This window comes from Dermacentor variabilis, chromosome 6 (genome assembly GCF_050947875.1).
Source record: "Dermacentor variabilis isolate Ectoservices chromosome 6, ASM5094787v1, whole genome shotgun sequence".
Lineage (NCBI taxonomy): Eukaryota > Metazoa > Arthropoda > Arachnida > Ixodida > Ixodidae > Dermacentor > Dermacentor variabilis.
Genome location: NC_134573.1, coordinates 132,072,348 through 132,360,705, shown reverse-complemented (window position 1 = coordinate 132,360,705; position 288,358 = coordinate 132,072,348). Strand labels below are relative to the sequence as shown.

The 288,358-nt window shown below is 45.6% G+C and overlaps 2 protein-coding genes, 47 non-coding genes and 3 pseudogenes across 56 annotated transcripts in view; 2 read left to right on the top strand and 50 right to left on the bottom strand.

Annotated features, from left to right (window-relative positions):
- Positions 1 to 14,977, top strand: part of LOC142585251 (uncharacterized) — a 788,133-nt gene extending 773,156 nt beyond the window's left edge. For all 4 annotated transcript variants that reach the window (XM_075695850.1, XM_075695854.1, XM_075695851.1 and 1 more), the window contains 8 exons: positions 435 to 509; positions 1,882 to 2,104; positions 2,643 to 2,818; positions 4,356 to 4,517; positions 6,128 to 6,237; positions 8,823 to 9,009; positions 10,943 to 11,111; positions 12,583 to 14,977. In XM_075695850.1, coding sequence (XP_075551965.1) covers positions 435 to 509; positions 1,882 to 2,104; positions 2,643 to 2,818; positions 4,356 to 4,517; positions 6,128 to 6,237; positions 8,823 to 9,009; positions 10,943 to 11,111; positions 12,583 to 14,372 — 2,892 coding nt within the window. In that variant the 3' untranslated portion in view covers positions 14,373 to 14,977. The remainder of the gene's footprint in view (positions 1 to 434; positions 510 to 1,881; positions 2,105 to 2,642; positions 2,819 to 4,355; positions 4,518 to 6,127; positions 6,238 to 8,822; positions 9,010 to 10,942; positions 11,112 to 12,582) is intronic.
- Positions 14,978 to 32,661: 17,684 nt separating this feature from the next.
- TRNAW-CCA (transfer RNA tryptophan (anticodon CCA)) lies at positions 32,662 to 32,733 on the top strand. The gene has a single exon. It is a non-coding gene; the product is annotated as a tRNA-Trp (tRNA).
- A 3,090-nt stretch (positions 32,734 to 35,823) lies between these two features.
- On the bottom strand, positions 35,824 to 36,693 carry LOC142586294 (very long chain fatty acid elongase AAEL008004 pseudogene; annotated as a pseudogene).
- A 71,885-nt stretch (positions 36,694 to 108,578) lies between these two features.
- Positions 108,579 to 108,650, bottom strand: TRNAW-CCA (transfer RNA tryptophan (anticodon CCA)). Its single transcript has one exon. It is a non-coding gene; the product is annotated as a tRNA-Trp (tRNA).
- Positions 108,651 to 109,073: 423 nt separating this feature from the next.
- TRNAW-CCA (transfer RNA tryptophan (anticodon CCA)) lies at positions 109,074 to 109,145 on the bottom strand. Its single transcript has one exon. It is a non-coding gene; the product is annotated as a tRNA-Trp (tRNA).
- Positions 109,146 to 109,568: 423 nt separating this feature from the next.
- Positions 109,569 to 109,640, bottom strand: TRNAW-CCA (transfer RNA tryptophan (anticodon CCA)). The gene has a single exon. It is a non-coding gene; the product is annotated as a tRNA-Trp (tRNA).
- A 670-nt stretch (positions 109,641 to 110,310) lies between these two features.
- On the bottom strand, positions 110,311 to 110,384 carry TRNAW-CCA (transfer RNA tryptophan (anticodon CCA)). Its single transcript has one exon. It is a non-coding gene; the product is annotated as a tRNA-Trp (tRNA).
- Positions 110,385 to 110,564: 180 nt separating this feature from the next.
- On the bottom strand, positions 110,565 to 110,636 carry TRNAW-CCA (transfer RNA tryptophan (anticodon CCA)). Its single transcript has one exon. It is a non-coding gene; the product is annotated as a tRNA-Trp (tRNA).
- Positions 110,637 to 110,812: 176 nt separating this feature from the next.
- TRNAW-CCA (transfer RNA tryptophan (anticodon CCA)) lies at positions 110,813 to 110,884 on the bottom strand. The gene has a single exon. It is a non-coding gene; the product is annotated as a tRNA-Trp (tRNA).
- A 174-nt stretch (positions 110,885 to 111,058) lies between these two features.
- Positions 111,059 to 111,130, bottom strand: TRNAW-CCA (transfer RNA tryptophan (anticodon CCA)). Its single transcript has one exon. It is a non-coding gene; the product is annotated as a tRNA-Trp (tRNA).
- Positions 111,131 to 111,306: 176 nt separating this feature from the next.
- TRNAW-CCA (transfer RNA tryptophan (anticodon CCA)) lies at positions 111,307 to 111,378 on the bottom strand. The gene has a single exon. It is a non-coding gene; the product is annotated as a tRNA-Trp (tRNA).
- Positions 111,379 to 111,558: 180 nt separating this feature from the next.
- TRNAW-CCA (transfer RNA tryptophan (anticodon CCA)) lies at positions 111,559 to 111,631 on the bottom strand. Its single transcript has one exon. It is a non-coding gene; the product is annotated as a tRNA-Trp (tRNA).
- A 175-nt stretch (positions 111,632 to 111,806) lies between these two features.
- Positions 111,807 to 111,878, bottom strand: TRNAW-CCA (transfer RNA tryptophan (anticodon CCA)). The gene has a single exon. It is a non-coding gene; the product is annotated as a tRNA-Trp (tRNA).
- A 5,431-nt stretch (positions 111,879 to 117,309) lies between these two features.
- TRNAW-CCA (transfer RNA tryptophan (anticodon CCA)) lies at positions 117,310 to 117,382 on the bottom strand. The gene has a single exon. It is a non-coding gene; the product is annotated as a tRNA-Trp (tRNA).
- A 5,421-nt stretch (positions 117,383 to 122,803) lies between these two features.
- Positions 122,804 to 122,875, bottom strand: TRNAW-CCA (transfer RNA tryptophan (anticodon CCA)). The gene has a single exon. It is a non-coding gene; the product is annotated as a tRNA-Trp (tRNA).
- A 179-nt stretch (positions 122,876 to 123,054) lies between these two features.
- Positions 123,055 to 123,126, bottom strand: TRNAW-CCA (transfer RNA tryptophan (anticodon CCA)). Its single transcript has one exon. It is a non-coding gene; the product is annotated as a tRNA-Trp (tRNA).
- A 180-nt stretch (positions 123,127 to 123,306) lies between these two features.
- TRNAW-CCA (transfer RNA tryptophan (anticodon CCA)) lies at positions 123,307 to 123,378 on the bottom strand. The gene has a single exon. It is a non-coding gene; the product is annotated as a tRNA-Trp (tRNA).
- Positions 123,379 to 123,564: 186 nt separating this feature from the next.
- TRNAW-CCA (transfer RNA tryptophan (anticodon CCA)) lies at positions 123,565 to 123,636 on the bottom strand. Its single transcript has one exon. It is a non-coding gene; the product is annotated as a tRNA-Trp (tRNA).
- Positions 123,637 to 123,816: 180 nt separating this feature from the next.
- Positions 123,817 to 123,888, bottom strand: TRNAW-CCA (transfer RNA tryptophan (anticodon CCA)). Its single transcript has one exon. It is a non-coding gene; the product is annotated as a tRNA-Trp (tRNA).
- A 4,986-nt stretch (positions 123,889 to 128,874) lies between these two features.
- On the bottom strand, positions 128,875 to 128,946 carry TRNAW-CCA (transfer RNA tryptophan (anticodon CCA)). Its single transcript has one exon. It is a non-coding gene; the product is annotated as a tRNA-Trp (tRNA).
- Positions 128,947 to 130,811: 1,865 nt separating this feature from the next.
- On the bottom strand, positions 130,812 to 130,883 carry TRNAW-CCA (transfer RNA tryptophan (anticodon CCA)). Its single transcript has one exon. It is a non-coding gene; the product is annotated as a tRNA-Trp (tRNA).
- Positions 130,884 to 131,064: 181 nt separating this feature from the next.
- On the bottom strand, positions 131,065 to 131,136 carry TRNAW-CCA (transfer RNA tryptophan (anticodon CCA)). Its single transcript has one exon. It is a non-coding gene; the product is annotated as a tRNA-Trp (tRNA).
- Positions 131,137 to 135,456: 4,320 nt separating this feature from the next.
- Positions 135,457 to 135,528, bottom strand: TRNAW-CCA (transfer RNA tryptophan (anticodon CCA)). Its single transcript has one exon. It is a non-coding gene; the product is annotated as a tRNA-Trp (tRNA).
- An 8,906-nt stretch (positions 135,529 to 144,434) lies between these two features.
- TRNAW-CCA (transfer RNA tryptophan (anticodon CCA)) lies at positions 144,435 to 144,506 on the bottom strand. The gene has a single exon. It is a non-coding gene; the product is annotated as a tRNA-Trp (tRNA).
- Positions 144,507 to 144,875: 369 nt separating this feature from the next.
- On the bottom strand, positions 144,876 to 144,947 carry TRNAW-CCA (transfer RNA tryptophan (anticodon CCA)). Its single transcript has one exon. It is a non-coding gene; the product is annotated as a tRNA-Trp (tRNA).
- A 5,145-nt stretch (positions 144,948 to 150,092) lies between these two features.
- Positions 150,093 to 150,164, bottom strand: TRNAW-CCA (transfer RNA tryptophan (anticodon CCA)). The gene has a single exon. It is a non-coding gene; the product is annotated as a tRNA-Trp (tRNA).
- Positions 150,165 to 155,476: 5,312 nt separating this feature from the next.
- Positions 155,477 to 155,548, bottom strand: TRNAW-CCA (transfer RNA tryptophan (anticodon CCA)). Its single transcript has one exon. It is a non-coding gene; the product is annotated as a tRNA-Trp (tRNA).
- A 179-nt stretch (positions 155,549 to 155,727) lies between these two features.
- TRNAW-CCA (transfer RNA tryptophan (anticodon CCA)) lies at positions 155,728 to 155,799 on the bottom strand. Its single transcript has one exon. It is a non-coding gene; the product is annotated as a tRNA-Trp (tRNA).
- A 180-nt stretch (positions 155,800 to 155,979) lies between these two features.
- Positions 155,980 to 156,051, bottom strand: TRNAW-CCA (transfer RNA tryptophan (anticodon CCA)). Its single transcript has one exon. It is a non-coding gene; the product is annotated as a tRNA-Trp (tRNA).
- Positions 156,052 to 156,231: 180 nt separating this feature from the next.
- TRNAW-CCA (transfer RNA tryptophan (anticodon CCA)) lies at positions 156,232 to 156,303 on the bottom strand. Its single transcript has one exon. It is a non-coding gene; the product is annotated as a tRNA-Trp (tRNA).
- Positions 156,304 to 156,483: 180 nt separating this feature from the next.
- Positions 156,484 to 156,555, bottom strand: TRNAW-CCA (transfer RNA tryptophan (anticodon CCA)). Its single transcript has one exon. It is a non-coding gene; the product is annotated as a tRNA-Trp (tRNA).
- A 180-nt stretch (positions 156,556 to 156,735) lies between these two features.
- On the bottom strand, positions 156,736 to 156,807 carry TRNAW-CCA (transfer RNA tryptophan (anticodon CCA)). Its single transcript has one exon. It is a non-coding gene; the product is annotated as a tRNA-Trp (tRNA).
- A 180-nt stretch (positions 156,808 to 156,987) lies between these two features.
- TRNAW-CCA (transfer RNA tryptophan (anticodon CCA)) lies at positions 156,988 to 157,059 on the bottom strand. The gene has a single exon. It is a non-coding gene; the product is annotated as a tRNA-Trp (tRNA).
- Positions 157,060 to 157,239: 180 nt separating this feature from the next.
- On the bottom strand, positions 157,240 to 157,311 carry TRNAW-CCA (transfer RNA tryptophan (anticodon CCA)). Its single transcript has one exon. It is a non-coding gene; the product is annotated as a tRNA-Trp (tRNA).
- A 5,099-nt stretch (positions 157,312 to 162,410) lies between these two features.
- On the bottom strand, positions 162,411 to 162,482 carry TRNAW-CCA (transfer RNA tryptophan (anticodon CCA)). The gene has a single exon. It is a non-coding gene; the product is annotated as a tRNA-Trp (tRNA).
- A 180-nt stretch (positions 162,483 to 162,662) lies between these two features.
- Positions 162,663 to 162,734, bottom strand: TRNAW-CCA (transfer RNA tryptophan (anticodon CCA)). Its single transcript has one exon. It is a non-coding gene; the product is annotated as a tRNA-Trp (tRNA).
- Positions 162,735 to 162,914: 180 nt separating this feature from the next.
- Positions 162,915 to 162,986, bottom strand: TRNAW-CCA (transfer RNA tryptophan (anticodon CCA)). The gene has a single exon. It is a non-coding gene; the product is annotated as a tRNA-Trp (tRNA).
- Positions 162,987 to 168,329: 5,343 nt separating this feature from the next.
- On the bottom strand, positions 168,330 to 168,401 carry TRNAW-CCA (transfer RNA tryptophan (anticodon CCA)). Its single transcript has one exon. It is a non-coding gene; the product is annotated as a tRNA-Trp (tRNA).
- Positions 168,402 to 168,581: 180 nt separating this feature from the next.
- On the bottom strand, positions 168,582 to 168,653 carry TRNAW-CCA (transfer RNA tryptophan (anticodon CCA)). Its single transcript has one exon. It is a non-coding gene; the product is annotated as a tRNA-Trp (tRNA).
- Positions 168,654 to 168,833: 180 nt separating this feature from the next.
- Positions 168,834 to 168,905, bottom strand: TRNAW-CCA (transfer RNA tryptophan (anticodon CCA)). The gene has a single exon. It is a non-coding gene; the product is annotated as a tRNA-Trp (tRNA).
- A 180-nt stretch (positions 168,906 to 169,085) lies between these two features.
- TRNAW-CCA (transfer RNA tryptophan (anticodon CCA)) lies at positions 169,086 to 169,157 on the bottom strand. Its single transcript has one exon. It is a non-coding gene; the product is annotated as a tRNA-Trp (tRNA).
- Positions 169,158 to 169,337: 180 nt separating this feature from the next.
- On the bottom strand, positions 169,338 to 169,409 carry TRNAW-CCA (transfer RNA tryptophan (anticodon CCA)). Its single transcript has one exon. It is a non-coding gene; the product is annotated as a tRNA-Trp (tRNA).
- Positions 169,410 to 169,589: 180 nt separating this feature from the next.
- TRNAW-CCA (transfer RNA tryptophan (anticodon CCA)) lies at positions 169,590 to 169,661 on the bottom strand. Its single transcript has one exon. It is a non-coding gene; the product is annotated as a tRNA-Trp (tRNA).
- Positions 169,662 to 169,841: 180 nt separating this feature from the next.
- TRNAW-CCA (transfer RNA tryptophan (anticodon CCA)) lies at positions 169,842 to 169,913 on the bottom strand. Its single transcript has one exon. It is a non-coding gene; the product is annotated as a tRNA-Trp (tRNA).
- A 180-nt stretch (positions 169,914 to 170,093) lies between these two features.
- TRNAW-CCA (transfer RNA tryptophan (anticodon CCA)) lies at positions 170,094 to 170,165 on the bottom strand. The gene has a single exon. It is a non-coding gene; the product is annotated as a tRNA-Trp (tRNA).
- A 180-nt stretch (positions 170,166 to 170,345) lies between these two features.
- TRNAW-CCA (transfer RNA tryptophan (anticodon CCA)) lies at positions 170,346 to 170,417 on the bottom strand. The gene has a single exon. It is a non-coding gene; the product is annotated as a tRNA-Trp (tRNA).
- A 716-nt stretch (positions 170,418 to 171,133) lies between these two features.
- On the bottom strand, positions 171,134 to 171,205 carry TRNAW-CCA (transfer RNA tryptophan (anticodon CCA)). Its single transcript has one exon. It is a non-coding gene; the product is annotated as a tRNA-Trp (tRNA).
- A 5,084-nt stretch (positions 171,206 to 176,289) lies between these two features.
- Positions 176,290 to 176,361, bottom strand: TRNAW-CCA (transfer RNA tryptophan (anticodon CCA)). Its single transcript has one exon. It is a non-coding gene; the product is annotated as a tRNA-Trp (tRNA).
- A 180-nt stretch (positions 176,362 to 176,541) lies between these two features.
- Positions 176,542 to 176,613, bottom strand: TRNAW-CCA (transfer RNA tryptophan (anticodon CCA)). Its single transcript has one exon. It is a non-coding gene; the product is annotated as a tRNA-Trp (tRNA).
- A 5,767-nt stretch (positions 176,614 to 182,380) lies between these two features.
- On the bottom strand, positions 182,381 to 228,804 carry LOC142585247 (very long chain fatty acid elongase AAEL008004 pseudogene; annotated as a pseudogene).
- Positions 228,805 to 234,554: 5,750 nt separating this feature from the next.
- LOC142585246 (uncharacterized) lies at positions 234,555 to 280,300 on the bottom strand. 5 transcript variants are annotated; one of them, XM_075695843.1, is made up of 11 exons: positions 280,007 to 280,300; positions 279,235 to 279,449; positions 279,066 to 279,095; positions 262,151 to 262,483; positions 255,491 to 255,559; positions 255,295 to 255,399; positions 253,019 to 253,424; positions 240,172 to 240,241; positions 240,007 to 240,078; positions 236,631 to 236,787; positions 234,555 to 234,810 (listed from the first exon to the last, which is right to left on the bottom strand). In XM_075695843.1, the coding sequence occupies exons 1-11, from the start codon at positions 280,114 to 280,116 to the stop codon at positions 234,779 to 234,781; spliced, it is 1,599 nt and encodes a 532-aa protein (XP_075551958.1). In that variant the 5' UTR covers positions 280,117 to 280,300; the 3' UTR covers positions 234,555 to 234,778. The 5 variants fall into 5 exon arrangements, with proteins under 5 accessions (XP_075551958.1, XP_075551957.1, XP_075551962.1 ...); XM_075695842.1 differs by having other exon boundaries at positions 280,004 to 280,299; XM_075695847.1 differs by having other exon boundaries at positions 280,011 to 280,299.
- On the bottom strand, positions 270,565 to 271,288 carry LOC142584514 (uncharacterized; annotated as a pseudogene).
- Positions 280,301 to 288,358: the final 8,058 nt, after the last annotated feature.

The following is a 288,358-nucleotide window of genomic DNA, read 5'->3' as shown; positions in this document are numbered from 1 at the left end:
ATAGAAGGTGAGAAAGTTGCAGTCATAAAACACAAAACAATTCACTTGTCATCAGCACAGCGACTTCCTTTTTTCCTTATTTTTAAGAAATACTTTTTTTATTTCTTATCACAAGTGTGAAAAAATTACACATGGAGCTCATTCTAGCTTGTAAATGAGCACACTGTCATTGACAGTGTGCTCATTTACAGTGACTTTGCTTCTTCAATAACAGCATATCTCAGAACTGAGGCCATTTTTCTGTTAGTTCTTCCTGTGTAAATGTTCCTTCAAACTTGCATGTTTTTTGGTACCAGGCATGTAGGAGCTTCAAAATGCTTGATACTACGCCTTCCTTACCCCACATATTAACGCAAAAGTGATCGTAATTACTGTGCACTTTTGCATGATTCTTATTGCTGAAGATTCTAACCTCGGTTTTCCTTGAACTGCAGCAAGAAACCATCAGAGTCGCAAACACCCACACAACGAAGGATTGCATCTATCTTGTAACCCACAAGCTGGACAGCGTAAGTAGTTTAGGCTCTACATCTTGCAGCGTCACTCCATATTTTTGCATTGTGTGAAACGTATATACAGCGTAGGCATGCTCATTTGAACCAATTTACAATTGCAATTCAAATAAATATTCTGAAAGCTGGCAGAGCAAAGCAAATGGTATGTCAATTAAGGCAGATTTAAGGGGTTACAATTTTTCGCATTATGCAATGTTGAATAAACACGGCTTGAAACAGAATTATGGTTTCTTTACATAAAGGTGTGCACAAAAAGTAATGTTCAAACAAACACGTGTGTTAAAAGACGTTTTTGCCGCAACTGAACGCACACAAAAGGACGACACATAAAGACAACACGGGCAGCAGGTCTGTGTCTTCCTTTTGTGTGTTCAATTGCGGCAAAAACGTCTTTTTAGCAAGCACCAACTAGGCCAACAAGCAGTTCTGTTGAAACGTGTGTGATGCAGTTGTTTTCGTGGTGATGCTGTAGGCAGCACTATTTCGTCAGTGCACCTGCTTAGGTACATGGTGAACTTAATAAACTTAATTGAAAACATAAAAGGATTGAGCAGGTTTCGAGTTTTTGTTGCAATACGAGTATTGTTTTCCTGGTCATAATGTCTAATGATCAGGCCCTGCACTCATTAATGCTGGTTACTTGATATCCTGCTCACTTAAACTGATAACTGTGTATCCAATGACAAAGAAGGGACTAGTTGGGTCTTCCCCTCTTTCCCAAACACAAACATTCTGCTGCGTCGCTGACTGATTTTACAGTGAAGCTGTTAAGGAGCGTTTTGTGGCAGTTATAGTGCTGCTCTGAAGGACGGTGTGTGGGGGCTTAGTCGATATCAATAAGCAAACACAACCTGCATCAGAATCCCCATTTTTTGTGCTTTTTTTTTTGCTTTCCAATGTACTTACCAACTATCATAAAATAAAACTTACCTTGTGTGCACCTCACATGAATAGACAATACTTGTTGCTCCATCTTTTTAGCCAGTAATGTGCAATTTTTGTTACTGTTTTACTGGCTTCGTGTTCGAAGTCGGCTAATAGTACGTACGGCTGCGGTGGTAGAGAGCAGGCAGCAGCGCAGCCTGCGTGGGAGCCACGGAGCAGCTGAATGTGTTGGTGAGAACGCACAGACGGCGTCGATGATGATTTATTCCTAAGAGCAGCCAGCGAATGGCCCCCTAGTACTGCTGAAGGGTGTGAGAACTCACTTATGCAGCATCACTGTCTTTGGTATATCAGTTTCTCAGAGTGGCATACATTTTCAAATGATTTTTCTTTTGCACCTATGCTTTGAGTGTTTCTTCAAAGTCTCAGACCATGCACTGAATATGTGCATTAATGGTGGCCCAACATTTCTTGCATGCAGGCATCGAATCCAGACGACTTCCAGCTCTGGGTGAAGACTGGTAAAGACGAAGCCCCCTACCCTCTCATAGGGCATGAGTTCCCCTACTGTATAAAAATGAACTTTGTGCGCGAGCTGCTACAGAGTTCAAACCTAGATCTGTCTACGCTCTCGGATGTCATCACGGGTTGCAAATGCGCCTTCATTCTCAGGAGGAACTACCACAAGTTCACGCTATCTGATGGTGAGCATTCTTTTCTTGTCTTACTTATGGTGCTGTTAGTTACAAGCAGAACTGATAAGTGTGGTCCCGTAGCCTTTCACTTTTTGCTCATGGTTGCTAACATTGTGAAAGTTGCAAAGCTCGGATCAAGCTTTGTAGGAGTTTGCAACCAAGTTAAGGAGCCATGAATTAAATTTTGCTAGTAAACATTGCTTGTTGTAGGGACAAGTACAGTTGAAACATGATGCAACGAAGTCATGCTTGTAGTTAACAAACTTCGTTATGCCAGAAATTTAGGTTCAATGTTTCTATTTTTCAGCAGTGAAAATTATCTTACAGGTTATTAAAGCCACCCTCGTGGATGAGATCTTGTCATTTGCATGCATCATCGTATGATGGGGGGCATGCAATTCAGATTTCACAGAGCAGGCACCTAAAACAAATTTACAAGTTTGGTCACCCGTAGTTTGTGCCAAACTCGTGTTGTAAACATTGCGATTTCTATTTATAGAAATCGCAAATTACATTTATAGCTGATGGAGTGGCTCTTCCTTTTCAGCGGAGAAACCAAAGAAACCTCGACGTCCGACTCTCATCAACTGGCCGTTCAAGAAGCAGCCATCTTCGAAGCAGTCCTCGACAGACTCTGGTAGCGTGTCCCCTGTGGTCGGCAGTCTCTTTGGCCAGGACCTGAGCAAGGTTTCTCCGAATGGGTCTCTCCCCAAACCTGTCATGGTACGTATTCATGCAGAACTTGTACTAACAATGCTAACAATAGGTAATCGTTTAGACTTCGCACTGTTTGGTGACCTTGTAACCACTGGTGTCCTTGGTCAACACAAGTGCATGTGCTGAAACATTGCAATAGCCTTGTTAGTAATGCTAATAGTGACGAGATGGTGCTGGTGCTAAGCACTGGGGGCTGTGCACTTATGTGATGTTTCCAGCAATTCTGAAATATTTACGCATTGTAGTGACAGGGAAGAATAGAACTGCCAAAAGTGCTAGTTAACACACTCTTTATTGGATGAACTTGTGCCCACAAGAACAAGCAACACTGAAAGCACAACGATAGTGTTAAGCACAGTTACTGGGTGTCAAAATGTGATCCAAGGGTCAAGTGTGCGGGCTACTTACACGACTCAAAGTAGGTTCCGGCATAATTGCTGGTGCTCGCGTATTTGCAAGAATATGCGCTGCCATTCACATTGCATGCAATAACATTTTGTAGATTTCGAATATGTGTAGGTGCATCTTGCTGCGAGTGACAACTTTGTCACAGTGGTTAGATGGTCAAAAAAGGGTCACCGGTAAAAGGATAAACAATCTACGTGTGTCAATGTGTGCCCCTTGTGTTCTTGTGCAGGGTAGCTCAAACATGCTCTATCGAGCTGTTCTCTCTTCCCATAGTGACAAGCAACTGCAACTTTTTACATCAGCTTTCTTTGTTTGTTTTTGGTGTGAGGTTGCGAAGTGGCTAGTTTGCTGTAATATTCGCAACTGCGCTTGTGCATAGCACTGGAAAAAAGCTGTGCATATAAAGCCTTTCGTTGTTCTGGAATGTGAGTGCGAGGCCGAAAAAGGCAATTGGCCAAATGAACAGGTTAGTCCTTTTAGGGGAAATGACACCAGATTTTCGAGTTTGAATTATGCATTGCATTTTAAACTGTACAGATCCCACACCAAGCTGGAAAACTGAGTGCATTCGATGTGGTAAAATGTTTGTAAAGAAGTGCGTTCCGTATGGTCCATTTGCGCCGTACGCCTGCATCTTTTTTTTTTTTTTCTGTGGATCTCAGCGATCGGCTGTTCTTATCGCTTGAGAATTGTGGGCGCAATGCAATGGCAACACTCTTGCGGTGTATTTGGCTGCCAGAGCATGCAGAGTAATAAGAAGCATGGGGTGGACATATTTTCGGATGTTTTGGAACAGCTGACAACTGCGGCCCTATGCTTGACATCACAAAGACCATGTTGAAATTAGTCACTGTTGGTCAAAAACTCTTTGAGGCAGCAATTTCAAATTGAAATTTTGGCTTAAAGTGTGCGATAACCCAGTTATTATGTGTGTAGCTATGCACCTCTACTCTGTTACAATTATAAACTCAGAATAGTTGGACGGCCATAGTCATGTCTCTAGTGGTTCAGCACTGGAGTGAAAACTAATAGGTGTCCTGAGGAGTTTACTTGAGAGGCATTGCTGTCCCAAACTGAATAGATTATGGAATTTTTGTACACTTGTTCTGATGTCTTGTTTGCTTGTACCGTGCAGGCGTTGCTGCGACAGCTGTTCTTGCGGGGTCCCTTCACCTATGGAATTTTTCGAAAATCTGGGAATGTTCGCTCTAAGCGGGAGCTCCAAGCACGGCTAGAGGAAGATCCAGACTTCAGCTTGTCTGACGTGCCCATCCATGTGGTTGCTGCTGCATTCAAGGTAGTTCATTGCTTTCGTTAACATACTTTTATTCATTAGACTCGACATACTTGCTGACTCTTATCCTAAGGTTCACAACTAATGCTGCAAAATGCTGATGAACAGCGCCATGACCTGGATGACCTTTGTTTTAAATGAATGTAGCCTTCAGGTGAGATGGCTACTTTGCAATGTGAACGTTTTAGATTGATATTTTGTTTTAAGGTTATCGCAAACGCACATATTGCTCCACTTAGAACTTTTCCCCCAAGTGAAAGCTGCTGCTGTTTAATAACGCAGCTGAACAAGCACATTTATAGGCATACTGGGCGGTTTCAACTTTTCACCATGATGAAGCTGTGTTAAAAATACTTGTGATTTGCTTCAAAGTATGTGGTAGACTTGTTGTGACAGTAAGTCAAAATTCTCACTTTAAGAACACTTAATGTGCATTACTTATCTTTGTGTTGATATTCATGCATGTGGAAACATATAACGTATTATGTTGTTGTTTAAAACATACAGCACTGAAAGTAGTGGGCTGTAGGTGAAATTATCTTCTGTGGTTATGTGGATAGAGTGGCTTGCTTGATGAATATATAGAATGTACACTTCAATTACAGACTTCGTAACTGGAGGAACTCTCTGGTCAGGAGTGCAGTTTAGCATGCAAGAAGAAAAAAAAAAATGCTTCTGTGCATCTTTCTCTCCATTTTGCCATTCTAAATAGTAATCTTCAGCAGATGTGCTTTGAAAACATGCCCCAAGATATTAATCTTGTTTTTCTATGGAACTTGTGCCAGAAATATGTCTTATTGGTATTGTGCCTTCTATTTGCTATGTATTTGTGGTGGGATGGTAGTGTCTCTTGCCTCAGACTATGTTGTGCAATATGTTTGCAAGATTGCACTTCGCAGTTTTTCCATGGTCTACACTGACAGTGTTGATAATAATGCGAATTTTAGCAGATTATATGCTATATAATTCTCATTTAGGATGTTAGCAGACATGCTCATCATTCATGTGAAGTATTATTTCATATGAAGTTTACTGTTTATTTATCATGGTGATGTTACGTTAAGCAGGACGTAGTTCTCATTTCTTACACTAAGACACCAATGGCAGTAGTTGTGACTTGAGTTCTCAGCTATGTTTGATGGTCTAGGGCATGGGGGAGGGGGGGGTGTACAACAATGGACAGACTTGTCTATCTTGCCCCTCTCCACTGGCTGTGACTTAGCGCATTTCTATAACTTACCTCCTTTTCAAGTTGCAGTAATGAAGTGAAATGAAAACATTATCGTTGTAAGACAGCATCTAAAGGACTTTTTAAGTTCACTGTTATTCTTTTCAACCCTTGCGTGATGCACATGTGAATACCCCAACACAGATGTGCAAAATACTCCTAGAGAGCCTTTTTTTGCATGCACAGTCTATAAAACAGGTGTTCAGTATTTTCGCAATAATTTTGTGCAGTGCATAGGCAATTTTATATGCATAGATCTTCATACGGTGTGCGTGGATTTATGCAGTGGAAAGACGTTAACATTTTCTCTGCATTTCGGTTTCTCGATGCCTGTGTGGACGTGTTGTGCTTAGGTGTATTAAAAGATTTGTGTTCTGTCATCCAGGAGTTCTTGGGTTGCCTACCAGACTGCTTGCTCCAGCGGTGCCTGTACTCGGAGTGGCTCAAGGTCTTGCATGTGGAGCCCCAGTGGAAAAAAAGGGACTACACAATCAGGTAACAAACAGTTGTGCTTGCTAGAACTTTGGTGTTCTAGTGTTGACAAAAATATTACATGAGGGCAAATTTTCATATGATTTTGTACTGCGGAAGTAGTATTTAATAGCTAGCTCTTACAAAAATAAGGAAGACAAACCAGACGTTCGCAACATCAGTAATGATCAGCTTTTTGCCAAATTTCATTAGTGGTATTCAGACAGCTTCATCCACCTCTGGAGATGTGGGGAAATAGTAAAGCAAATTTTGCGATGAAGCAGTTTACTTGTAAAATATATTTTTCGAACAAGCCATGCCTCTTCTTTTGCACTTTCTCTACTATCCTGCATTTCGAGTAAAATTTGTTGATATAATGTGCTTGCTTAATTTCAACAAAGTTGTGACTTAGTTAAAATGGCAGTGTCTTGAGTGGCGGGGCTAAGCTGCATAAACCAGGTTTGAGCCCTGAAATCTTTGCAAGTCTTAATGAAGAAATGAAACTAGTAATGACCAAGTACAGTAATGTGGCTGTTTGGGCTTCTTGCAGTCGCCGACCGATAATTCGAACTCAGCGGGGACTGCCAGAACATACATATGATTGAGAATCCGAAATACTGGATTTGCCAAAATTAGTGACTTTATTTCACAAGTGGCCAAAGAAAGGTGTGACATGTTCTCTGATCGTCACTTTTGGAGATACGTTCAGTTTCGCATGACTAATGCAAGGTGCATTGGCTTCTCAGAGTGCTTTCATTCTTGGCACAGTGTGAAGCACAATATCTTATTATGTACAGTCTGGGAACGCTGCTATGTGTTTGGTGCTAGTCAAGCGAAATATCTCGAAAATGAAAGTATCTTTTGAAAGTGATCATCAAAAAATACAGCCCAAGTTTCTCACTGCACATTGTGCACACAACACTAACATAATGATTAGGCTTCACTAGTTTTGGTTTCACTGGCAACATGGCCAATGACCATGCAGTGTCTCAGACCGAATATGTTGCTATTTCTGCTTGACTCGGCGGCCAAATTAGCACACGGTGTGGCAGTCCGTCCGAATTATTGCACAACGTGCATTAAATTGTGAAATTTTGCTTGTCCATGTACAGCGAAACCTCATTAAACCACAATTGGCTTGAGCTCGGAGAAAGTACGTACTAAACGGTAATACTGCTTAACCAATATAGCGTGAGATGGCCCACCTGCCTGTCGAAAACGGAACTACGAGAGAGTGCGATGAGAGGGCAGAAAACATGCAGTATTCATTCACATGGCGCGACAAAAGTATGTTATTTTTGTTTGTTGCCGTGGCAGGCTAGCAGTGATGACTGCTGCCTCACACTCACTGAAGCTACGAGCCAGTTTTTCTGCCAGCCCCCTCTTCTCGGCAAACACCCGCATGAGACTGACATAACGCGCAGCATCTGCCACTGTCGGGCCTGAATCACCGTGCTGTTGTTTTCCATGTCGCTCACTGAAGCTACGAGCCAGTTTTTCTGCCAGCCCCCTCTTCTCGGCAAACACCCGCATGAGACTGACATAACGCGCAGCATCTGCCACCGTCGGGCCTGAATCGCCGTGCTGTTGTTTTCCATGTCGTCCTCGTCACTGTCTTTAGATGGCACTTCAGCAATAACAGAGGTAATGATGGCGAAAAGTCGAACCTCGAAAAGTAGAACTTCATATCCGACATACTTTTGCGGTCGCAGCAGCATTGCCGAGCAAATTCTCCTTCGCATTCCAAATGGCACACACCGTAGTCAATGGTAGATCCATCTCATGCGCCAGCACAGACTTCTTCGTCTCAAGTTCAACAGCACGAACTACATTAAATTTTTCTTTTGTGCTGAGCACCTCGTTTTTGTCGTCCTAGCTGGCATGACACCACACCACGGGCCACAACGCCCTCTGACTCTGGCATGGTGCCGAAATGATGTTGATGTGGCTTCATCCTTCCAAGTGCCCTCCCTCTGCGTTTGCGCTTGGAGGCTGTTCCGATCTCTGAGGCTCGTTGTTCTGCCGGGCTGCCGTACCGCTGCGATATTGCGACGAAAAGTGTAAACACTACATGTCAACCGATACGTACGCAATAAGCTGGTGCGGTTTATGCTGATACAAAGTGCATTATGTTCAATGGCTGCTGACTTGGGGATTTGACTTTACTACTTTTAAAACGAGGCTACTGCTTAAGTGGGTATGTTTTAACGAGGTTTCACTGTACAACAAAACTTGCGCGTTTTGAACTCGACTTGCTGCAGTGGCTTGATAACTATGGCTTTTATTGCTCAGCATCAGGACCTGTGTTAGGTTCTTAGCAGCAGTGGCTGCATTCTAACAGGTGCAGGCTTTGGGTGTCTGTTAAAGAACCCTAGGTAGTCAAGATTACCCCAGAGCTTCGTCTTCTTTATTATATGAGCATCACTGTAGTCATTGCTCCGCATTGTTTCTTGAGCTGCGTGAGCTCGGTGTGCTATCATCACCATCAAAAGGTCATCCAACGTGACTGTAACTTTTCATCTTCACGTACTAGATTTATCAATTATCACTTTCGAATGAAGAAGCGTACGTTGATAACTTGCCTTGCATGTTTCATTTGTGCATTGCAGCCTTCTGAAGAGGCTTCCACCAGCCAACGTGGAGTTGCTGCGCCACTTCCTGTGTGTCTTGTGGCACATCAACAACCGCAGCACGGAAAACAAGATGCCATCATCCAATCTGGCCGTGTGCATTGGCCCAAGCCTGCTAAGCCCAAAGTTTGTTGACAACTACCACTCGCCCACGCTGCAGTCAGAGGTTGGTGCAACCTTCTATGCAACTTGGGCTATCTCTGAAGGGGAAAGTGGTCATCCGAATGACTGTAACACGAAGCTACGAGGGAAACCCATAGACAGGTCTCGTGCATTCTTTCACAACAAAAGCTTCGTAGTTGAAGAAAATTCGTCCTGGTTCGGGGGACTGAACACAGGACCAATAACTTTCCGAAGCAGTCGCCTTAGCGTCTGAGCTAACCAGAAGGCTAGCAGATTGCGGCGTGAGGCTGAATTGATTGACAACTCGGAAGTGGAGGGACACTGAATATGGCAAAGATGGATACTAGATTAGCTCTGTGACAAAGCTGATTGGACTGATATCCCCATGCTACTCCTCGAGGAGAGGCTTACTTTCAGGGTTGTCAGGCTAGGCTACTTTGCCTCAATCGAGCTGGCTTTGGTGCCCGTTGGCTGTGAAAATTTCCACCTCTTTACCTTTTCATTTCAGTCAGGTACAAGTATAAACACTTGAACAGTGAAATTCTAACAATAATTAGATCTTACACAAGCAGCCATGTCCTGTACTACACAAATATTGTGCACTAAGCTACACCTTATAATTTCTCTTCAACAAATGTTGAGAATGAAATACCAAGTCGTCACTTGAAGGATACTCTTATAGCTGAGTCAAGCAATGCAGGGTGCAAGTTTTTCTGATGGTCAATGAGATGGCTTGGCTATAGGTGACTTGAGAAGGCAAGGCAATGCTGGTACTATAGACACGACAGCAGTTGCGGGCAGACTAGATAAAATTAATTTCAGGGTACGGTACGGTACGTTTCTGCTAATTCTGAAAATGAACGCCATGCAAATTCGTTAAGCAGACAACTTATGCGGACGTGCAGAGGCAGAGCCATGTTAAAGGGCACTGTAGGGTCTAGGCAACATTACTGAAGCGTTTGCAGATCAAATGAACACTTTTGTGCCCGCCGCAGTAGCTTTGCAGCTATGGCATTGCTCAAGGTTGTGGGTTTGGTCCCGACCGACCACGGTAGCCACATTTTGATGGGGAAGAAATAAAAAACACCCCTGCACTTAGACTTAGAGACGTTAACGAACACCACGGTGTCAAAATTAATCCGCAGTCTGCCACTACGGCATCTCATAATCCGCTTGCTGTTTTCGCACGTATAGCCTCATAATTCAATTAAAGTTTAATACTTCAGCCACGATGCGATGGGTCATGGGAGGCAATAACACAATGCTCCACCCTCTCCGAGTGTATGGAGTATGGCACGCAACAACTCCTCAAGCAAACATGTTTCACTGTGTTGTCTGTGTATTATGCAGACAAACAACAGCGGTGTATACAAGGTAAAATTTAACAGACTCACCACGCTCGTGTTGCACTAAACGTTGAAGCAATTGAACATTCACCATCAAAATCACCGGCAGTTATTGTCAAAGAAAACAGTACAGAAAGCTTTGCTTACATTTATTCGCAACAGTATGTGGGATCCGCATAATCTCTTCTACCACACAGCCGTTTCATACTTTGCAGACATGATCATCATTGTGTGATCTGCATGCGGTGTTTGTTTGTTTGCAATGCACGAACTTTGTGAGGGTCCTTGAAAAGAAAGTTGTGCAGGATAGAGGACAATTATCATCTTGGACATAAGCCCCAAACAGTGCGAACGTTTCAGAGTGTACTGCAACAAGCCCCGCACGTGTTGGAAACTTTCTGAAAACTGACTAAAACTGATATTTTCACATGTCGAGAGGGACCCAACACACAACCACAAAGAGTTGCAAGCAGAGTGATAGCAGCGAATGATGTACAAGTAAAAATAAGACTATCATTCTTCAGTATTTTCATCTCCACATGAACAGCTCGAAACCATGCTGCGCTAATTCGAGCAGCAATGACTTTTGTGGTACTCTTCTGACAGTTATGTATTTCTTTTTTTCTACAGATCTCTGAGCAAGTGCCTCAGCTGGTAGAGTATCTGATTGAGAACAGTGTGGACATTTTTGGCAAGGACCTGGTGACGCTATTTGGGGAACCTCCTCAGAAGGATCCCTCAATTCAAGACTCTGGAGCAGAGGAGTCTGACAGCCCACACAGCTTGCAAGAAAGTGGAAGTGAGTGGCTGTTATATTTGTATATAGGCATTGTTGCCACCCTTTGTAGTCAGTATTCTTGACTTTTCTGCAGTGTTAATTAATGCATGTAACTGCTGCCATTACCTCTGTATTTTGTGCCGCAAAAGTGCAAGAAGTGTGAACTTTAAGTGGGGATTTATATTTTATGCAAACATTGCCTTTGGCTGATGCTCATGGTGATGCGGATTACATTGCTGTTAAGTCATGTTTAAAATAGCAATTGGGTTATATATGCAGTAGTGAACAAAGATATGATATTGTGGTTTCTTGTGAAAAATTCACTAACTTCGTTTGCAAGGTATATTAGTAGGTATAAGCCGCTTGACGTTCATCACGATGTGTGGTGTCGTATTGCCGTTTTGCTTCTGCTTGTCTGGCTCACAACTCGGGATCGTTACCAATCTTCCGGCACTTAGCTTCGGCGGTATTAGCCTTACATTCGGGATCTTTGCGCTTACACCTCGTACACTCACTAGTGGCTTCCCTCCTCTTTTGCATTCACTCGGCTTCTTCTTCAGGAGAAAGTATGTTCTTCGGTCTGCCCATCTCGACAGCAGACCCGATACTGATGCCGCCAGCACAAACACATCGCCTCTCTTCCAGGAAGGCACCTGCACCTCAGAGCTTATGTCACCGCCAGGCTCAGCCAATCCCATATAACGCGCCTCCTCTACATGGCAGCAGCACCATTCCGCATGCTCATACACAGCTGTCCCTCTCCCTTACCTTGCCTAGCCTCCCCTCGCTTAGCTTTCCCCCTCTCCACTTTGCCGAGTGGAGTTTTCTGTTAACATTCGGCATGGCCAGAGCTCAAGCTTAAACAGCTCTGCTGTTAAAAGGAGAGTGCTGTTGACTGAAACTGATGTATGTATTGCAGCGTAGGAATGTATGCTGCATTAGTGCAAGGCAGAGTAGTTATTGGTAATTTCTGATTTGGGGAACATTTGATGTCACATTCGCTGCCTGGACAGTCAAATTTGTGTAGAGTAGCTTTCTTCAAGTTGTTGCTCAGTATGTGAAGCAGTCTTTGGTACTGGACCAAGATTGGTTTTAAATAAGAGCACTGCCTTGTTAATTAGTGCCTGCTGCTTCTGATAGTGATTGCTATCAACTGTTGCAGCCGTAGCCACTCAGACTACCCTTATGTCAGGGAGGTCTTGTGAATAAAGCCGTGGCCTTTTAATGCCACTTTAAAATCTTTTTTCTTTTGACAGTAAGAATTCTTGCAGGAATCCAACAATTGGCCCTGATAGCGGACGTTGTTCATAGCTGTGTAAATATATGCATATTCTATCTCAAGGTTTCATTTTTTTTTCATTTGTACACACACGCACACATACACAAAATATTTTTTTAATTTAGCCATTCCTGTATCGATATAGTATGCATAAGACCCCACATGTTAGTCTTGATGCCCTCCTGACAGTTCTATTATTTTGTTTGCTTCTAGGTGCCTTCCGAAGAGATGACTCTTCAATTGACAGTCTTGAAAGAGCCCTCATGGAGGATTCTAGTCCCAAGTTGCCAAACAGGACCAAAGTGTCGTTGACCAATCTCAGCCGGGATTCTGGTCTCACCCTCAGCGACACTCAGCTGTACACTCCTGAAGATGACGTTGAGATGGAGAACACAAGCTCCGCACTTCAGGGTATGACGAAGAGTGTGCCACACTTAGAAGCTGTTGGTGTGCAAGAATCCACCTACAGTCGGAGCAACGGTGTTAGCATTGATGGCTCCTGCAATGATGTAGTTCGGCGCCGAAAGTGTGGCGGGGAAGCACCCAAGCACTCCCGGCACCAGACTATCTCATCGGCTGGTTTCTATGCTCGCTCGTCTCCGGTATCGAGGGATGCACGGTCTCAACAACTTCAGTATTCGAAGTCTTGCAACTATAGAGAGAATGATCACCCAAGTGAGGAAGACACAGTCATGGGAAACGATCCCCTCATCCGCTGGCGCAAGAGCCGTGCACGTCAGCAGCGAGCCAATGCGATGCAGTCGGCAGTTGATGTGAACCGGCCATGTAGTACACTCATCAGGAGTGCTTCTGAGGAGAGCCTGCTGCAGAAGTACATGGGTGAAGAGCAGCCAAAACGACGGCCTCAACACTGTAAAGGCAAAGCCCCAAGACCACCGATGGAAAGTACTAACTGGGAAAGAACAAAGAAGTTTGACATCCCTGCAGCCACACCTGACAGGCATGCACTGTGGTTTGCCAATCAAATGCACAGTGTTGACTGGAAGCGCAGTCAGTCTACCTCTAAGATAGATGAAATCGATCACATCCAGGATGGTCCAATGAACAAAAGTGCGGGACAGGACAGTTGCCAGCCTACAAGCAGCATTATGACTCCGAGGCAACATGACATCACAGTCAAGATAAAGGCAGACTCTCTGGCAAGTGTCCATACACCACCCCGTGTGAACAGCGTGTGCAGCTCGTCTTCCGAAGGTAGCCAGAGGTCTCACAGGTCGCACGAATCAACCCATTCGGGCAGATCGCAAGGGTCAAACCGTTCGCGAACAAGTCCCTGCCGACGCCAGTCCCCCAACTGTGCATTAGCTGCTGTCCACCGGTCGCAGAGCAGCAAGCCCATGGAGCCACCCAGCTATCAAGAGGCCATGACACGCCGCACCCTACTTAGGAGATCGCAAGCAATCTCTCAGGCTGACGACGCATTGCTCGAGGAGCCTCAGACAGAGCCTCTGTCTCTAGGTTGCAAGGCTCTGCAACTGTATGAGGAATCTTTGAGGATGTACAACGAGCAACTGGATGTTGCAAGTGACACTCATCACGCCATTCTTGTTAAAGTGGATAGCAGTGATGAAGGCATATCTGAAAGCCCACCGCCACCCTTGCCACCCAAGCCCCACCAGCCTGTGCACCGCACTGCCAGTGACGGCACTGGCATTCGTCTCAGGCATCATCCTCCAGTTCATGTGAAGGACTCCCAGCTGGTGAATCGTGGGAAGTGTGTTGTAGTTTCCTCGTTTCACGATCGCTGCCAGCCACAGTCATTATACGACTTCCCCAAGGAGATCAGCTGGAGTGTAGCCCAGCTGAGGAGCATCTTCAGCCAGCAAGCGTCAGCGGGGAAAGACGGAAGCACGGGCAGCAACAGCAGCCAGTCGGACTCTGCCTGCTCAAGTGAGCGTGAAGGGCACCATGGTGTATTGTCAAGTCACCTACGGACAGAATCGGTGAGCAGCAGCACAGGTGGTGAAGAATCTTACGTGTAAATATGAGAACAGAGACATTTCTGCATTCTTATACCATTGTGCCTGTTTTGCTGTAACCGAGACAACAGTAATTGTGCAATCTGTCTCTGCTGCCACCACTGTTGCCTTCTAATCACAAGTATGCCGCATATGAACTCCGAGTTCATTTGACTTGGAGAACTTTTGAGTTCTTTTGGAAACTCACAATCGCATGTATTTAACTCTTCACCAACTTTGCATGATGAACTTCTGTATATGTGCCAAATAGCCTGTTGAGACGCTTATGAGATCTGTATAGGTTTTGTTGTCCAGTGATCTGTGTTGTTCCATACTGTTCAGTTTGTTTCTAGCATGGTTATGCTCTGTATAGGCTGTGTATTGTTCCTTCTAGAGCTCATTCACTGTTGTGAACTGTATATAATTGTAACATGGCATTGTGCAGTAATGCGTGTGCTCCATGAGGCATGCGAGGGCAAAATGTGCCCCAAAACGCTATTTGTGACACGTGCTTGTCACAGCTCACTAGACCATTGTATTTATGGCCTGTTCGTGTACGACAGTGGCTGAACAGATGGTATTGTATATATTTTGATAACAGCAATAAACATTGTACATGCAATATACAACATGCTCTTGCTGTATACCATTGAAGACTGCTTGTGGATATGCTGCGGACAAATTTATAGTGCCTGCACTGTTCTCGGCAGTCTTGCAACATCTTTCAACTTGATTGTCGTGCTTGTTTCTTGCAGCGTCACTCTCATCTTTAAAGCAACACTGAATGAAATTTTTCTGTTAAGGGTTATTGGTTGCAAAAATGATTTCATGCCTAAACTGTGGCATCAGTGACATGTTATCTTGAACTTTATCTGGCTCCTCCTTACGCAGGACAAGTCCACAGTAGTTTCAAGCCAGTGTTTTTGTTTATTGTCAGACCCGGTGCAATCTCCCTTTATTATTTAACAGTTAATTTGCTGCAGTTTCAGTGCCAAAATCTGCCACCGAGGAAAAGCAAGACCATTCGACTGAAGTCACTTCCCACCTTTGGGTTTCACTGTCACACCCAGTTAGTGCTTGCATCAAGATTGACCTTGATGCAAACAATGTTTTTCGTAACCATGAATCAAAATTGAGGTGAAATTCCAGAAAAGTAATTTTGTTTCATACTCTTTTTAATGTTTTTTTAGTTAGCCAGGGTGCCTCTTAATTTCTTGAAAGATAACCATTTGCATTCCAAAATGCTGGCTTCACCTTCAAGCTATTATGGATTGTACACTGCAACATTTGAGGGGCTTTTTCTTGGAGAACACAATGACCACACTCATGCTGATAAAAGCTTTTAGGGAGAGCACACCACCATGCAAAATTAACGTTAGAAGGGAAACATAATTGTATATGAAAGGGAATGGAATGGAGAACCACATATTTGCTACAGCAGTGTGCCCCTTAAAGAAAAAGCACATACACATAAAAGCACATAAAAAAAGCAAATAATGCTTATTGGGAATTGTGTGCAAAATTCTGAGTACACAGCACAATAATAGATTTGTATATTTTGCTGGCTGAACACCCTCGCTCAGTAATATTTATGCTTGTTAAAAGTTGGCTAGTCTTGATAAATTCATGGAATTTTGGTAAGGCATACCAATAACTGTTGCAGCCATAACAGCTATATGTCTGCTGCTGACTGTAATGTGGAAACTGATGCACACAGCTTATCACATTGTCATTGGAGGACTGCTATAACTTGCAATTACTTTTTAATGTTGTCACTAACGCGTCAGACAAAGTCGTAGTTCCGCCCGAAGGGCGAAATATCGATTGCGAAAGCAAATTCGTGGACAGCTATACGAAGTAAGGACAATATTTTTATCGGCCGTATAAACTGGTAAACATAGGCATACTAGCTACATTAACAAGCATTGTATCGCGCACGCACAAGCAAACATGAACATACCTCACTTTATGACCGCAGAAACTCGCGGTCAAAACGCTGCAGTGAGGAAACATAGCAGCAGCAGCGAGCAAATTGACCTTCGTGCTGCCGCTCGGGTCCAACGCGAACTAAGCCGCGAAAAGCAGCGCAGCACGGACTCTGTACCCGTTGCAGATGGCTTTCAAGGTACAGTGGCCCGGCCGCATTTTTATAGTTGCTAGTAGGTACAGCGGGACGTGGCGTTTCCCACCGGCGCTCGACGTTTCTGCGCAGGTTCGAGAGAGAAATTCTGGGGGCCTTTGCTCCTTGAAAATGTGACTGCTTAGGCTCTACGGAGGAAGTTTGTTAGCGCGTGTTGTATGCGTTTGTCCCCTAGACATGCCGGCATGCTGAATGCGGTGGAGTTTGTTTACGCTCCAACGCTGGCTGCCCGCGCGGTGAGGCAGTGGGCACGGACGCCCCATTTGGTGATCGCAGTGTCTGAAGGGGCAAGGTTCTGACTGGTGTTGTATAAGTCGCGGATCGCTTTTTTCGTCGCGACGATAGATTGCATTTTTTTACAAGCACTGCTCCAAACGCCGCTCGACAACACCAGACAGAACATTGCCCCTTCAGACACAGCGATCACCACCGCACTCCGCAATGCCGGCATATCTGGGGACACACGAATACAACGCGCGCTAAGAAGCTATATCCGTAGTGCCTAGGCAGTCATATATTCAAGGAGCAAAAGCCCCCAGATTTTCTCTCTCGCGCCCGCTCTTACTCGCGCCTGCGCACAAACGGCTGGCGATCCCTCAAATTAACGTCTCGTCCGCCTCACTACTCACCCCCTCGAAGCCTTGCGCGCGACGGAAGGCGGCGCGCTTCCTCCCCGCTTTCCTCCGTTTTAGGCGCCCGAGAGTGAACCGCGAGTGCCGGCTCACCCTCGCAAGCTTTCACTCGCACACACAGCATACGGCGCGCGGCGACGATTTTATCGCCCTTGGACTTTACACAGAACCTCAAGGCGACGCCGACGGCATAAATGCGCTTGGAGAGTCCGTATAATTGCTATCGTAGTAAAACCCACGACATACGAATACGCCGTCACTGCGCCTTCCGCCACAGACCTGGAGAGGCTCTCCGGAACCCACGGCGCTACCTTTGCTTCAACTGGAACTTCTACAGCCTCTCTATGCTTCAGCCTTCGAGACGAAGGTAAATATTTTCGGTTCTAGACGCTGAAGCGACGCACCTTTTACGTGCGACGTGTTTTTGCGATTGCCGCGAAAGGGAAAAGCCGCAATATACGTCAACTCAAATACTCAGCGGTGTGTTGTTTTATTTAGCAGTTGTAAATAAGGCGTTTGTTTTCTCGTCCCCAGCTTAAATCGAACATGAATGAAAATGTGGGGCAATTTTCAGAAGCGCTCTTGCTTGTGTGCGCTCTGCCTCCGTAGCTTTCCCTTCAATGTCACAGAAATTAAGTTGTCCGCGAGTAGATCGATCTGCGATAAGTATTTTCTTCGGTTTGCTTTGTAACCTTCACGATTTTCTAACAAACTGCGTTTGACAGAACTCGTCCTTATCGGCGAGAGAGGGCGAGAAAGAGGAAAATATAGCTGCGAATGCATACATCGAAATTTAAGTCAGCAAGAAGAAGCAGTAATAAGAAAGGACACAAAAAAGGTCTTATTTCAAAGCACTTAATTCAGGGAAGTGCACACTGGTGCCGCGTGGTGGTCTTTTTCCTCGAGGTTCTTGCAACAATCTTTGCGACAGAAAATACACTAAGCAGGCTTCGATTTTCTGTAGGCGGCGCTGTTCCTTAACTGAAGTTACTTTGACGTTTCACTTTATTTGTTACGCACATATATGTTAGCTCATTTTGGCCTGGAAAGCCGTTTAATCGCCTGGTAAACTCGCCGAACGTGCTTTGACAATAGATAAAGCATAAGGATATAAACCGCACTTTTTTTTTTGCATTCGAAGGATCTGCAGCAAATGTCTATCGCACGACGCGACTTCAGGGCATGACGTCACCCGTCGCTTTCGCCATCTGCAGTTCTCAATAATTTGTCCCACTTGTCCTTCTGCGGAGGGGGTATATATATATATATATATATATATATATATATATATATATATATATATATATATATATATATATATATATATCAGAATAAGATGTTCCACATCCGCCCACCGTGGCCCTGAGTGGCGCTGGCTAACACTCCCACGGCTAGATCTCGTAAACCGAGATATCCGAGTTGGTGAGGAGTTAGTGAGTCGTCGCCGTAGTACAATGAGTAGTACAACGCACGCGCAAGGCGGAGGTTGTGGGTTCAGCTCCCACCGGCGACAAGTTATAATTTCGTCCACTTTCATTTCCCTTCGACCAGTGCTCGACAACGACGTCTACGGCGCTCGGTCATCAGTCCACTTTAGCCACCAGGATAATTTACCTGTGCTAATACGAAAAAACGTCTCGTTGGGGTTACGCTAGGGTGCCTAAATGTACTATGTTCCTCAACGTTCTAGAAAAACAAGTTTTTTTTTTATTCTAGTGACTTCACATTACGCCAGCGTAGCAACGACAGTGGTCCCCACAAGATTCTTGCAGAACTACGGCCGCTGGATAAAAAAAAGAAAGAAAAAAGAAGAAGAAAGAGGGAAAAAAAAAAGGGTGCGGGCTTCCGCGTAGGCAGGCTGCAGTGGGAGCGAACGTGACACTCATAGTTGCATTTTTGTCCGCTTGGTTGGCGCAATGGCGCTAGCTGCCGGGTATGGGGCGTGTCGGCGACGGCGTTCCAGGCGTGTTCCTCACGTATTTTCTATGCCGATCCCAGACAACAGTCCCCGGCTGGTGGCGCCGCGGCGGATGACAGCGCTTTCGATGCACGCGGCAGGGCGCAATTTCTTTATTTTTTTTTATCCAGTGGCCGTGGCAGAACCCATCTCACACGCGCCCTTAATCGAACTAATAAAATATTGTTTAATTAGCCATTATGAATTAGGCCCATAATTAGTGCGCAAGGGTATGATAGTGACGGTATATCGAGGACTGACAATATTGAACACAGTAGGTCTAGCCCACCTTTGTATATTGTACCATGTCGTGCGGTATTTTTTTGTATTTCGTGGGTATCTGCAGTATGCGAAAAAAATACTAATACTGAATAGACAGAAAGTTGGAAACTGTTTTAACGGGATTTTTTTCAAACCACTCTACAACTTTCTTATTGTAATTCCTTGCCTACAGTGGCATAGCTAGGTCGTCTGGCACCCGGGGCCCTTAGCTCTTCTGTCACTCCCCCCCCCCCCCCCCGGCTGTAGTCGAGGAAGGCGGGGATATCGACAATTTTCGGTTGTCTTCAGACGTATATGACACTCCCCCCCCCCCTACTGACCCCTTGCACCCGGGGCCCACGCCCCCCCCCCCCCCGTTGCTGTGCCACTGTTGCCTAACTTCGTTTCTTCAGAAGCTGGTTAATTAATCTTGACTAATTACGCAATTAAGCAGAATACAAAAAATGATCATAGTGTGACTTACTCCGTACAACAGCCAGCAACATGCATATGGTCGCGTCGACTTAGAGTGAATCGGCATATTTTGAAACTCCGGCTAAAGTTACTCCGTGTATATGTACTTAAACTAGAGTGGTGCACGTGTGGCCAGGCTGCCGCGAGACTAACACGGCCCAGCGCTGCTCAACTTTCCTGGAAGTGTGGCGTAAACTGCGCTTCACGGCTACATAATTTAAAGGGTTTATATTATAGGGACTGTCTACCGTATTTCAAGAGACCTTCTGTTTTGTAGGGCAATAGAAAGCGTTCTATACGGATTATCTAACCTACGTGTTTCCTACAGATCGCTGTCTGTGTAGTCAATACAAGCCTTATCTACGAGGGTCAAGCAGGCGCAATTTGATAAGAAATGCTTGCACTGTGTGACGACATGCGCACGCCTTAAAAGCGCAACGCATTTTAGACATCCCGAAAAAGACGGCGACCCTCCCATCTGCTCGCACCACCCCGTTCGTCTGAGGAAAGGCAGCGCCACTTTTCATCACGCGATATCTAGAAATAAGAAAGAAATTATTCTCTGAAGCAAGTGAAAGTTAGCAGAAGATCGTAAAGTACGATTTCAGTCAATACATTATTACACCCAAGCAAATTTAAATAACTCTCCCTGTGTGGTTTCTGGGTTATGTGACATTATACAAATTGGTTGACACTGTTTCACCGTCAGGCGACGCAAATATAATCTTTGCACCACTTTCAGAGCCAAAATAAAGGTATGGTTCTTTGTTTATGGGACATAAGCATGCTTGTTTCAGTCTGTGTGACACACGATCTTCTTATTCCCACCATAATTCAAAGTCATGTTCTGAGCGGTAGACAGTCCCTTTAATCTAAATATGCTTTATTTAAACCATTTTCACATGAGCCACTCAATCGCCGTGGCAGTTGAGTACTATACTGCCAGATATTCACGTTTATCTCAGAGGGAGCCACCAAACGCGAGTATGCGCCAGTGGCGCCCTCTGCGAGAAGCGTGCCGAATGTGAAGTTCAGGAGGCGGCATCTTACTTATAACAAATTGCCAGTGACGGATATATGACTAGCCGATACAAAATAAAAATTGCTGCAGAAATTTCTTTTAGTAGGATTTGTCAAACAGTGTCTAAGCATTCTTCCAGTCGCTCATATATATATATATATATATATATATATATATATCATAAGAAGCCAACAAGCATTGACACCAAGGACAACATAGGGGAAATTACTTGTACTTACTAAATGAACTACAGAAATGACAAATTAACGGAAATGAAAGTGGATCCATCCACTTTCATTTCCGTTAATTTGTTATTTCTGTAGTTCATTTAGTAAGTACACGTAATTTCTCCTATGTAATTTCGTGACTGTGTACATCGATCAAGTAAGGAAAAAGATTAAAATCAGACTTATCATACGTAGACATAGCATTATTCGTATCTGCCAGATGGACCTCTATATGCTCAATTCTTACAAGTCGGCAAACGAATGCGTTGTTCAACATTCCAGAACTCGCCTCTCGAAAGTGCTGAAAAGAGCGAGAGTCCTCCTGCGCTTGCTTTACCGTGAAAAGTGTCACTCATGCGTTCGCCGCCTGTCACGTAAAAGAATAAAAATGTTATCGCAACTCGCGTCACGAGAAAGTGAGGGGCGTTCCGTGCAGACGGCCGGTCTCCCGCGCAGAAACGCATCAAATTAAGTGCGTAAATTACATGCGAGACACGCGTCTTTTAATAACTTACTCAGCATATCCCATCAACTCTCTGCTTAACACTAAGGATGATCACTAGCCGCGGCCCACAGGCAGGCGTTCACAGCCTGCTTACGTCACTTATGATAGCTTACGTGGTTTGTTGCATAATAGCCTATTCTTACGACGTCGCCGCAGACGTGCGCAATTCCTACGTGCGCAAACCCACCGCTTATGCGCACTTCCTTCAACTCGCATTCATTCCTCTCGCTCCTAGTGTCGCAGCTCCGTAATCTTCATCAACGTGGACTGGAGTGTAATCCGTTGCATTATCTTGCAGCACCCAGAAGGACAGCGCGCCATAAAAAGAATAAAGTGCTCAGCATATGCGCCGTACAATTGACACAACACCAGAGGGATGATGCAAAACGAAAGGTCTGGTGCACCGTGGTCTTCACAAACGTCACACACACACACACACACACACACACACACACACACACACACACACACACACACACACACACACACACACACACACACACACACACACACACACACACACACACACAACACACACACACGCACGCACACACGTACACGCACGCATGCACACACACACACGTACCCGCACACACACGCACGCACGCACACACACACACTCACACACACGCACACACGCACACACACACGTACACGCACGCACACACACACACGTGCACGCACGCACACACACGTACACGCACACACACACACACACACTCACACACGCAAACACACACGCACTCACACACACACACACGCACACACACACACACACACACACACACACACACACACACACACACACACGCACACGCACACTCGCGTATATTAGAAGCATAGAAAACGACCTATGGAGAACCAGCGCTGAAACTTCGCGTGCCGACAGCAGCGCCGTAACACAGGATAGCGAGAGGAGGGAACGGTTTTCAGTAGCACGTGCTCCGATATTACGCGTCAGGAAATAGGCAGCTCTCTTTAAGGCGTATGTGCCCAGTTTCCGAAATGACTGGGCGCCGGCTTGCTATTATAGACAACTCACAGGAGCGCTTGCGCCACTCGCAACGTGCATGGCCACGGAAGAACTTGGCTGGACGCATCGGGCTGCGTGGACAAGCGTTGATAAAGGCGCCCGTATGTTATCGTTAAAAACGCCGTGATATCTGTGCGGCCTCAGGACCGGATGGTGTCGGGATGCTTTAGTTTAGCGCACTCAAACTGCCGTAGCGCCTCGTGGCTAGCGCTGGTTCCCAAGCGTCCCACGTGAGCGCATTCTGCGTCATGACGACACACCACGTGCCGAAAATGCGCGACAATACACCTCACGGTAAACGAAACCGAACTTGTTCGTAGAATTACTTAGGCCGTTCTGAGGCCTGCCAGCATTTCTTTTTTCTGGGGCTTCGAGATCCAGGACCTTCATTTAACGCACGAAATGAAGAGCTTGAAACTGCCATGTGAGTACTCCTTTGATGCTCAGTGTTATTGCAGGCGTCAAAATGTATGCGGGAACGAAAGTATGCGAAGTAAATAAGACTATACGATAAAGTACGCAATAAGAATTACAGAGTCAGTCCTTGAACGCTTCGCAAACAGAAACACATGAACATGCGGTACCGTTTTCTTCAATTACTTTTATGTTGTTTTATCCTTGCCATGATGAGATGGGATTAAATTTTTTGGAACGGTTTACATGCAGGGACACGTCGAAAGCCACCGCTGCAAGAAATCTATTGCACGTTCCCGCGAGACAGGTGCCCGGGTGCCCTGCAAAGACCCACAACCACCAAAATATGAAATACGGCAGTCTGTGCACGGCCACAATGCCGTGTGAGAAAACATTAGCTGGGACAGCACTTGCACAGCTGTACTTTCTTTTATGTGCTACTTCTCGGAACTGCAGTACTATAGCTAGTATGGATTCGTAGCACGGGCTTGCCCTGCTTACTTGCTGGTCTATGTTTTATGGGATGCATCTATGTACAGTAAAAACTCGATCTAACAAAACCCGATTTTACGAAGTTCCCGATCTAACGAAGAAATTTATATTCCCATGGATTTCAATATTATCATCAATCCGAATTAGCGAAACAAACTTGGCCGAACTTGATTTAACGATGTGTTTCATTTAGTAAAGCAACGAAGGGGGCTAGTTGGTGAGCGTTCATGGTTATATTGCGCTCAGTTTTACACAGAAGATATTAAGGAAGGACAGGACGTGGACGGACGTAGCGCAAGTCCGTCCACGTCCTGTTCTTCCTTAATATCGTCTGTGTAAAACTGAGTGCAATATAACCATGAATGTTTTTCCTGAAATGAATGAGTAAAGAAAGCGGTGATTTCTTTCTAATTTTGACACAGATGGATTCTTTTTCGAGCGTGCGCTCTAAAGCCATCGTGTTAAAACATCTAGGCGTCATGGTCACGTGCCTAGCTTTACTTTGACGAGGCTGCACGCCGCGCCCATGCACGGATAGGGGCGGCAGTGGTTACTTTCGTTATTTCATGGTTTACGCGACAGATGGCTTGATTAGCGGCAAATGCAATGCCGCGGTGGCCTTCGCGTGTCGATACGTTGCAACTTTAAATTTCGAAGGACCAAAAAATTCCTTTCTCAATTTTACGAACTTCCCGATTTAACCAAATAATTCGAGCTTGGTCATCACTTCGATAAATCGAGTTTCACCTGTAGCTGTTAATTAAAAGGGGAAGCAGAGCATTTCTGTTATCTCTATCTTGGCGGCCGCCACCGCAGATGCCGTAATGCCGAAGAAATAGTCTTTTAAGGGCGTGTGACTTTTCGACGTTTGTATCGAAAACGTCGCGATGCTCTTCTTTTCTTTTTATCATTTCAGATTATATGGCACTATCCGATTATGAGCACGATGAACTGGGGGGGGGGGATGTTCTTTTTACTAAAACGCTTGAATGGCGAGACAGTCTATACTTAATCCGATCGTAAGCGCCGCTGGAAGTGTGCTAGTCACGTACAATATGAAGGTTAAACGGTTAGAGCGCGAGTGTCGTCAGTGATATCGCGGGGTTTGGTGGAATGGATGGATGGCTATGAGCGTCGCCATTAAAACTGGGAGTGGGGAGGTTGCGCCATCGAGCTCTCTTTCTTATTTTGCGTAATGTTTTACCTAACTTATCTTTTTATTGACGAAAATTCCCAACATCGAACTTTCTGATCCCTTATTGGGAACGTTGTTTTTGTACGCCTCCGTTGTTTGTGGACTCCCTAATTTCGTGACGCCAATCGCCTTTTGCTAATATTTGTTTCGGACAAATTTACTTTCTCCCTGCTATCCCTGAACCCAACGGCTTCAAGAAGGCCAGCGGAGCCTAAACCGACAGCCGAGGAGATATTTTCCCATTTTCATGAGACATGTTCTATCGCTCCCCTAGCTTCACCGCAGCAAGCACACGCTTCCTCCTTGGTGTGCCTCGCTTTATAACTACCTGTTCTAAGGCATCCTGATCACGCTTGGGATTCTCTTTGAGTTTGTCTGGTTTTTCTTCACCCACATCGTAAATTGTTTCTGTCATGATTTCGCTTTATTGAGATAGCAATGATATGGACACTGCAGACGCATTTCTTCTGTCGGCTCCACCGTGAGGTTCTGTATAAAGTCCAAGGGTGACAAAACCGTCACCGCGCGCCGTCTGCTTTATGTGCAAGTGAAAGCTTGTGAGGGCGAGCCGGCGAACGCGGTTCAATCTCGCATGCGCGAGTGAGGAACGCGACCTGGATGTGTACACTCTCCTGTCACTCGCTAGGCAGGGGTTCAGGCGAGGGAGGAGAGGTGTTCTTCTCCGTGGGCTGCTAGGGCTAGGGTGCCCTGATGTCCTCCTCGCCCGACCCTCCGTACAGAGCGGAGACTACCGCGGCGTCTACTACGGCGTTGGCTACGGGAATCGCGGACGCCGTAGTAGACGCTTTGGCGAGCGCCGTAGGGATGCGTTGCCGGCACTCGTCTTGTCTTGAAAGCGATCTGCGAAGTGGCCGAAGTGCGCGCCCGCGCAGGCCTCATCTTCAAAGCGGTCTCCGATGTTTGCAGAGTTCGCGTAGTGCCTCAAGCTTCGTATGCGCTGTGCTTTCGACGTTTATCTCGCGTTGAAGCGAGATATGCATGAAGGTCAATTCGCTTGCTGCTGCCGTGGTTCTTCACTCCAGAATTTTGAAGAGTTTCCGCGCTCGTCGAGCGAGATGTGTTCATGTTTACCAGTGCCCGCGTGACACCGTGGTGGTTTAGTTAGAACACGTTGGCGGGCTAGTTGGTTTGAATCCGCGACAGAATGTGTAAGCGCGATTGAACAAGGACGTAGAAAGAAGCATACACACAAAGACAGCACTGTCTTTGTGCGTCTGTTTCTTCCTACGTCCTCATTCAGTCACGCTGACATATTATATCATTGCTAATTTAATTAGTAAGCGAATGTTTGCAAGTTTATACGGCCGCTAAATCTACTATCCTTAGTTCGTACAGCTCTCCACTATTTTGATATCGCAATGGGTGCTTCGCCTTTTGGGCGAAACTGCGAGTTTTTTACCTCTTATAAGGCAGTTTCTCATAGCCGGCTTATTTTCCATTGCCGGTATCCAGATGGTTGTCTCAGACTCCCTGACTTTGCGTTTAACGTGCATAGCTGCCATGTTGCTTATTATACCAGCCGCATATTTGCCGGTAAGCTTCCTATAGTTATTTTCCTCCACTGTCGTTCAATATTTTTTCACCGCTTTGTAAACGTCCTCTGACGGCACAGTTACACTGAAACCGCTGACGTTTGAGCTTTGATAATAGTATACTATAGTTTTGACCTTTCTTATCACGCGTGATTTAAATATACGAACATTTCCTAATTTATGCGAGTACGTATACCGCTGCTACGAAATACATACACGGAAAACATGCGTAAATGGCGGACGAGCTTGAACAGTCTCACTTGACGCGATGACCGCCGAGTGTGTTGTCAAGCGGTTCTTTTGTAAGCCCACATGTTCGCCTAATAAATTGCCACGCTCGCACCCCAATGATTGCGGCCGTCATTTCCACGCGCCAATATTCCGGCGCCACTTCGGATGTACACACGATTCTCTCGCGCGCTTTTAAACAAGAATTGTTTCCAGATGCTTCCCGCACTGGGAACGCTGATTCTGCGCCCACATCATTCTATGCACGTATAAAGCGATATAATCCATAAATAAAACAGTAAACCACAACGTTGCACTTGGTGCGCAGGATCGCGCTGAGGAGTGGCGGTGCCCAACACGAGGTGGCGTGTAGCATTGTGCGTTCAGTTCTCCAGACACGCATTGCGGCGCAGGTCCACAGATCCGGAGGCCAAGAGTGGGTCAGACATGGAGGTCGTCGACATAGAGATGCCATGAGAGCGATTACAGCGCTCCCTCGCCTCACACCAATTCCCAATGCGTAAGAACACGCTCGGCCTAACTCCATTTCAGAGCTGCAGTGGCACACGACGTGAACAGGGCAGGGTAATAAAGAAATGCCACAATGCTGAGGTAGCGCCACTTGAGTCCCATTTCTCTGAACGGCACTAATTACGCCGAAAGACGGCCTTCTCTCGTGGTGGAATGCATGTATCGGTCGCCACAAACGAAACTATACGAGGCTCCACCGACATGACCAACGAGTTACCCCTAGTGAGACTGCTGTCCCTGATGGCCACATGTGTCGTACATATTGCGATGCGACGGCTTCCTCCTGAGAAGGACGAGTAGTCTCCGTGAGTCCATAATTCACCCTGCAATTGGATTTTCCCTTCCCTACGACACAGCAAGGCCCGACCCGCTACTACTTGAATTGTAAGCCGTACACGATGCCGTCAAGACAATTAGTACAATACTCAACACCAGGAGAGTGCAAATTTACACTGACTGCCTTAGTGAAGACAAACAGTTTAAGCAAGTAATAAGAACCGTACAAATCTGTCAAGAGTTTACAGACTCTTCAAGTCCTCGCACCTTACTATTGAGGTGCGAAGTCAAGGACATGACAGCGCGTTTCAATGACATGACAGAGCAACTAGCTCGATCCCCTGCCCCATGTGAGACACTTCTGTCCTTTCCGCTGGATCCCCGCGCTCTCCATTAACCTCCGAAATCTAGCCTCTGACAGAACCCACGCGCCTTAATTTCTTCGTGTGTTTGCTTTCTTCCCTTCAACCTTACCCAGGCGCAGGAAGTATCTCTTCGGAGGCTTCGAGCTGGAGTTGACCTTACACGATAGGTCGCCTGTACTCTGAAATCAACAAATGACGACCATGGACAGTCGCTCAAGTGCTCGGCTTCTGTGACAACGACAGATGCTCGACACCTGCTTTGTATGTGTTCGGGAACGCGGGCGACTGCATACTTATTAATTTAAGAGAAGCTGTACTGAAGTCGAATCTACCTGAAAACTACGACCGTTGGCTGATGGACAAGTTTGCAAAGACACTGCTGCAGTTCTTGCACGATGCAGAGTTTAAAGCTCTTATTTAATTTCTTTTACTCCTTATGCCTTGCGGCAAATCCTCCCGAATTAAAAGAAAGAAAGAAAGAAAGAAAGAAAGAAAGCGCAAACTTGTTGCGCGCTGCATTTGTGTGCACTTATTTCCGCAAACTACATTACAGACATCTACGGATTGTAATACCCTGGTATGTTAAAATAGATTTAAGTAGGTGTTATCAAACTTCCTGGCCTTGGAGAATCCCAGCTATCCTCTCAAGGGTGTCGCAGAACCCGCTCCCCCCGCTTCTTTTCCCCACCGATGTGCTTATCCACTGCCTCACGATGATTGTGGTTATAAGTGAATTTTTCTTGCGAAGACTAGCAAAATTCGGAAGTGCTGGTTTCAACTGTTAAATTCAAACACTAATGTAAATATCCACCCAAGGGAGGATAGAGTTGGATAATATTTAGCCGCTGGCGGAACCCCCAAACACCGCTCGCGGAACCTCTGCGTTCCGCGCAACCCAGTTTGGCAACCTCTTAAATAGAACAAGAGAGAGAGAGAAAAAAATAAATGTCAATGTATTTTCTTCTTCATTATGTAAAGAGACCCTAAAACAATTTTACCGGTTGTGTACAAATTCAGTGAGTATGTAGGTTAGGTTCTTCTGATCATCGAGAGACAGATGCAAGCGTTCTAAGTAAAACATGTAATTTATTATCGAGTTTTAAATATCTGTACCGCTAGTGATCGCAGGGGGGGAGCGCTCCCCGCGTTTTCAGCCGCCTATGCCCACTAGTAGATCACGTACATCGGGTTGGCGATGTCACTCGGACGAGCGATTCGATTGGCTTGCGCTACTAGACGTCATCTGGAATGTTTGAAGCATGCCGCTACATTAAACTTATCTTTAATAGCAAGGGTATGCATAGTGATTTACTTGCGCCTAAAAATAAGTACACGAATGTTATACAAGTCAACTTTTCGTCAAGCCAAGCCAATGGCTCAGTTCCGCCTCAGAATGCGGATGTCTGCGACCGTTGTGGCAACGGCAGCCGATGGGAGGCGGAAGTGCTCTGACATGAAACTGAGTGCAGCGATGTCGTCTTTAGGGGCAGGAACATCAATTGTACCAGCACTGTATTACGCTTGTCTTGGACTGCAGGCCTGTGCAGGGAGTAAACAGCAATGACTGCACCCTGCAGGAGGCGCGAGCGTTGCTCAGCCATGGCACCACCCACAGCTTTGAAGTCAAATAGCGGCAACCGCAGGTTCCGCATTTGTCAGAGATGTAAGTTGTGTGTATAATTTTGCCTAAAAATGGTAGAGGAGATATATCTTAAGAAGCCGAGATTCGGAAAAAGAAAGAGGAGAAAAAGGTTGCGTAGGTAGTTCAACTTGCCTTACATTAACTTGTCAAAACGTCCGTCCAGCGCCTGGTCCATCAGAAAGCCACCGTCTTGAGTTGGACTTTAGTGCAGTTTTTTCTTATTTCTTTATTGCCTTTTTGGCACGAATAACACGGTATAATCAGAATTAAATCGCTCAAATAATGAGATATTGGCCAAGCTTAGGCAGAGTACTAAAAGGGCTTCACGTTTGTGAGGTCATTCAAAGAAGGCAACCAATCTGGTTTCTCCACTCAGAGGTTGTATGCATTTCTCTGAGGTTAACACTTTCAATAAAGTATTGCATGGTACCGACTGTTCCTTCCACGCGGAAAGTACGGGTTTGATTCTCGGTGTCTGTAGTATACAGTCACGCCACGTTATAACGAAACTCGATATAACAAAATAATGAAAATTGGAAAGGGAAATTCCCCTTGAAATCCCCATAGAGAATGATATAGCAGTACATGCAACAATGTATATAACAACGTAATGAATCTACCGAACTAATTTTGACTCCCTCTGCAACTAATAAAAAGGTTTTATTGTACTTATGCTAAATGGTCGCACCCGCCGTGGTTGCTTAGTGGCTTTGGCGTTGCGCTGCTAAGCACGAGACCACGGGATCAAATGCCGGCCCCGGCGCCCGCATATCGACGGGGGCGAAAGCAAAAACACCCGTGTACTTAGATTTAGGTGCACATTAAAGAACCACAGGCGGTCAGAATTAATCCGGAGTCCCCCACTACTCATAACCAGATCGTGGTTTTGGCACGTAAAACCCCATAACCCAACCTAACCTAACCTAACCCAGAATTAGTTGCTTGGTGCGTTCTTACATATTAATGACAGCCAGAAGGGCGCGAGCAGATGCATCTGCAATGTATGTAGCGAAGCAAAATAGGAGACACACAAACGAAAGGTCAAAAACGAAGCTCTCCGTTTGTCTGTCTCCAATTTTTCATCGCTATACATTGCATGTGCATGCGTTTGCGCCCATCAGGCTGTCAGCACTGTACTTATTTTTCATAATTTTTTTTTTAATTTCCAGAGTAGGGGAACGTTATATATAGCAAATTTCACCACATTCACAAGTTGGCGCAGTAGCTGTAGCCTATATAGCTGTGGCAGTGCTTGCTTTTTTCGCTTGACGGCTACAAAGAAATCTTACCAGGCTATTATGAAACAGAAAAAACGCAGCAAACAGCTACTCTTTATAGTTTGTACATTGCGTACACGCTCGCAGAAATGCACTGAACACCCGGCGGCGTCCGCCTCTTTCTACGTCTTTCATGCGCAAGCCAGCGAAACATGCGCCGCCGCATCCCCATTCGATGCGCGCATATAGTTGGTTGTGAAAGTTAGCTCCATGTAACCGAGGCCTAGCGAGAAAAAAAAAACTGCGTAGAGAAAGATATGCGAGTGAACACTCGGTTTGAATCAACCGGAAGCAGACAACGCGTGCATCATTGAATGACGTTGTGTCCAATGAGGCGGGACTATAGCGTGGGCGGGACGTAGATATGGCCGCGTGATGGAAGAGTTTCTAGGGGGAACACAGCGTCTTCAGATGAGTTTAACCACTCGTACTTGTTTTATTATAGTGCGCTGAAAGAAAATCCTTGTGAGAAATCATTCGTTGAGAGAGAGAGAGAGAGAGAGAATGTTTCAATGGCAGAAAGGTGGAGAGGTCGGCCTGAGTGCCTCGTGCCTGCTACTCCACGCTGGGAGAATAACAGAGAAAGGAGGTGAAGAAGAAGCTCCACAGCATACTCTTTCTGTGTAACGCGTACGTGTACACTTAACACCACAGCACAGCACAACCATCTTCGCGGGCAGAGGTTAAAGTTATTACAGTGTAGCTAGGACGATGGGGGCGAAATGCGAAAATAGACGTGTATATAGATTTAGGTGCACGTTAAAAAAACCCAGGTGTCCACATTTCCGGAATCAACCACTACGGCGTGCCTTATTATCAGATCGTGGTTTTGGCATGTAAAACCCAATATATATATATATATATATATATATATATATATATATATATATATATATATATATATATATATATATATATATATATATATATATATATATATATATATATATATATATATTAGTGTGGCTAGGAGACTGTATATAGCTGTCATAGTTTTTGCCGCTGGTAGTGCCACTAGCCTATGTAAACCAGACAGTAGCAGCTGCAGGGTTTGATATACCTTTAGATTCCTTGAGAGATACAAACTATGTCCATAGGCGGCAATCTTTGGTACGACAATTATTGATTTAATTTGGTGTTTATTTCTCTCAAACGAAAGGGGAAGGCAAGGCAAACGGCGGTAGGCTTAATTGACTGGGCCTTGGCTCCCTGTTACGGGTAACTCTTTATCTGAGTTATCCATTACTTAGTTATCTGTTACAGATAACTCTTTTAACTGCCAGAAGAAAAAGAAAACGGGCGCTTGTTTGCGTCATTTCCCCAATGCGTGTACGTTTATGCGCTCAGGTGCCTTCTGAAAAAGATTGGAATGTAAAGGGCGCGTTTCTTCCTAATTTTTTTCTTCTTCTCGAGTCTTCGTCCAAATATTGCATTTTATTTGAATGTTTCGGGCTTCACAAGCAATCAAGTACAATCAAACAATCACACAATCAAATACGATATAACTTAACGAGTTGTCTATGTCGCCAGCAGGGCGCAGAAAAGTTCGTTCCGCGGATTGTTGGTAGGATGCATTTTTTTTTTCGCAAATTTAATCGTATATCCCCCCCCCCCCCCTCGCATATGTAAAACATCAAACACTCGCCGAAATTACGTCGCTTGCAGTGAATTCCTCGCAATTACATTTCTGCGGTGGTTATTTGTACAACTGTAGTCGTACCCGTAGATGAAAGAAATATGATCGTACCTTAGTTAAACCGGTTGAGTCCTGAAAACGCCAACTCAAATTTCCCGCAACTTTATTGCGTAGTACACGTAGCGCCGCCTTTTGTCAAAGAAACAAACCAAGACCTTGTTGTTGTTGTGATTAGCTACCTGGTGGCGCTAGCGCATGCCACATCACCTCATTTTTATCTTAAGGTCACGGCAGTCTATTCAATCGCTAAATCCGGCGTCAACAATGCTGGCGATGGGTTTACACTAAGGAAAGCCTGAACACATCAAACGAAATATTCTTGACTGGCAGCAGAAAAAAGTACTTAAAGCTGCGACATACATGATACAAGATGTAAGCGCCTCTTCCCCAATCCGACTCGGTGGCGCAACGGTAGCGCGTCTGACTCCAGATCAGAAGGTTGCGTGTTCGAATCACGTCCGGGTCATGTATTTTTAAAATAATTTTTACTGTTTCATATAATTCTTGAGGTTCTAATCATGGTCATATATATTGTATGTCTCGCGTAGTTGTGGGGCGCTCTGAATTGTATTTTTGAACACGAGTTTACTTAAGAGGAAGCTTTAGCTCGGCGCTCCTATCTAAATATATGTAAAATTATTTTATTAAATTATAGGGTTTTACGTGCCAAAACCACCTTCTGATTATGAGGCACGCCGTAGTGGGGGACTCCGGAAATTTCTACCACCTGGGGTTCTTTAACGTGCACCTAAATCTAAGTACACGGGTGTTTTCGCATTTCGCCCCCATCGAAATGCGGCCGCCGTGGCCGGGATTCGATCCCGCGACCTCGTGCTCAGCAGCCTAACACCATAGCCACTGAGCAACCACGGCGGATAAATACGTGTAAAAGGAGAGTTCGTTTTCCCCGGTAACCGTTGCACCAAATTTGACGTGGTTTGTTGTAGTTAAAAGGAAAACTTAATATCTACTGAATTTAAGATCTAGTGAGTTTTGAATATGTGACTTAGTTCGTCAATTTTCTATTAAAAATTGGCAAACATTCCGGAAGTTTTCAGAAAACAAAACTATCAAATTTACAACTCACAATTGATTGTGAGTGATATTGTGAGTGAATTGTGAGTGAATTTTTGTGAATTGTGAGTGAATTGTGATATCAGAATTCTGTGAATTGAATCTGATAGTACATCTAAATCGGACAAAATTGATATGTTACACATGAATCTAAAAAAAATTCAGTCATATGGAAATACAGTTTTTGCAGAACCCTTGTACACAACGTAACAAATTTGCGTAAGATATAAATGGACAAATCGAATTTGTCCGCTCTTTTCTTTTTTTGACCCGCCGTGGTTGCTCAGTGGCTATGGTGTTGGGCTGCTGAGCACGAGGTCGCGGGATCGAATCCCGGCCACGGCGGCCACATTTCGATGGGGGCGAAAACACCCGTGTACTTAGATTTAGGTGCACGTTCAAGAACCCCAGGTGGTCGAAATTTCCGGAGTCCTCCACTACGGCGTGCCTCATAATCAGAAAGTGGTTTTGGCACGTAAAACCCCATAATCTAATTTTAATCTGTCCGCTTTGAATAATCTAGTGGATACCCTTTACAGAACCGCGATATATGTTCTTGTTGCCTAGCTATGAATTTATACACTTCGTGCATCTATATTTTTCGAACTTGCGAATTCTTTAGAATTCGTTTAACAAAATTCAGGCCTTAAGTCGAAATTCCGATTCCAACTGTCACGAGAATTTAACTTTTTATCTCAAAGTGAACAAATCTCATTAACATCGCTCGAGGGGTTATCTCAGAAAAGCGTTTTTGCGTTTCACAGGTATTTGAATAGGCCGTATCGGAGTTGGACCCGAGCTAAAGCGTCCTCTTAATGTGCACCGAAATAACAGTGGACGTTTTTTTTTTTTTTTTTGCTGTCTCTCATCAAAATGCGGTAGCTTCTAAAAGGGACCAAACACATGCCGTCGTTCTCAGCAATACAGCCATATATTTCAAGAAACGTTTTTTTTTTTAGCAAGAGCAGGCTCATTTTCGTAATGTTTCTACCATTTAAGTGCTGCATAACCACACTTATCTGAGCGGAATGCGTCGCTACCTAACGACGATGGAAATTGGTTCGTATAGGTGTAAATACCCTGAACCGAAAAGGCTAAACTGAAGCTTACATACAGTGTGTGTGTGTTTAAAAAGATTTAATAGCAGACGAAATAGGCCAGACTTTATTCAAACATCACAGAATGTTTAGGAGCGCGGACAAAAACTCTTCAATAGGCTTGGCTGGGTCCGTGCCCCTACAGATGGCACACGGCGAGAAGAGCGCAGTCTAACTAAACAGGTTGCAGATTTGTGGCACGTATGTCAGTAAACATAGAAAATATGTATTATTTTCTGGCACAACACTTAAGACAAGCACATAGAGAATATATAGGCAATGACAAATATCAGAATATGTAAACAGAATATATAAAGAACAAACTAATGATGTTAGAATCCAGAAGTTGTTATGGATTGCACGGAAACCTCGCTTCAGTTTCACAATTACGATGAGCCTGCTGTAACTAAAAGCTCAAAATTTAATTAATGATTTTTCTTTAACATTAGCGACTAATTGCCGGGCAACAACCATAAACTCATGGTCGCCACCACTGACGGCATGTCTCCGAAGGAACCATCCTTTTATTTCAAAGCGGTTATCTTTAAATATGGGTAAAATCTTCGTAGAAACCTCTGTATATTATTGGTGAGCGTCTTCCTGGATCCATTAGTTTCTCACAAAGGCACTTATAACATGTGCACATATGTAAGAAAAACGACGCCTTTATTTCCAACATTTCGGCCGGGGTCTGACCTGCATCAGGGAATACACGTGACAGTAATGCGTGTTCCTTAAATACGTACATGGTACAGCAATATACTAGAATATAGATACCCACACGAACAACAGTTCTTCTATAAGGTGCTTTCATGTATGACAGATCAATAATGTTAAATGTGGTAAAGAATAGAAAAGTGCACCACAGGATCGTTGTGCCAACAACAGGTTCGTAACTAAGAGATAACAAATATAACAAAGCAAAATACACCGAACAAAAATGCAAAATAAAGGTATAACCAGCAGGTGAGTACAAAGGCTTGACAAAATCTGACCAAATCGTCTATTAAATCAGGTCGATCTTTGTACCTGTTTAACTAGAAATGAGACAACTTCGCAAGCAGTTGGAAATAAAATCCCTAGCTCTCGTCTGCAGGTGGGCCCATAACCTAAAATGGTTACTCAGTCTATTAAATGACATTGTTCCTTCTCTGTGCATTTACACGTCTTTATCTACAGGTTTCTGATGGACCCAGTTTATGGAAATGTGTGCGCGCGCGCACTTTGGACAATCTGTAGCTTCAGTCTTTATACGTGACATCTAAGGGATTTCATAAAGACTGGTGAAAAAAAAAAATGTTACAGGAAAAAGCCAGCTGTGCAGCTAAAGAGCTCGGCGCATGAGCTTTGCGCAAGAAAACGACAAGTGGCATGATGTCGCCAACCTACGTACATTTATTCTTCCCGTTTGGAACGAAGTCGCCGTTTCTCCTTTCCTCGCTTTCACTTCCTTGCAAAACCAACTGAACGGGCTTGGCGACGTACGTCTTGACGTAGAAGTTTACGAAGAGGCAGAGAATGAGGAACGTCTGCACGTTACCCATCATGATCAAGTGCCCCGGAAAGCCGCAGTCGACGAAGAGCGGTATGGACATGTGTATCATGATAATAACGAACTGCACAATCTGCAGTGTGGTCAGGTACTTCTTCCACCACAGGTATTTGCTGACGGCGGGACCGAACGTCGTGAGGAAGTAGTACGAGTACATGATGATGTGGACGAACACATTCAGGCACATGCCAAGGGTCGGCTGACCTTCGGGCGCGAACAGCGCGAAGAACCACGCGTTGGCGACCACGATCGTGTGGTGCAACACGTGCAGGAGCGACACGTGGGCGAACTTCTTGCGCAGCACGAAGAACACGGTGTCCAGGAGGTCGCAGTAGCGCACCGCGATGTAGATCCAGCCCGTGCGGTAGTACTCGCGCATCTCGTCGGTCATGTGACCCGTGATGCCCTGGCACCAGAGGTTGTAGTGGCCGCCCGGAAGGTAGGTGAACTTCAGCACCAGGTAGAGGAAGCGGATGCCCACGGATATCATGAGTAAGTTGTACAAGCGCACGATGTTGATGATGCGGAAGGGCTCCCGGTTCTTCATCCAGCGAGGGCCGGCCACCTTGACGAAATACAGGTATGACAGCAGCAGCGTGAGCACAAAGAGGGGGTTCGTCACCACCGGGTAGTCACGTGTTCGGGGATCGCCCAACTGACGAAGCTGATGGGACAGCGTGATTGGATTCAGGCTGAACTTCATAGCTCTTCGATGCCACCCTTGAGTGCCGTGTCAGTGTAGCTGTGCTGTGAAATAAAGAAGACCGTGCGAATATAACTATGATCGAAAGAACAGAGAAGCCGAAGCTCAGTACAGTCTTTGTTTAATCGCTAGGTCCCAATTGCACTTCAGGTTTCAAACCAACACCAACTCTTCACACGCAAGCCTTTGGAAACAGCGTCATTAGCGATACCCCGAGGAACTTTTCTCTAGAAAGGTAGGCTGGTGCTGTGCCTTGTCATCTTTATTCTGTCTTGAGTACTCCTTTCGTTTTTTTGGAGGCCGTATGCACCTAGCGACATAAAGGAAGCTTTTCACAAGTTTTCCTCAATGACAGGAAATTAGAGGTATCGGGGTCAGCAGTCAGTGAATAGACCCGGTGAAGATATAGCAAGGCACTTAAGAACTTAAATTTGTACTGAAGCTTGGCAGAGCGGGCTGTCACCAGAGCTCGGCACGTCAGTGAAATATAAAAATTCGCGTGGAGGCCACAACGTAAAAAAGGAAAAGCCTTATTGAGATTATTTACGGTGTTAATCTACAGGTATATTTAAATGAATGTAATACAGTTCGCAAATGGAGGTCGGTAAACTGATGAATTTTTAAATGAGAAACAACTGATTTAAGTTATCTGGTGCACCATGACAAAGACTGTAATGAAAAAAAAGGGGGAGGGGAACCACCCTTACACAGGGGGACGTAGCGTTGAATTTGTTGATCGAGGGAACTGAGATACAACACCGTACATTGTTTTAAATGGATGGAAACATGGTGCGAATGCGGATATATATTGCTTTCACTAAAACGAGACAAAAATTTGCATTTAGGCTCTCTATAAGTGACGGGTCCATACTTATCGAATTACGCTTATTGAAAAGTTATCTGCTCCATGCCTTCGCTCTGTCTCTGAAACTGGTTCTTATCTCAGCTCCCTCTGCAGCAAATTGATTCGGAAGAGTCCTTGCTTCCTTCGTACTGTCGCCCACTAAACTTATATGGTGTGGGCTGAGGCTTTTATTTTTATTAATTTACGTGCCTCAAAATAAAAAGAATATACTCACAACCTTCGCATGCGAAGGTTGTGGGATCGTTCCCCACCTGCGGAAAGTTATTTTTTCATCCACTTTTATTTACATTAATTTACCATTTCTTTATTTAATTTATAAAACACAAGTAACCTCCCTATGTTGTCCTTGGTGCCAATGTTTGTTGGCTTCGTATGATATGACTAATAAAAATCGGGCCCCTCAGTTAACCCCCCTTTTTTTTAGTTTAAAATCGTGATTTAGTTTTTATTGCTGAGTTACAGAGTTGTAAACTACATAGTTTCGTTTCCTGAAAATTTGCAATTTTCAACAACGTTAATAAAAGAAAATGGCGCCCTAAATAAAACATTCGTTACAACAGTCGATAGATTCTAACTTTTTCTTTGAAATGCAACAAACCTAATCATATTTGATGCAGTGGTTGCAAGAAAAACTATTTATCCTTTCCAGTGTATTTAGATAGGAGCCCCCGTCGCTCATTTCAATTGCACTGGTTCTCTCTTCCAGATCCCGTACCTATGATTGTACCTATACTATACGGCTGCAGCAAAAATTCTTAAACTTCGAATATCGAATTCGCAAATCGAATGCCAAAAGCAATCCTATTATTTTTTCACAACATTGAATATTCGCAGAATCCTACGATTAGGTGCATGCATTCCCATCCACAACCGCTTCGCATTTTCGAGAAGGCTGCAGACTGTCTGTCCTCTCACCAAAGTAGGGAAATTATTTTGCTGACTCAATTCAAATCAACTAGAGCTTGTCGCACGGACACCCGCTCATGATGTCTTACGTAGATTTCGCAATCAGTTAGCTCAAAACAACCTAAGCGTAATTCAGTTAACCAACGTAGGGGTACTCACCTCCAGACAAGGAGTGCCGCGGCGTCACGCTTCGCATCCGATTCTACACTCGCGCAACACACATTCAGCGGCATGGAGTTGAGAGAATCCTTTCACGCGGCTTATTAGGAGCCAGAAGTCGATTATAGCGCACCCTTACGTCACAATGGAGCGTAATGACCCTTATTCGTTGCCTCCAAAGGCTGGTTTTTTATTCGCCCACTAGTACACTTATTTGTTGTTGTTTTATCTTATACTTGACGTTGAACACCGACATTATTCGCCGGGATATAACATGGATTTCGTGACACTAGCTGCTGACTATTTACCGGCTATGCCGACAGGTGCTTCATTGTAGTGCCTTATGCTGATGTGCGTTGACTCCACTCCTCCCTTTCCCATTTTTTTATTCGCTTACCTGGTCGGCTTGATTACGGTTATATCCGAGCCGGGAAATGAGCGCGCGCCTCCATGGCCGAGCGCTTCCGCACATAACGACATTGTTTTCAGCTCTCAAGTGCTGTTGGCCCTGACCGCTTTTTTCAGGCGCCGAGACCCGACAAACGACGTGGAGGAGAATCAGGAAAGGGAACGCGATGCTTATGTTTGAATGCAGAGGGATAGTTGGCTTATCAAACGTGAATTTATAGTTTGTCGCTTTCAGCTGAGTGGCTTGGAAAATTATTTTCAGTGGCATTTTGCTGTTCTTACGGCTCGATCGAGCGTCTGGTGGCGAATTCGTAAGTGGTGTTCTCACCTCTGAACCAACCACCTTCGCTAATGCTATTGATTTATTTGATGATATTGAAAATGCCGGCAACATCTGTCGGCTGTTTTTGCGCAACATCTGACTGTGTCAAGAATGTGCGGAAATAATACGAGGAAGTGAGCAAGAAAAACGCATACACACAATTAAAAGCACTTGTAGCGTTAACGCGCTTGAGTAGATTATAGCATCGTAGTTGGAGTGACGATGCACTTGAAACATCTTGCACAGAGATCTCCAGGCAACAAGAAAGGAATCGCACAAAACACAATGCAGTATGCAATGTCAAGTAGCCATCATCAAAGTAAGGGAAGCGTTAAGCACTAGCATAATGAATGCAGAAATGGTCAACAAATAAAAGTTAGACATACTGTGGTAAGTACGCATTAATGAATAAATCAACAATAAATGAGAACATGGATAGGGGAAAATAAAATTAAAGCGCGCGTCAATAACCAGATGCCACGCCGCTGTGCTTTAACAAACTTTCAGAAAAGTCTTTCAGAGCTGCCGCTCGCGCTTGTGGATCATTACGCGATCTGACCACTTTTTCAACAGCAAAATTGCGATTATCAATGCCATTCAGCGTTACTGTCAAAGCAGTCATTTGTATTTGATAAAGAGGGCAATTGTAAAAAGAAAAAAAATACGGAGAATCAAGTTCAGCGCTCTCCTATATAGGCGCCCACATCTGCAGCAAGACAGTGTTAAATGACGTATCCGACAAAGAAAGCAGCTTGTGTAGGAAACTTCCAGTCGAAGTCGGCGTTGCAAATATGTCCGATATCACGTGTAATGTTTTTGTGTTTGTTTTGTTTTTAGCTGGTATTTTGGGAGTGCGGGCAGACAAACCTCCCATACTGTCGCAGTCAATAGACATCAAAATCACGATCTATTAGCTTGAGTATATAATCTTATGAATAGTTCTAGAGCAAGAACTAGTTTTGTGAATATGTGCATCAATTTTCTGGTTCCAAAAATGTTAATTCCTCCTCATAGTTTCTTTCGCGAGATGAATTTACCAAATGCACAAGGCTGATGCACACAATATAATACGCTTAGCTCATCTCAGAAACAAGAAAGCGTATCCCAGAAGCTATTATTAACTTGACTCCTTGGTGTTGTAGTTAACCATATAATAGCGAGTTTCCGTTTTCCCTCAACGTTTCTTTAGCTTCCCTACATAGTGAATTTTCCTACTGGGTCTATTTGCAGTCTTCCTAACGACAGTCATAAACAAGCCTATTCATTTCATTCTATATGTGGTCTGTGAGCTTCTAAATTACTGTCTTTGAATGCTACATTAAGTGAACAAAAATCATTAGTCTCCAAGTCCCCTTACAGGCTCACAGAACGACGTTTACCGGTTTCGCACACAGCGTCTGACTAAATTTAATCACGTGAGGCGCGCGCTCCAGTGGCGGTAGAAAGCGCATGCACCGACTGATGCGAAGTTGCTTTATTTTCCAACTTGCGCACTAATACTGTTGCACTTATTGCGTTCGGATCTATCTTAATGGTGAGATTAGGAATACGCCAACCGTGGTGGGTTAGTAGCGTTGCCTCCGATATAGCGCGTGCTGGCAGGTTTACCCCGCTGACGCGCCCAATCTCGTAGGCCGTGTTAGTGGTTAAGGCTTTGCGCTGCTAAGCACGAGGCCGAAGGATCAAATGCCGGTCGCGGCGGCCATGTTTCGATGGGGGTAAAATGAAGAACCACCCCGCGTACCTTGTATTGGACGCACGTTAAAGAGCCCGAGGTGGCCAAAATTAACCCGGAATCCCCCACTGCGTTGGGTGCTTCATAATAAGAAAGTGATTGTGGCACGTAAAACCACAGAATTGAATTAATTTTAAGTTACGAATAGAATATTCTGCAAATACTTACCTGGCACTCGATATGTTTTTCCAGTTTTTGAGTACTGAGAAAGCTGGAGCTTGGCATTAAGTTTAGAAGATTTTAAATATAAATCTATATAAATAAATGTACATCTGTGTTTGTGCATAAACGGCGAAAGAGCTTGCCAGCAGCAGAAGAATTTTCCTTCCTTAAACGCGCGTCAGGGCTTCCCGGAGAGAAGCGATTATACGCCTGGCTTGTTCGGGCGCACGTGCAGAATGCGAACTTACCGGGGATGGCAGCTACGCGAGTTCGTGTAAATCAGTGGGTTCAAAACAGCGCGAAAGTTAGGATACGGACAAAGACAAGGACTGAAGGACGCAAGAAGTACGGACTGTTCAGTCCTATCTTGTGTCGGTTTCTTAACGTTTGTGCTCTTCCGCCATGAGCGCAGCACGAAGTTTTGAACATTAGTTGGCCTCGCCACACACGAGGAAACGATAATGCTTTAATAAGCCCCGGAATACTACGGGGAACAATGGCACCAAACATGGCAAAGTGAAGCAGATAAAGTGATGCTGCCAGAACACTTGTATTCAAACTCCAGCAATCTGCGATGCGCAGATTACCATAATTTAAGGATGAGAAACACAAGGGCTTGATTACAACACTTAAGCAAGCTGCAGTGGCAAAGGAGCAGGAGTTCGTGGCATATACCGAACGAAGTAACTTGTTTGTTTGCATGTTTTGCAGATGACTATATTTTTTTAAGCGAGAAGAGGGAAATATTTAACTTGAGAAAAATGCAATTGTGTCTAGTTGCCTGAGAAAAATGCCTTCTAGCTTGCTACTCTCTTCAGAAGGAAGGCGAATAGGAGAATAAAAGTCATGGCGAACCAACCTTGGGTTGTCAGCGGCAGTTTGTGTATTATGACAAGAGACGCACTGAAGATTTCAGTGACTAATGTGCCCCTCAGCCACCATTGTGGACCTCTATGATAAAGCGTTACGCTTGGCCAACATTAAAACGTGTTAAATCCCAAGACACGACGCGCTCGACTTCGCGGAAGTTCCCCACAGTGCTACACTGTACGACGAAGGACTTGAAAAGAATTTCTTGTTGCAACTAAAAAAATGGCTCGTGCCCACTACGGGTGATTGGCCAAGGAGCAGCCTGTTTTACAAGTGCTCTTATTACGATTGCATCCGACATAAAAACTAGCATCTCGGAGCGTAATCTCGGGGTCAGAAGCGTTCCGTAACTGCTTTCTTCATCTTCGTCTAGAAGATGAACGCGCTCACTTTACAGCGAAGCTGTTAAGCGCCAGTTACCCTAGGATCGTGTCCGTGTGTAGACACAAAACTCTTCATATGTGGGCCCATGCCGAAGATAGTACAATGCCGGGCCGACCCGCGCTGGAGGTGAAGACGGCGTTAAGCGCTCCCCACAGGTGGCCCGATCCCGAAGATAGTGCAATACCGGGCATACCCGGGAAGGAGGTGTACTTGGCCATTAAGGGGCCCACATACAAAGTTTCGCTGGTCATTCTTCTTCACAGAGTGGAAGGGCACTGATTTTTGCTTTATGAGTAATATGTTGCCATGTGACAAGCCTAACGCGAAGCGTCTCAGATGGTGGCATTCACGAGTCCAATCATGCATAATCAGTGTGCACACATCATATAAGATGGGGAGCTATCGCGGTTTTCGTGACGTCACGTCACAGAGAGGCGACATAAGGGTGGTTCAAAAATGTTTTTGACCACTCACGGAGGGCTGATTGCAGAGTTGAAATAGAAAAGTTTGAAATAGCTTTACGTTATAGCGCCCCTGAAGCTTTTCTTACGGAAGAAACTGAGGAAATATCGGCAACGCATGCGAAACACCGAAACACTTAATAAACACTACGTTATTAAGCCTAACTTAGGAAATTGGCGACCTGTCAGAAAATACGAATAACTGAGGTTACTTTCTGTCATCTGAGAATAGGCCACTGTTATACACTCGTACCTGTTGACCGCTGAAGATCCTCTTATTAATCGTAAATGTGGCGAGACACTGACGGTCATTTATGTCTTGGTGCTGTGTCGGTGAGTAGAAGAACAAAGAAAAAAATACTGCCCTATAGAATTCAGAAAACACATTCTCCTCCACCCGGCAATGTTTCTTCGTATATGACACTTTTTTCACTGTGAGTTTTAAGGTTTTTGAAGGTGTTAGTATACTGCGAGTTATCAGCCCCCTAGACTCGTAGCACATCCTGCTACGTCAGCACGACGTTAATCGTCATGCTGACGCTAATGCCAACCAGGACTCTGCTGCCGCGAAAGAACTTTACTGTGTCGCGTGTGGTTGGGCATCACATTTACAAATTCCTATTCATTCCTAATAGCAATGACAAAATAGCACGACGGGCAATTTGTGCGGGTGCGATGAGACTCTAGAGCACCTTCTGTGTCATTGCACGTCCTTTGCCGCTCAACGATGTAGAGCTAAGCTCAATAAGCTGAGTTTAGCTCTACAAGCTAAACTCAGCTTATCATATAATAGAGTGCGCCCAAAGAAAAAGATCCGGGGACCATGGCCTATGAATTCTTGCATGCGAAAGGCCACAAAAGCCCTTCTGCTCTTCTTGAAGGCTACTGGACTGTACGAACGCTTGTGACAGTGTACATTGCTCTGCGACTGACTCTGTGAATGACTGAGTCTTTGTTTTTCTTCTCTCTCCTTCTTGTCTATTCTTCCCCTTTTCTAGCTCCTCCCCAACTGTAGGGTAGCCAACCGGGCACGTCCTTGGTTAACCTCCCTACCTTTCCTTTTTCGTTTTTTTTCTCTCTCTCAAAGTTTCAGACATGACTACATCTACGGCGGCAGAACTTGCAGCCCTCCGTGCCGCTATTGACTACGTCACCGATGAACCGGCACCGAAATGCGTCATAATTTGTCACTTTAAGCCAGCTCTTCATAGTATCAAGTATCACCTCTTCAGCGTCATCCTGCAACTGCACGAGCAACACCAACAACAACAACGCTCAGTGTGAAGCGTCGTAAGGGCTGCTTCGTCAATGTGTGCAAGTACTGGATGCGTTTGTAGGCGTTGCCGCAGCTCATTAAATGCCATTTTCTGTGCATCGCCCCACACGAATGCCACGTCGTCTCTCGTGAGGTAAGTGGATGGTGACGCAATGCGTGCAAAATCTGAGATAAAACCGACGATAATGCGCGTAGAGGCCCAGAAAGCGCATGACCGCTTGTTTATCGGATGGTACGGTAAAGTGTGCGACGGCGGCACTTTTTTTTCAGGATTGGGACCAACACCAGAACAACTGACGACGTAACGAAGAAACTGTCGTTTCCCAAATCAAAATTGGCATTTTCTGGCTTCAGCGTGAGATCCACCGACCGGATGGCTTGCAGAACCACTTTGGGTCGTTGCAGGCGCTCGTTAAACGTAGCAGAAAACACAATGACGTCGTCGAGATCAAGCAGATTTTCCAGTTCAGAACCGAAAGCACAGTATTAATGAGCCTTTGAAAAGTAGCGGGCGGGGAGCACAGACCGAAGGGCAAAACTTTAAATTCGTATAGCCCACCTGGTGTCACAAAAGCGGTTTTCTCACGGTCTCTCGGGTGCACCCCGATTTGCCTATATCCACTTTTCAAGTGCATTGAGGAGAAATGACGAAAGTATCGAAGCCGGTCGAGGGAATCATCTATATAAGTGGGAGACAGATATCTTTCTTTGTAACCTGGTTTAGCTTGCGGTAGTCGACAAAAAAAAAAAGGCACTGCTACCGTCCTTCTTGAGTATAATCCGCCTCTTTCATGGCGCGACGGCGCATGCGCCCTGCCCTAGCAAATTAGTCGCGAAATGTTTTGGAAGGGTCGCGCGCCGGTAAGTTCCCCCCCCCCCCCCCCCCCCAAAAAAAAAAGAAGGTACTCGGACGTGCGCTGCTACAAACACTCGAGCCGTGTTCTGCGTTGAAACTTTACTGGTAGCACGACGTCGGTGCGGTGTCGAAAACACGCGTAGCGTAAGACTGCAACGCCACTTTAAAAGAGAAAGCGACCAGGGCATCGTCCGAGTTGTCCGGACTGCACCGTGAGCCAGGTAGTTGAGCCTTTCATGAAGGGCTCGCTAATTTAACGAAAAAGCCGTGCGTTACACTTGGGCGACACTTAAGTACATCACGTTGCCGACGAAGTCTTTTTGCAGCGTCTGTCCTCACTTGCTGGTGGTGGCAGCGCGTTCCTGACTGCACGTGCTCGTAAGGCGCGGCAACACTGGGTCGATACGAGACCGACAAGACGCTCACTCCAATGATTGACCGACTATTGTGCGTCACTGAAACCTTTTTATCATACCAGGTCGACAACGACGCAACCGACGAGCGCGAGTTGTACAACGACAGGCTTTCTTGTCGAAGGCACCGGCAAAATTAGCGTGCCGACCATCGTTCGACCGAACCCCGCGCAATTGGCCGTCGAACCGACAACACAATAGCGACAGCGTCTTCGCTTGTATATATAATTAATCATGCTAAAAATGGATCAAGCACGCCTAGTAAGTTGAAATGCACGAGCTTTAACCCTCTCAAGCCGTGCCCATGAAGTTTGAGCCAATGTAGATCCTGTTCAGCGAAGGTTAACCTGGCGCCGTCGAGTTCGTGCACTTGCTCGGCGGACCTGAACTGAAATATAAGCAGTTAGGTTCAACGAAATTGCTTTTATACATCAATCCTGGCCTTAGCGATTTGAAATCAGCTACACTTCACTTCGCACGGCGCGTACACAATAAGCGGCAAGCGGCGACACAGCGTTGTGCGCTGTTTGCACTGCGCCATGCACTGTTTGCCTCTGCGCCAAGCGGCAAACAAGAGACGGTGTATTCGGTATACAGCAGCATAAACAACCGCCTCGCTCTTTTCTACCAACGCCGTGCGAGCGATGGCATCCGCGCGTTTTCGTGAGAGAACAACATGACCTACAAATTAGCACTTAGGCGAGCACAGTTTTCTCTAATAATGCTCTATGGCATGCTAAGACTGTAGGTGTGATGGAGTTAAAGAAAAGCGAGAATGAGTTAATTAGCGGCCCGTAATATATGTATCTGGATCACAGTTGCCGTTGTTTAAGTGGTTCGGCCGCTCATATTGACTCTTCTCAGGATGTAACAACATGGCACATATGCGCACATATGCATGTTTTGCTACATTTTGACACTATTTCATATCAGCGATGAACCTTTTCCACAATATTTGAGGATAACAACGACCTGCGGCTGTAGATGTCGATGTAAACAAGTGCACCGCTTTAATAAATCCGACGCAGAAGGCTGCGCTCGAAGACTTTTCGAATATGAGAAATGTCTACATAATGTGTAAAAAGAATACAAAAAGTGATGTCAAAGTGCAGAAATCAGTGACAAATTCCAAGGCAGCCGTGCCTCCAAACGGAACTCAGCGTGCCTTTATCGGCCGCACTGTTTGCAGAACAGCGCACTGAGGCCTGCTCACCCAGTAGTCATTGAGTGCTATGCATGGCTTCAGGAACGACATGCTGTCTCGAAGAAGCCATTAATAATGATTCGCGATCCACGAAACGCACAACTGACGCGCATTCAACGTGGGCGCAGGTACACAAATCAACCGGCGAAAGTACCGGGACCCTTCCAAAATGTTTTCAGCGGCGTGCGGCAGAGGGCAGCATACGAAAATGAAAGAGGCGGATTACAGGCGATGCGCAGGGGCTTGTGGGCGGCTGGATTACACCGTCTTAGAACACTTTATAAAGTTACTTGCTCGTGTATCGCTTAACGTTCTTTTAAGGCCACGCGATAAGGGTTCTGGTGAGTTGGTCTGGCCGTATCTTCAGAGATTATTCGGCCTTTGGATAAGGCCGTGTAACGGACTGCTCATGTCGACGCAACGCCGTCCGGGAACAGGGCTAGTAACGCGAGAAGTTCTTGTTACTCTCCCAGCGGCAAAGTGGTGCTGACGTCAAGAACAGGAGTCGGGTATTGTGCAGATGCTTCCTTGAGCATTGAAAAGCAGCCTTGAACATCTGTAACACCGTCGAAGTAGGCCACAGTCGTGCCCCTGGGAAGATGCCGATGCTCTGTGCTGAAATTTGTCAGCAACAAATCCGTGTGCCCGTTTACGAGGCTGTCAATGCCTCGTGCGCCTTAAACACCGTGAGTAAACAACATCGGGGTTATTTGGCTTCCAACTCCTTCCTCGTCGAAAGGCGCGTCGCATGCCGTAGAAACAAGGGTACACAACCGAGGCGGGTGACAACGTCGTCAGCACTCAGAAGTGCTTAGTTGCGTGGTTGTTCAATGCAATGAACAGAATGTTGCCATCACCGCCATAAAAAGCCGGATTTGTCAAGACTGGTCTACTCACAAAATTTTCTTACAAAATTTAGGCCGAGCCGGGTCCACTTACTTGTCTGCAAAGCGCTGGTTGGGCGCATTCATGCCTCCCCAAGCATAAATCACTTCCCGACGAGTTTTCGACTGTTCGCGCCATGACTAAGCGAATATGTTATGATTGATTTTAGCGAAAAAATGGTAAGCCAATTAACATGCCGCCGCATCTGGGTTCACAAAATTCTCTGGAAAGCTCTGGCTTGGCACATACACCATTACCCATGATAGTACTACAGCTCTCGTCGACTGACACCATGAATAAATGGATATGTCAAGCTTGGCCTTCGCAGACAAAATGGTAAGCCTATAGCCCACGTTAATGTAGCCGCCAGCTGGGTTAATTTTGAAAAGCGCTCGTCTGGCAGATGCATCACTCCCCATGCTAAAGCAGAAGATGTCGTCGATTGACACCATGAAAGAAGCGGATATGTGAAGATTGATCCTCGCAAAAAAAAAAAGGGGTAAGTCTATAGCCAACGACAATGTAGCCGCAGTCAGGTCCATTCACCTCTCTGTAACGCTGTGGTTTTACGCATGCATCACTTCCCCTGCTATTGCACCAGTTGTCGTCGGTTAACGGCATGAGTAAAAGATATGTGAAAATTGCTTTTCGCTAAAAGAAATAGGAGATCGCCGGGAGATGCCTTCGTCCTGCAGTGAACATCGAATAGGCTGATGATGATGAAAAATTGGTAAGTCTATAGCCTACGAAAACGTAATCATCAGCTGGGTTCATTCACTTCTTTGCAAAACGCTGGTTTCGCGCATACATCACTCTCCACGCCAAAGCAGAAGTTATCGTCGATTCACACCATGAAACAACGGATAAGTGAAGAATGCTCTTCGCCGAAAAAAAAAAGGTAAGCACATAGCCATCGAAAACGTAGCCGCAGTCGCGTCCACTCACCGCCTTGGAAAGCGCTGGTTTTGCACATACATCCCTCCCCATGCTGACACATGAGTTCTCGTCGATAAACGGCATGATTAGACGTATCCGTGAAAATTGATTTTCGCTGAACAAATGGTAGGCATTTATCCCGAGAAAATTCCGCCTTCAGGTGGACCCGCTCACATCTCTATAAAGTGTGGGTTTTGTGCATACGTCGCTTCTCTTGCCAATGCAGGAGCTCGCGTCGATTAACGACAGTATTAAACACATTCAATAAACATAGGCGGAATCATTTCTCTTTCAAGCACGGGTTCTTCGCCGAACACTCCCCACGAATGTTCTGATGCTGAGTAACGCTTTCAATAAACGAATAGGCTCGGAATAACTTTCTCGGAAAAATGAAAAAAACAAACAACAATGGTACGCCTATGGCATACTATATTGCGATACTATATTGCCTATGGCAATATAGTATCGGCCAGATCGAATAATTTCTCACAAAAGCGCTAGTTCATCGCAAACATCACTCCCCACGCATGTGCTGACGCCAAAAAACGCGTAACATACACGAATAAGCTCAGAAAAATTTATCGGAAAAGTGAAAAAACAGTAAGCCCATGGAAATATTGTTTCGGCCAGATCGAATAATTTCTCTCTAAAGCGCCAGTTCATCGCAGACATCACTCCCCACGCATGTGCTGACGCCAGCTAACGCGTGAAATACACGAAGAGCTCAGAATAAATTTCTCGGAAAAATGAAAAAACGGTAAGCCCATGGAAATATTGTTTCGGCCAGGTCGAATAATTTCCCTCTAAAGGGCTGGTTCATCGCAGACAACACTCCCCACGCATGTGCTGACGCCGATTAACGCGTGAAATACACGAATAAGCTCAAAATAATTTTCTCGGAAAAATGTCAAAACGGTAAGCCCATGGAAATTTTGTTTCGGCCAGGTCCAATAATTTCCCTCTAAGGCGCTAGTAATCGCAGACATCACTCCTCACGCATGTCCTGACGCCGATTAACCTGTGAAATACACCAATAGGCTCAAAATAACTTTCTCGGAAAAATGAAAAAACGGTAAGCCTATAGGCCATGATAATTTTGTTTCGGCCAGGTCGAATAATTTCCATCTAAAGCGCCGGTTCATCATAGACATCACTCCTCACGCATGTGCTGACCCAATTAACGCGTGAAATGCACGAATAAACTCAGGATAACTTTCTCGGAAAAATGAAAAAAACGGTAGCCTATAGCCCATGGAAATTTTGTTTCTTCCAGGTCGAATAATTTCCCTCTAAAGGGCTGGTTCATCGCAGACAACACTCCCCACGCACGTGCTGACGCCGATTAACGCGTGAAATACACGAATAAGCTCAAAATAATTTTCTCGGAAAAATGACAAAACGGTAAGCCCATGGAAATTTTGTTTCGGCCAGGTCCAATAATTTCCCTCTAAAGCGCTAGTTCATCGCAGACATGACTCCCCACGCATGTCCAGACGCCGATTAACGTGTGAAATACACGAATAAGCTCAAAATAAATTTCTCAGAAAAATGAAAAAACAGTAAGCCTATAGCCCATGGAAATTTTGTTTCAGACATCACTCCCCACGCATGTGCTGACGCCGATTAACGCGTGAAATACACGAATAAGCTCAAAATAATTTTCTCGGAAAAATGAAAAAACAGTATGCCTATAGCCCATGAAAATTTTGTTTCGGCCAGGTCGAATAATTTGCCTCTAAAGCGCTGGTTCATCACTGAAATCACTCCCCACGAATGTGCTGACGCCGATTAACGCGTGAGATACACGAATAAGCTCAAAATAATTTTCTCGGAAAAATGAAGACACGGTAAGCCTATAGCCCATGGAAATTTTGTTTCTGCCAGGTCGAATAATTTCCCTCTAAAGCGCTAGTTCATCGCAGACATCACTACCCACAAATGTCCTGACGCCGATTAACCTGTGAAATACACAAATAAGCTCAAAATAACTTTCTCGGAAAAATGAAAAAACAGTAAGCCTATAGCCCATGGAAATTTTGTTTCGGCAAGGTCGAATAATATCCCTCTAAAGCGCTGGTTCATCGGCGACATCACTCCCCACGCATGTGCTGACCCCGATTAACGTGTGAAATACAGGAATAAGCTCAAAATAACTTTCTCGGAAAAATGAAAAAACAGTAAGCCTATAGCCCATGGAAATTTTGTTTCGCCGAGGTCCAATAATTTCCCTCTAAAGCGCTAGTTCATCGCAGACATCTCTCCCCACGCATGTCCTGACGCCGATTAACGTGTCAAATACACGAATAAGCTCAACATAATTTTCTCTGAAAAATGAAAAAACAGTAAGCCTATAGCCCATGGAAATTTTGTTTCGCCCAGGTCCAATAATTTCTATCTAAAGTGCTGGTTCATCGGCGACATCACTCCCCACGCATGTGCTGACCCCGATTAACGTGTGAAATACAGGAATAAGCTCAAAATAACTTTCTCGGAAAAATGAAGAAACGGTAAGCCTATAATAGCCCATGGAAATTTTGTTTCGGCCAGGTCGAATAATTTCCCTCTAAAGCGCTGGTTCATCACTGAAATCACTCCCACACATGTGCTGACGCCGATTAACGCGTGAAATACACGAATAAGCTCAAAATAATTTTCTCGGAAAAATGAAGAAACGGTAAGCCTATAGATCATGGAAATTTTATTTCGCCCAGGTCCAATAATTTCTATCTAAAGCGCTGGTTCATCGGCGACATCACTCCCCACGCATGTGCTGACCCCGATTAACGTGTGAAATACAGGAATAAGCTCAAAATAACTTTCTCGGAAAAATGAAAAAACGGTAAGCCTATAGCCCATGGAAATTTTGTTTCGGCAAGGTCGAATAATATCCCTCTAAAGCGCTGGTTCATCGCAGACATCACTCCCCACGCATGTGCTGACCCCGATTAACGTGTGAAATACAGGAATAAGCTCAAAATAACTTTCTCGGAAAAATGAAAAAACAGTAAGCCTATATAGCCCATGGAAATTTTGTTTCGCCGAGGTCCAATAATTTCCCTCTAAAGCGCAAGTTCATCGCAGACATCTCTCCCCACGCATGTCCTTACGCCGATTAACGTGTCAAATACACGAATAAGCTCAACATAATTTTCTCGGAAAAATGAAAAAACAGTAAGCCTATAGCCCATGGAAATTTTGTTACGCCCAGGTCCAATAATTTCTATCTAAAGTGCTGGTTCATCGGCGACATCACTCCCCACGCATGTGCTGACCCCGATTAACGTGTGAAATACAGGAATAAGCTCAAAATAACTTTCTCGGAAAAATGAAAAAACGGTAAGCCTATAGCCCATGGAAATTTTGTTTCGGCCAGGTCGAATAATTTCCCTCTAAAGCGCTGGTTCATCGGCGACATCACTCCCCACGCATGTGCTGACCCCGATTAACGCGTGAAATACAGGAATAAGCTCAAAATAACTTTATCGGAAAAATGAAAAAACGGTAAGCCTATAGCCCATGAAAATTTTGTTTCGGCCAGGTCGAATAATTTCCCTCTAAAGCGCTGGTTCATCGACGACATCAATCCCCACGCATGTGCTGACCCCGATTAACGCGTGAAATACACGAATAAGATCAAAATAATTTTCTCGGAAAAATGAAAAAACGGTAAGCCAATAGCCCATGGAAATTTTGTTTCGGCCAGGTCGAATAATTTCCCTCTAAAGCGGTGGTTCATCGACGACATCAATCCCCACGCATGTGCTGACCTCGATTAACGCGTGAAATACACGAATAAGCTCAAAATAACTTTCTCGGAAAAATGAAAAAACAGTAAGCCTATAGCCCATGGAAATTTTGTTTCGGCCGGGTCGAATAATTTCCCTCTAAAGCGCTGGTTCATCGACGACATCAATCCCCACGCATGTGCTGACCTCGATTAACGCATGAAATACATGAATAAGCTCAAAATAACTTTCTCGGAAAAATGAAAAAACGGTAAGCCTATAGCCCATGGAAATTTTGTTTCGGCCAGGTCGAATAATTTCCCTCTAAGGCGCTAGTTCATCGCAGACATCACTCCCCACGCATGTCCTGACGCCGATTAACGTGTGAAATACACGAATAAGCTCAAAATAATTTTCTCGGAAAAATGAAAAAACAGTAAGCCTATAGCCCATGGAAATTTCGTTTCGGCCAGGTCCAATAATTTCTATCTAAAGCGCTAGTTCATCGCAGACATCACTCCCCACGCATGTGCTGACGCCGATTAACGCGTGAGATACACGAATAAGCTCAAAATAATTTTCTCGGAAAAATGAAAAAACGGTAAGCCTATAGCCCATGGAAATTTTGTTTCGGCCAGGTCGAATAATTTCTATCTAAAGCGCTAGTTCATCGCAGACATCACTCCCCACGTATGTGCTGACCCCGATTAACGCGTGAAATACACGAAGCTCAAAATAAATTTCTCGGAAAAATGAAAAAAACAGTAAGCCTATAGCCCATGGAAATTTCGTTTCGGCCAGGTCGAATAATTTCTATCTAAAGCGCTAGCTCATCGCAGACATCACTCCCCACGCATGTGCTGACGCCGATTAACGCGTGAGATACACGAATAAGCTCAAAATAATTTTCTCGGAAAAATGAAAAAACGGTAAGCCTATAGCCCATGGAAATTTTGTTTCGGCCAGGTCGAATAATTTCCCTCTAAAGCGCTGGTTCATCGCAGACGTCACTCCCCACGCATGTCCTGACGCCGATTAACGTGTGAAATACACGAATAAGCTCAACATAAATTTCTCGGAAAAATGAAAAAACAGTAAGCCTATAGCCCATGGAAATTTTGTTTCGGCCAGGTCGAATAATTTCCCTCTAAAGCGCTGGTTCATCGACGACATCAATCCCCACGCATGTCCTGACGCCGATTAACGTGTGAAATACACGAATAAGCTCAAAATAAATTTCTCGGAAAAATGAAAAAACAGTAAGCCTATAGCCCATGGAAATTTTGTTTCGGCCAGGTCGAATAATTTCCCTCTAAAGCGCTGGTTCATCGACGACATCACTCCCCACGCATGTGCTGACGCCGATTAACGCGTGAGATACACGAATAAGCTCAAAATATTTTCTCGGAAAAATGAAAAAACGGTAAGCCTATAGCCCATGGAAATTTTGTTTCGGCCAGGTCGAATAATTTCCCTCTAAAGCGCTGGTTCATCGACGACATCAATCCCCACGCATGTCCTGACGCCGATTAACGTGTGAAATACACGAATAAGCTCAAAATAAATTTCTCGGAAAAATGAAAAAACAGTAAGCCTATAGCCCATGGAAATTTCGTTTCGGCCAGGTCCAATAATTTCTATCTAAAGCGCTAGTTCATCGCAGACATCACTCCCCACGCATGTGCTGACGCCGATTAACGCGTGAGATACACGAATAAGCTCAAAATATTTTCTCGGAAAAATGAAAAAACGGTAAGCCTATAGCCCATGGAAATTTTGTTTCGGCCAGGTCGAATAATTTCTATCTAAAACGCTAGTTCATCGCAGACATCACTCCCCACGTATGTGCTGACCCCGATTAACGTGTGAAATACACGAATAAGCTCAAAATAATTTTCTCGGAAAAATGAAAAAACAGTAAGCCTATAGCCCATGGAAATTTCGTTTCGGCCAGGTCCAATAATTTCTATCTAAAGCGCTAGTTCATCGCAGACATCATTCCCCACGCATGTGCTGACGCCGATTAACGCGTGAGGTACACGAATAAGCTCAAAATAATTTTCTCGGAAAAATGAAAAAACAGTAAGCCTATAGCCCATGGAAATTTCGTTTCGGCCAGGTCGAATAATTTCTATCTAAAGCGCTAGTTCATCGCAGACATCACTCCCCACGTATGTGCTGACCCCGATTAACGCGTGAAATACACGAATAAGCTCAAAATAATTTTCTCGGAAAAATGAAAAAACAGCAAGCCTATAGCCCATCGAAATTTTGTTTCGGCCAGGTCGAATAATTTCCCTCTAAAGCGCTTGTTCATTGACGACATCAATACCCACGTATGTGCTGACCCCGATTAACGCGTGAAATACACGAATAAGCTCAAAATAAGTTTCTCGGAAAAATGAAAAAACAGTAAGCCTATAGCTCATGGAAATTTTGCTTCGGCCAAGTCGAATAATTTCCCTCTAAAGCGCTAGTTCATCGCAGACATCACTCCCCACGTATGTGCTGACCACGATTAACGCGTGAAATACACGAATAAGCTCAAAATAATTTTCTTGGAAAAATGAAAAAACGATAAGCCTATAGCCCATGGAAATTTTGTTTCGGCCAGGTGGAATAATTTCCCTCTAAAGCGCTAGTTCATCGCAGACATCACTCCCCACGCATGTGCTGACGCCGATTAACGCGTGAAATACACGAATAAGCTCAAAATAATTTTCTCGGAAAAATGAAAAAACAGTAAGCCTATAGCCCATGAAAATTTTGTTTCGGCCAGGTCGAATAATTTCCCTTTAAAGCGCTAGTTCATCGCAGACATCACTCCCCACGCATGTGCTGACGCCGATTAACGCGTGAAATACACGTATAAGCTCAAAATAATGTTCTCGGAAAAATGAAAAAACGATAAGCCTATAGCCCATGGAAATTTTGTTTCGGCCAGGTCGAATAATTTCCCTCTAAACGCTAGTTCATCGCAGACATCACTCCCCACGCATGTGCTGACGCCGATTAACGCGTGAAATACACGAATAAGCTCAAAATAATTTTCTTGGAAAAATGAAAAAAACAGTAAGCCTATAGCCCATGGAAATTTTGTTTCGGCCAGGTCGAATAATTTCCCTCTAAAGCGCTAGTTCATCGCAGACATCACTCCCCACGCATATGCTGACGCCGATTAACGCGTGAAATACATGAATAAGCTCAAAATAATTTTCTCGGAAAAATGAAAAAACGATAAGCCTATAGCCCATGGAAATTTTGTTTCGGCCAGGTCGAATAATTTCCCTCTAAAGCGCTAGTTCATCACAGACATCACTCCCCACGCATGTGCTGACGCCGACTAACGCGTGAAATACACGAATAAGCTCAAAATAATTTTCTCGGAAAAATGAAAAAACAGTAAGCCTATAGCCCATGGAAATTTTGTTTCGGCCAGGTCGAATAATTTCCCTCTAAAGCGCTGGTTCATCGCAGACATCATTCCCCACGTATGTGCTGACCCCGATTAACGCGTGAAATACACGAATAAGCTCAACATAAATTTCTCGGAAAAATGAAAAAACAGTAAGCCTATAGCCCATGGAAATTTTGTTTCGGCCAGGTCGAATAATTTCCCTCTAAAGCGCTGGTTCATCGACGACATCAATCCCCACGCATGTCCTGACGCCGATTAACGTGTGAAATACACGAATAAGCTCAAAATAAATTTCTCGGAAAAATGAAAAAACAGTAAGCCTATAGCCCATGGAAATTTTGTTTCGGCCAGGTCGAATAATTTCCCTCTAAAGCGCTGGTTCATCGACGACATCACTCCCCACGCATGTGCTGACGCCGATTAACGCGTGAGATACACGAATAAGCTCAAAATATTTTCTCGGAAAAATGAAAAAACGGTAAGCCTATAGCCCATGGAAATTTTGTTTCGGCCAGGTCGAATAATTTCCCTCTAAAGCGCTGGTTCATCGACGACATCAATCCCCACGCATGTCCTGACGCCGATTAACGTGTGAAATACACGAATAAGCTCAAAATAAATTTCTCGGAAAAATGAAAAAACAGTAAGCCTATAGCCCATGGAAATTTCGTTTCGGCCAGGTCCAATAATTTCTATCTAAAGCGCTAGTTCATCGCAGACATCACTCCCCACGCATGTGCTGACGCCGATTAACGCGTGAGATACACGAATAAGCTCAAAATATTTTCTCGGAAAAATGAAAAAACGGTAAGCCTATAGCCCATGGAAATTTTGTTTCGGCCAGGTCGAATAATTTCTATCTAAAACGCTAGTTCATCGCAGACATCACTCCCCACGTATGTGCTGACCCCGATTAACGTGTGAAATACACGAATAAGCTCAAAATAATTTTCTCGGAAAAATGAAAAAACAGTAAGCCTATAGCCCATGGAAATTTCGTTTCGGCCAGGTCCAATAATTTCTATCTAAAGCGCTAGTTCATCGCAGACATCATTCCCCACGCATGTGCTGACGCCGATTAACGCGTGAGGTACACGAATAAGCTCAAAATAATTTTCTCGGAAAAATGAAAAAACAGTAAGCCTATAGCCCATGGAAATTTCGTTTCGGCCAGGTCGAATAATTTCTATCTAAAGCGCTAGTTCATCGCAGACATCACTCCCCACGTATGTGCTGACCCCGATTAACGCGTGAAATACACGAATAAGCTCAAAATAATTTTCTCGGAAAAATGAAAAAACAGCAAGCCTATAGCCCATCGAAATTTTGTTTCGGCCAGGTCGAATAATTTCCCTCTAAAGCGCTTGTTCATTGACGACATCAATACCCACGTATGTGCTGACCCCGATTAACGCGTGAAATACACGAATAAGCTCAAAATAAGTTTCTCGGAAAAATGAAAAAACAGTAAGCCTATAGCTCATGGAAATTTTGCTTCGGCCAAGTCGAATAATTTCCCTCTAAAGCGCTAGTTCATCGCAGACATCACTCCCCACGTATGTGCTGACCACGATTAACGCGTGAAATACACGAATAAGCTCAAAATAATTTTCTTGGAAAAATGAAAAAACGATAAGCCTATAGCCCATGGAAATTTTGTTTCGGCCAGGTGGAATAATTTCCCTCTAAAGCGCTAGTTCATCGCAGACATCACTCCCCACGCATGTGCTGACGCCGATTAACGCGTGAAATACACGAATAAGCTCAAAATAATTTTCTCGGAAAAATGAAAAAACAGTAAGCCTATAGCCCATGAAAATTTTGTTTCGGCCAGGTCGAATAATTTCCCTTTAAAGCGCTAGTTCATCGCAGACATCACTCCCCACGCATGTGCTGACGCCGATTAACGCGTGAAATACACGTATAAGCTCAAAATAATGTTCTCGGAAAAATGAAAAAACGATAAGCCTATAGCCCATGGAAATTTTGTTTCGGCCAGGTCGAATAATTTCCCTCTAAACGCTAGTTCATCGCAGACATCACTCCCCACGCATGTGCTGACGCCGATTAACGCGTGAAATACACGAATAAGCTCAAAATAATTTTCTTGGAAAAATGAAAAAAACAGTAAGCCTATAGCCCATGGAAATTTTGTTTCGGCCAGGTCGAATAATTTCCCTCTAAAGCGCTAGTTCATCGCAGACATCACTCCCCACGCATATGCTGACGCCGATTAACGCGTGAAATACATGAATAAGCTCAAAATAATTTTCTCGGAAAAATGAAAAAACGATAAGCCTATAGCCCATGGAAATTTTGTTTCGGCCAGGTCGAATAATTTCCCTCTAAAGCGCTAGTTCATCACAGACATCACTCCCCACGCATGTGCTGACGCCGACTAACGCGTGAAATACACGAATAAGCTCAAAATAATTTTCTCGGAAAAATGAAAAAACAGTAAGCCTATAGCCCATGGAAATTTTGTTTCGGCCAGGTCGAATAATTTCCCTCTAAAGCGCTGGTTCATCGCAGACATCATTCCCCACGTATGTGCTGACCCCGATTAACGCGTGAAATACACGAATAAGCTCAAAATAATTTTCTCGGAAAAATGAAAAAACAGCAAGCCTATAGCCCATTGAAATTTTGTTTCGGCCAGGTCGAATAATTTCCCTCTAAAGCGCTAGTTCATAGAAGACATCATTCCCCACGTATGTGCTGACCCCGATTAACGCGTGAAATACACGAATAAGCTCAAAATAATTTTCTCGGAAAAATGAAAAAACAGCAAGCCTATAGCCCATTAAAATTTTGTTTCGGCCAGGTCGAATAATTTCCCTCTAAAGCGCTAGTTCATAGAAGACATCACTCCCCACGCATGTGCTGACGCCGATTAACGCGTGAAATACACGAATAAGCTCACAATAATTTTCTCGGAAAAATGAAAAAACAGTAAGCCTATAGCCCATGGAAATTTTGTTTCGGCCAGGTCGAATAATTTCCCTCTAAAGCGCTAGTTCATCGCAGACATCACTCCCCACGTATGTGCTGATCCCGATTAACGCGTGAAATACACCAATAAGCTCAAAATAATTTTCTCGGAAAAATGAAAAAACAGTAAGCCTATAGCCCATGTAAATTTTGGTTCGGCCAGGTCGAATAATTTCCCTCTAAAGCGCTGGTTCATCGCAGACATCACTCCCCACTTATGTGGTGACCCCGATTAACGCGTGAAATGCACGAATAAGCTCAAAATAATTTTCTCGGAAAAATGAAAAAACGGTAAGCCTATAGCCCATGGAAATTTTGTTTCGGCCAGGTCGAATAATTTCCCTCTAAAGCGCTAGTTCATCGCAGACATCACTCCCCACGCGTGTGCTGACCCCGATTAACGCGTGAAATACACGAATAAGCTCAAAATAATTTTCTCGGAAAAATGAAAAAACGATAAGCCTATTGCCCATGGAAATTTTGTTTCGGCCAGGTCGAATAATTTCCCTCTAAACGCTAGTTCATCGCAGACATCACTCCCCACGCATGTGCTGACGCCGATTAACGCGTGAAATACACGAATAAGCTCAAAATAATTTTCTCGGAAAAATGAAAAAAAAAGTAAGCCTATAGCCCATGGAAATTTTGTTTCGGCCAGGTCGAATAATTTCCCTCTAAAGCGCTAGTTCATCGCAGACATCACTCCCCACGCATGTGCTGACGCCGATTAACGCGTGAAATACATGAATAAGCTCAAAATAATTTTCTCGGAAAAATGAAAAAACGATAAGACTATAGCCCATGGAAATTTTGTTTCGGCCAGGTCGAATAATTTCCCTCTTAAGCGCTAGTTCATCGCAGACATCACTCCCCACGCATGTGCTGACGCCGATTAACGCGTGAAATACACGAATAAGCTCAAAATAATTTTCTCGGAAAAATGAAAAAACAGTAAGCCTATAGCCCATGGAAATTTTGTTGCGGCCAGGTCGAATAATTTCCCTCTAAAGCGCTGGTTCATCGCAGACATCATTCCCCACGTATGTGCTGACCCCGATTAACGCGTGAAATACACGAATAAGCTCAAAATAATTTTCTCGGAAAAATGAAAAAACAGCAAGCCTATAGCCCATTGAAATTTTGTTTCGGCCAGGTCGAATAATTTCCCTCTAAAGCGCTAGTTCATCGAAGACATCACTCCCCACGAATGTGCTGACGCCGATTAACGCGTGAGATACACGAATAAGCTCAAAATAATTTTCTCGGAAAAATGAAAAAACGGTAAGCCTATAGCCCATGGAAATTTTGTTTCGGCCAGGTCGAATAATTTCCCTCTAAAGCGCTAGTTGATCGCAGACATCACTCCCCACGTATGTGCTGACCCCGATTAACGCGTGAGATACACGAATAAGCTGAAAATAATTTTCTCGGAAAAATGAAAAAACGGTAAGCCTATAATAGCCCATGGAAATTTTGTTTCGGCCAGGTCGAATAATTTTGTATCTAAAGCGCTAGTTCATCGCAGACATCACTCCCCACGCGTGTGCTGACGCCGATTAACGCGTGAAATACACGAATAAGCTCAAAATAATTTTCTCGTAAAAATGAAAAAACAGTAAGCCTATAGCCCATGAAAATTTTGTTTCGGCCAGGTCGAATAATTTCCCTCTAAAGCGCTAGTTCATCGGAGACATCACTCCCCACGCGTGTGCTGACGCCGATTAACGCGTGAAATACACGAATAAGCTCAAAATAATTTTCTCGGAAAAATGAAAAAACAGTATGCCTATAGCCCATGAAAATTTTGTTTCGGCCAGGTCGAATAATTTCCCTCTAAAGCGCTAGTTCATCGAAGACATCACTCCCCACGAATGTGCTGACGCCGATTAATGCGTGAGATACACGAATAAGCTCAAAATAATTTTCTCGGAAAAATGAAAAAACGGTAAGCCTATAGCGCATGGAAATTTTGTTTCGGCCAGGTCGAATAATTTCCCTCTAAAGCACTAGTTCATCGCAGACATCACTCCCCACGCATGTGCTGACGCCGATTAACGCGTGAAATACACGAATAAGCTCAAAATAATTTTCTCGGAAAAATGAAAAAACAGTAAGCCTATAGCCCATGAAAATTTTGTTTCGGCCAGGTCGAATAATTTCCCTCTAAAGCGCTAGTTCATAACACACATCACTCCCCACGCGTGTGCTGACGCCGATTAACGCGTGAAATACACGAATAAGCTCAAAATAATTTTCTCGGAAAAATGAAAAAAACAGTAAGCCTATAGCCCATGGAAATTTTGTTTCGGCCAGGTCGAATAATTTCTATCTAAAGCGCTAGTTCATCGCAGACATCACTCCCCACGCATGTGCTGACGCCGATTAACGCGTGAAATACACGAATAAGCTCACAATAATTTTCTCGGAAAAATGAAAAAACAGTAAGCCTATAGCCCATGGAAATTTTGTTTCGGCCAGGTCGAATAATTTCCCTCTAAAGCGCTAGTTCATCGCAGACATCACTCCCCACGTATGTGCTGACCCCGATTAACGCGTGAAATACACCAATAAGCTCAAAATAATTTTCTCGGAAAAATGAAAAAACAGTAAGCCTATAGCCCATGTAAATTTTGTTTCGGCCAGGTCGAATAATTTCCCTCTAAAGCGCTGGTTCATCGCAGACATCACTCCCCACTTATGTGGTGACCCCGATTAACGCGTGAAATGCACGAATAAGCTCAAAATAATTTTCTCGGAAAAATGAAAAAACGGTAAGCCTATAGCCCATGGAAATTTTGTTTCGGCCAGGTCGAATAATTTCCCTCTAAAGCGCTAGTTCATCGCAGACATCACTCCCCACGCGTGTGCTGACCCCGATTAACGCGTGAAATACACGAATAAGCTCAAAATAATTTTCTCGGAAAAATGAAAAAACAGCAAGCCTATAGCCCATTGAAATTTTGTTTCGGCCAGGTCGAATAATTTCCCTCTAAAGCGCTAGTTCATCGAAGACATCACTCCCCACGAATGTGCTGACGCCGATTAACGCGTGAGATACACGAATAAGCTCAAAATAATTTTCTCGGAAAAATGAAAAAACGGTAAGCCTATAGCCCATGGAAATTTTGTTTCGGCCAGGTCGAATAATTTCCCTCTAAAGCGCTAGTTCATCGCAGACATCACTCCCCACGTATGTGCTGACCCCGATTAACGCGTGAGATACACGAATAAGCTGAAAATAATTTTCTCGGAAAAATGAAAAAACGGTAAGCCTATAGCCCATGGAAATTTTGTCTCGGCCAGGTCGAATAATTTCTATCTAAAGCGCTAGTTCATCGCAAACATCACTCCCCACGTATGTACTGACCCCGATTAACGCGTGAAATACACGAATAAGCTCAAAATAATTTTCTCGGAAAAATGAAAAAACAGTAAGCCTATAGCCCATGGAAATTTTGTTTCGGCCAGGTCGAATAATTTCCCTCTAAAGCGCTAGTTCATCGCAGACATCACTCCCCACGTATGTGCTGACCCCGATTAACGCGTGAAATACACGAATAAGCTCAAAATAATTTTCTTGGAAAAATGAAAAAACGATAAGCCTATAGCCCATGGAAATTTTGTTTCGGCCAGGTCGAATAATTTCCCTCTAAAGCGCTAGTTCATCGCAGACATCACTCCCCACGCATGTGCTGACGCCGATTAACGCGTGAAATACATGAATAAGCTCAAAATAATTTTCTCGGAAAAATGAAAAAACGATAAGACTATAGCCCATGGAAATTTTGTTTCGGCCAGGTCGAATAATTTCCCTCTTAAGCGCTAGTTCATCGCAGACATCACTCCCCACGCATGTGCTGACGCCGATTAACGCGTGAAATACACGAATAAGCTCAAAATAATTTTCTCGGAAAAATGAAAAAACAGTAAGCCTATAGCCCATGGAAATTTTGTTGCGGCCAGGTCGAATAATTTCCCTCTAAAGCGCTGGTTCATCGCAGACATCATTCCCCACGTATGTGCTGACCCCGATTAACGCGTGAAATACACGAATAAGCTCAAAATAATTTTCTCGGAAAAATGAAAAAACAGCAAGCCTATAGCCCATTGAAATTTTGTTTCGGCCAGGTCGAATAATTTCCCTCTAAAGCGCTAGTTCATCGAAGACATCACTCCCCACGAATGTGCTGACGCCGATTAACGCGTGAGATACACGAATAAGCTCAAAATAATTTTCTCGGAAAAATGAAAAAACGGTAAGCCTATAGCCCATGGAAATTTTGTTTCGGCCAGGTCGAATAATTTCCCTCTAAAGCGCTAGTTCATCGAAGACATCACTCCCCACGAATGTGCTGACGCCGATTAACGCGTGAGATACACGAAGAAGCTCAAAATAATTTTCTCGGAAAAATGAAAAAACGGTAAGCCTATAGCCCATGGAAATTTTGTTTCGGCCAGGTCGAATAATTTCCCTCTAAAGCGCTAGTTCATCGAAGACATCACTCCCCACGAATGTGCTGACGCCGATTAACGCGTGAGATACACGAAGAAGCTCAAAATAATTTTCTCGGAAAAATGAAAAAACGGTAAGCCTATAGCCCATGGAAATTTTGTTTCGGCCAGGTCGAATAATTTCCCTCTAAAGCGCTAGTTCATCGCAGACATCACTCCCCACGTATGTGCTGACCCCGAATAACGCGTGAGATACACGAATAAGCTGAAAATAATTTTCTCGGAAAAATGAAAAAACGGTAAGCCTATAGCCCATGGAAATTTTGTCTCGGCCAGGTCGAATAATTTCTATCTAAAGCGCTAGTTCATCGCAAACATCACTCCCCACGTATGTACTGACCCCGATTAACGCGTGAAATACACGAATAAGCTCAAAATAATTTTCTCGGAAAAATGAAAAAACAGTAAGCCTATAGCCCATGGAAATTTTGTTTCGGCCAGGTCGAATAATTTCCCTCTAAAGCGCTAGTTCATCGCAGACATCACTCCCCACGTATGTGCTGACCCCGATTAACGCGTGAAATACACGAATAAGCTCAAAATAATTTTCTTGGAAAAATGAAAAAACGATAAGCCTATAGCCCATGGAAATTTTGTTTCGGCCAGGTCGAATAATTTCCCTCTAAAGCGCTAGTTCATCGCAGACATCACTCCCCACGCATGTGCTGACGCCGATTAACGCGTGAAATACATGAATAAGCTCAAAATAATTTTCTCGGAAAAATGAAAAAACGATAAGACTATAGCCCATGGAAATTTTGTTTCGGCCAGGTCGAATAATTTCCCTCTTAAGCGCTAGTTCATCGCAGACATCACTCCCCACGCATGTGCTGACGCCGATTAACGCGTGAAATACACGAATAAGCTCAAAATAATTTTCTCGGAAAAATGAAAAAACAGTAAGCCTATAGCCCATGGAAATTTTGTTGCGGCCAGGTCGAATAATTTCCCTCTAAAGCGCTGGTTCATCGCAGACATCATTCCCCACGTATGTGCTGACCCCGATTAACGCGTGAAATACACGAATAAGCTCAAAATAATTTTCTCGGAAAAATGAAAAAACAGCAAGCCTATAGCCCATTGAAATTTTGTTTCGGCCAGGTCGAATAATTTCCCTCTAAAGCGCTAGTTCATCGAAGACATCACTCCCCACGAATGTGCTGACGCCGATTAACGCGTGAGATACACGAATAAGCTCAAAATAATTTTCTCGGAAAAATGAAAAAACGGTAAGCCTATAGCCCATGGAAATTTTGTTTCGGCCAGGTCGAATAATTTCCCTCTAAAGCGCTAGTTGATCGCAGACATCACTCCCCACGTATGTGCTGACCCCGATTAACGCGTGAGATACACGAATAAGCTGAAAATAATTTTCTCGGAAAAATGAAAAAACGGTAAGCCTATAGCCCATGGAAATTTTGTTTCGGCCAGGTCGAATAATTTCTATCTAAAGCGCTAGTTCATCGCAGACATCACTCCCCACGCGTGTGCTGACGCCGATTAACGCGTGAAATACACGAATAAGCTCAAAATAATTTTCTCGTAAAAATGAAAAAACAGTAAGCCTATAGCCCATGAAAATTTTGTTTCGGCCAGGTCGAATAATTTCCCTCTAAAGCGCTAGTTCATCGCAGACATCACTCCCCACGCGTGTGCTGACGCCGATTAACGCGTGAAATACACGAATAAGCTCAAAATAATTTTCTCGGAAAAATGAAAAAACAGTATGCCTATAGCCCATGAAAATTTTGTTTCGGCCAGGTCGAATAATTTCCCTCTAAAGCGCTAATTCATCGAAGACATCACTCCCCACGCGTGTGCTGACGCCGATTAACGCGTGAAATACACGAATAAGCTCAAAATAATTTTCTCGGAAAAATGAAAAAACAGTATGCCTATAGACCATGAAAATTTTGTTTCGGCCAGGTCGAATAATTTCCCTCTAAAGCGCTAGTTCATCGAAGACATCACTCCCCACGAATGTGCTGACGCCGATTAACGCGTGAGATACACGAATAAGCTCAAAATAATTTTCTCGGAAAAATGAAAAAACAGTAAGCCTATAGCCCATGAAAATTTTGTTTCGGCCAGGTCGAATAATTTCCCTCTAAAGCGCTAGTTCATAGCACACATCACTCCCCACGCGTGTGCTGACGCCGATTAACGCGTGAAATACACGAATAAGCTCAAAATAATTTTCTCGGAAAAATGAAAAAAACAGTAAGCCTATAGCCCATGGAAATTTTGTTTCGGCCAGGTCGAATAATTTCTATCTAAAGCGCTAGTTCATCGCAGACATCACTCCCCACGCATGTGCTGACGCCGATTAACGCGTGAAATACACGAATCAGCTCACAATAATTTTCTCGGAAAAATGAAAAAACAGTAAGCCTATAGCCCATGGAAATTTTGTTTCGGCCAGGTCGAATAATTTCCCTCTAAAGCGCTAGTTCATCGCAGACATCACTCCCCACGTATGTGCTGACCCCGATTAACGCGTGAAATACACGAATAAGCTCAAAATAATTTTCTCGGAAAAATGAAAAAACAGTAAGCCTATAGCCCATGTAAATTTTGTTTCGGACAGGTCGAATAATTTCCCTCTAAAGCGCTGGTTCATCGCAGACATCACTCCCCACTTATGTGGTGACCCCGATTAACGCGTGAAATGCACGAATAAGCTCAAAATAATTTTCTCGGAAAAATGAAAAAACTGTAAGCCAATAGCCCATGTAAATTTTGTTTCGGACAGGTCGAATAATTTCCCTCTAAAGCGCTGGTTCATCGCAGACATCACTCCCCACGCGTGTGCTGACCCCGATTAACGCGTGAAATACACGAATAAGCTCAAAATAATTTTCTCGGAAAAATGAAAAAACAGTAAGCCTATAGCCCATGGAAATTTTGTTTCGGCCAGGTCGAAGAATTTCCCTCTAAAGCGCTAGTTCATCGCAGACATCACTCCCCACGTATGTGCTGACCCCGATTAACGCGTGAAATACACGAATAAGCTCAAAATAATTTTCTTGGAAAAATGAAAAAACGATAAGCCTATAGCCCATGGAAATTTTGTTTCGGCCAGGTCGAATAATTTCCCTCTAAAGCGCTAGTTCATCGCAGACATCACTCCCCACGCATGTGCTGACGCCGATTAACGCGTGAAATACACGAATAAGCTCAAAATAATTTTCTCGGAAAAATGAAAAAACAGTAAGCCTATAGGCCATGGAAATTTTGTTTCGGCCAGGTCGAATAATTTCTATCTAAAGCGCTAGTTCATCGCAGATATCACTCCCCACGCATGTGCTGACGCCGATTAACGCGTGAAATACACGTATAAGCTCAAAATAATTTTCTCGGGAAAATGAAAAAACAGCAAGCGTATAGCCCATGGAAATTTTGTTTCGGCCAGGTCGAATAATTTCCCTCTAAAGCGCTAGTTCATCGAAGACATCACTCCCCACGAATGTGCTGACGCCGATTAACGCGTGAGATACACGAATAAGCTCAAAATAATTTTCTCGGAAAAATGAAAAAACGGTAAGCCTATAGCCCATGAAAATTTTGTTTCGGCCAGGTCGAATAATTTCTATCTAAAGCGCTAGGTCATCGCAGACATCACTCCCCACGCGTGTGCAGACGCCGATTAACACGTGAAATACACGAATAAGCTCAAAATAATTTTCTCGGAAAAATGAAAAAAACAGTAAGCCTATAGCCCATGAAAATTTTGTATCGGCCAGGTCGAATAATTTCCCTCTAAAGTGCTAGTTCATCGCAGACATCACTCCCCACGCGTGTGCTGACGCCGATTAACGCGTGAAATACACGAATAAGCTCAAAATAACTTTCTCGGAAAAATGAAAAAACAGTAAGCCTATAGCCTATGAAAATTTTGTTTCGGCCAGGTCGAATAATTTCCCTCTAAAGCGCGAGTTCATCGCAGACATCACTCCCCACGTATGTGCTGACCCCGATTAACGCGTGAAATACACGAATACGCTCAAAATAATTTTCTCGGAAAAATGAAAAAACAGTAAGCCTATAGCCCATGGAAATTTTGTTTCGGCCAGGTCGAATAATTTCTATCTATAGCGCTAGTTCATCGCAGACATCACTCCCCACGCATGTGCTGACGCCGATTAACGCGTGAAATACACGTATAAGCTCAAAATAATTTTCTCGGAAAAATGAAAAAACAGCAAGCGTATAGCCCATGGAAATTTTGTTTCGGCCAGGTCGAATAATTTCCCTCTAAAGCGCTAGTTCATCGAAGACATCACTCCCCACGAATGTGCTGACGCCGATTAACGCGTGAGATACACGAATAAGCTCAAAATAATTTTCTCGGAAAAATGAAAAAACGGTAAGCCTATAGCCCATGGAAATTTTGTTTCGGCCAGGTCGAATAATTTCCCTCTAAAGCGCTAGTTCATCGCAGACATCACTCCCCACGCATGTGCTGACGCCGATTAACGCGTGAAATACATGAATAAGCTCAAAATAATTTTCTCGGAAAAATGAAAAAACGATAAGCCTATATCCCATGGAAATTTTGTTTCGGCCAGGCCGAATAATTTCCCTCGAAAGCGCTAGTTCATCGCAGACATCACTCCCCACGCATGTGCTGACGCCGATTAACGCGTGAAATACACGAATAAGCTCAAAATAATTTTCTCGGAAAAATGAAAAAACAGTAAGCCTATAGCCCATGGAAATTTTGTTTCGGCCAGGTCGAATAATTTCCCTCTAAAGCGCTGGTTCATCGCAGACATCACTCCCCACGTATGTGCCGACCCCGATTAACGCGTGAAATACACGAATAAGCTCAAAATAATTTTCTCGGAAAAATGAAAAAACAGCAACCTATAGCCCATGGAAATTTTGTTTCGGCCAGGTCGAATAATTTCCCTCTAAAGCGCTAGTTCATCGAAGACATCACTCCCCACGAATGTGCTGACGCCTATTAACGCGTGAGATACACGAATAAGCTCAAAATAATTTTCTCGGAAAAATGAAAAAACGGTAAGCCTATAGCCCATGGAAATTTTGTTTCGGCCAGGTCGAATAATTTCCCTCTAAAGCGCTAGTTCATCGCAGACATCACTCCCCACGTATGTGCTGACCCCGATTAACGCGTGAGATACACGAATAAGCTGAAAATAATTTTCTCGGAAAAATGAAAAAAACAGTAAGCCTATAGCCCATGGAAATTTTGTTTCGGCCAGGTCGAATAATTTCTATCTAAAGCGCTAGTTCATCGCAGACATCACTCCCCACGCATGTGCTGACGCCGATTAACGCGTGAAATACACGAATAAGCTCACAATAATTTTCTCGGAAAAATGAAAAAACAGTAAGCCTATAGCCCATGGAAATTTTGTTTCGGACAGGTCGAATAATTTCCCTCTAAAGCGCTAGTTCATAGAAGACATCACTCCCCACGAATGTGCTGACGCCGATTAACGCGTGAAATACACGAATAAGCTCAAAATAATTTTCTCGGAAAAATGAAAAAACAGTAAGCCTATAGCCCATGGAAATTTTGTTTCGGCCAGGTCGAATAATTTCCCTCTAAAGCGCTAGTTCATCGCAGACATCACTCCCCACGTATGTGCTGACCCCGATTAACGCGTGAAATACACGAATAAGCTCAAAATAATTTTCTCGGAAAAATGAAAAAATAGTAAGCCTATAGCCCATGGAAATTTTGTTTCGGACAGGTCGAATAATTTCCCTCTAAAGCGCTAGTTCATCGCAGACATCACTCCCCACGTATGTGTTGACCCCGAATAACGCGTGAAATACACGAATAAGCTCAAAATAATTTTCTCGGAAAAATGAAAAAACAGTAAGCCTATAGCCCATGGAAATTTTGTTTCGGCCAGGTCGAATAATTTCTATCTAAAGCGCTAGTTCATCGCAGACATCACTCCCCACGCATGTGCTGACGCCGATTAACGCGTGAAATACACGTATAAGCTCAAAATAATTTTCTCGGGAAAATGAAAAAACAGCAAGCGTATAGCCCATGGAAATTTTGTTTCGGCCAGGTCGAATAATTTCCCTCTAAAGCGCTAGTTCATCGAAGACATCACTCCCCACGAATGTGCTGACGCCGATTAACGCGTGAGATACACGAATAAGCTCAAAATAATTTTCTCGGAAAAATGAAAAAACGGTAAGCCTATAGCCCATGAAAATTTTGTTTCGGCCAGGTCGAATAATTTCTATCTAAAGCGCTAGGTCATCGCAGACATCACTCCCCACGCGTGTGCAGACGCCGATTAACACGTGAAATACACGAATAAGCTCAAAATAATTTTCTCGGAAAAATGAAAAAAACAGTAAGCCTATAGCCCATGAAAATTTTGTATCGGCCAGGTCGAATAATTTCCCTCTAAAGTGCTAGTTCATCGCAGACATCACTCCCCACGCGTGTGCTGACGCCGATTAACGCGTGAAATACACGAATAAGCTCAAAATAACTTTCTCGGAAAAATGAAAAAACAGTAAGCCTATAGCCTATGAAAATTTTGTTTCGGCCAGGTCGAATAATTTCCCTCTAAAGCGCGAGTTCATCGCAGACATCACTCCCCACGTATGTGCTGACCCCGATTAACGCGTGAAATACACGAATAAGCTCAAAATAACTTTCTCGGAAAAATGAAAAAACAGTAAGCCTATAGCCTATGAAAATTTTGTTTCGGCCAGGTCGAATAATTTCCCTCTAAAGCGCGAGTTCATCGCAGACATCACTCCCCACGTATGTGCTGACCCCGATTAACGCGTGAAATACACGAATAAGCTCAAAATAATTTTCTCGGAAAAATGAAAAAACAGTAAGCCTATAGCCCATGGAAATTTTGTTTCGGCCAGGTCGAATAATTTCTATCTATAGCGCTAGTTCATCGCAGACATCACTCCCCACGCATGTGCTGACGCCGATTAACGCGTGAAATACACGAATAAGCTCAAAATAATTTTCTAGGAAAAATGAAAAAACAGCAAGCGTATAGCCCATGGAAATTTTGTTTCGGCCAGGTCGAATAATTTCCCTCTAAAGCGCTAGTTCATCGCAGACATCACTCCCCACGCATGTGCTGACGCCGATTAACGCGTGAAATACATGAATAAGCTCAAAATAATTTTCTCGGAAAAATGAAAAAACGATAAGCCTATATCCCATGGAAATTTTGTTTCGGCCAGGCCGAATAATTTCCCTCGAAAGCGCTAGTTCATCGCAGACATCACTCCCCACGCATGTGCTGACGCCGATTAACGCGTGAAATACACGAATAAGCTCAAAATAATTTTCTCGGAAAAATGAAAAAACAGTAAGCCTATAGCCCATGGAAATTTTGTTTCGGCCAGGTCGAATAATTTCCCTCTAAAGCGCTGGTTCATCGCAGACATCACTCCCCACGTATGTGCTGACCCCGATTAACGCGTGAAATACACGAATAAGCTCAAAATAATTTTCTCGGAAAAATGAAAAAACAGCAACCTATAGCCCATGGAAATTTTGTTTCGGCCAGGTCGAATAATTTCCCTCTAAAGCGCTAGTTCATCGAAGACATCACTCCCCACGAATGTGCTGACGCCTATTAACGCGTGAGATACACGAATAAGCTCAAAATAATTTTCTCGGAAAAATGAAAAAACGGTAAGCCTATAGCCCATGGAAATTTTGTTTCGGCCAGGTCGCATAATTTCCCTCTAAAGCGCTAGTTCATCGCAGACATCACTCCCCACGTATGTGCTGACCCCGATTAACGCGTGAGATACACGAATAAGCTGAAAATAATTTTCTCGGAAAAATGAAAAAAACAGTAAGCCTATAGCCCATGGAAATTTTGTTTCGGCCAGGTCGAATAATTTCCCTCTAAAGCGCTAGTTCATCGCAGACATCACTCCCCACGTATGTGCTGACCCCGATTAACGCGTGAAATACACGAATAAGCTCAAAGTAATTTTCTCGGAAAAATGAAAAAATAGTAAGCCTATAGCCCATGGAAATTTTGTTTCGGACAGGTCGAATAATTTCCCTCTAAAGCGCTAGTTCATCGCAGACATCACTCCCCACGTATGTGTTGACCCCGATTAACGCGTGAAATACACGAATAAGCTCAAAATAATTTTCTCGGAAAAATGAAAAAACAGTAAGCCTATAGCCCATGGAAATTTTGTTTCGGCCAGGTCGAATAATTTCTATCTAAAGCGCTAGTTCATCGCAGACATCACTCCCCACGCATGTGCTGACGCCGATTAACGCGTGAAATACACGTATAAGCTCAAAATAATTTTCTCGGGAAAATGAAAAAACAGCAAGCGTATAGCCCATGGAAATTTTGTTTCGGCCAGGTCGAATAATTTCCCTCTAAAGCGCTAGTTCATCGAAGACATCACTCCCCACGAATGTGCTGACGCCGATTAACGCGTGAGATACACGAATAAGCTCAAAATAATTTTCTCGGAAAAATGAAAAAACGGTAAGCCTATAGCCCATGAAAATTTTGTTTCGGCCAGGTCGAATAATTTCTATCTAAAGCGCTAGGTCATCGCAGACATCACTCCCCACGCGTGTGCAGACGCCGATTAACACGTGAAATACACGAATAAGCTCAAAATAATTTTCTCGGAAAAATGAAAAAAACAGTAAGCCTATAGCCCATGAAAATTTTGTATCGGCCAGGTCGAATAATTTCCCTCTAAAGTGCTAGTTCATCGCAGACATCACTCCCCACGCGTGTGCTGACGCCGATTAACGCGTGAAATACACGAATAAGCTCAAAATAACTTTCTCGGAAAAATGAAAAAACAGTAAGCCTATAGCCTATGAAAATTTTGTTTCGGCCAGGTCGAATAATTTCCCTCTAAAGCGCGAGTTCATCGCAGACATCACTCCCCACGTATGTGCTGACCCCGATTAACGCGTGAAATACACGAATAAGCTCAAAATAATTTTCTCGGAAAAATGAAAAAACAGTAAGCCTATAGCCCATGGAAATTTTGTTTCGGCCAGGTCGAATAATTTCTATCTATAGCGCTAGTTCATCGCAGACATCACTCCCCACGCATGTGCTGACGCCGATTAACGCGTGAAATACACGTATAAGCTCAAAATAATTTTCTCGGAAAAATGAAAAAACAGCAAGCGTATAGCCCATGGAAATTTTGTTTCGGCCAGGTCGAATAATTTCCCTCTAAAGCGCTAGTTCATCGAAGACATCACTCCCCACGAATGTGCTGACGCCGATTAACGCGTGAGATACACGAATAAGCTCAAAATAATTTTCTCGGAAAAATGAAAAAACGGTAAGCCTATAGCGCATGGAAATTTTGTTTCGGCCAGGTCGAATAATTTCCCTCTAAAGCGCTAGTTCATCGCAGACATCACTCCCCACGCACGTGCTGACGCCGATTAACGCGTGAAATACATGAATAAGCTCAAAATAATTTTCTCGGAAAAATGAAAAAACGATAAGCCTATATCCCATGGAAATTTTGTTTCGGCCAGGCCGAATAATTTCCCTCGAAAGCGCTAGTTCATCGCAGACATCACTCCCCACGCATGTGCTGACGCCGATTAACGCGTGAAATACACGAATAAGCTCAAAATAATTTTCTCGGAAAAATGAAAAAACAGTAAGCCTATAGCCCATGGAAATTTTGTTTCGGCCAGGTCGAATAATTTCCCTCTAAAGCGCTGGTTCATCGCAGACATCACTCCCCACGTATGTGCTGACCCCGATTAACGCGTGAAATACACGAATAAGCTCAAAATAATTTTCTCGGAAAAATGAAAAAACAGCAACCTATAGCCCATGGAAATTTTGTTTCGGCCAGGTCGAATAATTTCCCTCTAAAGCGCTAGTTCATCGAAGACATCACTCCCCACGAATGTGCTGACGCCTATTAACGCGTGAGATACACGAATAAGCTCAAAATAATTTTCTCGGAAAAATGAAAAAACGGTAAGCCTATAGCCCATGGAAATTTTGTTTCGGCCAGGTCGAATAATTTCCCTCTAAAGCGCTAGTTCATCGCAGACATCACTCCCCACGTATGTGCTGACCCCGATTAACGCGTGAGATACACGAATAAGCTGAAAATAATTTTCTCGGAAAAATGAAAAAAACAGTAAGCCTATAGCCCATGGAAACTTTGTTTCGGCCAGGTCGAATAATTTCTATCTAAAGCGCTAGTTCATCGCAGACATCACTCCCCACGCATGTGCTGACGCCGATTAACGCGTGAAATACACGAATAAGCTCAAAATAATTTTCTCGGAAAAATGAAAAAACAGCAACCTATAGCCCATGGAAATTTTGTTTCGGCCAGGTCGAATAATTTCCCTCTAAAGCGCTAGTTCATCGAAGACATCACTCCCCACGAATGTGCTGACGCCTATTAACGCGTGAGATACACGAATAAGCTCAAAATAATTTTCTCGGAAAAATGAAAAAACGGTAAGCCTATAGCCCATGGAAATTTTGTTTCGGCCAGGTCGAATAATTTCCCTCTAAAGCGCTAGTTCATCGCAGACATCACTCCCCACGTATGTGCTGACCCCGATTAACGCGTGAGATACACGAATAAGCTGAAAATAATTTTCTCGGAAAAATGAAAAAAACAGTAAGCCTATAGCCCATGGAAATTTTGTTTCGGCCAGGTCGAATAATTTCTATCTAAAGCGCTAGTTCATCGCAGACATCACTCCCCACGCATGTGCTGACGCCGATTAATGCGTGAAATACACGAATAAGCTCACAATAATTTTCTCGGAAAAATGAAAAAACAGTAAGCCTATAGCCCATGGAAATTTTGTTTCGGACAGGTCGAATAATTTCCCTCTAAAGCGCTAGTTCATAGAAGACATCACTCCCCACGAATGTGCTGACGCCGATTAACGCGTGAAATACACGAATAAGCTCAAAATAATTTTCTCGGAAAAATGAAAAAACAGTAAGCCTATAGCCCATGGAAATTTTTTTTCGGCCAGGTCGAATAATTTCCCTCTAAAGCGCTAGTTCATCGCAGACATCACTCCCCACGTATGTGCTGACCCCGATTAACGCGTGAAATACACGAATAAGCTCAAAATAATTTTCTCGGAAAAATGAAAAAATAGTAAGCCTATAGCCCATGGAAATTTTGTTTCGGACAGGTCGAATAATTTCCCTCTAAAGCGCTAGTTCATCGCAGACATCACTCCCCACGTATGTGTTGACCCCGATTAACGCGTGAAATACACGAATAAGCTCAAAATAATTTTCTCGGAAAAATGAAAAAACAGTAAGCCTATAGCCCATGGAAATTTTGTTTCGGCCAGGTCGAATAATTTCTATCTAAAGCGCTAGTTCATCGCAGACATCACTCCCCACGCATGTGCTGACGCCGATTAACGCGTGAAATACACGTATAAGCTCAAAATAATTTTCTCGGAAAAATGAAAAAACAGCAAGCGTATAGCCCATGGAAATTTTGTTTCGGCCAGGTCGAATAATTTCCCTCTAAAGCGCTAGTTCATCGCAGACATCACTCCCCACGTATGTGCTGACCCCGATTAACGCGTGAGATACACGAATAAGCTGAAAATAATTTTCTCGGAAAAATGAAAAAAACAGTAAGCCTATAGCCCATGGAAACTTTGTTTCGGCCAGGTCGAATAATTTCTATCTAAAGCGCTAGTTCATCGCAGACATCACTCCCCACGCATGTGCTGACGCCGATTAACGCGTGAAATACACGAATAAGCTCAAAATAATTTTCTCGGAAAAATGAAAAAACAGCAACCTATAGCCCATGGAAATTTTGTTTCGGCCAGGTCGAATAATTTCCCTCTAAAGCGCTAGTTCATCGAAGACATCACTCCCCACGAATGTGCTGACGCCTATTAACGCGTGAGATACACGAATAAGCTCAAAATAATTTTCTCGGAAAAATGAAAAAACGGTAAGCCTATAGCCCATGGAAATTTTGTTTCGGCCAGGTCGAATAATTTCCCTCTAAAGCGCTAGTTCATCGCAGACATCACTCCCCACGTATGTGCTGACCCCGATTAACGCGTGAGATACACGAATAAGCTGAAAATAATTTTCTCGGAAAAATGAAAAAAACAGTAAGCCTATAGCCCATGGAAATTTTGTTTCGGCCAGGTCGAATAATTTCTATCTAAAGCGCTAGTTCATCGCAGACATCACTCCCCACGCATGTGCTGACGCCGATTAACGCGTGAAATACACGAATAAGCTCACAATAATTTTCTCGGAAAAATGAAAAAACAGTAAGCCTATAGCCCATGGAAATTTTGTTTCGGACAGGTCGAATAATTTCCCTCTAAAGCGCTAGTTCATAGAAGACATCACTCCCCACGAATGTGCTGACGCCGATTAACGCGTGAAATACACGAATAAGCTCAAAATAATTTTCTCGGAAAAATGAAAAAACAGTAAGCCTATAGCCCATGGAAATTTTGTTTCGGCCAGGTCGAATAATTTCCCTCTAAAGCGCTAGTTCATCGCAGACATCACTCCCCACGTATGTGCTGACCCCGATTAACGCGTGAAATACACGAATAAGCTCAAAATAATTTTCTCGGAAAAATGAAAAAATAGTAAGCCTATAGCCCATGGAAATTTTGTTTCGGACAGGTCGAATAATTTCCCTCTAAAGCGCTAGTTCATCGCAGACATCACTCCCCACGTATGTGTTGACCCCGATTAACGCGTGAAATACACGAATAAGCTCAAAATAATTTTCTCGGAAAAATGAAAAAACAGTAAGCCTATAGCCCATGAAAATTTTGTTTCGGCCAGGTCGAATAATTTCTATCTAAAGCGCTAGTTCATCGCAGACATCACTCCCCACGCATGTGCTGACGCCGATTAACGCGTGAAATACACGTATAAGCTCAAAATAATTTTCTCGGAAAAATGAAAAAACAGCAAGCGTATAGCCCATGGAAATTTTGTTTCGGCCAGGTCGAATAATTTCCCTCTAAAGCGCTAGTTCATCGCAGACATCACTCCCCACGTATGTGCTGACCCCGATTAACGCGTGAAATACACGAATAAGCTCAAAATAATTTTCTCGGAAAAATGAAAAAACAGTAAGCCTATAGCCCATGTAAATTTTGTTTCGGACAGGTCGAATAATTTCCCTCTAAAGCGCTGGTTCATCGCAGACATCACTCCCCACTTATGTGGTGACCCCGATTAACGCGTGAAATGCACGAATAAGGTCAAAATAATTTTCTCGGAAAAATGAAAAAACTGTAAGCCAATAGCCCATGTAAATTTTGTTTCGGACAGGTCGAATAATTTCCCTCTAAAGCGCTGGTTCATCGCAGACATCACTCCCCACGCGTGTGCTGACCCCGATTAACGCGTGAAATACACGAATAAGCTCAAAATAATTTTCTCGGAAAAATGAAAAAACAGTAAGCCTATAGCCCATGGAAATTTTGTTTCGGCCAGGTCGAAGAATTTCCCTCTAAAGCGCTAGTTCATCGCAGACATCACTCCCCACGTATGTGCTGACCCCGATTAACGCGTGAAATACACGTATAAGCTCAAAATAATTTTCTCGGGAAAATGAAAAAACAGCAAGCGTATAGCCCATGGAAATTTTGTTTCGGCCAGGTCGAATAATTTCCCTCTAAAGCGCTAGTTCATCGAAGACATCACTCCCCACGAATGTGCTGACGCCGATTAACGCGTGAGATACACGAATAAGCTCAAAATAATTTTCTCGGAAAAATGAAAAAACGGTAAGCCTATAGCCCATGAAAATTTTGTTTCGGCCAGGTCGAATAATTTCTATCTAAAGCGCTAGGTCATCGCAGACATCACTCCCCACGCGTGTGCAGACGCCGATTAACACGTGAAATACACGAATAAGCTCAAAATAATTTTCTCGGAAAAATGAAAAAAACAGTAAGCCTATAGCCCATGAAAATTTTGTATCGGCCAGGTCGAATAATATCCCTCTAAAGTGCTAGTTCATCGCAGACATCACTCCCCACGCGTGTGCTGACGCCGATTAACGCGTGAAATACACGAATAAGCTCAAAATAACTTTCTCGGAAAAATGAAAAAACAGTAAGCCTATAGCCTATGAAAATTTTGTTTCGGCCAGGTCGAATAATTTCCCTCTAAAGCGCGAGTTCATCGCAGACATCACTCCCCACGTATGTCTGACCCCGATTAACGCGTGAAATACACTAATAAGCTCAAAATAATTTTCTCGGAAAAATGAAAAAACAGTAAGCCTATAGCCCATGGAAATTTTGTTTCGGCCAGGTCGAATAATTTCTATCTATAGCGCTAGTTCATCGCAGACATCACTCCCCACGCATGTGCTGACGCCGATTAACGCGTGAAATACACGTATAAGCTCAAAATAATTTTCTCGGAAAAATGAAAAAACAGCAAGCGTATAGCCCATGGAAATTTTGTTTCGGCCAGGTCGAATAATTTCCCTCTAAAGCGCTAGTTCATCGAAGACATCACTCCCCACGAATGTGCTGACGCCGATTAACGCGTGAGATACACGAATAAGCTCAAAATAATTTTCTCGGAAAAATGAAAAAACGGTAAGCCTATAGCCCATGGAAATTTTGTTTCGGCCAGGTCGAATAATTTCCCTCTAAAGCGCTAGTTCATCGCAGACATCACTCCCCACGCATGTGCTGACGCCGATTAACGCGTGAAATACATGAATAAGCTCAAAATAATTTTCTCGGAAAAATGAAAAAACGATAAGCCTATATCCCATGGAAATTTTGTTTCGGCCAGGCCGAATAATTTCCCTCGAAAGCGCTAGTTCATCGCAGACATCACTCCCCACGCATGTGCTGACGCCGATTAACGCGTGAAATACACGAATAAGCTCAAAATAATTTTCTCGGAAAAATGAAAAAACAGTAAGCCTATAGCCCATGGAAATTTTGTTTCGGCCAGGTCGAATAATTTCCCTCTAAAGCGCTGGTTCATCGCAGACATCACTCCCCACGTATGTGCTGACCCCGATTAACGCGTGAAATACACGAATAAGCTCAAAATAATTTTCTCGGAAAAATGAAAAAACAGCAACCTATAGCCCATGGAAATTTTGTTTCGGCCAGGTCGAATAATTTCCCTCTAAAGCGCTAGTTCATCGAAGACATCACTCCCCACGAATGTGCTGACGCCTATTAACGCGTGAGATACACGAATAAGCTCAAAATAATTTTCTCGGAAAAATGAAAAAACGGTAAGCCTATAGCCCATGGAAATTTTGTTTCGGCCAGGTCGAATAATTTCCCTCTAAAGCGCTAGTTCATCGCAGACATCACTCCCCACGTATGTGCTGACCCCGATTAACGCGTGAGATACACGAATAAGCTGAAAATAATTTTCTCGGAAAAATGAAAAAAACAGTAAGCCTATAGCCCATGGAAATTTTGTTTCGGCCAGGTCGAATAATTTCTATCTAAAGCGCTAGTTCATCGCAGACATCACTCCCCACGCATGTGCTGACGCCGATTAACGCGTGAAATACACGAATAAGCTCACAATAATTTTCTCGGAAAAATGAAAAAACAGTAAGCCTATAGCCCATGGAAATTTTGTTTCGGACAGGTCGAATAATTTCCCTCTAAAGCGCTAGTTCATAGAAGACATCACTCCCCACGAATGTGCTGACGCCGATTAACGCGTGAAATACACGAATAAGCTCAAAATAATTTTCTCGGAAAAATGAAAAAACAGTAAGCCTATATAGCCCATGGAAATTTTGTTTCGGCCAGGTCGAATAATTTCCCTCTAAAGCGCTAGTTCATCGCAGACATCACTCCCCACGTATGTGCTGACCCCGATTAACGCGTGAAATACACGAATAAGCTCAAAATAATTTTCTCGGAAAAATGAAAAAATAGTAAGCCTATAGCCCATGGAAATTTTGTTTCGGACAGGTCGAATAATTTCCCTCTAAAGCGCTAGTTCATCGCAGACATCACTCCCCACGTATGTGTTGACCCCGATTAACGCGTGAAATACACGAATAAGCTCAAAATAATTTTCTCGGAAAAATGAAAAAACAGTAAGCCTATAGCCCATGGAAATTTTGTTTCGGCCAGGTCGAATAATTTCTATCTAAAGCGCTAGTTCATCGCAGACACCACTCCCCACGCATGTGCTGACGCCGATTAACGCGTGAAATACACGTATAAGCTCAAAATAATTTTCTCGGAAAAATGAAAAAACAGCAAGCGTTTAGCCCATGGAAATTTTGTTTCGGCCAGGTCGAATAATTTCCCTCTAAAGCGCTAGTTCATCGAAGACATCACTCCCCACGAATGTGCTGACGCCGATTAACGCGTGAGATACACGAATAAGCTCAAAATAATTTTCTCGGAAAAATGAAAAAACGGTAAGCCTATAGCCCATGAAAATTTTGTTTCGGCCAGGTCGAATAATTTCTATCTAAAGCGCTAGGTCATCACAGACATCACTCCCCACGCGTGTGCAGACGCCGATTAACACGTGAAATACACGAATAAGCTCAAAATAATTTTCTCGGAAAAATGAAAAAAACAGTAAGCCTAGCGCCCATGAAAATTTTGTATCGGCCAGGTCGAATAATTTCCCTCTAAAGTGCTAGTTCATCGCAGACATCACTCCCCACGCGTGTGCTGACGCCGATTAACGCGTGAAATACACGAATAAGCTCAAAATAACTTTCTCGGAAAAATGAAAAAACAGTAAGCCTATAGCCTATGAAAATTTTGTTTCGGCCAGGTCGAATAATTTCCCTCTAAAGCGCGAGTTCATCGCAGACATCACTCCCCACGTATGTGCTGACCCCGATTAACGCGTGAAATACACGAATAAGCTCAAAATAATTTTCTCGGAAAAATGAAAAAACAGTAAGCCTATAGCCCATGGAAATTTTGTTTCGGCCAGGTCGAATAATTTCTATCTATAGCGCTAGTTCATCGCAGACATCACTCCCCACGCATGTGCTGACGCCGATTAACGCGTGAAATACACGTATAAGCTCAAAATAATTTTCTCGGAAAAATGAAAAAACAGCAAGCGTATAGCCCATGGAAATTTTGTTTCGGCCAGGTCGAATAATTTCCCTCTAAAGCGCTAGTTCATCGAAGACATCACTCCCCATGAATGTGCTGACGCCGATTAACGCGTGAGATACACGAATAAGCTCAAAATAATTTTCTCGGAAAAATGAAAAAACGGTAAGCCTATAGCCCATGGAAATTTTGTTTCGGCCAGGTCGAATAATTTCCCTCTAAAGCGCTAGTTCATCGCAGACATCACTCCCCACGCACGTGCTGACGCCGATTAACGCGTGAAATACATGAATAAGCTCAAAATAATTTTCTCGGAAAAATGAAAAAACGATAAGCCTATATCCCATGGAAATTTTGTTTCGGCCAGGCCGAATAATTTCCCTCGAAAGCGCTAGTTCATCGCAGACATCACTCCCCACGCATGTGCTGACGCCGATTAACGCGTGAAATACACGAATAAGCTCAAAATAATTTTCTCGGAAAAATGAAAAAACAGTAAGCCTATAGCCCATGGAAATTTTGTTTCGGCCAGGTCGAATAATTTCCCTCTAAAGCGCTGGTTCATCGCAGACATCACTCCCCACGTATGTGCTGACCCCGATTAACGCGTGAAATACACGAATAAGCTCAAAATAATTTTCTCGGAAAAATGAAAAAACAGCAACCTATAGCCCATGGAAATTTTGTTTCGGCCAGGTCGAATAATTTCCCTCTAAAGCGCTAGTTCATCGAAGACATCACTCCCCACGAATGTGCTGACGCCTATTAACGCGTGAGATACACGAATAAGCTCAAAATAATTTTCTCGGAAAAATGAAAAAACGGTAAGCCTATAGCCCATGGAAATTTTGTTTCGGCCAGGTCGAATAATTTCCCTCTAAAGCGCTAGTTCATCGCAGACATCACTCCCCACGTATGTGCTGACCCCGATTAACGCGTGAGATACACGAATAAGCTGAAAATAATTTTCTCGGAAAAATGAAAAAAACAGTAAGCCTATAGCCCATGGAAACTTTGTTTCGGCCAGGTCGAATAATTTCCCTCTAAAGTGCTAGTTCATCGCAGACATCACTCCCCACGCGTGTGCTGACGCCGATTAACGCGTGAAATACACGAATAAGCTCAAAATAACTTTCTCGGAAAAATTAAAAAACAGTAAGCCTATAGCCTATGAAAATTTTGTTTCGGCCAGGTCGAATAATTTCCCTCTAAAGCGCGAGTTCATCGCAGACATCACTCCCCACGTATGTGCTGACCCCGATTAACGCGTGAAATACACGAATAAGCTCAAAATAATTTTCTCGGAAAAATGAAAAAACAGTAAGCCTATAGCCCATGGAAATTTTGTTTCGGCCAGGTCGAATAATTTCTATCTATAGCGCTAGTTCATCGCAGACATCACTCCCCACGCATGTGCTGACGCCGATTAACGCGTGAAATACACGTATAAGCTCAAAATAATTTTCTCGGAAAAATGAAAAAACAGCAAGCGTATAGCCCATGGAAATTTTGTTTCGGCCAGGTCGAATAATTTCCCTCTAAAGCGCTAGTTCATCGAAGACATCACTCCCCATGAATGTGCTGACGCCGATTAACGCGTGAGATACACGAATAAGCTCAAAATAATTTTCTCGGAAAAATGAAAAAACGGTAAGCCTATAGCCCATGGAAATTTTGTTTCGGCCAGGTCGAATAATTTCCCTCTAAAGCGCTAGTTCATCGCAGACATCACTCCCCACGCACGTGCTGACGCCGATTAACGCGTGAAATACATGAATAAGCTCAAAATAATTTTCTCGGAAAAATGAAAAAACGATAAGCCTATATCCCATGGAAATTTTGTTTCGGCCAGGCCGAATAATTTCCCTCGAAAGCGCTAGTTCATCGCAGACATCACTCCCCACGCATGTGCTGACGCCGATTAACGCGTGAAATACACGAATAAGCTCAAAATAATTTTCTCGGAAAAATGAAAAAACAGTAAGCCTATAGCCCATGGAAATTTTGTTTCGGCCAGGTCGAATAATTTCCCTCTAAAGCGCTGGTTCATCGCAGACATCACTCCCCACGTATGTGCTGACCCCGATTAACGCGTGAAATACACGAATAAGCTCAAAATAATTTTCTCGGAAAAATGAAAAAACAGCAACCTATAGCCCATGGAAATTTTGTTTCGGCCAGGTCGAATAATTTCCCTCTAAAGCGCTAGTTCATCGAAGACATCACTCCCCACGAATGTGCTGACGCCTATTAACGCGTGAGATACACGAATAAGCTCAAAATAATTTTCTCGGAAAAATGAAAAAACGGTAAGCCTATAGCCCATGGAAATTTTGTTTCGGCCAGGTCGAATAATTTCCCTCTAAAGCGCTAGTTCATCGCAGACATCACTCCCCACGTATGTGCTGACCCCGATTAACGCGTGAGATACACGAATAAGCTGAAAATAATTTTCTCGGAAAAATGAAAAAAACAGTAAGCCTATAGCCCATGGAAACTTTGTTTCGGCCAGGTCGAATAATTTCTATCTAAAGCGCTAGTTCATCGCAGACATCACTCCCCACGCATGTGCTGACGCCGATTAACGCGTGAAATACACGAATAAGCTCAAAATAATTTTCTCGGAAAAATGAAAAAACAGCAACCTATAGCCCATGGAAATTTTGTTTCGGCCAGGTCGAATAATTTCCCTCTAAAGCGCTAGTTCATCGAAGACATCACTCCCCACGAATGTGCTGACGCCTATTAACGCGTGAGATACACGAATAAGCTCAAAATAATTTTCTCGGAAAAATGAAAAAACGGTAAGCCTATAGCCCATGGAAATTTTGTTTCGGCCAGGTCGAATAATTTCCCTCTAAAGCGCGAGTTCATCGCAGACATCACTCCCCACGTATGTGCTGACCCCGATTAACGCGTGAAATACACGAATAAGCTCAAAATAATTTTCTCGGAAAAATGAAAAAACAGTAAGCCTATAGCCCATGGAAATTTTGTTTCGGCCAGGTCGAATAATTTCTATCTATAGCGCTAGTTCATCGCAGACATCACTCCCCACGCATGTGCTGACGCCGATTAACGCGTGAAATACACGTATAAGCTCAAAATAATTTTCTCGGAAAAATGAAAAAACAGCAAGCGTATAGCCCATGGAAATTTTGTTTCGGCCAGGTCGAATAATTTCCCTCTAAAGCGCTAGTTCATCGAAGACATCACTCCCCACGAATGTGCTGACGCCGATTAACGCGTGAGATACACGAATAAGCTCAAAATAATTTTCTCGGAAAAATGAAAAAACGGTAAGCCTATAGCCCATGGAAATTTTGTTTCGGCCAGGTCGAATAATTTCCCTCTAAAGCGCTAGTTCATCGCAGACATCACTCCCCACGCATGTGCTGACGCCGATTAACGCGTGAAATACACGAATAAGCTCAAAATAATTTTCTCGGAAAAATGAAAAAACAGCAACCTATAGCCCATGGAAATTTTGTTTCGGCCAGGTCGAATAATTTCCCTCTAAAGCGCTAGTTCATCGAAGACATCACTCCCCACGAATGTGCTGACGCCGATTAACGCGTGAAATACACGAATAAGCTCAAAATAACTTTCTCGGAAAAATGAAAAAACAGTAAGCCTATAGCCTATGAAAATTTTGTTTCGGCCAGGTCGAATAATTTCCCTCTAAAGCGCGAGTTCATCGCAGACATCACTCCCCACGTATGTGCTGACCCCGATTAACGCGTGAAATACACGAATAAGCTCAAAATAATTTTCTCGGAAAAATGAAAAAACAGTAAGCCTATAGCCCATGGAAATTTTGTTTCGGCCAGGTCGAATAATTTCTATCTATAGCGCTAGTTCATCGCAGACATCACTCCCCACGCATGTGCTGACGCCGATTAACGCGTGAAATACACGTATAAGCTCAAAATAATTTTCTCGGAAAAATGAAAAAACAGCAAGCGTATAGCCCATGGAAATTTTGTTTCGGCCAGGTCGAATAATTTCCCTCTAAAGCGCTAGTTCATCGAAGACATCACTCCCCACGAATGTGCTGACGCCGATTAACGCGTGAGATACACGAATAAGCTCAAAATAGTTTGCTCGGAAAAATGAAAAAACGGTAAGCCTATAGCCCATGGAAATTTTGTTTCGGCCAGGTCGAATAATTTCCCTCTAAAGCGCTAGTTCATCGCAGACATCACTCCCCACGCATGTGCTGACGCCGATTAACGCGTGAAATACATGAATAAGCTCAAAATAATTTTCTCGGAAAAATGAAAAAACGATAAGCCTATATCCCATGGAAATTTTGTTTCGGCCAGGCCGAATAATTTCCCTCGAAAGCGCTAGTTCATCGCAGACATCACTCCCCACGCATGTGCTGACGCCGATTAACGCGTGAAATACACGAATAAGCTCAAAATAATTTTCTCGGAAAAATGAAAAAACAGTAAGCCTATAGCCCATGGAAATTTTGTTTCGGCCAGGTCGAATAATTTCCCTCTAAAGCGCTGGTTCATCGCAGACATCACTCCCCACGTATGTGCTGACCCCGATTAACGCGTGAAATACACGAATAAGCTCAAAATAATTTTCTCGGAAAAATGAAAAAACAGCAACCTATAGCCCATGGAAATTTTGTTTCGGCCAGGTCGAATAATTTCCCTCTAAAGCGCTAGTTCATCGAAGACATCACTCCCCACGAATGTGCTGACGCCTATTAACGCGTGAGATACACGAATAAGCTCAAAATAATTTTCTCGGAAAAATGAAAAAACGGTAAGCCTATAGCCCATGGAAATTTTGTTTCGGCCAGGTCGAATAATTTCCCTCTAAAGCGCTAGTTCATCGCAGACATCACTTCCCACGTATGTGCTGACCCCGATTAACGCGTGAGATACACGAATAAGCTGAAAATAATTTTCTCGGAAAAATGAAAAAAACAGTAAGCCTATAGCCCATGGAAATTTTGTTTCGGCCAGGTCGAATAATTTCTATCTAAAGCGCTAGTTCATCGCAGACATCACTCCCCACGCATGTGCTGACGCCGATTAACGCGTGAAATACACGAATAAGCTCACAATAATTTTCTCGGAAAAATGAAAAAACAGTAAGCCTATAGCCCATGGAAATTTTGTTTCGGACAGGTCGAATAATTTCCCTCTAAAGCGCTAGTTCATAGAAGACATCACTCCCCACGAATGTGCTGACGCCGATTAACGCGTGAAATACACGAATAAGCTCAAAATAATTTTCTCGGAAAAATGAAAAAACAGTAAGCCTATATAGCCCATGGAAATTTTGTTTCGGCCAGGTCGAATAATTTCCCTCTAAAGCGCTAGTTCATCGCAGACATCACTCCCCACGTATGTGCTGACCCCGATTAACGCGTGAAATACACGAATAAGCTCAAAATAATTTTCTCGGAAAAATGAAAAAATAGTAAGCCTATAGCCCATGGAAATTTTGTTTCGGACAGGTCGAATAATTTCCCTCTAAAGCGCTAGTTCATCGCAGACATCACTCCCCACGTATGTGTTGACCCCGATTAACGCGTGAAATACACGAATAAGCTCAAAATAATTTTCTCGGAAAAATGAAAAAACAGTAAGCCTATAGCCCATGGAAATTTTGTTTCGGCCAGGTCGAATAATTTCTATCTAAAGCGCTAGTTCATCGCAGACATCACTCCCCACGCATGTGCTGACGCCGATTAACGCGTGAAATACACGTATAAGCTCAAAATAATTTTCTCGGAAAAATGAAAAAACAGCAAGCGTTTAGCCCATGGAAATTTTGTTTCGGCCAGGTCGAATAATTTCCCTCTAAAGCGCTAGTTCATCGAAGACATCACTCCCCACGAATGTGCTGACGCCGATTAACGCGTGAGATACACGAATAAGCTCAAAACAATTTTCTCGGAAAAATGAAAAAACGGTAAGCCTATAGCCCATGAAAATTTTGTTTCGGCCAGGTCGAATAATTTCTATCTAAAGCGCTAGGTCATCACAGACATCACTCCCCACGCGTGTGCAGACGCCGATTAACACGTGAAATACACGAATAAGCTCAAAATAATTTTCTCGGAAAAATGAAAAAAACAGTAAGCCTATAGCCCATGAAAATTTTGTATCGGCCAGGTCGAATAATTTCCCTCTAAAGTGCTAGTTCATCGCAGACATCACTCCCCACGCGTGTGCTGACGCCGATTAACGCGTGAAATACACGAATAAGCTCAAAATAACTTTCTCGGAAAAATGAAAAAACAGTAAGCCTATGAAAATTTTGTTTCGGCCAGGTCGAATAATTTCCCTCTAAAGCGCGAGTTCATCGCAGACATCACTCCCCACGTATGTGCTGACCCCGATTAACGCGTGAAATACACGAATAAGCTCAAAATAATTTTCTCGGAAAAATGAAAAAACAGTAAGCCTATAGCCCATGGAAATTTTGTTTCGGCCAGGTCGAATAATTTCTATCTATAGCGCTAGTTCATCGCAGACATCACTCCCCACGCATGTGCTGACGCCGATTAACGCGTGAAATACACGTATAAGCTCAAAATAATTTTCTCGGAAAAATGAAAAAACAGCAAGCGTATAGCCCATGGAAATTTTGTTTCGGCCAGGTCGAATAATTTCCCTCTAAAGCGCTAGTTCATCGAAGACATCACTCCCCATGAATGTGCTGACGCCGATTAACGCGTGAGATACACGAATAAGCTCAAAATAATTTTCTCGGAAAAATGAAAAAACGGTAAGCCTATAGCCCATGGAAATTTTGTTTCGGCCAGGTCGAATAATTTCCCTCTAAAGCGCTAGTTCATCGCAGACATCACTCCCCACGCACGTGCTGACGCCGATTAACGCGTGAAATACATGAATAAGCTCAAAATAATTTTCTCGGAAAAATGAAAAAACGATAAGCCTATATCCCATGGAAATTTTGTTTCGGCCAGGCCGAATAATTTCCCTCGAAAGCGCTAGTTCATCGCAGACATCACTCCCCACGCATGTGCTGACGCCGATTAACGCGTGAAATACACGAATAAGCTCAAAATAATTTTCTCGGAAAAATGAAAAAACAGTAAGCCTATAGCCCATGGAAATTTTGTTTCGGCCAGGTCGAATAATTTCCCTCTAAAGCGCTAGTTCATCGCAGACATCACTCCCCACGTATGTGTTGACCCCGATTAACGCGTGAAATACACGTATAAGCTCAAAATAATTTTCTCGGAAAAATGAAAAAACAGCAAGCGTATAGCCCATGGAAATTTTGTTTCGGACAGGTCGAATAATTTCCCTCTAAAGCGCTAGTTCATCGCAGACATCACTCCCCACGTATGTGTTGACCCCGATTAACGCGTGAAATACACGTATAAGCTCAAAATAATTTTCTCGGAAAAATGAAAAAACAGCAAGCGTATAGCCCATGGAAATTTTGTTTCGGCCAGGTCGAATAATTTCCCTCTAAAGCGCTAGTTCATCGAAGACATCACTCCCCACGAATGTGCTGACGCCGATTAACGCGTGAGATACACGAATAAGCTCAAAATAATTTTCTCGGAAAAATGAAAAAACGGTAAGCCTATAGCCCATGAAAATTTTGTTTCGGCCAGGTCGAATAATTTCTATCTAAAGCGCTAGGTCATCGCAGACATCACTCCCCACGCGTGTGCAGACGCCGATTAACACGTGAAATACACGAATAAGCTCAAAATAATTTTCTCGGAAAAATGAAAAAAACAGTAAGCCTATAGCCCATGAAAATTTTGTATCGGCCAGGTCGAATAATTTCCCTCTAAAGTGCTAGTTCATCGCAGACATCACTCCCCACGCGTGTGCTGACGCCGATTAACGCGTGAAATACACGAATAAGCTCAAAATAACTTTCTCGGAAAAATGAAAAAACAGTAAGCCTATAGCCTATGAAAATTTTGTTTCGGCCAGGTCGAATAATTTCCCTCTAAAGCGCGAGTTCATCGCAGACATCACTCCCCACGTATGTGCTGACCCCGATTAACGCGTGAAATACACGAATAAGCTCAAAATAATTTTCTCGGAAAAATGAAAAAACAGTAAGCCTATAGCCCATGGAAATTTTGTTTCGGCCAGGTCGAATAATTTCTATCTATAGCGCTAGTTCATCGCAGACATCACTCCCCACGCATGAGCTGACGCCGATTAACGCGTGAAATACACGTATAAGCTCAAAATAATTTTCTCGGAAAAATGAAAAAACAGCAAGCGTATAGCCCATGGAAATTTTGTTTCGGCCAGGTCGAATAATTTCCCTCTAAAGCGCTAGTTCATCGAAGACATCACTCCCCACGAATGTGCTGACGCCGATTAACGCGTGAGATACACGAATAAGCTCAAAATAATTTTCTCGGAAAAATGAAAAAACGGTAAGCCTATAGCCCATGGAAATTTTGTTTCGGCCAGGTCGAATAATTTCCCTCTAAAGCGCTAGTTCATCGCAGACATCACTCCCCACGCACGTGCTGACGCCGATTAACGCGTGAAATACATGAATAAGCTCAAAATAATTTTCTCGGAAAAATGAAAAAACGATAAGCCTATATCCCATGGAAATTTTGTTTTGGCCAGGCCGAATAATTTCCCTCGAAAGCGCTAGTTCATCGCAGACATCACTCCCCACGCATGTGCTGACGCCGATTAACGCGTGAAATACACGAATAAGCTCACAATAATTTTCTCGGAAAAATGAAAAAACAGTAAGCCTATAGCCCATGGAAATTTTGTTTCGGACAGGTCGAATAATTTCCCTCTAAAGCGCTAGTTCATCGCAGACATCACTCCCCACGTATGTGCTGACCCCGATTAACGCGTGAAATACACGAATAAGCTCAAAATAATTTTCTCGGAAAAATGAAAAAATAGTAAGCCTATAGCCCATGGAAATTTTGTTTCGGACAGGTCGAATAATTTCCCTCTAAAGCGCTAGTTCATCGCAGACATCACTCCCCACTCGTGTGCTGACCCCGATTAACGCGTGAAATACACGAATAAGCTCAAAATAATTTTCTCGGAAAAATGAAAAAACAGTAAGCCTATAGCCCATGTAAATTTTGTTTCGGCCAGGTCGAATAATTTCCCTCTAAAGCGCTGGTTCATCGCTACCATCACTCCCCACTTATGTGGTGACCCCGATTAACTCGTGAAATGCACGAATAAGCTCAAAATAATTTTCTCGGAAAAATGAAAAAAACAGTAAGCCTTTAGCCCATGGAAAGTTTGTTTCGGCCAGGTCGAATAACTTTTATCTAAAGCGCTAGTTCATCGCAGACATCACTCCCCACGCATGTGCTGACGCCGATTAACGCGTGAAATACACGTATAAGCTCAAAATAATTTTCTCGGAAAAATGAAAAAAACGATAAGCCTATAGCCCATGGAAATTTTGTTTCGGCCAGGTCGAATAATTTCCCTCTAAAGCGCTAGTTCATTGCAGACATCACTCCCCACGTATGTGCTGACCCCGATTAACGCGTGAAATACACGAATAAGCTCAAAATAATTTTCTCGGAAAAATGAAAAAACAGTAAGCCTATAGCCCATGGAAATTTTGTTTCGGCCAGGTCGAATAATTTCCCTCTAAAGCGCTAGTTCATCGCAGACATCACTCCCCACGTATGTGCTGACGCCGATTAACGCGTGAAATACATGAACAAGCTCAAAATAATTTTCTCGGAAAAATGAAAAAACAGTAAGCCTATAGCCCATTGAAATTTTGTTTCGGCCAGGTCGAATAATTTCCCTCTAAAGCACTAGTTCATCGCAGACATCACTCCCCACGTATGTGCTGACCCCGATTAACGCGTGAAATACACGAATAAGCTCAAAATAATTTTCTCGGAAAAATGAAAAAACAGTAAGCCTATAGCCCATGGAAATTTTGTTTCGGCCAGGTCGAATAATTTCCCTCTAAAGCGCTAGTTCATCGCAGACATCACTCCCCACGCATGTGCTGACGCCGATTAACGCGTGAAATACATGAATAAGCTCAAGATCATTTTCTCGGAAAAATGAAAAAAACGATAAGCCTATAGCCCATGGAAATTTTGTTTCGGCCAGGTCGAATAATTTCCCTCTAAAGCGCTAGTTCATCGCAGACATCACTCCCCACGCATGTGCTTACGCCGATTAACGCGTGAAATACACGAATAAGCTCACAATAATTTTCTCGGAAAAATGAAAAAACAGTAAGCCTATAGCCCATGGAAATTTTGTTTCGGCCAGGTCGAATAATTTCCCTCTAAAGCGCTAGTTCATCGCAGACATCACTCCCCACGTATGTGCTGACCCCGATTAACGCGTGAAATGCACGAATAAGCTCAAAATAATTTTCTCGGAAAAATGAAAAAACAGCAAGCCTATAGCCCATTGAAATTTTGTTTCGGCCAGGTCGAATAATTTCCCTCTAAAGCGCTAGTTCATAGAAGACATCACTCCCCACGAATGTGCTGACGCCGATTAACGCGTGAAATACACGAATAAGCTCAAAATAATTTTCTCGGAAAAATGAAAAAACAGTAAGCCTATAGCCCATGGAAATTTTGTTTCGGCCAGGTCGAATAATTTCCCTCTAAAGCGCTAGTTCATCGCAGACATCACTCCCCACGCATGTGCTGACGCCGATTAACGCGTGAAATACACGAATAAGCTCACAATAATTTTCTCGGAAAAATGAAAAAACAGTAAGCCTATAGCCCATGGAAATTTTGTTTCGGCCAGGTGGAATAATTTCCCTCTAAAGCGCTAGTTCATCCCAGACATCACTCCCCACGTATGTGCTGACCCCGATTAACGCGTGAAATACACCAATAAGCTCAAAATAATTTTCTCGGAAAAATGAAAAAACAGTAAGCCTATAGCCCATGTAAATTTTGTTTCGGCCAGGTCGAATAATTTCCCTCTAAAGCGCTGGTTCATCGCAGACATCACTCCCCACTTATGTGGTGACCCCGATTAACGCGTGAAATGCACGAATAAGCTCAAAATAATTTTCTCGGAAAAATGAAAAAACGGTAAGCCTATAGCCCATGGAAATTTTGTTTCGGCCAGGTCGAATAATTTCCCTCTAAAGCGCTAGTTCATCGCAGACATCACTCCCCACGCGTGTGCTGACGCCGATTAACGCGTGAAATACACGAATAAGCTCAAAATAATTTTCTCGGAAAAATGAAAAAACAGTAAGCCTATAGCCCATGAAAATTTTGTTTCGACCAGGTCGAATAATTTCCCTCTAAAGTGCTAGTTCATCGCAGACATCACTCCCCACGCGTGTGCTGACGCCGATTAACGCGTGAAATACACGAATAAGCTCAAAATAATTTTCTCGGAAAAATGAAAAAACAGTAAGCCTATAGCCCATGGAAATTTTGTTTCGGCCAGGTCGAATAATTTCTAGCTTAAGCGCTAGTTCATCGCAGACATCACTCCCCACGTATGTACTGACCCCGATTAACGCGTGAAATACACGAATAAGCTCAAAATAATTTTCTCGGAAAAATGAAAAAACAGTAAGCCTATAGCCCATGGAAATTTTGTTTCGGCCAGGTCGAATAATTTCTATCTAAAGCGCTAGTTCATCGCAGACATCACTCCCCTCGCATGTGCTGACGCCGATTAACGCGTGAAATACACGTATAAGCTCAAAATAATTTTCTCGGAAAAATGAAAAAACGATAACCCTATAGCCCATGGAAATTTTGTTTCGGCCAGGTCGAATAATTTCCCTCTAAACGCTAGTTCATCGCAGACATCACTCCCCACGCATGTGCTGACGCCGATTAACGCGTGAAATACATGAATAAGCTCAAAATAATTTTCTCGGAAAAATGAAAAAACGATAAGCCTATAGCCCATGGAAATTTTGTTGCGGCCAGGTCGAATAATTTCCCTCTAAAGCGCTGGTTCATCGCAGACATCATTCCCCACGTATGTGCTGACCCCGATTAACGCGTGAAATACACGAATAAGCTCAAAATAATTTTCTCGGAAAAATGAAAAAACAGCAAGCCTATAGCCCATTGAAATTTTGTTTCGGCCAGGTCGAATAATTTCCCTCTAAAGCGCTAGTTCATCGAAGACATCACTCCCCACGAATGTGCTGACGCCGATTAACGCGTGAGATACACGAATAAGCTCAAAATAATTTTCTCGGAAAAATGAAAAAAACGGTAAGCCTATAGCCCATGGAAATTTTGTTTCGGCCAGGTCGAATAATTTCCCTCTAAAGCGCTAGTTCATCGCAGACATCACTCCCCACGTATGTGCTGACCCCGATTAACGCGTGAGATACACGAATAAGCTGAAAATAATTTTCTCGGAAAAATGAAAAAACGGTAAGCCTATAGCCCATGGAAATTTTGTTTCGGCCAGGTCGAATAATTTCTATCTAAAGCGCTAGTTCATCGCAGACATCACTCCCCACGCGTGTGCTGACGCCGATTAACGCGTGAAATACACGAATAAGCTCAAAATAATTTTCTCGTAAAAATGAAAAAACAGTAAGCCTATAGCCCATGAAAATTTTGTTTCGGCCAGGTCGAATAATTTCCCTCTAAAGCGCTAGTTCATCGCAGACATCACTCCCCACGCGTGTGCTGACGCCGATTAACGCGTGAAATACACGAATAAGCTCAAAATAATTTTCTCGGAAAAATGAAAAAACAGTATGCCTATAGCCCATGAAAATTTTGTTTCGGCCAGGTCGAATAATTTCTAGCTTAAGCGCTAGTTCATCGCAGACATCACTCCCCACGTATGTACTGACCCCGATTAACGCGTGAAATACACGAATAAGCTCAAAATAATTTTCTCGGAAAAATGAAAAAACAGTAAGCCTATAGCCCATGGAAATTTTGTTTCGGCCAGGTCGAATAATTTCTATCTAAAGCGCTAGTTCATCGCAGACATCACTCCCCACGCATGTGCTGACGCCGATTAACGCGTGAAATACACGTATAAGCTCAAAATAATTTTCTCGGAAAAATGAAAAAACGATAAGCCTATAGCCCATGGAAATTTTGTTTCGGCCAGGTCGAATAATTTCCCTCTAAACGCTAGTTCATCGCAGACATCACTCCCCACGCATGTGCTGACGCCGATTAACGCGTGAAATACACGAATAAGCTCAAAATAATTTTCTCGGAAAAATGAAAAAAATTAAGCCTATAGCCCATGGAAATTTTGTCTCGGCCAGGTCGAATAATTTCTATCTAAAGCGCTAGTTCATCGCAGACATCACTCCCCACGTATGTACTGACCCCGATTAACGCGTGAAATACACGTATAAGCTCAAAATAATTTTCTCGGAAAAATGAAAAAACAGTAAGCCTATAGCCCATGGAAATTTTGTTTCGGCCAGGTCGAATAATTTCCCTCTAAAGCGCTAGTTCATCGCAGACATCACTCCCCACGTATGTGCTGACCCCGATTAACGCGTGAAATACACGAATAAGCTCAAAATAATTTTCTTGGAAAAATGAAAAACGATAAGCCTATAGCCCATGGAAATTTTGTTTCGGCCAGGTCGAATAATTTCCCTCTAAAGCGCTAGTTCATCGCAGACATCACTCCCCACGCATGTGCTGACGCCGATTAACGCGTGAAATACATGAATAAGCTCAAAATAATTTTCTCGGAAAAATGAAAAAACGATAAGCCTATAGCCCATGGAAATTTTGTTGCGGCCAGGTCGAATAATTTCCCTCTAAAGCGCTGGTTCATCGCAGACATCATTCCCCACGTATGTGCTGACCCCGATTAACGCGTGAAATACACGAATAAGCTCAAAATAATTTTCTCGGAAAAATGAAAAAACAGCAAGCCTATAGCCCATTGAAATTTTGTTTCGGCCAGGTCGAATAATTTCCCTCTAAAGCGCTAGTTCATCGAAGACATCACTCCCCACGAATGTGCTGACGCCGATTAACGCGTGAGATACACGAATAAGCTCAAAATAATTTTCTCGGAAAAATGAAAAAAACGGTAAGCCTATAGCCCATGGAAATTTTGTTTCGGCCAGGTCGAATAATTTCCCTCTAAAGCGCTAGTTCATCGCAGACATCACTCCCCACGTATGTGCTGACCCCGATTAACGCGTGAGATACACGAATAAGCTGAAAATAATTTTCTCGGAAAAATGAAAAAACGGTAAGCCTATAGCCCATGGAAATTTTGTTTCGGCCAGGTCGAATAATTTCCCTCTAAAGCGCTAGTTCATTGCAGACATCACTCCCCACGTATGTGCTGACCCCGATTAACGCGTGAAATACACGAATAAGCTCAAAATAATTTTCTCGGAAAAATGAAAAAACAGTAAGCCTATAGCCCATGGAAATTTTGTTTCGGCCAGGTCGAATAATTTCCCTCTAAAGCGCTAGTTCATCGCAGACATCACTCCTCACGCATGTGCTGACGCCGATTAACGCGTGAAATACATGAATAAGCTCAAAATAATTTTCTCGGAAAAATGAAAAAAACGATAAGCCTATAGCCCATGGAAATTTTGTTTCGGCCAGGTCGAATAATTTCTATCTAAAGCGCTGGTTCATCGCAGACATTACTCCCCACTTATGTGGTGACCCCGATTAACGCGTGAAATGCACGAATAAGCTCAAAATAATTTTCTCGGAAAAATGAAAAAACAGCAAGCCTATAGCCCATTGAAATTTTGTTTCGGCCAGGTCGAATAATTTCCCTCTAAAGCGCTAGTTCATAGAAGACATCACTCCCCACGAATGTGCTGACGCCGATTAACGCGTGAAATACACGAATAAGCTCAAAATAATTTTCTCGGAAAAATGAAAAAACAGTAAGCCTATAGCCCATGGAAATTTTGTTTCGGCCAGGTCGAATAATTTCCCTCTAAAGCACTAGTTCATCGCAGACATCACTCCCCACGTATGTGCTGACCCCGATTAACGCGTGAAATACACGAATAAGCTCAAAATAATTTTCTCGGAAAAATGAAAAAACAGTAAGCCTATAGCCCATGGAAATTTTGTTTCGGCCAGGTCGAATAATTTCCCTCTAAAGCGCTAGTTCATCGCAGACATCACTCCCCACGCATGTGCTGACGCCGATTAACGCGTGAAATACATGAATAAGCTCAAAATCATTTTCTCGGAAAAATGAAAAAAACGATAAGCCTATAGCCCATGGAAATTTTGTTTCGGCCAGGTCGAATAATTTCCTTCTAAAGCGCTAGTTCATCGCAGACATCACTCCCCACGTATGTGCTGACCCCGATTAACGCGTGAAATACACGAATAAGCTCAAAATAATTTTCTTGGAAAAATGAAAAACGATAAGCCTATAGCCCATGGAAATTTTGTTTCGGCCAGGTCGAATAATTTCCCTCTAAAGCGCTAGTTCATCGCAGACATCACTCCCCACGCATGTGCTGACGCCGATTAACGCGTGAAATACATGAATAAGCTCAAAATAATTTTCTCGGAAAAATGAAAAAACGATAAGCCTATAGCCCATGGAAATTTTGTTGCGGCCAGGTCGAATAATTTCCCTCTAAAGCGCTGGTTCATCGCAGACATCATTCCCCACGTATGTGCTGACCCCGATTAACGCGTGAAATACACGAATAAGCTCAAAATAATTTTCTCGGAAAAATGAAAAAACAGCAAGCCTATAGCCCATTGAAATTTTGTTTCGGCCAGGTCGAATAATTTCCCTCTAAAGCGCTAGTTCATCGAAGACATCACTCCCCACGAATGTGCTGACGCCGATTAACGCGTGAGATACACGAATAAGCTCAAAATAATTTTCTCGGAAAAATGAAAAAAACGGTAAGCCTATAGCCCATGGAAATTTTGTTTCGGCCAGGTCGAATAATTTCCCTCTAAAGCGCTAGTTCATCGCAGACATCACTCCCCACGTATGTGCTGACCCCGATTAACGCGTGAGATACACGAATAAGCTGAAAATAATTTTCTCGGAAAAATGAAAAAACGGTAAGCCTATAGCCCATGGAAATTTTGTTTCGGCCAGGTCGAATAATTTCCCTCTAAAGCGCTAGTTCATTGCAGACATCACTCCCCACGTATGTGCTGACCCCGATTAACGCGTGAAATACACGAATAAGCTCAAAATAATTTTCTCGGAAAAATGAAAAAACAGTAAGCCTATAGCCCATGGAAATTTTGTTTCGGCCAGGTCGAATAATTTCCCTCTAAAGCGCTAGTTCATCGCAGACATCACTCCTCACGCATGTGCTGACGCCGATTAACGCGTGAAATACATGAATAAGCTCAAAATAATTTTCTCGGAAAAATGAAAAAAACGATAAGCCTATAGCCCATGGAAATTTTGTTTCGGCCAGGTCGAATAATTTCTATCTAAAGCGCTGGTTCATCGCAGACATTACTCCCCACTTATGTGGTGACCCCGATTAACGCGTGAAATGCACGAATAAGCTCAAAATAATTTTCTCGGAAAAATGAAAAAACAGCAAGCCTATAGCCCATTGAAATTTTGTTTCGGCCAGGTCGAATAATTTCCCTCTAAAGCGCTAGTTCATAGAAGACATCACTCCCCACGAATGTGCTGACGCCGATTAACGCGTGAAATACACGAATAAGCTCAAAATAATTTTCTCGGAAAAATGAAAAAACAGTAAGCCTATAGCCCATGGAAATTTTGTTTCGGCCAGGTCGAATAATTTCCCTCTAAAGCACTAGTTCATCGCAGACATCACTCCCCACGTATGTGCTGACCCCGATTAACGCGTGAAATACACGAATAAGCTCAAAATAATTTTCTCGGAAAAATGAAAAAACAGTAAGCCTATAGCCCATGGAAATTTTGTTTCGGCCAGGTCGAATAATTTCCCTCTAAAGCGCTAGTTCATCGCAGACATCACTCCCCACGCATGTGCTGACGCCGATTAACGCGTGAAATACATGAATAAGCTCAAAATCATTTTCTCGGAAAAATGAAAAAAACGATAAGCCTATAGCCCATGGAAATTTTGTTTCGGCCAGGTCGAATAATTTCCCTCTAAAGCGCTAGTTCATCGCAGACATCACTCCCCACGCATGTGCTGACGCCGATTAACGCGTGAAATACACGAATAAGCTCACAATAATTTTCTCGGAAAAATGAAAAAACAGTAAGCCTATAGCCCATGGAAATTTTGTTTCGGCCAGGTCGAATAATTTCCCTCTAAAGCGCTAGTTCATCGCAGACATCACTCCCCACGTATGTGCTGACCCCGATTAACGCGTGAAATGCACGAATAAGCTCAAAATAATTTTCTCGGAAAAATGAAAAAACAGCAAGCCTATAGCCCATTGAAATTTTGTTTCGGCCAGGTCGAATAATTTCCCTCTAAAGCGCTAGTTTATAGAAGACATCACTCCCCACGAATGTGCTGACGCCGATTAACGCGTGAAATACACGAATAAGCTCAAAATAATTTTCTCGGAAAAATGAAAAAACAGTAAGCCTATAGCCCATGGAAATTTTGTTTCGGCCAGGTCGAATAATTTCCCTCTAAAGCGCTAGTTCATCGCAGACATCACTCCCCACGCATGTGCTGACGCCGATTAACGCGTGAAATACACGAATAAGCTCAAAATAATTTTCTCGGAAAAATGAAAAAACAGTAAGCCTATAGCCCATGGAAATTTTGTTTCGGCCAGGTGGAATAATTTCCCTCTAAAGCGCTAGTTCATCGCAGACATCACTCCCCACGTATGTGCTGACCCCGATTAACGCGTGAAATACACCAATAAGCTCAAGATAATTTTCTCGGAAAAATGAAAAAACAGTAAGCCTATAGCCCATGTAAATTTTGTTTCGGCCAGGTCGAATAATTTCCCTCTAAAGCGCTGGTTCATCGCAGACATCACTCCCCACTTATGTGGTGACCCCGATTAACGCGTGAAATGCACGAATAAGCTCAAAATAATTTTCTCGGAAAAATGAAAAAACGGTAAGCCTATAGCCCATGGAAATTTTGTTTCGGCCAGGTCGAATAATTTCCCTCTAAAGCGCTAGTTCATCGCAGACATCACTCCCCACGCGTGTGCTGACGCCGATTAACGCGTGAAATACACGAATAAGCTCAAAATAATTTTCTCGGAAAAATGAAAAAACAGTAAGCCTATAGCCCATGAAAATTTTGTTTCGGCCAGGTCGAATAATTTCCCTCTAAAGTGCTAGTTCATCGCAGACATCACTCCCCACGCGTGTGCTGACGCCGATTAACGCGTGAAATACACGAATAAGCTCAAAATAATTTTCTCGGAAAAATGAAAAAACAGTAAGCCTATAGCCCATGGAAATTTTGTTTCGGCCAGGTCGAATAATTTCTAGCTTAAGCGCTAGTTCATCGCAGACATCACTCCCCACGTATGTACTGACCCCGATTAACGCGTGAAATACACGAATAAGCTCAACAAATTTTCTCGGAAAAATGAAAAAACAGTAAGCCTATAGCCCATGGAAATTTTGTTTCGGCCAGGTCGAATAATTTCTATCTAAAGCGCTAGTTCATCGCAGACATCACTCCCCACGCATGTGCTGACGCCGATTAACGCGTGAAATACACGTATAAGCTCAAAATAATTTTCTCGGAAAAATGAAAAAACGATAAGCCTATAGCCCATGGAAATTTTGTTTCGGCCAGGTCGAATAATTTCCCTCTAAACGCTAGTTCATCGCAGACATCACTCCCCACGCATGTGCTGACGCCGATTAACGCGTGAAATACACGAATAAGCTCAAAATAATTTTCTCGGAAAAATGAAAAAAAATTAAGCCTATAGCCCATGGAAATTTTGTCTCGGCCAGGTCGAATAATTTCTATCTAAAGCGCTAGTTCATCGCAGACATCACTCCCCACGTATGTACTGACCCCGATTAACGCGTGAAATACACGTATAAGCTCAAAATAATTTTCTCGGAAAAATGAAAAAACAGTAAGCCTATAGCCCATGTAAATTTTGTTTCGGACAGGTCGAATAATTTCCCTCTAAAGCGCTGGTTCATCGCAGACATCACTCCCCACTTATGTGGTGACCCCGATTAACGCGTGAAATGCACGAATAAGCTCAAAATAATTTTCTCGGAAAAAGGAAAAAACGGTAAGCCTATAGCCCATGGAAATTTTGTTTCGGCCAGGTCGAATAATTTCCCTCTAAAGCGCTAGTTCATCGCAGACATCACTCCCCACGCGTGTGCTGACGCCGATTAACGCGTGAAATACACGAATAAGCTCAAAATAATTTTCTCGGAAAAATGAAAAAACAGTAAGCCTATAGCCCATGAAAATTTTGTTTCGGCCAGGTCGAATAATTTCCCTCTAAAGCGCTAGTTCATCGCAGACATCACTCCCCACGTATGTGCTGACCCCGATTAACGCGTGAAATACACGAATAAGCTCAAAATAATTTTCTCGGAAAAATGAAAAAACAGTAAGCCTATAGCCCATGGAAATTTTGTTTCGGCCAGGTCGAATAATTTCTATCTAAAGCGCTAGTTCATCGCAGACATCACTCCCCACGCATGTGCTGACGCCGATTAACGCGTGATTTACACGTATAAGCTCAAAATAATTTTCTCGGAAAAATGAAAAAACAGCAAGCGTATAGCCCATGGAAATTTTGTTTCGGCCAGGTCGAATAATTTCCCTCTAAAGCGCTAGTTCATCGAAGACATCACTCCCCACGAATGTGCTGACGCCGATTAACGCGTGAGATACACGAATAAGCTCAAAATTATTTTCTCGGAAAAATGAAAAAACGGTAAGCCTATAGCCCATGAAAATTTTGTTTCGGCCAGGTCGAATAATTTCTATCTAAAGCGCTAGGTCATCGCAGACATCACTCCCCACGCGTGTGCAGACGCCGATTAACACGTGAAATACACGAATAAGCTCAAAATAATTTTCTCGGAAAAATGAAAAAAACAGTAAGCCTATAGCCCATGAAAATTTTGTATCGGCCAGGTCGAATAATTTCCCTCTAAAGTGCTAGTTCATCGCAGACATCACTCCCCACGCGTGTGCTGACGCCGATTAACGCGTGAAATACACGAATAAGCTCAAAATAACTTTCTCGGAAAAATGAAAAAACAGTAAGCCTATAGCCCATGAAAATTTTGTTTCGGCCAGGTCGAATAATTTCCCTCTAAAGCGCTAGTTCATCGCAGACATCACTCCCCACGCGTGTGCTGACGCCGATTAACGCGTGAAATACACGTATAAGCTCAAAATAATTTTCTCGGAAAAATGAAAAAAACAGTAAGCCTATAGCCATGAAAATTTTGTTTCGGCCAGGTCGAATAATTTCTATCTAAAGCGCTAGGTCATCGCAGACATCACTCCCCACTCGTGTGCAGACGCCTATTAACGCGTGAAATACACGAATAAGCTCAAAATAATTTTCTCGGAAAAATGAAAAAAACAGTAAGCCTAAAGCCCATGAAAATTTTGTTTCGGCCAGGTCGAATAATTTCCCTCTAAAGCGCTGGTTCATCGCAGACATCACTCCCCACTTATGTGGTGACCCCGATTAACTCGTGAAATGCACGAATAAGCTCAAAATAATTTTCTCGGAAAAATGAAAAAAACAGTAAGCCTATAGCCATGAAAATTTTGTTTCGGCCAGGTCGAATAATTTCTATCTAAAGTGCTAGTTCATCGCAGACATCACTCCCCACGTATGTGCTGACCCCGATTAACGCGTGAAATACACGAATAAGCTCAAAATAATTTTCTCGGAAAAATGAAAAAACAGTAAGCCTATAGCCCATGGAAATTTTGTTTCGGCCAGGTCGAATAATTTCCCTCTAAAGCGCTAGTTCATCGCAGACATCACTCCCCACGTATGTGCTGACCCCGATTAACCCGTGAAATACACGAATAAGCTCAAAATAATTTTCTTGGAAAAATGAAAAAACGATAAGCCTATAGCCCATGGAAATTTTGTTTCGGCCAGGTCGAATAATTTCCCTCTAAAGCGCTAGTTCATCGCAGACATCACTCCCCACGCATGTGCTGACGCCGATTAACGCGTGAAATACATGAATAAGCTCAAAATAATTTTCTCGGAAAAATGAAAAAAACGATAAGCCTATAGCCCATGGAAATTTTGTTTCGGCCAGGTCGAATAATTTCCCTCTAAAGCGCTATTTCATCGCAGAGATCACTCCCCACGCATGTGCTGACGCTGATTAACGCGTGAAATACACGTATAAGCTCAAAATAGTTTTCTCGGAAAGATGAAAAAACGATAAGCCTATAGCCCATGGAAATTTTGTTTCGGCCAGGTCGAATAATTTCCCTCTAAAGCACTAGTTCATCGCAGACATCACTTCCCACGTATGTGCTGACCCCGATTAACGCGTGAAATACACGTATAAGCTCAAAATAATTTTCTCGGAAAAATGAAAAAACGATAAGCCTATAGCCCATGGAAATTTTGTTTCGGCCAGGTCGAATAATTTCCCTCTAAAGCGCTAGTTCATCGCAGACATCACTCCCCACGCGTGTGCTGACGCCGATTAACGCGTGAAATACACGAATAAGCTCAAAATAACTTTCTCGGAAAAATGAAAAAACAGTAAGCCTATAGCCCATGAAAATTTTGTTTCGGCCAGGTCGAATAATTTCCCTCTAAAGTGCTAGTTCATCGCAGACATCACTCCCCACGCGTGTGCTGACGCCGATTAACGCGTGAAATACACGAATAAGCTCAAAATAATTTTCTCGGAAAAATGAAAAAACAGTAAGCCTATAGCCCATGGAAATTTTGTTTCGGCCAGGTCGAATAATTTCTAGCTTAAGCGCTAGTTCATCGCAGACATCACTCCCCACGTATGTACTGACCCCGATTAACGCGTGAAATACACGAATAAGCTCAACAAATTTTCTCGGAAAAATGAAAAAACAGTAAGCCTATAGCCCATGGAAATTTTGTTTCGGCCAGGTCGAATAATTTCTATCTAAAGCGCTAGTTCATCGCAGACATCACTCCCCACGCATGTGCTGACGCCGATTAACGCGTGAAATACACGTATAAGCTCAAAATAATTTTCTCGGAAAAATGAAAAAACGATAAGCCTATAGCCCATGGAAATTTTGTTTCGGCCAGGTCGAATAATTTCCCTCTAAACGCTAGTTCATCGCAGACATCACTCCCCACGCATGTGCTGACGCCGATTAACGCGTGAAATACACGAATAAGCTCAAAATAATTTTCTCGGAAAAATGAAAAAAAATTAAGCCTATAGCCCATGGAAATTTTGTCTCGGCCAGGTCGAATAATTTCTATCTAAAGCGCTAGTTCATCGCAGACATCACTCCCCACGTATGTACTGACCCCGATTAACGCGTGAAATACACGTATAAGCTCAAAATAATTTTCTCGGAAAAATGAAAAAACAGTAAGCCTATAGCCCATGTAAATTTTGTTTCGGACAGGTCGAATAATTTCCCTCTAAAGCGCTGGTTCATCGCAGACATCACTCCCCACTTATGTGGTGACCCCGATTAACGCGTGAAATGCACGAATAAGCTCAAAATAATTTTCTCGGAAAAAGGAAAAAACGGTAAGCCTATAGCCCATGGAAATTTTGTTTCGGCCAGGTCGAATAATTTCCCTCTAAAGCGCTAGTTCATCGCAGACATCACTCCCCACGCGTGTGCTGACGCCGATTAACGCGTGAAATACACGAATAAGCTCAAAATAATTTTCTCGGAAAAATGAAAAAACAGTAAGCCTATAGCCCATGAAAATTTTGTTTCGGCCAGGTCGAATAATTTCCCTCTAAAGCGCTAGTTCATCGCAGACATCACTCCCCACGTATGTGCTGACCCCGATTAACGCGTGAAATACACGAATAAGCTCAAAATAATTTTCTCGGAAAAATGAAAAAACAGTAAGCCTATAGCCCATGGAAATTTTGTTTCGGCCAGGTCGAATAATTTCTATCTAAAGCGCTAGTTCATCGCAGACATCACTCCCCACGCATGTGCTGACGCCGATTAACGCGTGATTTACACGTATAAGCTCAAAATAATTTTCTCGGAAAAATGAAAAAACAGCAAGCGTATAGCCCATGGAAATTTTGTTTCGGCCAGGTCGAATAATTTCCCTCTAAAGCGCTAGTTCATCGAAGACATCACTCCCCACGAATGTGCTGACGCCGATTAACGCGTGAGATACACGAATAAGCTCAAAATTATTTTCTCGGAAAAATGAAAAAACGGTAAGCCTATAGCCCATGAAAATTTTGTTTCGGCCAGGTCGAATAATTTCTATCTAAAGCGCTAGGTCATCGCAGACATCACTCCCCACGCGTGTGCAGACGCCGATTAACACGTGAAATACACGAATAAGCTCAAAATAATTTTCTCGGAAAAATGAAAAAACAGTAAGCCTATAGCCCATGAAAATTTTGTATCGGCCAGGTCGAATAATTTCCCTCTAAAGTGCTAGTTCATCGCAGACATCACTCCCCACGCGTGTGCTGACGCCGATTAACGCGTGAAATACACGAATAAGCTCAAAATAACTTTCTCGGAAAAATGAAAAAACAGTAAGCCTATAGCCCATGAAAATTTTGTTTCGGCCAGGTCGAATAATTTCCCTCTAAAGCGCTAGTTCATCGCAGACATCACTCCCCACGCGTGTGCTGACGCCGATTAACGCGTGAAATACACGTATAAGCTCAAAATAATTTTCTCGGAAAAATGAAAAAAACAGTAAGCCTATAGCCATGAAAATTTTGTTTCGGCCAGGTCGAATAATTTCTATCTAAAGCGCTAGGTCATCGCAGACATCACTCCCCACTCGTGTGCAGACGCCTATTAACGCGTGAAATACACGAATAAGCTCAAAATAATTTTCTCGGAAAAATGAAAAAACAGTAAGCCTAAAGCCCATGAAAATTTTGTTTCGGCCAGGTCGAATAATTTCCCTCTAAAGCGCTGGTTCATCGCAGACATCACTCCCCACTTATGTGGTGACCCCGATTAACTCGTGAAATGCACGAATAAGCTCAAAATAATTTTCTCGGAAAAATGAAAAAAACAGTAAGCCTATAGCCATGAAAATTTTGTTTCGGCCAGGTCGAATAATTTCCCTCTAAAGCGCTAGTTCATCGCAGACATCACTCCCCACGTATGTGCTGACCCCGATTAACCCGTGAAATACACGAATAAGCTCAAAATAATTTTCTTGGAAAAATGAAAAAACGATAAGCCTATAGCCCATGGAAATTTTGTTTCGGCCAGGTCGAATAATTTCCCTCTAAAGCGCTAGTTCATCGCAGACATCACTCCCCACGCATGTGCTGACGCCGATTAACGCGTGAAATACATGAATAAGCTCAAAATAATTTTCTCGGAAAAATGAAAAAAACGATAAGCCTATAGCCCATGGAAATTTTGTTTCGGCCAGGTCGAATAATTTCCCTCTAAAGCGCTATTTCATCGCAGAGATCACTCCCCACGCATGTGCTGACGCTGATTAACGCGTGAAATACACGTATAAGCTCAAAATAGTTTTCTCGGAAAGATGAAAAAACGATAAGCCTATAGCCCATGGAAATTTTGTTTCGGCCAGGTCGAATAATTTCCCTCTAAAGCACTAGTTCATCGCAGACATCACTTCCCACGTATGTGCTGACCCCGATTAACGCGTGAAATACACGTATAAGCTCAAAATAATTTTCTCGGAAAAATGAAAAAACGATAAGCCTATAGCCCATGGAAATTTTGTTTCGGCCAGGTCGAATAATTTCCCTCTAAAGCGCTAGTTCATCGCAGACATCACTCCCCACGTATGTACTGACCCCGATTAACGCGCGAAATACACGAATAAGCTCAAAATAATTTTATCGGAAAAATGAAAAAACAGTAAGCCTATAGCCCATGGAAATTTTGTTTCGGCCAGGTCGAATAATTTCCCTCTAAAGCGCTAGTTCATCGCAGACATCACTCCCCACGTATGTGCTGACCCCGATTAACGCGTGAAATACACGAATAAGCTCAAAATAATTTTCTCGGAAAAATGAAAAAAAAAACAGTAAGCCTATAGCCCATGGAAATTTTGTTTCGGCCAGGTCCAATAATTTCCCTCTAAAGCGCTAGTTCATCGCAGACATCACTCCCCACGCATGTGCTGACGCCGATTAACGCGTGAAATACACGAATAAGCTCAAAATAATTTTCTCGGAAAAATGAAAAAACAGTAAGCCTATAGCCCATGGAAATTTTGTTTCGCCCAGGTCCAATAATTTCTATCTAAAGCGCTAGTTTATCGCAGACATGACTCCCCACGCATGTGCTGACGCCGATTAACGCGTGAAATACACGTATAAGCTCAAAATAATTTTCTCGGAAAAATGAAAAAACAGTAAGCCTATAGCCCATGGAAATTTTGTTTCGGCCAGGTCGAATAATTTCCCTCTAAAGCGCTGGTTCATCGCAGACATCACTCCCCACTTATGTGGTGACCCCGATTACCGCGTGAAATACACGAATAAGCTCAAAATAATTTTCTCGGAAAAATGAAAAAACAGTAAGCCTATAGCGCATGGAAATTTTGTTTCGCCCAGGTCCAATAATTTCTCTCTAAAGCGCTAGTTCATCGCAGACATCACTCCCCACGCATGTGCTGACGCCGATTAACGCGTGAAATACACGAATAAGCTCAAAATAATTTTCTAGGAAAAATGAAAAAACAGTAAGCCTATAGCCCATGGAAATTTTGTTTCGCCCAGGTCCAATAATTTCCCTCTAAAGCGCTAGTTCATCGCAGACATCACTCCCCACGCATGTGCTGACGCCGATTAACGCGTGAATTACACGAATAAGCTCAAAATAATTTTCTCGGAAAAATGAAAAAAAAAACAGTAAGCCTATAGCCCATGGAAATTTTGTTTCGGCCAGGTCGAATAATTTCCCTGTAAAGCGCTAGTTCATCGCAGACATCACTCCCCACGTATGTGCTGACCCCGATTAACCCGTGAAATACACGAATAAGCTCAAAATAATTTTCTCGGAAAAATGAAAAAACAGTAAGCCTATAGCCCATGGAAATTTTGTGTCGCCCAGGTGCAATAATTTCCCTCTAAAGCGCTGGTTCATCGCAGACATCACTCCTATGCACGCGCTGACACCGATTAGGGCGTGAAATACACGAATAAGCTCAGAATAATTATCTCGGCAAAATGGAAAAAACGGTAAAGAACTGTGAAGGAATTTATACACAGTTTCACGAAAAGGAATACGAGCAGGCCGTGAATCGGGATCATAGTAATATTATGCCATTCGAGAGCGCCAAATACTTGAAGCACATTAACATTAATAAATAAAATGGAACTCTATCATAGTTTTTACTGGGTAGATACCGTATTCTACTGGGGTCAAGTGGGAATTGTGTCATTGTCGTCGTTTGCAATACGTACCAAAGATGCAACCTATATAAACCATGAAGAAAAACATGATCTATCTTTTGTGGTAATTTGAGCATAGGGCAGTGAAATCCCCATTGAAATAATTAGCCCTTTCCCTGTAAAACATTTTGACTGGTAACGTTCCAGTGTGTAATTAAAAAAATAAAATGTTTTCGCCGCTGACGCAACATGCATTTCCTTTACCCTCTTTGACAAGTCCCTTCCAGGGCCTCCACTGTAGAAAGCTCTGCACACGAGCTCCGGCAAAACGTCCCACACCTCCCCATACAATTTCTTTTTATTTGTTTTTCATTGTAGATAAATATTTATTTGAAAACTCGTGGCGAGAAACATCACATGTGCGATATCTCCAATGTAACCGAAAATGTCTTCCGAGATGTTTTCGGTTGTAACAACAGTTCAGCATTGCGCGCGAGGCTTATTTGGCAAATGGTGCATAAAAAGGATTGTTGACGTCAGAAAGGAACAAATATGTGTTAACCCGTTGCCAAGAAAGATGTCCCAGGCCCAATACACGATCGTCCACTCTTCTAAATAAATTAGTCCGGGTGCACCTGTCCTATTGAGCAGCCCACGCGAAAGTGCGAAAACTTGATCTAACTTCTGTGCGTTGAGTCTTTGACAATGTAACACTTGGATCACATACCACAGCCTACTAATAAAGAACAGGTTGCACGGGGTGGCTCTAAGAAAAATCGATGTCTTTTATTTTCACAGTTCCACCTTTTCACGCATATGATGCATCGGCGCTCTCCAATATGTCTCGTGATCACGATAGGATTCTTGAGGTACACCTAAGTACTTTGTTGGGGTCGTCGCCCAGGATACGCTTGCAAAATGGTCAGGCGTTGGTTGTCGCGCTCCGTGCCAGAGCCCCAGTGGCTTGGGAAAGTTCACTGTGCTGCCCGAGACTCCAGAAATCTGCAACATATTCGACAGGCTAAGTTATACCTTCCTGAATAATTTAAGAAAAAAAAAACGTGACATCTTCCGCATATGCCAGCAGCTTAATTTGCGCAGCTGCAACCGATAGCCAGGAATTGTCTTTCTTTCATGATATTTAAGCACATCGTCTAGATTTAAATACAAAATAAAAGAGGGCTGTCAAACGCTGCACACTAATCGGTTCTCCCATGCTCTGGTTAATGATCAATCGGGCGATAACATCCGAGAGCAGCGATTGCCTAGCCAACGCCTCACGAAAATCTTCCACCCGGTACGGGCGGGCCCTAATATCCGCGTGCAAAAAAACAGTATTTAAAACTAAACGCCCGGTTGGGAGACTTGGCAGAACAACCTGGAAGTCGGTTTCCTGTTCAATAGCCCTGTTACCGCAGCCAGAACTGGCCGCTGAAGCCGCTCCAACGGAGCCCGTCATCATACGTCCGTCACGATTGGTGGCCGGAAGCAGAATCCGTTGCGCCACCGAGTCCCGACAGAAGTGCTATATTCGCGCCTTTGTCCAAGCTGGATGCAGTATATGGTTATGCAAAAGAACGATCGGGGCGCGTTCTCAGTGCAGATGACGCTCAATGCCAATCGCAATAATGTAGCCGACTGACAACCAGATGAGGATATAATGCGTTATCGGAAGGAAAAAAGTTGCCGACCCGGACGTGATTTGAACACGCAACCTTCTGATCTGGAGTCAGACGCGCCACCGAGTCCTGACAAAAGTGCTATATCCGCGCCTTTGACCAAGCTGGATGCAGTATATGGTTATGCAAAAAGAATGATCAGGGCGCGTTCTCAGTGCAGATGACGCTCAATCCCTATCGCAATTATGTAGCCGACTGGCAACCAGATGAGGATATAATGCGTTATCGGAAGGAAAAAAAGTTCCCGACCCGGACGTGATTTGAACACGCAACCTTCAGATCTGGACTCAGACGCGCTACCGTTGCGCCACCGAGTCCTGACAAAAGTGCTATATCCGCGCCTTTGTCCAAGCTGGATGCAGTACATGGTTATGCAAAAAGAAAGATCGGGGCGCGTTCTCAGTGCAGATGGCGCTCAATGCCTATCGCAATAATGTAGCAGACTGGCAACCAGATGAGGATATAATGCGTTATCGGAAGGAAAAAAGTTGCCGACCCGGACGTGATTTGAACACGCAACCTTCTGATCTGGAGTCAGACGCGTCACCGTTGCGCCACCGAGTGCTGACAAAAGTGCTATATCCGCGCCTTTGTCCAAGCTGGATGCAGTACATGGTTACGCAAAAAGAAAGATCGGGGCGCGTTCTAAGTGCAGATGACGCTCAATGCCTATCGCAATAATGTAGCCGACTGACAATCTGATGAGGACACAATGCGTTATCGGAAGGAAAAAAAGTTGCTGACCCGGACGTGATTTGAACACCCAGCCTTCTGATCTGGAGTCAGACGCGCTACCGCAGCGCCACCGAGTCCTGACAGAAGTGCTATATCCGCGCCTTTGTCCAAGCTGGATGCAGTACTTGGTTATGCAAAAAGAACGATCGGGGCGCGTTCTCAATGCAGATGGCGCTCAATGCCTATCGCAATAATGTAGCAGACTGGCAACCAGATGAGGATATAATGCGTTATCGGAAGGAAAAAAGTTGCCGACCCGGACGTGATTTGAACACGCAACCTTCTGATCTGGAGTCAGACGCGTCACCGTTGCGCCACCGAGTGCTGACAAAAGTGCTATATCCGCGCTTTTGTCCAAGCTGGATGCAGTACATGGTTACGCAAAAAGAAAGATCGGGGCGCGTTCTAAGTGCAGATGACGCTCAATGCCTATCGCAATAATGTAGCCGACTGACAATCTGATGAGGACACAATGCGTTATCGGAAGGAAAAAAAGTTGCTGACCCGGACGTGATTTGAACACCCAGCCTTCTGATCTGGAGTCAGACGCGCTACCGCAGCGCCACCGAGTCCTGACAGAAGTGCTATATCCGCGCCTTTGTCCAAGCTGGATGCAGTACTTGGTTATGCAAAAGAACGATCGGGGCGCGTTCTCAGTGGAGATGACGCTCAATGCCTATCGTAATTATGTAGCAGACTGGCAACCAGATGAGGATATAATGCGTTATCGGAAGGAAAAAAAGTTGCTGACCCGGACGTGATTGGAACACGCAACCTTCTGATCTGGAGTCAGACGCGCTACCGTTCGCCACCGAGTCCTGACAAAAGTGCCATATCCGCGCCTTTGTCCAAGCTGGGTGCAGTACATGGTTATGCAAAAAGAAAGATCGGGGCGCGTTCTCAGTGCAGATGACGCTCAATGCCTATCGCAATAATGTAGCCGACTGACAATCTGGTGAGGACACAATGTGTTATCGGAAGGAAAAAAAGTTGCTGATCTGGACGTGATTTGAACACGCAACCTTCTGATCTGGAGTCAGACGCGCTACCGTAGCGCCACCGAGTCCTGACAGAAGTGCTATATCCGCGCCTTTGTCCAAGCTGGATGCAGTACATGGTTATGCAAAAAGAAAGATCGGGGCGCGTTCTCAGTGCAGATGACGCTCAATGCCTATCGCAATAATGTAGCCTACTGACAATCTGATGAGGACACAATGCGTTATCGGAAGGAAAAAAAGTTGCTGACCCGGACGTGATTTGAACACGCAACCTTCTAATCTGGAGTCAGACGCGCTACCGTATAGCGCCACCGAGTCCTGACAGAAGTGCTATATCCGCGCCTTTGTCCAAGCTGGATGCAGTATATGGTTATGCAAAAGAACGATCGGGGTGCGTTCTCAGGGGAGTTCAGATGACGCTCTATGCCTATCGCAATAATGTAGCCGACTGGCAACCAGATGAGGATATAATGCGTTATCGGAAGGAAAAAAAGTTGCTGACCCGGACGTGATTTGAACACGCAACCTTCCGATCTGGAGTCAAACGCGCTACCGTTGCGCCACCGAGTCCTGACAAAAGTGCTATATCCGCACCTTTGTCCAAGCTGGATGCAGTATATGGTTATGCAAAAAGAACGATCGGGGCGCGTTCTCAGTGCAGATGGCGCTCAATGCCTATCGCAAGAATGTAGCCAACTGGCAACCAGATGAGGATACAATGGGTTATCGGAAGGAAAAAAAGTTGCTGACCCGGACGTGATTTGAACACGCAACCTTCTGATCTGGAGTCAGACCCGCTACCGTTGCGCCACCGAGTCCTGACAAAAGTGCCATATGCGCGCCTTTGTCCAAGCTGGATGCAGTACATGGTTATGCAAAAGAACGATCGGGGCGCGTTCTCAGTGGAGATGACGCTCAATGCCTATCGTAATAATGTAGCAGACTGGCAACCAGATGAGGATATAATGCGTTATCGGAAGGAAAAAAGTTGCTGACCCGGACGTGATTTGAACACGCAACCTTCCGATCTGGAGTCAAACGCGCTACCGTTGCGCCACCGAGTCCTGACAGAAGTGCTATATCCGCGCCTTTGTCCAAGCTGGATGCAGTACATGGTTATGCAAAAAGAAAGATCGGGGCGCGTTCTCAGTGCAGATGACGCTCAATGCCTATCGCAATAATGTAGCCGACTGACAATCTGATGAGGACACAATGCGTTATCGGAAGGAAAAAAAGTTGCTGACCCGGACGTGATTTGAACACCCAGCCTTCTGATCTGGAGTCAGACGCGCTACCGTAGCGCCACCGAGTCATCACAGAAGTGCCATATCCGCGCCTTTGTCCAAGCTGGATGCAGTATATGGTTATGCAAAAGAACGATCGGTGTGCGTTCTCAGGGGAGTTCAGATGACGCTCTATGCCTATCGCAATAATGTAGCCGACTGGCAACCAGATGAGGATATAATGCGTTATCGGAAGGAAAAAAAGTTGCTGGCCCGGACGTGATTTGAACACGCAACCTTCTGATCTGGAGTCAGACGCGCTACCGTTGCGCCACCGAGTCCCGACAAAAGTGCTACATCCGCGCCTTTGTCCAAGCTGGATGTAGTACATGGTTATGCAAAAAGAAAGATCGGGGCGCGTTCTCAGTGCAGATGACGCTCAATGCCTATCGCAATAATGTAGCCGACTGACAATCTGATGAGGATACAATGCGTTATCGGAAGGAAAAAAAGTTGCTGACCCGGACGTGATTTGAACACGCAACCTTCTGATCTGGAGTCAGACGCGCTACTGTTGCGCCACCGAGTTTTTTTTCTTTATTTCCGAAGTTCACATGAGGAACAATAAGTCACAAACGATGAAGCACTTCAGCTACGCTTGAGCTGAGGCGAGCAAAGTTAAAATTTCTTCAAACTCACTAAATCATCCAGAAGTGTTACCCACTGAGGTGGGTCATGCAGTGCCCGGATACATTCGCCAAGGTAAGCAGCGCTTTCAATAAAGTTTTCACGTGCACTGCGCGTATTAACATCTGCATGCCTTACTTGCATTCGTGTTTTCCACAGACTGTGGAGGCCAAGAAGCATGAACAAGTCATACGGTACATCTTCGTGATCAACCGGTAAAAACCTGATACCATAAGGGTCTAGTGGTAACTCTTTCTTTATAGTTCTCTGTAGGACGTCCCAGTGGAGTATCGCGTCCCAGCAGTCCAGAAAAACGTGTTCGACTGTCTCCGGCCTCTTACATAACAGACAGTTCGTTGTCCAAGGGACAAAGATTCCCTTTTCTTGGAGCCACGTTTTGACAGGTAATGTATTAGAGTGTAACTTGAAAAAGAATGTTTTCACGCCTGGCCTAACTGGCATCTTCTTCACTCGCTTTAAAATATTCTGCCCTGGGCCTCCACGGTAAGGCGCACGGTACAATGGCACCGGCAGCATCCTATCCACAAGATCTTTGTACAACTTTTTCTTGGGAACACTGTACAAATAGTCTGGGGAAAAACGCACTTCTAAAAACTTACATGAAAACACAACCTCGCACAAAAATCCGGTTACAGCACCGCACATGTTTTCACCAGAGGACACTATGTTTTTGGGAGTAGCCTCTGCAATCGGACTTGTATAACCGTTCTTAAGAAGATGTCATTTTGATCACGAAAGAAAAAAAGCGTGATACCACTTGACGCAAAAACAAATGAACCAGTCGAAGGCCTCCACCCTTCAGTTAAAGAAACAGGTTCGTCCTCCTCGTTTTTTGCCAGGTCGAAGTCGAAAGAAACACGGAAAATATACGATGCAATTTTTGAATAGAGGTCCGCGAAGCACACAGCACATTCATGAGGTACCATATTTTTGAAAAGAGAAAAACATTGCAGACAAAGGCACGTGAGAAAAATTGATAGATTCCTTCCTTGCCACGCTCCCCCTTTCTCTCTCGCCCTTAACATCTCTTCGTTCCAAAGTGGGCTGGGATCGCGATAACATTCTAGGGGCACACCAAGGTATCGCGTTGGCATGGGAGACTACTGCAGCCGTGAGAAAAATTGCGGTGTAATATCCCATTCCCCGTGCCAAAATCCAGAGCTTTTTTCCCAGTTTACTTGACACCCAGTCTGGTTACAAAACCTTTCCAGAATGTTTATAACTTCACAATTGCTTTCTCTGTTTGTGCAAAATACCGCTATGTCATCCGCATACGCAAGAAGTTTCACCTGAGGAAATTGCAGCTTGAAACCCGTGACGTAATCACTGTTGATAATGGCCAGACATAAAGGCTCTAGATAAGCTGCAAAAAGCAGGGGAGAGAGCGGACAACCTTGCCTCACCGAAGAACGCACTGTGAGGCGCTCAGTAAGGTCACCATTAACTATAATGCGTGTCATACAGCTTGCGTACGCCATTTTTACTCCTTCTACTATTACGCTACCCAGGTTAGCATGCTCTAGAATGGAGAAAAGAATGTCATGTGAAACGCGGTCGAACGCTTTGGCCAAGTCCAGCTGTATCATAGCTACCTGGCTTCCAAGCGCGTCAACACATTCCAATACGGTTCTGGCCACATGTATATTTGTTGCAATGCTGCGAACTTTGATGCCACAGGTTTGATGCGGCCCTACTAATTTGTCGATTACACTATGAAGTCGTCTTTCTAGTACCTTCATGTACACCTTGTAGTCAACATTAGTGAGGCTGATAGGTCTGTAGGAACCAACTAACATTCGTTTCTCTGGATCATCAGACTTGGGAATAAGTACAATGTGTGAAGTACCAAAGGACAATGGTACTTTTTTTACGCTCATAGGCTTCTGTTATCACTTGTAACAAGAACTGAGAAACATAATGTTTAAAGGTTTTATAGAAGGCAGCGTTCAGCCCATCTGGCCCCGGAGCTTTTCCAGACGGAAGATTATCTATTGCTTTCTCGATCTCTTCCAAAGTAATAGGCAATTCAAGACGCTCTCTTACATCATCGTCGAGTGTTGGCATTAGTCGTAGGAAATGACCTTCAAACCCTTGCGCATGCTCGCGCCTATTGCTAAAAAGTTCAGCAAAGTATTCCGTAATAGCGTGCTGAATCTCACTAGGGTCGCTTGTAATGTGCCCCTCGTATCTTAATTGCCTGATTTCCTTCTGGCAAGCGTACCGCTTTTCATCTGATAGCGCCCGCTTTGTAGGCGCTTCGCCTGCCCATAAGTTATCGCTCCTTGAGCGTATTATTGCTGCTCTGTACCTGTCAGTGTCAATTGTTTCGATCTGGCACTTCACGTCTTTTATTTCTTTACTAAAATTTCCTGGCTGATTTGTTTCCATGCTAACCAAGCACTCGAGTTGTTCGCTAAGTTCCTTTTTTCTTTTTCTTTCTGTTTATACCGAATTGCGCTACTTTTTTTCTATAGCTTTAAGCTTCACTCGTTCTTTGAAACTTTCCCATTCAACGGTAAAGCAGTCCGCTTGCTCAGCTAGTACACCATCAAGATCGCTTTTAATTTCTTTTACAAATCCTTCATCGTCTAAAATTTTTCTCATTTAGTTTCCAAAGGTACCAATTAAAGCGTGATTTCCTTCCCTTCGTTCCAAAAGTCGCGCTCACAAGGCAATGATCGCTAAACGACACAGGTTTTACGTCATAGGCTGTGCATAGTGGCACGAGATCAGCAGAAACATACAGCCTATCTAATCTTGCGTGACTGTCGCGTTGAAAGTGTGTCTAATCAAGCCGTGTTCCAGCCGAAAACGTCCTCCAACGTCCTCCAATAAATAATCGCGCACAAGTTCAATCAAGAGTTCCGCGCTCTTATCCCTCACTGGTCTACACTTCACTCAGTCAGTAGCAGCAAAGACGCAGTTAAAGTCTCCCAATAGAAGCAGCACCTTGTCACAATTCAAGTACGGCTCAATGGAATCCAAAAAACATTTACGTTCACTTTCAACATTGGGGGCATAAACACATACAAAGCGCCAGTGTAAGCTTGAAAAAGAAAAAATCAACAACCAAGAGGCGGCCACTTTCACATGCAAATATAGACTCCACTCTTATACCTAGTGTGTTGCGAATGGAGAGAAGGCATCCACCCGATGTCCCAACGGAGTGACACACACACACTTCAATGTTGGCGCGGAAAGTGGGCACCATGCGGTCAGCGTGTTCTTGCGACTCTATCTTTGATTCTTGCACAGCTATTAGGTCAAGGTCATTATCAATGAGCAGGCGATTAAGCTGACATTGCCGCCTTCATGCTCCCAGCCCTCTAACATTCAAAGTTGCTACACGCAATGGGGCTCTTAGCTCAACTACCATACGTTTGCGTAATAAAAAGGGGCGCGCTCCGCATGATGCCTACCTCTGTCGACCATGTGATTCTCCCGACTGATGTTCCGCAATGACGTTCGGGGCGTCTGTCTGGCCACCCAAAGGATTGTCTGGTGTTTATCTCGAAGTGATCTGAGGCACTTCCTCGTCGCATCCTCCACTTTGCATGCGCGCAAACTCGAAATGTCAGCCAAAAACACTGTGTCGGTCGACACACAACCGACGCTGACATTCCACAGAACACAGAAAAAAAAAATTACGGAGGCGGTTTACCCGCCTTCCGTGACTCGGCCAAGAGGTTTGGCTGCGGCTTCAACGACGAACGTCGACTTCCTGTCGTTTTTGGAGGCGGCTCCCCACTGCTACTACCACCAGGCTGCAGGTTCTCTCCGGCGCTCTCTTCGCGGGACCGTTTTCCAGCGGTTAGGGCAGCCGCTTCATCGTCGGCGTCCATGGCGTCGGCAATGCGAGGCTCCACGCAGTCCGGGGTTTTCAGCGAAACTTTCGTAGTGGCCACCGCACTGTGACCGCTGTCGCTTTGGGGGCCACGCTGCGCTAGCTGAGATGCCACCACTGCAGGAGGCGTCAACGTTGTCGTTGTCTTCTGCTTAACCAGAGGCGTAAAAGAAGGCCCATCTTTCGTCCCCGTTTTCCCAGTTGTCCTCGCTGCCTCTTCTGCGTCCGCCTCATCCATCAAATGCTCCGAGGCATCTTCACTGGTTCCAGGGCCGGCGATGCTCGCATAAGTACGGGGGCACTCACCGTCTTCGTGACCGAAACGTCGACAAGCTCCGCATCGCGGCACCTTACACTCCCGACGAATGTGTCCCGTACCTCGGCAGCGAAGACATAACGGAGGCCTTCCAGGCACAACGACGAGTGCCAACTCACCCCCAACGTTAAGCTGGTGCGGCAAGTCGTCCAGTTTAACGCCAGCTTTCAATTTCAGCGTAACCATCCTGCTCGTTGAGCCTTTCTCTGACACGCCGTGCACACGCCAGCACTCCCGGGCCACCTCGGAGACCTTTCCGTACGGTGCAAGCACGACACGCACGTCCTCGTCCGGCATGGTGTGAAGCAGCCAATGGAGCTTGAGACGTACGTCCTGGTTCGCTGGGTCAATAACCAAGCAGCGGCGTTCTTTCACGCGCAGCTCACCGACGCCTGCAATCTTCTTAACGGCATCCGCATCCTTCAGCGTGATGGCCCAGACATGGCTCATCCGATACGCCCCCAGGGCGATAACATCCGAGAGCAGCGATTGCCTAGCCAACGCGTCTCGAAAATCTTCCACCCGGTACGGGCGGGCCCTAATATCCGCGTGCAAAAAAACAGTATTTAAAACTAAACGCCCGGTTGGGAGACTTGGCAGAACAACCTGGAAGTCGGTTTCCTGTTCAATAGCCCTGTTACCGCGGCCAGAACTGGCCGCTGAAGCCGCTCCAACGGAGCCCGTCATCATACGACCGTCACGATTGGTGGCCGGAAGGAGAATCCGTTGAGCCACCGAGTCCCGACAGATGTGCTATATTCGCGCCTTTGTCCAAGCTGGATGCAGTATATGGTTATGCAAAAGAACGATCGGGGCGCGTTCTCAGTGCAGATGACGCTAAATGCCAATCGCAATAATGTAGCCGACTGACAACCAGATGAGGATATAATGCGTTATCGGAAGGAAAAAAGTTGCCGACCCGGACGTGATTTGAACACGCAACCTTCTGATCTGGAGTCAGACGCGCCACCGAGTCCTGACAAAAGTGCTATATCCGCGCCTTTGACCAAGCTGGATGCAGTATATGGTTATGCAAAAAGAATGATCAGGGCGCGTTCTCAGTGCAGATGACGCTTAATCCCTATCACAATAATGTAGCCGACTGGCAACCAGATGAGGATATAATGCGTTATCGGAAGGAAAAAAAGTTGCTGGCCCGGACGTGATTTGAACACGCAACCTTCTGATCTGGAGTCAGACGCGCTACCGTTGCGCCACCGAGTCCCGACGAAAGTGCTACATCCGCGCCTTTGTCCAAGCTGGATGCAGTACATGGTTATGCAAAAAGAAAGATCGGGGCGCGTTCTCAGTGCAGATGACGCTCAATGCCTATCGCAATAATGTAGCCGACTGACAACCAGATGAGGATATAATGCGTTATCGGAAGGAAAAAAAAGTTGCTGACCCGGACATGATTTGAACACGCAACCTTCTGACCTGGAGTCAGACGCGCTACCGTGGCATTTTTTTTCTTTATTGCCGGTTTGCAATACATACAAATATGAACAAAACACTGCGAGAAAGAATTTTAAAAGCGTCTGCCACTCTGAGGCTGACGCGAGGTATATAAAAGCACTTCAGAGATGCCGGCTCATCTAATACTGAAATCCAGTCATTGTCCTCGTTTCTTGCCTTGTACACTTCCCGCATGAGGACCATGCTCTCAATAAAGTTTTCCCTTGAAGACTGAATATTAATATGCTCATGACGTATCGCCATTCGTGTTTTCCATAGACTGTGTAGACACAATAACATCAACATATCATGAGGGACTCCATCGTAATTTGATGTAGGGAGAAAACGGATTCCGTATGGCGTCACCGGTAGCTCCTTCTTTAATGTTCGTTGCAAAATGTCCCACAAGAATACTGCGTCTGGGCAGTCCAGGAACATGCGCTCTATGGTTTCTGGTTTTCTGCATATTAAACAGTTTACTGACCATGCTACAAACAAGCCTTTTTGTTCGAGCCATGGCTTAACCGGTAACGTTTCGCTGTGAAGTTGAAAGAAAAAGGACTTGGCTGACGAGCGCACCGGCATCCGCTTTACCCTTTTTAACACATTTCCTCCATTTTCTATAAAAAACTTCGTCCTATATATAGGTGTAGGCAGCAATGTGTCGACAACATCTTTGTAGAGTTTCTTTCGCTTAACTCTGCTTAAATACTCTAAAGAAAAACGTGTGCACAAGAATTGGTACGCCCACACAACTTCACGCAGGAAGCCCTTGATAGTTGTTCTCGCTGGTCGTGTTGACACAATATAATTTGGTAAAGCGTCACTCAGACGCTCCTGAAACACAGTTAATAAAAATACATTTTGTTGATCGCGCAAGAACATAAAACGTGAAACCACTTGCTTCAAGAACAAGTGAGCTATGCCTAGGCCGCCTCGTTTAACCGATTTGAACAAATTGGTGCGGCTGGTACGTTCCCACACAGATCCCCAGATAAATACGGCAAATTCCCGGTGCAGTTTTTGTATGCTCGTTCTTGATGCGCATATGGCCTGTAGCACGAGCCAAATCTTGGCGACGAGAAAGAGGTTGCATACGGTTGCTCTCGCAAACATGGAAAGGTCCCTCCCACCAAATTGTTTTGTCTTTTCCTTCACTTCTGTGCATTGCTCTTTCCGGTAATCTTTCGTGTCCCGAAAATGCTGTAGCGGTACACCGAGGTACCTCATAGGGGTAGTCGTCCACTGTACACTTTCCATTTCACTGGGAAAATGTTCCCAAACCCCATGCAATATGCCTACTGATTTTCCCCAATTAATGACACTTCCTGACATTTTACAAAAACTTTTAGCCACATCAACCGCTTTATTAACGCTTTCTTTATCCCGGCAGAACACTGCTACGTCACCTGCGTATGCTAGTATATTTATTTCACTCATGCCTACCCGATAACCTACGATTTCACTACACTAAAGTACCTTTAAACAAGATGGCTCTAAATATAGTGCAAAAAGCAAAGGTGACAAACAGCAACCTTGTCTCAAAGAAGATCGGATTTGTATAATTTCTGATAATGTATTATTAATTATAATCTATTTGATCATAACACAGTTTAACACCTTCTAGTAACGTACATTCAACGTTCACAGGTTCAAGTATAAGAAAAAGGATTTTATGCGCCACCCTACGAATGCCTTTTCAAGGTCCAACTGTAATATTGCCACCTTCTCTGAAAAGGCATCACAACACTCAAGGACCGTCCGTACTACATGAATGTTTGTCATAATGGACCGTCCTTTTATTCCACACGTTTGGTGTGGTCCAACTAACTTCTGTATGACCGACTGTAGTCGCCTCCCGAGAACTTTCGTAAATATCTTGTAGTCTGTATTTGTAAGGCTAATGGGACGATATGCCAGGACCGAGAGTAGAATTTGAGGGTCTTGACTCTTTGGCATTAATACCACATGGCTCTCACGAAACGAAGGTGGTAGAACTTGTTTCTCATATGCCTCATTAATTAACTGATGCAAAATTATTGCCATTTCCTTTTTAAACGCCTTATAAAAAGCGGCGCCTAATCCGTCAGGCCCTGGCGCTTTACCTACAGCTAACTCATTTATTGCTTGTTCTATTTCTGCGATAGTAATTGGCTGCTCAAGGTTCAGCCTTGCGTCCTCATCCAACTTTGGAAGAAGCGTTAAAAATTCACTATCGAAACCTTTCGAGTGCTCGCGTTTACTGCCTAACAACTCGCTATAATATTCATAAAAGGCGCGCTGAATGTGTTGTTTTTCATGTACAATTGCGTTTCCATATGTGATGGCCCTTATCTCCTTTCGTGAAGCGTAGCCTTTTTCGTCCGACAGAGCTCTTTTGGTCAGTACTTCACCGCACCATAATCTTTCTGCGCGCGCTCGTATGACTGCACCTCGATATTTCTCTTGATCGCCGCTTTCTAACTGAGCTTTTACTTCTTTTATTCCCTTCGCAAAGCTACCTGGGCAAGCACCTTCCATTGTTAAGTAGAAGTTAAGCTGACACTGCAACTCTTTTTCTTTTCTTTGTTCCTCCCGTCGTAAAGTGCATGATCTTTCCATTGCCATTAACTTCGTTTCCTGCTTGAAACATTCCCATGCTTCTGCAATACTTTGATGGTCCTTTTCTAATAGATTCTGAATATGATCTTTAATTTTCTGAACAAAAACATCATCATCTAGTAGTTTAGCGTTTAATTTCCACAATGCCCAATTAAATTTTGGTTTTCTAGGGCCCAACGCAAACATAACTAAACAGTGGTCACTATATGACACAGATTTTACCTCATAGTTGTTACACATTGGAATCAAATCAGCAGACATATACACTCGGTCTAATCGTGCGTGGCTGACTCCTTGAAAATGCGTGAACCTTGTATTCGTACCATTTCCCATGATATGGCCCACATCTACCAGATTCACTTCGCCAACAATTTCGGCTAAAAATTGCGCGCTTGCGTCGTGAACCGGCGGGCTTAGCCCTCTGTCCTCAGCGTAACACACACAGTTGAAATCCCCCATCAATAAAATGTTGGTTTGACAAATTAATTGGCTTTTAAGGCATTGAAAGAAAACCTTGCGTTCATATTCCTTGTTAGGTGCGTACACACATATCGCTCGCCACTTCACTGCTCCAATAACAAAGTCGCACACTATTTGTCGTCCATTAACATCACTAACCAAGCTTTCAATAACTACGTCCAGAGAACTGCGAACAAAAAGGGCGCACCCACCAGACCTCCCTACACAATGTGACACACACACATAATACCGTGGCCGAAAAGTCGCTACCATACGTTCCGTTCCTTCACTTTCGATTTTAGTTTCTTGCACTGCGATAATGACAAGATCGGTTTCCATGAACATCCTGCTTAGTTGGTACTGTTTACGTTTAGAACCAAGGCGCCTTACATTTATACTTCCAACACGTAACGCGACATTGGTGGAATTAATTATGTTATGAAGAAGGAAAAGACCGGTCATGGCCTACATTCACTGCACATAACTCGCTGCACACTCACGTTTACCGGCATAGCGCAGCGAAAACCCTCCTCTGGACTGTCGCTGTTGGATGCCATATCTATAAATTTCCATCGCGAAACTTGCGTCTTGTTACAGTCATCCGCTACCCCGCCGTTCCCCCGCACACCCCACTCCCCCCACCCCACAAAAAAAATAAATAAAAAGAAAACGGAAAGCGTCTGTGGGCACATTCTCATGCTATGTCAGTGTTGCCGCCGACGGTTTCCTATCGGGCGGCACATTCGGCGTCGGCTTCAAAGTCGGTCGCCGTACGTTGGTTGTCTTCAAAGGCGGCTCGCTTTGAACCGCTTTGATTTTTCCTGGTTCGCCGTCATCGCTCTCCTCAAGGGACCTCTTCGGCGCCGTACCGCTTGGGCCACTGGTGTCCATAGGGGTTGCCTTCTCCGCTTCTGTCTTCTTTTTGTCTTTGCTGCTGTCCTTTGTGGCGACCTTAGTCACTGCGTCCTTGGCAGACTTTTCCGCGTCCGCCTCTGTTCTTTGCACTTTATCGTCCTTTCCATGCTTGACAGTGCTGCTGGCCCCGTCAGGCATAGCGAGGACTTTTGCCTTTGAGCCTTGCGTAGCGTCGGACCCACCAGCTGCTTCCTCGGCATCAGCGGCATCCATGACGTGCTCTTGTAATACCTCGTCAGACTTTGCGGGGCCTGCGATGCTCGCATACGTCCGCACACACTGGCTGTCGTCGTGGCCAAAGCGCCGGCAAATAGCGCAGCGCGGTACGCGACAATCCCTCCTGATATGTCCCGTGCGGTTGCATCTCAAGCATAAGGGAGCCCTTCCAGGGGCTACGAGAAGTGCCATCATACCGGCTACTCGAAACTGATGTGGCAGATCCTCAATGGTCACGCCCGCCTTCAGCTTCAAGGTTACGGTGCGCGTTGTCGAACCTTTGTCCGTGATGCCTTGCACACGCCAGCGTTGTCTGGTCACGTCACCGGCTTTTCCATAAGCTGCGAGCGCCGCGCGGACGTCCTCGTCTGGGACATGGTAAATGAGCCAGAAAACCTTCTCGCGTATCTCCTGGTTAGCCGGATCCAACACTAGGCACCTTCTTTCTTTTACCTCAGCTTCGCCACACGCCAACATTTTTTTCGTAGACTCCGAGTTCCTGAACGTAACCGCCCAAACGTGGTTCACCTGGAAGGCCCCCAAGGTGACAACCTCGGGCAGTACTCCCAGACGAGCCAGCATGTCCCGGAATTCTTCGGCGCGAAAAGGTCTTGCCGTCACGTCCCCGTGAAGGAATACAGTATTCAAAACGCAGGGTCCTGTAGGCAATTGCGGCAAAATAACTTGGTATTCTTTGTCTTCATCGCCAATAAACCTGTTTCCGCGGCTCGGCTGAGCCGCAAACACCGCCCCACCGGAGCAAGTCATTCTGCGTCCGCACCGAACGGTAGCCGGAAGTAGAATGACGCGCTACCGTGGCGCCACCGAGTCCTGACAAAAGTGCTATATGCGCCTTTATCCAAGCTGGATGCAGTATATGGTTATGCAAAAGAACGATCGGGGCGCGTTCTCAGTGCAGATGACGCTCAATGCCTATCGCAATAATGTAGCCGACTGACAACCAGATGTATAATGCGTTATCGGAAGGAAAAAAAGTTGCTGACCCGGACGTGATTTGAACACGCAACCTTCCGACCTGGAGTCAGACGCGCTACCGTTGCGCCACCGAGTCCCGTCAGAAGTGTTATATTCGCGCCTTTGTCCAAGCTGGATGCAGTATATGGTTATGCAAAAGAACGATCGGCGCGCGTATTCAATGGAGTGCAGATGTCGCCCAATGCCTATCGCAATAATGTAGCCGAGTGGCAACCAGATGAGTATATGATGTGTCAGCGGAAGGAAAAGAGTTATTGACCCGGACGTGATTTGAACACGCAACCTTCTGATCTGGAGTCAGACGCGCTACCATTGCGCCACCGAGTCACGGCGAAACTGCTATATCCACACCTCCGTTCAACCTGTCTGCAGTATATGGTTATGCAAAAACAACGATCGGCGCGCATATTCAATGGAGTGCAGATGTCGCCCAATGCCTATCGCAATAATGTAGCCGAGTGGCAGCCAGATGAGTATATGATGTGTCAGCGGAAGGAAAAGAGTTATTGACCCGGACGTGATTTGAACACGCAACCTTCTGATCTGGAGTCAGACGCGCTATCGTTGCGCCACCGAGTCACGGCAAAACTGCTACATCCACACCTCCGTTCAAACTGTCTGCAGTATATGGTTATGCAAAAAAAAAAAAAACGATCGGCGCGCATATTCAATGGAGTGCAGATGTCGTCCAATGCCTATCGCAATAATGTAGCCGAGTGGCAACCACATGAGTATATAATGTGTCAGCGGAAGGAAAAAAGTTATTGACCCGGACGTGATTTGAACACGCAACCTTCTGATCTGGAGTCAGACGCGCTACCATTGCGCCACCGAGTCACGGCGAAACTGCTATATCCGCACCTCCGTTCAACCTGTCTGCAGTATATGGTTATGCAAAAAGAACGATCGGCGCGCATATTCAATGGAGCGCAGATGTCGTCCAATGCCTATCGCCATAGTGTAGCCGAGTGGCAACCACATGAGTATATAATGTGTCAGCGGAAGGAAAAAAGTTATTGACCCGGACGTGATTTGAACACGCAACCTTCTGATCTGGAGTCAGACGCGCTACCGTTGCGCCACCGAGTTTTTTTTTTTTTTTATTGCCGGTCTTCGACACAGTATACGACAAAAGTACACAAAATATATAGTGCGCCAGAAAGCACAAGTGGCCTAGCGGCCACTGAGGCCTGGCGTTGTCATCTTTAAAATTCCCGGAGCTCTACCAAAGGCTCCAGCGTTGACAGCCATTCAGGAACATCTGTTTGCACTTTCAAAGTCTCCAGGAATCTGTGTACGCCTTCGCGAAAATACATACGTGTTGGTCGCGCGTCCGGATCACAAATATAGCCAGCCGATAATCATAAATTATCGGTTGGCAGGTACCGTATCCCGTGAGAGTCTAGCGGTAATTCTTTTTTAATGGTTCTTTGGAGCACGCCCCAGAAAAATACCCCTTGCCAGTAATGAAGAAAACCGTGGTCTATTGTCTCAAGCTGCTTGCATATAAGGCAGTGGGAACCACACGGTAGAAATAAACCCCTTTCCTCTAGAAAGGACTTAACAGTTGAAGTTACAGTGTGTAACTTGAAAAAGAAAGATTTGGCTCCCGGCGACACCCGCATTTTTTAAACTCTTTTTAGAACATTGCAACCTGGGCCTCCAGAGTGTATGATCCTGTACAAAGGCACTGGAAACAGCGCTTCGCAAACATCCCTATACAATGTTTTCCTTTTAACGCTACTCAAATACTGCATCGAAACACGTACACTTAGAAATTTGACACTTTGAACAATTTCTCTAAAGAAATCACAAACACTTCTTGAAATACATTGCGTTGTAACAACATACTCAGGCAAAACTTCCCCGAGTCTTTGTTGACACACGGTGCGCAGGAATGGGTCTCTAACATCACGGAAAAATAAAAACCTGTTTACAATCTGTCGCACAAGCAAATGTCCCAGTCCTAAACCACCGGCCTTCACCTGCCGAAACAAGTTCGTGCGGCTGCACCTCTCCCATGTGGACGCCCAAACAAAGACAGCAAATACACGGTGCAGCTCCTGCACGTTTACTCGGGAACAATGTAGCACTTGCATTGCATACCACAACTTACTAATAAAAAAATATTGCACACCGTAGCTCTTGCGAACACTGATAGATGAGCGCTTGTCCATTTGTCCGCTTTTTCTCGCGTCTCTTGCAGCTGCGCTCGCCAGTACGGATCAGTGTCTCTATAAAGTTGCAGCGGCACCCCCAAGTACTTCGGAGGCGTTGTCACCCAAGCCACGTTGGAAAAAGTTTCTGGAGTTGAAGGCCATTCTCCGTGCCAAAATCCCAGGCACTTATCCCAATTCACCCGACTTCCGGTTAGCTCACTGAAGCACTGCACCCTTTCAACTGTTTTACTAACACTTTCCTTGTCCCTGCAAAGAACTGCAACATCGTCTGCATACGCAAGCAATTTCACTTCGGTTGCTTGTAGTCTAAATCCATGCATTTCATCGCTTTGCATTATGTTCAGACACAGTGCCTCAATATATATATATCAAACAACAGGGGGCTGAGGGGGCAACCTTGGCGCACCGAACGTCGTACGGTTATGGGGGCCCCCAGCAACTTATTAACAAGTAGCCTCGTAGTGCAGTTACGGTACGCCAAGCTCACTCCCTTCCGGATGACCGAACCTATGTTGATGTAGTCCAGGATGCAAAACAAAATACAATGTGGCACACAATCAAATGCATTTTCCAAATCTAATTGTAGTAGTGAGACACGTGCATATGTGGCGTCACAGCATTCAAGTACACACCTCGCCTTGTGAATGTTGTAAACGATGGAACGGCCTTTGATCCCACACGTTTGATGAGGGCCAACTATTTCGCCTATAACACTCTGTAATCTGCTGGCAAGAACCTTCATGTAGATTTTGTAGTTACGTTTGTCAGAGCGATAGGTCTGTATGACGATACCTGCTTAAGTTTATCTAATTTGCCGGTTTTCGGAATAGTTACAGTATGCGACGTTCCAAACGACACAGGTAAAACATTTATTTCATATGCCTCATTGAATACCGCAGTCAGCAAAGGAGCTAGTTGTTGCTTGAAAGTTTTGCAGAACGCTGCACTCAAGCCATCAGGCCCAAGCGATTTATCAGGGTTTAAATTATCTATTGCACGCTCTACTTCCTGCTCGCTAATGGCCGTGTCCAGTCTTGCTTTTTGTTCCTCGTCTAGTCGTGGCATAGCCCGCAGATACGATTCTTTAAACCGGTGCAGGTCGACATAACGCAAATCGAACAATGCCTGGTAATACTCAAAGAAAGCTTGCCCGATTTCTCTATTATCTGTTGCGGTGCGACCCGTCCATTGTACCTCAGTGACATGGTTCCTCCTTGCGTGCGCTTTTTCCATCCCTAGCGCCCGTTTTGTGGGCGTCTCCGCCACGGCGGTGTTCAGCTCTCGCGCGCACAAGCGCTCCACGATAGCGTTCTTCTTCATTAATTTCTAGTTTGTTTTATTTTCCTAACGTCATCCATGTATAATCCCGGTGCCTTGCACTACAGAGCTAATAATTTTTTTTAGCATAGACTTTAACTGCGTTTCATTTAGTTTTTCTTGGTACCGTATGCAGCTCGCCCTTTCAGTTCCTTTTATTTTGATCTGTTGCTTGCACAGTTCCCATTCCTGGCCCAATTCATGTATTCCCCCTCCAGTGACATTACTAATTTCTTCCTCCGCTCCCTTAGCGAATTCTTGATCATTGAGCAGTTTGTTGTTTAACTTCCAAAGATCCCACTGAAAACAGCTGCTTCGCTTTTTTGCACCTATGGTACATTGAACCATGCAGTGATCCGAGAAGGGCGCGGGCACTACGTCATAGTCATGACACTTTAGGACCAAACATGCAGACACGTAAATCCTGTCGAGTCGGACGTGGTTGGTACCTTGGAAATGAGTGTACTTAACTGGGCACCTGCTCACCAGGCATTCTCCCACGTCCTCTAAAGCAAATTCATTAATTAATCGAATAAGAACGGCAGTACTACTATCCCTGAAAGTACGCGCACTAGTTTTGTCATCGGCGCTCAGAACACAGTTGAAGTCACCCAACAGAATGAGCTGCCTTTCCGTGTTCAGGTGTTGCTTAATAAATACAAAAAAGAAAGTCCTCTCGTCAACTGCGGTGGGTGCATATATACAGACAGCGCGCCATTCAGTAGCCCAAAAAACGAAATCACAGACAACTCCTCGTCCTGAAGGAAGTGAAACATGCGACTGAATAACTAGACCAGGCAGTTTTTTGACAAACATGACACACCCGGTACCAACTGCGTGACTGACAACGGCGTAAAACCTAGACGTGAAACGCTGCACCATGCTCTCAGTCTCTTCTTCCCCTTCGACCTTTGTTTCTTGTAGACCAAGCATATCGATATCTTGGTCAATTAGAAGGCGCAGCACATGACTCTGCTTTTTCTTTGTGGCTAAGCCTCGTACATTTAGACTGGCAACTTTAACCGTGAGTACGGAAGCCATTTTACTGCGGTGATAAGAGGCCGAGAGCATGGTGCTTACCTTTCGCGTCCAGCACGTCGCTAGACGCTTTTGTTGGTGCCGGGGTCACTTGTTTGGCCAGGTAGGCCTAGCTGCAAGGCCTGCTTTTCGGCGACTCTCGTTTCCGACCTCACATTTGCCTTTGTTTTGAAGAGTGGTCGTCTCCCTTGTGTCGTTTTCGTCGGTGGCTCCTCGCTGCTAGCGGCCGCCGCCTGGTCCTTTTCGTTGCCGCGTTCGGTGTGCGTGCGTTTCGCTGTGCCGGTGACACTCAACGCTCGGCCGCCGCTCTTGTCGAGGGGCTCCTGGCTGTTCCATGGTTCCGACACGTCCGGCTCTGGTGCTCCCTCGGCACCAGTCGCCCTCCCGTCTTCTTTTCCTTCGCAGCGTATCGTTGCCGTTTCTTTGCTTTCTTTGGTTATCGTTTCTTTTCCTTCTCCCTCAGTCACCGAAGACTTTGCAGTCACGGCAGGCTTCTCGCATTCCCCGGCTCCTTTTGCAGCTGTTTCGGTTTCGTCAACGTCCATGATGTGGTCCGCCGAATCTACCGCCGACGCAGTTCCAATAGCAACTGCGTACGTCCGTACGCACTCCTCCTCACCGTGGCCGAAACGTCTACATTTCGAACACCTTGGTATCTTGCATTCTCGGCGTACGTTGCCCGTGCAGCGGCAGCGCAAGCACTGCATCGGCCGTCCAGGCACGACTACGAGGGCCAGCTCTCGTGCAGCTCTTATCTGATGCGGCAGGTCCTCGATCTTCATACCAGGCTTCATCTTTAGGAGCCCGGTTCTCGTATTTGAACCCTTTTCGTGGACGCCTTGAACACGCCAGCGCTCACGGGTCACTTCAGTGACCTTCCCAAACGCCGCAAGCGCCGTCCGAATGTCGTCGTAGGCCACGCCATGAAGCATCCAGTGGAGTCGAAGCTTCACCTGTTCGTCCTCTGGGTCCAGGACAAGGCACCGGCGCCCCTTGACGTTCAGCTCCTTGAAGGCGAGAAGCCGCTTCGTTGCTTCCGCGCTGCCTAAAGTCACCGCCCAGACGTGGTTGATTTGGTACGCCCCCAAAGTCACCACGTCAGGGAGCGTACCGGTCTTGGTCAGCGCGTCTCGGAAATCTTCGACTCTAAACGGTCGCACTCATGGGTCTCCGTGCAAAAAAACCGTGTTCAAAACAATATGTCCGGTGGGCAGAGTTGGCAAAATAATCTAATACTCGATATCTTGAACTTCTTCAGGCCTGTTTCCGCGGCCACCGAAGGCCGCAATCGCCGCTCCACTGGAGCTCATGATTCGCCGTCCGTCACGCTCGGTGGCCGGAAGTAGAATGCCACCGAGTCACGACGAAATTGTTATATCCGCACCTCCGTTCAAGCTGTCTGCAGTATATGGTTATGCAAAAAGAGCGATCGGCGCACATATTCAATGGAGTGCACATGTCGCCCAATGCCTCTCGCAGTAATGTAGCCGAGTGGCAACCAGATGAGTATATAATGTGTCAGCGGAAGGAAAAAAGTTATCGACCCGGACGTGATTTGAACACGCAACCTTCTGATCTGGAGTCAGACGCGGTACCGTTGCGCCACCGAGTTTTTTTTTTTCTTTATTGCCGGATAATCACAGATACAGGACATTGACCATACTAAGGTAAGAACAAAACAAAGTGTTACATAGTCATTACATATACTTCTCGAAATGCTCGTGTCAAAAACGCTTTAGGGCACATTCACACCGGCGACTTGAGGAGGTCGCGCGACCATTTGCGACTCGCAATCAAAAAGCGACCGAAGGCGACTGATGTTCACACCGGCAAGCCCGGCTGAGCGCGACCCGCAAGTCGCAATCCCGGAGATTATCGTTCTCAGCGAGAACTCTCGGAATCTACGCGGAATTTGAACGCGACGCCGGAGGAGGCCGGATGTAGACACACGAAAGATCACTTCCGGTGCGCCGCTGATTGGTTTATCAGTTTTGCGACCACGGTCGCGCGACTGAAAAATCGCGCAGAAAGCGACTGGCCCAAAATGGTCGCTTTTCAAGAAAGGCGACCGTTTGCGACCATTTGCGACTGGTCGCTTTGCGACCAACTTGGTCGCGCGACCACTGTCAGTCGCCGGTGTGAATGAGCCCTTAAGGTCACCAGTGTATCCAGTACAGGTAACCACTCTGGTGGTTCAGCCTGAGATTTATACACGTCTCTTATTTGTGAAACGCTTTCAATAAAATATTGTCTGGCTGGTTTGGCGTCCACATCAGCATTTCGTACGGCCATTCGTGTTTTCCATATGCTGTGTAGGCTCAGCATCATGATCATGTCATAGGCCACGTCGTTTTCTTTTTCAACTGGGAGAAAGCGGATACCGTAGGGTGATATAGGGAGCTCTTTTTTCAGCGTTCTCTGTAAGACATCCCAGTGGAATATTGCATCCCTGCAGTCTAAGAAAATGTGTTCGATTGTCTCAGGCTTTGAACAAATGAGACAATTAACTGACCACGGTACGAACAGTCCTCTCTCTTGCAACCATGGTTTAACAGGCAAGGTATTGGTATGGAGCTGAAAGAAGAACGTCTTAACTGAGAGGAGCGGAGTGTCATTCTTTTAACACGTTTCAACACGTCTCCTTCGGAGCCTACACAATACATGGCACGATATATGGGCACTGGCAACATAATATCAATCAGATCCCTGTATAAACGCTTTTTTGGTACATTACTTAGGTACTCAATTGAGAATCTCACTTTTAGCATTCGAAAAGACATAACGACCTCACAAAGAAAGCCGCGAACACTCCCTTTTTTTGTGACATTTGATACAACATATTCAGGAATTACATCACTCACTCGTAATTGTAAAATTGTTCGCAGAAATACGTTATATTGGTCGCGCAAAAAAATAAATCTTGACACAACTTGTTTGAGAAATAAATGACATAAACTGAGTCCGCCGCTACGGACTGATGGAAATAAATTAGTTCTGCTGCATCTTTCCCATATTCAACGCCACACGAACACTGCAAAGACTCTGTGCAACTTCTGCGCGTTGGTACGAGACATACAAAGCACTTGAAGAACATACCACACTTCCGCGACTAAAAACACGTTGCAAACTGTAGCACGCGCGAAAACGGAGAAATCCCGCCCACCCCATTTATCTGTTTGCTCCCTAACACGTTTGGTTTCCTCGTTCCAGTATTGCGTGGTATCGCGATAATGTTCTAAGGGCACTGCGAGATATTTGACAGGTGTCACAGTCCATTTCATGTGCGCCACCGAGTCACGGCGAAACTGTTATATCCGCACCACCTTTCAAGCTGTCTGCAGTATACGGTTATGCAACATGAACGATCGGAGCGTATATTCAATGGAGTGCACACGTCGCCCAATGCCTATCGCAATAACGTAGCCGAGTGGCAACCAGATGAGTATATAATGTGTCAGCGGAAGGAAAAAAAGTTATTGACCCGGACGTGATTTGAACACGCAACCTTCTGATCTGGAGTCAGACGCGCTACCGTTGCGCCACCGAGTCACGACGAAACTGCCATATCCGCACCTCCGTTCAAGCTGTCTGCAGTATACGGTTATGCAACAAGAACGATCGGAGCGTATATTCAATGGAGTGCACACGTCGCCCAATGCCTATCGCAATAACGTAGCCGAGTGGCAACCAGATGAGTATATAATGTGTCAGCGGAAGGAAAAAAAGTTATTGACCCGGACGTGATTTGAACACGCAACCTTCTGATCTGGAGTCAGACGCGCTACCGTTGCGCCACCGAGTTTTTTTTTTCTTTATTACCGTTTTCATGGTACATACAAAATATACACACTTTACAAATGGTAAAAATGCCACCAGTCTTTGGTGTGCAGGTGGTTTTAAAACCGTCCAAGTTTAGCAAGCTCGTTCAATAATCTAATCCATTCTGGTTTTTCATTTTGAGCATCGTAGACTTCTTTTAAGTAACAGACACTTTCAATAAAATATTCACGAGTACTTCGAGCATGTACATCCGCATGTCTAACGGCCATGCGCGTGCGCCACAGACTGTGCAACCCTAATAACATAAACATGTCGTAAGGCACTCCTCCTTCGTTTTCCGTTGGGAGAAAACGGATGCCATAGGGTGTTATCGGCAACTCTTTCTCTATAGTTCGCTGGAGAACATCCCAGTGAAACAAGGCGTCCCAGCAGTCTATGAATATGTGTTCAATTGTTTCTTGCTGATGGCATAGTAAACAGTCTAGAGACCAGGGAATAAAAATACCTCTTTCCTGAAGCCACGGTTTTACTGGTAGTGTATTGGAATGTAGTTGAAAAAAGAAAGACTTTACCGATGGCCTGACAGGCATACGTTTTAGCCTTTTCAGCACATTTCTTTCAGTACCTAAACTGAACATAGATCTGTACAGCGGTACTGGCAGTACTACATCAATTAAATCTTTATACAGACGTTTTTTAGGAACGTGACTGAGGTATTCCATTGAAAAGCGTACCTTCAGAAACCGAAATGCCCATATCACTTCTTTCAGAAATCCGCTCATAGGGCCACTGTTGACTACACAACTAGATATAATGAATTCAGGAAGAGCCGTACCTAGTCTCAGTTGCATCACATTAATGAGGAATGGGTCTTTTTGGTCTCTAAGAAACGCAAAACGAAACACTATCTGTTTCAAGAACAGATGTGCCAGTCCAAGCCCTCCTGTTTTGATGGATCGAAATAAATTTGTTCGACTGGTTCGCTCCCACTTTGACCCCCATACATACACTGCCAGTACCCTATGCAAACGCTGCACGTGCAATCTAGTCACAGACAATGCTTGCAATACATAGCACACTTTTGCAACGGCGAATAAATTACAGACCGTCGCGCGGGCAAACATTGAAAGACTACGGCCACCCCATTTAACTGTTTTTTCTTGCACTTTCTTTGTTTCGTCTTCCCAGAATCCCGCAGTCTCCTTGTAGTGCTCAAGCGGCACCCCAAGATACTTTGTCGGCGCAACGGTCCACTTCACATTCACAAAAATAGGTGGGGTGTTTTCCCATGTTCCATGCCATATTCCTAGGCACTTATCAAAGTTTATGACGCTACCCGTCATTTTACAAAACGATAAAACGTCCGCTACCGCAGTCGCGACACTTTCCTTATCGCTACAAAACAAAGCAATATCATCCGCATATGTTAGCAGTTTTACTTCCGCTGACTGCAAACGAAAACCTGTAATACTGTTGTTATAAATAATTTTTCTGCAGAATGGCTCAAGGTATAACGCAAATAATAAAGGACTTAAAGGACACCCCTGGCGCACACTTGAGCGTACGTGAAAGCTGACGAAGCTGACGCGGAAGAAGCTGCAGGAACGTCGAGTCAAGTGACTCAAAAGGAGATGCGACCAGCAGACATGCCTTCGTATCCGCAACAAAATGAACAGCAAGGAGACCATAGCCTTGTAGAAAAGCCCGACGTCAGGGAAGTGCCTGAAAAGACAAGTGGGAGCGCTGAATACGGTGAACCTTCAAAGGATCCAGCGAACCAACACACGGAAAGCATGGACGTCACGGTGCAATCCACCGGAGGCGCAGTCGGCAAACGAGGACGCGAAGCTACAACGGACGACCAGGACAGACAAGACGTCGTTGGGTCTGTGGAACCACCAACGAAAACGGTGGCGACTCGACGCGCGTCACTGAAGCCCAAGCCCAACGTTCCACCAGACAGAAAAGCGGTGTTGAAACCGTCAACGTAGCCGCGAGCTTTGACGCTCTGCGGTTCCTAGGGACTACGTCGACGCACATCAACTATTCAATAAGGACAATGATTGGAGCCTTCTGCCAAGCAACCCAAGCCGAAGCTCGAGGATTGCAGGCATCGGAAATAGGGTTGCTTCTTGGAAATAAGCGGCGGGTTTTCTGGTGTGCCTGCGCTCACGAGGTATGCACCATGGCGTATATGTAATTTTATTAAATGGCGAGAAATCTCGGTACAGCACTAAAAATTGCGACTATCAATGTTCGAGGCTTAAACGCTAGAAAGAAACAGTATCAGCTAAGTCGCCTTTTCTTGGAGAACGACTTGGATGTAGTAGCTGTACAAGAGACGAAAATAGATAGCGAGGAACAAACTGACCGCATGGTGCTGCCTTTCCGAGCAAGGTACGATGTTTGTGTTTCTCATGCTTTCGGCACGTCAGGCGGATGTGCCATTTTCCTTAGAAACAGTTTAGGAATAGTTGTTGAGACCGTGCTTGTGTGCCAAAGTGGTAGATTTGTTTTAGTAGATTTTCTTATGTCCGAGTCTTGCTGGCGAATCATCTGCCTATATGCGCCGAACGCCGAAAATGAACGAGACGTGTTTTTTGAACGGCTCGAGCAGTACCTGAATTGTGAAAGACAAATAATTATGCTTGGAGATTTTAATTGTGTTTGCTTAGTAGCTGATCGAGTGAAAAATGCCCCACTAAGGGATAAGAGTGCCTCACGCTTAATTGCAATGGTGCAAGACCATAATCTAGAAGACATAGGAAATATATTAACTAATGGGACGCAGCCAGTCTTTACACACTACCAGCGTGCGAGCCACGCGAGACTGGATAGGGTATATGTTTCATTGCATTTAGTAGCGGCGTGCCATAGTTATGACGTTAAACATGTGTCATTCAGCGACCATTGTTTGGTGTCAGTCACAATTGGGACGCATAAAGAGGCCTCGCGCTTTAATTGGAAAATGTGGCTATTTAATGACAAGCTGCTGCATAATGAATCATTTGTAGAGTGCGTAAAGGAAAAGTTCGAACAGCTATTGGCGAGACATGATGACGTGATAGAACGGTGGGAGCTTTTTAAAGAAGAAATAAAGATTTGTGCAATAGAAAAAGCGAGTGTAATTAAATACGAAGAAAGGAAAAAGCAGAAAGAAATACAACGAGAATTGGATTTTATGTACAGAATAGAAGCCGATAGGCCTGGTACATTCACAAAGCAGATCAATGAACTTAAAAGCCAACTGGAGCTTATTGACGAAGATAAGTACAGAGGAGCGGTTATCCGAGCAAGAGCCGAAAAGCTATGGCTCGGCGAAACGCCCACAAAGCGAGCCTTTGCAGATGAAAAGGCTTACGCTAGGCAAAACCTAATACGGAAAATAAGTTATAAGAATGAAGTCACTGACGAACAAGCAAAAATAGAGAGAGCGTTCTTAGAGCACTATAGCGAATTATTTCGAAGAAGTTGCGATGTCCCGGAAGAGTTCGAACGAGAGTTCCTTGCCAGCATGACAAAACTAGATGATGTTGACCGCGAATGTCTGGAAGAACCGATCAGCCAGAAAGAAGTTGAAGAGGCCATTGACGATTTAGGTCGAGGGAAGTCTCCTGGACCTGACGGGTTGGGAGCGGCCTTCTATAAGGCCTTCAAAAAAGATGTGAGCGTAATCTTGCATCAGGTAATTGCTGAAGCATATAAACGAAGATATGCACCCCCGTCCTTTGGCCGGTCGCATATAGTGCTCATTCCCAAAACGGAAGACCCAGGGAAACTGCTGTCAGTAGGGTCTTATCGCCCAATAGCATTGACTAACGTCGATTATAAAATATTTACTAAAATCTTAGCAAAGAGGTTGCAGCGAGTTATAACACGAATTGTAGGACCACATCAGACATGCGGAATCAAAGGTAGATCAATCTACACAAATATTCATGTTGCACGAACCATTCTAGAATGTTGCGATGCGTGGGGCGAGCATGTAGCAATGCTGCAGCTTGACCTACAAAAAGCGTTTGATCGTGTATCCCACAATATCCTTTTCGCTGTTCTTGATTATGTAAATGTTGGTTTGGTGCTTTTAGATGGAGTTAGGATGTGTCATGCTAACTGTACCGCTAATCTTATAATAAATCTTATAATCTGCGCCACCGAGTCACGACAAAACTGCTATATCCGCACCTCCGTTCAAGCTGTCTGCAGTATACGGTTATGCAACAAGAACGATCGGAGCGCATATTCAATGGAGTGCAGATTTCGCCCAATGCCTATCGCAATAACGTAGCCGAGTGGCAACCAGATGAGTATATAATGTGTCAGCGGAAGGAAAAAAAGTTATTGACCCGGACGTGATTTGAACACGCAACCTTCTGATCTGGAGTCAGACGCGCTACCGTTGCGCCACCGAGTCTTTTTTTATTTATTTATTTATTGCCGGTCTTCGACATTGTACAGAGCACATAATACAGAACAAAATTACAATGCACAATTAACAAATACAAAACATTTTGAAAGAACATACATGCCATCAGTCCTATAAGGACTGGCGTCCGTCATCCAGTGGAACGCCAGAGGGCTAAAATCACGAATTTCAGATTTTCGTCAGTTTGTCTACACCAATGGGTTTCCACTCATGGTCATTTGTGAGCCCAACTTGTTGAAACCAATAAGACTGTCAGGATACGAGTTTATCATCTCATCAACAAACGGTGCATGCAGCAAAATCGTCGTTTTTGTTTGTCGTGAACTCACCTATGTTTTGCAACCAATTGCGCCCCACGACGACAATCAATATATATGCATCACAGTTAAAAAGAACAAACTCTTGTTTACTCTCATAGGCGTGTATATATCGCCTTCCAGCAATTTCGATACCAAAAGATTTGCGGATATCTTGAGTGTTTGTCCCGCCCCATGGGTCATCATAGGAGATTTCAATGCACACCATCCAGCATGGGGAAGTACAAGGACAAATGCAAGAGGACGAATATTAGCAAGTATCGCCCACAACTATGGCCTTACTCTCCTGAACGATGGTAGCCCCACCTTTCTTCGAGGCGTGACATACGGCAGCTGCCTCGACCTTGCTTTCGTCTCCAACTCTCTCGCCAGATGTGTGAAGTGGTTTCCAGACATTGAGACACATGGGAGTGACCACATTCCCACCTATCTGAACATCAAAGGCTTGTCGTCTACATCAGGCTCACGGATTACCATTCGGACGATTCAATGGGCCAACTTCAAATCTGAGATGGAAGATGCCTGCCGAGAGGGCCTACCCTCTGGTTTAGAGCAAACGATTAAAATGACGATGCAAAACGCCACTCGCATGATGACGATCTCTTCCACGCGAAATGACTTCGACATAGAATTAGAGCGACTTCGAGCGCTTCGTCGCCGGGCGGAACGTCGATATCGACGTACAAAATCAATCCATGACCTTAGGGCAGCCAGGAGGATGCAAAAGAAGATTCAGCGTCGTATGGATAGATTAGCGTCGGAACGGTGGGCAACGTTTTGCCAGACACTCGACCCCCGCAAGCCACTGTCTCACATTTGGAAAACGGTGCAAGGTCTGCGTTGCCTTCCGGAACGGCGTTTTCCATTCAAGGCGCTAGCGCTTTTCCAAGGGCGGCAAGACATCGATGTCGCAGAAGACTTTTGTGCGCGGATCGCAGACCAAGCGGCTCGTCCAGATCCTCCAGCCCGAGCTGACGTCCCCCATTCCCGTGATTGCCGCATGGACCTTCCTTTTACAATGGAGGACCTCGAAGCGGCACTAGCTCTCTGCAGGCGCTCATCATCTCCGGGTCCAGATGGTATATCATACCGGGCCTTGTGCTATCTCGGAGAGTCCGCACGGATAGAATTGTTGAGCCTTTACAACTCCTCATGGCAGGAGGGAAATGTTCCTGACGAATGGAAAGTAAGCCGCCTGGTGCCACTCTTAAAGCAGGGCAAATCCCCATTAGAACTCACCTCTTACCGCCCAATAGCACTGGCCAGCTGTGTAGGAAAGATAATGGAACGGATGATCCTTGGCCGCCTGGAATGGTACCTTGAATTTTACAAGATTTATCCGCTTTCCATGGCTGGTTTCCGACGTGACCGCTCTTCCATCGACAGTGTAGTTGACCTCGTTTCATATGTTCAGCACGAAAGGTCCCGTAAGCGTTTATCTGCAGCTTTATTCTTAGATGTGAAAGGGGCATACGATAACGTATTACATGAGGCCATTCTCGACGCTCTTGCGACGGTTGGCCTAGGTGGTCGAGTTTTTTTGTGGATTGCAAGTTACCTGTCTGCAAGATCATTCTATGTGTTAACTGACGATGGCCCAACTACGCGACGCTATACCAGCAGGGGCGTTCCTCAAGGCGGTGCTCTCAGCCCGACGCTATTCAACCTCGCTCTTGTTGGACTTGCTGAATGCTTGCCAACTACCATCAAGATTTCAACATACGCTGACGACATCTGTGTCTGGACTTCGGCAGTCACACGTCCTCAGATACGTGCGCGACTTCAAAGAGCGGCCACTTTGACAGCGAACTACTTGTGTAAACAGGGTCTCAGCATTTCACCTGAAAAATGCGCACTAGTCGCATTTACTCGGAAACCGATGACGCCTTATATCATCTCAATCAATGGGCGGACCATTTCCTATGTCCGAAACCACAGATTCCTTGGCGTCATTATTGACCGAGACCTCTGTTGGAGCCCACACGTGGCCTACATGAAACGGCGCCTGACAGCTACTTCCCAGTTGTTCAAATACTTGACAGGGAAGACGTGGGGGATGTCAGTAGACGCAATGCTTAAACTCTACAGAGCTCTCTTTCTCGGTTTTTTAAGATACAGTCTACCTGTACTGAACAACACCTGCAAGACAAATATTCGTGTTCTGCAGGCAGTACAAGCTCAAGCACTCAGAGTCTGCCTTGGTTTGCCCAGATGTACGTCAACAGAGGCGACTCTTGCGATTGCTCGGGACCATCCAATGCGAACTCACATTACGGTGGAAGCCCTGAGAACGCACATCAGACATTTTGCACGTGCCCCCTATCACCACCTTGCTGCACTACCTTCAGACAGGCACCAATCATCATTCTCTAAAACTATCAACAAGTACAACGACAAACTTCCCTCGGGCTTCACCGCTGCATCTAAACCATCGATACCCCCTTGGTGTCTTATCAGCCCCACAGTACATCTCAGTGTACCAGGAATCGGAAAAAAGTCTGAACTGTCGTCGCCTGTCCTCAAACAACTGTCTCTGCTTCTTCTGCACGAGAGGTACGCGGACAGTGAACACATTTATACTGATGGTTCCACAAACATCCAGTGTTCGTCCGGTGCTGTGGTTGTCCCAGCAAAAGCTATTACCATCAGCTTTAGGACTGACCACCCGACAACATCGACATCTGCTGAACTAGCTGCTCTTCGCGCTGCACTCCGTTTCGTCAGTCGGGAGCCACCTCGACAATGGTCCATCTTCAGCGACTCAAAGGCAGCCCTACAATCTGTACTATCAGCTCTGCGTCGCGGGCCATTCGAACAGCTCGTATTCGATATTAGATGCCTACTCCATACATTACAGGAGAAAGGACACCACGTGACGTTTCAGTGGCTGCCAAGTCACTGCGGCGTCACTGGAAACGAAGACGCCGATAATGCAGCTCGGGCAGCTCTTGAAGACGCACAAGAAGAGGCCATACCGCTTTCACGATCCGACGCAGCTAGCAGACTTCGAGTGCTTGCACAGGAGATGACGCTCTCTTCATGGTGCACACCAAACAGCCAGACCAACCAGAGCAACCGTCAATACCACCTGCCCTCTTTGATGCATCTCTATATGCCAACTGGACTCCGCCGAAGCGAGGAGACTCTGCTTTATCGCTTATGGTTAGGGGTGGCTTTCACGAAATCTTACTCATTCCGCATTGGAATGGCCGACAACGCTCTCTGCAATGCCTGTCTTTGCGAGGAGACGCTGCAACACATTCTGTGCGACTGTCCTGAATATAATGTTCAGCGACAGTCCCTGGCATCCGTTCTCGCGCACCTTGACACTAGACCATTGTCCCTCGACACGATTTTCACATGCCGCCGACAGAAGACATCGCAGGTGAAGGCGACGAAGGGACTACTTCAGTTTTTGAAAGAGACGGGATTGGACAAGCAGCTCTGACAGTGTTATCACGTACAATGCCAGATTGATAGACTCTACCGGACGATGTTTGTGTGCTGTGCTATGTGCTCTCTCTCTCTCTCCCCCTTCCCCATCTTTCATCGCACCCATCCCTCTCCCATGTGTAGGGTAGCAAGCCGGTTACGCTAAACTGGTTAACTTCCCTGCCTTTCCTTCTCTACTTTTTCCTTCCTTTCCTAATTAAAATTCTTTCAGTGCTGTCAGAGGTTCTATCCTCGACAGCCATTCGGGTACACATTCTTGTATTTTCTTTATTTCAATGAAACGAGACATGCTTTCGCGGAAATACGTACGCGCAGGCCTAGCGTCCGGGTCGCAGTAGTACCCAGACATCCTTGCACGCCATAAACTATGGAGGCCCTTGAGCATTATTAGGTCGCAGGGAACCCCGTCGTCATTCGTTACCGCTAAGTACCTGATGCCATGCGGATTTAGCGGTAACTCCTTCATTGTTCTTTGTAGGACATCCCAGAAGAACACTCCTGCCCAGCAGTGGAAAAAGACATGGTCTATTGTTTCTGGTTGCTTGCAAATCAAGCAGTGCGAGCCCCAGGGTACAAGAAACCCACGTTCTTCCATGAATGTCTTCACTGAGAGTGTTCCTGTGTGTAATTTAAAAAAGAATGTCTTTACCCCAGTAGGCACCTCCATATTTTTCACTCGCTTAAGGACATCCAGTCCTGATCTTCCACTGTATAGCGCTCAGTACAATGGCACTGGAAATACAATATCGCAAATATCTTCATACAATGTTTTCCTTTTAACGTTACATAAATACTCAAAAGAAAAACGCACAGAAAGAAAGCGCACACTATCTGCAACTTCTTTAAGATAGCCACGAAGCGTTCCGGGCATACTATCTGTACTAACAATAAGTGCCGGCAAAGCACCTCTCAACCTGAGTTGGCATACAGTGCGCAGAAACGGATCACGCACATCCCGAAAAAACAAAAACCTGTTCACAAGCTGGCGTACAAAAAGATGCGCCAAGCCCAGCCCCCCTTTCTTCATGTGCCGGAACAGATTGGTTCGGCTACTCCTTTCCCAGGTAGAGCCCCAGATAAAAACCACGAACACTCTGTGCAACCTTTGCACGTTTACCCTTGAACAGTACAACGTTTGCATGACGTACCACAACTTCGTAATAAAAAAAAAATGTTACACACAGTTGCTTTTGCGAAAATCGACAGGTTGATGCCTTTCCACCTGTCTGCTTTTTCTCTTGTTTCTTTTGCTTGGTTCGTCCAGTATTCATCGCTATTTTTGTAACTGCCCATGGGGACACCTAAGTACTTGGTCGGGGTTTTTATCCAGCTCACATTTGCAAAATGGTCCGGGGCCGAAGACCACTCTCCGTGCCACAAACCGAGGGACTTTCCCCAGTTCACTCTACTGCCCGTCACATCACAAAAATTTTTCACTACCCTTATTGTTTCCGTCACACTTTCTTTGCTTGTACAACACACCGCGATGTCATCTGCATATGCCAAGAGCTTGATTTGTGTGGCTGCCAAGCTATACCCGCGTATTTGCTCATTCTCAGTTATTGCCAAACACATAGTTTCTATGTAAATGTCAAACAAAAGAGGACTGAGAGGGCAGCCCTGATGCACAGAACGCATGGCGTTAATGGGGGCCCCCAATGATTTATTCACAATTAAGCGTGTTGTGCAGTTCTGGCACGCCAACGCCACTCCCTCAGTGATGATGGAACCAACATTAACGTAATCCAAAATGGCAAACAAAATATCATGAGAGACACAATCAAACGCTTTTTCGAGGTCCAGCTGGAGCACCGCGACTCCACCCGAGGTGGCGTCACAGCACTCCAGCACGCACCGCATCGTGTGAATATTCGAAAAAGTGGACCTTCCTTTGATACCACACGTTTGGTGATCTGCCACTATGTCATTTATGACGCTTTGAAGTCTGGCAGCCAAAACTTTCATAAAAACCTTATAATCAACATTGGTTAAAGATATTGGCCTGTAAGATGTTGCTAGCCTAAATTTCTCCACTTGGTCACTCTTAGGGATGAGCATGGTATGAGCTTTTCCAAAAGAAGGCGGCAAAGTTTTGTTATAATACGCATCATTAAACAGCTCTGTTAGTAACGGCGACAGTTCTTTCTTAAAAGCTTTATATAAACACGTGCCCAGACCGTCCGGTCCAGGTGATTTGCCTTGGTTCAAATCATCAATCGCTTTTTCAACTTCACGTTCTGTTATTTTCCATTCCAATTGTTGTTTTGTATCGTCACTCACTCGCGGCATCCGAGATAGAAAGGCCCTTCTGAACTCGTCTATATTCACTTCTTGAAACGCAAAGAGTGACTGATAATACTCTAGAAACGCTCGGCCTATGCTCTTACTATCGTCGGCAACTGTGCCGTTCCAGAAAATTCTGTCGACATGATTCCGTCGAGCTTGCGCTTTTCGAGTCCCAGCGCCCGTTTAGTGGGCGTCTCTCCAGCTACTAATGCATTTGCTCTTGCTCGCACAATCGCACCTTGATACCGTTCCTTGTCAAGCTGCTCGATTTTTTTTTTCTTTAATGGCTCCTACATCTTGCTTATACGTCCCAGGCTCTTCGCACTCCAGCACTATCAGCTGCTTAAGTGTCTTTCGTAAGCCCCTTTCTTTCATTTCCTTCTCAAATCGTAAGCAGCTCGATCTTTCTAAAGCTTTCATTTTTACGTTTTGTTTGAAGTATTCCCATTTCTCTGCTATTGTTTCACTGTTTTCTTCACTTACTTTCCTGACGGCCTCACGTACTGCCTCTACAAATGGCTCGTCTTTTAGTAGTAAGGCATTCATTTTCCATAGTTCCCAATTAAAATCTTGTTTCTTCCTCTCCGTGCCTATATGAAATTTCACAATGCAGTGATCTGAAAACGATACTGGTGCCACCGAATAACTATGGCACTTTGGAATCATGTCTTGCGATACGTACATGCGGTCTAATCGCGCATGACTACTACCTTGGAATCGTGTGTACATGACTTCCCGCTCCCCCTCCAGGCACTCACAGACATCGTCCAGTTCATTATCACTAATTAGCTTAGTCAACACACTACTGCTTTTATCGCGAATACCAGCATTATTGACTCTATCCCGAGCCCTCAAAACACAATTGAAATCCCCCAACAAAACCATGCACTTATCAGTGCTAATATACTGAAAAAGGTTCGCAAAAAATGAAGCGCGTTCTTCCACAGCATTCGGTGCATATATGCACATGACTCTGAATTCCAATTCACGAAAAACAAAATCACAAAAAAACGATCCTTCCGGTTTGACATGAAAATACATTTTTAACAACAAGGCCAGGCAACTTCTTAACAAACAGGACACAACCGGCGGACGTCCCTACCGCATGGCTCACGACCGCATAATATCTAGTCATGAAACGCCGCACCATGCTCCCGGTCTCCTCCTCTCCGTCAACCTTTGTCTCCTGGACAGCTAGAACGTCTAGGTCTTGGTCAGCGGCCAACCGTAGGACTTGGCTTTGCCTACGCTTGGCCGCCAACCCTCTCACGTTTAGTGTGGCAATAGTGAGCGACGGATTAAGAGCCATTATGAACTAAAGTATGAGATAGACCCGGAGCATGGTGCTTACCTTTCACAACCAGCCCTCGGCTAGCCGCCTCCGGGACCACCCGTCTTCCCGGCGTTATTCTTTTGCTGTGCTTTGTCACCAGGCTTTCTCTCGGGCGGAACATTTGGCTTCGGCTTGAAGACCGACCGCCTCCCAAGAGGCGTATTCGCTGGTGGCCCGTCACTTGTGCTGGATGCCGCGCTGTCCTTGTCTCCGCCCTCGTCACGGAGGCGCTTGGAGGTGGCACCGAGACTAGCCGCCCGGTCCCCGTCGTTTGCATCCTCGCCCTGTTGCATCGCTGACTCAGTCTCCTCGCGTTCGCCTTCATTAGCACCTGCCTTCACAGGGTCTTCGTCCCTCTCGACATGTGCAGCCCCAGTCACGTGCTCAGCACCCTCGACTACCTTGGCTTGAGCGACCTCCGGTACCGTCGTGGCATTTGTCGTCAATGAAGGCACTTGTACACCGGCTCCCTTAGCAGCTTCTTCTGTCTCGACTGCGTCCATGACGTGCTCTGCAGCAACATCACTCGCTGCTGGTCCTGTCACGGCCGCGTAAGATTTAACGCAGTCAGCGTCGACGTGGCCGAACCGTCTGCATCTCGAACAGCGGGGGACTTTGCAATCACGGCGTACGTGTCCTGTCCCTTGGCAGCGCAGGCACTGCATGGGCCGCCCAGGTACGACCACCAATGCCAGCTCTCCGCCGACGCGGACCTGGTGAGGCAGGTCTTCCACTTTAATGCCGCTTCTCAGCTTCAGTAGCACGGTCCGGGTGGTCGAGGTCTTGTCTCCCATGCCTTGGACGCGCCAACGCTCCCTGCTCACCTCTTCTACCTTGCCGAAGGTTGTGAATGCCGCCCGGACGTCCTCGTCGGAAACGCCGTACAGCAGCCAGTGAAGCCGAAGTTTCACCTGCTGGTCCTGCGGGTCGACGATGACACATCGACGCCCTTTCACCTGAAGCTCTTTCAGGGCCAGCAGGCGTTTTGTTGCAGCTGCGTCACTGAGGATCACGGCCCAGACGTGATTGACCTGGTAGGCCCCGAGGCACACAACTTCCGGCAGCAGGCTTGTGGGCGTAAGCGCATCCCGAAAATCCTCGACCTTGTACGGCCTCGCTCTTACATCACCGTGTAAAAAGACGGTGTTGAAAACAATTCGTCCTTTTGGCAGTTGGGGCAAAATAAACTGGTAGTCCCTTTCGTCGTCGTTGCTGAACCTGTTTCCGCGGCCCAAAGTGACCGCTGTCGCCGCCCAGCTTGAGGCCATGATTCAACGATCCGATCAGCTCGGCTGCCGGAAGCAGAATGTGCGCCACCGAGTCACGACGAAACTGCTATATCCGCACCTCCGTTCAAGCTGTCTGCAGTATATGGTTATGCAAAAAGAACGATCGGAGCGCATATTCAATGGAATGCACATGTCGCCCAATGCCTATCGCAATAACGTAGCAGAGTGGCAACAAGATGAGTATATAATGTGTCAGCGGAAGGAAAAAAAAGTTATTGACCCGGACGTGATTCGAACACGCAACCTTCTGATCTGGAGTCAGACGCGCTACCGTTGCGCCACCGAGTCACGACGAAACTGCTATATCCGCACCTCCGTTCAAGCTGTCTACTGTATACGGTTATCCCGGCCACGGCGGCCGCATTTCGATGGGGGCGAAATGCGAAAACACCCGTGTGCTTAGATTTAGGTGCACGTTAAAGAACCCCAGGTGGTCGAAATTTCCGGAGTCCTCCACTACGGCGTGCCTCATAATCAGAAAGTGGTTTTGGCACGTAAAACCCCAAATATTATTATTATTGTATACGGTTATGCAACAAGAACGATCGGAGCGCATATTCAATGGAGTGCACATGTCGCCCAATGCCTATCGCAATAACGTAGCCGAGTGGCAACCAGATGAGTATATAATGTGTCAGCGGAAGGGAAAAAAGTTATTGACCCGGACGTGATTTGAACACGCAACCTTCTGATCTGGAGTCAGACGCGCTACCGTTGCGCCACCGAGTCACGACGAAACTGCTATATCCGCACCTCCGTTCAAGCTGTCTGCAGTATACGGTTATGCAAAAAGAACGATCGGAGCGCATATTCAATGGAGTGCACATGTCGCCCAATGCCTATCGCAATAACGTTGCCGAGTGGCAACCAGATGAGTATATAATGTGTCAGCGGAAGGAAAAAAAGTTATTGACCCGGACGTGATTTGAACACTGGAGATCTGGAGTCAGACGCGCTACCGTTGCGCCACCGAGTCTTTTTTTTATTTATTTATTACCGGTTTTCAATATAACATCGCACATATGAATTTCACACTCATGACACAAATGCAAGCCTTTTGCAAGAGGAAAAGGAAGGCAAAAAACAAAAAAGCGCAACGAAGCCGTCCATCCGCATAGGACTGACGTGGTCAAATTAAAGTTCCTTCATGACTGTCAGAGGTTCGAGCCTCGACAGCCAATCCGGAACACACTCTTGCATTTTCTGCATTTCAATATATACTGACATACACTCTCTGAAATATATACGCGCTGGCCGAGCGTCGGCGTCACAATGGTACCTGGCCATGCGAGCTCGCCATATAGAGTGGAGGGCGTTCAACATAATAAAATCATATGGTACTCCGTCTTCATCTTTAATTGGCAGATACCTGATCCCTTGGGGGTCCACCGGTAACTCCTTTTTCAGCGTTCGTTTTAAAACGTCCCATAAGAAAACCGCCGCCCAGCAAGCAAGAAAACATGATCAATGGTCTCCGGCTTCTGACAGATCAAACAGTGGGATCCCCACGGCACAAGACAGCCTCGTTCTTCCACAAAAGTCTTCGCAGAGAGCGTTCCTGTGTGGAGCTTAAAAAAGAAGATTTTAACCCCTGGTGGCACCTGCATTCGTTTCACCCGTTTAAGGACGTCTTGTCCTGGCCCTCCGCTGTATATGGCTCTGTATAACGGCACTGGGAACACAATGTCGCACACATCTTTATACAGTGTTTTCCTTTTCACGTGACACAGATAATCGTTTGAAAAACGAACTGAAAGGAAACGCACACTGTCGGCCACTTCCTTAAAATAACCACGCAGTGTTCCGGTCATGCTTGCCGTACTAACAACATATGCAGGCAGTGCGTCGCTCAACCTGAGCTGACATACGGTGCGCAAAAAAGGATCGCGCACATCGCGAAAAAACAAAAAGCGGTTGACAAGCTGTCGAACAAAAAGATGCGCCAAGCCCAGCCCCCCTTCCTTCACGTGCCTGAACAGATTTGTTCGGCTACACCTTTCCCAGGTAGAGCCCCAGATAAAAACCGCGAACACTGTGCAGCTTTTGCACGTTTACTCTTGAACAGTACAACGCCTGCATGACGTACCACAACTTCGTGATAAAATAAATGTTACACACAGTTGCCTTTGCGAAAATAGACAGGTTGATGCCTTTCCACCTTTCTGCTTTCTCTCTAGTTTCTTTTGCTTGATTCGTCCAGTATTCATCGCTATTTTTGTAACTGTTTATGGGAACACCTAGATATATCTGGTCGGATCGAGTTCTTATCCAGCTCAGATTTGCAAAATTGTCCGGGGCCGAGGGCCACTCTCCGTGCCACGAACCAAGCGACTTCCCCCAGTTAACTCTACTGCCCGTCACATCACAAAAATTTTCCACTACCCTTATCGTTTCCGTCACACTTTGTTTGCTTGTACAACACACTGCGATGTCATCTGCATGTGCTAAGAGCTTGACTTCTGTGTCTACCAAGCTGTAACCACGTATTTGATCATTTTCAATTATGGCCAAACACAGTTTCTATGTACATGCCAATAAAAGAGGACTGAGGGGGCAGCCCTGACGCACAGAATGCATGACGTTAATGAGGGCCCCCAATGATTTATTCACAATTAAGCGTGTTGTGCAGTTCTGGTACGCCAACGCCATTCCCTCAGTGATTATGGAACCAACATTAACGTGATCGAAAATGGTAAACAAAATATCACGGCAGACACAATCAAAGGCTTTCTCAAGGTCGAGCTGGAGCACTGCGACTCCGCCAAAGGTGACGTCACAGCACTCGAGCTTGCACCGCATCGTGTGAATATTCGAAAAAATCGACCTTCCTTTGATACCACACGTTTGATGATCAGCAACTATTTTCCTTATGACGCTTTGAAGTCTGGCTGCCAAAACCTTCATGAAAATTTTATAATCTACATCGGTTAAAGATATCGGCCTGTAAGATGTCACTAGCCTAAGTTTCTCCACTTGATCGATCTTAGGGATGAGTATGGTATGCGCTTTGCCAAAGGAAGGCGGCAAAGCTTTGTTAACATACGAATCATTAAACAGGTTGGTTAGCAACGGCGACAGTTCCTTCTTGAAAGCTTTATATAAACAAGCGCCCAGGCCGTCAAGTCCAGGTGATTTGCCTGGGTTCAAATCATCAATCGCCTTTTCAACTTCGCTTTCTGTTATTTTTCCTTCTAGTCGTTCTTTCGTGTCGTCACTCAATCGCGGCATGCGACGGAGAAAGACCTTTATAAGTTCGTCTACATTCGCTTCTTGAAACGCCAAGAGCGACTGATAATGCTCTAAAAACGCTTGGCTCTTATAAGACTCTTACTCTTACTGTCGTCGGCAGTTGTGCCGTTCCCTAGAATCTTATCGACGTGATTCCTTCGACATTGCGCTTTTTCAAGTCCAAGCGCCCTCTTAGTGGGCGTCTCCCCAGCTACTATTGCATTTGCTCTTGCGCGCACAATCGTACCTTGATACCGTTCTTTGTCGAGCTGCTCGATTCTTTCTTTAGTGGTTCGCACATCTTGCTTATACGCCCCTGGCTCTTCGCACTCAAGCGCTATCAGCTGCTCAAGTGTCTTTCGCTAGCCCCTTTCTTTCATTTTTTTCTCAAACTTTAAGCAGCTCGATCTTTCTAAGGCTTTCATTTTTACGTTTTGTTTGAACCTTTCCCATTTCTCTGCTATTGTTTGACTATTTTTCTCACATACCTCCCTAACGGCCTCATGTACTGCCTCTACAAATGGTTCGTCTTTTAGTATCAAGGCATTCATTTTCCATAGGTCCCAATTAAAAGCTTCCCTCTTCCTCTCCGTGCCTATGTGTCATTTCACCAAGCAGTGATCTGAGAACGATACTGGTGTCACAGAATAACTATGGCACTTTGGAATCATGTCATGCGATATGTACATGCGGTATAACCGCGCGTGACTACTACCTTGAAATCGCGTGTACATTACTTCCCGCTCCCCCTCCAGACGCTCGCAAACATCGTCCAGTTCATTTTCACTAATTAGCTTAGTCAACACACTGCTGCTTCTATCACGAATACTGCCATTATTGGCTCTATATATCCCGAGCACTCAAAACACAATTAAAATCCCCCAACAAAATTACACACTTATCGCAGCAAATGTACTGAAAAAGGTTCTCAAAAAATAAGGTGTGCTCTTCTACAGAATTCGGCGCATATATGCACATGACTCAAAATTCAATTTCACGATAAACAAAAATCACAAAAAGCAATCCTTCCGGACTGACATGAAAATACACGTTGAACAACACGATCAGACAACTTCTTTACAAACAGAACACATCCGGCGGACGTCCCTACCGCGTGACTCACGACCGCATAATATCTAGTCGTGAAACGCCACACCATTCTCTCGGTCTCCTCCTCTCCGTCAACCTTGGTCTCCTGGATGGCTAGTACGTCTATGTCTTGGTCAGTGACCAACCGTAGGACCTGACTTTGCCTGCGACTAGCCGCCAACCCTCTCACGCTTAATGTGGCGATACTAAGTGACGGTAAGAGAGCCATCTTAACTAAGGAAAAAAAGTAGGCCCGGAGCATGGGGCTTACCCTTCACGACTAGCCCTCAGCTAGCCGCCTCCGGGACCTTCCGGCTTGCTGGCGTTGGTCACCGTCACCACTTTGACAACAGGCTTTTTCTCAGGCGGAATATTAGGTTTTGGCTTGTAGCCCCTCCGCCTCCCATGAGGCGCCTTAGTCGGTGGCCCCTCGCTGGTGCTGGCTGCACTACCGTCCCGGTCTTTGGTCGCGCCGTGGGGGCGCTTGACTGGGGCACCGAGAGTTGCAGTCTGCTCACCGTCGTTGGTGTCCTCGTCCTGCAGCATTGCTGTCGTGTCGTCATCGGGTGCCTCGTTATTAACGCCCCCCGAAGCATGACCCACTGAAGACAGGACCTGTAGCGTCTTGCTCGTCTTCTCGGCAGCCTCAGCCACCGTGCCTACAGCGCCGACGGTCGATGTCCCATTCACTGTCGCTGTCGGAACAAGGTCTCCGGTTCCCTTGGCGGCGTCCTCCGTCTCGACCACGTCCATAACGTGCTCTGCAGCAACTTCACTCGCTGCTGGTCCTGTCACAGTTGCGCACGATTTGACGCAGTCAGCGTCAACGTGGCCGAAACGCCTGCACCTTGAACAGCGGGGAACTTTACAATCTCGGCGGACGTGTCCCGTGCATTGGCAGCGCAGACACTGCATGGGCTTCCCGGGAACGACCACCAACGCTAGCTCTCCGCCGACGCGCACCTGATGAGGCAGGTCTTCCCATTTTACGCCGCTCTTCAGCTTCAGGAGCACGGTCCGGGTAGTAGAGGTCTTGTCTCTCATGCGTTGGACGCGCCACCGCTCTCGGCTCACCTCTTCCACCTTGCTAAATGTTGCGAACGCCGTCCGGATGTACTCATCGGAAACGCCGTGCAGCACAAGCGAAGCCTGAGCTTCACCTGCTGGTCTTGTGGGTCAACAATGACGCACCGTTGTCCCTTCGCTTGCATTTCCTTCATGGGCAGCAGGCGTCTAGTGGCAGTCGCATCATTGAGAGTCACCGCCCAGACGTGGCCAATCTGGTACGCCCCCACGTCAGGTAGCAGGCCCATCGGCAATAGGGCGTACCTGAAGTCTTCGACCTTGTAGGGTCTCGCACGAACATCCCCGTGTAAAAACACGGTGTTGATCGTTACTCGTCCTTTCGGCAGTTGCGGCAAAATAAACGGGTACTCCTTGTCTTCGTCGGTAAGCCTGTTTCCACGGCCAAAAGTGGCCGCATTCGCTGCTCCACTGGAGCCCATGATTCTGTTGACCGCTCAGCTCGGCTGCCGGAAGCAGAATCAAAAATGTTATTGACCCGGACGTGATTTGAACACGCAACCTTCTGATCTGGAGTCAGACGCGCTACCGTTGCGCCACCGAGTCACGACAGAGCCACCGAGTCGCGACAAAACTGCTATATACGCACCTCTGTTCAAGCTGCATGCAGCACATAGTTATGCAAGAAAGAACGATCGGAGCGCAGATGACGCCTAATGCCTATAGCAATAATGTAGCCGAGTGGCAACCGATCGACCATATAATGCGTCAACAGAAGGAAAAATGTTATTGACCCGGACGTGATTTGAACACGCAACCTTCTGATCTTTTTTTTTTTTTTTTAATTTATTGCCGGTCTTCGACATTACTCAGACGGTACAGTTAGCACACACTTGTGTATCACAAATTCCAACCATTGGAGGAGGAAAAAAAAACGGAAGGTGCGTAAGGAAAGAAACCGCACAATAAAGCCGTCTGTCCATATTGGACTGGCTTTGTCATACTAAAATTCCTTCATGGCTGTCAGGGGTTCTAGCCTCGACAGCCAATCCGGTACACATTCTTGTATTTTATGGATTTCAATAAATCGCGACATACATTCCTTGAAGTAAGCACGAGCTGGCCTAGCATCAGGATCGCAATGGTACCCTGCTATACGAGCCCGCCATATACAGTGTAGAGCATTTAACATAACAAAGTCATAGGGAACCCCGTCGTCATCTTTAATGGCCAGATACCTGATACCTTGGGGGTCCACCGGCAGCTCTTTCTTCAGGGTTCGCTTTAAGACGTCCCAGAAGAAAACTGCCGCCCAGCAATGTAGGAAAACGTGATCTATATTTTCGGGCTTCTTGCATATCAAGCAGTGCGACCCCCAAGGTACGAGACAACCCGTTCCTCCAGAAACGTCTTCACGGAGAGCGTTCCTGTGTGTAGCTTAAAGAAGAAGGTCTTTACCCCTGGTGGCACCTGCATCTGTTTTACTCTTTTAAGTACATCCTGTCCTGGCCCTCCACTGTATATGGCTCTGTATAAGGGCACTGGGAAAACAATGTCGCATACATCTCTATACAATGTTTTCCTTTTCACATCACAAAGGTAATCATTTGTAAAACGAACAGAAAGGAAGCGTACACTGTCAACAACTTCCTTGAAATAACCACGCAGAGTTCCAGTCAAATATGCCGTGCTAACAACATGTGCCGGCAAAGCGTTACTCAACCTTAGCTGACATACGGCGCGCAGAAAAGGATCGCGAACATCGCGAAAAAACAAAAATCGGTTTACAACTTGACGAACAAAAAGATGCGCCAGGCCCACACCCCCATCCTTCACTCTTCTGAACAAATTTGTTCGGCTGCACCTTTCCCATGTTGATCCCCAGATGAAAACTGCGAACACTCTGTGCAGCCTTTGCACATTTACTCTAGAACAATACAGCGTTTGCAAGACGTAATATAACTTAGTAATAAAAAAACACGTTACAAATTGTCGCTCTTGCAAAAATGGACAGGTTAGTACTTTTCCATTTGTCTACTTTTTCTTTCAGTTCCTTGGTTTGGTTCCTCCAGTATTCGTCGCTGCTATTATACCTGTCGAGGGGAACACCCAGATACCTGGTCGGAGTTTTCACCCAGTTCACGTTCGCGAAATAGTCGGGTGCAGAAAACCAGTCCCCGTGCCACAGGCCTAGCGATTTGCCCCAGTTTACTCTGCTACCCGTTACGGCGCAGAAATGTTGTACTACAGATATGGTTTCCGTTACACTTGGTTTGTCAGTGCAACACACTGCAATGTCATCTGCATATGCGAGCAACTTCACTTCGGTCGCTGCCAATCTGAAACCACGTATTCAGTCATTTTCATTAATTGCTACACACATTGCTTCTACGTAGATAGCAAATAATAGCGGACTGAGGGGGCAGCCTTGGCGCACTGAACGCCTGATGTTAATGGGGGCCCCCAGACACTTGTTAACAATTAATCTTGTTGTGCAGTTCTGGTACGCCAAGGCCACGCCCTCAGTGATGATGGAACCGACATTAACATGATCTAAGATGGCAAACAAAATAACGTGAGCGACACAATCGAACGCTTTCTCTAGGTCGAGCTGAAGTACTGCAACACGGCCACCGATGACGTCACAGCACTCGAGCACACATCGCATCTTATGGATGTTTGAAAAAATAGATCGCCCTTTGATGCCACAAGTTTGATGGTCTGCGACTATTTCCTTGATGACGCCCTGAAGCCTGCTAGCTAAAACCTTCATAAATATTTTATAATCGACGTTTGTTAGTGAAATCGGTCTGTAGGATGACACAAATCTGAGTTTGTCTATTTGATCGCTCTTCGGTATTAGAATGGTGTGCGTTTTTCCAAAGGAAGGTGGTAATGATTTCTTTTCGTATGCGTCATTAAATACATGCGCAAGCAAAGGCGCCAGCTCTCTTTTAAAAGCTTTATATAGACCCGCGCTGAGTCCATCAGGTCCCGGTGATTTACCCAAGTTCAAATCGTCGATTGCCTTTTCGACTTCTCTCTCCCTTATTTTTTCCTCTAATCGCTTTTTTACGTCATCGCTCAAACGTGGCATGCGATGCAGAAAACCTGCTTTAAAACCCTCAACATTCGCATCCTGAAATGCGAAGAGCGAGTGATAGTACTCAAAGAAGGCGCGCTGAATGCTATCACTGTCTTCAACGACATTCCCATTCACTAAAATATGCTCGACATGGTTTCTTCGTCCATACGCCTTCTCAAGACCCAGCGCCCTTTTAGTGGGCGTCTCCCCTGCCGCTAGTGCATCCGCTCGTGCTCGCACGATGGCTCCTTGATAGCGTTCCTTGTCAAACAGTTCAAGTTTTTCTTTGACGTTTCGCACATCGTCTTTGTACGCACCAGGCTCTTTGCACTCAAGCGTTAGCAGCTGCCCAAGCAGTGTTCTGAAACCCTTTTCTTTCATTTCCTTCTCGAATTTTTTACAACTGGATCTTTCTATTGCTTTCATTTTAATCTTTTCTTTAAAACATTCCCACTTCTCGACGATTGTTCCCGCAGCATCACATTGAACTTCATTAATCGCATCCCGTACTACCTGTAAAAAGGGCTGGTCATTTAGTAACAAGGCATTCAGTTTCCACATATCCCACTTAAATACATGTCGCTTTTTCATTATACCTACGTTACATTTCACAAGGCAGTGATCTGAAAACGACACTGGTACTACACAGTAACCGTGGCATCTTGGAATCATATCCAATGAAATGTACATTCGGTCCAAACGCGCATGGCTGCTGCCCTGAAAACGTGTAAAAGTCACTTGACGCCCCCCTTCCAGACATTCATAAACATCATCGAGATCATTTTCATTAATTAAATTTGATAACACTTCACTGCTTCGGTCACGCACACCTGCATTATTGACTCTGTCTCCAGCACTCAACACACAATTAAAGTCCCCTAACATCATCACGCGCATATTACAACAAACATATCGTGAAAGGTTCGAAAAAAAAACGGGCGCGCTCATCTACTGAATTCGGCGCATATACGCATATGATGCGGAACTCTGAATCACCCATAACAATATCACAAAGAACAATCCTTCCTGACTGACACGAAAAAATGCTCTGAATCTGCAGTCCAGGCAGCTTCTTCACAAGAAGAGCGCACCCTCCAGCCGTGCCTACAGCATGGCTAACCACCGCAAAATACCTAGTCGTGAAACGTCGCACCATGCTCCCGGTCTCCTCCTCTCCTTCAACCTTAGTTTCCTGGACGGCTAGTACGTCTATGTCGTGGTCAGTGACCAAACGTAGGACCTGACTTTGCCTACGACTAGCCGCCAGCCCTCTCACGTTTAATGTGGCAATCCTCAGGGACGGTATTTGAGCCATCTTGATCTAAAAGAAAAGTAAAGTAGGCCCGGAGCATGGTGCTTACCGCTCACGACTAGCCCTCGGCTAGCCGCCTCCGGGACCTCCCGGTTTGTTGGTGTCCTTAGACGTGGCCGCTTTGTCGGCAGGCTTCCTTTCAGGCGGTACATTGGGCTTTGGCTTGTAGCCCATCCGCCTCCCATGAGGCGTCTTCGTCGGTGGTCCCTCACTGGTGCTGGGTGCCCGATCCTCGCGGTCCTTCGTCTGGTCGTGGGTGCGCTTGACGGAGGCAGCAAGAGCCCCAGTACGGTCGTCGTCGGTGACGCCCTCGTCCTGCTGCATTGCGGTCGCGTCGTCAGTTGCGTCTTCACTGACGTTTCCCGTCGCCTGCCCCTGGGTCGTAGCATCCCGTTCCGTCCTACTCGGCTTCTGAGTAGCCTCAGCCGCGTTGCCGTCTACCTCCAGAATCGTCGTCCCACTACTTGTCTCTGTCGACACCATGTCACCGGTTCCTTTAGCCGCGTCCTCCGCCTCGGCCACATCCATGAGGTGCTCTGCCGCAACATCATTCACTGGTGGGCCTGTCACAGCGGCATAGGACTTCACGCATTCAGCGTCGACGTGGCCGAAACGTCTGCACCGGGTACAACGCGGAACTCTGCACTCACGGCGGACGTGTCCCGTGCCGTGGCAGCGCAGGCACTGCATCGGTCGACCGGGAACGACGACCAAGGCTAACTCTCCACCGACGCGGATCTGATGGGGGAGGTCTTCCACCTTCATGCTGGCCTTCAGCTTGAGAAGGACGGTCCTGGTGGTTGAGGTCTTGGTTCCCATGCCTTCAACGCGCCACCGTTCCCGGCTCACCTCCTCCACCTTGCCGAAAGCCGCGAAAGCCGTCCGGACGTCCTCGTCGGCAACGCCGTAGAGCAGCCAGTGAAGCCTAAGCTTCACCTGTTGGTCCTGCGGGTCAATGATGAGGCACCGTCGTCCCTTCACTTGAAGTTCCTTCAGGGCAAGCAGCCTTTTCGTTGCAGTTGCATCGCAGAGCGTCACTGCCCAGACGTGGTTGATTTGGTACGCCCCTATGCATACCACATCCGGCAGCAGGCCCGTCGGCAGAAGGGCATCCCTGAAATCCTCCACCTTGTACGGCCTCGCACGTACATCACCGTGCAAAAAGACGGTGTTAATCACCAGTTGTCCTTTAGGCAGCTGCGGCAAAATAAAAGCATAATCCTTATCATCGTTGAGCCTATTTCCGCGGCCAAAAGTGGCCGCTGTCGCTGCTCCACTGGAGCCCATGATCCTGCTGACCGCTCAGCTCGGCTGCCGGAAGCAGAATGGCGCCACCGAGTCACAGCGAAACTGTTATATCCGCACCTCTGTTCAAGCTATCTGCAGCATACGGTTATGCAAAAAGAACCATCAGAGCGCATATTCAATGGAATGCAGATGTCGCCCAATGCCTATCGCAATAATGTAGCCGAGCGGCAACCAGAAGACTATATAATGCGTCAGCGGAAGGAAAAAAGTTATTGACCCGGGCGTGATTTGAACACGCAACCTTCTGATCTGGAGTCAGACGCGCTACCGTTGCGCCACCGAGTCACGGCGAAACTGTTATATCCGCACCTCTGTTCAAGCTGTCACCAGTATACGGTTATGAAAAAACAACGATCAGAGCGCATATTCAATGGAGTGCAGATGTCGCCCAATGCCTATCGCAATAACGTAGCCGAGTGGCAACCAGATAACTATATAATGCGTCAGCGGAAGGAAAAAGTTATTGACCCGGACGTTATTTGAACACGCAACCTTCTGATCTGGAGTCAGACGCGCTACCGTTGCGCCACCGAGTCACGGCGAAACTGTTATATCCGCACCTCTGTTCAATCTGTCACCAGTATACGGTTATGAAAAAACAACGATCAGAGCGCATATTCAATGGAGTGCAGATGTCGCCCAATGCCTATCGCAATAACGTAGCCGAGTGGCAACCAGATAACTATATAATGCGTCAGCGGAAGGAAAAAAGTTATTGACCCGGACGTGATTTGAACACGCAACCTTCTGATCTGGAGTCAGACGCGCTACCGTTGCGCCACCGAGTCACGCCGAAAGAGCTATATCCGCACCTCTGTTCAAGCTGTCTGCAGTATACGGTTATGCAAAAAGAACCATCGGAGCGCATATTCAATGGAATGCAGATGTCGCCCAATGCCTATCGCAATAATGTAGCCGAGCGGCAACCAGATGACTATATAATGCGTCGGCGGAAGGAAAAAAGTTATTGACCCGGACGTGATTTGAACACGCAACCTTCTGATCTGGAGTCAGACGCGCTACCGTTGCGCCACCGAGTCACGCCGAAACTGCTATATCCGCACCTCTATTCAAGCTGTCTGCAGTATACGGTTATGAAAAAACAACGATCAGAGCGCATATTCAATGGAGTGCAGATGTCGCCCAATGCTTATCGCAATAACGTAGCCCAGTGGCAACCAGATAACTATATAATGCGTCAGCGGAAGGAAAAATGTTATTGACCCGGACGTTATTTGAACACGCAACCTTCTGATCTGGAGTCAGACGCGCTACCGTTGCGCCACCGAGTCACGGCGAAACTGTTATATCCGCACCTCTGTTCAAGCTGTCACCAGTATACGGTTATGAAAAAACAACGATCAGAGCGCATATTCAATGGAGTGCAGATGTCGCCCAATGCCTATCGCAATAACGTAGCCGAGTGGCAACCAGATAACTATATAATGCGTCAGCGGAAGGAAAAAAGTTATTGACCCGGACGTTATTTGAACACGCAACCTTCTGATCTGGAGTCAGACGCGCTACCGTTGCGCCACCGAGTCACGGCGAAACTGTTATATCCGCACCTCTGTTCAATCTGTCACCAGTATACGGTTATGAAAAAACAACGATCAGAGCGCATATTCAATGGAGTGCAGATGTCGCCCAATGCCTATCGCAATAACGTAGCCGAGTGGCAACCAGATAACTATATAATGCGTCAGCGGAAGGAAAAAAGTTATTGACCCGGACGTGATTTGAACACGCAACCTTCTGATCTGGAGTCAGACGCGCTACCGTTGCGCCACCGAGTCACGCCGAAAGAGCTATATCCGCACCTCTGTTCAAGCTGTCTGCAGTATACGGTTATGCAAAAAGAACCATCGGAGCGCATATTCAATGGAATGCAGATGTCGCCCAATGCCTATCGCAATAATGTAGCCGAGCGGCAACCAGATGACTATATAATGCGTCGGCGGAAGGAAAAAAGTTATTGACCCGGACGTGATTTGAACACGCAACCTTCTGATCTGGAGTCAGACGCGCTACCGTTGCGCCAACGAGTCTTTTTTTTTTCTTTATTACCGGTTTGGCACTTCCAAACACAGAACTCTTAAATACAATTTTACAAGTACAATAAAAGACGCGTGAGCCTTTTCATGGCTGGAGTGTGAAGCTAAAATGGCTTCGGAGAAGCCAGCTTATCGAGCACAGGTATCCAATCCGGTGGGTTCCTCTGGATTTTGAGAACATCTCGTATGTACACACAGTTCTCACTGAAGTTTTGCATGGCCGATCTTGCGTTGACATCCGCATTTCTGACCGCCATCCTCGTTTTCCACACACTATGTAAACACAGTAACATGAACATGTCGCATGGCATTTCATCTGGATCTTCACATGGCAAGAATCGGATACCAAAGGGTGTTACTGGCAAATCTTTCTGAAGTGTCCGTTTAAGGATGTCCTACAAGAAAAAAGCATCGTGACAGTCCAAAAAGATGTGTTCTATCGTTTCCTCCTTTCGACATATCAGGCAGTGTAATCCCCATGGGACAAAGATACCTTTGCTTTGAAGCCACGGTTTTACAGCGAGCGTGCCCGTGTGCAGTTGGAAAAAGAATGATTTAGATGACGCTCTTACTGGCATTTTTCGAACTCGTTTTAATACGTCTCGTTCTGGTCCTAGTTGATAGATGGAGCGGTACAACGGTATTGGTAAAAACACATCAATTAGATCTTTGTACAATCGTTTACGTGACACTGCGCTCAAATATTCTAAGGAAAACCGTGGCTTCAGTACTTGATATGCAGACACTATTTCGCGCCAAAAACTGCTCAGTGTTCCACGCGTATCTGCATTTGATGAGACAATATAATCCGGGATATGATTACACAACCTCATGTGTATAACACTACGCAAGAAAACATCTCTCTGGTCTCTCAGAAAGAAAAACCTTGAAATTATTTGTTTCAAAAATAAATGACACAGACCAAGCCCTCCGTGTCGCACCGAAAGGAACAAGTTTAACCGACTGGTGCGTTCCCAGGTAGAATTCCATATATAGGTGGCAAACACTCTGTGTAATTTTTGGACACAAGTTCTGCTCATACTGAACACTTGAAGTACGTAAAACACTTTTGCAACAAAAAACACATTACAGACTGTAGCGCGGGAAAACATAGAAAAGTTATGCCCTCCCCATTTTTCAGACTGATCCTTGAGCCTTTCTGTCTCTCCTGCCCAGTATTCTGCAGTATTTCCATAATGTTGGAGAGGAACCCCCAAGTATCTAGCAGGAATACTTGTCCATCTCATGTTTGCATACGCCTCCGGCTCTTGCCCCCAATTTCCATGCCAAATGCCCAGAGATTTATCCCAGCTAATGGCACTTCCGGTAGCACTACAGAATGATGTAGCTTCCTTAACAGCTTCTTTAATACTGTCTTTGTCTTTGCAGAATATAGCTATATCATCGGCATATGCCAGTATTTTTACTTCAGTAGCATAAAAGGAGTAACCATGCACCATTTTATTTATGCGAATTTTTAAACATAAGGGTTCCAAATAAAGTGCAAAAAGAAGAGACGAACAGGCACACCCTTGTTTTATACCTGACAGTACTGGAATGTTTTCACTTACGGTGTTGTTAATTATAAGGTTTACTGCACACTCTTCATACACCATCTTGATGCCCTCCTTGATAACGCTACCTACATTACAATGTTCTAGTAATAACTGTAGTATGTCATGATTAACTCTATCAAATGCTTTCTGAAGATCCAGTTGTATCATAGCTATGTTATCTTGAGTCATGTCACAGCATTCTAGGATAGTTCTAGCGGTGTGTATATTTGTGTAGATTGTCCTTCCTTTGATGCCACATGTCTGGTGAGGTAATACGAGGTGTGTGATAACGCTCTGCAATCTCTTGGCTAGCACCTTTGTAAATATTTTATAGTCTACATTCGTAAGACTTATAGGTCGATAGGCCTCAACATCCAACAATTTCCTGGGATCATCCGATTTTGGAATGAGTACTACATGACATTTTCTAAAAGATAAAGGTGCTCTTTTTTGTTCATAGCACTCATTTATCACGCGATGTAACGCTTGTGCCAGTTCTTCCTTGAAGCATTTGTAAATGGCAGCCCCTAGTCCATCAGGCCCAGGTGCTTTGCCAGTGCTTAGTTCATCAATGGCCTGTTTTACTTCATTCAGACTAATTGGCCGTTCAAGCGTTTGTCTTACTTCATCACCTAGCCTTGGCATGAGCGACAAAAATTCGTTTCGAAAGGCTTCTGTATCTTTTATTTTTGGGCTTAGCAGTTTTCGATAGCATTCAACAAACGCTTTCTCTATCAGTTCCTTGTCGCGCGTCACATCGTTTTTATATCTTATTTCTTTTATCTCTTTTTTTACTGCTTGCCTTTTTTCTTCCCCGAGTGCCCGCTTAGTAGGCGTTTCCCCTAGCCATAGTCTTTCAGCCCGTGCTCTGACGATCGCTCCACGATATTTCTTTTCATCTATCACTTCGAGCTTACTTTTAAGGTCACGTAGTTCCTTGCTAAAGTGTCCAGGGTTAGCACTCTCAACCGCAATCATATAATCTAACGTGCTCCTAAGTTCTTTCTCTTGTTGTTTTTCAATGCTGCGCCGCACGCAAGCTCGTTCAATCGCCGCAATCTTTACTTCATTTTTAAATTGCTCCCAAAGCGCTGTGAAATTGGAAGATTCAACCGAACATATTTCCTCTATCCTTTCCTTTACTTTTTTAACAAAAATTTCATCATCCAACAGTGTATCATTTAATTTCCACAAGTTCCAACTAAACTTTGACGCTTTTGTCTTGGTTCCTAGTGTCGCTATCACCAAGCAGTGATCGCTAAATGTGACGTTCTTTACTTTGTATGTAGTAATGTGTGGTATCGCAGCTGCCGGAACATATATGCGATCTAGTCTAGCATGACTTACACCTTGGTAGTGCGTATACTGTACGTGCTCGTCACCGTCAAAAATACAACCAACGTCGTCCAGTTCAAGCTCGTTTACAAGCGCGTTTAATAGTGTCGCACTTCTATCGCGGTAAGTCAATCTGTTGATTCTGTCTTGCGGCCTGCACACACAATTAAAGTCTCCAAATAAAATTATGTTCCTTTCGTACGTCATGCATGTTCTCAGGTTATCTATGTATTCTACACGTTCGTTAATGTTATTCGGAGCATACACACATATTGCACGCCAAAGGAGGCCACAAATGCCAAAGTCGATGAATAGTAGCCTGCCATCATCACTGGACTCTACAGATTGCGCTACAATATCGGTGCATTTTCGAACGAGTATCATGCAACCCGCTGAAGTGCCTCTAGCATGAGACACACATACATTATACCTATCCCTGAAAGGTTCGACCATTCTGTGCGTTTGCTCTTCGCTTTCTACTTTGGTTTCCTGCACTGCCATTATGTCAATGTCATTTTCCAACAAGAGACGGCTTAACTGGCACTGCCTCCTGCGGGATGCCAAACCCCTCACATTCAACGTAGCTACACAAAGGGGAAATGTCAGATTAACAGCCATTCTTTGGATTAGCAAACAGACGGAACGGTACTCACATCTGGACAGGCAGTGATAGCAAAAACCAGCACAGGTCACATTCTACTTGTCCGCTATGTAACGTCTTATACTGAGGACAGGCTGGCTGAACAGACTTCGCGCCCCTAAGTCGGGGTCAATGTTGAAGCCGACCGCCTATCAGGCGGTATCTTCGGCTTCGGTTTGAGGCCCATTCGTCTCGTTATAGCGGTCTTCGGCGACGGCTCGCCGCTGCTCGATGGTTCGGGTGAGGCTTGAGATCCGTCAGTGGCCTCACGAGGCCTCTTTGCAGCTGCTTTAGCGGCTGCTGTCATTTCAACATCCTCAATGCCTTCGGTCTCGTCTTTCGCGGTAGTCACTGATGCGCTTACTAAAATCGCGTCCTTTCTCTCATTGACGTTTTGGTCGTTAGTCGGCTTCCCAACCAGCACGCTCTTTGCCTCGCCAGATTGGCTGTCGCCGGGCCCAGTGGAGTTTTCCTGAAGTGGAGACGCGTCAGAGGGTGTGCTGTCTGCCGCCGGTTCTTCGGTCGCTGCTCGGGATGCTGCATCGGCATCAGCATGGTCCATTATGTGTTCAGCCATCTCGTCGCCTTTAACTGGACTTGTTACCGCTGCATAGGATCGCACGCAGTCTTGTTCTTCGTGGCCGAATCGTCGGCAGAGTGCACAGCGTGGTATGCGACACTCGCGCCTGATATGTCCAGTTCCATTGCACCGGAGGCATAACGGGGGCCTTCCTGGTACATGCACGAGCGCTAAGTTTTCCGCGACGCGCACCTGATGAGGCAAGTCTTCAACTGTAATTCCAGGCTTTGGCAAGAGTGTCACCAAACGGGTGGTGGACCCTTTATCATTACATCCCTGTACCCGCCACTTTTCGCGGGCGATATCTGTAACCCTTCCGTAAGGGGCTAACGCTGCTCGAACCTCGTCGTCGTGAACGAAATGCAACAGCCAATAAAGCTTCAGTCTGATGCCTTGGTTGCAGGGATCATAAACGACACAGGGCTGGTCTTTCACGTTGAATGTTTCTGCCGCAAGCATCTTTTTCTTCGAAGCTTCATCACGGAAGGTCACCGCCCACACATGGTTCATTTGGAAGGCGCCAAGGGCCACCACTTCCGGCAGCAGTGCAAGACGCGCGAGCGCATCTCGAAAGTGCTCGACCCGATACGGCCTGGTTTTAACATCCGCGTGCAAAAATACTGTATACAAAACTGATGTACCTGAAGGCAGATGAGGCAAAACAACTTGATAATCCGGGTAAGGCTTATCCGTACACCTGGTGCCACGGCCGAGGGCCGCTGTATCCGCCCCTACGGAGCAAGGCATTCCGCGTCCGTTCACTGCGGTGGCCGGAAGTGGAATCCTTTGCGCCACCGAGTCACGGCGAAACTGCTATATCCGCACCTCCGTTTAAGCTGTCTGCAGTATACGGTTATGAAAAAAACAACGATCGGAGCGCATATTCAATGGAGTGCAGATGACGCCCAATGCCTATCGCAATAATGTAGCCGAGCGGCAACCAGAAGACTATATAATGCGTCAGCGGAAGGAAAAAATTTATTGACCCGGACGTGATTTGAACACGCAACCTTCTGATCTGGAGTCAGACGCGCTACCGTTGCGCCACCGAGTCACGGCGAAACTGTTATATCCGCACCTCTGTTCAAGCTGTCTGCAGTATACGGTTATGCAAAAAGAACCATCGGAGCGCATATTCAATGGAATGCAGATGTCGCCCAATGCCTATCGCAATAATGTAGCCGAGCGGCAACCAGAAGACTATATAATGCGTCAGCGGAAGGAAAAAAGTTATTGACCCGGACGTGATTTGAACACGCAACCTTCTGATCTGGAGTCAGACGCGCTACCGTTGCGCCACCGAGTCACGGCGAAACTGTTATATCCGCACCTCTGTTCAAGCTGTCACCAGTATACGGTTATGAAAAAACAACGATCAGAGCGCATATTCTATGGAATGCAGATGTCGCCCAATGCCTATCGCAATAATGTAGCCGAGCGGCAACCAGAAGACTATATAATGCGTCAGCGGAAGGAAAAAAGTTATTGACCCGGACGTGATTTGAACACGCAACCTTCTGATCTGGAGTCAGACGCGCTACCGTTGCGCCACCGAGTCACGGCGAAACTGCTATATCCGCACCTCTGTTCAAGCTGTCTGCAGTATACGGTTATGAAAAAACAACGATCGGAGCGCATATTCAATGGAGTGCAGATGACGCCCAATGCCTATCGCAATAATGTAGTCGAGCGGCAACCAGATGACTATATTATGCGTCAGCGGAAGGAAAAAATTTATTGACCCGGACGTGATTTGAACACGCAACCTCCTGATCTGGTGTCAGACTCGCTACCGTTGCGCCACCGAGTCACTTTTTTTTTTTTATTTATTGCCGGTCTTCGACATTACTCAGACGGTACAGTTAGCACACACTTGTGTATCACAAATTCCAACCATTGGAGGAGGAAAAAAAAAACGGAAGGTGCGTAAGGAAAGAAACCGCACAATAAAGCCGTCTGTCCATATTGGACTGGCTTTGTCATACTAAAATTCCTTCATGGCTGTCAGGGGTTCTAGCCTCGACAGCCAATCCGGTACACATTCTTGTATTTTATGGATTTCAATAAATCGCGACATACATTCCTTGAAGTAAGCACGAGCTGGCCTAGCATCAGGATCGCAATGGTACCCTGCCATACGAGCCCGCCATATACAGTGTAGAGCATTTAACATAACAAAGTCATAGGGATACCCCGTCGTCATCTTTAATGGCCAGATACCTGATACCTTGGGGGTCCACCGGCAGCTCTTTCTTCAGGGTTCGCTTTAAGACGTCCCAGAAGAAAACTGCCGCCCAGCAATGTAGGAAAACGTGATCTATATTTTCGGGCTTCTTGCATATCAAGCAGTGCGACCCCCAAGGTACGAGACAACCCGTTCCTCCAGAAACGTCTTCACGGAGAGCGTTCCTGTGTGTAGCTTAAAGAAGAAGGTCTTTACCCCTGGTGGCACCTGCATCTGTTTTACTCTTTTTAAGTACATCCTGTCCTGGCCCTCCACTGTATATGGCTCTGTATAAGGGCACTGGGAAAACAATGTCGCATACATCTCTATACAATGTTTTCCTTTTCACATCACAAAGGTAATCATTTGTAAAACGAACAGAAAGGAAGCGTACACTGTCAACAACTTCCTTGAAATAACCACGCAGAGTTCCAGTCAAATTTGCCGTGCTAACAACATGTGCCGGCAAAGCGTTACTCAACCTTAGCTGACATACGGCGCGCAGAAAAGGATCGCGAACATCGCGAAAAAACAAAAATCGGTTTACAACTTGACGAACAAAAAGATGCGCCAGGCCCACACCCCCATCCTTCACTCTTCTGAACAAATTTGTTCGGCTGCACCTTTCCCATGTTGATCCCCAGATGAAAACTGCGAACACTCTGTGCAGCCTTTGCACATTTACTCTAGAACAATACAGCGTTTGCAAGACGTAATATAACTTAGTAATAAAAAAACACGTTACAAATTGTCGCTCTTGCAAAAATGGACAGGTTAGTACTTTTCCATTTGTCTACTTTTTCTTTCAGTTCCTTGGTTTGGTTCCTCCAGTATTCGTCGCTGCTATTATACCTGTCGAGGGGAACACCCAGATACCTGGTCGGAGTTTTCACCCAGTTCACGTTCGCGAAATAGTCGGGTGCAGAAAACCAGTCCCCGTGCCACAGGCCTAGCGATTTGCCCCAGTTTACTCTGCTACCCGTTACGGCGCAGAAATGTTGTACTACAGATATGGTTTCCGTTACACTTGGTTTGTCAGTGCAACACACTGCAATGTCATCTGCATATGCGAGCAACTTCACTTCGGTCGCTGCCAATCTGAAACCACGTATTCAGTCATTTTCATTAATTGCTACACACATTGCTTCTACGTAGATAGCAAATAATAGCGGACTGAGGGGGCAGCCTTGGCGCACTGAACGCCTGATGTTAATGGGGGCCCCCAGACACTTGTTAACAATTAATCTTGTTGTGCAGTTCTGGTACGCCAAGGCCACGCCCTCAGTGATGATGGAACCGACATTAACATGATCTAAGATGGCAAACAAAATAACGTGAGCGACACAATCGAACGCTTTCTCTAGGTCGAGCTGAAGTACTGCAACACGGCCACCGATGACGTCACAGCACTCGAGCACACATCGCATCTTATGGATGTTTGAAAAAATAGATCGCCCTTTGATGCCACAAGTTTGATGGTCTGCGACTATTTCCTTGATGACGCCCTGAAGCCTGCTAGCTAAAACCTTCATAAATATTTTATAATCGACGTTTGTTAGTGAAATCGGTCTGTAGGATGACACAAATCTGAGTTTGTCTATTTGATCGCTCTTCGGTATTAGAATGGTGTGCGTTTTTCCAAAGGAAGGTGGTAATGATTTCTTTTCGTATGCGTCATTAAATACATGCGCAAGCAAAGGCGCCAGCTCTCTTTTAAAAGCTTTATATAGACCCGCGCTGAGTCCATCAGGTCCCGGTGATTTACCCAAGTTCAAATCGTCGATTGCCTTTTCGACTTCTCTCTCCCTTATTTTTTCCTCTAATCGCTTTTTTACGTCATCGCTCAAACGTGGCATGCGATGCAGAAAACCTGCTTTAAAACCCTCAACATTCGCATCCTGAAATGCGAAGAGCGAGTGATAGTACTCAAAGAAGGCGCGCTGAATGCTATCACTGTCTTCAACGACATTCCCATTCACTAAAATATGCTCGACATGGTTTCTTCGTCCATACGCCTTCTCAAGACCCAGCGCCCTTTTAGTGGGCGTCTCCCCTGCCGCTAGTGCATCCGCTCGTGCTCGCACGATGGCTCCTTGATAGCGTTCCTTGTCAAACAGTTCAAGTTTTTCTTTGACGTTTCGCACATCGTCTTTGTACGCACCAGGCTCTTTGCACTCAAGCGTTAGCAGCTGCCCAAGCAGTGTTCTGAAACCCTTTTCTTTCATTTCCTTCTCGAATTTTTTACAACTGGATCTTTCTATTGCTTTCATTTTAATCTTTTCTTTAAAACATTCCCACTTCTCGACGATTGTTCCCGCAGCATCACATTGAACTTCATTAATCGCATCCCGTACTACCTGTAAAAAGGGCTGGTCATTTAGTAACAAGGCATTCAGTTTCCACATATCCCACTTAAATACATGTCGCTTTTTCATTATACCTACGTTACATTTCACAAGGCAGTGATCTGAAAACGACACTGGTACTACACAGTAACCGTGGCATCTTGGAATCATATCCAATGAAATGTACATTCGGTCCAAACGCGCATGGCTGCTGCCCTGAAAACGTGTAAAAGTCACTTGACGCCCCCCTTCCAGACATTCATAAACATCATCGAGATCATTTTCATTAATTAAATTTGATAACACTTCACTGCTTCGGTCACGCACACCTGCATTATTGACTCTGTCTCCAGCACTCAACACACAATTAAAGTCCCCTAACATCATCACGCGCATATTACAACAAACATATCGTGAAAGGTTCGAAAAAAAAACGGGCGCGCTCATCTACTGAATTCGGCGCATATACGCATATGATGCGGAACTCTGAATCACCCATAACAATATCACAAAGAACAATCCTTCCTGACTGACACGAAAAAATGCTCTGAATCTGCAGTCCAGGCAGCTTCTTCACAAGAAGAGCGCACCCTCCAGCCGTGCCTACAGCATGGCTAACCACCGCAAAATACCTAGTCGTGAAACGTCGCACCATGCTCCCGGTCTCCTCCTCTCCTTCAACCTTAGTTTCCTGGACGGCTAGTACGTCTATGTCGTGGTCAGTGACCAAACGTAGGACCTGACTTTGCCTACGACTAGCCGCCAGCCCTCTCACGTTTAATGTGGCAATCCTCAGGGACGGTATTTGAGCCATCTTGATCTAAAAGAAAAGTAAAGTAGGCCCGGAGCATGGTGCTTACCGCTCACGACTAGCCCTCGGCTAGCCGCCTCCGGGACCTCCCGGTTTGTTGGTGTCCTTAGACGTGGCCGCTTTGTCGGCAGGCTTCCTTTCAGGCGGTACATTGGGCTTTGGCTTGTAGCCCATCCGCCTCCCATGAGGCGTCTTCGTCGGTGGTCCCTCACTGGTGCTGGGTGCCCGATCCTCGCGGTCCTTCGTCTGGTCGTGGGTGCGCTTGACGGAGGCAGCAAGAGCCCCAGTACGGTCGTCGTCGGTGACGCCCTCGTCCTGCTGCATTGCGGTCGCGTCGTCAGTTGCGTCTTCACTGACGTTTCCCGTCGCCTGCCCCTGGGTCGTAGCATCCCGTTCCGTCCTACTCGGCTTCTGAGTAGCCTCAGCCGCGTTGCCGTCTACCTCCAGAATCGTCGTCCCACTACTTGTCTCTGTCGACACCATGTCACCGGTTCCTTTAGCCGCGTCCTCCGCCTCGGCCACATCCATGAGGTGCTCTGCCGCAACATCATTCACTGGTGGGCCTGTCACAGCGGCATAGGACTTCACGCATTCAGCGTCGACGTGGCCGAAACGTCTGCACCGGGTACAACGCGGAACTCTGCACTCACGGCGGACGTGTCCCGTGCCGTGGCAGCGCAGGCACTGCATCGGTCGACCGGGAACGACGACCAAGGCTAACTCTCCACCGACGCGGATCTGATGGGGGAGGTCTTCCACCTTCATGCTGGCCTTCAGCTTGAGAAGGACGGTCCTGGTGGTTGAGGTCTTGGTTCCCATGCCTTCAACGCGCCACCGTTCCCGGCTCACCTCCTCCACCTTGCCGAAAGCCGCGAAAGCCGTCCGGACGTCCTCGTCGGCAACGCCGTAGAGCAGCCAGTGAAGCCTAAGCTTCACCTGTTGGTCCTGCGGGTCAATGATGAGGCACCGTCGTCCCTTCACTTGAAGTTCCTTCAGGGCAAGCAGCCTTTTCGTTGCAGTTGCATCGCAGAGCGTCACTGCCCAGACGTGGTTGATTTGGTACGCCCCTATGCATACCACATCCGGCAGCAGGCCCGTCGGCAGAAGGGCATCCCTGAAATCCTCCACCTTGTACGGCCTCGCACGTACATCACCGTGCAAAAAGACGGTGTTAATCACCAGTTGTCCTTTAGGCAGCTGCGGCAAAATAAAAGCATAATCCTTATCATCGTTGAGCCTATTTCCGCGGCCAAAAGTGGCCGCTGTCGCTGCTCCACTGGAGCCCATGATCCTGCTGACCGCTCAGCTCGGCTGCCGGAAGCAGAATGGCGCCACCGAGTCACAGCGAAACTGTTATATCCGCACCTCTGTTCAAGCTATCTGCAGCATACGGTTATGCAAAAAGAACCATCAGAGCGCATATTCAATGGAATGCAGATGTCGCCCAATGCCTATCGCAATAATGTAGCCGAGCGGCAACCAGAAGACTATATAATGCGTCAGCGGAAGGAAAAAAGTTATTGACCCGGGCGTGATTTGAACACGCAACCTTCTGATCTGGAGTCAGACGCGCTACCGTTGCGCCACCGAGTCACGGCGAAACTGTTATATCCGCACCTCTGTTCAAGCTGTCACCAGTATACGGTTATGAAAAAACAACGATCAGAGCGCATATTCAATGGAGTGCAGATGTCGCCCAATGCCTATCGCAATAACGTAGCCGAGTGGCAACCAGATAACTATATAATGCGTCAGCGGAAGGAAAAACGTTATTGCCCCGGACGTTATTTGAACACGCAACCTTCTGATCTGGAGTCAGACGCGCTACCGTTGCGCCACCGAGTCACGGCGAAACTGTTATATCCGCACCTCTGTTCAATCTGTCACCAGTATACGGTTATGAAAAAACAACGATCAGAGCGCATATTCAATGGAGTGCAGATGTCGCCCAATGCCTATCGCAATAACGTAGCCGAGTGGCAACCAGATAACTATATAATGCGTCAGCGGAAGGAAAAAAGTTATTGACCCGGACGTGATTTGAACACGCAACCTTCTGATCTGGAGTCAGACGCGCTACCGTTGCGCCACCGAGTCACGCCGAAAGAGCTATATCCGCACCTCTGTTCAAGCTGTCTGCAGTATACGGTTATGCAAAAAGAACCATCGGAGCGCATATTCAATGGAATGCAGATGTCGCCCAATGCCTATCGCAATAATGTAGCCGAGCGGCAACCAGATGACTATATAATGCGTCGGCGGAAGGAAAAAAGTTATTGACCCGGACGTGATTTGAACACGCAACCTTCTGATCTGGAGTCAGACGCGCTACCGTTGCGCCACCGAGTCACGCCGAAACTGCTATATCCGCACCTCTATTCAAGCTGTCTGCAGTATACGGTTATGAAAAAACAACGATCAGAGCGCATATTCAATGGAGTGCAGATGTCGCCCAATGCTTATCGCAATAACGTAGCCCAGTGGCAACCAGATAACTATATAATGCGTCAGCGGAAGGAAAAATGTTATTGACCCGGACGTTATTTGAACACGCAACCTTCTGTTCTGGAGTCAGACGCGCTACCGTTGCGCCACCGAGTCACGGCGAAACTGTTATATCCGCACCTCTGTTCAAGCTGTCACCAGTATACGGTTATGAAAAAACAACGATCAGAGCGCATATTCAATGGAGTGCAGATGTCGCCCAATGCCTATCGCAATAACGTAGCCGAGTGGCAACCAGATAACTATATAATGCGTCAGCGGAAGGAAAAAAGTTATTGACCCGGACGTTATTTGAACACGCAACCTTCTGATCTGGAGTCAGACGCGCTACCGTTGCGCCACCGAGTCACGGCGAAACTGTTATATCCGCACCTCTGTTCAATCTGTCACCAGTATACGGTTATGAAAAAACAACGATCAGAGCGCATATTCAATGGAGTGCAGATGTCGCCCAATGCCTATCGCAATAACGTAGCCGAGTGGCAACCAGATAACTATATAATGCGTCAGCGGAAGGAAAAAAGTTATTGACCCGGACGTGATTTGAACACGCAACCTTCTGATCTGGAGTCAGACGCGCTACCGTTGCGCCACCGAGTCACGCCGAAAGAGCTATATCCGCACCTCTGTTCAAGCTGTCTGCAGTATACGGTTATGCAAAAAGAACCATCGGAGCGCATATTCAATGGAATGCAGATGTCGCCCAATGCCTATCGCAATAATGTAGCCGAGCGGCAACCAGATGACTATATAATGCGTCGGCGGAAGGAAAAAAGTTATTGACCCGGACGTGATTTGAACACGCAACCTTCTGATCTGGAGTCAGACGCGCTACCGTTGCGCCACCGAGTCACGCCGAAACTGCCATATCCGCACCTCTATTCAAGCTGTCTGCAGTATACGGTTATGAAAAAACAACGATCAGAGCGCATATTCAATGGAGTGCAGATGTCGCCCAATGCCTATCGCAATAACGTAGCCGAGTGGCAACCAGATAACTATATAATGCGTCAGCGGAAGGAAAAAAGTTATTGACCCGGACGTGATTTGAACACGCAACCTTCTGATCTGGAGTCAGACGCGCTACCGTTGCGCCACCGAGTCACGGCGAAACTGTTATATCCGCACCTCTGTTCAAGCTGTCACCAGTATACGGTTATGCAAAAACAACGATCGGTGCGCATATTGAATTTATTTTTTTTTCTTTATTGCCCGATTTTCAGTACACAACTATTTACAAGAGGAAACAATCACCGAAACAAAGAACAAAATACAACATACATTTGCTGTTGGGCACGTATTCAACCAGTATCGTACTGGCTGAGTCTAATCAAAATTCGCGCAAATTAACCAACGGCTCTACTCTTGGGAGCCACTCAGGTGGTTCCTCTGTCGCCTTATGGAGAGCGACAAACCAGTGCATCTGTTCCCTGAAATACATTCGTGCAGGCCGCGCATCTTTATCAACATGGTATCCCGCCATTCTCGCGCGCCAAATACAGTGGAGGCCCAAGAGCATAATTAGGTCAAAAGGCACCCCGTCCTCGTTATCTATGCTTAAGTAACGAATGCCATACGCGTCTAGTGGAAATTCTTTCTTTAGTGTCCTCTGCAATACATCCCAGAAGAACATGCCTCCCCAACAGTTTAAAAAAACATGATCTATTGTCTCTGGCTGCTTGCAAATTAAACAGTGTGTTCCCCACGGTAAATACACTCCCTTTGCCTCAGTGCAGATGTCGCCCAATGCCTATTGCAATAATGTAACCGAGCGGCAACCAGATAACTATATAATGCGTCAGCGGAAGGAAAAAAGTTATTGACCCGGACGTGATTTGAACAGGCAACCTTCTGATCTGGAGTCAGACGCGCTACCGTTGCGCCACCGAGTCTTTTTTTTTTTCTTTATTGCCAGTACTCGACATAACACAACACAAATTCCTAAATGATATAAACAAAGACCAAAGAAGCAAAAAGGGATGAATACACAAACGGAACAAGGAACAGTAATATTTACATTCGCTGCCGTCCGCTACTGTGGCACGACGTTGTCGGATTAAAATTCCTTTAGTGCTGTAAGGGGTTCAACCCTCGACAGCCACTCAGGAACAGGCTGTTGCATCTTCATCACTTCCACATACCGTTGCATGGATTCACAAAAGTACAGACGCGCCGGTCGGGCATCCGGGTCACAATGGTAACCCGTCATTCTTGCGCGCCATAAACAGTGGAGGCCCGTAAGCATGATCAGGTCGTACGGGAAACCTTCGTCGTCATATACTGGCAGAAACCTGATTCCGTGGGGATCTATAGGTAGCTCCTTTTTTAGAGTCCTTTGTAACACGTCCCAGAAAAAGACCCCTTCCCAACAGTGGATGAAGACATGATCTATGCTTTCTGTTTTTTTACATATAAGGCAGTGGGTTCCCCATGGCATGTAGAACCCACGTTGTTCAAGGAAGAATTTAACAGGTACAGTACCAGTGTGTAATTTAAAAAAGAACGATTTAGTGGCTGGTTGAACTGGCATCTTCTTCACCCTTTTCAATACATCTAGGCCTGGGCCTCCACTGTACAGGGCTCTGTACATAGGTACCAGCAAAACACTGTCACATAAATCACGATATAACTTTTTCCGTTTTACACTCCACAAATATGCACTTGAAAAACGAACACGCAAAAAGGAAACACTCTGAACTATTTCCCGAAAGAAACCACGGACTGGTCCTGGCATTATTTCCGTGCCTACAACGAATTCGGGAAGTGATCTTGACAGCCTCATTTGGATCACCGTGCGCAGAAATGGGTCGTTTGTATCTCGAAAGAACGAGAATCTATTCACCAGTTGACGCAAGAAGAGGTGCGCCAACCCCAGACCACCATCCTTCACGCGCCGGAAGAGATTATCTCGGCTACATCGCTCCCAGCTTGATGCCCACACGAATACAGCGAACACGCGGTGCAGTTTCTGCACATTAATACGAGAGCACTGTAGTACCTGCATTACGTACCAGATCTTTGTCACGAGAAACATGTTGCACGCTGTAGCTCTCGCGAATATTGACAAGTAACAGGCGTTCCATCGGTCGGCTTTTTCTTTTAGTTGTTTTGTCCGCTCCTTCCAGTACTCGCTACTGTCCTTGTAGGCATCAAGGGGTGCTCCAAGGTACTTCACTGGCGTCGTGACCCAGTTTACGTTCGAAAAGTGGTCTGGTGTAGACGCCCATCTTCCATGCCAAAACCCCAAACATTTCTGCCAGTTAACGTAGCTGTTAGTGACGTTACCAAACTTTTTGACGATATTCACAGTATTCAATACACTTTGTTTGTCCTTACAGCACACAGCCACATCGTCAGCGTATGCCAGTAGCTTCACTTCTGCTGATTGAAGACTAAACCCCTTAATACATTCATTTTCAATGATGGCCAGACATAGCGTTTCTATGTAGACACAAAACAGGAGTGGACTGAGTGGACAACCCTGGCGAACGGAGCGCTTCACGTTAATGGGGGCCCCCAACATCTGATTAACTATAAGTCTGGTATAGCAGCTCCGGTACGCCATGGTCACCCCTTCAGTGATTATGTGGCCAAAATTAACGTGTTCAAGGATGGTAAGCAATATGTCGTGAGAAACACAATCAAACGCCTTCTCCAAGTCTAGCTGGAGGATGGCTACTGCATCGCACATGGCGTCACAACACTCCAGCACACACTTCATTTTATGGATGTTAGTGAAAATGGTTCTTCCACGAATACCACGCGTCTGGTGTGGGCCGACTACTTCCTGAATAACTGACTGGACCCGTCGTGCCAACACCTTCATCAATATTTTGTAGTCGCAGTTAGTAAGCGCTATGGGTCTGTAGGAGGAAAGTTGCTTGAGCTTTTCGGTCTCTTCTGTTTTCGGTATTAGTACTGTATGGGACTGGCCAAAGGATGGTGGAAGTATTTTCAGTTCATATGCTTCCTTGAAAACTGCTGTTAAGATAGGAGCTAGGTGGCTTTTGAACGATTTGTACCATGCGGCACAAAGACCGTCTGGACCTGGTGACTTCCCAGGATTTAGGTCTTCGATGGCTTTCATCACTTCATGTTCTGTTAATGGTCGTTCTAAGGTTTCTTTAACCTCACTCGACAGCTGTGGGATTCGTTGCAAAAATAATTTCTTGAAATCGTGCATGTTGACAGGCCTGAATGTAAAAAGTTCTTTGTAATGCTCAAAGAAAGCACGCCCTATATTATTGTTATCCGTTAATACCACCCCTTCATATTCGATAGCCTCAATCTGCTTACGTCTCGAGTGCTTTTTTTCTAACCCCAGTGCTCTTTTCGTTGGCGTTTCCCCGCATGATAGCCTTCCTGCTCTGGCGCGCACTAGCGCACCTCGGAAGCGATTTTCGTCGAATACCTCGAGCTTCTTCTTAACGGCGCGCATATCTTGTTGATAGGCGCCAGGTTGCATGCATTCAAGCTTCGCAAATTTTTCCAGCAATGTTGTTAAATCCTTTTCTCTGGCCTTTTGTTCATATCGCAGTACGCTACTTCTTTCGATTGCCTTCAATTTAATGCTTTGCTTCAGCAACTCCCATTCCTCACCAAATTTCGTAGAACTGTCTGTTCCAAAAGAATTCAGAGTAGCCACTACATTTTCGTTAAAAGTTTCATCCCGTAACAGCTCTGCATTCAATTTCCACAGTTCCCAGACGAACTTGTTTCGTTCTTTCTTCCTGCCCACCGTGCATTTTACCAGGCAGTGGTCAGAATATGATATGGCCGTAACTGTGTAGCACTGGCATTTTTCAACTAAATCATATGAAAGATAGATACGGTCCAAGCGTGCGTGACTTGTGCCCTGAAAGTGAGTGTAGCTTACGTCTCCGTGACCGCGAAAACATTCTGCGATATCTTCTAATTCGAATTCGTGTGTGATCTGCGCCAGGATATCACTACTTTTGTCACAAACCACGCGACGCGTAGACCTATCCTCAGCTTTCAATACGCAGTTGAAGTCGCCTACACAGGCTATCATTTTTTGCACATGTAAATGGTGCTTTAAACTCAAAAAGAAATTTGCCCTCTCTTGCACAGTATTAGGCGCATAAATGCAAAACACGCGCCATTGGACATTACAATAGCTGAAGTCACAAAAGACAAGTCGACCAGAAGTACAGGAGAAGTAACCATCTATAACAAGACCAGGGAGCTTCCTCACGAACAGCACACACCCTGCCGAAGTCCCTAAGGCGTGGCTCACTACCGTATAGTAGTTATACGTGAACCTTTGCACCATGCTCCCGGTCTCCTCCTCGCCATCTACCTTGGTTTCTTGCACGGCTAAAACGTCGAGGTCGTGGTCCACTAGTAGTCTGTAAACCTGACTCTGTTTCCTTTTGGCGGCCAGACCTCGAACGTTTAGCGTGCCGAGGCTAAGCGACGGGTTGGTAGCCATTATTGGTGAAAACCGGAGGGGAGAAGGCCCGGAGCATGGTGCTCACCTTAACGTCTAGCTGACCGCTAGACGCCTCCGTGGCCATCCGGCGGCCGTCGCCCGGGTTCCTCTTTGGTCGGCTTCGGGGTAAGCCTACGGTCAGTCTCCAAGTTCGGCTTAGGCTTGAGGGTGGAGCGCCTTCCAGGTAGCGTCTTAGCGGGTGGTGCCTCGGAGTCACCGCCAGCCTTTCCGTCGACTTTCTCCTCGTGCTGCAGGGATCTCTTGACCGGTGCCGAGACGGATTCGACGCGGGCGCTAGCAGGGGTCGCGTTGTCGTCCACCTCTGCCTGCGTTGCATCCGTAGCTGGCTGGTGGCTCTCATTTTCATGCGGGGCCGTCTTCACGCTCTCGACTGTAGCTGCTGGTTCTTTGGGGGGAGGGATATTCCTTCCTCCTTCGGCTTGCTTGGTCGTCACGCCGGTTTCTGCCGCCACTTTGCCGTTTCCAGCTCCCGTGGCCGCTTCCTCCGCCTCGGTCACGTCCATTACATGGTCTAACGTCGACGGCTCGCTCTCCGCCGAACCCGCGGCTACTGCGTATGAACGCACACAGTCCGCGTCGTTGTGTCCAAAAAGCCTGCACCGCGAGCAACGGGGAACCTTGCATTCACGACGAACGTGGCCAGAGCCTCGGCAGCGCAGGCACTGCATGGGACGTCCTGGGGCTACCACCAGCGCAAGCTCGCCGGCGACGCGGATCTGGTGGGGCAGGTCGTCGACTTTCATTCCTGCCTTCAGCTGCAGCAGCACTGCTCGGGTCGTCGAGCCCTTGTCGGAAACGCCATCCACTCGCCAGCGCTCCCGGGTCACTTCCGTCACCTTGCCGAAGGAGGCCAGCGCGGTCTTGACGTCTTCGTCGTCCACCCCATGCAGAAGCCAGTGGATACGAAGCTTCACCTGTTGTTCCTTGGGGTCGATGACCAGGCAGCGACGCCCCTTCACCTGCAGTTCCTTCAGGGCCGCCAGCTTTTCGGCAGCCTCGGCTGTCTTCATCGTCACCGCCCATACATGGTTGATTTGGTATGCTCCAAGGGCGACGACGCCAGAGAGCATACCAACAGCTTGAAGCGCGTCTCGAAAATCTTCTACACGAAACGGGCGAACACGAGCGTCGCCGTGCAAAAAAACTGTGTTCAAAACAATACGTCCTGTAGGTAGGCGAGGCAAAATTATCTGGTAATCTTTATCTTCTTCCGTCGAAAGCCTGTTGCCGCGGCTAACAGCCGCATATGCCGCTCCATTGGAGCCCATGATCCCGCGATCCGTTCAGCTCGGGAGCCGGAAGCAGAATGGGCGCCACCGAGTCACGGCGAAACTGCTATATCCGCACCTCTGTTCAAGCTGTCTGCAGTATACGGTTATGAAAAAACAACGATCGGAGCGCATATTCAATGGAGTGCAGATGACGCCCAATGCCTATCGCAATAATGTAGCCGAGAGGCAACCAGAAGACTATATAATGCGTCAGCGGAAGGAAAAAAGTTATTGACCCGGACGTGATTTGAACACGCAACCTTCTGATCTGGAGTCAGACGCGCTACCGTTGCGCCACCGAGTCACGGCGAAACTGTTATATCCGCACCTCTGTTCAAGCTGTCTGCAGTATACGGTTATGCAAAAAGAACCATCGGAGCGCATATTCAATGGAATGCAGATGTCGCCCAATGCCTATCGCAATAACGTAGCCGAGTGGCAATCAGATAACTATATAATGCGTCGGCGGAAGGAAAAAAGTTATTGACCCGGACGTGATTTGAACACGCAACCTTCTGATCTGGAGTCAGACGCGCTACCGTTGCGCCACCGAGTCTTATTTTTTTCTTTATTGCCAGTCCTCGACATGTCACCACAACACACATTCCTTGAATGATATACACAAAAACGAAAGAAAAAGAAAAAAATAATGAATACAAAAACCGAACAAGAAACAGTAATTTACACATTCGTTGCCGTCCGCTACTGTGGCATAACATTGTCGTATTAAAATTCCTTGAGGGCTGTCAGGGGTTCAACCCTCGGCAGCCACTCAGGAACAGGCTGTTGCAACTTCTGTAGTTCTATATATCGCTGCATACATTCTCGGAAATATACACGCGCCGGTCGGGCATCCGGGTCACAATGGTAGCCCGCCATTCTTGCGCGCCATAAACAGTGGAGGCCCGTAAGCATGGTAAGGTCGTACGGGAATCCTTCGTCATCATTTACTGCCAGAAACCTGATTCCGTGTGGATCTATCGGTAACTCCTTTTTCAAGGTCCTTTGCAACACGTCCCAGAAGAAAACCCCCTCCCAACAGTGGATGAAGACATCATCTATGCTTTCCGGTTTTTTACAAATGAGGCAGTGGGTTCCCCATGGCATGTAGAACCCACGTTGTTCCAGGAAGATTTTAACAGTTAAGGTACCGGTATGTAATTTAAAGAAGAAAGATTTCGTGGCTGGTTGAACTGGCATCATCTTCACCCTTTTTAATACGTCTAGGCCTGGGCCTCCACTGTACACGGCTCTGTACATGGGTACAAGCAAAACACTATCACATAAATCACGGTATAACTTTTTCCGTTTTGCACTCCACAAGTATTCACTTGAAAAACGAACACGCAAAAAAGAAACACTATCAACTATTTCCCGAAAGAAACCACGGACAGATCCTGGCATTATTTCGGTACCTACTACAAATTCGGGAAGTGCTCTTGACAGCCTCATTTGAATCACGGTGCGCAGAAATGGGTCATTTGTGACTCGAAAAAAGAAGAACCTGTTCAGCAGTTGACGCAAGAAGAGGTGCGCCAACCCCAGACCACCATCCTTCACGCGCCGGAAGAGATTATCTCGGCTGCATCGCTCCCAGCTCGATGCCCACACGAAAACAGCAAACACGCGGTGCAGTTTCTGCACATTAATACGGGAGCACTGTAGGACCTGCATTACGTACCAGATTTTTGTCACGAGAAACATGTTGCACGCTGTAGCTCTCGCGAATATTGACAAGTGACAGGCGTTCCATCGGTCGGCTTTTCCTTTTAGTTCTTTTGTCCGCTCCTTCCAGTACTCGCTACTGTCCTTGTAGGCATCAAGAGGTGCGCCAAGGTACTTAACTGGCGTCGTGACCCTGGTTACGTTCGAAAAGTGGTCTGGTGTGGACGCCCATCTTCCATGCCAAAACCCCAAACATTTCTGCCAGTTAACGAAGCTGTTAGTGACGTTACCAAACTTTCTGACGATACCAACGGTATTCAATACACACTGCTTATCTTTACAGCACACAGCCACATCGTCAGCATATGCCAATAGCTTCACCTCTGCTGATTGAAGACAAAAACCCTTAATATATTCATTTTCGATGATGGCCTGACATAGCGTTTCTATGTAGACACAAAACAAGAGTGGACTGAGTGGACAACTCTGGCGAACGGAGTGCTTCACGTTAATGGGGGCCCCCAACGTCTGATTAATTATAAGTCTTGTATAGCAGCTCCGGTACGCCATGGTCACCCCCTCAGTGATTATGTGGCCGAAATTAACGTGTTCAAGAATGGTAAGCAATATCTCGTGAGAAACACAATCAAATGCTTTCTCCAAGTCTAGCTGGAGGATCGCAACTGCATCACACATGGCATCACAACACTCCAGCACACACTTCAACTTATGAATGTTAGTAAAGATGGTTCTTCCGCGAATGCCACACGCCTGGTGTGGGCCGACTACTTCCTTAATGACTGACTGCATACGCCGTGCCAGCACCTTCATCAGTATTTTGTAGTCGCAGTTAGTAAGCGCTATGGGTCTATAGGAGGAAAGTTGCTTGAGCTTCTCGGTCTCTTCTGTTTTAGGTATTAGTACTGTATGAGACTGGCCAAAGGATGGTGGAAGTATTTTCAGTTCGTATGCTTCATTGAAAACGGCTGTTAAGATGGGAGCTAGGTGGCCTTTAAACGATTTGTACCAAGCGGCACAAAGACCGTCAGGTCTTGGCGACTTGCCAGGATTCAGGTCTTCGATGGCCTTCATCACTTCATGTTCTGTTAGTGATCGTTCTAAGGTTTCTTTAACTTCGCTCGACAGCTGTGGCATTCGTTGCAAAAATAAATTCTTGAAATCGTGCATGTTGACAGGCCTGTATGCAAAAAGTTTTATGTAATGCTCAAAGAAAGCACGCCCTATATTATTATTATCCGTTAATACCACCGCTTCATATTCGATAGTCTCAATTTGCTTACGTCTCGAGTGCTTTTTTTCTAGTCCCATCGCTCCTTTCGTTGGCGTTTCCCCGCCTGATAGCCTTTGTGCTCTCGCGCGCACGAGCGCACCTCGGAAGCGCTCTTCGTCGAACGCCTCGAGCTTCTTCTTAACAGCGCGCATATCTTCTTGATGGGCGCCCGGTTGCATGCATTCGAGCTTCGCCAATTTTTCCAATAATGATTTTAAATCCTTTTATCTGACCTTTTCTTGATATCGGAGTACGCTACTTCTTTCAATTGCCTTCATTTTAATGCTTTGCTTCAGCAACTCCCATTCCTCACCAAGCCTTATAGAACTGTCTGTTCCAAAAGAATTCAGAGCAGCCACTACCTTTTCGTTGAAGGTTTCATCCCGTAGCAGTTCTGCATTCGTTTTCCAGAGTTCCCAGACGAATTTGTTTCGTTCTTTCTTGCTGCCCACCCTGAATTTTACTAGGCAGTAGTCAGAATACGATATGGCGGTAACTGTATAGCATTGGCATTTTTCAACTAAATCATATGAAAGATAGATACGGTCCAATCGTGCGTGACTTGTGCCCTGAAAGTGAGTATACGTCACGTCTCGGTCAGCCCTAAAACAGTCAGCGATATCTTCTAATACGAATTCGTGCATTATCTGCGCCAGGATCTCGCTGCTTTTGTCATAAACTACGCGTCGCGTAGACCTATCCTCGGCGTTCAATACGCAATTGAAATCCCCAACACAGGCTATCGTTTTTTGCACAGAGAAGTGATGCTTTAAGTTCAAAAAGAAAGCTGCCCTCTCTTGCACTGTATTAGGTGCATAAATGCACAACACGCGCCATTGGACATCGCAATAACGGAAATCACAAATGACAAGTCGACCGGAAATGCACGAGAAGTAACCCTCTATAACTAGTCCTGGAAGCTTCCTCACGAACAACACACACCCCGCCGAAGTCCCTAAGGCGTGGCTCATTACCGTATAGTAGTTGTACGTGAACCTTTGCACCATGCTCCCGGTCTCCTCCTCGCCGTCTACCTTGGTTTCTTGCACTGCTAAAACGTCGAGGTCGTGGTCCACTAGCAGTCTATAAACCTGACTCTGTTTCCTTTTGGCGGCCAGACCTCGAACGTTTAGCGAGCCGAGGCTAAGCGACGGGTTGGTAGCCATTATTGATGAAAACCGGAGGGGAGAAGGCCCGGAGCATGGTGCTCACCTTAACGTCTAGCTGACCGCTAGACGTATCTCTTCTTCAGCGTCAGTCTTGTCCATGACGAGTTCCGCAGTGTCTTCTGCTCCAACCGGCCCCGCAACATTTGTGCACATCTTCACGCACTCAGATTCTTCATGTCCAAAACGACGACAGTGCGTGCAGCGAGGAACTCGGCATTCTCGTCTGATATGGCCCTTACTGTGACACCGCAGCCACAGTGGCGCTCTTCCAGGCGCGACTAGAAGGGCCATGTCACCGGCGACGCGAAGCTGGCGTGGAAGGTCATCTACCTTAATGCTGTTATGGAGCTTGAGGCGCACGAGGCGCATCGTCGGCCCCTTGTCTTGGATCCCTTGAACTCTCCACTTTTCCTTCGAGATCTCGGTCACCTTTCCGAACGGAGCAAGCGCTACACGCACATCATCGTCGGTCACATTGAAAAGAAGCTAATGAAGCTTCAGATGCACGTCCTGGTTTGCCGGATCAATAACCAAACGACGTTGGCCCTTCACCTTCATTTCGGCACATGCCAAAGCTTTCTTCATATCTTCCGTGCTCTTGAAAGTCACAGCCCATACGTTGCTCATCTGATATGCAACCAACGCTATCATATCACTTCAGGGAGCAACCCAAGACGCACCAACGTGTCCCGGAAATGTTCAACCCGATAAGGCCTCGACCGGACATCCGCGTGCAAAAATGAAGTATTCAAAACACTACGACCTGACGGCAGAGTAGGCAAAACAACTTCGTATCCCTCGGTATCCATTGCGTCGATCCTGTCACCGCGGCCACTGTTAGCCGCAACCACCGCTCCTTGGGAGCACATGAAACGCACGTCCTTCCACTTTGTCCTTCGCACCTTTGTTCAAGCTGCATGCAGTATACGGTTACACGCCAGCTAGGGAATAGTTTCTCTCCGAATTCCTGTGTGAGTTGACTCGATGTGACTTACCTTCAACCCTTCTACGCCAGGGAGTGGTTTCTCTCCGAATTCGTCTGTGTTAGTTGACTCGACGTGACTTACCTTTAACCCTTCTACGCCAGGGAATGGTTTCCCTCCGTATTCCGTTGTGTGGGCTGACCAGTGTGCTGACAAGGCCCTCTACCAGGCAGCAAGAGAGGATGGGGTTGCCCGGATGTTGTAGAATACAAGGACAGCGAGACACCACATGGGAACACATCTTCCCTGCCTCTGCGTGCCGCAGCACGCACGACGAACGTTCTGTACTTTTTTTTTTTGGTGCACACTGCTCATCCGTAATGATATGTTAAACTTCTGTTACTGTATTTTACATCACCTCATATTCCCTGCCGAACCCTCTCCGATGGCCACTCTGGTTCGAGCTCCAAGCAGACGCCGTTGAAGGTCGTCGAAACCTTGTCCCCGTGACAACTGGTGGCAGCCGTAACAGTAGCCTTTGAAACTTTCCATGCAACATCTGTTCTCATGAGAACGGTTACAATAGTGGACAGCCCCGGTGTATGAAAGGCGATGTTTGTTTTAAGAGTGTTCAGTAAACATAATGAAAACATGCAAAACATCCGCATGCCGTTTGTACAGTGCACTAGAGTACACACGCTACTTCCAATAATTTTACAGGTATACACGAGGATGCAGAATTCGGAAACGGAGTAATGTTGGTGCTCGTCTAAGAAAATGGTCTGCTCAGACATATGCGTCCAAATTTTTTTGACTGCTCTACAAAATGCGTGTCGGCTCTCAGACTTAACTTTTTCGAACAGTACCTGAAGAACGAACACACTTGTAAAGCTTCAAACTCAGAACTATTTTGTCTGTTGTGTCCATCAAAGAGTTCAACCACAACTTGAAGACGCACGATACACAGTGGTGGCTGGGCCAAGAAAATGCTTATTGCTATGATGCGTGTTTGATTGATAGGCGTTGTGCTAAACGTTGGGGAGCGAGGTTGGGAGGGAGGGAACAGCGGCGATAACCTCTGCCGTATGCTGGAGTGACGTCACACCGATGCAGCACAAATGCAGCTGTTAGTAGAAATAAGTAGATGTATCCCAATTCTGTTCTTTTTTTCTCTCGTTATGACACTCTTGCTGCTGCGCACCCCAAATAAATGAACTCCTCGGGTCTAGGGAACTGACGTGACAGGCCGAAGCAAGAAAGACGATGTTGCAGGAAAACAAGAGAATACTTTATTTGTAGGTTTACGTTTTGAACAGTTCATCCAAGGCTCCCCTTACAGCTTGGCCAGCAAGCTGCGGTTACATAGCAAATGCAAAAAGCCCGTCTCTGTCTCTTCGGAGTTCAGTGGTACCATATCTGTGAACTGCCACTTGTTGACCCAGTCACCAGGTCAACATGCAGCTTCGTTGCAAGTACGTGCGCCTCGCCAAGACGCTTCACCAATCTTTCGTCCGATGCCCCTGTTTACCCTGTCTTGTAAGGTCAGTGCAAAGAAAAGATAAGAGACTTAAGCGTACAGAAGCACCATTGTACCTTAATCTGATAGCCCTTTACCACATATACGAAGCGTGAAAGTCACCGAAGCCCCAGCTGTGCTCTTGTCATCAGCCTAATTCACGTCCACCGTAGAGTGGAGGACTCTTCTAGCGATCTTAAATGACCCCAACCTTGCGTCACCTCACTCTATCTTACGACTCTAAATTTCATAATTTTATCACAGCATATGTGCCGCGATGAAGTCATGCGGCTGTCTTGGAATGTGTTTCTCTTACTTTGACACCCTTCCCCCCTTAGGTTACCAAAACAACCCGATCGATATCTGCTCTACGCAATACATGTCCTGCACAACTCTATTTTTTCCTTTTATTGTCAATTAGAATATCGGTTACTCCTGTTTGCTCTCTTATGCACACTTTTGTCTTCTTGTCTCATAACTGCACACCTATATGTTTTTTTCTTTCACTCGTTGCGGGATCCTTAGCTTCTTCTCGGGCGCGCTAAAACTTTCTATTAGATAATTTTAAACTACCGCTGCCGCATCGGCAAACATTTTCTCGTGCGATTTAGTTCTGCACGCTCTAGCTTAGTCGCACAAGATATGTACCTGACGCAAATTATGCAGATAGCACGTGATAAGCTTGCAGTGGGCGCGGTGGTAGCGCGAAGCGTCCTCAAAATAATTATATATTAGAATGGGGACGCACGCACGCAATGTCATTTTGCGCTTAAAATGTGAGGTCTTGTCGGGCATTGGAAGCAGAATTAACGAAGGGGGGTGAGCCTATTACCATTGGGGCCTGCGGTAAAACCACAAAGAAAAAGTGCAGGGTTACATGGGTTAGGCCTCTTTCGAAGACTGATAGCCGCCGTTGGGGCTTAGTGGCCTTGGCCTTGCACAGCTAAGCCCGAGCGCGAGGGGTCGAATTCCTGCCGCAGAGGCCGCATTTCGATGGGCGCGAAATGCAAAAAACTTCCATGCACTGTGCATTGGGTGAACGTTAAGGAACCGAAGGTGGCCAAATTTAATCCGATGTCCCCCTCTACGGCGTGCCTCATAATCATACCGTGGTTAGAAGCGCAGGAAAGAATTTGTTTTGAGGAAATGATTCAAGAACATGGATGAAGAGAAAGTGGCGGCTATAGCGCACAAATATCTGTACAGTAAAAGCGTATACACAGATGGAAAATGAGGTAAAATAAGTTGGCAACCAAGTACACGGTAATTGGAAGTACTATAAGACAGCAGCTACCTGGGCGAGTCGGTACATCTGCATTATTATTGCTTACAGTGCACACAACTACACGGACACACTGTCAATTTTTTTTAATACACACTGTAAGTAATAATAATACTAGAAGACAGCCCGGAGTCACCGAAAAGAGAGTGGGAGAAACAGAGACGGTAGACTGGATGGAAATGATAGCAGAAAAAAGCCTATTAAGTTTTACAAAGGCGGCAACCACAAAGTCGGGAAAGAAAATTCCTACGACAACGCAAAGGGAATTTCCTTGTTTTCTGAGGCCTGAGTTGGCTGCATCGAGACAAAAACATACAGAAACAAATATTCGCAACAAGATGAGACACGTGTGTGCTGTAGAAAAGAAAGATCCAGAGAAGACTCAGCCCATTGTAATATAATCCCTAGATATTCCCCCAACCCGAACCGTAGGGAACGTCCACCTTTCAGAAGCGCTGAGGCTCAAAGAAATGCATGGTCAGCGGAATAGATAAGCAAAATAAGCTTACAGTATTGGTGGAAAAGAAAGACGAGAGAAGGTGGGGCCGGGATAATTACAGGTATAGATAACTTTAATAGATGAAGCCGAGGTAGCAAAATGCTGCAGACTAAATACTGATTATGGCATTATGAGACTTTGTCAGGGCGTCAAAAAGACAGAACAGCAACATAAGCCCCTTGTCGAAACGATGGCTTCAGCGACGCTCCTTGCTCAAGCACTGTTAATAACTTCAAACAGGCATCTTCCTGTGAACCTCTCGTTTGCTTTATATAGACTATAAAAGATGTAGTAAGAGTTATTAAGATGTATAGTAAACCCTGCATCATTATTGCTCGAGGAGGGTGACTATCGGCACACCGTTTCAAAGGCGATTAATTTAAAACTATCAGCAGCATTAGCTAAATCTCGCTAAACAGCCCTCCGTCAGTGAAACCCACATGATTTGTCGTCCCTTTACCTGCAGTCGCTGCTCAGGCGATGTTAATGGCACCTCCGTGCAACTGATTACCGCTGTCGAGCGTAAGAAGCCGCTGCACGCGGCAACACAGCTTACATTGGCTGCGTACTATCGGGTGAACGTCGGTGCGCAAAAGATCACAGGGAGAACACTGTGCGAAGACCGCATGTGCAATAACCTAATGGCCGTTTTTCCCGCCTGTGGCGAGCGCGAACAAGGGGGCCGCAAGGCGCACTCAAGGCACCGGAAAACGACAAGGACAGGGTTCTCCCGCGTTGGATTTGCTATGTTCGTTTATTTTTTCCGTTCAGAACTGAGTCAACAACTTTACGTTCGGCGCCTTCGCTGCCCTGCGGAACGGCGTGAGCGGGTTTGGCGACGTATGTCTTGATGTAGAAGTTTACGAAGAGGCAGAGAATGAGGAACGTCTGCACGTTACCCAACATGACCAAGTGCTTCGGGAAGCCGCAGTCGACGAAGAGCGGTATGGACAAGTGTATCATGATCAGGATGAACTGCACAATCTGCAGTGTGGTCAGGTACTTTTTCCACCACAGGTACTTGCGCACGGAGGGACCTAAAGTTGTCAGGAAGTAGTACGAGTACATGACGACGTGGACGAACACGTTCAGGCACATACTGAAGGTCGGCTGGCCTTCGGGCGCGAACAGCGCGAAGAACCACGTGTTGGCGACCACAATCGTGTGGTGCAACACGTGCAGGAGCGAGACGTGGGTGAACTTCTTGCGCAGCACGAAGAACACGGTGTCCAGGAGGTCACTGTAGTGCGCCGCGATGTAGATCCAGCCGGTGCGGTAGTACTCGCGCATCTCGTCGGTCATGTGACCCGTGATGCCCTGGCACCAGAGGTTGTAGTGGCCGCCCGGAAGGTAGGTGAACTTCAACACCAGGTAGAGGAAGCGGATGCCCAGGGCTATCGAGATCAAGTTGTAGACGCGCACGATGTTGATGATCCGGAAGGGTTCCCGGTTCTTCATCCAACGAGGGCCGGCAATTTTGACGAAATACAGGTAGGATAGCAGAAGGGTGAACACGAACAGAGGGTCCGTTACCACAGGGTAATCACGTGTTCGGGGATCGCCCATCTGGCGGATCCGATTGGACAGCGTGAACGGGTTCAGGCTGTACTTCATCGTTTCGGTATCTCTGAGAGATGCAGTGCCAGGATGTATCTAGGAGCTGCAGAATAGAAGAGGCTGTGTTAAAGAGACAGTAGTGGCAAACACTTAATTAGCCTAGAATCTTCTAACATCTTAAAACGATCTAGAATGCAGAATACCAGCTCTATTTTCATAATAAAGTGACGCACTAGACACTTTCGTACACAAATCAATCACATTGGCTCGATCTAATGTTTAACATAGTTAACATAGTGGGTGTTAAAACATATACGTCGTGCAGCGAAACTTGTAAAAGATTATGCGGCTGACCTTTATCATTTCACAAGTTAATTTCAGCTTGTCAGTCCTCAGCCTCGGGCTTAGCTATGCAACGCTTGTCAGTCAAGTGCAGCGTGCTTGTGTCCCCTCGTCCACATTTTAATGACTTCTGAAAGCTAACTTCTCCTCTCTCTTTCTCTCCGATAACTAAACATTGCTAAGGAAATTATTGACGTCGAAGCAGAATACTCAAATGTGAATGCAGTGCTCGGGTTTCGACAATATAGTTCAAGTATAACAACGTAAAATTATCTGGAGGAATTCACCAAGCTTTTCGGTCTAAGTGATGTTTGCCGTTGGCCCACCGCCCACGCTCGCCGACATCGCGATTGACTGCCGCTCTCCACGATTCGAACACTAAAAATTCCCGTGAGTCATTCTCAAAACTGGTGTCAATAATCCGTTCGAAGTGTCTACGCCTTATGAACGCACGGCCACAATTCGTTAATCGCAGTAGATGTCTTGAAGTATACTTACTTAAAAACTTAATTCACGAGATTGTGTTAATTAGTCAAGTATGCTTTTCAACTTCTCATACAAGCTAGGTCGGCCCCTTCGAGTGAGCCAGCTCGAGGACTAGAATTGTGCTAACTGCCACAGACGATTTTTTTAGATTATGTGTAGCCTCTAAAAAATAAAAGTAGAACGACCGGCATTGCGAATTTTAAATTATGCATAGTCTCTAAAAAAATAAAAGTAGAACACTCGGCATTGCGAACGTCGCGATCCACCGCGCGTTGACGGAGCAGACAAATACATCACAAATGTCCGGACTCTCTGTGCTACTGTTGAATATTTCCGCGGAGCCCCTGTATGAACACCAAAATATCAACCAAATTCATCTACAGAACTGGTATCGATTACATCATAAGCATTCCGCTCATGAAGATGAACGCCTTTGCGGCCCATTAATAAATTTTAAAAATGTGAAAACGCGTTCTCCCGAATGTACACACACACACCCACCTCCAAGAGCAGCGACGGCGGCTTCACCTCGCATCCGATTCCATGCATATGCACTGGGCGAGACGCGGTCAGGGGATCCCTTCACGCCTCTCTTCAGGAACCAGAACCTTATTTGCGGGCCTTGACACAATGGAGCATTGTGAACTCTATTTTTTGCACAATAAGGTGCACGCTTTGAAGCGCACCAGTATTTTCTTTATTTATTGCACTTTAAGGTTGCACGTCAGCCTTACTCGCCAAGTTAATTTGCCTATATTTTTTAATTCTCTCGTTTTACCAGCCGCAGCAATGATATCTCATTGTAGAACCTACCTTACGCTGCCTCCCCCCCCCCCCCCCTATGGTGCCTTGCTCTACGCTACACATTTTCCTTCCTCTATGCTGCGTTTCGGTCGTCTTAATTACGGCTTTGTTCTCGACGACGGCCATGAGTGAGCGTGCGGCCATGAGCGGCCGGCTATGCGCAACTCAGGCAGCGCAAAAGGGATACATATCGTTCTTTTCTTTTTTTCGCCGTTTCTCCAAGACAATAAAATCGTCCTTAAGAATCAGGCTCGAAATAGAAATGCATCGTCTGGAAAAAGTCGCATATTAATCGCCAGCCAGGATGATGTTTTCGAGACGGTCTTAATCCCGTCAAAGAGAGAGAGAGAGAGAGAGAGAGAGATACGTGGTAAGACGTGCTGTTTAAAAAAGTTCCGGTGCGGTCGAGTGCTCTAAGACCTGTTTCAAGACATTTTCAAAACGTCGTAGAAAATATGGTCCAATATTATGTTGTCGTTTTTGTTTGTAACTATAGCTTAAGTTTCCTTTATCTTTTTCACGGTGGCAGCGCGAAAGATACAGGTATAGGAGAGCATCGATGAGGCGAACTTGCGACAGGCGGTGCTGCAGCTAACGAGCATGGCATATTGGGAAACTTCAGAATGGTTTTAGAATCGGTGCGCGTCTGGATGACAACTTATTTGTTCTCACTCAGAGTTATAGAAACATCCAGAGAATAAAGGAGATCATTATATGTGGCTTTGTTAAACGAACGCAAACTACACATGGTGAAAACGTTCGAGTCCCACAGGGGCAAAGTACATTCACGGGACATCAATCGCAGCCTGAGCCGCAGCGTCTGTTCGCGAAAGCGGAATCAAGACGCATTGACCACTTTCGTGTGCACATCGGGCGGCTTCGTCGGCGTGGTCATTCCCACTGATGATGCAATGCCCTGGAAGCCATTGAAAGGTTATGTTGTGTCCCTTGTCATGGCTGTGATGATATATCTGTCGAATTTCTGAGACCAGTCGTTCATTGGGGCCGTGGCGCATTGGGCTTTGTATTCACTGAAGAGCTGCCTTGGAGTTACTAGAGGTTGTCCATTGTTTCTGTGGCGATTAATGAAATCAGGTGCAGCACGGAGGTGCCGCAAGTTCTGCACCCGTCGATGTGGTCACACATGAAGTTTTTCATTTGATTTCTTCATATGTTGCCTGGATGATGACTGCGGCAGCAGAGCTGTTGAGCTCTACCGAACCATCTGCGCAGACATGTTGCCAAAATCTGTGAACGTTGTGAATGTGTTCCAAAGTTGCTTGCTTGAAAGCTTGCAACGGCGCTCCAGCTTTCTTACTGATGCCTGGAATTATCAATTGTACTTGCGGCCGGTGCATACACCACAATGAGTCTGATAATCGAGTAGCAGGTGTGAATCGTGATGACAAGTAGGACTGATGTCTGGCAATACTTTTGGCAAATCTTGAATGTGGCCTCTTTGCTGGCAAGTAATCAAGATGGTGAGAAGGGAGCCAAGTCGAGCGTCGGTAGGTAAGCTCTCCCAAATAAGAAAGGACCTAAGGAAGAAACGACAAAGCATGAACGTGTCCAACTCAAGAGATCAGACAGAATTTGCGGAACTGTCAAAACTGACGAACAAGGAAAAAGTAAGGGATATTCCAAATTATAACGTATGAAAGACTGAGGAGGCAGTAAAAGATGGACGCAGCCTGAAATCAATTAGAATAAAGCTTGGCATAAGACGGACACTGAAAGATAAGCAGGGTAATATCATCAGCAATTTCGAATATATAGTAAAAGCAGAGGAAGAATCCTATACTTACCTGTACAGTACCCAGAGCAGTCACGCTACCTCTATTTGAAGTAGTAACAAACAAGATATAGAGGATCCTTCTATAATTAACAATGAAGTTGGAGGGGCCTTGCAAGACATGACCCTGGGAAAAGCGGCAGAAGATGGAATAACAGTCGATTTAATCAAAGATGGAGGAGATATCATGCGTGAAAAGACTGCGGCCTTTTATACACAATGTCTCACGACTTCAAGTGTTCCTTAGAACTGGAAGAATGCTCACATTATAGTAATACAGAAAAAGGTAGACATTATTGAATTGAATATTATAGGCGCATTAGCTTACTTTCAGTATTGTATAAAATATTCACCAAGATAATTTCTAATAGTATAAGGGCAACACATGACTTCAATCAACCAAGCGAACAGAGTGGTTTCAGGAAGGGATACTATGCAATGGATCACATCCATGTCACCAATCGGGTAATAGAGAAATCTGCAGAGTACAATCAACTTCTCTATATGACTTTCATACATTACGAAAAGGCATTTGATTTAGTAGAGATACCAGCAGTCATAGAGGCATTACGTAATCAAGTAGTACAAGAGGCATACGTGAATATCTTGGGAAATATCTACAAGGATTTCACTGTTACGTTGGTTCTCCACAAGTAGAAAGATACCTATAAAGAAAGAAGTCAGGCAAGGAGACACAATCTCTTATGCTATTCACTGCATGCTTGGAAAAAGTATTCAAACTAGTCAACTCGGAAGGCTTGGGAGACAGGATCAACGGCGAATATCTCAGCAACCTTCAGTTTGCAAATGACATTGTCCTGATCAGCAACACTGGAGACGAGTTACAAAAAATTACTGAAGACCTTAACAGAGGGAGTGGGGGTGAAGATTAATATGCAGAAGGCAAAAATAATGATGAATAGCCGGGCAAAGAAACAAGAGTTCAGGATCGCCAGTAAGCCTCTAGAGTCTGTGAAGGAGTACTTGAAGGAGTACAGTACTTAGGTCAATTACTCACAGGGAACACTGATCATGAGAAGGAAATTTACAGAAGAATAAAAATGGGTTGGAGTGCATACTGCAGACAATGTCAGCTCCTGATGGAAGCTTACCATTATCATTGAAAAGAAAGGTGTTCAGTCAGTGCATTCTACCTGTGCTAACATATGAGGCAGAAACTTGGAGGTTCACAATGAAGCTGGAGAACGAGTTAAGGACCGCGCAAAGAGCGATGGAACGAAAAACGTTAGGCGTGACGTTAAAAGACAGAAAGAGAGCGGTGTGGGTCAGAGAGCAAACAGGCTTAGCCGATATTCTAATTGACATCAAGATAAAACAAATGGAGCTGGGCAGGGCATGTAATGCGCAGGATGGATAACCGGCGGACCATTAGAGTTACAAAATGGGCGTCAAGAGAAGGGAAGCGCAGTTGAGGATGGCAGAAAACTATAAGGTGGCGTGATGAAATTATGAAATTCGCAGACGCAAGTTGAAATCAGTTGGCGAAGGAAAGGGCTAATTGGAGATCGCAGGGAGAGGCCTTCGTCCTGCAGGGGACATAATAATAATAATAATAATAATAATAATAATAATAATAATAATAATAATAATAATAATAATATGATGATGATGATGATGATGATGATGATGATGATGATGATGATGATGAAATGGTTCCAGGGCTTACATTTGAAAATGCGGTTGTTTGCTTTAAGTCAGGGTTACAATCAGGGCTCGATGGGAACCAAAGTTCGGTGGGACGCCTCGCATTGGCGCTCGCGGGAAAATTACTAATGAAGCTGTGCAGTGTGATACGGGCTGGACAACTTTTGAAGCGAGAGAGGCTCAGAGTAAAATTAGTTTAGAATAAAACTGAGGAATATTGAAGAAAGTAACTAGATTCCGAGAGTGTTCAGATTTTGTTACAGGAAAAACATTGACTCATAGTGAAGTAAAAGAACTAAGAAGCTTACAAGACTGCGCGACCGATATGGTCGCCACATGGCAACAAAGAACGTCAAACACAAAGTGAGAGAGGCTGAGACAATCTCATGGGTGGTGGCAATGGAAAAGAAAGCTACTATGAGTAACTACCTCAAAGGAAAAAAAAACGAAATCAGAAAAGAAACAATTCATGATAACTCAGAGGCAAGCTCCTTACTTTTCGAAGCGATATCAGGATGCCAGGTACACCAAGGACGAATTAAGAAGCATGGGCCTGCTGCAGTAAAGCTAGGGAAACGATGGAACGTGTTTTATTACAATGTGAAGATATCTACCCAGTTGTCCGGTTAGGCTCCCCTGGCCTCCTTGAAGCCCTAACTCTGGTTAACCTCCCTGCCTTTCTCTCCTTTGCATCTCTCTCTCTCTCTCTTGAAGCCTTTGGGTTCAGGGATAGCAGGGGGAAAGTAAACATGTCCACAATAGATATTAGTAAGAGGTGATTGGAGGTTTGATGGCAGAAAAGTAGGGAGACCACAAATAACAGAAACCTACAAAAACAAAATTCTCAGTAATGGTTCAAAAAGTTTGATGCTGGGAATTCTTGGTGTGTGTGTGTATTTTCTCAAAAATATAGGTAGGATATTAGGCAAAATAAGAATAAGAGCTTGGTGGCGCAACGTACAACCCCGTTTCAAAGGGCACGCTCATAGCATCCATCCATCCAACTTCCATTCATGCAGGCTTAACAGGGTTTTCCCACTTCTCACAATCCAGGGTAGTTAAATGTACAGTTGCGGCTTATATAATTATTTCGTTTCGATGGCTGGCCAGCGCGATCTCGAGCTGAAGAAATCGCGATGCTGACCGCTGGGACGCTGTTATAGATAACTGCCGACCTCACCTGCGTTGCAAACATGAGAAGAGCCCAGCACCCTCGATATCAAGACGCGTATTCCTGCACAGCAGCGCCGCTTATCGCAAGTTCGCAGCTATGGTCGCCGGCCACGTTTGCTATTTTCTCGTTGCCGGGCACTGTGGCACTGTATGTGCGAAGGAACGTGCACGGGAACTCTAGCTCCATAATAAGTGGATGAGCAAACAAATTACCGACGGCGCAGGATGTTTTAGTGCGAAAACATTATATGTCCCACGAGGCAGAAAAGCCGGCGATGTCCGCGACCAGTGGTAACAAAGATCATCATGCGTGACGCCATGAGCGTCTTGTATGACGTCAGTAGTAATACAGAATTAGAACAAGTTAGAGTAAAGTGGCTAATAATAATAATATTTGGGATTTTACGTGCCAAAACCACTTTCTGATTATGAGGCACGCCGTAGTGGAGGACTCCGGAAATTTTGACCACCTGGGGTTCTTTAACGTGCACCTAAATCTAAGTACACGGGTGTTTTCGCATTTCGCCCCCATCGAAATGCGGCCGCCGTGGCCGGGATTCGATCCCGCGACCTCGTGCTCAGCAGCCCAACACCATAGCCACTGAGCAACCACGGCGGGTTGTAAAGTGGCTAAAGGTGAAGTGAATAAAGGTGCAGTAAACTGAATGAAAGTGAATTATAGTGGAATAAGGTGGAATAAAGTGGGTTGAGGTGGATCAAGCTGCATTAATGTGCATTAGGGTTGCTACAAATTAGAGCAAGGTGGATTAAGGTAGATTGCATTGGATTAGATTCTGTATATATAAGAGCAAGGTGAATTAGAGTGGATTAAGGTAGACTTGTGAAGGACGCGTGGCAGTGTATCACATCAAGTATTATGGACGCAATCAATTAATTAGAGAAATCAGGCTTTCGCATTCAAATCACGTAAAAATACTTAAGTGACTGGCAATTTTTTTTTAAAAGCAGCGGTTGCAGTACACCTGTGTACATAAAAGAAACGTACATCCCACCCATAATGGAAAAATGAAACCCACTGTTGAAGCAAAATTTGGCACTTTCTGCACTAGAATGAAAATGTAGAAGCAGGTAAAAGGCTCCGAAATAATCACAATAGCAGAGTTATTTTGGAATGCAGGAGGCTAAACAGCAGCCGAGTAAAACACGCCTCCAAGTTTTCACAAGATAGCAGGAATAGCCGCAATAACGCAGGCCTCCCATAATTTTTAACGCCATAGCGTTAAGGGTCCCGTGTCACAGAAAATCCGGTGTCAGTGTCCGACGCCGGGCGTAGTGTGAGCGAAAATCATCCTATATATTGACACGTGGAGTTGTTTACCTTTTACGGGTGAGTGTTTTTCACCGTCTAACAAATGTTATCGCTCAGCGCGGGACGCGTCCGCATGTATAGGAAGTTTCTCGAACGTTACCGGTTGTTCTGCTGTCACCGAAGCTTGTGTAATCTGATTGCATGTGTGACGCGAATTGTGTAGAACTTTCTGGAAGACACGCGGGCACCACTGATTACTCTGGGACCTTCGATGACTCGTTTATAAAAGCCGAGGCGCTTGATCGGCAGATGCCATTTTCGACGATCGCCGACAGCGTATGCCGCTGCCGCCTTTCTTTGAGGGCAGCCTGTTTTTTTTAGGGCACACGTTCGCCCAATAAAACGCTATAGTTTCGTCATTCCCAGTCTTGCTGCTTTCTACACCGTCACTGCTACGCGACAATATTCAATACGGCAATAAAATTCTTCTACGACTGAAGTCGCTCATACCTCGCCTTACATTCTTTACAAAGTTATGCCTTGGAATTTTGAGAATGACAGCCCACGAAGCAAATGTCATGAAACAAAACACCGACAGCGGCGTGCCTCTTACGTTAAATATTCTCCGACTGAAATATTAAAAGTGCTAAACAATAACAGAAAATCTGCCCACGCAAGAGGCCTCGTGGTAGAAAGAAACGCCTCTGTGCATAGCGTTCGCCGCCAGCGTTTCCCGGCAAAAATTACAGTTACATAAACTGCAGTTTCCGGGAAGCGTGAGGAGCAGCCAGGGATCCCTGAATGCTATCGCGTTCCACTCTTAAAGGCGAAGCTTAAGTGTCCTATAAATTTTCCATACCAGGCATGTTTATTATTTCTAAGGCAAGCCAAAGAATAATTCCTATTTTGTTAGGCATGTCTGAGCATGACTTTCTCATGCAAATTTTCTCATCGAAAAGAAAATTACACTGCAATATATGAAAACATACAAACAGCACATTTGTTTCTCCCAGTCACGTAACAAGAGAACCGTGCATCGCCTGCACTTTTTCGCAGCTGAATGAACTAATTAACAAGCCCTCAAGCTTTATTCCGTTTTCTTGTATACGCGAAAGACAAAGGCAAAAAAAAAAGAAAAAGAATAACATTCTACTAAGGCACAAGAACCAAGCTGCAAAGAGTCTGTACACAGGGGTTATTTGCGACAAAGTTGCTCTCAGTGTAACCTAGGGTGCCCGGATGCGCGCGCTCCCCTCCGCCGCCGTTCAGAGAGGGCGCGCGCATCGAAAGGCACCCTAGTGCAACCATTCGAGGAAACAAGCTTCCACATTTGAAAAGTCCTTGCACGCGCTTTGCAGTGACGGATTAATCCTAATGCTCAAGGTTGTTACAGAAACCTCGCCTGCATTACGTCTGACTTGTATGAAGTAAACTTCTAAATCAGTTTTTTTTTAGTCAGTGATAAGTTACATTAACACTGAAAGATATTCAGGACTTAGAAACTATAATTTAACAGACTGTCCTTGCGAAAGTAGATTATTTTCAGTTTTTCACACAAATGTGCAAAAGATCAGCGATTGGTTAGTGTACGTATACGTTCAAGCAAGTATTTGAACCGTCAGATTACATTAAATGAGATTTAATATCTGAATGCATAAAACAAAGGAGCCCAGACATTCTAAGAACATTTATTTCACACACTGCGATATTTAAGGGAATTTTGTCCTGTAAATTGGAAGCAAACAAACTGCATAAATATAATTTATTCATCATGTTCTCGCGATTCATCATGCAATTATAGCTGGGGCATTTAAAGCCGTGCTGTTTATATAGTAGACGATATTACTTACTGTAGCCATAGCGCCAGCTGTTAACAACTCTTTTAGCTACCTAAACCAACAAGAACCAGTGAAGGCACAAGAGGCTGTTGGACTAAGAACTGCTCTTACTTGAAAGTACAATTTCTGCTTGCTAAAGGTTAGCACATGCGTAAATTCCAACAGCCTTCGCGATAAGTATTGCGACAACAATAGCATTCGGTCACCATGAAGAAAACTAAACTAAGCATGCGCATCAAGCTACAAAAATTTCTTTCCAGTGAAGCACATACCTACGGAGCGCTTGCACATCACCCAGGTGCACACGTCCGAATAATATATATATATATATATATATATATAAACATTTCATAATTCTCTTTCATACTGTGCCTTCCCACGTCACCGTGTCCGTACTTCACTGAGCTTGCAGCACCGTTTTTACCAACGCATAGGCAGAAGTGCTCCGCCCCAATCACAACCCACTTTGTTACGTAGCGTGTAGTGCAAATGCCTGATATTTGGTCTTCACGCCTCAAACTTTCAAATAAGGCTTAGCATGTGCAGATGGTGTAGGTCAAAGAGATACCATCACACGCCCATGATGAAGGCAAGCCCTCCAGCTAACGACATTGCGCTGCCGCCTGCCTCGGCCATTCATACCGTAGACGGGTGAACCTTAAAAGAAATTATGGGGTTTTACATGCCAAAACCACTTTCTGATTACGAGGCGCGCCGTAGTGGAGGACTCCAGAAATTTCTACCACCTGGGGTTCTTTAACGTGCACCTAAATCTAAGTACACGGGTGTTTTCGCATTTCGCCCCCACCGAAATGCGGCCGCCGTGGCCCGGGTGAACCTTTGTCACTATAGGGCTGATATGAGGTACAGTCATTCACGCATCTGTCTAGAGCACTGAATCGGCACGCTGTGATGCAAAGAATTGTGTGCCCGTGTGCGCTGCTGGTTGATTTGAGAGACAATGCTTGCGAACAACCGAAACCAAAATGACACGCCGCAGCACAGAGTATTCATTCAGGTACACCGATACCTTGAACATAGCAGCTGATTTGATACTGCACTTTCTATACTATGCCCTGTGGCGAAGCGCTCGAGCACTCTAGACAGAAGTGTAAATGTTCCCACGCTGTGACGATTGTCAACTGCAGGCCGAGAAGAAGGCGGTTTCGAAGCTTTTTCGGAGTGTTCGATAGCGGCGACAGCGATGGTGGCGTTCGGCTGAAGTCGCATCTACATGGGCCGAACGGACAGTTGGCCGCCTACCGGAAAATGCTCATTCACTAAACGCCGCAGGTGGCTCACGTTTTCCAGCCCCATTGTAACGAGTCGTCCGCGGTTTGGCCGCACAAGACGAGTAGTCGGCCGAAAAACAGGGCAAGGTCCACTCGAAAGGTCGACCACCTCGAGGTCGCGTCAACTCGGAAACGGGGGCACGGTGGGCCATAACCGTGTCGTCTCTTCCTCCCCGAGACCGAGAGACGTCGATTATCTCCTGAATTAAGACAGCGTTCCGTTCATCCGCCACGAAGAAAACAAATGCTCGTTCGTCTGCAAGCTTCTCATTCTTTTTGCCTCTTTTTCCCCCGCTGTTGATCCCACTGGCAGGCCACGTTTTCACTCGGCACTGGCGTAAGCTGCTTGCTCTGTGTCTCTTAAATTTTCCAACAGCCGTTGGAAGCTGCGCGCGGGCTCATTTACGCGTACTTTGTCGCGACCCACGTCGCTGTTCCGCCTTGTTCAACTGAGTCCTTTCGCTCCGCGCAAACCCGGGACGCGCTCGCTGTACACAGTAAACACCACGATCTTCTTTCTGCCCACAAACAAGGAACAAGCTCGGCTGACCTCGCGCTGCACCGTTTGCAAGGCGAGGACTTCAGTCTACTAAGCTCTATTGAGATTTCTTTTTTTTTTTTTAATTCCGTCGTGGTGTCGTTTATTTTGAAGACAAAGAAAAAGATGTTTAGAAATGCCGTTTCGCCAGCTTGGACTTTACTGTGCGATTGTTCTTCGCTAACCGCCACATAATTTGTCAAACCGTCTTAGAAGAGCTCTATTCCTTGTTCCCAAGATATTTACACCTAGTTCGTTGGTATGAGCCACAAAGGATTAGTCCTAAATAATCTGCTAATGCAAGTTCGTCGTATAGCGTCCCTTGATGGCCCAGTAATCCCCGTTTTACCAAGGTATAGACCGTTTGGTGGAGTAACGCGGTCTCGAAAGAGTGCGCAGCGCAACCCTCCTCCTCGCACTGGTATGCGCGGATCACAGTTTATTTCAGCGGCAGCTTGCAACAGTAGCGGTGTCATTGCGAATTAGTGCGATTCTAACGTGTTTCGTCTGCGATTGCTGTGCACTGTTCTGCATTCGGCTGCAAAAGTAACAATCGGAAGCGAACACAAATGCCTCTTCAGCCGCGGCGACTGAAGGAAAGGAGAGTACGACGTACGTTGAATTAGCACACGTTATTTCACCGACGTTTCGGCTGGTGGACAAAGGCTGAGCCACCAGCCGTTTGAAACGTCAGTGAAATAACGTGTGCTAATTCAACGTACGCCGTACTCTTTTCCTTCAGTGTGTATATATATATATAGCAAATTAGTAGAGAGCTGTACGAAGTAAGGATAGTAGTTATATCGACCGCATAAACTTGTAAACATTAGCTTAACCTTTCCCCCTGCGCAGGGTAGCCAACCGGAACTACCTCTGGTTAACCTCCCTGCCTTTCTCTGCATTATTTTCTCTCTCTCTCTTAGCTTACGAACTAAATCAGCAATGATAGAATGCGTAAGCGTGACTCAACGAGGACGTAGAAAGAAACAGACATACAGAGACAGCGCTGTCCTTGTGTGTCCGCTTCTTTCTACGTCCTTGTTACGCTCGGCCGGAATGGATCAGGGAGGTAGCGGGTGCCAGCCTGGTGCCGGTGGTTGGCAGGGACCACTTAATGTGCTTCCCTACATCCTTGTTCAGTAGCGCTTACACATTGTGTCATGAATTCAAACCAATATACCCGTCAACGTGTTTGAACTAAATTAACCAGCACGTTGTCACGCGCGCACAGGTAAACATGAACGCAATTCGCTCGATGACAGCGGAAACTGTCTGTAAAAACGCTGGAGTAAGGAATCGCGGCAGCCACCGCGAGTCAACCTTCATGCACCTGTCGCTTCAACGCGAACAAAACGTCAAAAGGCATAGGAAGCTACCCGCACTCTGCAAACATCGCAGATCCTTTTGAAGATGAGGCCCGTGCGAGCATCGAAGATCCTTTTGAAGATGATGCCCGCGCGGGCGCGCACTTTGGCCACGTCGCAGATCGCTTCCCACATAAGCGCCGGCAACGCGTCCCTACGGCGTCCGCCAAAGGCGGCTACTACAGCGTCTGCGATTCGCGAGGCCAACGCCGCAGAAGACGCCGCGGTTGTCTCCACTCTGTGTGGAGCGGCGGGCGAGGAGGACATGCATACTAGCAGCCGCCAAAGAACGCCCCTCCTCCCTCGCCTGACCCCCCTGCGCGCATCTGGGCGGCGTTCCTCGCTCGCACACGCAAGATTGAACCGCATTCGCCGTATCACTCTCACATGATTTCACTCTTACGGAACCTCACGGCGACGGCAGAAGTGCGCCTGGAGTGTCCATATAATTGCTATTACAATAATATGACTGCCTAGGCACTACCGAGGAGCAGTTTCTTAGCGCGTGTTGAATGCGTTTGTCCCTAGGCGTGCTGGCATTGCGGAGTGGGGCCGAGTTTACGCTCGGATGGTGGCTGCCGATGCGGTGAAACAGGTAAAGCAGTGCGCACTGACGCCCATTTGGCGACCGCTGTGTCGGACAGGCTGTCTCATGCCTGCGGCGATCATGCTAAGTCAGTCGTGCCGGATCATACCTTTCTCGCACCTTACAGCGATGTACCTTGAAAACAGCACCACAGATGTTTCCATGGGAGAAGTAGGAACTGTAGTACAGGCCGTGCCTCATATATTGAAAATCTAAAAGGCAGAGTGCTTTAGCAACTGTGGTTGAACACGAGTGGCTGAAAGACTGCCGCTGCAACTGCTATGAGCATACATCGCACTACCCTAAAGCCTTAAAGCTAAACTAACCTAAGGTTGACCTAACATTAACCTAACTAAACATGGCCGAGACGCAAAGACAATAATCCTCACAGAGTAACCGCTGTGAGAATACGCCACGCCATCCTAATGCCTTTTACACTAACCTAACCTTGCGTGGGCGAGACATAAAGCTAATAATTCTCACGGCGTGACATCAGGCAATGGCATTCAACCACAGTTGCCAAGGCGCTGTGCGTTCATTTCACTCATAGGGGACCACTCAGAAAGGCTCTTGAAAAGTCGCGGACAGCAGCATACAAAAAGCCTGCCAAGAGCGAAGATACTGCACCAGGAAGGCAGGCCCAGCCTCTATTACGGCCCCTACTGCTCCCTCGGGAAAATAAGTGATGTTTTTTGAAGGTAGAGCACCGTACAGGGGCGAGAAAGGTTTCATTCGGCATGACTGACTCAGCACCAGCACCGCAGGCGCAAGTCTGTCTGGCGTATCATCAGACACAGCGAGTACCAAATGGGGCGTCCGTGTCCACTGCTTCATCACGCCGGCAGCCAGCGACAGACCGTAAATTCGACCCCACTTCGCAATGCCGGCACCCCAAGGGACAAACGCATATAAGATGCAATAAGAAACTTCTCCTCCGTAGTGCCTAGGCATAGCCATATAATCAAGGAGCAAAAGATCCCAGATTTTCTCTCTCGCACCCGCGCTCACTCACGCCTGCGCAGAAATGTCGGGCACCTCCGGAAGTGCCTCGGGAAATGCCACGCCTCGCTGCACTTACTAGCAATTGTTAAAATGCATATGGGGGCTTGGACCATACTTGGATTCAGATAACTCGGAGCAGACCACTGCAACCACTATCTGCCACTGCTGCCACCATCAATAGCAAGGCAATCGCGAGGGTCGTTTTTTGAGGAGCGACGTTCGCGCTTTCTGGCTGGCAGTAATGTTTTATGGCGTTTTTCACTGGTCGATCTGGAGCGGCTGCCGAAATCCTTGAGCGAGCGCTCGGGTTTCACGAATCCGAATCGGCCAGCGGAGCGCAAAAACGCTCCGCGGCGGATCACACAGGAAGTCTGCGTACACGTCGCACGGACCGGTTCCGAAAACCATGCCCTACTTCCGTTCTATTCGTTTCCACGGCAACCAAACTCGCCGTCCCCCGTGTGTAATTTGACCGTGGCAGTCGCATAGTCCGTCATTTCCATGTCGCGCCCGCAAGGATTGTGCATGGACAACATGCATAGAAGTCTTCGTACAGCACTTGCGTCACTTCGTAATCGCTGTCGTCCGCGCTCTCATCGCTAAACGCGAGCGCTGCAGCAGCACCGAACGCAGCCATTTTGCGAAGCAACACAATGTTGTGCGTACCAACCGGGTACCGATTTCGCTTGAAAACGGAAGTGACGCGAGCTATTTCCGCCCGAATCCGCGCCTCGGCGGCGGAGCAAGTGAGAGCGATCCGGCGCGGAGCGAGTTGATCCGAAACGACCAGTGGAACGCGCGAACCCGCTCCAGATCGACCAGTGAAATTCGGATTCGTTGCCACGGAGCAAGAAATTCTGCTCCGAATCGACCAGTGAAAAACGCCATTAGTGTCAATAAACATTGTTTCTAATTGACATAACAAAATGTTTTTGCGCAACTCTTTTTAGCAAAATGTCAATGACGTCATGCATACATAATGGCTATGCCACGCTGAAGAGCAAATGGTGGCATTTTTGTTGTGAACTTTACATCACCCTCGTTTTTTTTCTATTTCACAACTATGTACACCCTAAAGCATGCATTTGCAACGGAATGGAGAAGCAAGGACATTGATAATGCAGCATGTCACCAGAAGCAACAATAACTTGATGCCGCCGTTGAGCCACTCATGAGTGAAATCGACTCAGAACGAGGACTCCAAGTCGAGCCACTAGGTGCAGCTTCAGCTGGTGGCCCAACTAAACAAAATGTCAATGCCAGGGCTTTTGCATCAACGAGTGGCATCCTAGAGTGGCGTGCTTCGTCAAGAACCAGTGACGTCATGCAAAGACCGACTCCACAACCGAGTGGCGTCATTGACCGACCTGCTAGAAAAACAACATGTAATGATGTGTCATGGATTCCTGCAGTTGAACATCCTCTAACTAGTAGTGATGCGTCTGGTGACTGTGAGCAAACAGAGAATGAAAGCAATTAGAGCATTGGAGAACTCAGCATTCCTGCAGAAATGATCCGCGAGCTGCAGGATTGGGCTTGCAACGAAAACATATCCCTGCCAGCACTTTCCTCACTCTTTACGATCTTGAAAGACCACAAATGTTCTGTGAACCTTGCTGAAGACACTGCATTCAGTGCAACTAAAATCTTGGGCTGGTAGAGGTACCTCTTGCATTCATTTTATTCAAAGTGCATGCTCTCGAAATTTTGTGGCAAGTTGACTCTCTCCAGGAAGATATGTGGTGTCCAAATCCATACCCCAGCCTTGGTTGCCTCTGGGTAAGAAAAATGGATCTCCAAGGGTGTGCTTTACAGAGCTGGAATCAAGTCATAGCTGCCACATTTTCAACATCACCCATAGGCATAATATTATATACCAATGATGTCACAGGATTTGCATGCGACACGCCAGCTCGAGCATTCATCGTAGGTACAAAGATGCAGTCTGTACACTACGGATGGGGTAAATGCCAGCATAGAGGTGCATATGTCAAGGGGAGGGTTGAGTTTTTGGAAACTAATGGACATTTAATGACCTATCATCATCATCATCATCATCCTGGTTACGCCCACTGTAGGGCAAAGGCCTCTCCCAGACTTCTCCAACTACCCCGGTCATGTACTAATTGTTGCCATATTGTCCCTGCAAACTTCTTAATCTCATCCGCCCACCTAACTTTCTGCCGCCCTCTGCTATGCTTCCCTTCCCTTGGAATCCATTCCGTAACTCTTAATGACCATCGGTTATCTTCCCTCCTCATTACGTGTCCTGCCCATGCCCATTTCTTTTTCTTGATTTCGACTAAGATATCATTAACTCGCGTTTGTTCCCTCACCCAATCAGCTCTTTTCTTATCCCTTAACGTTACACCTATCATTCTTCTTTCCATAGCTCAATGCGTCGTCCTCAATTTAAGTAGAACCCTTTTCGTAAGCCTCCAGGTTTCTGCCCCGTACATGAGTACTGGTAAGACACAGCTGTTATAAACTTTTCTCTTAAGGGATAATGGCAACCTGCTGTTCATGATCTGAGAATGTCTGCCAAACGCGCCCCAGCCCATTCTAATTCTTCTGATTATTTCAGTCTCATGATCCGGATCCGTAGTCACTATCTGTCCTAAGTAGATGTATTTCCTTACCACTTCTAGTGCCTCACTACCTATCGTAAACTGCTGTTCTCTTCCGAGACTGTTAAACATTACTCTAGTTTTCTGCAAATTTATTTTTTAGACCTATGCTAACTTTTTTTGCAGCATTCTTAGGGAGAGCACCACGTGGCAAACATGCTAGCCAACTGGCCTTGTTTTCAACTTTCCAATGGATTATGTGCATTGGAGAAACCAAAATATTAATACTGCTTTGAACGTGCAGTCCGCTTCCTGAACATCTGCCATCATCTTCAGTTGAGCAAATCTCAAACAAAGTTCTGGTGCTTGCAGAAATTCAGTGGGCAGTATTCAACTTCAAGCCAAAGTCACAGAGAGAGCGACTGAGTTGTGTTGCTTCCTCCTATTTTCACCTAGCTGTGCTTGAAGGCATTTTTTGCCCCAAAGACTTCTACACTCATCTCTTTATATTGCATGTGGCTGTTGCCATACTGTCCAGCAGTGATATTCATCATCAGTACTGTAACAACGCAAATGAGCTTCTAAACTTTTGAGTCACTTTATGGGAGGCAAAATGTATCCTACGATGTTCACTCCATTGGTGTACTTAAGCAACAATATGTTAAAATACAAGGCTGCTGATAACTTCGGTGTGCTTCGAAGAATTGTATTCAATACTGTAAGAAGTCGATAAGTATTTAAAAAAAAAACACTGCAACAGATTGGTAACCGCAGAGCAGAATGCATGTTGGCTGGAACATATTCCCCTCCTTGCCTCAGCAAGGAGCAAGGTAGTATACTCATAATGCACACCGGTGGACTAACAGGCAGAAAGTTGTCGTGGCCCTCAGTTTAAGGTTGCAAGTTTCTCCTTGTACACCTTGAGGACTTCCAAGGCCAATACGACACTTGTAGCTAGACAATATTCAAGTGCCGTGAAGATCGCAAACTTTGCTCAATACAATCACAACTGTGAAGTGATTGTCGGCAAAAAGTTCAAAATTCTCACTAATTAATGTACAAGTCCTTGTGCACCGAAGTTGGGCATACTTATTGTACAAGTGGTGAGCCTCTTTAGTCTTGGAAGCTAAGCCGCATTAAAAGCAAATGTATCATAGTGCTTTCTGGGGAACCGCAGACTTGCAGTCTTTTTTTCCTCATATTCATTCAGTGAATGCTTCAATGCTTGATGCGGGAATATACCATGAGGAAAATGCCATGCTTCCCACTTTTTGACAGAAAAACAGGTCTGTATTTCACATCCCTTGAAGTCAGACCTGTTGCTGTAGATTTTTGCAGACACAATGTCTTCTGCAATGTAGTTAACTTCCAGTATTTTTTGGACATGCTAGCACAACTGCTATATTCCAGGCGTTCTTTCTAAGACCATACAGAATTTTTAGATATCGCCTAAGGCAGATAGCATCATTCTAGTCAAGGAGCTGGATTACTCGGGGATGGACATTTCCACAAAATATTCAAATGCATAATTGGATTAAAAAATCCTTAACGACCTTTTGATCAATTACTTCAGGGCACTACTAAAATTTACTGTTTGCAGCTGGCGAGTTTGCAAGATGTATCCACTGGAATTAATTTTTAGGATAGCACCAGTTTCGAGATATCCATTCCTAAACTATTTAACAATATACATAGGCATTTCAGCTACCTTTGTGCCTCAATGCATAAAATGGCAGTTTGTTAAGTAGAGCAAAAGGGCATTTTTACTGCAAGTTTTATGGTGCATATATTGAAACCCAGGAGATCCTTAAAATTTGTTTCAAGTAGATATGCCTTGCAAACTCACTGGCAACAATTTGCAAATTTCAATGTGCCCAGAGTAATAAATTAAGGATTAGTGATTTTTTAAAATTAGTCTATTATGCATTTTGATTTATCTCGTGATGAATAACCTCCATTTCGAGTAATCGAGCTTCATGGCTAGAATTGAGCTATCTGCCACAGCAACTTAAAAGAATTCTGTATGGTTTAGAAAGGACATCCTGTATATACAAAGCAGTGTATATATGTAGAAGCAAATATGGAGTTGGGCTTCTGGTGCATGAATGGAGTTGGCTTTATGGAATCCTTGAAGTGATTTTCGTTGGAAAGTCACATGTGCAGCTTTGTTTACTTAGCTTTGATGGCAACAATACACTGACATAGGGCTGCAAGCCCTCTGAGGTAATAGCAGGACACAGTTATTTTGGAGCATTTAACCAATTCTCTACAAATTTCCGACATTGGGTGTTGAGGGCTTAAATTGTGGCTTTCAGATCGTGGTTTTAGAACATGAAACATAACAGTGTAGTTCTCTTCAACCTTAAAATCTGAAGAAATACTTGCTCAAAGCCCCAAAATACTAAAATATGGTGCAAAATATCTGCTCTGGATTTGCAACTAGAATGATCTGTGCCACAAGCAAATAGAAATACTTCATTTATGAAATTTTATGAAATGCAATGCCAGGTTGGCATTAATATTTTCTGTAGAGTGGGTGGCGGTGCTGTTTGTTCAAATAATCGAGCGACTCCGAGAAATCAGGCTCCGAAAAATCCATCGACGACAGTTATTGTGTACTTTTGTGAAGTGGGGTTGGTATAATGTAACTATTCCTCTTGCTTGATTAGATCTATTTCTTTAATGTCGTACATCACTCGCAAACAACCCATTCCAGTGAGAACAAGGGGAGAGCAGAATCAGGGGGAAGGGGGGCATACCGGGCAAGTGGATTTGAAAAGTGGAAGCAAGTGGATACCGGACACTTGGATTTGGTTTCGGCACTCATACACAAGCGCTTCATACATGCCTTTTCATAGTGCTTAGTACTCAACTGCACCTTTGCAAACACTGGTGTTCTGTTTCTATACGGAATGTTACAGGCATAAGTTTGGCGATGCTAACAGAAGCTGGCATTCGAGCATTTAAATTAACGAAAATCACAGAAGCTGCTTCAGTCTAATGTAAGGTTTTCCATAATAAAGCAAGCAAGTAATCACAATGATTTAGACATCTTCCGTGTAAAAAAAATTAAAGGAATGGTTCAGCCGGGGAGCAAAAATGTGAAAAAGGGAAAGAGAAAGCCTACATTGGTTTCTTCTTCGTCTCCACTAAAATGAAAAGCGGAAGCAGTTAGCTGCAGGCGCTTAACAAGTATTGCTGATAACTGGTCTATTCATGCTCCAGCTTGCACGGGCATTGATAAAGCAACAATGTGACAAGTTTAGACATCCATTAGGAAAGCCTGCCACAGATACCTAGAAAGGTTAAACATTCATATCTGCAAATGCTTGGTGCCCACTAGCTGCAAAGAGAAAGTACTTTCAATTGTATGGCAAAAAGAAAAGGCTTAGGAAGTAGCGGTAGCCACAGCTCCTTCAGTCTTTCTCAGAAGTAAACATTCCAGTTGGTGTTTTTTGATTTGGAAAGTTAGATATAAACACAGAACTTGTGGAGGGAAAAGCTCATAGCCCATACAGAATATTGTTGTAATCAACACCGTCGGGGTAGGTAACAGCGTCACTAATACAACAGGTCACTGACCAATGTCAAAGAACAAACTTGACGTTCCAAGATCTCTAGATCTCTTGTTCGACAAGGGCATCCTTGTACAACAAAGCATCTGTACCATAGAGTGTGCTATAGTAACTCTATGACCTGAACAAGATCTGAACAAGAGTACAAAAGTACCCTTGTCGAACAAGGTGATCTGTACAGATCAACTCTATGACCTGAACAAGGTCTGAACAAAGGTGCAAAAGTATTCTTGTTGAACAAGGTGATCTGTGCAGATCCTGAAACATCGTTTTGTTTTTTTTGACACTGCCTGGTCAACAGTCAGTTCTGTTGATGACACTGCATATTATTATTTTCTCTTCACAGTAAATTAGTTTGGTGCTGAAGAGAGAGTGACATACTGCTTGAAAGGGATGAGTGCAGAGGTGGGACTGCCCAAAGTCATTTTGGAGGAATTTTTGGGGCAAGTAAAATTGTGTTTTGGAGCAGTTTGGAGCAGGCCAATATAAATTTTGGTAGAATAATGAAATATCGAATCCGGCAGCTCACTTTGAAACCACAAATACACCAACATAATACACTAATACACCAACACCAAATACATAATACACCAACATAATCGCTGTACTGCCACTGTCTTAAGCAACATCATAAGCTGAATTTTGAAGCGGATTACCCTGATACTGAAACTATCTAGTGCATGCAAATCTTGTTAATAGTGCTTGTAGATTTTTAATTAGTGATAGCAATTACAAAAAATATGAAGTCTGCAAGAGTGAGTCAAATTTCGAAATGTATACCAAATCATTTTTTATAAACACATTTTTCTTTAATGTCTCGACAGTGTGGATGAAGTGCCTGGAAATGCATTTCACCAACAGATTGTACAAAGAAGCCAGAGTTATGGAACTACTGTGGTTTACTGAAAGCCATTCCTACATAATAAAAATGGTTTCCCCTTGCCACAAGGCAACCAGAACGCAGGGCGGTAGAAGTGCACATTATAGCTATAGAGTACTTGAATATGGAAGAGTGCGTCAAGCAGCGGCACGGCACAAGTTTTTCAGTAAGGCCGAAAACATCGGTGGCACAAAGATCGAACTAAATATTCCGTGCCAACGCCCATGATGATGGTGGAAAATGTTCTCATATTATGTGGTCCAACCGACGCGGATGTTAATTTCCGGGTCACCTTATGTCACTGCAGACCCAGAGAACTCCGGTCGACCCTGGGTTAGTATAACATAGAACTAGTTCAACCTGTTTTTATTTCAAACCCACCATTAGAACTCCGTGATAGGTCAAGATGGTTCAGGCCTCACAAAAAAAGGGCACAAAGAGATTGCAATAGTTTTATGTTGTACTGGCTTCGGGGACAGAGACGCCCGCCCGCTGAACCTGCTGCTGCGTGTGCCACCCTAATATCTAGTTCGCTCACAGCTCCCCCGGCCTACTTTTCATTGTTTTGCACCTCAGCTAGGGAGCACCGCATTGCTTGGCCCACTCGACTGTATTCTAGTACACTCTAAATACAGCCGTCTGGGCCGTTCTGACGACAGCCGGCGGTAAACACACACACGCCAGCCACTTGCCGGAAGCGCTGAAAAGTCCAGTGTAATAGGAGCAAAAATGACGAGAAACGGCCACTGCCTGAGCAGACATGTTGAAGCTGTTCTGGTGCAGTGCGGCGCAATTTTGGTAAATTTTCTGTTTGGCACAGGAATTTGCATTTGTATCAAAATGGCGCAATTACCACAGGAATACCACCCCGGTGAGTGGCATCCCGCAAAATGAAGAAAGCCACATCTGTGCGGATGAAACATACAATGCTGTACCATGGCTGACATAACACTACAAGTTTGAATGAATTCCACTTTTTATTGTAAGACCTTCGAGCTGTACATATCTTATGTTTTGTTTCCCCATATAAATATATTTACAATATATATTTCAGTGTATCATATTTGCAATGTATACAACACATGTGGCATTTGCACATTATATCCTGCCGCAAGAGGCAAAGCCACAGAAGTCCACTGGCAGTGGCATTGAACATACTTTCAATGGCACTTCTGAAAGCGATGCCTGCACTTCACAATATCATACCGTGACAACACTTTGATGTGACAATTTATGTCACTAGTGTAAATATGAAATTTTGTAAGGCTGCTTCCGAATTGGTTCCTGCAACAGCATTGTTCAATTTTACAAAACAATCAAACTGATATGGACTGACACAGAATGCACCCCCAACTCAGTTAAAAAGAAAGTGAACAAGCAAATGAAGTTTAGTAGATCGTACTTGCGTAGCAGACAATCATAAATCCCCTGCACTCTAAGCCAACTTTTAAAATCTCAATGTAATCTCTGTAATCTAAATGGCAGAACTTGTACTCGAGCAATGTTAAGCATGCTGTGAGGAGCACAGCATGCAACTTCAGCTACAGTTTGTGACAAGTGCACTGAAACTGACGTACAGGAAATTTGCGTTGATGCAGTTGCACCATCTGTGGTGCTCAGAAAAACATAGGGCTCATCCAGAAACCTGGGATCACCCATGAAGCCAATATTCCAACCTGAAAGAGACAAGAAAAGATGGTAATGTCTTTGATGCCTCGACCATAAGAATGATATAAATAGCTCAATTTACAAAATATAAACAAAAAATCATCCGGCCTTTAACTCCAGCTTTTGTTTATGCGTGTGTCTAAATTTAATTTTGGGATTGCAGAGTCAAACTCTACACGTACGTGACTTTTCTTGGACATATACTTCGCTCAGCCATTGCCCTGTGAGTAGCTGGCAGATGGTGAAGAAAGAGCTGCATGTGGACAAGAGACTGTGCATGAAGAACTGCTTCTGTAGTGGAAGCGCATCTTGGAAGTTGGAAGGCACCAGTAGCAAATACGAAACAGTGATGCTGGCATCAGAGAAAGCCCAGGGTTGAAGAAGGGTCAGCTACACTTGCCAGTGGTGTACATTAAGGTTTGCCCTGGGCAGTTCGTACCAATAAAAACTGCACCCTTACTCTGAAGAAAGCAATGCAGCTGCTGCCTGAAGAGGCTAACAGCCCAGGGCAGTAAAAGCAAGAATGAGCAAAGTAAGCACAACCCTCGTGCTGGCTACCAACCAACTGTATAGATGAAGCAGCCTACTGCAGACCATCACTCCCTGTAACCTGCAACTCCACATAGAGTTTGTACATGAGATCGCTTCAGACACTAAAAACTGCAATTTGATCCAACATCACAGGGCCAATATTAATTATCATCTAGCCTTTAATAGGCCACATAGTGATAGCATAAAGTAATGAAAAAATAGGAGCACATACGTTGTCACATTTTATTATTCTGAACACATCAGCTGTTTAAGGAGTTGCCCATTCCTTGTTTGTAAGTAATCTTTGCATGTTTCAAAATTCAAAAGCACTCACAACTGTAGACTGGACAGCACATCAACACAAGGCTAAGGGAGCATAACAGTTCATTAAGAGGGTCTGCAAACACACCTTTTTATACACAGGGAAAGGGTAACTGTGGGATAGCCAAGGCGTATAAAATAATAAGATGTTGCTTCTATTGCCTTATGCGATCAGAAAGTGGCCTATCTGGAAGGTAGACAATACTGCATGAATTAGGTTCTGATGCTGAGGCATAAAATTGCAATTTTTTATTTCCTGCAGTGATCCAATGTTGTAGATTGTGTATACGCAAGTGTGGGTTGTAGGACTGATGTTGTGGCACATATAAGCTGCTGTAATTCATTTATAAACTTAGCTGGCAGTCAGCATGTGTCCTGTGTTCTCTTTGCTCTGCCCTGTGGTAAGCGGTGCTGTTGCATCATGGATGCATGCCCAACATGCCCGATTTAGAATCCTAATAATCAAAAACAATACTATAACAGCCAACTCTTTCCAAATTGCTCAAGCAAGAAGTGTACGTGTCTGCACAAAGTATAGGAATACATGAAATGAAACATCCTCTTTTGATCACTAAGGGTCTCAATACACTGAAACAACTGAACTGTATCATGGTTTCAAACTAAACTAGGTCAAGAATATTAGCATCGCGAGTTGGCACAGACACCATTTATGCATAGTCAAAAATCAGGACAAGATCAAGGAAGTCTTTAGAAAGGCAAGAAGGCACTGTCATGTCGCCCAATATAATCTCTGGGAAGTTAAAATCTAAACAGAGTACGCAGTTAGCTCCCGAAAATGTTAAGACTAAATCTAAGAGGTGCCGAAGTCTGTCATAGAAGGCTAATCACAATTGCGTGAGCGATAAGAATATTTGAGTCAAAAGAAAGAGACCCATTTACACAAACAAATGTTTTCGGTGATCGGAATCGCAGAAGACACACTTTATTTAACCAGTACCAATGCGCCACTACCCCATTTTTTGTGGGAAGACACTACTCCAATTTTTTTCTCTCTCCCCCTTCTCCATTTTATTGTGCAGTTCAACCACCCTTACCATACCCTACACATCAGCTTATTCTCCCTCCCTTTCCCAAATTGAAAGTGGGGGAAAGTGAGCTGTATGTACATGAACGTTGCCAAGGAAACAGTTTTGCTGCACTGATGAAGACTAACTCCTTTGGTAAATTGCTGGCTCCAGCAAAAATCCTTGTTCAACCACTGTTATTCACTTCGAGCCTCAATCTACCTGAGAAGTTTGTCTTAGCTTTCACAGAAGGCAACAGAAGCTGGACCTTAATGTTTTCAAGGACTTCTCCTACTGTTCATGCACCACCATCAAAATAAGTTTTGGGTCCATTAGAGAATGAAGTTGTGTTTCACTCAGCAAAAGGCCCTAATTATACATATACGAGATGAAATCCGAAAAACTTGGGAATGGTGTTGCCATAGGAGCCATAGACGTGGTAAAGACAGCCATAACTTCACTTGGGATTCCACATGTGACATTGCTGCATGAACACTATGCATCATGCTAATTGGATCAAAGAAATCTAAACATGAAAATTTATAGCAAATACTCACCACACATGATGTTATGCTATCAGGGTCTCGTACTAGCAACTCCTTTGACTTCACAGCTGCCACTGTCGGTAGTTGACTGCAGCATGAAAAGAACAGAGCATTTTTTTACATCCAGCTCAAGTGAGCACCAAATTATGGGGACAAACATGTGCCTGATCATTGCTGCCAGCTTGCATTCAAGCATAATCAAGCTTGCATTCATCTTGTCCCTCAGCAGTAGCTGAATTGGCAGAGCAGCTTGCCCGCTTCTTGACCCTTGGAACAGAGACGTAAGTGGGAATTCAAGAGAGCATATTTTCAACAAATTTACATTTACAAAGATATCAGAGAGATATAAAAAGAAAGGCTGGGAGGTTAATGAGGTTTTAAAGTCACCAGGGTTTCTTAGGCTCTTTCACCTATTCGGTGGCTCCACTTTCTCTGCTGGGATAATGGTCTTTCATGCAACCGAGTTGCGGCAACTAGGTCTGAAATGCACGTGCCGTCTTGTTAGAGCTTTGTGATGCCCAAGATTTAGATGCTGTCATTGGCAGCGGCGCTGTGTCTCGTTTCTCAGCCGCTTGAGCAGAAGGTTGTGAAGCACCTTCGTCGCCAAGTCTGCTGTGCATCTCTTGTCGAGATGCGCAACTGATATTGCTATGCGTTACGTGCGCGTTCAAGGCATCTACAGTCAATCCAGTTCCCAACAACTGCAGAAGGGCTTTAGTAGCCTTTTGCAAAAATGATGCTCGAGACCAGGGTTCTAGTAACCATGGTTTGTGGACTGCTCACTGTCCAATTGGATTTGGATAGCATGCACACAAGCTTCAGCTGTCAAGGGAAGGACAGTAACGAAGAATGCTCGAAAGGAGATAAGTCACACTTTCAAGCTAAAGCACATGAAGCAAAATGCCAAAACCTAGCTCAGGTGTGGTGTTCAGGGTGCTGCAATTTGCTCGTACAGTTGCGGACAAAGTTGCCCAGGCAAACCAGTTTTTCCATCACTAACTCTTGCCCTCATCCCACTGCTACCTAATGTGCATTCCTTGGGAAGATGGTGTGGGAAGGAAGGCACCTAGATTTTATCACATATTTAGAATGCGCATTGTTTTTTTTTTCTCTCATCAGAGTACTCATCTGAGAAATTGAGGTCCACTTCATTTCTAACTGTAAAGCTCAAAATAAACGATTAAAACGTTTAGAATATTAAGAGAATACACATTATTATCTTCAGCAAGGAAGCAGTGCATGCATTGGGTATTCCACCTGTTTGCCTTTTGAAAGGATTTGCTTTTTCTTTTTTTGCTTATGCTACAGGCCACTGTTTTGACCCCTCAGTGGCATGTATTTTCTAGTCTTCCAGCCCTGACTCGATGAGTGATTCGCTCCATGTACAACCATCAGGTAGACAAAGTAAGACATAGTAATATGAGTAAAGAATTGGACTCGGCATAGTTGGTGTTTATTAAAAAGCATGTTAAGAGGAAGCTTTAGCTCGGGCCCAACTCCGACGCGGCCTATTCAAATACATGTAAAACGCAAAAACGTTTTTATGAGATAACCCCTGGACCGATTTTGATGAAATTTGTCGCATTTGAAAGAGAAAGTTAAATTCTAGTGACTGTTCGAAGCGGAATTTCGATTTAGGGCTTGCATTTTCTTAAAACGATTTTCAAATATTTGACCGTTTGAAAAAAATAGAAGCACGAAGTTTATAAATTCATAGCTCTGCATCAAGAACCGATATCGCGGTTCTGTAAACGGCATTCATTAGATCATTCAAAGCGGACAAATTCAATATGTCATTTTACATCTTACGTGAATTTGTTACGTTGGTTACAACGGTTTTGCAAAAGTTGTATTTCTCTATTATTAAATTTTTTTATATTCATGTGTAACATATCAATTTTGTCCGCTTTAGATGTACTATTAGATGCAATTCACAGAATTGTATTATCATTTTTTGTGGTTAAGTTACAGAGTTGTAAACTTGATAGTTTTGTTTTTTGAAAATTTTCGATTTTTGCCAATTTTTAACCAAAAATTGACAATCTAACTCAAAAATTCGAAACCAACTGTCACTAGATTTTAAGTTTGTCTTTTAAATGCAACAAACCTCGTCAAATTTGGTGCAGTGGTTGCCGAGAAAAACGAATTCTCCTTTTACATGTATTTAGATAGGAGCACTTGAGCTAAAGCTTCCTCTTAACTGCTACAAGAATGAAACACTAATAGGAATGAAAATGACCACCCCTGTCGTTGCCTATGTTATCGCCTGTGCTGTCCTTTTTGTTTCAGTATGTTTTGTCTTCGTAGTGGTAAACATGTCCTTTCGAAATGATTGCACTCACCTTCTTATTTTTCTAGAAGCTACCATTTTCGCAAAGCACCATAGCTACTGTACATATTTGAATTTAGTCTGGCATCGTTTCTAGGCTGACTGCCGAAATCTCGAATGTCAAAAAAAAAAGAAAAAGAACTTTCTTTGAATGCAGGTTAAACAAAAAGAGGGATTTGACAGAAAAAAAAGGAAACATTAAACATTGCCAAGATTTTGCACTTTTGGAATGCTCGCGTTATTATATCTACCAAAATTTTTAACACATGCAGCCGCGACCTAGTTCCCTACCTAAGCAAAGTAGACGTGCCAAAGGCATATTAACGTGGACAGGCTTCTGAACTTGTTATGGGTGACACCTCCAATGTTTGCAACATCTTTCATCATGATCTCCGTCATTACAAACATTCCAGTTCCTCTTTGCATTCTGACAAAATCAGCAACCTCTTTGTCCACCTTGTGGCATCAACATTTCTGAATGTCGGAACTGTGAGGGGTCGTTTAGAGTCATAAATATGAGAGTTCCCTGTTGCATAATGCCCTGTGGGCTTTAAGGCCAAAATAAAATATAAAATGCTGACATGACTTAAGACAGCTTTGCCATTCCTGTTCAAGGGGCCCTGAAACACCTTTTGAACATAGTAAAAAAACTTTGCCAATCTGTTAACGCGGCTCCTGTGAACATGTGAGCTAAATATTATCGCACTGCATGTAGCAGAGAATTTACAATCTTGTGTAGAAAGCAGTGAGCAGACACTTATTCTAGTGTTGCAATGTCATCATCGAAAGCTATCAAAAGCAGTTGGCTGACTAACGCAACTGGCTCATTTTTGTGATTGCGAGAACATTCTCAGCAATACAGAATTGCCAATTTTGAGTTATGGAAGATATATATGTCTGCTATCTCAAAAAGACAAAAATAAGTTCACCTTTGCACTGTGCGTAGCTATGTCCTGTGCGTAGCTACGTCTGTCACACGTGTCTTTCGAGACTGCAGCGGCGTGCTGTTGTCTACTGCGGCCGACACGAGGTGCTGCTACAAGCTCTCTCGCCGTCGCGACACTTAAATTTTGCCTGGGGCATTGCTCTCTTCACTTCTCCGCTGTGTAGCTTCCAGCGCCCTAGTGGAGACGAAAAGATAGATAAAGCCGGGTATCGATGCGAAGACTCTACTTTTAGTTGAAGGATTTAAAAAATTTTGCAGCATGAGATACATGGGACGACATACCTCAACAGTGAGCTCATGATTAGTTAAAAGAAACTGTTTCAGGGTTCCTTTCAGGCATGTAAGATGAAGTTAAGATTAATTCTTTGCAGACATACTTGGTGCATGGCAATACAATTTTGTCACGAGCCATGACTATTGGCCTGTGATACCGTGAGGTGGCACATAGATGAGACCTTCCTATCCGGTAATGGTGCATCCTCCTTTTACTATCATGGAGCAGTGTCTCCTAGGCCACCTCACTTTCAGGTTTGTTGGAACTGTCTGCTGGTTGCTGAAGTTGGCAACAAAGTGGCAGAGTGGTCACTTGCCTGCTACAAGACTGCATGGCTAAATTTATGCCATGCCCGTCTTTCAGAAGGAAAAAGGGGGGGCTGCCACACCTTCTGGCCACTGGCTTCTGATGCTGTTGTGTGGTCCCACCACTTTTGATTGGTTTGCCTGAAACATAAGATTTTCTCAGAGCACTGAAATGCAAAACAAGTGCAACAACATACATGTGTCCTGACCCATATATGAGTCCATATAACTAAGCGATCTGCAATAATGTGGCGAGTAAAAGTAAATGTAGCGAGATAAGTGAGTAAAAGGTCCTATGTGCTTAACGTACGTATTGGACACTTATTGTGCGCAGCTGACACCATTTAATGAGAACAGGACAATACAGAAAGGAAAGAAGGGAGATTAAAGATGCGGGTGTCAGTAAAATGACACTTGATTTGAGTCATAGCTTCATTCAAAGTTCGGGTAGTAAAGCGACAACTCCGGAAAGGCGTTGGTCCCAGTTTCGATTCCTGGTCCAGGACAAATTTTCCTTCTAACTGCGACACTTTCTTTCTGAAAAACCCGTATGGATTTCCTGTGTAGCTTAGTGCTACATTCCAGAGGATGACAATTTTTTCATTTCGTGAACCTTCCTTTACTTTTCAGGATTCTGCAGAAGTGATTTGCCATATTCAATGATGGCTATCACTGGTGCAGCCACAACTGAGGGCATACTGCGTACTTTACACAGGGTACTCTGGCAAATACAGTTAATTCTCAGTATAATAAATGCAGATATAGTAGATTATCGGATCATATAAATGTGTGATGAATATAAGCTTATAGGTGTCTCCAGTTGAGGGACCCAAGAAATATAACTTAATTATGCAAACTATACTATTGTTACAAAGGAAGACGCAGACGAAAAGCTATATACAAGTATATTTACAAGAAAATATGCCGCACTTGGCCAAGAGGCAACAGCCCGCGCTAGCCTCTAATCGTCGTCATCGTCTTCACACTGGTCGCCTCTTCGTGATCACAAATACTGTTCCATAGCACTACCCCCGGTGGCAAAAGCGCCGTCCCAGAGCTACATAAGGCCGGACTCGGAAGCAGTGTAGTAGGCCTTGAGCCTACTGACGTGCACGACATCACTAGATGCCAGACAAGAGGACGAGGTTGAACCCACAGGAGCGATTTCATACGTCACAGGCGTCACCTGGTGCAGCACACAGTAGGGCCCTGTGTATCGCAAAAGGAGCTTCTCTGAAAGTCCGACGTGACGAGAAGGCAGCCAGAGGAGCACGAGCGCACCAGGTGAAAACTGAACGTCACGATGGCGGGCGTTGTACTGACACTGCTAAGGGGTTTGCGAGGCCATCAGTCGAGCTCGGGCAAGCTGGCGTGCATGGTCGGCGAGGGTGATGGCGTCGCGCACATACTCGCTCGTTGAGATCGCAGCAGGAGGAAGTGCCGTGTCTAGGGGCAAGGTCGGTTCGCGACCGTAGAGTAGATAAAATGCAGAAAATCCGGCGGTATCGTGCCGGGTAAAATTGTACGCAAATGTGACATAAGGAAGAGCACTGTCCCAGTCGTGGTGGTCCTTTGAAACGTACTTGGACAAGATATCGGTAAGAGTACAGTTTAACCGCTCTGTCAGGCCATTGGTTTGAGGATGTTATGAGGTTGTCAGCTTGTGTTGAATGGAGCAGGAATGCACAATGTCAGCGATAACTTTCGAGAGGAAGTTACGACCACGGTCAGTAAGCAGCTGTCACGGGGCGCCATGTCACGCAAGAGAAAGTCCGTGACGTCAGTGGAGCCACTGGTAGGGAGAGCCTGCGTGACAGTGTATTGGGAGGCGTAATCAGTTGCGACAGCTACCCATTTGTTCCCAGAGGATGACGTGGGAAAGGGACCGAGGAGGTCTAATCAAACATGAAAGAATGGTTCCACAGGGACGGTGATCGGCTGGAGATGACCGGCAGGTAGCACCTGAGGTGTTTTCCGACGCTTGCAGGGATCACAGGCAGCAACATAGCGTCGGACGGAGCAAGCGAGACCAGTCCAATAGAAGCGGCGGCGGACGCGGTTGTATGTGCGGGTTACCTCAAGATGTCCTGCAGTGGGTGCGTCATGCATCTCAAAGAGCACAGTCTGTCGCAGATGTTTTGGCACGACAAGAAGAAGATCAGATCCGTCAGGGAGGAAGTTCCTTCGGTACAGAATGCTACCCTGGAGGACATATTGGCGAGCGGATGCGTCGGTAGGTGTAGAGCACAGACACTCGATGAGTGCTCACAGCGATAGGTCTCGGTACTGCTCATCAGCGATGTTAGCGAAGGCAGACACAGAGAAAATGCCGTTGGCGGTACTACTGCCAGCATCGGCACGCTCGTCGACTGGGTAGCGAGACAGGCTGTCAGCGTCCTTGTGTAGTCGGCCAGATTTGTAGATGACAGAATACGAATATTCCTGGAGGCGTAAGGTCCAGCGACCAAGTCTTCCTGTAGGATTTTTAAGTGAGCATAACCAGCGAAGCGCGTGATGGTCTGTGACAACGGAAAAGGGTCAGCCATATAAGTATGAGTGAAATTTCGCAACCGCCCAAACTAGCGCCAGACACTGACGCTCAGTGATGGAATAGTTGCGCTCCGCGCGTGAGAGGAGTCTGCTGGCGTGAGCGATAAGACGGTCGTGGCCACGCTGGCGTTGTGCCAGTACTGCGCCAATTCCGTGACCGCTGGCATCAGTATGGACTTTGGCAGGAGCAGAAGGATCGAAATGGGCCAGAACGGGAGGCGTTGTGAGAAGGTCGATTAGATGCGAGAATGTAGAGGCCTCGTTATTGCCCCACTGGAAAGGGGCATCTTTTTTCAAAAGCTCGGTTATTTTCACGAAACGGTGGAAGTACAAACAAAGGCCGATGAAGCTGTGCACATCCTTGACACACTTCAGAACAGGGAAGTGCGTAGCAGCATGGATCTAGCCTGGGTCCCATTGCACTTCATTCGCGTCAACGAGATGTCCAAAAACGGTAATCTGGCGACGGCCGAATTGGCACTGCAAGTCGACTTGCATGTCACGAAGGTGCAGATGAGTGGGAAACGTCAGTAGAGGACTTGGCGGCATAGGAAGCAATGCAGCGTCACCTCGAGGCACTGCATTGTTTAGTTTTCTGGCTGGGAGCGGCGTCCGACAGGAGTCGGCAAATAGGAGCGATGGGGCTGGGGAGAGCGAAATCGTCGTCGTTGGGGCGAAGGCGAACGAGAATAGGGGCGGTTCGGCGCAGGAGAATCAGTGGCGGCATTATCGGAGCTGCTGATGAGAAGGGCCATCTGGGGGGCGAGAGTAGGCAGTATAAGTAGACCGGGTGGGGGAACACCAGCGAATGCGACAGTGCCGAGAAATATGCCCGATTCCATGGCAGTGATAACAAATGGGCTTGTCATCAGCAGTGCGCCATTCAGATGGGTTGCAGAAACGTGGTGGGTAAGAATATGCGGGATGGGGCGGAATCGAAGAAGCTGGACGGGTATCAGGGCAATGGGCCGAGCAGATGGTGTGAAGACCCATGTTTTCGTACTCCTGGCGGACAACTGCCTGGATCAGCGAAACCTTAACTGCAGGTGCATTGGTGGGGCTGGAGTCAAAGGCAGCCAGATAGGCGGCTTCGATCTCACGCCGGACGATCCTGGTAACATCGCTAGTGTTATTGGGATGAGGAGCGTCGGCACAGGAAGATGTCGCTGGGGTGTTGGGCAGACGGGCAAACTGCTGGTTGATACGTCAGCTTTTATCGAGTTCCAGGTGGCGGCACTCTTTTATAACTGCATCCACCGTCGCCACGTTGTTGAAAACGAGCAAGTTGAAGGCGTCATCGGCAATGCCTTTGAGGATGTGGGAAACCTTGTCGGACTCAGTCATATGTGCATCAACTTTGCGGCACAGAGCCAAGATGTCCTGAATGTACGTGACGTAGGGCTCCGTTGACATCTACACACGGCTGGATAACGCCTTCTGCGCCGCAAGTTGGTGACCGTATCGGTTGCCGAACAAGTCTCGAAGCCTCTGCTTATGTGAATCCCAACTGGTGAGCTCATCTCCGTGCATCCGAAACCAAACTCGAGGTGTGCCACCGAGGTAAAAGACTACGTTGGCGAGCATGATAGTAGGGTCTCTCCGGTTATTGCGTTATTGATGTGTTTGTACAGGCTGATCCAGTCATCGATGCCTTCCCCATCTTTGCCCGAGAAAACACCAGGATCACGGGGAGCGGGGAGAGTGATGTAGGTCGTCGAAGTGGCAGCAGGTGTTGGAGCTGGCGGAGTCGAGTTGTCGTTGCCGGGAGCCATGAAGGAAGGTTTGACATACCGTCCACTGCGAAGCTCCGTGACGAGGTACAGGGAACGTCCACTTCCACCAGATATGTTACGTAGGAAGACGCAGACAAAAAGCTATATACAAGTATATTTACAAGAAAATACGCCGCACTTGGCCAAGAGGCAACAGCCCGCGCTAGCCTCCAATCATCATCGTCGTCTTCACACTGCTCGCCTCTTCGTGATTGCAAATACTGTTCCGTAGCAATATGACACTATATACAGTAGTCGACAGGTTATTCAGACTCGGCAGGGACTGCCCAAAATACTGAATTAATAACAACGTCGAGATGCAAAATGGTGACTATGAAATAATCACAAAGGGAATTTCAGCATGCAGAGGCGGCGAGGGGTTCAGGTTCCCAAGGTGATAACGAAACTGGGGACGTATTCTGAAACGTTCGCCGCCGCGAAAGTTTCGCCCTGGCCACGCCTCCGCCGTTGCGGCGCGCGCTGAATGGCTGCTTTGACAAAACCGGAAATTCACTTGCGCCACCTGAATTTCCGGTTTTGTCAAAGCAGCCATTCAGAGCGCGCCGCAACGGCGGAGGCGTGGCCAGGGCGAAACTTTCGCGGCGGCGAACGTTTCAGAATACGTCCCCTGGATTGGTGAGAACTTTCCCTTGCGGTGTGACTTTACAGAAACATGTGCACCAATACTGTGAAACCACACTATAGCAGGAGACTGCTATTTATGTCAGCATTATCTAAAGCTAGGCTTGCTACAAAGTCCAAGACTTCATTGCTACAGGCACGCCCCCCCGCCCCCTCCGCCGAACCAGTCTTCATATCTTTTTACAAAAGCTGTGTGTGTGCACATGATGTCAAATTAAATTTGACTTCACTGAAGAACACGAAATCACTTGCATTGGGAGCATAGTGCATGCACCCCAGGCTTTGGTCACCGTTAGTGTAATCTGACTTGAGCTCACTCATTACTGATGTTTTCATTCTTCATATGCATATCGACTTCACAATCGTGATTACTGTCTTTCAATGATGATGGGATATCTACAAGAATGTATTTGCCAGAAGGAATAAGCTACAATTGAAGTAAAAATATAATTATTGGCTCTCCACATCCTCTCCCTTCCCGTCACGAAACACTTTTAACCAGCATTGTTAACTCGGCAACCTAGTCACTAAATTTAGCAAGTTTTTATAGCTACCTTAACTGCTTTGCTTCTGCCCATTCAGCGCTTTGCTGCACCTGGTGATCCGCAGAACATTTTCCCGCTTTGTCTAGTGTGTTCCACGTTGTAAGAAAATTGCTCTGATAACTGCTGCAGACATTGCAGCTACAAAATGTCTGATTTATTTTGTTTACGAAAGGCTTCCCCATCAGATTCAGTAAAAAAAAATAGAAAGGGAATATAAAGCAAAGTTTAAAACGTGCAGGAATGTGGAGTGAACTTTTGTGTTTATTGCACTCGGAACACCTCTTGGACTTTTCAACATGGCCCTCGAAAACTAAGCACAGCTGAGAATGGTCCTGCTTAACAGTTTTCGGTGGTATGTGCTGAAAAAAACTGAGCCCACTCGGGGAAATGTCTATGCTTTTTTCCGAGCCTGGTACTCTGGTTGCAATGGCTGCAACAACAGAGCAGAGTCTGGCGAGCAGGAGGCTTTCTATTGTTTTACTAATGACTCCTTTAGAAATATGTGCCCATCTAGTGTGCGAGACCTGAAACAACTAGAATATAGCCTGCAACATGGTGTCATTTATGAAAAACTTGTCAAAACGTCTGCTTTAAAGCCGGCCGGCACAGCGCCGGTCACCTGCCCTTCGGCCTCTTTTTGCAAGGCTGGCTCAGCGTCGGCAGTGGAAGCAAATGGGTTAAGGGAGCACTGACAGAAAAGTTTTTTATGTCTCACTTTTGTTCTTTTAGGTAGCTGTCAACTCTTTAATGCAGCATTCAGCTTAAGTTCTTCATGAGCGCTGAAAATAATTAATTACAGCGCCTTTTAATGCTAAACCCTATGAGCGCGATTTTGTGCGCAACAGCGCCGAGCAACGGCTTCGAGCGACGGATCGGGCCGTCGCTTGAACAGATCGCTCGGTCTTGTCACGCGATCGCTCAGTTTTGCAAATCTAGAATTCGTTGCCCAGAAATGCCATGAGTGACTAGCCAATAGTGCGAAGCCAGAATTAGATGTACATCACTTAAGTACTACCGATTGTGGCACGGAATGAGCAAACGATTGAATTTTTATAGTGCAAAGATAAGAACCTACTGGAAGAGCTTCAGAAATATTTTATGCTGCTCTTTACAGTAAAACTCATCAAATTAAGTTAATAAATCACGCATCACGCTAGTTTCAGTGCCTATATTGCTGCCACCATACCGGAAACACTGGGGAGACGTCGCTTGAAGTCATTGCTCGCATGGGGTACGACTGGTAGGCGACGCGCAAATGAGACAGCCATCTCCATCGCGTCGCTTGTCACCGTCGCGCGCAAAATCGCTTGCATGGGGTTTATACTTTATGTGACCGGCTCAAAACATGCTCGACGTGTAGTACGACTTAAAATATGAAGCAGGACACTATTCACAACAGCGAACCAGAGCTGCCGGACACGTGGTATCATAAACAACTCAATAGCAAGGCAGTCAGCTTGGTACAGAGGTTAAAAGCCATACAGAGGCTATACCGTCAAAAGCTGCCAAATTTGCCTTTTCAATAGACCCTTTTCCTAATTTGCAAGTGCACCTATCAGCAATGCACCAGTGCTAAACTAATGCTGGTGCGGGTGATCACTGAAACGAAGGGGACATGCTAGCTGCACATGCTGTGGCCTATGTATTGTGCATGATTCATTCACCACAGCCACGCCTACATTTTACATGCTATAATACAAGCTCACTGTGTTTGTACCAGCTGTTTAGAAAAATGACTGTGCCCACCATTCTTCGGCAAGCCACCATGCAGAAAAGCTAGCTTTACAATTATGAAAACAGTCTATTCTGCGCATCTCTTGGAAATGCTCGAAAACCTGCTCCCATTTTTGTCACAGTGATTGCTGAATTGTCTCTGCCTTGCACAGCAAGATCATAATGTATGCATAGAAACCGGCGATATTTGGTGCCAGAAAAGCGCCACATCAGGTTTCAGTGACACAAGTAGCCTCCTGCTCCATGCCTGAAGCTATGCTGCATTTCGCATGTGTTTTTAACTGGTCGCACTAAAAGGTAACGGAATTATTTGTTGTAGCCCCGAAGGAATTGAGGCTCCATATTTTAATTACTGGGAGAACAGCTATCAAATACAGAAATAAAAATGACACAAACTTTTTGTGTCATTGAATGGCACTTTGCCTTTCTGAGCTTTTAGCAACCTTTTGGTGGAAAATTAGCACTTCCAGCCGCATCGTCAGTGTAACTACATCACCAAGGAAGTTCACTGGAGACACAGGTAAACCATGGGGTTTTTGGTGACTGCACTCTGTGCCAATAGATGAGACCATGCAAATATTGACAGTTCCCTATAAAATGACATTGTCTTGTACAGTTTCAATAGGTCACTTGTGTTAATACATGCAACTAAACGCTACACAAATACCCAGTAAATTGCCCTGGTCAAATCCACAGAGAAACTTATGCTAAGTTCAGTGCCTCACCCCTATTTTATCCCAAGCAGTTATACATCTCTACATGTCACTACATGGAAAGGCATATCAATGACTTTATTAATGAGCCATTCAAGCACATCAATGCTGCCTGTCTAGGCAAAGCAAAATCTTGAAATGTGATATCCTTTTATTTACACTTTCACATTCTCACCTCACACCAGCGAAATGAATAAATCGAAATATTATTACGCCAAAAGGTGTCACTAGGTTAGGGAACCCTCAGTTCTCTAGGTAATTTACTAAAGTTATTGCATAACAAATTGCCTGAAAGACTTCTAGGAGCAACAGAAACAAACATAAAAAAAGACGAAATTACACACATCATCATCATCCTTACTACGTAGAAACATTTAGTTAAAAATTGAGTGCTTAGGGCATGACCTGGAGACACTCTGAAAAAAAAAAAAAAAAAGCTACCAATACTCCTTTTAATGCCTCTACAACCAGCATGACGACAATGAACAGCTCGATTTAGAACAGTGCTAATGGCAAGCAGAAAAATCATACTGTTAAGGTCCGTCACACAACACTGTAGTGCGTACACACTTTAGAACAGACTGTCAGAGTTGTTTGCAAGCAGCTGAGTGCGCAACTAAACCAGACACCAGCTTCTTCAAATACAGGAAAGCTGAAAGAGTAGGGGAGTGTCCTAATTTGTGTCAATGTCGGCTGTGCATGTGTAATAATGCACAAATGCACACATAGAGTGACCACACATACTTTCACAGTATGCGTGGTCATAATAGCCAGAAGACAATGTGTCAACAGAGTGCTCAGCTTGGTGATCTGCCTAAGAACGATACTGAATCACCTCAACAACAATCAGAGTGAAAAACTACAATAAAAAGTAGACTGTGCATATGTAGTTGACTGCAATAAAGAGAAAAATGGACAGCAATGAGAAGGAACAGATCAGTTCATGCTTTTCTGAAAACATTATTTGTACTCAAGAAGCATGTTGGCAAACTGTGTATCGAGTACCATTATCATCACACTTAGCATTATTTCTACACGATGGCCCCATATGTTACTCTGTGTCACCACATCTCAATTGTGTCAATGATGACAAATTTTGGTATTATCAAGCACCACTTCAGCATCAAATTTAATTAACAGTAAGCATTCCCCTGCCTTCGTGTTCGCCAACTGTCACCTTTACACTTTTGACATGTAGCTAATTTTCTAAATTGCGGGAAAACCTCTCAATATGCCATTAACGTTTGTCCTTAGTGTATTCTTTACCGTTGTTTAAAATGTCTGTCACATACCATGGACTTCCTCTGGGCCTGATGATGGCTACTGTAAGAACACCTTTGAAGAGTCCCTGAAATCTTCTATCTTGGGTGTCAAAGGTGTGGATAGACTAGAGGTGATTGCAGGGGACAAAGGTGCAGCAGGGGAAGGAGGTACAGCAGGACTCTGAGAGGAGGCAAGGGATAGAAGTGCATCAGGTGATTGAAGGGAGGCAGAGAGCGATGGGGCAGCAGGGCACAACAATGTAAGAGGAGGTAAGGAAGGTAACGAGATCGTGTGAGGTGGAACGCTCGCTGAAGACAAGTGTGGACCTGGAAATTTAGAGCAATGTAAGCAAGGTGTGTATAACATACTCTGTTTCAATTGAAGCAACGCGTGCGCTATCATACTTCGAAATACCTGGCCAGCTTGAAAAGCTGTACACAGTGGAATCTCAATAAACAGAAATCGTTTAAACAGAACTGTATCTTAAACAGAACACCATCCCCATGGCTAGTTGGTTTTGTATTCATGCAATTGTATTCAGCTTCGTCTCTCAGTAAATAGAACTGATAAGCAGAACCAATTTTCCTGGTCTCTTAAGGTTCCATTTAAAGAGAGTCCACTGTAAATACTAGGAACAAAGCAAAAAAAGAATAGTAAAATTTGGTGAACAATACTAAAGATCAATTTATAGGACAAAATACTAATGCACTTTCCATTCAAAACTGTTTCAACCGAAAACAAACATCTTAACTGCACATTGTAGGGGTGGTAAGCAAATGCAAAGTTGAGTCATGTTCCAAAGCGGGCATCGTGAACCCCGTTATACAAACAATATTGCCAGGAATAAAGTTTGGCATCATAGCCAGCGTCGTTGCTACCTTCCACACCAATAGAAAACGACCTGGAACGGAGACATCTAAAAACACCGCTCGTAACTCAGCTGGCCATTGCCTTCACAACTGCTGCAGTCTTAGTGCAGGCACATGCGTATTTCTGTGCTTCTTTTGACCAGGGGAACACTTTCCGAAACAGATCACCAGCATAGTCAGCTGCACAGAAGGTAATCTTTATGTTCTACAAGGAACGTCATGATGAGGCACTCTACCATAGTTGCAGATTGATCTACTTCTGAATAAGAAAGAAAGCCACCCAATGTTTCGGTGCTCTCAACAACTTTGGCTCCTTCCTTGTGTTTCTTTGTATTCAGGTGACACATGATATTCCGCCGAGTGGCATGGGAACATTATAGTCATAATTGCACATGCTGCAAAATGCATACTTCTCCCCTTGCACAATTTCTGAATTCACAGGGAATCTCTGGTATAAATTAGAATAAACACTTGGAAAGTGCCTCTTTTCCAACATCGAGGAAAGTCCTGCAAGTTCACTGCAGCAGCAAAGCATGCGACGAACCTCACGAACAAACTAGCACAGCACGAAACTATCGAAACACACAGATGGCACCATGCATAGAACCCAGAGAGAGAAATGTCTATGCTGATACAAAATCCAGAGGTGAACCAGCACTTTAGTTACCTAAACTAAAACGTAAGCGCACTAAATTTAGTTAGTAGGAGGCAAACATTTGTAGGACACAAACATTTGTAATATTTCAGACCTTTTCTTAAGAGGTACAAAAGCTAGAAAATTGCATTATTGGCGTCGTTATGACACCCGTAAAGAAGCTGAAAAATCTGGCATTTTACGATAAAATTGCAAAAGTTGGCAGGTATACTCCAACAATGTGCTGCATCAACCTATATTGTGCTCAATAGATTGTCAAGCTGAGCTTCAGTGCACCACCGGTTCTGCAAAGGACATCAGTAGTGGTATAGTCCTAAGTGGAGTGAAAGGTAACTATGGCAAGAAGCATGTTGTGTTTGTGTTGCGACAAATCTCCGTAGCCTTTAAGATTAAAGTGAAGGGAGGCAACAATAAAAATTTACACAATAAGCATGGTGTTGAGGAGAAGCACCTTTCAACAACCCCATAAGTTCACTGGAAATATTCACCGATGGCATTATCCTGAGTACTCCCCTTAATCTTGCAGGAAAGCAGTGTCCTCACGGTGGCCAGCAGGTGTGCTACCCATCTGCTCTAAAAGCTGCAAGCTCAGTCTATCCCTCAGGCACTCAGCATGAAAGAATAGATTTAAAAAAGACTGAAGGACTAGCACGCTGATTTTGCTTGCAACCATGAATGTTTCCAAAGATGGCTTATGAAGTTCGTGGCTCCGTGTTTAAAGCAGCCCTGCAACGCTTTCTGAAGATAGAAAAAAGATTTGCTTAGTTGCTAGACAATACTGCCTGCTCTTTTCCCACGTTTTCTGAAATACCTGCTACTTTTCACGCATATGTGTTCATATGTATTTATAAACACAGTGGCCATTGGCCAGATTTATTTTAGATGTCATAACTAAGCAGTGCCTCCTACAAAAGTTACAACAGAAAGTTATTTAATAAACTGGTCGCATTATCTGTCGGCAGAGAATTATGTCACTGTGTCAACACTATAGCCTCTAAGGTATCCAACTGTGCCAACTATAAGGTCTGGTGACACAATAAAGGGTCATGTCACCTGATGCAAAGATTGTGTAGGTACAAGAGCTCACGCGATGGAGGGTGGAAAATGGTGGTCGTGTTTTCGCACAGCCTCAGTGACACAAAACTGATCACAGTTGAAACGATGAAAAGAAGGAAAACACCAAGGGGTCGTGGCACTGGCAAAGTTTGGCTACGATGCCTTTCTTCATGCAATGCACATTCAAAAATGTTTTCTTGGGAAAGTCTTGTGAGGCAATTGTCTACAATTAATAGACACGTTCTGGAGCTTTAGTGACAGGTGTTGCAGCAACCCTTTACATGTGTGGTGCTGTTTTGCTGAGTGAATAAATCAACTGAATTTGCTGAAAAAGGATGGTGGCAAGTTGACTTGCCTGCAGATGTTTAAAGAAGTCCTGAACTATTTTTTATCGAGAAGTCGAGGAATGCATTTGGCATTAAAATATGCTCGTGTACTTCAGAAATACCTTGTAGCAAAAAACACTTCCATGTGTTCAGCAGAAGTGGAGTTATTGGCAATGAAAGATCGCCAGTGATCCCCTTCATGGTGCCCGCAGCGCTCCGCCTACTGAATGTCACCATGGCACTCAGTTCAAATTTTATTTTGGATGTTCACATAAGCGCCACTACTTGCAATTTATGTGCCTATGATGTGCCAAAATCAGAGGCTATCCCTCGGATTATGGTCGAGTTTATGGTTTGCTGTGTTGAAATGTACTAGATAGCTATGCATGGCTGTTCTCACACCGAGTGACATGAGTAGTACAATTCTTTTCACACTTATCTCTACAGCAATCACACAACTTACGAGGATTGAACAAACTTTATGTTCACTCATGTGAGTATGTTGGTAGCACGCACATTGGCTAAGCGATAAATGCTGCACTCCGGACTCACGCTGGAAGGATTCCTAACGTAACGAACTTTGACCATGATGATGACATACATAGAGGGTGTGCAATTCGGGAAGAAGACGACCTGTTCATCAGATGTTGGCGCTCAGGCCTCGAGTCACATCACCCACAGGCACCAATCAGAGCATGTGGTTGCGCAGCGAGCAGCAGGTTCGTTGCAGCACCCCGCAGTATGCATGCATTGGCAACGTAGCTGTGCTATCCTGCAGATGCAGCTACCGTATTTACACTATTGTAAGTCGACCCCCCCATATCGCTTGACCGGAAAAGGAAAAAAAATAAGAGCATACCCGAGGGCGCATTCGATAGCGAAAATTTATTAGTAGCTGACATGGTCACTGGACTACTCGTCTTCACTAGTGCTGCCACCGTCATCGTTGCTGCGGTCCCACAGCGCGTCGTGGTCCAGCGAAATTTCAAATTTGGCAAACGACCGCACCAGGACATCTTGCAGAACAGCAGCCCACGCCAAATGCACCCAACCACATGTAGCCATCAGGGAGGCTCTTTTGACAGGTCAGGTTGGCGTAATTTCGCAGTCTTCTGCCGCCAGCCACTCGTTGTACTCACGGCGGAGCAGAACCTTAAAATTAAGGCGGAGGTCCGGGCTTATTTCATGGCAGAGTTCTGACTGGTGTGGTTTCCCCCAGGCGACTTGTGCACTACCTTGTCTTTCATGCTAGAGATTCGGCACGGACCTATCAAGTTCGCCCGCAGTACCAACGGATATGCGGTAAACTGAGGAGAAATGGATGCTTGCGACAGATACTTCTGTACGCAAAAGGACGTTTTTCCTGCTTCCCATGCACGGGAAAACGAAACGGAGCATAAATGAAAAGTACACTGCTACTTGCGGTTTGAAGGAAACTTGTGGAATGAAAAGCCGCCGCAATCTGCTACCCCTAGACATTACGAGAAATAATGTGCTACTATGTCACAGACGTCAAACTTGTCAGCATTCACTATTCTTGCCCAAATTTGCCTCCAACCCGATGGCCCGATGGGTTTCAAACACGAGGTAAGCTTTCAAACGTTTCGGAAGCCAAAACCAAAACCTGAAATACGCAGCTTAGAGCCGATAGATTCACGCAATAACAAATTTCCCGCTGCTCTTGTGCGCGTACATACAAAATATGTTACTGGACAAAAATCAATTTTGTGTCATACTTAAGTGCACAGTAATTAATTTGTAAACGTCCATAAACGATATCGCAAAGCACAGTCGCACAACTACACGGGCTTCAAGATCGGATACGAAGGTTTGTACAATCTCGGAGGTGATAAAGTTGGTTCTTTATTCTATGATAATATTGTTACAGTGAGTTGAAAAGAGTGGTCGTTGAAATGTCGTACACGCCAAAAAATTGTTTTTCATTGTTTGCGCAGCTTTCTGAATTTTGTTGGGTGCGCTTATCTTTACATAATACTCCTCGTGATTGTGAGCACTGAGCGTTAGTATGAGTTTACGTTTTGACGAAACAACATCAAGTCCACCGTTTACGCTATTTACAAAGCGCAGTCTTCTCTTTAACTGTCCTCCCATATGCCATATCACTGCGCATGCTAGGCCGTACAGCCCGCATGGAAGTTTCCCATCACATCTTGCTCTCTCTCACAACCTTCTTGACATTGAAGTTGGTGGTACTGTACACTACAGCATTCATATTTAACGGGGCGAAGCCAAGGAATACGCCCCCAACCACCTAGTGATAGATAGCCTGCTCTGCTATCACTGCGGAAAAGCGAGGCACATCTACCGCCTGCGCGAGATGAGACTACGAGGGTTCGCCTTCAACGTGCCGCGTCCACAACAAGGCGAACGACCATGCGACACCGCCGATTACATTGCAGCGAGATCTCGACGACCGTCCCCTTCGCCATCGCCAGGCCGCTACCTCTCGCCGCAGAGTCGACCGTACACATGCCCTACGCGCGGGCGGTCTGTTAGCCCATATCCGGAAAACTGAATGCAGCAACCGATGGAAGTGTGGTTGTTTGATGAATTGTCACAGAGGACGACGCCGTTCTCGCCGACAGTGAAAAGACGTCAGCACTCGTTCTTTCACCATTTTGCGACGGTAGTTCGCAGTAACGATGAATAAAGCCCTGCAGACACCCGCTTTTATGCGCTGTTTTCCCTTTCTTTTCGGCATCACTTCGCGGCATCATTTTCTTTCATAAAATACAGGAGCCGACTATTCTGTTGTCAGTGGATCCTTCAACATAAAGTTGAGACATCATTGGACGGCCCTCAAATCCGGACAGCAGGAGGTAACCTAGTAACGCCGATGATAATCTGCACTGCAAGAGTCGCACTTCATTACCGCACTTGCTGTGCAATCTTTGTCAACCTGCAACAATGGTTACAGGATGTAATCCTTGGCAATAATTTCCAGAGTCAACACAGTGCAGTAATCGACTTAAAGCCCAAGTCATTAATGATGTAGAGAGATCAAGCAATACCACTGAATAAAATTCTCAGGCACCATGCCCTGAATATACTTGATGATCAAGTCAGTATCCTGCATTGCGCCAGCATCGCGATTTCTGTCAGTGCAGAAGCAACCAGAGATATGGAAGTTACCTTCAAGAGCGACTGACGCTGGTCGAACATGCAATCGGCATTGCAAGGGAATTGTTCAATTGCACATAGGAAAACCGCAGGAATGGTGACAAACTTCAGCCAAGAATATAAACAAGGGTACGAAGATTGCATACATAATTACGGCAGTCAGCAATGCATCTGTGTTTTCAGATTCTAGCCCGCCTATATCAACAGCTCAAGGACCTGAGCCAGCTTTCCATATTAGTTCGAGTCTTCCCAGAAATAAACAGGAACAGCTCAAAAGCATCCTACGATACAAAGACTGCTTTTTGTTGTCATCAAAAACTCGCCAAACACCAGTTGCTAAGCATCACAAAATAAGTGAAAAATGTGCTCGACCACTTCGTAAGAGTCCGTACGAAGTTTTGACACAAGAAAGAGAAGCCATAATGTAACAAGTTGATGCAATGCTACGGGACAACAAAATTGTCCAACTATCGAAGAGCACATGGGCATCTCCTGTAGTGTTGGTGAAGATGAAGAATGGAACTCTGCATTTATGCATTGAGAGAGAGAGAATACTTTATTAAAAGTTATAAACTTTATTGAAAGTTATCCACCCACGTTGACGCCCTTGAGAAAATTGTAGATGCTCATAAATCAAGTCACTCGATACCTGCATCCAGTAACAACCCTGAAAAAATTAAACTCACTCCACAAATAAACAACCTCATACAGAAATGCGATGACTCGGAAAACCGCCTATGCCGGGACAACCTACTTTTTTTCGGTGTTGAGGATGCGCGTGATGAAACTTTGGAGCAATCAGAGTCTCGTGTTATTTCACTGTGTGCAGATAAACTTCAAATTGCCATCACCAAAAATGATATAGAACGTGCACGCAGGCTTGGCCTTTTCCAGGCCGGTAAACACCAACCAATTATAGTGAAACTCGCGCGGTTCAAATATAAGTGTAGCATTCTGTCTGCCGGGCCTAAGCTTAAAGGTTCGACAATTTCTATGCAGGAAGATTTTTCATCGCGCATCCGGCTTGCAAGGAAAAAGTTGTACGCCTATGTGAAACAAAACAACGCCTTCACTTTCAAGATACGCTTCGATAAGCTTCAGATGGATGAAAGGCAGTTTTATTATGGCACGCAGACCGACTCAGTTTTAGAAGTTGAATCCTAGCCATCACTGTAGGCTTGCCCAGTGCACTCCTTTCCCCCCCAGCCACTACTAATCCCTGTTGACACTTCACACAATCACATACTATCTGTTATACTGGCTAATGTTCGCAGTTACATGTAAAAAAAACGATACCGTTGAAGTCCTTCTCGACGACAATAATACAGACATGGCCATTTACACTGAGTCTTGGTTAACCCCTGACATAGATAGCACTGAGCTACTGCATGCAGATTCCCCCTACACTGTTTTCAGATGCGATAGGAAGGAAAGACGGGGTGGTGGCATTCTTGTCTTCACGAAGAACAGCATTCCTTGTTACCAGCTCCCGAACAATTGTACTCATGAAATTCTTTATGTGCACATATCCATGCCGACATGCACATGCATACTCATATCTTGTTATCACCCACCAGAGTGTGACCGTTCCTTTATGGACGAACTTAACACTGTCATTTTAGATGCAACCTCTCAATTCCCACGTGCTAACTATATTATTTGTGGTGATTTAACTTTTAGGATATCAACTGGTACAATCTAACAGCACCATCCTGCTAGTCAAAATATTTTCTTGATTTAGCCTTAAACTTCAACTTTACACAAGAAGTAAACTTTTCTACACATGGCTCAAACACCCTTGACCTGGACCTCACTTCTCAACCCGAATACACTCAGTCGTTAGCACGTGTCAATGGGCTGAGCGATCACAGTATTGTCCTTTTCAATTTGAATATCCCTGTTCCAATCAAACAGCGTTCAATAAAATTAATACAGGACTACAATAAAGCTGACTTTTCCAAAATTAACAGTGAACTAAATATTTTTTTTGAGTACCTACAAAAACTCCTTTCAGAAGGTCTGTTGATGGAAACTGGCTGTTTTGTAAGCAAAACCTACTCAGCTTAATCAATAATTATGTACCCCTTATTTGCATTCATGGTGTCATGGGAAAGCCTTGGTACACAAAGCAACTAAAAAACTAGCACAAAAGAAAACGCGCCTTTTCAGAGTTGCAAGAAAATGTGGTACTGCCCCGAAATGGAAGAAATATTTCAACTGCCTGCGTGAGTACAGCAGCCTTCTGAAACTTTCTAAGAAAAAAATTTATCACCAGGATCTTCTCAATATCAGTCGCGTAAACCCGAAAAAAAATGAGAAAATACTCGCACCAAGAAGAAATCAATTGCATAACATTACCATAACTAATCCTGATGAGTCCCATGTTCCAGTTGAAAAGAGTTTCGACGTCTTAAACTCGTACTTCTCTTCCGTCTTCACTTGTGAATCTTCCACCGACATCCCCGTTTTACCGAGATTTTGCAGCACTGAAATGCCTCCCATTGATTTAACTGCTGAAGGTATCGCAAGCCTAATCAATAAACATAAAATATCTAGCTCCCCCGGACCTGACAACATACCGGTGAAGATACTGAAATCCAGTAATATCATTTCTAGCCAAATATTACAAATAATTTCTATGCAGTCTATAAGCGAGGGTACAATGCCCAAAGACTGGAAACTAAGCAAAGTAACCTCATCTTTAAATCTGGTAAGTGCTCCGACCCATCCAATTATTGCCCGATCTCACTTACATGTATTGCCTGCAAACTTTTAGAACATATCATATATTCCCATATCGCGTCCCACCTCGATAGAAATTATTTTTTCTTTAGCAAACACATGGCTTTCGTCCGGGCTTATTATGCGAAACATAACTTTTTGAATTCACCACAGATCTCCAGCTCAACTTAGATCCTTCGTTTCAGACTGACGTAATTTACATAGATTTTTCAAAGGCTTTCAATCGCGTCCCTCATCATCGACTAGTGTCCAAACTTTCATGCCTTCACCTCGACCCACTAATCCTATCATGGATCATGTTTCCTGACAGATCGCCTCCAGTTCACCTGTGTTGGCGGTCGCTGTTCAGATACTACCAAAGTAATATCGGGTGTGCCACAGGGATCCGTCCTCAGCCCACTCCTTTTTCTAATATACATTAATGACCTCCCAACAGACACATCTACAGTACGTCTATTCGCCGATGACTGTGTTTTTTAACGTCCTGTCACTACTAACCCTGACCAATTCATTCTGCAATATGACCTAAATTCTATTGACAAGTGGTGCTCACGCTGGATGATGGAACTAGATGTCTCCAAATGCAAGCTAATACATGTATCACGTAATCGCTCTATATCTAAATTTCCATACTCTTTAGGTTCTGTGAATTTATCTGAGGTTGACAGTTACCGCTACCTTGGCGTTATCATCACTAACAAACTAAATTGGTCGAACCTCATTCCACAAATAACAGCCGATGCCTCAAGATCCCTTAACTATATTAAAAGGTCCCTATTCTTGTCTCCTCTATAGATTCGTAAACTAGCATATGAAATTTTCATCTGCACCAAATTAGAATATGCGTCTACAATTTGGAATCCGCATCAAAAGTACTTGATTGACACTTTAGAAGCTACTCAAAATTGTGCCTCCCGTTTTAGCTTATCGAATTATGACAACACTACCAGCGTTACTAACTTGAAATTATCTATTGGTTTGCCCCTTTTAGCATCAAGACGTCTAATTTTGCAATTCTGCTTATTTCATAAATTGTACTATAATTTTCCTGACCTTCGTTTCTCCCTTTTATTTCCACCCGTGCGCTCATCACATCGTCTATTCAAGTCTAAGTATCCAACACCTTCATGGTTATACAAATGCTTTCAACAAATCCTTCCTTCCCGTTGCAATAGAACAATGGAACTCGCTTCCGGAATCCATTGTTGTAGTGTGAAACCCTTCGAAATTTTGAATCCTTCGAGTGGTCCCCACAGCTCTTCGGGTCTATATACTCTTGCAGAAGCAAACATTTCAGTGGGTGTTTCTTGATATGGAAAACTAGAAACAAAGAACTTGGGGAGGGAAGTGCTCATAGCGCATAAGATACATTAGTGTCGTATTCAGATTTTTGACAAAACACCACTTGATTAGGTAAAATAATCTACAATAGAACATGTCACTAACCAATATGAAAAGACAAAACGAAGTTTCGGAAATTGTGCAGATGCTTTATTCAACGGCACCCTTTGACAACAAGGAAACTGTATTGTAGCGCTAGTTGTATTAACTCAGACTTGAACCAGAACTGATCAAGGGTACAAAGGCACCATTGACGAACAAGTGATTCATGCAGGTCCCAAAACATCAAGTTTTGTTTTTTGACATTGCCTATAGCTGGTAAGCAGTTCTGTTGGTGATACACCGTATATTATTATTTTCTTCTCACAGTAAATGGCTCTGGTGCTGGAAAGAGAAATACGCAATGCTTCAAATGGACAAAAGGCATTCGGCAAAGCGAAGATGGTCACATCTGTGCAAATGAAATGTATGATGCTATACCCTGGCTGACATAAAATCACAAGTTTAAATCAATCTCACTTTTTATTTGAATACGTCGAACTGTATATATTTCAGTGTTCATTTACTCCCATATTTTGTTTCACCATATTATATATACTTACGAAATGTGCTTCAGTGTATCATATTCACAACGTATACGGCATATGCAGTGCTTGCACATCGTATTATTCAGCGCATTATTCAATGGCACTTATGAAAGTGATGGCTGTGCTTTGGAAAACCATACCAGGACAAGCACTTTGAAGTGACATTTAATTAATGTAGCTGGCATGAAGATGAAATTTCATAATGCTGCTTCCTGAATGATTCCAGTAACAGCATCATTCTATTTTACAAATCAATGAATTCCACCGAGATGGATGCGACATAGAATGCAGGGTTGGGTCTCCTGCACCATTTTTGTACAAACGCAAATTCCTGCACCAAACTGCGCTAAACATAGAAAACTGACTGAAATTGCACCAAGCTGTGCCAGAACGGCTTCGACATGTCTTATCCGGCAATTGGCCACAAACAATGAGTGGATTCGTTCACCAAAAAAGAGTTGCAGCTGTTCACATTTGGCTGACTGCGCAAGGGCGCCTACTGCACAGTTTCTTGTAACTTTTGTGCTTACAATACTGGACTATTTGGTGCTTGCAGCAAGTGGTTGTTGCGTGCAGGGCTGCTTCTGGCTATTGTAGCTGCTGTCGGAACGGCCAGGGCTGCTGTATTTAGAGTGTGCTACAATATTGTTGAGTAGGCGGAGCGGTTGCAAAATGGTTGCAAAATAAAAAGTATGCTGAGGGCACTGCGAGTGAACTAGATAATATGGAGGTGCGCACTGCAGCGCGTTCAGCGGGCAAGTGTCTCTGTCCCCAGGGCCAGTATAACGTAACGCTATTCCAATCTATTCCTATGCCGATATGTCTGAGGCCTGAGCCATTTTGACCTATCAGGAAATAATGGCGGATTTGGAATACGAACAGATTGGAACAGTTTTACGCTATACCAGCCCAGGGACGATTGCGGCTCTCTGGGTCGGCAAGTGACGTATAGTAACCCAGAAATTATGTTACGACGTCTACTCATACCGCATAATACTCGTACGAGTCCAGAACGCATACCACATACCGGACCGCATAATTTGAGAACATTTTCTGCTATTATCGTAAGTGCTGGTGCAAGAATAGAGTATACAGTTTCATCACAGTTCCACGAATGTTTTTGGCTTCACAGGTAAGCATATGCCGTTTTACCGCTCGACCCACTCTTCCATATTCTAGAACGTTATAGCTACAAAGTGCGCTTCTACTACTTTTTTCAACTACTTTTACTACTGTGTTTTATCATGTTTTCGAAGTGCGCTGCCATATGCCACCATTCAATTATTACACCAAAATTCATATTTGCCTCCTCCAAACAGCTTCAAAATTAAATTTTATCTGCTCCAAATTGCTACAAAATGGAACCATACTAGCTCCAAAAATTGCTCCGAAATTACTTTGGGCAGGCCCACCCCTGAGAATGCAGCTCCAACACAGTCAGCAAAGACAATGTGAGCAAGCAAATGAAGCTCAGTGGTGCATACTTGTAAACACTCATTCGAAACCAACAACTTTTAAAACCTCAATGCAATTGCTGTGATCTGAATGGCAGAAGTAGATATTTGGCATAACTTAATAACTTGCACTCAAGCAATATTCAGTGTGTGGTGTTCTGACCAGAAACATGGCATGAAATCTCAGCTTCAGTTTGCGATGAGTGCACTGTAACTGGTCTACAAGAAATTTGCACTGATGCAGTTGTACCATCTGTTGCGCTGGTAAAAACATGCGGCTCAACCAGAGACCTGGAATCAAGTATAACCAACGTTCCAACCTGAAAGGGGCAAGAAAAGACAGTAATGTCCTTGATGCTTGACATAATTATATAAGTAATGTGGTTTAATTAAAAAAAAGTAATAGATGGACACAATAAAAGAAAGAAAAACAGTAAAACAGGCATGGACGAACACTACTACCAACTGTTTATTCATAAGCCACTCACCGATATATGTACATTTGCATCGTAAAAAGATTAGCACAAGCAAATGATGGCCTGGGTAGAGGAATCGCGGAATGTGGCACTCTTGTTTCCCAGCATGCCGATAACGAGAAAAACAACCGCTTTGAAACATGAAACATGGATTGTGCTGGCAACTCTTTGTTACCTGCATACTCGGGAACAAGAGTGCTGCATGTCGTTATTTCCCTGCTCTGGTCATCAGTCATGGAAGCTTCGCAGATACAGATAAAGGCATTCTTTGATAAAAAATGCCTCCAAGGTTAACTGAGACATACAGCTTTTGCTGCTACTTAGAACCTGTCTACTGAAGTCGTGGTTCCCAACCACATGCAGTAATGTGCGCAACCAAATGTGCGTACTTTATGTTCTTTACTTTTTTTGAGCATGCTCCCCGAGACAGTCATTAACGCATAGTTTTTTCTGGCCAATACAAGCTTTCCCACATGACATGAGGATGAGCAAACAACTCTGATGAAGCATTTTACAATGGGACACTCGTGTCTTGTTTAGCATCCCCATTCGCTTTGAGGTGTTCCTATCCCAATATGAACTTGCTACGCTGCTAGGTGTTGGCAGTGTCACTGAGAACACAATGTTAAAAACTCACTAAATGTTCCTACAGTGAAAGCACTCACCAACATTACACACAATATGCGATCCCAGCCCGCAGCAGTTATTGAAGCACTATTCAAACAATAATTGAAGACAAAGCTAGTTTTATTCAAGAGCCTTAGAAAACAGTGGTCGAGAACAGCGGTAAATGACAGTGCTAAAATGTTCAAACTAATATTTTGATCCTTGTCTGAAATATTGAAGTTGTTCATGAAGTCATCATTACATATTCAAATACCTGTGCACCCGGTATTATAACAGGTTTTGAGAAATTACAAAATTTATTTGAATTTCTTTTGTGGAGCAAAGCGACAACAATCGTTCCATAATCTGTCAGTCAGTGTTTTCAATAGACAATTACTGATTGTTCTAAATGAATTTAAAAAGTTGCTTTGAATCAAAAGTCTACATTCTATGTGATTGAAGACTGAGTCAGGATCATGAAGTCAGAGCTGTGCAACTAACAATGCCACTCAGAACAAAGTATTTGTGGGATGGAAGAAGCTACAGACAGTGAAATGATTGCTAAAGCAGGAGTGTTTGGCAACATGCTCGATTTAATTGACGGAAGCAAGAAAAGCTAATGGGGAGGTTTCTGGTAGACATATATTTGTGTTGCTTTGTGGGAAGCCAGCCAATGGTGAAGCTGATGGTGAACAGAGATTTGCATGGCAAACAGAAGACTATGCATGAAGAAGCAGAACTGCTCTTATAGTTAAAGTGTATCCTGGAAGAGGAAATACACCAAGAGAAAATAAATGTGACACTGATGCTGACATTGGCAAAAGACCAGAGTTGAAGATGGGGTAGCTAGACTTGCATTGGAGCTATCTGGGGGACAGTTGCTGCCCTAAGAGGCTTATAGCCTCGCAAGAATGAAACAAGAATGAACTAACTTATTAGATGAAACACAGCAGCTCATAATACATTACTCCTGCAACATGCACATGTGCATACACAGTTTGTAATGCGAGATTACTTCAAACAGTAAATAACTGCAATCTCAAGGCACACAATCAAAACCAAAATTTATGCATCATCATATACATTCTAAATGGGCCGCTTTGTGATGGCATAAAGTAATAAAAGAGTGGCTAGCACACAGGTTGTCACATTTTATTATTCTAAGCGCCTTGGCTATTTTGCAAGTTACCATACTTTTCCGTATACAACTAGCATCCTCATATGGCTCGCATTTTCATTTGCAACATCTTGATAAGAAAAAAAAACAACGTGCACAAAACTTGCAGAAATAACTGAACACAACAACACTAAAATCATTACAAAAGCAGCCTCATGGAAGCATGACTCTTCCATGCCATGTCTTTGGCAAGTGGCTCTATTCCCTGCCTCTTCAGTTACGCTGATAGTGTTTTGTTATGCTGTAAAAGACTGCCATTGAGCGCAGCTCCTGTGATCCGAATTCTTGTTCGTCAGCACCGCATGCATTATTCGCCAACTGCTCACACAGTGAAAATGCAAAATGGCGATCCGAAGAAAAGAAGGAGAATGGGCGACCATGAGAGAGAGGACAGGAAGTGGGGTACCCTAGGAAATAAAGCTTTAGATGGCAGAGAACTCTGCCTTGAGGTGTGGCTTCACGGCATGAGCGTGCACACTGCCGTGAAGTCACACCTCAAGGCAGAATTTGCGTATAACCTGCACCCTGACTTTGCTGTATAATTTTTCAAATTATTGGTCCTGGTTATACGCGCAAGAATACAGTACTCTTTTCCCGAGTTTGTAAGTGATCTTTGTGTCTTCTGAAATTAGAAAGCACCCACAACCCGAGACCAAACTGTGTGAAACCCAAGGATAAGCAAACATAACAGATCATTAAGAGGGTGTGCACGCACACTTTTCCCTATACATTGTCGCAATTGTGGGCACATTTTGGAAGAGACAATCACTTACAAATGCAGGAAAAGGGTAACTTGTGAAACAGTTAACGCTTTTAGAAGAAGTGCTTTTTCTAATCAGGAAATGGCTTATTTGGAAGGTGGATGACACTGCATGAATTTCGATATTCCATGCCATCAGATTGCAACTTTTAGTTCTGGTTGCAGGATCGACATTGTGGCACATATAAGCTGCTGTAAGGCATTCAATAAAGTTAGCATAGGTAACAAGCATGTGTGCTATGTTCTCTTCGTTCCTTCCTGTTGTAAGTCGTGCTGTTGCAACATGAATTCTTACCGACTTGCCCAATTTGCAATCACAATAAGTAAAAAAAGACAGAAAGATCCTATAACAATGCTATATAAGGTTGAATCCACATAATCTTGGGAATGACTTCAGCTGTGGTAAAAATGGCCCTAGCTTGGCTTGGGAGTCCTCATTTGACCATGCTGCTTGGACACTACATATCATGCTAATGGATCAAATAAATCTACACATGTACACTTAAGAGCACATGCTCACCTCACATGCTGTCATAGTGTTGTGGTGTAGCAGTTGCAATTTCTTTGACTGCATGGCTGCCCCTGTTGGTGGCTGAGTGCAGTGAGAAAAGAACAGGACATTTTTGACATCCTGTTCAAGCGAGCAATGAATTATGCAGACAAACACGTGCCTGAAGATTCATACCTGCTTGCATTCACCTTGTCCCTCATCCGTGGATGGATTGCCAGAACAACTTGCTTGCTTCTTCTTGACCCTTCAAGCAGATATATAAGTGAGAATTCAACATATATTAAAGGTATACACAGATATAAGATAGATATATACAGGAAAGCTTGGCAGGTTAATGGGGAGTTAAAGTGAACAGCATTCCTTGGCTATATTTTATGTTTTCATCATTAGAGTTTTTCTGCCGAGGGCACGCTCCCTTGCACAACTGAGTTGTGGTACTATAGCTCTTTGAGCCGCACCTGCTCTATCATGACATCTTTGTGGCGCCTGAATGTTGAGATACTGTGCTCAGCGGTGGAGCTGTGTCATGGTTTTTCGCCACCTGAGCTGATGGTTGCGAGGCATCTTTATCGCTCAAGTCCGCTGTGCATCTCTTATTGAGATGTGCTAGTCCAGTGGGATCTTGATAAACGAAAATCACTTAAACGGAACTGTTTCTTAACCCTTTGAGGGTCGATTTTTTTTGCCATATGTGAGCACCCAGGGTTGATTTTTTTATTGCAGATTCCAATTCTTCCTAGGGACTTATTTTGGAAAAACTGTACCGTAATTTTTCTAGGGTGACCGTAAAGTGAGAAAAAGATAATTTGCATTGGTATATATGTACTCTTCATTCATGAATAACAACAATAAAAAAGGAAATAAACGTATAAGAATTAAAAATTTTATGCATTGTTATACACATAGTTCAAGGCTTTGAAAATGCGCACACGACAATATTTCGCAACTTTCACCTGTTCCTGCTCTTACACTAATATTTACGTCCATAGCATAATCAAACTGCGTAGGTGCGCACACTCAAGAAAATTGTGTGGTTGTGTGCCCATCAAAAAAGCGAAATGTGTGATGAACTTCTGCTAATCTTCATCTTATCGCTAACCAGAGGCAATTAGTTTTAGCGAGTGTCAAAAAAATAAAGCAACGGAAACTCATGCACGGTGGCATCCTCCCTATGCTCACCCGCACAGCAGAACCTTGGAATGTTAAGAAATGCCGCACAAACTATGGCAAACAAATGTTGCAGCATACCTTACCGACACTTCTGAACCATTTGTACTGCTACGAGAATATTGATTTATCTAATATTTCTCTGAAAGAATTGCCCCAAATGTTCGTGTAGTTTTGTACTGTACAAGTACAATGTACTGCGTACTGAACGTGCATGTCTCATTCTCTGTACCGAACGTACGTCTTTTTTTTTGTTTTTTTGTTTTTCTCCTCACGTTTTGTTTGTTGTTGTACTCCGCCGCCGTCAATGCTGCACTGTAAGAGGAAGCCAGGACCTCTCAAACTGTCTATACAGCTTTTTCCCTGGCTGTCCTCGCAACACCAGTTGCGGAAATAAACCTTCAAACCTTCAAACCCTTGTCAGCACTAAACGAGCGACAAATAAGCGGTAGCCCTTTGAATGATTAGTAATGAGATAGCCATCGGTTTTGCTAGTGAAAGAAGCCGAAACCGCCCGCGGAACAAAACCCAAACCGCCACCCGCACGCGCGCCAATGCGCGAGCGGTAGTATATAGGCACGCGGGAGCAAAGTAGATCTAAAACAAACCATGCAACCAAAACCGAGAGAGGGAGGCATGCGAAAAAAATTCCCTGTATTCCCACATAGTCTTAGCACATGACAGAAAAGAAAAAGTTAGGAAATTGGCGCGCTATTTAAACGTACAGACGACGCCGTAAATATATGGCATCGACTATTTTTGGACTTGTTCGCGGTGCTGTATATTTAAGTCATTGACCCTCAAAGGGTTAACAGAACACCATCCTCATGGCTGGAAATTGTATTTAGCTTTGTCTCTCGGTAAATAGAACTCCTGATAAACAGAACCAATTTCACTGGTCCCTTGAGGTTCCGTTTAAAAAGAGTCCACTGTACTTCGTATTGCTGATTCACCACAGCTTTGCTTTGATCGGCTTGCATAGTGCATGCATTTTGGATTATCTTGAGCCAATGGCTGAAGAAGCATCTGGCCTCAGTGAAGTGAATGAGCAGAAAAGAAAGGGAAAGTGCACAGCTGTTGTAACGCCATTGTTGTCATGCTGTCATCATACTGTCATGATTTCATTGTCGTCATGCCATCTTGGTCATGATGCCATCATTATTACATCCTCTCCATCATCGTCACATTGTTGTTGCTGTGCTGTTGTCATCACCGTCACTATATCATGCCACGTACAAAACATGTCGATGATAATTTGCCCTTCCATCATCAAACATCATTAGCGATGTCAGCAGCATACTTTAGCAGTATTGCTAGTGTGTCCATTTGATTTCTGTGGTCTGCATAAGGTACTTGCTTACTTTGACAATCATCTTTGATGGTTTCTGCAAAATTTTTTCCCTGGTTCACTACCGTCAAGTTTGGTAGTACTAGTAGGGCTATGCCAAAAAGGGAGCAAGGAAAATTTAAACACACATGACAACATTACACCTAATGTTAAGGAATAAAAAAAAGCAGATTGGGTGAGGGAACAAACGCGAGTTAATGGCATCTTAGTTGAAATCAAGAAAAAGAAATGGGGGCATGGGCAGGACACGTAATGAGGAGGGAAGATAACCGATGGTTATTAAGGGTTACGGACTGGATTCCAAGGGAAGGGAAGCGTAGCAGGGGGCGGCAGGAAGTTAGGTGAGCAGATGCGATTAAGAAGTTTGCAGGGACAACATGGCCACAATTAGTACATGACCGGGGTAGTTGGAGAAGTATGGGAGAGGCCTTTGCCCTGCAGTGGGCGTAACCAGGCTGATGATGATGATGATGAAGATGATAGCATTACAAGCACATTTAAGGCATCTGCACAGTTCAATTGTTACCGACAACTAATGCAGGGCTCTGGTGGCCTTGTATGTATTTGGCATGCCCCTGTGGCCATCTGGGTCATGGTAGTGCTGCTGTGCCACTCGTCCGAGCTGGCACAGGATGATCGTTTCGAAGCTTTCGTTAGGGTCTTCCTTGCTTGGCACATATTTCAACAAAGCTCTGTCAGCATCAAGCACATAACTCTGGGGCTCATCTGAAGCTGTACCAGCTGCCCTACAGTCTGTGCCTACCGTCGTGCCAGCGGTTTACAGGCGCCCTGCTGAGTGCTCTCTCAGGGTCTGTCTCTTCGCCGACACTGACAACCAGGTTTTGACAGTGAGCATCGCCCTGTTGAGCCTTTATGAGCTCCTCTTTGCTGAATTCAATCTCAAGGGCCGGTCTCACTCCACTGAGATGAACACGTTGTGCTACTCTGTCCTTGTCAAGCCACACTTTCAAGCTATGGCACAAGAAATAAAATGCCAGAACCTAGCTCAGGTGTGGTGGCCAAGCTGCAGCAATCTGCTCACACAGTGTAGGGGAAGTTGCCCAGGCAAACCTGAAACTCAAACCCTCAAACCACTCTAGACAATATGCATTCCTGGGGACAACAGTGTGAGAAAGAAGGCACCTAGAGATTGCCATACATGTACAATGTATCGCATTTTATAGTTTCTTTTTTCTCTTATCAAAGCAGTGACTTGAGAATTTGAGGACATTTCATTTGTAACTTTCAAGCTTCAAATAAATTATTAAAATGCGGAATAATAGAGAATGCACAATAATATCTTCGGTAAGGAAGCAGAGTGTTCCCAAGAAATTGCACATGTCTACATTTTGACAGGATCTGCCCTACATTTTTTTTTTTGAGGTGCTGCTGGTTGTTGCTTAAACCACTCACTGGCATGCATTTTATAGTTTTCAAGCCCTGCCTGAATTAGCGACTGATTCTGAGAACACCCGTCAGGTGATGTAAGATGGAGTGAAATGAGTGAAGAACTTGTTCTTGCTGCAGTTGGTACTTAACTGAACAACACGTTTACCACTACAAGAACAAACAGAAAGGAATGAAAATGATCACTAGTGTTATTACCAGTGTCATCATTTATGTTCTCTGTGTTTCATATTTGCAGCAGTAACATGTCATTTAAAAATGAGTGAACTGACAGCTACCATAAATATTTGAATTTAGGCTGGGCTTGATACTGGGCCGACTGCCAAAATTTGGAAAGTAAAAAAAAAAAGACCTTCTCTGAATGTAAGCATAATGAAAAGAAGCATTTTACTGTAAAAAGAGCATGAAACATAGTCGAGATTTCGCACTTTTGGAATGCCTGCAATATCACATGAGCCGAAACTTTATCCCATGCAGCCGCAACCCAGTTCACTACCTACGCAAAGTAGACATGTCGAAGGCATGCCAATGTAGAAAGGCATCTGAACTTGTTCCGGGTGACATCTAGAATGTTTGCAATGTCCTTCACCTGTATGATCACCGTCATTATAGACATTCCTGCTTGTCTTCCGAGTCCTGATTAGATCAGCAAATATATTGTTACGTAGGAAGACACCAACGAAAAGCTATTTACAAGTATATTTACAAGGCAATACGCTTCGCTTGACCAAGAGGCAACAGCCCGCGCTAGCTTCTAATCGTCGTCGTCGTCTTCACACTGCTCGCCTTACGTGATCGCACATACTGTGCCGTAGCACTACCCCCGGCGGCAAAAGCGCCGTCCCGGAGCGACTAAAGATCGGACTCGGAAGCAGTGTAGTAGGCCTTGAGCCTACTGACGTGTACGACATCACTAGATGCCAGAGGAGAGGACGAGGTTGAACCCACAGGAGCAATTTCGTAAGTCACAGGCGTCACCTGGCGCAGCACGCGGTAGGGCCCTGTGTAGCACGAAAGGAGCTTCTCAGAAAGTCCGACGTGACGAGTGGGCGACCACAGGAGCACGAGCGCACCAGGCGAAAACTGTACGTCGCGATGGCGGGCTTTGTACTGGCACTGCTGAGTGGTTTGTGAGGCCGTCAGTCGAGCACGGGCAAGCTGACGTGCATGGTCGGCGAGGGCGATGGCATCGCGCGCATACTCGCTTGTTGAGACCGCAGCAGGAGGAAGTGCCGTGTCGAAGGGCAAGGTAGGTTCGCGACCGTAGAGTAGATAAAAGGGAGAAAATCCAGCGGTGTCGTGCCGGGAAGAATTGTACGCAAATGTTACGTAAGGAAGGGCAATGTCCCAGTCGTGGTGGTCCTTGGAAACGTACTTGGCCAGCATATCGGTAAGAGTACGGTTTAACCGCTCTGTCAGGCCATTGGTTTGAGGATGGTATGAGGTAGTCAGTTTGTGTTGAATGGAGCAGGAACGCACAATGTCAGCGATAACTTTCGAGAGAAAGTTTCGACCACGGTCAGTAAGGAGCTGTCGCGGGGCGCCATGAAGCAAGATAATGTCACGCAAGAGAAAGTCCGCGACGTCAGCGGCGCAACTGGTAGGGAGAGCCCGAGTGATAGCGTATCGGGTGGCGTAATCAGTCGCGACGGCTACCCATTTGTTCCCAGAGGATGACGTGGGAAAGGGACTGAGCAGGTCTAATCCAACACGAAAGAACGGTTCCACAGGGACGGTGATCGGCTGGAGATGACCGGCAGATAGCACCTGAGGTGTTTTCCGACGCTGGCAGGGATCACATGCAGCAACGTAGCGTCGAACGGAGCGAACGAGACCAGGCCAATAGAATCGACGGCGGACGCGGTCGTACGTGCGGGTTACCCCAAGATGTCCTGCAGTGGGGGCGTCATGCATCTCAAAGAGCACAGTCTGTCGTAGCTGTTTTGGCACGACAAGAAGAAGGTCAGAGCCGTCAGGGAGAAAGTTCCTTCGATACAGAATGCCGCCCTGGAGGACATATCGGCGAACGGATGCGTCGGTAGGTGTAGAGCGCAGACGCTCGATAAGTGCTCGCAGCGATAGGTCGCGGTACTGCTCATCGGCGATGTTAGCGAAGGCAGACAGAGAGAAAATGCCGTTGGCGCTACTACTGTCGGCGTCGTCAGGCTCGTCGACCGGGTAGCGAGACAGGCAGTCAGCGTCCTTGTGTAGTCGGCCAGATTTATAGGTGACAGTATACGAATATTCTTGGAGGCGTAAGGCCCAGCGACCAAGTCTTCCTGTAGGATCTTTCAGGGAGCATAACCAGCAAAGCGCGTGATGGTCTGTGACAACGGAAAAGGATCGGCCATATAAGTATGGGCGGAATTTCGCAACCGCCCAAACTAGGGCCAGACACTCACGCTCAGTGATGGAATAGTTGGGCTCCGCGGGTGAGAGGAGCCTGCTGGCGTAAGCGATAACCCGGTCTTGGCCACGCTGGCGTTGTGCCAGGACCGCGCCTATACCGTGACCGCTGGCATCAGTATGGACTTCGGTAGGCGCAGAAGGATCGAAATGGGCCAGAACGGGAGGCGTTGTGAGAATGTCGATTAGATGTGAGAATGCAGAGGCCTCGTTATCGCCCCACTGGAAAGGTGAGTCTTTTTTCAAAAGCTCGGTTAGTGGTCGTGCTATGGCGGCGAAATTTCGCACGAAACGGCGGAAGTACGAACAAAGGCCGATGAAGCTGCGCACATCCTTGACACACTTCGGAACAGGGAAGTGCTCAACAGCATGGATCTTGCCTGGGTCCGGTTGCACTCCGTTCGCGTCAACGAGATGTCCAAGGACGGTAATCTGGCGACGGCCGAATTGGCACTTGGATGCGTTGAGTTGCAGACCGGCTCAACGAAAAACGTCCAGGACTGCTGAAAGGCGCTCCAGGTGCGTAGCGAACGTTGGGGAGAATACGATAACGTCGTCCAGGTAGCACAGGCACGTGGACCATTTGAATCCGTGAAGAAGGGAGTCCATCATGCGTTCAAAAGTGGCAGGGGCGTTACATAGACCGAACGGCATCACTTTAAATTGATAAAGACCGTCGGGTGTGACAAAAGCAGTCTTCTCGCGGTCGAGATCGTCCACGGCAATCTGCCAGTAGCCGGAGCGAAGGTCAATAGAGGAGAAATAGCGAGCACCGTGGAGGCAGTCAAGGGCGTCATCAATCCGAGGTAGGGGATACACGTCCTTTTTGGTAACCCTATTAAGGTGCCGATAATCCACGCAAAAGCGCCATGAGCCATCCTTCTTTTTGACCAGTACGACAGGTGACGCCCATGGACTATATGATGGTTCAATGATGTTCTTGGCAAGCATTTTGCGAACTTCTGCGTGAATAACTTGACGCTCAGCTGGTGACACTCGATACGGGCGGCGATGAATAGGAGGGGCATCGCCGGTATTAATGCGATGTTTGACAGCTGTAGTTTGGGCCAAAGGACGATCGTTAAAGTAAAAAATATCGTGGTAGGAAAACAGAACGTGGTAGAGTTCACGAGCGTTCTCGGACGGCAAGTCGGTGGCAATCATTTTCTGTAAGTCAGCGATGGTACAATTTGCCGACTGCGATGGTAGAGGAGTATCGGATGAAGTGTCGTCTACTGCAATGGATGCTACTGAGTGATCCTCGAATGAGCAAAGCTGGGCCAGAGACATCCCGCGTGGCAGCACTTGTGTCGTCAAGCCAAAGTTGACCACTGGCAGGCAGACGCAATTCGCCGTAATAGATAAAACTGTATGAGGTACTGTGAACCCGTGTGTAAGGAGGACGTCTTGCATAGGAGCCGCGATGTAGTGACCGTCGGGGACTGGAGGGGAGGACACGAGGTCAACGTAGGTCAGTGCCGAAGGTGGCAAGCGAACGAAGTCGGCGGAACTGAGGCGACTGGGGTGTGGTTCAGCAGGATCCAGAACAGGCAGGTCAAGGCGGAGAGTACTGGCGGAACAATCGATGAGAGCAGAATGTGCGGAGAGGAAGTCTAAGCCGAGGATGATGTCGTGGGGACAGTGGGCGATGACTGTGAATAGCACGATTGTTGAGCGATCGGCTCAACAGAGGTCAGCGCTCATCACGGACAAATGCGCCCCAGTGTCTATGAGTGCAGACACTGAAACACCGTCGACTTGCACATCAAGAAGGTTCAGATGAGTGGGCAACGTCAGTAGAGGATTTGGCGGCGTAGGGAGCAATGCAGCGTCACCTCGACGCGCTGCATCGTCTAGTTTTCCGGCTGGGAGCGGTGTCCGAAAGGAGTCTGTGAATAGGAGCGACGGGGCTGGGGAGAGCGAGATTGTCGTCGTTGGGGCGAAGGCGAACGAGAATAGGGGCGGGTCGTTGCAGGAGAATCAGTGGCGGCATTATCGGAGCGTGCGGCATAGGGACGAGAAGGGCCACCTGGGGAGCGAGAGTAGGCAGTATAAGTAGACCGGATCGGGGAACTCCAGCGACTGCGACAGTGCAGAGAAATGTGCCCGATTCGATGGCAGTAGAAACAAATGGGCCTGTCGTCAGCAGTGCGCCATTCAGAAGGGTTGCGGAAACGAGGTGGGTAGGAAGACGCGGGACGGGGCGGAATGGAAGAAGCCGGGCGGGTATCAGGGCGATGGGTCGAGCAGATGGTGTGAAGACCCATGTTTTCGAACTCCTGGCGGACAACTGCCTGGATGAGGTAGACCGTGACTGCAGATGTGTTGGTGGGACTGGAGTCTAAGGCAGCCGGCTGCCTCGATCTCACACCGGACGATCTTGGTAACATCGCCAGTGTTGTTGGGACGAGGAGTGTCGGCACAGGAAGATGTCGCTGGGGTGTTGGGCAGACGGGCAAACTTCTGGTCAATACGTCGGCTTTTGGCGAGTTCCAGGCGGCGGCACTCTTTTATAACAGCATCCACCGTCGCTACGTTGTTGCAAACGAGCAAGTTGAAGGCGTCATCGGCAATGCCTTTCAGGATGTGGGAAACCTTGTCTGTCTCAGTCATGTGGGTGTCAACTTTGCGGCACAGAGCCAAGACGTCCTGAATGTACGTGACATAGGGCTCTGTGGACGTCTGCACACGGCCGGAAAGCGCCTTCTGCGCGGCAAGTTGGTGACCGTAGGGGTTGCCGAACAAGTCTCGAAGCTGTGTCTTAAGTGAATCCCAACTGGTGAGCTCATCTTCGTGCGTGCGATACCAAACTCTAGGTGTGCCACCGAGGTAAAAGACGACGTTGGCGAGCATAATAGTAGGGTCCCACCGGTTATTGCGGCTGACGTGTTCATACAGGCTGATCCAGTCATCGACGTCTTCCCCATCTTTGCCTGAGAATACGCCAGGATCACGGGGAGCGGGGAGAGTGATGTAGGTCGTCGAAGTGGCAGCAGGTGTCGGAGCCGGCGGAGTCGGGTTGTCGTCGCCGGGAGCCATGAAGGAAGGCTCGACGTACCGTCCACTGCGAAGCTCCGTGACGAGGTACAGGGAACGTCCACCTCCACCAGATATGTTACGTAGGAAGACACCAACGAAAAGCTATTTACAAGTATATTTACAAGGCAATACGCTTCGCTTGGCCAAGAGGCAACAGCCCGCGCTAGCTTCTAATCGTCGTCGTCGTCTTCACACTGCTCGCCTTTCGTGATCGCACATACTGTGCCGTAGCAATATTTTTCTACTTTGTGGTACAAGACAGGTAAAATAATCCCAGTATTTAAAGAAGGTGACCATAAGTGCACGAGTAATTATCGTCCTATCTGCATTTTGTCTTCCTTTAGTAAGGTCATCGAAAAACTTATACATAATCGCTTAACTAAATACTTATCCAAATTTAATCTTTTAACTCCTGATCAATTTGGTTTTCGTGACAATTTTTCAACTGAATTAGCGCTTATTACATTTACTGAGAGGGTCAAATTAGCCATCGATCAAGGCCTCTTAGTTGGTGCTCTCTTTATTGATTTCACCAAGGTGTTTGATACAATCAACCATCGTATTCTTTTAAGTAAACTTGAATCATATGGCATTTCTGGACCGCCTTTACGAAAAATTCGCAACTACCTAATTGACCGACAATATATAGTCGAATTTAATGGTGTCTTGTCCTCATCAAAAACTGTAAATACAGGTGTCCTTCAGGGATCAATACTTGGGCCACTTTTATTTCTCATATTCATTAATGACTTGCCAGAAATATTAACACATGCGCACTGCCTTCTTTACGCTGATGACACCACCATTTTCGCATCTGATAAAAATTTATTTGCATTGCAGGATAAACTTAACGCGGACCTAACGAATGTTCATTCATGGTGTGTAAAAAACAAGCTAACCATCAACCCATCTAAGACAACATTTATGGTATTCCATTCTTCAAAATCTTTGCACATTGACTCTATTGTAGTGTCTCTAAATAATAATGTATTTGCAAGATCCACGTCTACTAAATTTCTTGGTGTAGTACTAGATGAAAACCTAAAGTTCCAGTGCCATATTCAATCACTTATTCAAAAAATCTCATTTGGTATTCACATCATAATAAAAACTCGCTCTTTTTTCCAGCAAACCATTCTCATGTCTTTATATTACGCGTATATACACAGTCATCTCTCATACTGCCTGTCATCTTGGGGTAATACATATACCACACATCTTCATCAGTTAGAAGTTTTGCAAAAGCAGGCATTACGATTAATTGCATTCCAATCGCATACATCTCCCTCTGCTCCAATATTCCGTTTCCTAAATGTTTTACCTTTACGCATGTTATTCAATCATAAGCTGTCGCTACTTATGTTTCGTCTTATAAATACCGAGTTTAATATTCCAGGTTTTAGTCGCTCTAGCCTCATCAATTATAACAACACAAGATTTTCAGCTCAACTCAATCTTCTTCTTCCAAAAGCAAGAACTAACTATGGGAAATTTACCGTCGCGTTTTCAGGCATTTCTGTTTGGAATTCTATACCATCTGACATGAAGACATCTACATTATTATCATTCAAGCGTAGAACGAAGGAGCATTTCATGAACACTTTATCTGATGCGTAGCATAATTTAACAAACCTAGAATTAATTAGTATGTTGTTCACTTTAACATTACGCAATGTACTTTTCAATTACCGAGTTACTAAATTTTGCCTTAATTGATACTTCTCCTCGTTGTTAGCTTTACGTGCCATTTATCCTCGTTTGAATTGTTGCATGTTATTTTTAAGATTTCAATTATTTTTCTTCTTTTTAACTCTGTGAATATACCTGTGATATTGTTAACAGATTTTTTTTTCTATCTTATCGTTTATTTCCGATGTAGAAACTGTATAATATATGACATGACTCACTGTTTGCCACGATCCTACTATCCCCTTTTCATGTTTTGTTAGGAGGTCCCCCCGACAGTTGTTACTTCGGGACCTCCGAATGTGTACTTATACCCATCTTGTATTTGTTTTGTCGAAAATAAATATTGATTGATTGATTGGTTGATTGATTGATTGATTGATTGACCCTTCTGATGTCAACAGTGCCTCGCAGTTGCTACCAAACCACATCTTCGGATCCAAGCCAGCTCCCAACTTTCATATATTTTAAAGGAAAGTATTTGCCTACATTAGAGTAAGTGAGGTACTTCTTATATTCCGATGCTCTCGATAGCAAATTATGTTGCAATCATTGTCACTGTAATTAGGAGTGTGGTCTAAGCATGTTTGTAATTTTTGTTGTTGTTAAACAAGAACTCTACAGCTCAACTGCTGGGCATGTGCAGGTTTTACCACCTCCTGAGGTCTTCTTTATGGTCAGAGGTGGGCTGATCCCAATCGGATGTCATGGCAGCAGCACTGATGTCACCAAAGACAGCACAGACGTCAGCAAGCTCAGTGTTACTTTCAGAAAGCAAACAAACAAGTGTGCGTCTTTGTAAAAGTTTGTGCACTCCACACTACAAACCATACATCAAAGTTTGATAACCATGCACTATACACACCACGCTTGTTCATTTGAAGTACTAAAACTGGCAGGGTGCCGTTTAGTGCAATAAAAGTAAAGCTTAACAAAATGCATTTACTTGGCAGGCTTGTGCAAATGTGAAATGTTGAAACCATCAGAAGTTGTTTAGTGCTACACATATATATATACACACACACAATAAACCTCCAAAAATTCGTCTTCGGTTAATTTGATCCTGACAAAAGGTTCCGGCCAGCACCCATGCATTTTTATGAGCCCAAACTTTTATTACTTTAATCCTAAAATTGGCCTTCACTGGATAATTTGAACTTGACCAGTCAGCACAAATGCACCCGACCTCTATGATCACCCCAGTAGTGACCCCCTCAGTGGCAGCGTCTATTTCAGCGGAGCTTGAGGAAATTGAATTCGTCAAACAAACGCCATCTCTCATCGAAAAATGCTTATTTTCAGCCTGCCCTAGGGAGATCTTCAAGCAGTAACCAAATCTCTCCAATGTCTAATCACGTTATTTGCCCAATTCTAATGCGCGCCTGTATATTTTTCGAGAAAATTGGTCGAAACATTGTCTTCGCGGTACAATCAGACACGAAACCAAAACAGCCTTCGCGACATTCGTATGCTTTACCGCATAACACAAGCTTTACAGCATAACATGAATGTATTGCGGCGAAGTTGAGATGAAAAAAAAAAAAAAATGTGGGGCGATGCTGACTTTCGGATCTGGCCGCAGTGGTGGAACACACAGACTCTTCCCCATTTTCCTTGCTAAAAAATCGGGTGTGCATTTAATTTCTACTTTAAGTGCTTTATTGTCCCTTTTATGCTAGTCTTCGACTTTGGACATACAGAAAGTGGATGTGCATTTGATTTAAGGGCATGTTAGAATCGAGCAGATACTAATGCCAAATGTATCAGCAACGTGTCCTGGCATTTTTTTTTCATATTTTTTAATCTGACCCCCCGGATAAGTCAATCAATTCGTCGAATTAACAGAAGTCGTCTGCACAAGGGTTATCAGGTAGTTCTGCTGTCCTGCTGTTCACTTCCACATTACACAATGCCTTGTAGCCAAATTAAATAAAAATGCTGAAATTACTTATGCCAGTTTTGCCATACCTTTTCAAGGATGGAAGACGAAGTTTGGCACGCAAGACATCCAGAAATTCTTTGCTGACATACTTGGCGGCTTCTGACACAATTTTTTCACGGGTCATGACAGGTCTTGCTGGCCTGTGATACCTTGAGGTGGCACGTAGAAGATGAGACCTCGCAACCCAATAATGGCGCCTCCTCCTTTTTTTATCAATTGGCAGTAGCTCCTTGGGCACCTCAGTTGCAGGGTTGTTAGAAATGTCCGACGGCTGCTGGGGTTGGCAAAGGAGTGGGGGAGCAGTCACTTGTCCAGTACTGGGATGCCTGGTCAAATATATGCACTGCTGGTCTTTTTGAAGCAAAGGGGGGCGACCACGCTGTCTGGGCGTTTGATGCTGCTGTGCGGTCCCCTGACTTTTGATTGCTCCGCCTGAAAAATAAGATTTTGTCAGAGCACTAGAAATGTGAGAACAAGGGCAACAAAAAATATGCATCCAGAATCACATGCGAGTCTGTATACCTAAACAATCTGCAGTACTAAAGCAGATGTACCTGAGTATAAACATACCTATTATTATTGTACTTAATCAGTCACTTACTCTGCAGAGGTGACACCTCAGAGTGAGAACCTGATCAGATGAAGTGTAGCTTAAGAAGAAGCTTTCGCTCAGCAGTTCCTATCGAAATACCAAAGAAACGTATTTCTCTGCAATTACTGCACCAAGGTTGATCAAGTTTGCTGCATTAAAAAGAAAAAGTTAAAATGTAGCGATGGTAGGAAGTGGGTTCCTTATTTAGGCCATCAATCTTTGCCTCCAAGATTTGATCCGTGCTTCAAAGATTTCTATCTTTGTCTCACAGTCTATCTATGCCTTCACATTGTCAAAACCTTCAGCCACTTCTGCTGGTGGTGGTGATGGCAGAAGTGGCAAAGGTTCTGACAGTGCCTCAAAGTACGGGGCCTTTGACGGCTTCTAGTGAAGTGCAGTAAATATGTAAATGTTGGTTTACTGCACCTAAGAGGAGTGTATGCTTAAGATCTTTTTCGACTAGAATTTGTGGCTCATAAAAATTTCATTTATAGAAATTTAGCGCCCCAAAATGTCTAAGTTAGGCATTTCGCAATAAGTGTACATGCTTTTATCGGTCCATTATGCCAAATAAATAATGGGTGAGACCATGTGAATAATGGTGGTTTCCAATCAAATAATTTCGGGTTAATCGTTCATTAAGTCAATTGCACTAATATGTATAATGAAATGCTACACAAATAGGCAGTTAATTGTCCTGGTAAAATGTGTATAGGGACTTTGGCTAAGTTCAGTGCCTCGCCCCGATTTTATCCCGAGGAGGATATTCGCATAATTTGTCGCTATATCTAAGTGGACTCCAAAGAGCTTATTAGTGAGCCATCCAGGCATATTAATGCTTCTTTTCTAACCAAAGCAACGTGATGCTGTTTTATTTTGCCTTTTCACATCCTTACCAATGACTCACCACAGGAGGAGGTAATTTACAAGGCGCTCAATACGGTGAGGGGGCCTGTCATAATAATCTATACACTATGACGAGGCCCCTTTTGATTCCATCGCATATTATGCACACAGAAATGCGCTAGTTAGTGGTTGGCTTGTCTCACTGGGGTGCACAGTAACAACGTAAGAATGTGTCATTATTCATTGGTCTGCAGCGAGTAAAGTGGAATCTACCTAATGCCCCCACATCCCTCTCCCTAGGCTAAGCACGGGGTCGATTCGCTCCCAGGTGTGGTGGTGAGGCATAGGATAAAAGAACACTCACTGCAGCACTACAGAAAAAAAAAAAGAGAAAGAGAGGAAAAAAACTCGGAAAAAAACTTTGCCAGTGATGCGATTTGATCTGGGGACCCCACAATTTATAGTGAGGGGGTCCAACACTTTTGCATGGTGCCATGAAACTAGACTGAAAGGTCCCCTATTACACAGGTTCTGCACTGGCTCCTGTTACTCCATCACTACAGTGTTATGGCTATAGTGAAGGGCCCCCTCACATTAGTCAGTTCCGATTTACTAAAGCTACAGTTAAAAAACACATGGAAAACACCTAGGAGCAACAAAAACAAATACAGAAAAGACTAAATTTGAAGGAAGTTATTCTCATTATTGCTGAGCAACTTTTCACTAAAGATGGAGTGTTTAGGGCCACAACCTGGCAACTTCATGCAACAGAGTTAACACTCCTTTAAATGCCCCTACAATGAGCATTGCGACACTTCAGAGCTTGATTTTGAACAGCGTCAATGGCAAGCAGCAAAATCATACCATTAGGATCCGTCTTGCCATGCTGTAGTATACACTGTCCGGGCTGTTTGCAAATGGCTGAGTGTGCAATTGAAGCAGACACTAGTTCCTCCAAATACAGGACAGCTGAAAGAGTAGGAGAGTAGCCTCATTTTGGGTGATATTGAGTGTGCATTTGCTGCAACACACAAATACACACATAGAGCAACAAACTCACTTTTGCAGTATGCATGGTCGTAGTGGTCATAAGGCGCTGATGTGTCAGCAAAGTGCTCGTCTTCGTGTTCTGCACAAGAACGATATCACATTACCTCAACGACAATCACACACTTTAATGTACACAGCGAAGCTGAAGTGGTCTTGAAAATGGAAGTTTTGTGGTATTTTGGGAAGCTGTCAAAGTATTACCAAACCCCTGAAATAATTTTCTCAAAAGTATGTGTCCCTCCCCTCCTGCAGCAAGCGCAGCCAGTTCAGCAGAGGACAGGATGAAAGGAGAACCACCAGAAGTGGGGTCAACATGAGGGTCACGCAAGCCTTTTGCCAAGCTCCCCGGGTTGAGAACAGTTGGTCGCACATAATTTTCGTGCTCTCTGCAATGACATCTTGCGGAAAAAAAGTGCGCTTAATAAGCACATATTTTTCGGTAATTGCCCTGTTCCTGGCATAGCAAGGTTGCGATGACTGCGCTTTGGGCAGCATTTCGCTGTGCGATTACTACAAGTGGTCCTGGCGGTACGATATTTGATTTAATGACAATAATTTGAATATGTTTTGCCACAGTGGTGAAAAAAAAATTAGAAGTTACTCTACTAAAATAGTAGTACTTCATCAGCAGCTGTTACCAGGATAATGCTAGGCTAGCATAAAGTTGTTCTTTACCACTATCACAATGGCCACATGGGCACGGCTTGGTGCTCCCGCTGCTCCTACTCGAATGCACACCATCAAGTAGCTATAGAGCGAATAACGTGGCAGTTGTCTGGCAAGGCAAATGTGGGTTATAGCACAGCAAAATTGTTGCTGGCGCCAGTAACCCTTGCCAGCTTTACGCATTCTAGCTAAAGGTACAAATACACTAGTAGAAAGCTCCCTGCAATGGCGTGCCATGCCCTGGCGCAAGAACTTATGGCGAGTTTTGGTCAGAGCACAATATGAACAATCACCGCAATGCTGGCAGCTGAGAGCCAGCAGCCACTGTGTATTGTCCGCTTCGATCCAAGAGCGTACTGGATGGTGCTCATCAAAACATTACTGCCAATGGTGACAACAATGCAGTTTTTGTCACCAGTTAATACGTACTTCACACTATAATATTATTACGATAACATCGAGCGATGCTCAAGGGACGAGCCACCGCGAGAATGACGACGAAGTGGGTCTGTGCCCTTGGCGCGAGTGAATGTCGGCCTGGCACTCTGGCTCCAGTCCAGTGTTAATAGCCTGTAAATAGCCTCTTTCGTCTGTGTCTTTCTACACGTAACATTCTGGTGGAGGTCAGCGATCCCCGTCCTCGCCACGGAACTCTGGAGTGGTCGATACATCGAGCTTGTCACCATGCCTCCCGGTGATGAGCCTGCCTCTGCAACAGCTTCAGCTGGTCCGACTGCTCCAATCGTCACGGTTGCCCAACATCGCGACCCTGGTGTGTTCTCTGGCCTGGAGGGACAGGACGTTGACGAATGGATCAAGCTATATGAACATGCCAGCACTAATAACAGGTGAGACCCAACCATTATGCTCACCAATGTCTCTTTTATCTTGGCGGCACCCCACGCGTGTGGTACCAAACGCATGACGACGAGATAAGCAGTTGGGACACTTTCAAAGAAAAGCTACGGGAACTATTCCACGACCCCATTGGCCGCAAGGTTGCCGCGAGAAAGGCTCTTGCGTCTCGTGTTCAGACATCTACAGAGCCGAACGTTTCATACATCTTCGAGGTCTTGGCTCTATGCCGTAAAGCTGATGATGCTATGTTTGAATCAGATAAAGTGTCACATGTTCTAAAAGGCATTGCCGACGACGCTTTCAATTTGCTTGTTTTTGGCAACGTCTCGACAATTGACGCTATCATTAAAGAATGCTGTCGCCTTGAACAAGCCAAGAGCCGCCGTATCACACACCACATCACACGGCTAGCCAACACCGCTGCTACCTCGACATGTGAGGGTCGACCGCGTCAGGCCACCACCTGTGACGACGTCACCCGTATTGTTCGCCGCGAGCTCGAGGCCACCTGTTTGCCAGCTTTTTCCACGACGCCTCCTGATCCACCAGAAACCACGATTGCCATGATTCAGGCTGTAGTCGGACAGGAATTTGAGAACACGGGTCTGAACTCCGTGTGTTCAACATCTCAACCCAGCGTTCCCCAGTTCTCTACCGGCCCTCCTCGTCCCTGACAGTCCTTTTCTACCCCATCTCGCCGCAACCCGTCCGAATGGCGTACCCCTGATGACAGACCAATCTGCTTCCACTGCTGTCGCATCAGCCACGTTGCTCGCCACTGCCGCAGCCGATGGCCACCGCCTCCTCGGACATACGCTGCCACTTATTCCCGCACCTTTGGACCTTCTGTTCCCTATGCCACCTGCCATGAACCCACTGCCGCTGATGCCCTTGCTCCAAACCTTCGCTGCAGCCGCTCGCCCTCACCTCGATGCCATCAGTCTCGTTCGCCCCAACCCCGCCGTTTCTCTTCGCCGCCTATCGCCTCCCGGGCCCAGCCAGAAAACTAGGCACTGCAGCTTCTGGAGGTGAAGCTGCATTGTCGACACTGCCCTCAAATCCTCTGCTCACGTTAAACATGAACCAAAACCTTTTTGACGTTGACGTTGATGGCTATCCTGTCACGGCACTCATCGATACAGGGGCACATCTTTCTATTATGAGTGCTGCCTTACGACGACGACTGAACAAGCTCCTCACCCCAGCGTCGGCACGCGTCGTCCGCGTTGCGGATGGCGGTACTGTGCCTATCATCGGCATGTGTACGGCACGTGTTAGCATCGCTGGCCGCCACACTCCTGTCCTCTTCACTGCGATTGCTCATCGCCCCCACGACCTCATTCTCGGCCTCGATTTTCTCTCCGCGCATTCTGCTCTTATTGATTGCTCTGCCAGTACCCTTCGCCTAGAGTTGCCGATTCTCGCAGAACTTTCTGACGCACCCCAGTGCTGCCTACGCCCCACCGGCTTTATTCGCCTGCCGCCAAGATCAATAGCCTATATTGAACTCTTGTCCTCCCCACCAGTCCCTGATGGCGAGTACCTCGTCACTCCTCTGCCCGACATTCCACCACAGTATGACGTTACCGTGCCTCACAGTATACTTACTATTACTGCGAACCGCACTTTTATGCCTGTCTAACTTTGGATTGGCAAAGAAAATTTTACCGCAAAGTATTTGCCTTGTCAACGTTGATTGTCTCGGCGACCATCACGTGGCAACTTTATCGAGCGACGCTTCTTGTGAGCTTAGCAGGCCCATCGTGCCAGCCTTGGCCGCCGATCCCAAGATACAGAAAATGGTTGCAACGGACCTGTCTTCTGCGCAGGCTGAAGACCTTTACCAAGTATTATCGTCCTACAGAGATATTTTCGACTTCGACGATCGCCCTTTAGGCCAGACGCTCGCGGTCAAGCATCGCATTCTTAGTGGCGATGCTACGCCTATTCACCGACAACCATATAGAGTTTCTGCGTGCTAGACAAAAACATCATTGAGCCTTCTTCGAGTCCCTGGGCGTCACCTGTAGTGTTGGTTAAGAAGAAGGATGGCACGTGGCGCTTCTATGTAGACTACCGCCATCTGAACAACATTACTAAGAAGGACGTCTACCCGCTCCCACGTATAGACCACGCCCTTGACTGCCTCCCCGGTTCCAGCTATTTCTCTTCTATTGATCTTCGTTCTGGATATTGGCAGCTTGCTGTTGGCGATATGGACAGAGAAAAAACTGCGTTCATCATACCTGATGGCCTATACCAATTTAAAGTAATGCCGTTTGGATTATGCAATGCCCCTGCCACCTTTGAGCGTATGATGGACTCCTTGCTCTGTGGTTTCAAATGGTCCACATGTCTCTGCTACCTCGACGACCCATCATCGTCTTCTCGCCCACGTTCGACACTCACCTTGAGCATCTAACAGCTATACTTGATGTATTTCGAAAGGCGAAGCTGCAACTTAACTCGTCCAAATGTTGTTTCGGCCACCACCAAATTACTGTTCTGGGCCGCCTCGTTGACGCTTCCCGAGTACAGCCTGATCCCGACAAAACTCGCGCTGTCCGAGACTTTCCGGTTCCGAAGACAGCCGCAGACGTTCGAAGTTTTGTAGGGCTACGCTCGTACTTTCGTCGTTTTATTCAAGATTTTGCGGCAATTGCTAGACCCCTCACTAATATTTTGCAGAAAGGCGTACAATTCTCGTGGGGTACTGCAGAAGCCGCCGCCTTCTCTCGTCTCGTTACGCTTCTCTCCTCACCACACATTCTCGCCCACTTTGACTCTGATGCCTCTACAGAATTGCGTACAGATGCCAGCGGTCATGGCGTAGGTGCCGTCTTAGCCCAGTGTTAGCGTGGCCAGGATCGCGTTATTGCTTGTGCGAGCTGCCTCCTCACACCATCGGAGCGCAACTATTCCATTACGGAACGAGAATGCCTTGCTGTAGTCTGGGCGGTTGCGAAGTTCCGTCCTTACCTTTACGGTCGCCCTTTTTCCGTAGTCACTGACCATCATGCTCTCTGCTGGCTCTCATCGCTAAGAGATCCTACAGGCCGGCTCGGTCGATGGGCTTTGAGGCTACAAGAATTTTCATATTCCGTGGTCTACAAGTCTGGCCGCCTGCACCAAGACGCTGACAGCTTGTCGTGTTACCCTATTGACGACCCTGACTCCTCCAATATTACCAGTGCTGCTTGCGTATTCTCTGTGTCGCAGCTGCTTCATTTCGCCGATGAGCAACGTTGTGACGCCTACATCAGAGCACTCATCGACCGTTTTGAACACTCTCCGGCTGACGCCACGCTACACCTCTTCGTTCTCCGCGACGGTACTCTGTACCGTCGTAACCTTCATACGGACGGCTCTGAGTTCCTACTTGTCATACCTAAACACCTCCGCTCAACCGTTCTAGAAGAACTTCACGACGCACCAACGGCAGGACACCTCGGCGTATCTCGAACCTATGACCGTGTACGTCGGCATTTTTTCTGGCCGGGCGTTGCCCGTTTCATATGGCGTTACATCGCCGTTTGTGAACTTTGCCAACGACGCAAGAAGCCTTCCCAGCTCCCCGCTGGTTACCTGCAGCCGCTCGACATCCCTGCTGAGCCCTTCCATCGTGTCGGCTTAGACCATCTCGGCCCATTTCCGGAATCTACATCAGGAAACAAGCGAGTTGCAGTCGCGGCGGACTATGCGACCCGCTACGCCGTAACCCGCGCTCTTCCAACCAGTTGCACAACTGATGTTGCGGACTTCCTCCTGCATGATATCATTTTGATTCATGGTGCTCCGCGTCAATTGCTAACAGACCATGGCCGTACGTTCTTAGCCAAAGTCATTGACGACATCATGTGTGCCTGCTCAATACAGCCTAAATTTACCACCTCCTACCACCCTCAAACGAACGGCCTCACTGAGCGTTTGAACCACACCCTTACAGAGATGCTATGCAAATACGTTTCAGACGACTACCGTGACTGGGACCAGGCTCTACCTTACATCACTTTTGCGTACAACTCTTCCTGTCTCGACACTGCTGGCTTTTCTCCTTTTTACCTCTTGTATGGCCGTGAACCGACGCTACCACTGGACACTGTGCTTCCATCCACCACAGCATCAACTAGCGCTTATGCCCGTGATGCTATCGCCCATGCTGACCATGCTCACCAATTTGCGCACGCTCATCTACAAGTCTCTCAAGACAAACAAAAGCAACGCTACGACCTCTGTTACCATGATGTCCATTTTGTGCCCGGCACCCTCGTGTTGCTTTGGTCACCATCGCGTAAAGTTGGCCTTTGTGAAAAACTGCTTTCGTGCTACATGGGCCCATATTGCGTGCTTCGCCAAGTGATCGGTGTCACCTACGAAATCGTTCTAGCCACGCCCGCTACGTCCTCTGCTGTGACAACCAGTGACATTGTCCACGTCGCCCGACTCAAACCCTACAACTCTCCACGCCCCTTGGATATTTAACAGCACCGTGACGGCGTTTTTGCCGCCGGGGGGTATTATTACGATATCATCGAGCGATGCTCAAGGGACGAGCCGCCGCGAGAACGACAACGAAGTGGGTCTGTGCCCTTGGCGCGAGTGAATGTCGGCCTGGTGCTCTGGCTCCAGTCCAGTGTAAATAGCCTGTAAATAGCCTCTTTCGTCTGTGTCTTTCTACATGTAACAATATAAACCCGTTTCAGTTTTTGTACTAAGGGGGAAGATGCATTATGATGTCACGATACATTAGCTCGCCTCACTACTGCTAGTGATGCAGCTGCCATACGCAAACACAGCCAGAAGAAATGCATGCAGCACTCTCTTATACTTTTTTTATGATCAACAGCATCATATTTAGCCTCATTGCTACACAATGTCAGCAAGCTTTGCTCTGTGTCGTGATGCAACAATAGTGTCAACGATGTCAGGTTTGCGGTTTTCAAGTCCAATTTCAGCATCAAACCTAAGTAACGTTAAGCATTCCCCAACCTTTATAATTGCCAAGTGTCATATTTACACAATTTTGAGAAGTATGTAGTAAACATTCTGCAATTTCGAAAAAAAAAAAAAAGAGAGTCAGTACGCACTTAAAGTTTGTCCTTAGCATATCCTTTACAGTTGTTTCAAATGTCGGTGTGACACATACCATGGACTTCCTCTGGACCTGTCAATGACTGCTGCGAGAGCACCTCGGAAGAGTCGCTGAAATCTTCTGTCTTCGGTGTCAAAGGTGTGAATGGACTAGAGGTGATGGCAGGAGACAAAGGTGCAGCAGAGGATGGAGGTTCAGCAGGGGATGGGGATTCAGCCAACGATGGGAGTTCAGCAGGGGATGGAGGTGCAGCAGGGGACGGGGGTGAAGCAGGGGACGGGGGCGAGGCAAGGGTTAGCGATGCAGCAGGGAACGACGATTTAAGAGGAGGTAAGGAAGGTAAAGAGATTGTGTGGGGTGGAACACTTTCTGAAGACAAGTGTGGACCTGGAAAATGAGAGCAATTCAAGCAAAGTGAATATAACATGCTGCATTTCAAACAGAGCAATGTGTGCACTATCATACACTAACAATGTGTTGATTCAAGCTAGACCATGCTAAGTAGACCGATTTTACGACGAGTTACACTTCACCAGGGTTTCTGCGAAGCATGTCAGTAGCAGTAGTCCTCAGCTGACTGAAAGGTAGCTATGGTAAAAATCACATTTTGTTTGTACCGTGACAGATATGTGTAGCCCTTAAAATCAATCTTGCGGTGAACCCAACTACAGCGGTAAAGTTGCGAGGACTAGTGTCATCATGGCGCCGACAGGGCTGCTGTGCATGTAATCTGAACGTGGTGAAATCTGTTTTATTTCTCAGGCATTCAGCTAGAACAGATAAGATAAGAACAGATAAAAAACACCTTAAGCACTAGCATGTAATTTCTGCTTGCAACCATCAATGTTTCCCAAGATAGCTTATACAGCCCTGAATCCTGACGCTTAAAGCAGCCCTGCAATGCTTAAGATAAAACATTTGCTTAGTCACTAAACAATACTATTATGACACTATTGTTCAAAACACTGCCTGCTGTTTCTCTCAATTTCCTGAAATCTTTGCTACTTTTCAGGCATGTCTTTAGGTACTTATAAACACGGTGGCCCATTGGCTGGATTTCTTTAGATGTTGTGACTAAGCAGTGCCTTCTACAAAAGCAAGAACAGCGAGGTCTTTTCTGTGATAAGGTGGTGGTATAGGATGATACCATTGTGCCAGTACTATAGCCTCAGAGGTTTAAAGGCACAGTGGAGGTTCAACCACAGTGCTAGATTTGAGTACAGCTCAAACGATGAAAAGAAGATGCAATGAGGGCATGGAACTGGCAGAATTTGGCTGTGATAATTTTGTTATACAACTGCAACAAAAGCTTTTACTTGGAAAAGTTGCATGAGAAGTTACCTCACAATAATTAGTAGACACATTCTGCATCATTTAAAAAGAGGCACTACGGCATCCCTTTAACATGTGTGCTGTTGTTTTTCAACGTGAATGAATCGACTGAATTTGTTGAAGAAAACAGTGACAAGTCGACCTGCCTGCAGATGATTAAGAGGTGGATAAGGGGTAGTGTTGGTATCTTTCACAATGCAAAGGCACAGAATATACTGACGAGTCAGTTCTCGTTTACGTTACTTGAGCATCCATTCTTTGTTTCATTTATGCCAAATGTTGTAGGCACGGTCATACATATCAAGGAACAACAAAAGAAAATACTGCCGAGTTTTGTTATCATATACAGCACATCCACATCTGTTGCACTGATGTGGGGTTTACAACATGAATATGAAACAAGCTTTGCAAGAAAGAGTTAACTAGCAAAAAAACTACATATGACTTCAAACATTTTCGTCACAACTGAAAGCCCCCATGAAGGTAAAGGGCCGAATAAAAAAAAAACGGCGCTACAAGTTCATGAGAACTTGTGGCTCCAATAATATTGTTACGTAGGAAGACGCAAGCGAAAAGCTATATACAAGTATATTTACAAGAAAATACGCCGCGCTTGGCCAAGACGCAACAGCCCGCGCTAGCCTCTAATCGTCGGCGTCGTCTCCACATTGCTTGCCTCTTCGTGATCGCAAATACTGTTCTGTAGCACTACCCCCGGCGGCAAAGCACCGTCCCGGAGCGACTAAAGGCCGGACTCGGAAGCAGTGTAGTAGGCCTTGAGCCTACTGACGTGCACGACATCACTAGATGCCAGAGTAGAGGATGAGGTTGAACTCACAGGAGCAATTTCGTACATCACAGGCGTCACCTGGTGCAGCACGTGGTAGGGCCCTGTGTATCGCAAAAGGAGCTTTTCTGAAAGTTCGACGTGACGAGAGGGCTACCACAGGAGCACGAGCGCACCAGGCAATAACTGTACGTCACAGTGGCGGGCGTTGTACTGAGGCTGCTGAGTGGTTTGCGAGGCCGTCAGTCGAACACGGGCAAGCTGGCGTGCATGGTCGGCGAGGGCGATGGCGTCACGCGCATACTCGCTTGTTGAGATCGCAGCAGGAGGAAGCGCCGTGTCTAGGGGCAAGGTCAGTTCGCGACCATACAATAGATAAAATGGAGAAAATCCGGAGGTGTCGTGCCGGGAAGAATTGTACGCAAATGTGACGTAAGGAAGGGCAATGTCCCAGTCATGGTGGTCCTTGCAAACGTACTTGGACAGCATATCGGTAAGAGTACGGTTTAACTGCTCTGTCAGGCCATTGGTTTGAGGATGGTATGAGGTACTCGGCTTGTGTTGAGTGGAGCAGGAACGCACAATGTCGGTGATAACTTTTGAGAGGACGTTACGACCACGGTCAGTAAGCAGCTGTCGCAGGGCGCCGTGAAGATAATGTCACGCAATAGAAAGTCCGCGACGTCAGTGGCGCAACTGGTAGGGAGAGGCCGTGTGATAGCGTATCGGGTGGCGTAATCAGTTGCGACGGCTACCCCCAGGATGACGTGGGAAAGGGACCAAGGATGTCTAATCTAACACGAAAGAACGGTTCCACAGGGACAGTGATCGGCTGGAGATGACCGGCAGGTAGCACCTGAGGTGTTTTCCGATGCTGGCAGGGATCACAGGCAGCAACATAGCGTTGGACGGGGCAAGCAAGACCAGGCCAATAGAAGTGGCGGCAGACGCGGTCGTACATGCGGGTTACCCCAAGATGTCCTGCTGTGGGTACGTCATGCATCTCAAAGAGCACAGTCTGTTGTAGATGTTTTGGCCCGACAAGAAGAAGATCAGATCCGTCAGGGAGGAAGTTCCTTCGGTACAGAATGCCGCCCTGGAGGACATATCGGTGAACGGATGCGTAGGTAGGTGTAGAGCGCAGACGCTCGATGAGTGCTCTCGTCAATAGGTCTCGGTACTGCTCACCGGCGATGTTAGCAAAGGCAGACACACAGGCTCGTCTACCGGGTAACGAGACAGGCAGTCAGCGTCCTTGTGTAGTCGGCCAGATTAGTAGGTGACAGTACACGAATATTCTTGGAGGCATAGGACCCCACGACCAAGTCTTCGTGCAGGGTCTTTCAGTGAGCATAACCAGCAAAGCGTGTGGTGGTGTGTGACAACGGAAAAGGGTCGGCCATATAAGTATGGTCAGAACTTCGCAACCACCCCAAACTAGGGCCAGACACTCACGCTCAGTGATGGAATAGTTGCGCTCCGAGGGTGAGAGGAGTCTGCTGGCGTGAGCGATAACACAATCGTTGCCGTGCTGGCGGTGTGCCAGTACTGCACCAATTCCGTGACCGCTGGCATCAGTACGGACTTCAGTAGGCGCAGAAGGATCGAAATGGGCCAGAACGGGAGGCGTTGTGAGAAGGTCGATTAGATGCGAGAATGCAGAGGCCTCGTTATTGCCCCACTGGAAAGGGGCGTCTTTTTTCAAAAGCTCGGTTAGTGGTCGTGCTAGGGCCACGAAATTTTTCACGAAACGGCGGAAGTATGAACAAAGGCCGATGAAGCTGTGCACATCCTTGACACGCTTTGGAACAGGGAAGTGCGTAACAGCATGGATCTTGCCTGGGTCCGGTTGCACTACGTTCGCGTCAACGAGATGCCCAAGGACGGTAATCTGGCGACGGATGAATTGGCACTTCGATGCATTGAGTTGCAGACCGGCTCGACGAAAAACATCCCGGACTGCTGAGAGACGCTCGAGGTGCGTAGCGAACGTTGGGGAGAATACTATAACGTCGTCCAAGTAGCACAGGCACGTGGACCATTTGAAACAGTGAAGGGAGTCCATCATGCATTCAAAGGTGGCAGGAGCGTTACATAGACTGAACGGCATCACCTTGAATTGATAAAGACCATCGGGTGTAACAACAGCAGTCTTCTCGCGGTCTCGATCGTCCACGGCAACCTGCCGGTAGCCGGAGCGAAGGTCAATAGAGGAGAAGTAGCGAGCACCGTGGAGAAAGTCAAGGGCGTCATCAATATGAGATAGGGGATACACATCCTTTTCGGTAACCTTGTTAAGGTGTCGATAATCCACGCAAAAGCGGCATGAGCCATCCTTCTCTTTTACCAGTACAACAGGTGAGGCCCATGGACTACATGACGGTTCAATAATGTTCTTGGCAAGCATTTTGCGAACTTCTGCGTGAATAACCTGATGCTCAGCCGGTGACACTCGATATAGGCGGTGATGAATAGGAGGGGCATTGCCGGTATTGATGCGATGTTTAACAGCTGTAGTTTGGGCCAAAGGACAATCGTTAAAGCAAAAAATATCGTGGTAGGAAAACAGAATGCAGTAGAGCTCACGAGCGTGCTCGGACAGCATGTTGGGCGCAATCATATTCTGCAAGTCAGCGATGGTAGAAGTTGCCGAGTGCGATGGTAGAGGAGGATCGACTGAATTGTCGTCGACTGCAATAGATGCTACTGAGTGATCCTCGAATGAGCAAAGCTGAGCCAGAGACATCCCGCGTGGCAGCACTTGTGTCGTCAAGCCAAAATTGACCACTGGCAGGCAGACACAATTCACCGTAATAGATAAAACGCTATGAGGTACTGTGATTGCGGCGTTTCGGCCCTAGCCGGAAGCCTTGCGCAGGCGGGCAGCGGGCAGGAAGGAACTGAGCCTAGCCCCGATCCCGGCACGATAACAACAAGAACCCTTTATTTCACGCAAGCAGCATATCTATATAGCAAACACTCATGTGACAAGTGACGTCACAGACAGACAACGTTTCAGACATCAGGGCGAGAGCGCCCGATAACGCAGACACATGACACAGGGCACAGGCGCTATCAGCACATCTCCCCTTTTTTCTGAAAAGATACACCGGCACTTGCAACGAAACTTAGCACTGCAGCCAACAAAAGATGAACACTTTTTATGGAAGCAATCAATGCTCAAAACAAAATAACCGTCAATTACTGAACCCATATCGGTCTGGCGGTCAGACATGACGGCCAAATCGCGTTCTATATCCAGGAGGGTCAGTTGGTGGCAAGGGAGTATTAGATGGATTGGCAGCTGCCTTGTTTTTAGATGGATCAGTTTCCCGTTCCATTTCTACCTGACTATCACATGCCTGCGGAAACTCATAGCTACCTCCTTCCGCGCAGTCATTCTGCTGGGAAACAAAGTGAACCAGGAATTTCCGTTTTCTTTCTAGGACTACACCAGTAGAAGTTCTAACTACATATGAGCTCGGACGTTGTGCAAGACACAAGACTCGCGCTTTCCCTTTGCAGTCTGTCCCCCATACTTCCACTCCTGGTTTGAGGACTGGCAGCGGAAGAGCTCTATGACGACTATTGAAGTACCTACGCTGCCGCTGTCGGATGGTTACATCGCGATCTCTGAACTTTTTCAGGCTCGCCCTCTGGGGCAGAAGGCTCTTGGGAGGGACAGGAACTGTTGTGCATAGCCGCCTGCCCATCAGAAGCGCTGCAGGGCTTTTTCCAAGTGGCCTTGGGGTGTCCCTGTACGCTAGCAGCGAAAGATAGGGGTCCTTAGCTTTTATAATCAGCCGTTTAATTGTTTGGACCATCCGTTCTGCTTCCCCATTTGCTTGCGGGTATCTGGGGCTCGTCGTCACAGTGCGGAAGCCATAGTCGCGAGCAAATGACTAAAATTTCTGAGATACAAATTGTGTTCCATTATCTGACATGACAACCTCTGGTATGCCATGTCTTGCAAAGAAACTCTTGAGGTGCATAATGACAGTGACACTTTTTGTCGAAGATAGCAAGGCTACCTCTGGGTATCTAGAAAAATAATCCACAACCACCAAATACTCTTTTCCCTCAATATGGCAAAGGTCAACGTCTAGCTTTTGCCAAGGACGCTGTGGAGTGGTTGTCGGAATCATTGGTTCCGACTTTTGTTCCCTGTGCTCCGCGCACACTGGACAATCGGTCACCAAAGCTCTCAGCTGGCAACTCAACCCAGGCCGCCATACGGACACTCTTTGGCTTGAGCTCTGCATTTTTCAATTCCTTGGTGACTCTCATGCAAGCGCATCAAGACCTCTGCGCGTAATTTTTGTGGGATCACCAGCCGCACACCTTTGAGTAGCACGGCTTCAGCAACTGTCAGCGTTGCTCTTTCCTGCCAGTATGGAAGCAAGGCCATCGACAGCGATGAGAACTTTGGCCAGCCTTCCAGGCTGAATTTTACGAGAGCTTGACAGACTTCATCGGCTGCTTGTTCAGCTTTGAATTGTTCAAAAGGGCTAGCCTCGACGGCATTTGTCAAACAGCCAGAAACGAACTTGGCGACTTCGCCAACATTCAGCGCATGAGCATCAATTTGTTTTCTCTGAATCGGGGCTCTAGACAATACATCTGCAGTAATGAGGCTCTTACCCAGGACATACACAACTGCAAAGCTGAACCACATAAGCCTCATGCGAAAGCGCTGAATACGAGGTGGCAAAGCATCTAAAGGTGATTTTCCCAACAACGTTACAAGTGGTTTGTAGTCCGTTTCAGACAAAATTTCAAGACCTTTGATGTGCCTTCGAATCGTTCTGCCACCCAAGTCATTGCCAACGCTTCCTTCTCAATCTGAGAGTATCTGGTTTCGGCAGGCATCAACGAGCGTGACGCAAATGTAACAGGTCTTTTTTCATTGTTTGGTTGAACTTGCATCAGTACGGCCCCCAAGCCGAATAATGACGCGTCAGCTGAAAGGATCGTAGGGTACTTTACATCGTAGTTAGCCATGACGCGTGTCGAAGAAATAACGTCTTTGACGTATGACAGCGCTTGTTCTTGGACTGGTCCCCACGTCCATTCAGAACCCTTCAAAAGCAAGTGACGTAAAGGCTCTGTTTTAGAAGCCAAATCTGGTATGAATCTTGCCAGATGATTAGCCATACCAAGCAGCCGTCGAACGTCAGACACGTTAGCTGGCGTCGCCAGTTCTTTGATAGCACGAATTTTTTCAGGATCCGGCTTGATGCCATCTCGACTAAGCATATAGCCAAGAAATTTTATCTCAGTTGCCCCAAAAGAACACTTTTCTTTGTTTAGCACAACGCCGGCACTTGCGAGACGATCTAAAGTAAGACGCAGGCGCTCATCATGTTGAGCCTTGTCGTTGCCAAAAATTAGCACATCATCCATCATGTTTATTACGCCTGGGATTCCTTCAAGTATCTGCGACATTTTCTTCTGAAAGAACTTGGGTGCTGACGTTATTCCAAATGGCAGTCTTTGAAAACAGTATCGCCCAACTGGCGTTATGAACATAGTTAACAACTGGCTTTTGTGCGACAACTTAATCTGAAAGAAGCCGGAGTTGGCGTCCAACTTCGAAAACACAGAGGCCCCACTTAAAAGACCGAGGCTATCATGCACTGTCGGCATGAAATAGCGCTCGCGAAGTACTCTTTTGTTTAACTGCGTCAAGTCAACGCAAATACGAACCGCTCCAGATGGTCTGAGAACTGGCACAATTCCTGCACACCATTCTGTTGCTTCATCTGCTTTGCGGATCACACCATCTCGCTCCATACGCTCGAGCTCCTGCTTAACTCTGTCACACAAGGGGAAGGCTATGCGACGCGCAACCTGAATTGCAAAAGGTATAGAGTTCGGCTTTTGTCTAATTTTGTATACTCCTTTTATCGCTCCTAGACCACTGAAAAGCTGCGGGTAGGAAGCTTCGACGGCTGTTGCGTTACTGACCGAGTCTGCGAATTTAATAACTTCTAGAGCCTCAAGCGCTGGGAGACCCAAAAGTACGGAGCGTAATGGTGAGACCACGTACACGATTTGCTGGACAGTGTTTTGTTTCTACTGGATAGTGGCATGAAACTTTCCGAAAACATTCAGTGGCTCATTCGATGGGCCTGTTAGGATTAGGTCGCACTTTTCTAGCCTGGTAGGCAAACCGGGAAACGTTGAGGGCACAACGGAAACTTCGGCACCGAAATCTATTTTAGCGAACACCGGAGTGTCGTTAATAACGACCTGTACATAACAAGAATTAGAGTACTCCCCGTTCACCGCGCCAACGAAATACGCCCCCTTGTCCATATGAAGAGATGAACGTTGTACCTTCTTTCGATCATGTGCAGCCTTTTTTCGACATACAGCTGCAAAGTGTCCGGAACAACCGCAGTAGTTGCATTTCGCTGCTTTTGCTGGGCACGAGGCTCTGGGGTGTGCTTCTTGACCGCAGTTGGGGCATGACCCGGGTGCGCCTGGTCGGTAGGACTGTGCTCTGGGGCGCGGATCTTGTATTCCAGGTGAACAGTTCTTTGACGAGCTGCCCGAGTGCTGTCCTGAAGAATTCTTTCCGGGCTGCCCTTGCTTGCTGACCGCGTCAAGATTGCTGGTCGCCGCTACCAAGGGTTCGTTGTCGGTTTCTCGCAGTTGCTGCTGCTGTCATTGGACGGTCTCCTTTAAGCGCGCTTTTGCCAAAGCGCTGGCGAGAGTCAAATTCGCATCCATTTGAAGCGACTCTGAGAGCTTCGCATCCCTGAGGCCAACCACGAACCTGTCGCGAATCATGCACTCTTTTTCCTTGTAGTCACACCCGTCCGCCAGCGTGTGCAACACAGTAATGAATTGGTCGACTGACTCTCCAGATTTTTGAATGTGACGGTGAAAGCAAGCGCTCTCATAAACAAGGTTCCTTGTGGCGACGAAGTGCTGGTCGAACTTCTTTCTGACGAGTTCGTATTGCTTCTGTTCTTCTTCGGGTAATGCAAAAGTAGAGAAGATTTCTCTTGCTTGCCTGCCCATCGTATAAAGTAGAGTCCGGACCTGCGCTTCTCCACTCCGCTCATTTAGGCCCGAGGCAAGGCGGTAGTCATCAAAGAGTTGGATCCAAGAAGGCCATTCGGACGTCCGGTCGAAGTCAAACCTTAGCGAAGCTGGAACCGCGAACATGCTGTGAAAGGGCTTGACTGCGTTGTCTTCTGACATGGCGCCGGTTGACGAAGTTAAGGCAATGCCCCTTGAATGCCAGAGGATCCCACTTCTGACACCACGTGGTGTTTCAGCCTTAGCCAGACGCCTTGCGCAGCCGGGCAGCGGGCAGGAAGGAACTGAGCCTGGCCCCGATTCCCGGCACGATAACAACAACAACCCTTTATTTCACGCAAGCAGCATATCTATATAGCAAACACTCATGTGACAAGCGACGTCACAGACAGACAACGTTTCAGACATCAGGGCGAGAGCACCCGATAACACAGACACATGACACGGGGCACAGGCGCTATCAGCACAGTGATCTCGTGTGTAAGGACGACTTGCATAGGAGCCGCGCTGTAGTGACCGTCGGGCACTGGTGGGGATGACACTAAGTCAACGTAAGTCAGTGCCGAAGGTGGCAAGCGAACGGCGTTGACAGAACTGAGGCGACTGGGGTGTGGTTTAACGGGATCCAGAACAGGCAGGTCAAGGCGGAGAGTACTGGCGGAACAATCGATGAAAGCAGAATGTGCGGAGAGGAAGTCTAAGCCGAGGATGATGTTGTGGGGACAGTGGGCGATGACTGTAAATAGCACGATAGTGGAGCGATCGCTGAAGGAGACACTGGCGGCACACATACCAATTACGGGGGCTGTTCCGCCATCAGCGACACGGACAACAGGCGTCGTGGCGGGTGTGATTATTTTCTTCAGGTGGTTACGAAGGTCAGCGCTCAATACAGACAAATGCGCCCCAGTGTCTATAAGAGCAGATACAGAAACACAGTCGACTTCCACGTCAAGAAGGTTCAGATGAGTAGGCAATGTCAGTAGAGGATTTGGCGGCGTAGGGAGCAATGCAGCGTCACCTCGAGGTGCTGCATCCTCTAGTTTTCCGGCTGGGAGCGGCGTCCGAAGGAAGTCGACGAATAGGAGCGTCGGGGCTGGGGAGAACGAGATCGTCGTCATTTGGGCAAAGGCGAACGAGAATAGGCGCAGTTTGGCGCAGGAGAATCAGTGGCGGCATTATCGGAGCGTGCGGCATAGGGATGAGAAGGGCCACCTGAGGGACGAGAATAGGCAGTATAAGTAGACCGGGTTGGGGAACTCCAGCGACTGCGACAGTGCTGAGAAATGTGCCCGATTCGATGGCAGTGAAAACAAATCGGCTTGTCGTCAGCAGTGCGCCATTCAGATGGGTTGCAGAAATGTGGTGGGTAAGAAGATGCGGGACGGGGCGGAATCGAAGAAGCCGGGTGGGTATCAGGGCGATGGGCCGAACAGATGCTGTGAAGACCCATGTTTTCGAACTCCTGGCGGACAACTGCCTGGATCAGGGAAACCGTGATTGCAGGTGCGTTGGTGTGGCTGGAGTCTAAGGCAGCCGGCTGCCTCGATCTCACACCGGACGATCTTGGTAACATCGCCAGTGTTGTTGGGATGAGGAGTGTCGGCACAGGAAGATGTCGCTGGGGTGTTGGGCAGACGGGCAAACTGCTGGGTGATACGCCGGCTTTTAGCGAGTTCCAGGCGGCAGCACTCTTTTAAACTGCATTCACCGTCACCACGTTGTTGAAAACGAGCAAGTTGAAGGCGTCATTGTCAATGTCTTTGAGGATGTGGGAAACCTTGTCGGACTCAGTCATATGTGCGTCAACTTTGCGGCACAGAGCCAAGACGTACTGAATGTACGTTACGTAGGGCTTTGTTGACATCTGCACACGGCTGAATAACACCTTCTGTGCAGCAAGTTGGTGACCGTATGGGTTGCCGAACAAGTCTTGGAGCTTTTGCTTAAGTGAATCCCAACTGGTGAGCTCATCTTCGTGTATCCGAAACCAAACTCGAGGTGTGCCACCGAGGTAAAAGACTATGTTGGCGAGCATGATAGTAGGGTCCCTCTGGTTATTGTGTTATTGATGTGTTTGTACAGGCTGATCCAGTCATCGATGCCTTCCCCATCTTTGCCCGAGAAAACACCAGGATCACGAGGATCACGGGGAGCGGGGAGAGTGATGTAGGTCGTCGAAGTGGCAGCAGGTGTTGGAGCTGGCGGAGTCGAGTTGTCGTTGCCGGGAGCCATGAAGGAAGGTTTGACGTACCGTCCACTGCGAAGCTCCGTGACAAGGTACAGGGAACGTCCACCTCCACCAGATATGTTACGTAGGAAGATGCAGGCGAAAAGCTATATACAAGTATATTTACAAGGGAATACGCCGCTCTTGGCCAAGAGGCAACAGCCCGCGCTAGCCTCCAATTGTCGTCATTGTCTTCTCAATGCTCGCCTCTTCCGTCATTGCAAATACTGTTCTGTAGCAATATTGTGGTGGAAATCAATGACAATTTATTAGCATGGTAATGCACAAACATGCAGTTTTCATTTGTGCCCATGACGTTCAGTGGGGCACAGTTCTCTTTCTCAGGTGAGACAACAAGGAGAGGTGCAGGCTAATGCTAGGAAACGAGGGGACAAAGTGCTATGCCAATTGCAAAAAGCCACTGCAAATATATTATATGTGCAGCTTTCACTAGTGGTGCAAGGCTGGACTCAACAGCGGAGCTTGTGATCACCTAGCTTTTATGTGGCTTGCCTATGTTGCTTGTACGTTTTGCGAGGTTATGCAAGGTTTTGCTAAGTTGTAGGTAGAATTGGCTAAGTCGTTTCCAGGTTTTGCGAGGTTATGGTAGTGTTAGATGCAGGCCATTTTCCTGGCCTCTTTCGAGTTCACCAGACCATATCGAATTGCCATCACACCTAATTAAAGGGACACTAAAGTGAAAAATGATTTCTTCGGCGTCAGTAAATTATCGTTATACAACACCAAAAACACCACTCTTACAACGATAAGACGTTTAATAAGCCAGAAAAAGCGCAAGAACGAAATACGGGTGGCGACGCCTACTTAAAGGGAAGCTGAAACGGTTTTCAATTTCCATGGATTGCTGGGATTGGGGAGAACAGACCAAATAATTTACGGTTCCGAAATTTTTTTCTTCGTTTTGTTAATATAAGGGGCGGAAATCGCTTTCTAAATCACCCCCGCGGACACGCCCCCATCGCTTCCCGGAGCGCCGGGTGAAGTGGTTGCCAGAGGAGAGAACCGGCGAGAGTGTCGTCATTCCCGGGGACTGAGCTGCCGGACCGGCGTGCTGGCATGTGCTGGCATGCCTTTTTCCGTCCTGCGCTTTACTGAACGACGCTACGAGAGATCTGCCGCCGCCGCCGCTCACGTTTGTTTTCTTTTGCGATTTTCGTAAACTGTTCTTTCGTGAAGCTGCCCGTCGCGGCAGCTTCACGTGCATGCTCGCGCGAGCAAACGCCGCTGGCACGCTGCGAAGCATAGACGGAAACGCGCGAAGTAATAAATTTTGGTGACCGGACTTCGTGCGTAGCTTCCACAGCATTGCACCTGAGGTATGAAATGGAGTATAGGCTTGCCTAGTGACATTGGACGTACGGTTGCAGTTATCGTGTTTACCACACGGCGGTGCTAAAACTGCCCAACATCTTTATGTCAACACTAGCATGGAGCACGCATACCGATTCTTGATCGAGCCACAATCGCAAAGTCGCCGAACCATAGTATGAATATTGCACATATAATACCTCTGGCCATCTCTGGATGTGTATGATAAGCAACTTCCGTGACTGTACCTCGCAGCACTGCATGTGCGCGCTTTGAAACGCGGCACTTATGTTCGCGATCGTGTATCAACACTCAAAAAACTACGGGACTTTAGACAAGCAGCGGCAAGGTGCTTGACATCGCGGAATTTCACCTGTGTTTACAGTCTAATGAGAAGTTAGTGCTTCGGTATTCTTCCAGCAGCAAGTTCCCAGTGACACTTTAGCGCATTTTTTTCTCCCGTCATACATACAAGACATACATAAGACATAATACATAAAAGACATACATAATACATAAAAGACATACATAAAAGACATACATACCAGCTAAGATTTCCAACGCGCGAGAAGGTGCACAAATCGCTCAACATCGTCGTTGCCGCCGTTACCGCCGTTGCCGCCATTACCGCCGTTGCCGCCATAGTTTTCCGTATCGGCTGTCGGTTCGAACATGTACGGCGAAAATACAAGCTGTCAGAGACAGCGAGAACGTTCCATAATGCTTACAACTCAGCTATGAAGCCAGAACAGAACAGCGTGCTACGCTCTGAAACGGCGGCGCCGACCGGCGATTGCCGCGATTGACGTCACAGCGGCCGCGACCAAGCACGGGCAACAGCGGCGTTCGCGCGATGCCCTGAGGCGCTGGTGCGCGTTTTCTTGAAAAAAACAGCCGCTTGCGCTTTTTTCCGCCCTTTTTGAACCAGATATTCGTGTTCAGGGGACTCAAAACTGTAGAATGCCGCAGAGAACTCATTTTTTTCGAAAAGTGTTTCAGCTTCCCTTTAAGTTCCTGCACCTGGGGGCTGTGACGTCTTGGATTTTGATGGCATCTTCTAGGGCCTACTAATTATATATAGCGGTACAGGTTGACTACATTGTGTTCTAAAGGAACCAAATATTAAACATGGCAAGTTTCGGGAACTTTTATTCAACCAACGCGGCCCAAATGCGAAAACATACTTCAGTATCTCTGACATCGCGCTGACGTACCAGCGCTGGGGTTTCGGCGCGAAATTCGAATACTGATACTTGGACCTTCATTTTCTGATCTAATAATCAAACTATATTTTTTAAATGACTGCCTGCAGGGTTCTCAAACAATGCTCCAATAGTCTAAACTGATTTATTGTTTCGCTTTAGTGTCCCTTTAAGGTGTGCACAAGCGCATTTACCATGTTCCCGAGGCGCAGCACGTCAAGACAAGTTGGCGTCCCCCACCTCGTGCGCCGTACGTGGAGCTAGTGTCCCACTGTTTGACTCTTCCCGAAAGTGTAGCGGGAGCCTGGCACGATTCCAGGTAACCTGGGTCCCGAGCAAAGCTGCTTTGCGGCTCTGAAAGGTCACTCGAGAACAACCCGTCTCCCCCCCGCTGAGCGCTTGCAAACCCGACGGGAATGACAACTGCAATTCACCGTGAAGCCCTGGGAGCAACCCCCCCCCATCCGCCTATTGTGCCGGCAGTTGCAGACCATAAGGGCAATACTGGAGGCAAGTCATCCCTTGGACAGTGAAGCCCATGGAGCGACCCCCTGAGCCGAATGTGACTGCACTCGCATGGGCACCTACCATTAGCCGAAAATGACGACACCTGAACGGGCTCGACGTTTGGCCGAACAGGACGTGAGCTCCAGACACCGAAGGGGTTAAAAGCCAGAGACCAGGAGCAGAGAGAAGGATGCATTTCTTCTTTCATCTCTTTCGGGCTTCTTGCCACGGGCCGCAGCGTCCGAGTTGCTGCCGGCCAACAATGAATTTATTATTGTTAATTTCTTTGTATTCATACTGTAATGTAAATAAACCCCCAGTTTTCACCGCAAGGTTCCCCTTTAACCTCGGCCAACTCCTGCACTCAACGGCAAAGTCCAACAATTGGGGGACAGCGGTGAAATTGTTCTCCAGATCCAACAGTAGGCTTGGCTAAGTTGTTTCCAGGTTTTGCGAGGTTATGCTAGGTTTTGCTAAGTTGTTGTCTCGGCGGGCTTGACACTAGAAGTTTTTGAGCAGTCGCAGGGTGGGATCGCTTTCTCGGCAACTTCGAGCATTCAGGCACCGACTCTCGCGTACCCTGGACTGAAACTTGGGATCCTCGACTTGGCGTCGCCTCTTCTCAGCCGCAGCTTCAGTGTGATGATCTGGATCAGCTCGGTGGTGACACATCGCTTCTTGCTTAACAGTAAGGTGCTCTTCCTGGTAAGCCGTTCCTTCTTCAGGTGTCCGGACTTTCTTCGGTCTTCCCATGGCAGCAGTATGTACGCACGGAGTAGAGGAGGTGAGAGGTGTGTCACCTCCTCTACTCGGAACAGCCGGTGTGGAACACTTTTACTCGCCTGTGACGTCATGACTGCACCCTACGTGCGCAAGACGAAGAGGTTACGTGGCTCGGTGCTCTCACAGGTGGTTGTTAGGCAATGCGAGGCGGCGCACAGCAGGGCTGAGTTTTCTGGTAACACTCCACACTGGAACTAAAGCTTAAACAGCTCCGCTGTTAAAACTTAATTCATTTTGTCTTTTCGATACGTGTTTATTCCAGAGACAGCAGTGTATGATTAACTTGGCCTTGAAACAACAAATAAGCGAAGTGGTCACACCATCACATTTGGGTCAGATGGCACAGCAGCGGAGCAGTAGCAGTGACCTGCTTTTTGCTGCCAACGTGAATGTTTAGCACAAGTTCACCAGCATTTCCACTGAGCAACATGTGCGACTTGTTTAGAGTACACGGGTTTGAGTAGAGTGGTCTGTAAACACCGCCTGTCCAATGAATCATTGCGCCCATCAATAAACGTAGTCTGCCAGCGAGCAGTAAATCACCTTGTTTTTTTTCTGTACCTTGTTTTAGAGTACCCATCAACTTCCAGCAACAGGTAAAAGTATTTTCCAAGTGTATGAACCATTATATGTCAGATAGCAGAAGGACATACGGTTGTGAACATGAGTGCTAGACAGGCTCCTGTCTGCTGAAGGGGCTGTACAAGCTAGCAGAAAAATAGCCTTGTCACTTTGTTCTATAGTTTCACTTTTTTACCAATAATTTCAGCTTTTTGACATATTCAAAATGCAATGCAATTGAACAAGTCTACTTTTGAAGAGCAAGTAAGGACTCACACATGTATGCACCTGGTCAACTTTTCTTTGGCGTAGAAAAATTAAAAGTATAAGTAGACAATGTTGCATAAATAGCGCCAGGTACAGCGGTGAACAAAAGTAAAAGCCATGCCAGCGCAACCTGGTGCCTTGCCGCTCAAGCTCGCATGATGTAGATTCTGGTGCAGAGCGGTGAATTCTACGCAAACCGCTACTGCCTGCCAAACGTACCTCAGTGAGAGCCCGCTGCAACAGCTACTTGAGTAGAATTCGTGAAGCAACAGCGAACATACTTCGGAAAGAGCGATTGGACATGCCAATAAATAATACAGAAATGCACAAATGTGCAGCGGCGGAATTTATGCTGCACTATCTTGAGTGGCGCAGCGCCAGGTTGCACTGGCGTGCTCTTCAGCAAGCGCTCACAGGGGTTTGTCACTTTTGTTCACCACTGTACGCTCGCTGATTCAAGTTTCACACACAGCCGGCACTTCGTGATGAGTGCATTTTAATGCCACGTTTGGGTTCATTATACACTTGTTTCACACACCAAAAATAGAAATTATATGTCACCTGCGGCGATGCCAGAGGAAACTTGCAGAATTCATGGGAAGTGGACCATATGTCATTGTTAGGGTAAAACTACAAGATCATGGGCAAAACAAAGTATGCACCTTGCTTCATCACTGCAGTGATAACCTGTGCCACAGTTCTGTTTGCTTAAATTCTATGCTTCCTGTATGGCACTGCTGCAGGTGAAACAAACTTCTTTTTTATTCTTGATGAAACAAACAGATAAGGCACTCACTGCAAATTGCAACTTGTGTGCAAAATTTGAGTCTGAACTAGCCTGCAGTTGAATCAGAAGAGTCATGTACGCCTGTCGCTCCTATACATGCAGCATTTAGTATATGTCTATGCCCCAAAACTTACCATCTTGTCCCACTGGTCCTTTATAGAACTCTGGAAGAGAGAAAGAAAAATTTTTTTTAAATGTGTGTGTGCGCATCTTCCCAAGCAATTCAGGTGAGAGGCGTGGTTGCAGAAGATGATAAAATCAACGTGCGATTCCACACGATCTTGAGAGATCTGCTGAACTTACTTGGTGGAACAAATGGTCTCAGTTCCGGCTCGTACACAGGGACGGTAGGTACTGCACATCTTTTCAGCCTCCTCCTCAAGCCGCACGATGTCGGCCCTGGTTTCAGGACCATGTCAGGTGTAAAATGACGGCCACACAACCTGAACGTGAGCAGTTGCTCGTCTGTAACGTCCTTGAGCCTCGGGGAGTTTGCGTATTCGATCCAGTCATTGGCGCTGCACGGAAAAGTGGCCAATAAGTACTGTGAAACGAGTTTTGAAGAAACTGCACGTCGCACGCTGTAACGCCCAGTATATCATATGAACTACGCTGTCTACTATACATAAAGTTTTGATTCACGCACGGGAAATTTATCAGACAGCCGATAGTAGCCTTTTTGATAAGCTAAACTTGCGAACACGCAGGTGCTGCAAACCAACAGGCCAAGAAACCATTCGATGATGCTCATTTAAAGAGAAGACTGCCTTTTATCAGTAACACAGATTTGATAGCATAGAAATCAGACGGCTTGTGCACTGTCGCACTGCATTTCATGCAAATAATTCGGCATGGAACTACGAAGTTCGCTTGCAGTACGAACGATCAACGGTAGTCTGCCGAGGAGAAAGGGATCGCTCTTGCCCGTGCGGCATGCCTGTGACAGGTATCTTTAGATGCAATAGGATATTTCACATGCACTAAACCACGGCAACCGACACGAAGGACTTTTTCACATTTTCTCATGCGCGCAAAATGAAACGAACGTGAATAAAAAGGCAAAAGACACTGCTACTTGCGGTTTGTGGGGAACCTGAAGAAGGAAATGCCGCTTTCAGGTTCCGAACGTCTTCGGCACCAGACCGCCGCGCATCTACTCCCCGAAGACATTACTAGAAATAACATGCAACTAATTCACGCTGGCCAAACTATTCAGCATCCGTCTAAATTAGCCCAGCAGCTCTTGTCAAACACTTGTCACTTATGCTCTTGACCCCGCTGGGATTTTAAAGTCAAAAGCACAGACCAGGGTTAGGTGGCTAGGGTGGCAAGGTTTTCTAGCCACCCTAACCATAGCCTGCAATGCGCAGCTGGCCCGATTTAGAGCCAGTGATTTTGCGCAATAACATTTTCCCAGCTGTTTTTGCCTGAGTACGGAGAAAAAACGTTAGCACTCAGAAAGCTAGTTTTGTTGCATCTTTAAAAGCGCAGCGATTAATTTGTAACAGTGACAAACGATAGCCCAATCGAGCACTACATGGCCTTCGAGATTTAATACGCAGGTTGGCGCAATCTCAGAGGCCCTAATACCTACAAGCTTGTTTTGTTCTTTCTGTGCCAGATGGCGACGCTAGATCTATGATGGTGGTGGTGGGGGGGGGGGGGGGGGGTTCTAAACATGACGTTTATGACGTGTACTGCCAGAGAGTTGACTCTTGCTCTCGGCGCATGCAGTCAGCAAACGTACAGTTTAGCAAAATCATCTTTTGATGCAGCACGAAAAGTAACACGGACACAAGAAGGCACCTACAGAAATACAACAGGCAGCGATACCAGCAAAAATGTTTATTTTCAAAACCAGACCGCTTTTATAGCACACAAGGTTGTACCCGTTGTACCACATATATCAAGTGGAAGCACTCAGAAACATGCGCTATAATAGTAATACTATGGAACCATACTTATGACCCGCGATAACCTACTAACAAATTGTCACCGCTTACGCAGGAAATCCGACTCCTTAGGACAACGCTATCGACGGCTTGCTAATGCACAGTTCACCAAGTGTGTGCTCTGCCTCAACAATTAATCGGCTGATCTAGCTCTTCTTTATATCGACCAACAACGACGGTTTTGTCAGACAGCGATCGGCAACGACATGCTTGGATGTGGAGGGGGAGGATGCCACCAGGCGGCAGCTTTTCTGTTTTGTTATTGTGCTCTCTCAACGGGATATTTATCAGTGTTAATTACGTTTCGCGCTGCATCAGAAGTGTTCCTGATGCTTCACCAACAAGCCCCCACTGCCACCTTTTATATTAGATTTTGTTACCCAGACAGAGCCGTAACTGGGTCATGAATTAGGTCTAGAAAACAGGTTTGCGCGAGGTTCAATGTGCCATCAACCAAAAAATGCATCAACCATCGCCTCCTCTGTTTTTTTTTATAGAGGAAGCGATTTATCAACGCTTTTGCGTTACCTACACGACATAGATGTATCACATTGGCTGAGAGGAGCTACGGAGTCGCCGTCTATCGGAAGCGCCTCGCAGGCGTAGTATGAGGGATCACGCGGCGCGCTCCTCATAGGTTTTGCTGTCAGCGCTCACTGAAAACACCACGCGCGAGCTCTCCCGGACATTTCTGCAAGTACTTTCGAAACGAGAGAAGTTTCCTACTGCCCAAATAATAATCTTGGGCAAAGTGAAAACACACAATCGTTTACAGACGCTATATGTCTTTACCGAATACGTACAGTGAACGCCACTGCGCGCGGTCGCCGCGATGGAGTCTCCCGATCCGGCTTCTTGCGTGAAAGGTAGGTAAACGCTGAGAGCAAACTATGTGAAATATGTTCTTATAGTGTTTGTATAACTACCGTATTTTCGCGATTCTAAGCACCCCCCCTCTATTTTCGCGAAAAATTGGGAAAAAAGTTTCCGCCACACACACTACTTACACAACAGGAAGCAGCCGACTGGAGAAGGCTACAAACCGGAACTTTCTATAATCTACACATACTAAGTAAAATGTACCCGACACAATACAGAAACTCCTGCCCATGGTGCGGAGAAATACCAACTCTTTACCACATAACATGGGAATGTAAGCATAACTACACATTCCATAAACATAAAAACCCGAGTGCGGAGCAATGGGAGGGCCTGCTCACCAGCAGCGAGCTCACCGCCCAAAGGGCAATGGTGCAGCACGCGTGCGAAGTGGCCAGGTTCAGTGGAGCCCTGGAATAGGGGCACACCCGTGCTGAAGAGCCAGGCAGCAAGCGCAAGACGGCTCACCGCTAAACCCCTTGATAGAATCAATAAAGTTTTTCTCTCTCTCTCTTTTGCATGCGATTCTAAGCACCCCCCTATTTGTTAGGAAGAGCGTGTAGCCAAGGCCGCCAAGCGCACTTGCTCACTCTGTCATCGAGCCGGAGCCGTCGGAGTCCCGAGGTGCCACGGAGTCCGGGGCGCGAGTACGCCGTACAGCCGGACTGTACGGCGAAAGCTGCAGAAATCATCCCCATCAACCATGGCAAAGTGGATTTCGGACGCGTGGAAGCGGGTCCAAGTGGACGTTGTGGTAAAATCATTTAAGAAGTGCTCGATCCCGAACCACTTCGATGGAACGGAAGACGACCTGCTGTGGGATACCGAGAGCGGCGGATCAAGCGGTGCGACGAACTCAAGTGGCAGTGATAATAACTGAGCATCCGACTCAAGCGGTGGTATCACTGTCTGCACCGATTTTTCTTTTGAATGTTTGCAAAACAAAATGTTACTTCTCGCACCCGTCTCGTCGTGATGTCGCAGCGAAAAGAGGGAGGGGGGGTCATTCTAGATTTTTCGAATCTAAGCACCCCCCCCCCCCCTCACTATGGGCATCGCGATCGTGAAAAAAAGGGGGTGCTTAGAATCGAGTAAATACGGTAAATGGAGCGTAATAGAACGAAGCCTCAATGCAGCGATCGCGCAGATTCGCAGCGACCGACTGGGCGTCTGCATGCTTGCCCGCGCACTGTTTCGCTTTCTCCGCGCGCGCGTTTTCGCACCGTGCCATGAGCTTTAGGCCGCAGAATATGAGCATTTGACAGTATACAACCAACCATTGTTGCGTGGGCCCTATCAGAGCTGTTCAAAAATAATTTCATTGTAGAGACTTCGACGCCTACGAGGACTGTGATGTGCCGTCGCGACGATTCAATCTTTTTTTTTTCTTCTAAATTTTTTTACCTTTCAATATTATTTCTCGAATTGCGTCACACTGTATGTTTATCGGTGTTCTCAGCGTGCAATTTCCCGCTGCTCCTTTTTTGTAATCCAGTGCACAAACATGACCATATGCCATGCTTTTTTTTAAATGTGCTTCTTACCGCTGCCTTTCCACTCCACTGAACTTGCCAGTATCTATAGCATCGACAAGTTCATAGATCAAACCGTCATGACATTAGTCGGGCAGCGGACTCGGGCGAGCGTCTCAGTGCGTGTTTTCAGAACATCGCAGACCGGGCACCGTAGCAGAAATCTTCCACGCGTCTGTGCTTGCTGCATATCCGAGTTGTAGCCGATGACTGTTTGCCGCTTTTATGTTTCGCGAGCCAAGCTTCACGCAGCTTCTTGTCCTGCGGCTACGTGTGAATAAGGCTGACACCGGCCTCCGTTACGTGCGTCCGGCCCTGCGGCACCGAGCAGTAGCCTACCATGTTGCGCGCCTTCAAAGGCAGCCACTACCTATTGTAGTGCTTTCAAGCGTTGTAAAGGAGACACTCGAAGCGGGAAAATTTCGCCACTAAATGAGGACCGCAACGTACGAGCGAATTTAAACTCGTTTTCAGCTCGATTCGGCGCGCCCGAGGCAGCCGACGTGGCCGCTATGTCCACGTCATCCCTCCTAGCACGTCACGCCAACGGTGGCGCCAGATTTTCCAGTGGTGGAGCTCGAGGCCAATACTCGCGGACAACCGTGGCCTCCGCGATCAGCTCCGGCGCGGCGCCGGAGCTGTTCGCGGAGGCCACGGGACAACTTTCTGTGGCTATGAAGGGAAAGCTACTGGGGGGGAGGGAGGGGGGGCGTGGCTGCTGGGCACAAGTCACCGCGCTAACCGGCAGCGTTTGACAGCGTTTGTACGATCGCTACGTTTGTACAGTGCTCGGAACAGACGCTGAATCGACGTAGCTTCCCCGTGCAACGGTTTCGCGTTTCCCCAGAGGTGGAAGGGAAAAGCCGCAAAATAAGTAAACCTTCACACTCAGTGGTGATTCTGTCATATTCAACTGTTGATAATCAGATGTTTGTTTTGTCTTACCTAGCGCACACTAGCCAGGATTAAAACGCGGGACTCTTTTCAGACGCGCTATCACTTGTGCGCGCTTTGCCTCCCCATAGTTTTCCCTTCATAGCCACAGAAAGTTGTGCGCGAGTGACGTCATAAGAACTTCCGGCTTGGGAGTTTACAAAAAGAAACCTTCCTGGGATGAATATAGGCGATATTGAAGGCATAGTAAAACAATTGGTTTTGGCGCTCGTCCTGTCTCCGTCTGTGTTAATTTGTGCCCTTTCTTTAATCGCTATTAATTGTATATAACTTATGCATAGTTTGTATACAGGGTGTCTTTTTTTTTTACTATATAGATCTTTTATATACATGCTATAAGCCTAACGAACGTGGTCTTTGCATATGAGTTGCTATGCAAGGCGGACATACTTTGCCTCCAATAACGTGAGCTTCAGGGAAATAATTAACAAAATTATTAATTAGCTTTCTCATTAGTGCATTTGGGGCTGTTGTTTAATTAGCGAATTTGAAGACAGTCACATTTTAATGCACGCTATCTTTTTTTTTTTTTTAATCTTGAAAGTCGCACGTAGTTCGAGATATTTATCGTCAAACTTCAACGGTTAATCCAGGTAACATCGAAACCTAGCGCCGCGGTAGCGCAGAAAAGGCGGTCCTGCTATCGCATCAGACCGAACGCCCCGTGACGACAAGCGCGAGGAAGTTGAAAACCGAACGTAGTGGTGGTGGTGGTGGTGGTGAAAACTTTTATTCAACAGAGAGGGTGAAGCTCGTAGGCTCCACTAAACTAGGTGTCGTCCCTAGTCCGGGACGCCATTGGTCGAAGCCGCCGCTAGAGCCCTTCGGACCAGAGCTCGTTGTCCCTCTAGTCCGGAGCTGCTGAGCAGGGTCGCCTCCCAGTCCTCTCGAGTGGGGCGGGAAATAGGGGACAGCTTGGGATTCCGTTGGCAGGCCCAGGTCATGTGATATATATCTGCCAAATCACCGCAGTGAGTGCTGGCACTGCCCATTGATATTTGGATCGAAATGTTTAACTATAGCTGGGCAGAGCAACATACTAGTTTGGAGGCGCCGTAGGACGCGTTCCTCTGTTTCGGATAGGCCTTTCGCCGGAGCGGGATACACCCGGCGCTGCTCGCAGAAGTAATCTCGGATTGCACTGAACCGTGTGTCGCGTAAGGATTTCCCGCCGCATGCTATCATTCAAACTTCACCCGACACTTTTTTTATGGGACGTTGCCGTCTGACGAGCAGCGGGACACGTTCCGTCTCGATATTGCCTCGATTGGACTTCGGAATTTGATAATGAATACGGGTTAAGTGTGATTTTCAATTTTTGTAAAAGATAGATTCGCAAGCAACTGCTTCCAATTTATGACAACTGCCTCCAAGGCAATGATACAAAATTTAATTTATTATTTCTTGTTAATTAGGCTTCTGAAGATCACATTATTAGCAGCAAAGTATGTCCGCCTAGCCCAGGAACTAGTCTTCAAAAGCACCCCGTTCGCTGCACTCATTACATTTCTAAAAACCCATATTGTCTTAAAAAGCAAAACAAAAAACATAAAACAAATAAAACGCACCGTGTATATACAAAGTGTACATTATTGCATACGTAGAAAAATGTGTGGAGAAAGCAAGTCGAGCACATGATAATAAACACTCTGCTATTGAATACAGTTAGTCTCTGTCTCGTTAGTTCATTTATCAAAAGAATCTAGTCATCATGTAGCATCACTATAGTAACACCCACACACATCGTAAGAAAGGATGCTAATCGCGTTAACGTCGCCCATAATTTCCAAAAAATGATCGAGCTGCCTTTTCTTTGCACAGCTATGATGCTTTTACCAGACCGCAATCATTAACAACTCAGCCATTTCTTTTAAACTTCAGAATCAAGCATGCAAAATAAGTTGAGAACCAAAAGCATTTATTGCATAAATGTAGTTTTGTTTGCTTCATGGCATTTGTTTGTGGGCTGCCATTCTCAAAATTCCGAGGAATAATTTTCTCAAGAATGTAGGACCTGGCCTAAGCAACTTTAATGATAAAATGGAGTAGCAATATAACCCTCATATACCACATGTCATATAGCATGGCATGGTATTATTATACATACGTATAGATAAATATATACGGAACCTCACGGCGACGACGACGGTAAAAATTCGCTTGGAGTGTTTATATAATTGCTGTCGCAATAAAAACATTTGAGCCACATTGTACCTCAAGCAACGAAAGCTTCTGCCGTCCAGTTCTGCATTTTATCCCAGTGGCCTTCGTGGCCGAGTCTTCCCGTTCTGCCATACAGGAAAGTTGGGAGGCGACTCAGCATCCCGTTGAAAGGGATGCATTGAAAGGGAAAGGCTTCCTGAGTGAGTTTGGGGTCAAAATGGGGCATGTAGGGAAAAAATTTCCCCGGAAATATTGTTATCGAAAAAAAAAATGGGCAAGGATAAAACGATGTGTAGGGAAAAAAAATGACTCCTCGAGGAACCTATTTGAACACGAGAGGCAATAAATTTTTTTAATTGTTCCAAAAGTAAAGTGTTTATTGGGTGAACTTGTGCCCTGAAACAAAGAACTCCGCGACGGCATAGGCGAGACACCACCGCGGTAGCGTATTGGTGACGGTGTTGCGCTGTTCAATCAGAGGGCACGGGCGTAACCCGCCGCCATAGGAATGCGTTAAACAGACACGTTAAATACACACGCGCCGTCACACCATCAGAGAGTAAGACCCAATAAGTCTCAAGTGGCCTCATTATCAACAGAAATATTGTGAGAGAAGGTTTCCGTCTGAAGGGTTTGCGGCTCGGCTATTTAGTCGCAAAATGCTCCGCGAGCCCATCTATGTGCTTTTGCAAAGGCCCAACTTAATATCGGTTGTTAGTCCAACAGCACCCGGAACAATAATTTTTTTTTCGCCCCGGGAATGCATAGTGTTCTGCCTTGCATAGGTGAAGAGTTCTCTTTCTTTTTCTTTTTTACGGGGGGGGGTGGGGAGGGGGTGCAGGGCTGGGCCAGCTATCGGAACCACACACACACACACACACACACACACACACACACACACACACACACACACACACACACACACACACACACACACACACACACACACACACACACACACACACACGCACACGCACACACACACGCACACACGCACACACACACACGCGCGCACACACACACACACACACACACACACATACATTGTTAGGGTTGGCGTCTGACATCACGTGGCGAAAGGTCATTCACCCGACCTTCACTGAACCGGAGCCCACGTGCACCGGAGGAGTCATTCACCCGACCTTCTCTGAACAAGAGCCCACGTGCACCGGAGGGGTAATTCACCCGACCTTCCCTGCACCGGAGCCCACGTGCACCGGATGGGTCATTCACCCGACCTTCTCTGAACTAGGGCCCACGTGCACCGGAGGGGTCATTCACCCGACCTTCTACCCGGATTCGTCGATGAGAGGATCGGCCTCTCCTTCCCGTGCTTGGTATTGCAGGAGGAGGGGCCCTCTCTCCGTGCCTGTCACGTGTCATCGATGGACGCAAGATCCAGCCCACACCTGTAGAGAGCTATTTAAGGCTTCGAAGTGTACTTTGATATACTTCTTTCTTGAGACTTCATACTTAATGCTTTCCTTATTTTCTTTCAGCTACCTTTCAATAAACAGTGCAAGTTTCACACTAGCAAATCGTCTCGCCCCTGCTTGGTCGCCATGATCTACCGGATGCCTGCAGCCCGCCGACAACGCCACGCTACCCAATAAGTAATGTCGGTCGAGCTTCGATAGGCAGGCGTCGCTACTTCTCGGCAGCAGTACGCTACGCTACCCTGGAGTACGCAACAAACTGGCTGGCAGCGATTGGGATACGGAATCCTGGAGACCCCAACTTGGACGACAACTACGAGATCGTAGCCTCTTCGTCCTGGCAACAACGTTCGGAAAGAAGGTGTCCGGATCATGACTACATATGGTGAGTGCACGGCTTTTCTTCACTGAGATATCACTTGGCTTTTACGTATTTTTTGGAAAGTACGTAGCAGTGATTTTTCTTTAATCCGTTGACGGAAGTTTGAGTACGTCAAGGTTGTATAGAGTG

Excerpts from the sequence above, each read along its gene's own strand:
- LOC142585246 (XM_075695842.1), bottom strand. The coding sequence starts at position 280,116 with ATGTTATTTCTAGTAATGTCTTCGGGGAGTAGATGCGCGGCGGTCTGG. Across the intron at positions 240,079-240,171 it reads GACAAGGTGAATGCAAGCAG|CCACCAACAGGGGCAGCCAT; the intron begins GTATGAATCTTC and ends CACTGCACTCAG. Across the intron at positions 236,788-240,006 it reads ACACTATGACAGCATGTGAG|GTTGGAACGTTGGTTATACT; the intron begins GTGAGCATGTGC and ends TGCCCCTTTCAG.